At 38.7% G+C, this 288,358-nt stretch overlaps 1 protein-coding gene and 1 non-coding gene across 8 annotated transcripts; one reads left to right on the forward strand and one right to left on the reverse strand.

Annotated features, from left to right (window-relative positions):
* Window positions 1–29,555: 29,555 nt before the first annotated feature.
* NEK7 (NIMA related kinase 7) lies at window positions 29,556–179,450 on the reverse strand. Of its 7 annotated transcripts, none has more exons than XM_060126844.1 (11): window positions 179,171–179,450; window positions 125,401–125,485; window positions 107,159–107,299; window positions 96,995–97,057; window positions 95,114–95,224; window positions 76,861–76,969; window positions 75,884–75,991; window positions 62,240–62,334; window positions 58,020–58,175; window positions 32,405–32,537; window positions 29,556–30,232 (listed from the first exon to the last, which is right to left on the reverse strand). In XM_060126844.1, exons 2-10 carry the CDS (start codon window positions 125,455–125,457, stop codon window positions 32,427–32,429), a joined length of 951 nt encoding a protein of 316 aa, XP_059982827.1. In that variant the 5' UTR covers window positions 125,458–125,485; window positions 179,171–179,450; the 3' UTR covers window positions 29,556–30,232; window positions 32,405–32,426. The 7 variants fall into 7 exon arrangements, with proteins under 7 accessions (XP_059982827.1, XP_059982817.1, XP_059982807.1 ...); XM_060126834.1 differs by adding an exon at window positions 150,650–150,724 and having other exon boundaries at window positions 29,556–32,537; XM_060126824.1 differs by having other exon boundaries at window positions 29,556–32,537.
* A 55,132-nt stretch (window positions 179,451–234,582) lies between these two features.
* LOC132516502 (U6 spliceosomal RNA) lies at window positions 234,583–234,689 on the forward strand. The gene has a single exon (XR_009539336.1). It is a non-coding gene; the product is annotated as a U6 spliceosomal RNA (small nuclear RNA).
* The last annotated feature ends 53,669 nt before the right edge of the window (window positions 234,690–288,358 follow it).

Raw genomic sequence — 288,358 nt, forward strand, 5'->3', positions numbered from 1 at the left:
TCTGTTTCTTGGGACTTTGTAAATTACTGATTCAATTTCAGGAGTGGTAATTGGTCAGTTCATATATTCCAGTTCTTCCTGGTTCACTTCTGGGTGATGGTACCTCTGTGAAAATGTGTTCATTTGCTGTAGATTTTCCATTTTATTGGCAAATAGTTGCTCATTGTAGTCTCTTAGTGTTCTTTGTATATCTGTGATGTCAGTTGTAACTTTTTCATTTCTGCATTTATTGGTTTGGGCCCTCTCGCTTTTTCTCCTGATGAGTCTGGCTAAGGATTATGAATATTGTTTATCTTTTCAATGAACCAGGTTTTAGTTTCATTGATCTTTTCTTTGTTTGTTGTTTGTTTTTTAGGCTCTATTTCATACGTTTCTGCTCAGATCATTATGATTTCTTTCCTTCGACTAAGTTGGGGTTTTGTTTGTTCATTTATCTCTAGTTACGTTAGGTGTAAAGTTACGTCATTTATTGAAGCTCTTTCTTCTTGTTAGCTTGTATCACTAACAACTTCCCTCTTAGAACAGCTTTTGCTGCATCCCATAGGTTTTGGGTCATTGTGTTTTTGCTTTTATTTGTCTCTAGGTCTTTGTTTAATTGATTCACTTGATGTACAGTTCATTTACAATGTTTGGTTACTTTTGCTGTATAGAAAATTGATTGCTATACACCTCTCTATGTTTCTGTCTATGCATTCTTTCTCATTTTCTTGTCCAGTGTGGTTTATCACAGGATATTGAATACAGTTTCCTCTGGTATACACTAGGACTTTGTTCCTTTTCTAAACTAATTAATTAATTAATTTAAATTTTACACAATTTTATTTTATATTAGAATATCGTTGAGTAACAATGCTGTGTTAGTTGCAGGTGTGCAGCAAAGTGATTCAGTTATTCATTATAATATATAACTATTCATTTTCATATTAATTCCCATTTATGTTATTACAAAATATTGAGCAAAATCCCTGTACTATACAGTAGGTCCTTATTTGTTATCTCTTTGAATACGAGAGTGTGTACATGTAAATCCTAAACTCCCAATCTATCCCTTCCCCCCACCCCATTCCCTCTGATTACCATAAGTGTGTAATCTATGTCTGTGAGCCTGTTTCTCTTTTGTAAATAAGTTCATTTCAATCATTTCCTTTTAAATTCCGTATATAAGCAATATTGTATGATATTTTTACTTCACTTAGTAGGATAATCTCCAGGTCCATCCATCTTGCTGTAAATGGCATCATTTCATTATTTTTGTTGGCTGAGTAATATTCCATTGTATATATGTCCCACATCTCCTTCATCCACTGTTCTGTCAATGGACATTTTGGTTGCTTCTGTGTCTTGACTATTATAAAGTGTGCTGCAATGGATATTGGGAGGCATGTATCCTTTAGAACTATGTATTACTCTGAATATATGCCAAGGAGTGTGCTTGCTGCATCATATGGTAGCTCTATTTTTAGTTATTTAAGGAACCCCATACTGTTCTCTATAGTGTCTGTACCAATTTACTTTTCCTTCAAGAGTATAGGAGGGTTGCCTTTTCTCCATGTCCTTGTTCTTTCCCCATTCTATGTATAATAGTTTGCATCTGCTAAGCCCAAACTCAAAATCCATCTCTTCCATGCCTCCCCTCTCCCTGGCAACAACCATTCTGTTCTCTATGTCTGTGAGTCTGTTTCTTTTATGGAGATAAGTTCTTCTGTGTCAGATTTTTCATTCCACATATACGTGATAACATATGGTATTTCTCCTTCTCTTTGTGACTTGCTTCACTTAGTGTGATAATCTCTAGCTCCATTCATGTTGCGGCAAATGGCATTATTTCATCCTTTGTTATGGCTGAGTAGTATTCCATTGTATACATATACCACAAATGCTTTAGCCATTCATGTGTCAGTGAACATTTGCGTTGCTTCCATGTCTTGTCTATGGTTAATAGTGTTGCTGTGCACATAGGGATTCACGCACCTTCTTGAATTAGAAGGTTCTCTGGTTATATACCCAGGAGTTGGGTTGCTGGAGCATATGACAAGTCAATTTTTAGTGTTTTCAATAAGCTCCATAGTGTTTTCCAAAGCGGCTGCACCAATTTACATTCCTAGGCACAGTGTAGGAGGGTTCCCTTTTCTCCACACCCTCTCCAGCATTTGGTATGTATAGACATTTTAATGATGGCCATTCTGACCTTTCTGAGGTGGTGCCTCATTGTAGTTTTGATTTGCATTTCTTTAATAATTACTGATGTTGAGAATGTTTTCATGTGCCCGTTTGGCCATTTGTATGTTTTTCAGAAATGTCGTCGTAGTTCTCCTGCCCATTTTGTGATTGGGTCGCTTTGCTTTTTGGTTGTTCAGTTGTATGAGATGTTTGTATATTTTGGAAATTAAGGCCTTGTCAGTTGCCTCATTTGCAAATATTTTCTCCCAGTCTGTAGGTTGTCTTTCCTTTTCGTTTATGGTTTCCTTTGCTGTGCCAACACTTTTGAGTTTGATTAGGTCCTATTTGTTGATTTCTGTTTTTATTTCCATTACCCTAGGAGCCAAAACTAGAAAGATATTGCTGCAATTTGTGTCAAAGTGTGTTCTGTCTAGGTTTTCCTCTGGGAGTCTTGTAGTATCCAGTTCTCCAGTTAGCTTTTTAATTCATTTTGTGTTTATTTTGGGATAAGGTCTTAAGAATGTTCTACTTTCATTCTTTACATGTAGCTGTCCAGTTTACCAGCACCACTTATTGAATAGACGGTATTTTCTCCATCGTATATTCTTGCCTCCTTTGTCTTAAATTAATTGACCATAGCTGAATGGTTTATTTCTGTGCTTTTTTTCCTGTTCCATTTGTCTATATGTTGGTTTATTTTGCCAGTATTCCATACTGTTTTGATTACTGTACTCTGATAATATAGTCTGAAGACAGGGAGAATGATCCCTTCAGCTTCTTTCCTCTTTCCCAAGATTGTTTTTGTCACTCAGGGTCCTTTGTGTTTCCATACAAATTTAAATTTTTTGTGTTCTAGGTCTGTGAAAAATGCCCTTGGTCATCTGATAGGGATTACATTGGATCTGTAGATCATTCTGAACAGTGTGATAATTTTAAAAATATTGATTCTTCCCAGTCAAAAACAGGTCTTTCTTTCCATCAGTGTTTGTCGGCTTTAATTTCTTTCATCCATATCCTATAGTTTTTGGAGTAAGGTTCCTTACCCTCCTTAGGTGGGTTGAGTTCTAAACTATTTTCTTGTATTTGATGCAGTGATAAATGAGATTGTTTCCTGAGTTTCCCCTTCGGATCTATCAGTGACAGCGTATGGAAATGAAGCAGATTTCTCTGTAATAATTTTGTATCCTGCAACTTTACTGAATTCATTGATGAGTTTTAGCAGTTTTCTGTTTGCCTCTTTAGACTTTTCTATGTGTACTAGCATGTCATCTGCAAAACATGACAGTTTTACTTCTTCTTTTCCAAGTTGGATTCTTTTTTTCATTTTTCTCCTCTGTTGCTCTGGCTAGGACTTTGATACTTATGTTATATAAGAGTGGTGAGAATGGGCATGTTCATGATCTTGTTGTTCATTATCTTAGAGAAAATTCTTTCTGCTTTTCACTATCATGTATGATACTATTGCTGGGTTTGTCATATATGACCTTTATTACATTGAGGTATGTGTCTTCTTTGCTCACCGTCTACAGAGTTTTGTTTTGTTTTTTATCATAAATGGATGTTGAATTTTATCAAAAGCTTTCCCTCCCTCTCTAGAGAGGATCATATGTTCTTTATGTTCAATTGATGTATCACACTGATTGATTTGTGGATATTGAAAAATCCTTGCATCTCTGGGGTAAATCCCACTTGATCATGATGTGTAATCCTTTTAATGTATTGATGGATTCTGTTTGCTAATATTGTGTTCATGATTTTGGCGTTATGTTCATCTGTGATATGGGCCTGTAATTATCTTTCCTGTGTATGATATTTTTGTCTATGATTTTTTTTTAAACACGGAGATTGTGGCCTCATAGAATGAGTTCGGAAGTGCTCCTACCTCTGCAAATTTTGGGAAGATTTGCAGAAGGATGTGTGTTAACTCTTCTCCAAATGTATGGTAGAAATTCCCTGTGAAGCCATCTGGTCCTGGGTTTCTGGTTCTTGGGAATTTGTAAATTACTGATTCAAGTTCAGGAGTGGTAATTGGTCAGTTCATATATTCCAGTTCTTCCTGGTTCACTTCTGGGTGATGGTACCTCTGTGAAAATGTGTTCATTTGCTGTAGATTTTCCATTTTATTGGCAAATAGTTGCTCATTGTAGTCTCTTAGTGTTCTTTGTATATCTGTGATGTCAGTTGTAACTTTTTCATTTCTGCATTTATTGGTTTGGGCCCTCTCGCTTTTTCTCCTGATGAGTCTGGCTAAGGATTATGAATATTGTTTATCTTTTCAATGAACCAGGTTTTAGTTTCATTGATCTTTTCTTTGTTTGTTGTTTGTTTTTTAGGCTCTATTTCATACGTTTCTGCTCAGATCATTATGATTTCTTTCCTTCGACTAAGTTGGGGTTTTGTTTGTTCATTTATCTCTAGTTACGTTAGGTGTAAAGTTACGTCATTTATTGAAGCTCTTTCTTCTTGTTAGCTTGTATCACTAACAACTTCCCTCTTAGAACAGCTTTTGCTGCATCCCATAGGTTTTGGGTCATTGTGTTTTTGCTTTTATTTGTCTCTAGGTCTTTGTTTAATTGATTCACTTGATGTACAGTTCATTTACAATGTTTGGTTACTTTTGCTGTATAGAAAATTGATTGCTATACACCTCTCTATGTTTCTGTCTATGCATTCTTTCTCATTTTCTTGTCCAGTGTGGTTTATCACAGGATATTGAATACAGTTTCCTCTGGTATACACTAGGACTTTGTTCCTTTTCTAAACTAATTAATTAATTAATTTAAATTGTACACAATTTTATTTTATATTAGAATATCGTTGAGTAACAATGCTGTGTTAGTTGCAGGTGTGCAGCAAAGTGATTCAGTTATTCATTATAATATATAACTATTCATTTTCATATTAATTCCCATTTATGTTATTACAAAATATTGAGCAAAATCCCTGCACTATACAGTAGGTCCTTATTTGTTATCTCTTTGAATACGAGAGTGTGTACATGTAAATCCTAAACTCCCAATCTATCCCTTCCCCCCACCCCATTCCCTCTGATTACCATAAGTGTGTAATCTATGTCTGTGAGCCTGTTTCTCTTTTGTAAATAAGTTCATTTCAATCATTTCCTTTTAAATTCCGTATATAAGCAATATTGTATGATATTTTTACTTCACTTAGTAGGATAATCTCCAGGTCCATCCATCTTGCTGTAAATGGCATCATTTCATTATTTTTGTTGGCTGAGTAATATTCCATTGTATATATGTCCCACATCTCCTTCATCCACTGTTCTGTCAATGGACATTTTGGTTGCTTCTGTGTCTTGACTATTATAAAGTGTGCTGCAATGGATATTGGGAGGCATGTATCCTTTAGAACTATGTATTACTCTGAATATATGCCAAGGAGTGTGCTTGCTGCATCATATGGTAGCTCTATTTTTAGTTATTTAAGGAACCCCATACTGTTCTCTATAGTGTCTGTACCAATTTACTTTTCCTTCAAGAGTATAGGAGGGTTGCCTTTTCTCCATGTCCTTGTTCTTTCCCCATTCTATGTATAATAGTTTGCATCTGCTAAGCCCAAACTCAAAATCCATCTCTTCCATGCCTCCCCTCTCCCTGGCAACAACCATTCTGTTCTCTATGTCTGTGAGTCTGTTTCTTTTATGGAGATAAGTTCTTCTGTGTCAGATTTTTCATTCCACATATACGTGATAACATATGGTATTTCTCCTTCTCTTTGTGACTTGCTTCACTTAGTGTGATAATCTCTAGCTCCATTCATGTTGCGGCAAATGGCATTATTTCATCCTTTGTTATGGCTGAGTAGTATTCCATTGTATACATATACCACAAATGCTTTAGCCATTCATGTGTCAGTGAACATTTGGGTTGCTTCCATGTCTTGTCTATGGTTAATAGTGTTGCTGTGCACATAGGGATTCACGCACCTTCTTGAATTAGAAGGTTCTCTGGTTATATACCCAGGAGTTGGGTTGCTGGAGCATATGACAAGTCAATTTTTAGTGTTTTCAATAAGCTCCATAGTGTTTTCCAAAGCGGCTGCACCAATTTACATTCCTAGGCACAGTGTAGGAGGGTTCCCTTTTCTCCACACCCTCTCCAGCATTTGGTATGTATAGACATTTTAATGATGGCCATTCTGACCTTTCTGAGGTGGTGCCTCATTGTAGTTTTGATTTGCATTTCTTTAATAATTACTGATGTTGAGAATGTTTTCATGTGCCCGTTTGGCCATTTGTATGTTTTTCAGAAATGTCGTCGTAGTTCTCCTGCCCATTTTGTGATTGGGTCGCTTTGCTTTTTGGTTGTTCAGTTGTATGAGATGTTTGTATATTTTGGAAATTAAGGCCTTGTCAGTTGCCTCATTTGCAAATATTTTCTCCCAGTCTGTAGGTTGTCTTTCCTTTTCGTTTATGGTTTCCTTTGCTGTGCCAACACTTTTGAGTTTGATTAGGTCCTATTTGTTGATTTCTGTTTTTATTTCCATTACCCTAGGAGCCAAAACTAGAAAGATATTGCTGCAATTTGTGTCAAAGTGTGTTCTGTCTAGGTTTTCCTCTGGGAGTCTTGTAGTATCCAGTTCTCCAGTTAGCTTTTTAATTCATTTTGTGTTTATTTTGGGATAAGGTCTTAAGAATGTTCTACTTTCATTCTTTACATGTAGCTGTCCAGTTTACCAGCACCACTTATTGAATAGACGGTATTTTCTCCATCGTATATTCTTGCCTCCTTTGTCTTAAATTAATTGACCATAGCTGAATGGTTTATTTCTGTGCTTTTTTTCCTGTTCCATTTGTCTATATGTTGGTTTATTTTGCCAGTATTCCATACTGTTTTGCTTACTGTAGCCTGGTAATATACTCTGAAGACAGGGCGAGTGATCTCTTCACCTTCTTTCCTCTTTCCCAAGATTGTTTTGGTCACTCAGGGTCCTTTATGTTTCCATACAAATTAAATTTTTTGTGTTCTAGTTCTGCGAAAAATGCCCTTGGTCATTTGATAGGGATTTCATTGGATCTGTAGATCATTCTGAACAGTGTGATAATTTTAACAATATTGATTCTTCCCAATCAAGAACAGGTCTTTCTTTCCATCAGTGTTTGTCGGCTTTAATTGCTTTCATCAGTATCTTATAGTTTTTGGAGTAAGGTTCTTTTCCCTCCTTAGGTGGGTTGAGTTCTAAACTATTTTCTTCTATTTGATGCTATGGTAAATGGGATTGTTTCCTGAGTTTCCCCTTCGGATCTATCACTGACAGTGTATGGAAATGAAGCAGATTTCTCTGTAATAATTTTGTATCCTGCAACTTTACTGAATTCATTGATGAGTTTTAGCAGTTTTCTCTTTGCCTCTTTAGACTTTTCTATGTGTACTAGCATGTCATCTTCACAAAATGACAGGTTTACTTCTTCTTTTCCATGTTGGATTCTTTTTTTCATTTTTCTCCTCTGTTGCTCTGGCTAGGACTTTGATACTTATGTTATATAAAAGTGGTGAGAATGGGCATGTTCATGATCTTGTTGTTCATTATCTTAGAGAAATTTCTTTCAGCTTTTCACTATCAGGTATGATACTAGTGCTGGGTTTGTCATATATGACCTTTATTACATTGAGGTATGTTTCTTCTGTGCTCACCGTCTACAGAGTTTTGTTTTGTTTTTTATCATAAATGGATGTTGAATTTTATCAAAAGCTTTCCCTCCCTCTCTAGAGAGGATCATATGTTCTTTATGTTCAATTGATGTATCACACTGATTGATTTGTGGATATTGAAAAATCCTTGCATCTCTGGGGTAAATCCCACTTGATCATGATGTATAATCCTTTTAATGTATTGATGGATTCTGTTTGCTAATATTGTGTTCATGATTTTGGCGCTATGTTCATCTGTGATATGGGCCTGTAATTATCTTTCCTCTGTATGATATTTTTGTCTATGATTTTTTTTTATACACGGAGATTTTGGCCTCATAGAATGAGTTCAGAAGTGCTCCTACCTCTGCAAATTTTGGGAAGATTTGCAGAAGGATGTGTGTTAACTCTTCTCCAAATGTATGGTAGAAATTCCCTGTGAAGCCATCTGGTCTTGGGTTTCTGTTTCTTGGGAATTTGTAAATTACTGATTCAATTTCAGGAGTGGTAATTGGTCAGTTCATATATTCCAGTTCTTCCTGGTTCACTTCTGGGTGATGGTACCTCTGTGAAAATGTGTTCATTTGCTGTAGATTTTCCATTTTATTGGCAAATAGTTGCTCATTGTAGTCTCTTAGTGTTCTTTGTATATCTGTGATGTCAGTTGTAACTTTTTCATTTCTGCATTTATTGGTTTGGGCCCTCTCGCTTTTTCTCCTGATGAGTCTGGCTAAGGATTATGAATATTGTTTATCTTTTCAATGAACCAGGTTTTAGTTTCATTGATCTTTTCTTTGTTTGTTGTTTGTTTTTTAGGCTCTATTTCATACGTTTCTGCTCAGATCATTATGATTTCTTTCCTTCGACTAAGTTGGGGTTTTGTTTGTTCATTTATCTCTAGTTACGTTAGGTGTAAAGTTACGTCATTTATTGAAGCTCTTTCTTCTTGTTAGCTTGTATCACTAACAACTTCCCTCTTAGAACAGCTTTTGCTGCATCCCATAGGTTTTGGGTCATTGTGTTTTTGCTTTTATTTGTCTCTAGGTCTTTGTTTAATTGATTCACTTGATGTACAGTTCATTTACAATGTTTGGTTACTTTTGCTGTATAGAAAATTGATTGCTATACACCTCTCTATGTTTCTGTCTATGCATTCTTTCTCATTTTCTTGTCCAGTGTGGTTTATCACAGGATATTGAATACAGTTTCCTCTGGTATACACTAGGACTTTGTTCCTTTTCTAAACTAATTAATTAATTAATTTAAATTTTACACAATTTTATTTTATATTAGAATATCGTTGAGTAACAATGCTGTGTTAGTTGCAGGTGTGCAGCAAAGTGATTCAGTTATTCATTATAATATATAACTATTCATTTTCATATTAATTCCCATTTATGTTATTACAAAATATTGAGCAAAATCCCTGCACTATACAGTAGGTCCTTATTTGTTATCTCTTTGAATACGAGAGTGTGTACATGTAAATCCTAAACTCCCAATCTATCCCTTCCCCCCACCCCATTCCCTCTGATTACCATAAGTGTGTAATCTATGTCTGTGAGCCTGTTTCTCTTTTGTAAATAAGTTCATTTCAATCATTTCCTTTTAAATTCCGTATATAAGCAATATTGTATGATATTTTTACTTCACTTAGTAGGATAATCTCCAGGTCCATCCATCTTGCTGTAAATGGCATCATTTCACTATTTTTGTTGGCTGAGTAATATTCCATTGTATATATGTCCCACATCTCCTTCATCCACTGTTCTGTCAATGGACATTTTGGTTGCTTCTGTGTCTTGACTATTATAAAGTGTGCTGCAATGGATATTGGGAGGCATGTATCCTTTAGAACTATGTATTACTCTGAATATATGCCAAGGAGTGTGCTTGCTGCATCATATGGTAGCTCTATTTTTAGTTATTTAAGGAACCCCATACTGTTCTCTATAGTGTCTGTACCAATTTACTTTTCCTTCAAGAGTATAGGAGGGTTGCCTTTTCTCCATGTCCTTGTTCTTTCCCCATTCTATGTATAATAGTTTGCATCTGCTAAGCCCAAACTCAAAATCCATCTCTTCCATGCCTCCCCTCTCCCTGGCAACAACCATTCTGTTCTCTATGTCTGTGAGTCTGTTTCTTTTATGGAGATAAGTTCTTCTGTGTCAGATTTTTCATTCCACATATACGTGATAACATATGGTATTTCTCCTTCTCTTTGTGACTTGCTTCACTTAGTGTGATAATCTCTAGCTCCATTCATGTTGCGGCAAATGGCATTATTTCATCCTTTGTTATGGCTGAGTAGTATTCCATTGTATACATATACCACAAATGCTTTAGCCATTCATGTGTCAGTGAACATTTGCGTTGCTTCCATGTCTTGTCTATGGTTAATAGTGTTGCTGTGCACATAGGGATTCACGCACCTTCTTGAATTAGAAGGTTCTCTGGTTATATACCCAGGAGTTGGGTTGCTGGAGCATATGACAAGTCAATTTTTAGTGTTTTCAATAAGCTCCATAGTGTTTTCCAAAGCGGCTGCACCAATTTACATTCCTAGGCACAGTGTAGGAGGGTTCCCTTTTCTCCACACCCTCTCCAGCATTTGGTATGTATAGACATTTTAATGATGGCCATTCTGACCTTTCTGAGGTGGTGCCTCATTGTAGTTTTGATTTGCATTTCTTTAATAATTACTGATGTTGAGAATGTTTTCATGTGCCCGTTTGGCCATTTGTATGTTTTTCAGAAATGTCGTCGTAGTTCTCCTGCCCATTTTGTGATTGGGTCGCTTTGCTTTTTGGTTGTTCAGTTGTATGAGATGTTTGTATATTTTGGAAATTAAGGCCTTGTCAGTTGCCTCATTTGCAAATATTTTCTCCCAGTCTGTAGGTTGTCTTTCCTTTTCGTTTATGGTTTCCTTTGCTGTGCCAACACTTTTGAGTTTGATTAGGTCCTATTTGTTGATTTCTGTTTTTATTTCCATTACCCTAGGAGCCAAAACTAGAAAGATATTGCTGCAATTTGTGTCAAAGTGTGTTCTGTCTAGGTTTTCCTCTGGGAGTCTTGTAGTATCCAGTTCTCCAGTTAGCTTTTTAATTCATTTTGTGTTTATTTTGGGATAAGGTCTTAAGAATGTTCTACTTTCATTCTTTACATGTAGCTGTCCAGTTTACCAGCACCACTTATTGAATAGACGGTATTTTCTCCATCGTATATTCTTGCCTCCTTTGTCTTAAATTAATTGACCATAGCTGAATGGTTTATTTCTGTGCTTTTTTTCCTGTTCCATTTGTCTATATGTTGGTTTATTTTGCCAGTATTCCATACTGTTTTGCTTACTGTAGCCTGGTAATATACTCTGAAGACAGGGCGAGTGATCTCTTCACCTTCTTTCCTCTTTCCCAAGATTGTTTTGGTCACTCAGGGTCCTTTATGTTTCCATACAAATTAAATTTTTTGTGTTCTAGTTCTGCGAAAAATGCCCTTGGTCATTTGATAGGGATTTCATTGGATCTGTAGATCATTCTGAACAGTGTGATAATTTTAACAATATTGATTCTTCCCAATCAAGAACAGGTCTTTCTTTCCATCAGTGTTTGTCGGCTTTAATTGCTTTCATCAGTATCTTATAGTTTTTGGAGTAAGGTTCTTTTCCCTCCTTAGGTGGGTTGAGTTCTAAACTATTTTCTTCTATTTGATGCTATGGTAAATGGGATTGTTTCCTGAGTTTCCCCTTCGGATCTATCACTGACAGTGTATGGAAATGAAGCAGATTTCTCTGTAATAATTTTGTATCCTGCAACTTTACTGAATTCATTGATGAGTTTTAGCAGTTTTCTCTTTGCCTCTTTAGACTTTTCTATGTGTACTAGCATGTCATCTTCACAAAATGACAGGTTTACTTCTTCTTTTCCATGTTGGATTCTTTTTTTCATTTTTCTCCTCTGTTGCTCTGGCTAGGACTTTGATACTTATGTTATATAAAAGTGGTGAGAATGGGCATGTTCATGATCTTGTTGTTCATTATCTTAGAGAAATTTCTTTCAGCTTTTCACTATCAGGTATGATACTAGTGCTGGGTTTGTCATATATGACCTTTATTACATTGAGGTATGTTTCTTCTGTGCTCACCGTCTACAGAGTTTTGTTTTGTTTTTTATCATAAATGGATGTTGAATTTTATCAAAAGCTTTCCCTCCCTCTCTAGAGAGGATCATATGTTCTTTATGTTCAATTGATGTATCACACTGATTGATTTGTGGATATTGAAAAATCCTTGCATCTCTGGGGTAAATCCCACTTGATCATGATGTATAATCCTTTTAATGTATTGATGGATTCTGTTTGCTAATATTGTGTTCATGATTTTGGCGCTATGTTCATCTGTGATATGGGCCTGTAATTATCTTTCCTCTGTATGATATTTTTGTCTATGATTTTTTTTTATACACGGAGATTTTGGCCTCATAGAATGAGTTCAGAAGTGCTCCTACCTCTGCAAATTTTGGGAAGATTTGCAGAAGGATGTGTGTTAACTCTTCTCCAAATGTATGGTAGAAATTCCCTGTGAAGCCATCTGGTCTTGGGTTTCTGTTTCTTGGGAATTTGTAAATTACTGATTCAATTTCAGGAGTGGTAATTGGTCAGTTCATATATTCCAGTTCTTCCTGGTTCACTTCTGGGTGATGGTACCTCTGTGAAAATGTGTTCATTTGCTGTAGATTTTCCATTTTATTGGCAAATAGTTGCTCATTGTAGTCTCTTAGTGTTCTTTGTATATCTGTGATGTCAGTTGTAACTTTTTCATTTCTGCATTTATTGGTTTGGGCCCTCTCGCTTTTTCTCCTGATGAGTCTGGCTAAGGATTATGAATATTGTTTATCTTTTCAATGAACCAGGTTTTAGTTTCATTGATCTTTTCTTTGTTTGTTGTTTGTTTTTTAGGCTCTATTTCATACGTTTCTGCTCAGATCATTATGATTTCTTTCCTTCGACTAAGTTGGGGTTTTGTTTGTTCATTTATCTCTAGTTACGTTAGGTGTAAAGTTACGTCATTTATTGAAGCTCTTTCTTCTTGTTAGCTTGTATCACTAACAACTTCCCTCTTAGAACAGCTTTTGCTGCATCCCATAGGTTTTGGGTCATTGTGTTTTTGCTTTTATTTGTCTCTAGGTCTTTGTTTAATTGATTCACTTGATGTACAGTTCATTTACAATGTTTGGTTACTTTTGCTGTATAGAAAATTGATTGCTATACACCTCTCTATGTTTCTGTCTATGCATTCTTTCTCATTTTCTTGTCCAGTGTGGTTTATCACAGGATATTGAATACAGTTTCCTCTGGTATACACTAGGACTTTGTTCCTTTTCTAAACTAATTAATTAATTAATTTAAATTTTACACAATTTTATTTTATATTAGAATATCGTTGAGTAACAATGCTGTGTTAGTTGCAGGTGTGCAGCAAAGTGATTCAGTTATTCATTATAATATATAACTATTCATTTTCATATTAATTCCCATTTATGTTATTACAAAATATTGAGCAAAATCCCTGCACTATACAGTAGGTCCTTATTTGTTATCTCTTTGAATACGAGAGTGTGTACATGTAAATCCTAAACTCCCAATCTATCCCTTCCCCCCACCCCATTCCCTCTGATTACCATAAGTGTGTAATCTATGTCTGTGAGCCTGTTTCTCTTTTGTAAATAAGTTCATTTCAATCATTTCCTTTTAAATTCCGTATATAAGCAATATTGTATGATATTTTTACTTCACTTAGTAGGATAATCTCCAGGTCCATCCATCTTGCTGTAAATGGCATCATTTCACTATTTTTGTTGGCTGAGTAATATTCCATTGTATATATGTCCCACATCTCCTTCATCCACTGTTCTGTCAATGGACATTTTGGTTGCTTCTGTGTCTTGACTATTATAAAGTGTGCTGCAATGGATATTGGGAGGCATGTATCCTTTAGAACTATGTATTACTCTGAATATATGCCAAGGAGTGTGCTTGCTGCATCATATGGTAGCTCTATTTTTAGTTATTTAAGGAACCCCATACTGTTCTCTATAGTGTCTGTACCAATTTACTTTTCCTTCAAGAGTATAGGAGGGTTGCCTTTTCTCCATGTCCTTGTTCTTTCCCCATTCTATGTATAATAGTTTGCATCTGCTAAGCCCAAACTCAAAATCCATCTCTTCCATGCCTCCCCTCTCCCTGGCAACAACCATTCTGTTCTCTATGTCTGTGAGTCTGTTTCTTTTATGGAGATAAGTTCTTCTGTGTCAGATTTTTCATTCCACATATACGTGATAACATATGGTATTTCTCCTTCTCTTTGTGACTTGCTTCACTTAGTGTGATAATCTCTAGCTCCATTCATGTTGCGGCAAATGGCATTATTTCATCCTTTGTTATGGCTGAGTAGTATTCCATTGTATACATATACCACAAATGCTTTAGCCATTCATGTGTCAGTGAACATTTGCGTTGCTTCCATGTCTTGTCTATGGTTAATAGTGTTGCTGTGCACATAGGGATTCACGCACCTTCTTGAATTAGAAGGTTCTCTGGTTATATACCCAGGAGTTGGGTTGCTGGAGCATATGACAAGTCAATTTTTAGTGTTTTCAATAAGCTCCATAGTGTTTTCCAAAGCGGCTGCACCAATTTACATTCCTAGGCACAGTGTAGGAGGGTTCCCTTTTCTCCACACCCTCTCCAGCATTTGGTATGTATAGACATTTTAATGATGGCCATTCTGACCTTTCTGAGGTGGTGCCTCATTGTAGTTTTGATTTGCATTTCTTTAATAATTACTGATGTTGAGAATGTTTTCATGTGCCCGTTTGGCCATTTGTATGTTTTTCAGAAATGTCGTCGTAGTTCTCCTGCCCATTTTGTGATTGGGTCGCTTTGCTTTTTGGTTGTTCAGTTGTATGAGATGTTTGTATATTTTGGAAATTAAGGCCTTGTCAGTTGCCTCATTTGCAAATATTTTCTCCCAGTCTGTAGGTTGTCTTTCCTTTTCGTTTATGGTTTCCTTTGCTGTGCCAACACTTTTGAGTTTGATTAGGTCCTATTTGTTGATTTCTGTTTTTATTTCCATTACCCTAGGAGCCAAAACTAGAAAGATATTGCTGCAATTTGTGTCAAAGTGTGTTCTGTCTAGGTTTTCCTCTGGGAGTCTTGTAGTATCCAGTTCTCCAGTTAGCTTTTTAATTCATTTTGTGTTTATTTTGGGATAAGGTCTTAAGAATGTTCTACTTTCATTCTTTACATGTAGCTGTCCAGTTTACCAGCACCACTTATTGAATAGACGGTATTTTCTCCATCGTATATTCTTGCCTCCTTTGTCTTAAATTAATTGACCATAGCTGAATGGTTTATTTCTGTGCTTTTTTTCCTGTTCCATTTGTCTATATGTTGGTTTATTTTGCCAGTATTCCATACTGTTTTGCTTACTGTAGCCTGGTAATATACTCTGAAGACAGGGCGAGTGATCTCTTCACCTTCTTTCCTCTTTCCCAAGATTGTTTTGGTCACTCAGGGTCCTTTATGTTTCCATACAAATTAAATTTTTTGTGTTCTAGTTCTGCGAAAAATGCCCTTGGTCATTTGATAGGGATTTCATTGGATCTGTAGATCATTCTGAACAGTGTGATAATTTTAACAATATTGATTCTTCCCAATCAAGAACAGGTCTTTCTTTCCATCAGTGTTTGTCGGCTTTAATTGCTTTCATCAGTATCTTATAGTTTTTGGAGTAAGGTTCTTTTCCCTCCTTAGGTGGGTTGAGTTCTAAACTATTTTCTTCTATTTGATGCTATGGTAAATGGGATTGTTTCCTGAGTTTCCCCTTCGGATCTATCACTGACAGTGTATGGAAATGAAGCAGATTTCTCTGTAATAATTTTGTATCCTGCAACTTTACTGAATTCATTGATGAGTTTTAGCAGTTTTCTCTTTGCCTCTTTAGACTTTTCTATGTGTACTAGCATGTCATCTTCACAAAATGACAGGTTTACTTCTTCTTTTCCATGTTGGATTCTTTTTTTCATTTTTCTCCTCTGTTGCTCTGGCTAGGACTTTGATACTTATGTTATATAAAAGTGGTGAGAATGGGCATGTTCATGATCTTGTTGTTCATTATCTTAGAGAAATTTCTTTCAGCTTTTCACTATCAGGTATGATACTAGTGCTGGGTTTGTCATATATGACCTTTATTACATTGAGGTATGTTTCTTCTGTGCTCACCGTCTACAGAGTTTTGTTTTGTTTTTTATCATAAATGGATGTTGAATTTTATCAAAAGCTTTCCCTCCCTCTCTAGAGAGGATCATATGTTCTTTATGTTCAATTGATGTATCACACTGATTGATTTGTGGATATTGAAAAATCCTTGCATCTCTGGGGTAAATCCCACTTGATCATGATGTATAATCCTTTTAATGTATTGATGGATTCTGTTTGCTAATATTGTGTTCATGATTTTGGCGCTATGTTCATCTGTGATATGGGCCTGTAATTATCTTTCCTCTGTATGATATTTTTGTCTATGATTTTTTTTTATACACGGAGATTTTGGCCTCATAGAATGAGTTCAGAAGTGCTCCTACCTCTGCAAATTTTGGGAAGATTTGCAGAAGGATGTGTGTTAACTCTTCTCCAAATGTATGGTAGAAATTCCCTGTGAAGCCATCTGGTCTTGGGTTTCTGTTTCTTGGGAATTTGTAAATTACTGATTCAATTTCAGGAGTGGTAATTGGTCAGTTCATATATTCCAGTTCTTCCTGGTTCACTTCTGGGTGATGGTACCTCTGTGAAAATGTGTTCATTTGCTGTAGATTTTCCATTTTATTGGCAAATAGTTGCTCATTGTAGTCTCTTAGTGTTCTTTGTATATCTGTGATGTCAGTTGTAACTTTTTCATTTCTGCATTTATTGGTTTGGGCCCTCTCGCTTTTTCTCCTGATGAGTCTGGCTAAGGATTATGAATATTGTTTATCTTTTCAATGAACCAGGTTTTAGTTTCATTGATCTTTTCTTTGTTTGTTGTTTGTTTTTTAGGCTCTATTTCATACGTTTCTGCTCAGATCATTATGATTTCTTTCCTTCGACTAAGTTGGGGTTTTGTTTGTTCATTTATCTCTAGTTACGTTAGGTGTAAAGTTACGTCATTTATTGAAGCTCTTTCTTCTTGTTAGCTTGTATCACTAACAACTTCCCTCTTAGAACAGCTTTTGCTGCATCCCATAGGTTTTGGGTCATTGTGTTTTTGCTTTTATTTGTCTCTAGGTCTTTGTTTAATTGATTCACTTGATGTACAGTTCATTTACAATGTTTGGTTACTTTTGCTGTATAGAAAATTGATTGCTATACACCTCTCTATGTTTCTGTCTATGCATTCTTTCTCATTTTCTTGTCCAGTGTGGTTTATCACAGGATATTGAATACAGTTTCCTCTGGTATACACTAGGACTTTGTTCCTTTTCTAAACTAATTAATTAATTAATTTAAATTTTACACAATTTTATTTTATATTAGAATATCGTTGAGTAACAATGCTGTGTTAGTTGCAGGTGTGCAGCAAAGTGATTCAGTTATTCATTATAATATATAACTATTCATTTTCATATTAATTCCCATTTATGTTATTACAAAATATTGAGCAAAATCCCTGCACTATACAGTAGGTCCTTATTTGTTATCTCTTTGAATACGAGAGTGTGTACATGTAAATCCTAAACTCCCAATCTATCCCTTCCCCCCACCCCATTCCCTCTGATTACCATAAGTGTGTAATCTATGTCTGTGAGCCTGTTTCTCTTTTGTAAATAAGTTCATTTCAATCATTTCCTTTTAAATTCCGTATATAAGCAATATTGTATGATATTTTTACTTCACTTAGTAGGATAATCTCCAGGTCCATCCATCTTGCTGTAAATGGCATCATTTCACTATTTTTGTTGGCTGAGTAATATTCCATTGTATATATGTCCCACATCTCCTTCATCCACTGTTCTGTCAATGGACATTTTGGTTGCTTCTGTGTCTTGACTATTATAAAGTGTGCTGCAATGGATATTGGGAGGCATGTATCCTTTAGAACTATGTATTACTCTGAATATATGCCAAGGAGTGTGCTTGCTGCATCATATGGTAGCTCTATTTTTAGTTATTTAAGGAACCCCATACTGTTCTCTATAGTGTCTGTACCAATTTACTTTTCCTTCAAGAGTATAGGAGGGTTGCCTTTTCTCCATGTCCTTGTTCTTTCCCCATTCTATGTATAATAGTTTGCATCTGCTAAGCCCAAACTCAAAATCCATCTCTTCCATGCCTCCCCTCTCCCTGGCAACAACCATTCTGTTCTCTATGTCTGTGAGTCTGTTTCTTTTATGGAGATAAGTTCTTCTGTGTCAGATTTTTCATTCCACATATACGTGATAACATATGGTATTTCTCCTTCTCTTTGTGACTTGCTTCACTTAGTGTGATAATCTCTAGCTCCATTCATGTTGCGGCAAATGGCATTATTTCATCCTTTGTTATGGCTGAGTAGTATTCCATTGTATACATATACCACAAATGCTTTAGCCATTCATGTGTCAGTGAACATTTGGGTTGCTTCCATGTCTTGTCTATGGTTAATAGTGTTGCTGTGCACATAGGGATTCACGCACCTTCTTGAATTAGAAGGTTCTCTGGTTATATACCCAGGAGTTGGGTTGCTGGAGCATATGACAAGTCAATTTTTAGTGTTTTCAATAAGCTCCATAGTGTTTTCCAAAGCGGCTGCACCAATTTACATTCCTAGGCACAGTGTAGGAGGGTTCCCTTTTCTCCACACCCTCTCCAGCATTTGGTATGTATAGACATTTTAATGATGGCCATTCTGACCTTTCTGAGGTGGTGCCTCATTGTAGTTTTGATTTGCATTTCTTTAATAATTACTGATGTTGAGAATGTTTTCATGTGCCCGTTTGGCCATTTGTATGTTTTTCAGAAATGTCGTCGTAGTTCTCCTGCCCATTTTGTGATTGGGTCGCTTTGCTTTTTGGTTGTTCAGTTGTATGAGATGTTTGTATATTTTGGAAATTAAGGCCTTGTCAGTTGCCTCATTTGCAAATATTTTCTCCCAGTCTGTAGGTTGTCTTTCCTTTTCGTTTATGGTTTCCTTTGCTGTGCCAACACTTTTGAGTTTGATTAGGTCCTATTTGTTGATTTCTGTTTTTATTTCCATTACCCTAGGAGCCAAAACTAGAAAGATATTGCTGCAATTTGTGTCAAAGTGTGTTCTGTCTAGGTTTTCCTCTGGGAGTCTTGTAGTATCCAGTTCTCCAGTTAGCTTTTTAATTCATTTTGTGTTTATTTTGGGATAAGGTCTTAAGAATGTTCTACTTTCATTCTTTACATGTAGCTGTCCAGTTTACCAGCACCACTTATTGAATAGACGGTATTTTCTCCATCGTATATTCTTGCCTCCTTTGTCTTAAATTAATTGACCATAGCTGAATGGTTTATTTCTGTGCTTTTTTTCCTGTTCCATTTGTCTATATGTTGGTTTATTTTGCCAGTATTCCATACTGTTTTGCTTACTGTAGCCTGGTAATATACTCTGAAGACAGGGCGAGTGATCTCTTCACCTTCTTTCCTCTTTCCCAAGATTGTTTTGGTCACTCAGGGTCCTTTATGTTTCCATACAAATTAAATTTTTTGTGTTCTAGTTCTGCGAAAAATGCCCTTGGTCATTTGATAGGGATTTCATTGGATCTGTAGATCATTCTGAACAGTGTGATAATTTTAACAATATTGATTCTTCCCAATCAAGAACAGGTCTTTCTTTCCATCAGTGTTTGTCGGCTTTAATTGCTTTCATCAGTATCTTATAGTTTTTGGAGTAAGGTTCTTTTCCCTCCTTAGGTGGGTTGAGTTCTAAACTATTTTCTTCTATTTGATGCTATGGTAAATGGGATTGTTTCCTGAGTTTCCCCTTCGGATCTATCACTGACAGTGTATGGAAATGAAGCAGATTTCTCTGTAATAATTTTGTATCCTGCAACTTTACTGAATTCATTGATGAGTTTTAGCAGTTTTCTCTTTGCCTCTTTAGACTTTTCTATGTGTACTAGCATGTCATCTTCACAAAATGACAGGTTTACTTCTTCTTTTCCATGTTGGATTCTTTTTTTCATTTTTCTCCTCTGTTGCTCTGGCTAGGACTTTGATACTTATGTTATATAAAAGTGGTGAGAATGGGCATGTTCATGATCTTGTTGTTCATTATCTTAGAGAAATTTCTTTCAGCTTTTCACTATCAGGTATGATACTAGTGCTGGGTTTGTCATATATGACCTTTATTACATTGAGGTATGTTTCTTCTGTGCTCACCGTCTACAGAGTTTTGTTTTGTTTTTTATCATAAATGGATGTTGAATTTTATCAAAAGCTTTCCCTCCCTCTCTAGAGAGGATCATATGTTCTTTATGTTCAATTGATGTATCACACTGATTGATTTGTGGATATTGAAAAATCCTTGCATCTCTGGGGTAAATCCCACTTGATCATGATGTATAATCCTTTTAATGTATTGATGGATTCTGTTTGCTAATATTGTGTTCATGATTTTGGCGCTATGTTCATCTGTGATATGGGCCTGTAATTATCTTTCCTCTGTATGATATTTTTGTCTATGATTTTTTTTTATACACGGAGATTTTGGCCTCATAGAATGAGTTCAGAAGTGCTCCTACCTCTGCAAATTTTGGGAAGATTTGCAGAAGGATGTGTGTTAACTCTTCTCCAAATGTATGGTAGAAATTCCCTGTGAAGCCATCTGGTCTTGGGTTTCTGTTTCTTGGGAATTTGTAAATTACTGATTCAATTTCAGGAGTGGTAATTGGTCAGTTCATATATTCCAGTTCTTCCTGGTTCACTTCTGGGTGATGGTACCTCTGTGAAAATGTGTTCATTTGCTGTAGATTTTCCATTTTATTGGCAAATAGTTGCTCATTGTAGTCTCTTAGTGTTCTTTGTATATCTGTGATGTCAGTTGTAACTTTTTCATTTCTGCATTTATTGGTTTGGGCCCTCTCGCTTTTTCTCCTGATGAGTCTGGCTAAGGATTATGAATATTGTTTATCTTTTCAATGAACCAGGTTTTAGTTTCATTGATCTTTTCTTTGTTTGTTGTTTGTTTTTTAGGCTCTATTTCATACGTTTCTGCTCAGATCATTATGATTTCTTTCCTTCGACTAAGTTGGGGTTTTGTTTGTTCATTTTTCTCTAGTTACGTTAGGTGTAAAGTTACGTCATTTATTGAAGCTTTTTCTTCTTGTTAGCTTGTATCACTAACAACTTCCCTCTTAGAACAGCTTTTGCTGCATCCCATAGGTTTTGGGCCATTGTGTTTTTGCTTCTATTTGTCTCTAGGTCTTTGTTTAATTGATTTACTTGAAGTATAGTTGATTTACCATGTTTGGTTACTTTTGCTGTATAGAAAATTGATTGCTATACACCTATCTATCTTTCTGTCTATGCATTCTTTCTCGTTTTCTTTTCCATTATGGTTTGTCACAGGATATGGAATACAGTTCCCTGTGCTATACAGTAGGACCTTGTTCTTTATCCATTTTATGTATAATAGTTTGCATCTGCTAAACCCAAACTCCCAAGCCATCCCTCTGCTGCTCCCCTTCTCCCTTGGCAAACACTAGTCTCTTCTCTATGTTTGTGTGTCTGTTTCTGTTTCATAGAAGTTCATTTGCATCATATTTTACATTGCACATATAAGTGATATTATATGCTATTTTTTATTCTCCTTGTGATATAGGCCATTAATTTTCTATTTTGTGTGATTGTCTTTTTTTAAATTTTTGATTTATATTGGAGCATAGATGATTAACAATTTTGTGTTAGTTTCGGGTGTACAGCAAAGTGATTCAGTTATACATATACATGTGTCTATTCTGGTTCAAATTTTTTTCCCATTTAGGTTATTACAGAATATTGAGCAGAGTTCTCTGTGTTGTATGGTAGCTCCTTATTGGTTATCTATTTTAAATATAGTAGTGTGTACATGTCATTCCCAAACTCACTATCTATCCCTCCCCCTGACCCTTTCCCCCAGTAACCATAAGTTCATTCTCTAAGTCTGTGAGTCTGTTTCTGTTTAGTAAATAAGTTCATTTGTATCATTTTTTCTTAGATTTTGATTTAACTGATATCATATATTTGTCTTCCTCTGTCTGACATACTTCACTTATCTGACATACTTCACTTAGTATGACAATCTCTAAGTCCATCCATGATGATGCAAATGGCATTATTTCATTCTTTTTTATGGCTGAGTAATATTCCATAGTATATCTTTATCCATTCATCTGTTGATGGACATTTAGGTTGATTCCATGTCTTGGGTATTGTAAATAGTGTTGCTATGAACATTGGAGTGCATGTATCTTTTCGAATTAGAGTTTTGTTCGTATATGTGCCCAGGAGTGGGATGGCAGGATCATATGGTAGTTCTATTTTTAGTTTTTTAAGGAACCTCCACACTGTTCTCCATACTGGTTGTGTCAATTTACATTCCCACAAACAATGCAGGAGTGTTCCTTTTTCTCCACACCCTCCCCAGCATTTATTGTTTTTACATTTTTTGATGATGGCTATTGTGACTGGTGTGAGGTCATATTTCATTGGAGTTTTGATTTGCATTTCTCTAATAATTAGTGACATTGAGCATCTTTTCATGTACCTCTCAGGCATCTGTATGTTTTCTTTGGAGATATGTCTATTGAGGTCTTCTGACCATTGTTTGATTGGGTTGTTTGGTTTTTGGATATTGAGCTGCATGAGCTATTTGTAAATTTTGGAGACTAATCCCTTGTTGGTCACATCATTTGCAAATATTTTCTACCAATCTGTGCGTCATCTTTTCGTTTTGTTTATGGTTTCCTTTGCTGGGCAATAGCTTTGAGTTTAATTAGGTCCCATTTTTTTATTTTTGTTTTTACTTGCATCACTCTAGGAGTTGTCTTGGAAAAGATACTGCTGTGATTTATGTCAAAGTGTGTTTGCTGTGATTTACGTCAAAGTGTGTTCTGCCTATGTTTTCCTCTAAGAGTATTATAGTATCCTGTCTTACATTTAGTTCTTTAATCCATTTTTGAGTTTATTTTTGCATATTCTGTTAAAGAATGCTTAATTTCATTTTTTTATATGTAGCTGTCCAGTTTTCCCAGCACCATTTGTTGAACAGACTGTCTTTCCTCCACTGTATAGTCTTTCCATCTTTGTCATAGATTAATTGACCATGGATGATTACATTGATTTCTGGGATTTCTATCCTGTTCTATTTATCTATATTTCTGTTTTTGTGCCAGTATCATATTGTTTTGATGACTGTGCTGTGTAGTATAGTCTGAAGTCATGGAGACTGATTCCTCCAGCTCTGCTTTTCTTTCTCAAGATTGCTTTGACTATTTGTCTCTATACAAATTTTAAGATTATTTGTTCTAGTTCTGTGAAAAATGCCATTGGTAATTTCAAAGGGATTACATTGAATCTGAATTGCCTTGGGTGGTATAGTCATTTCAATAATATTGATTCTGCCAATCCAAGAATATTGTATATCTTTCGGTCTGTTTGTGTTGTCTTCGATCTCATTCACCAGCATCTTATACTTTTTGGAGTACGGGTGTTTTGTCTCCTTAGTAAGGTTTATTCCTAAGTATTATTTTCTTTTTGATGTGATGGTAAATGTGATTGTTTCTTTAATGTCTTTTTCTGATCTTTCATTGTTAGTGTATAGAAATGCAACAGATTTCTCTGTATTAATTTTGTATCCTGTAACTTTACCAAATTCATTGATGAGCTCTAGTAGTTTTCTGGTAGCATCTTTAGGACTTTCTATGTATAGTATCATGTCATCTGCAAACAGTGCCAACTTTACTTCTTTTCCAATTTGGATTCCTTTTATTCTCTGATTGTCGTATCTAGGACTTCCAAAACTATATTGAATAAAAGTGTTGAGAGTGGACAGCCTTGTCTTTTTCCTGAACCTAGAGGAAATGCTTTCAGCTTTTCACCATTGAGAATGATGTTAGCTGTAGGTTTGTCGTATATGGCCTTTATTAGGTTGAGAAATGTTCACTTTATGCCCATTTTCTGGAGAGTTTTTATCATGAATGGTGTTGAATTTTGTCAAAAGTTTTTTCTGCATGAATTGATCATATGGTTTTTATTCTTCAATTTGTTGATGTGGTGTATCATACTTATTGATTTGAGAATATTGAAAAGTCCTTACATCCCTGGGATACATCCCACTTGATCATGATGTATGATCTATTCTTGTCTGCTAATACTGTGTTGAGGATTTTGGTATCTATGCTCATGAGTGCTATGGGCCTGTAATTTTCTTTTTGTGTGTGCTATATTTGTCTGGCTTTTGGTATTGGGGTGATGATGGCCTCATAGAATGAGTTAGGAAGTGTTCCTTCCTCTGGAATATTTTGGAAGATTTGTAGAAGATTTGTAGAAGATTTGTTAACTCTTCTCTAAATGTTTGGAAGAAATTCCCTATGAAGCCATCCACTAGATTTTTGTTTGTTGGGACTTTTTAAATTACGGATTGAATTTCAGGAATGGTAATTGGTCAGTTCATATATTCCAGTTCTTCCTGCTTCAGTTTTGGGAGATTGTGCCTTTATAAAAATTTGTCTGTTTTCTCTAGGTTGTCCATTTTATTGGCAAATATTTGCTTTTAGTAATCTCTTAGGGTCCTTTGTATTTCTGTGATGTCAGTTGTAACTGTTTTTCATTTGGACATTTATTGATTTGGGCCCTCTCCTTTTTTTCCTGATGAGTCTGGCTAAGGATTCTGAATATTATTTATCTTTTCAAAGAACCCAGTTTTAGTTTCATTGATTTTTTTTGTTTTTGTTTGTTTATTTAGGCTCTATTTCATTTATTTCTGCTCGGATAGTTATGATTTCTTTCCTACTAAATTTGGGTTTTGTTTGTTAATTTTTCTCTAGTTAAGTTAGGTGTAAGGTTAGGTTATTTGAGATTTTCTTCTTCTTAGCTTGTATCACTAAAAACTCCCCTCTTAGAACAGCTTTTGCTGCGTCCCATAGGTTTTGGGTGGTTGAGATTTTGTTTTCATTTGTCTCAAGGGTTTTTTAAATAATTGATTTAATTGAAGTATAGTTGATTTACAATATTGTGTTACTTTTGCTGTACAGCAAAGTGATTCAGTTATACATTTATCATCTATCTATCTGTCATCTATCATGTATCTATTCATTCTTTTTCATTTTCTTTTCCATTATGGTTTATCACAGGATATTGAATAGAGTTCCCTGTGCTATACACTAGGACCTTGTTTTTTATCCATTCTATGTATAATAGTTTGCATCTGCTAATCCCAAACTCAACAAGTTTTCTTGTTTCTGGTGTCCACCCCTGGTGGGTGAGACTGTTCTAGAGCCTGGAGCCTACAGGCTGTTGGATGGGGCCAGATCTTGTTGCTCTTGGCTCAGGCAAAATGTCTGCCTCTCATAAGAGTTTCAAGTAGATGAATACTCCCTTATATGTCTACTACCAGCTTTTATGACCCCAGAGAGAGCCACAGCTGCTCCCCGCCTCCCTAGGAGACCCTCCAAGACCAGCAGGTATGTCTGGTACAGGCTCCTATGAAGTCACTGCTTTTGCCCTTGGTCCCAGTGTATGCGAGTTCTTGTGTGAGCCCTTTAAGAGTGCATCTCTCTTTCCCCTGCCTTGTGAGCTCCTGCGGGCATGCCCCACTGGCCTTCAAAGCCAGATGCTCTGAGGACTCCTCCTCCTGATGCCAGACCCCTAGGCTGTGGGGCTTAGAGCTCTCACTCCTGTGGGAGAACTTCTGCAATATAATTATTCTCCAGTTTGTGGTTGCCCTCCCCACCTCATGTTATGGAAGTTGATTGTATCTGACACAGTGCTCCTCTTGCTGTGTCATTGTGGTTCCTACTTTATGTCTTTGGTTATAGAATCTTTTTTGCTAGGTTCTAGTCTTTTTAATCGATGGTTGTTCAGCAGTTAGGTGTGATTTTGGTGTGCTTGTCCGAAGAGGTGAGCGTAAGGTCCTTCTACTCTGCCATTTACCCAGATTTGTTTAAATGATCACAATTCCCACTGCCAACAACAATCAAAAGAGTGCATTTTCTACATCTTCTCCAGCATCCGATGTCATCACTTTTCATGTGTACTAATTTCTTTTGCTATTGACTATTAATTGAATTTATTCTACTGTGAATTGTCTGTTATATCTTTTGGTCTTTTTTCTCCTATTTTCTTGCATTTTTACTTACCAATTTTACTAATCAATCTGAGGATATTTACCTATATGTGATTCCTAGTTTATCATTTGTATTTTGATTTTGTTTGTGGTATATGTTACCATATGATATCCATTGCCAATTATTTATGTGGTCAAAAATACAGCTATTATTTCTTTTTAGTTTCCTATCTAGATTACACAGGTCACCTACTCCCATGGTGTTATGCATTCTCCTAATTCATCTTTATTCCTTTCTTTCCCCCTTCCTTCCTTGTTTTAATTTAGATCATTAATTTATCTGGTATTTACTTTTCTGTATAGTGTGAGTTAGAAATCTGTTTGTTTTCATCTAGTGCCCTTAAGAAAACATACATTACCATACACATCATTCTCTCTCATATATTAAGGTCCCACAATACTTTATGATTGACCTTTATATTTCATTCCACCACTGTTCATCGATTCCTCTGCCAATACTATACTGCTTTAAGTAGCTTTATGGTAGGTTTTAATATGTAATAAGTTCAGTCTATTTTTATTTTTTAAAAAGTTTTAGGCTCTTTTTATATATTTATTTTTCCATATGAACTTTGACATCATTTTATCTGGTTGCAAGAAATTATGAGATTTGGATCAACAATGCATTACTAACAAACATTATATAGTACTTGATATTTAACTTTCGCATCCAAAACACGGCCTCTTTCTGTATTCGGGGTTTTCTTTGTGTTCTTAAACAAGATTTTATGATTTCTTTCATATAGGTCTTATACGTTTTTCAATTATTTCTAGTTACCTTATAATTCTTAGCTATCATAAACTCTTTTCCTGTTTATATTACCAAGTTCTTGTTGCAAATATAGGGAAAATATACACCTGCAAACTCACCATGCATCCCTCCACCCTGCCTCACCCCCCTCATCTTTCGCTTCTTGGACAGCCAAGCTTCTTCCCATCTGAAGCTTCCCAGGCATTCTTCCTCTGCCTTCCAGGATCTTCCCCTTGTCTGTTCTTGGACTGACTCCTTCTCATGCTTTAGGTCTGGACTTAAGTGTCACCTCCGCAGTGTCTCTTTTCCTCCATAGGAAATTTCCTCATCACAACTTGCATTTACATACTTTCATAGACGTACTTGGACTTGATTTTAAATCCATGGAAACAGAGACATTTGCTCAAGACTGTATTGTGGATCTGGTATATGGGGATGCCCAGTGAACACTGGTGGGGTTAGTGGATCAATTCTTTGATCTCGTTCTTTTTTATCACCTCTGCACTCCTGATCTAATATTTTCAGTTTCTTCACTTGCTACTTCTCTTAACCTCTTAACCATCATTTAATCTTTAAAATTGAGCTACTACTATGCCTGGTTACCATCTACTTCTTCTCCATATGCCACCTCTTTTCTGTTTTTACCCCCAACTTGTTTTCCACTCTTCTCCTACTGAATCGTCCACTTTGAACATCACCATGACTTCCGCATTAAGTCCAGGGTCCCAATCTTAATCCTTATTATCCTAATTTCTTTGTAACTTTTGGCAGCTGATAACTTCATGTTTTTCTTCTGGTTTACCTTCTGTTTTTGATTCTTTTACGTCCTTACTTGTCCTTCCTTCCCTGACTGCTGCCGTTTTTGCACAATCCCCTGGAGTACTCAGCTCCACTTCCGACACTGTAAGCACTATACTATTAATTCAAGAAGAATAAACTGTGTGACTACCACAAGGGGAGCACCGTGTTAAGCGTATAACACCACACTGAACAACACAGGAAGCATCTGTCCTCCTAGAGCTTAGGGTCTAGCAGATTACAAATTAACCGAGAGTCACACAAGTGATCATTTGGGTGCAGTGGGGTCAGCACCAAAGGAAAAGTATAGGATGAGTGGCTCCTGGAAAAGTTCATTTGATGTCAGCCATGGAAGAGTAGGAGGATTCTTGTGGCCAAAGGGGAAGAGCTATTTAAGCTGTACTAGCCCTAAGGTGAGAACTTGGGGCTCTTGGAAAATCAGTCCTGTGGGCCTAGAATGGAGAGAATTAGGCAAAAGTAGATGAAGACTGGGGTCAGAAAAGATGCATATGGTGTAACAACAGCTCCGTTTAGCAAGCACTCACTTGGTGCCAGGCATTGCACTTAGCCCTTTATAAAATGTATTGCAATTTAATTCTCTTGTAGTGTTTACGAATTTACATCGCTACTTGATACTTGAGAAAGTGAGGATTAGAGAAATAACGTATGAACAGGATTATGCTTCTGGGAGTGAAAAAAATTATTTTCTATGCATTGTAATATTCGCAATGAAAATAATTTACTCAAAACCCCTGGTTACAAATATTAACTTTCAGGTTCTCTTTTACTCTACTTTTCTCTCTTAAGGATTAAAATTAGAGACCCAAGTGAACAATGAAATGGGTGTGTAAGAAAACCAGAAAGAAACTCCCTCAGAGAAACCCCTCAATTAAAATAAACTTCACAAGCATCCCCATTATTTCTCTGAAAAACAATCTGAGGAGCCTGTTTTAATTCTTCATTAATTGCATCTGGAACCCACGTTATTAAAAATAGATAATGTAACAGCTCCACAGATATTTTCTGGTAAGGTTTTGTGGCAGCAATCTTTGTCAGTATGTCAACATTTTGATTTTAAAGTTCGTTAGTGCAGTAGTTTGGTGGTAAAGATAGCTGCACCAACTAATAATCCATGTAAACATAGATGCCTGGTACTGACTTTTCTAATTAACAAACATACTTTTGAAATAAAATTTCAAATAGTCCAACAGTATCTTGAACCTAAAATTTCCTATTACTTACAATCACACATGCACACACACAGTGAGGCTGCAGGTTCCTTACTGTCTGTCCTAGGTTATAAAATGAGCTATACTTCACCACAAGCTACTGGGAATGTGATCCTGATGTGTAAGGTATACCCCTCGCTCTACTACCAGCCTGGCAGATTTTACCCCATTAGGATCTTTCAGCCTCCAAGTCTCCAGGCATGGTAGCGATTGTCACTTCCTATGTGAAAAGAACATTCCAACTATCTGTAATATTATTAGGGGTATACTACAGTGATAGGAATAGAATCTGTTGCCTGAGTTTTAGACACCTTTTATAATTTTAAGAAACTTTTCTTACTCAAAGACACTAAATGATGTACCAAAGAGAGCAGGGACACGTGAAGATGTGCCTTCATTTAATGCATATTTAAAAGCCTACTGCTTAGGGTCTGTCAGCCCTCCACTATCACCACCCCCAACTGTTTTAATTCTCAGCCTTCTCCAAAATGATAGAGTTATGGAAATGAATAAGAATTGCTTCTGTAGATTAAGTGTTAAGTGAAATAAACAATGGTAGACTTTAGAGGAAAAAAATCATAGATACATAAAAATTTTTACTGTACTTAATTTTTAATTTATATTAGGATATTATACAATTTTCAAAGCTAACAACAGAGTCTTTTTAGTATGTGTATTGGTAGCATAACAAAATAAAAGTACTTCACAAAAGAAGTCCATATTACAGTACTATTGAAATAGGAGGCATATGATAATTATGCATTCGTGAGTTATAAACATAATACATTCATTTTAAAGAAAAAACATTTAATATGAATAACATTTTGGTTAAAATAAATATGCAAATGTTAACAGTAACACCTGAAGTGTATATTGATACAAGAATGGTGTTGTGTAATAGACACTATGTAGAATGGTAAGCGGTCATGAAGTGGCTGTCCTGTCTTACTAAATTCACAATCATTGCACATTGCTGAACGCTTTATTTATACAGGGATACGCTTCATCCACCATTCCTAAACCTCAGCACATGAAACAAAGTTACCCCATGTTGTGTCCTGGGGAACTGGTACCAAAGTCTAAAATAAGGGTTAGAATCAGATGTACCTTTCATTTTACTGTTCCTCATATCAACTCAAATGTTTTACTTAATCAATACAAAATTTACTTATAAACAGAAATACAAAGAGAACATTTTATAGGTGATTATAAAAATTAATCATCTTCATAATTCTTTGAAATGATCCCGTTCAAAATTAAAATTTGTTATGTGCAGTGGTTTCTGCAAGAAAAATATGAACACTTAGATAAGGATACAATGTCCAAAACAAGAAGTTTCCATATGTAGAAAACAATACTTCTCTGATCAATAAGTTCTTCCCAACTATTTCCTTCCAGCAGATAGATTCACTTACTTAAAAGTTTAAATCTCTGCTTAAAAGTCCTGTGAGGCGTTAAGCTGATGATTTTTAGATCCATGTATCTTTAAAGATTGCAAGAAAAGGAAGTGTATCTGTTCCAACTAGAGAACATTTCACCTCCATGAATCATATTACATTAAAATGAATATGACACTAACGGTCAATAGAAACAATTCCCTTCGTCACTCTGGAGAGGAGGGTGCGGGCGTCCAATGCGGTCAAAGTCACCAGAATCTGGGAGAAACAGCATGCCCGGCCCTCACATACAGAATGACCACCTCTCCTGTGTCTGTCCCGGGATAAAATAACCCTCCATTCAGAAATGATTAAGATACTGTAGCTGACTAAATTTAGAAAAAAAGTTTACACTTTTGCCCTTTGTACATTTTTAAAGTTTACAAATGACTTGGACGTAGTCAAATGATTGTAAGAAAAAATACTTCTGTGGAAAAAATAAAACTAGCAGTTACATGGGCTAAAGGTAGGTGTTCTCTGAGCATGAGGGTTTCCTGTTGGCAGGATTATTGTCCCAAGGTTACATGGTGGCATGGGCGTCCTTAGGCAGTGACTGCCACGCAGGCTTTTGGCTTCACAACTCTGGGAGGAGCTGGTCACCACTAACATGAAGGCATTCAGGGAAAACATCTCCATGACAGCATTTACTAAACTCTGCCCATTTCCTTAAACTAAACAAAGTGTTACCACCTCTGTTATCTTTATGCATGAATACTTTGCCTAAAAGCTTCTCAACAGAAACGTTTACTTATAAAAATTCTGTTTGTGGTAGTGGCCAGTTTTCATTTCTTTAAACATATTCTAAAGTTACAACCTTGTCAGATAAATTGAAACAGTATCAACATTCACAGCTACAGTACAATGCACATCCCTCTTCCTAACAAGACACGGCACCGTGCATACACAGTGGCCCAAATTTTCAAAATTGAAAAAAAAATGTTTTCAATCCAGGAAAAGTGTTGGTATATCAAATATTTATTTTAAGGTTATTATGTTGTCAGATAATCTGAAACATTAGTGGATAAAATGCATGTACAATATAAATAGGAAAGTAACTTGAATAAAAAAATTTCTGAAGGGGATCAATCAGAACTTCAATAAAATCTATGAATAAAAACATATGCTTACACTATAGTGTACAATCATGAGTAGAGCATTTAAATTTATAAAGAAATTGAAAATAGTACTGCAGGATTATTCGAAGAATATTTTTCAAATGTACAAAGAACAGTAAAAACACACAGAAAAGCCTTGGGCAATGTGCAACTTGGAAAATTACTACCACGCCAGCCAAACAAATCCTTAACCACTTTTTAAATGGATTCATTTATACCATTTTAATGCAAGGAGAATTTCAAAGATATTAAAATAAAACAAAATAAAGCAGAAAACTCTTCAGTGTCTGACTCACATTTTATCCCCAAATCTTTTCACATTTAATAGTTGCATTTTGAATGTATAAGCTATTTTAAATCTATAAGAGTTTTAAAGGCTTCTCAAATAGTTCATATGTCTACATTTATCTTTAAGAATCCTATTTGAAAGCTACAATGCTAAGAACTAAAACACATACTTCAAACTTTTAAAAATAAAATAAGCACAAAAGTTCACAATTGGGTTCATCTCAAATGTCCATAAATGACTGGAGAGCAGCACACAAGGCACATGTTCAGATACCTTCCTCAGGCTGCACGTCTGTCCCAATGGGGCCAAGCCGAGCCGCCAACATTTGGCACTGAGAGTCTATCTGAACATGACTTATCAGCACAAAACTCAAAATAATTCTAAAAATCTTTAGCCATTAAAAACCATCATGTTCCATTTGCTCTCCTAACACGCAATCTGATTATTCCAAAGTCACTGGGGTTTGCAAGAAGGTGACTTAAACTGGTACAAAATGAAGCTTAGATGAAAACTGGTTAAGGATTCAAAGCACACTAGCTCTGAAATATTAGTCTTAACACCCAAGAACAGGGAGGTATGATTTGCACAGAAATACTTGAACTTGGGTTGCTTACATCCTCCACGCCGTCCATGCGCTCAGCTGCTGGCCATGCAGGCATGCATCCTCTTGGCCACGTCGTACACATACGTGATGTCTGGTCGCTTTTCTGGGTCTGGGTTGATGCACATGTTCACCAACTGCCGCAGCTGCAAAGACAGAAAAGACAACCTGCTTCAGGAAACCATTCTGGTCGGACAGTAACAAGGAACACACTTTGAAAAGCTATAGACTTACAGGGTAAGTGTTCTGCTAAATGTTTATTTGGCTGGAAATATATGTGACCGCTGTCAATGACTTTACAATTAGTGGAAGGATCTAAGAAGCATATTCATTGGTGAGTGTTAATGTCAAGCATGGAGCATTCTCCATAATCAGAGGCTTTACAATGATCTTATGATCTTTCAAAGAAGTTTAATCAGAAGACAGAAGTCATGAAAGACAGTAAGTTTTAAACTCTAAGTCTCCAAATTAACTGAAGATCTCTACACATTTATTTGAGCTAAAGTTTACTACAATAGCCTTGATTTTGTAAGTTTAAATTTTAATAGCTTACTATATATCTAAATTTATACAAGGAAGTTAGGATAAATGGCTATCACATACATTTATCATAAACCAATTTATATATTTGCATATATATATAAAGTTTTTATTAGTTTTAAAGTAAAAGCACTCCTCCAAACTAAGAATAATAAAGGCAAACTAAGTAACAAATAGTATTCTAATTCTCAACTGTATGAAGTAGTATTTATATCCTCATTTTATAGATGAGAGGACTGAGGTTTACTTATTGGGTTGGCCAAAAGGTTCATTTGGTTTTTTGCGTAAGATGGCTCTAGTAGCACTTAGTTGTCTTTAACTTTATTCAAAACAATTTTGTTAGATTGTATGTGACACCTGTCATATTAGCGTGCATTTAAAAAAAGACTTATCAAAGTTGGTAAATTTTTGTGTAGCCATTTTAATATTGAAGATGGAAGGAAAAAAGCAGCATTTTCAGCATATTTGTGACTGACTGAACGTGTCAAAAGTGGTCTGCGAGGTCTGGTGCTGGAGATTTCTTGCTGGACGATGCTCCATGGTCGGGCAGGCCAGTTGAAGTTGATAGCAATCAAATCAAGACACTAATTGAGAACAATCAACGTTACACCATGAGGGAGGATAGCTGACATACTCAAAATATCCAAATCAAGCACTGAAAATCATTTGCACCAGCTTGGCTATGTGAATTGCTTTGATGTTTGGGTTCCACATAGGTTAAGTGAAAAAAACCTTCTTGACAGTATTTCCACATGCAATTCTCTACTTAAACGTAATGAAAACATACCATTTTTAAAACAAATTGTGACGGGCAATGAAAAGTGGATACTATACAACAATGTGGAATAGAAGAGATCATGGGGCAAGTGAAATGAAGCACCACCAACCACACCAGAGGCCAGTGTTTATCCAAAGAAGGTGATGTTGTGTATATGGTGGGATTGGAAGGGAGTCCTCTATTATGAGCTCCTTCTGGAAAACCAAATGATTAATTCCAACAAGTACTGCTTCCAGTTAGACCAGCTGAAAGCAGCACTCGACAGAAAGTGTCTGGAATTAGTCAAGAGAAAACACATAATCTTCCATCAGGATGACGCAAGACCGCATGTTTCTTTGATGACCAGGCGAAAACTGTTACAGCTTGGCTGGAAAGTTCTGATTCATCCACCATATTCACCAGACATTGCACCTTCGGATTTCCATTTATTTCTGTCTTTACAAAATTCTCTTAATGGAAAAAAATTTCAATTCCCCAGAAGACTGTAAAATGCACCTGGAACAGTTCTTTACTCAAAAAGATAAAAAGTTTTGGGAAGATGGAATTATGAAGTTGCCTGAAAAATGGCAGAAGGTAGTGGAACAAAAGGGTGAATACGTTGTTCAATAAAGTTGTTGGTGAAAATGAAAACTGTGTCTTTTATTTTTACTTAAAAACTGAAGGCACTTTTTGGAGAACCCAATACATCACAGAAAACACATTTTGACAAATTAAGAAAATATCCTTCCATCTGATCCTACAGCCAATGAGTGAAGGATATAGAATTATTCTTAATTCTATTGCCATAGTTTATGAAAACACGCGTCTTTGTAATCTGGTCTTTCCCAGATGACAAGCCAAATCAAGAGGAAGAACCAGATTCTTTAGTATTTAAGTATGTCTTTGAAATTATTCAGATATTCTGAACACTTGCATTAACTCTTTCTCGCCAGTATAACAGCACATAAATTATCAAATCACTGTAATTTCTTCACAGTCCTCAACGTCCACCACGAAGACTTTTTTTTCATCTGGAGGAAACAGAAGCTGGTGATAAAATCTGTGGGCTGAGTCTGTTAACAGTGCCACGAGGAAGTGAGAAAAGTCAGCTGGAAAGAAGGTGTGTGGAAGGAGGCCCCCAGGGGAGGGGAGAGGAGGGGAGGAGATGGACGGGGCTGTGGAAGCCGGGCTCGCTCAAGGCACCTGCAGCCCTGTGCCCTGAAGTAAGGCACTGTCTCCCAAGGTTTATTTCTTCATCTATTCAAAAAGGAGGCTGGAGTAGATAACCTATAAGGATTCTTCTAGCTCTAGCCCCTAGGTTGTATGACTCTACCAGAATGAAGTTTAATGATACGACTTCACATCTAGAAGTTCAACAACGCTGACAGTTAATGGTAGTCCCACTGAGAGGGTCTGAGGATTTCAATTTCTATTCTTTGCAGTGGTGCAGAGGATAGTATTCAACATTCTAAGGGGTATGGCCGTACACAAGGCATCTTACTATGGTGATCTAAGAGAGATTTAAATCAGAAAGAGGTTGGCATTTTACCCATTAAAATAAAAACAAATACACCCAGTTATACACAATATAGAAAACAGCAGGAAAACTATAACGATACTTATATTTAAAAAGACAATGTTTTCTAACACGTCACCTAATTGTCAGAAATTTTGTTTAGAGATGAAAATGATAAAAGAAGCAGAAAGGATACCTGTGGTACCAAAATTAATTCTATTTAACCAAGATACAAGCAGATGCAATAGCCATTTTTTGACTGAATGAAACTGCTGCACCCTTCAGGCTAGTCAAGAAACCTCACTTTTCCTGCACAGTAATTCAGAATAGGGTGAACTTTCCAACCTACTGTGGCAAATGCTTGGCCCTCACATGCTCCCGCCATGAGGACTGCAGCTGAAGGAGACAGGATCTCTGGCTCCCCGGGTGGAAGACGAGAGCCAGAAGTAATCGAAAGGGGAAGGCACCAAGAGTGAGGGAAATGGAGAGGTGGATGAGCATTGTAAGGACAGGCTTCACAGGGACACCAGGCGAAGCAGAAACCCCTCAGCAGATGGAGCCAGAACAACCCACCATGTGCTTTTTCCTCCCCATTCATGTGGCTCAATCTCCTTCAGATACGTGGTTTATTTTCTCATAAAGACTCTTCTGGGGGGTGGAGACGAGATGGCAGAGTAGAAGGATGTAAGCTCACCTCGTCTTATGAAAACACCAAAATCACAACTGCTGAACAACCATTGAGGATAAAATTCTGGAACCTACCAAAAAAGATATCCTACATCCAAACACAAGGAAGAAGCTACAAGGCAGAAGGAGGGGCGCAATCGCAATAAAATCAAATCCCATACCCGCTAGGTGGGCAGGACACAAACTGGAAATAATTATAACACAGAGGTTTTCCCAGAGGAGTGAAAGTTCTGAGCCCCACATCAGGCTCCCCAGCCTGGGTGTCTGGCAACGGGAGGAGGAACCCCCAGAGCATCTGGCTTTGAAGGCCAGCGGGGTTTGATTGCAGGAATTCCACAGGACTGGGGAAACAAACTCCACACTTGGAAGGCATACAGAAGGTCTCGTGAGCACCAGAACCCGGGGAAAAAGCAGTGACCTCATATGAATCTGGGCCAGACCCACCTGCTGGTATTGGAGGGTCTCCTGCGAAGGTGGGGGGTGGCTTTGGCTCACTGTGGGGTAAAAGACACTGACAGCGGCAGTTCTGCCAAGTACTCATTGGCATGAGCACTCCTGAAGGCCACCATTTTCTCACCAAGACCTGGCTCCACCCAATAGCCTATAGGCTCCAGTGCTGGGATGCTTCAGGTCAAACGACCAACAGGGAGGGACCACAGCGCCACCCATCAGCAGAAAAGTCTTCCGGAGGCCACAGCTGCCTGCTAAACACACCCCTTGACATGGTCCTGCCCACCAGAGGGTAAAGACCAGGCTCCACCCACCAGCAGGCAGGAACCAGTCTCTCCCACAGGAAGCCTGCACAATCCTCTTAGATAGCCTCATCCACTAGGGGGGCAGACGGCAGAAACAAGAAGAACTATAACCCTGTAGCCTGCAGAATGGAAACTGCAATCACAGAAAGTAAGACAAAATGAGAAGGCAGTAGACTATATCCCAGAAAAAGGAACAAGATAGAACCCTGGAAGACAAACTCAGTGGAGATAGGAAATCAACCCAAAAAAGAATTCAGAGCAATGAGAGTAAAGATGATCCGAGATCTTGGAAAAGAATGGAGGCACAGATTGAGAAGATACAAGATATGTTTAACAAAGACCTAGAAGAACTAAAGAAAAACAAACAGAGATGAACAATAACTGAAATGAAAAATATGCTAGAAGGAAACAACAGCAGAGTAACTGAGGGAGAAGAACAGATAAGTAACCTGGAAAACAGAATGGTGGAAATCACTGCTGCAGAACAGAATAAGGAGAAAAGAATGAAAAGAATTGAAGACACTCTAAGAGACCTCTGGGACAACATTAAATGCACCAACATTCGCATTATAGGGGTCTCAGAAGGAGAAGAGAGAGAGAGAAAGGACCTGAGAAAATATCTGAAGAGCTTCTAGCTGAAAACTTCCCTAACATGGTAAAGGAAACAGTCACCCAAGTCCAGGAAGTGCAGAGTCCCAGGCAGGATGAACCCAAGGAGGAACATGCCAGGACACCCAGTAATCAAATTGACAAAAATTAAAGACAAAGAAAAAAATATTAAAAGTAAGAAGGGAAAAGCAAAAAATAACATACAAGAGAACTCCCATAAGGTTATCAGCTGATTTTTCAACAGAAACTCTGCAGGCCAGAAGGGAGTGGCATGGTATATTTAAATTGATGAAAGGGAAGAACCTACAAAGAAGAATACTCTACTACCCAGCAAGGCTCTCATTCAGATTTGACAAAGAAGTCAAAAGCTTTTAGACAAGCAAAAGCTAAGAGAATCCAACATCACCAGATCAGCTTTGCAACAAATGCTAAAGGAACTTCTCTAGGCGGAAAAGAAAAGGTCACAACTAGAAACAAGAATATTATGAATGGAAAAGCTCACCAGTAAAGGCAAACATACAGTAAAGGTAGGAAATCATCCACACAGAAATATATCAAAACCAGCAATCATGAGGAGGTACACACGCAGGATACTGGAAATGCATTTGAAATTAAAAGACAAGCAACTTAAAATAATCTGTTTATATAAAGATTCCTATATCAAAACTTCATAGTAACCACAAAACAAAAATCTACAATAGATACACACACACAAAAACAAAAAGGAATCCAAACACAACACTAAAGTTACAAAAGAAGAGAACAAAAGAGGAAGGGAAGAAAAAAGACCTACAAAACCAAACCCAAAACAATTAACAAAATGGCAATAAGGACATACATGTCAATAATTACCCTGAACATAAACAGATTAAACACTCCAACCAAAAGACACAGACTGGCTGAATGGATACAAAAATAAGACCCATATATATGCTGTCTACAAGAGACCCACTTCAGACCTAGGGACACATACAGACTGAAAAGTGAGGGGATGGAGAAAGGTATTCTATGCAAATGGAAATCAAAAGAAAGCTGGAGTAGCAATACTCATATCAGACAAAACAAACTTTAAAATAAAGACTGTTACAAGAGAGAAAGAAGGACACTACATAGTGATCAGGGGATCAATCCAAGAAGAAGATAGAACAATTGTAGATATATATGCATCCAACATCGGAGCACCTCAATATATAAGGCAAATACTAACACCCATAAAAGGAGAAATAGACAGTAACACAATAATAGTGGGGGAATTTAATACTCCATCTTCATCAATGGACACATCTTCCAGACAGAAAATTAATAAGGAAACACAGGCCTTAAATGACACATTAGACCAGATGTAGTTAGTTACTTGATATTTATAGAGCATTCCATCCAAAAGCAGCAGAATACACATTCTTTTCAAGTGCGCATGGAACATTCTCCAGGATAGATCACACACTGGGCCACAAAATGAGCCTCAGTAAATTTAAGAAAACTGAAATCATATCACACATCTTTTCAGAACACAATGCTATGAGATTAGAACTCAAATACAAGAAAAAAACTGTAAAAAACATAAACACGTGGAGGCTAAACATTATGCTACTAAACAACCACTGAAGAAATCAAAGAGAAAATCCAAAAATATCTAGAGACAAATGAAAACGAAAGCATGACAAATGAAAATGAAAGCATAAGGTAAAAGCAGTTCTAAGAGGGAAGTTTATAGCAATACAAGCTTACCTCAGGAAACAAGAAAAATCTCAAATAAACCACCTAAACTTACACCTAAAGCAACTAGAGAAAGAACAAACAAGACCCAAAGTTAGTAGGACAGAAATCATAAAAATCAGAGCAGAAATAAATGAAATAGAAACAAAACAATAGCGAAGATCAATGAAACTAAAAAGCTGGTTCTTTGAAAAGATAAACAAAATTGATAAACCTTTAGCCAGATTCATCAAGAAAAAAAGGGAGAGGGCTCAAATCAATAAAATTAGAAATGAAAAGGAAGTTACAACAGACACCACAGAAATAAAAAGGACTCTAAGACAACTAAAAGCAACTTTATGCCAATAAAATGTACAACCTAGAAGAAATGGACAAATTCTTAGCAAGGAATAATCTCCCAAGACTGAACCAGGAAGAAATTGAAAATATAAACAGACCAATCACAAGTACTGAAATTGAAACTGTGATTTAAAAACTCCCAATAAGCAAAAGTCCAGGACCAGATGGCTTCACAACTGAACAACCGAATTCTATCTAACACTTAGAGAAGAGTTACTACCTATCCTTCTGACACTATTCAAAAAATCTGCAGAGGAAGAAATACTTCCGAACTCTATGAGGCCATCATCACCCTGATACCAAAGTCAGACAAAGATATCACACAATAAGAAAATTCCAGGCCAGTATCACTGATGACCACAGATGCAAAAATCCTCAACAAAATACTAGCAAACCAATTCCAACAATACATTAAAAGGATCATACACCATGATCAGTGGGGGTATCCCAGGGATGCAAGGAACTTTCAAGGTCTGCATATCAATCCATGTGAATCAATCCATGTGAATCCATGATCAACCAACTGAAGAAGGAAAACCATATGATCCTCTCAATAGAGGCAGGAAAAGCTTTTGGTAAAAATCAACATCCATTTATGATAAAAACTCTCCAGAAAATGGACATAAAGGGAACATACCTCAACATAATGAAGGTCGTATTTGGCAAAACCACAGCTAACATCATACTCAATGGAGAGAAACTGAGAGCATTTCCCCTAAGATCAGCAACAAGACAAGGATGTCCACTCTTGCTCACCTCTTTTATTTAACATAGTTTGGGAAGTCTTAACCACAGCAATCAGAGCAGAAAAAGAAATAAAAGGAATCCAAACTGGAAAAGAAGGGGTAAAACTGGCACTGTCTGCAGATGACATGATAGTCTACATAGAAAATCCTAAAGATGCTAACAGAAAACTACTAGAGCTCATCAATGAATTCAGCAAAGTGGCAGAATACAAAATTAATACACAGAAATCTCTTGCATTTCTATACACTAACAACAAAAGATCCAAAAAAGAAACCCAGGAAACAGTCCCATTTACCAGCACATCAAAAACAATAAAATACCTAGGAATAAACCTACCTAAGGAGGCAAAAGACCTGTACTCTGAAAACTATAAGATGCTGATGAAAGAAATAGAAGATGACACAAACAGATGGAAAGATATATCATGTTCTTGGACTGGAAGAATCAATATTGTGAAAATGACTATGCTACACAAGGTAATCTACAGATTCAATCCAATCCCTATCAAATTACCAATGGCATTTTTCACAGAACTAGAAAAAAATTTTTTAAATTTGTATGGAGACACAAAAGACTCCGAATAGCCAAAACAATCCTGAGAAAGAAAAAGGAGCTGGAGGAATCAGGCTCCCTGACTTCAGATTATACTACAAAGCTACAGTCATCAAAACAGTATGGTACTGGCACAAAAACAGAAATATAGATCAATGGAACAGGACAGAAAGTCAAGTCTCAAAGATAAACTCATGCACCTATGGTCACCTAATCTGTGACAAAGGAGGCAAGAATATACAATGGAGAAAAGATAGTCTCTTCAATAAGTGGTGCTGGGAAAACTGGACAGCTACGTGTAAAAGAATGAAATTAGAACATTGTCTAACGCCACATAGAAAAATACACTCAAAATGGATCAAAGACTTAAATGTAAAACGAGATACTATAAAACTCTTAGAGCATAACATAGAGCACTCTCTGACATAAATTGCTGCAATATCTTTTTTGATGCTTCTCCCAGAGTAATGGAAATAAAAACAAAAATAAACAAATGGGATCTAATTAAACTCAAAAGCTTTTGCACAGCAAAGGAAACCATAAACAAAACGAAAAAAAAAAAAACCCAGAATGGGAGAAAATATTTGCAAACAATGCGACTGACAAAGGATTAATCTCCAAAATTTACAAACAGCTCATGCAGCCCATTGTCAAAAGCAAAAAAACAAAAAGAACAACCCTATCAAAACATGGGCAGAAGATATCTCCAAAGAAGACACACAGATGGCCAAGAGGCACATGAAAGGATGCTCAACATCACTAACATTAGAGAAATGCAAATCAAATGAGATATCACTTCACACTAGTCAGAATGGTCATCATCAAAAATCCTATAAACAATAAATGCTGGAGAGGGTGTGGAGAGAAGGGAACCCTCCTACACTGTTTCTGGGAATATAAACTGGTGCAGCCACCATGGAGAACATTACGGAGGTTCTTTAAAAAACAAAAAATAGAGCTCCCATATGATCCAGAAATCCCACTCCTGGGCATATATCTGGAGAAAACCATAATTCAAAAAGATCCATGCACCCTAATGTTCACTGCAGCATTATTTGCAATAGCCAGGACGTGGAAGCAACCTAAATGTTCACTGACAGATCAATGGATAAAGAAGATGTGGTACATATATATACAATGTAATATTACTCACCCATAAAAAAAGAATGAAATGATACTATCTGCAGCAACATGGATGGACCTGGAAATTATCATACTAAGGGAAGTAAGTCAGAGAAAAGACAAATATCATATGATATTGCTTATACGCAGAATCTAAGAAAAAATGATACAAATGAACTTATTTACAAAACAGAAACAGATTCACAGACTTAGAAAACTTATGGTTACTGGGGGGAGTGGTGGGGGGAGGGATAAATTGGGAGTTTGGGATTGACATTAAAATGGATAACCAACAAGGACCTACTGTATAGCACAGGGAACTCTACTCAATATTCTGTGATACTGAGCGTGTGTCTCAAGACTATGAGACTCACGCTTCCTTGGCATCTGCACCTGAGCCACATCACCTGTTCTTTCAGCATCAGAAGAAGTGTTTTTTCTCTTCTCAATTCTGTCACTGGAATCTCTTCCAGAATCTGAACTTTGTACATCAGTAACTAGGACCCAGGTGGCTCTGAATATTTAATGAGTGAATGATGAGTCCGTTATTCTTCTAAATTGTCAGTCTCTCCTCATCTGCTGATTCCTTCACCATAGTATGTAAGTACAGTTAAGTCTGTCCACGGAACTCCTCCTAACTGCTGCTGCACCTCATTTATTTGCTCTAAAACTAAACTCAAGGGTGACTAGAATCTGCACTCACTACCTCGAGTTCCTGAGCCCATGCAGCCACCTTTTTGGGCCCTCACCCCCAGCGGCACCACATTGCCCCACCCTGGCCGAGGTGGGCGGCGTGTGCAGGCGCTACATCTAACGGCCCCCCCCGTGCCCTGGCCGCGAGTCCCTCCTCCCCTGGCTCCCTGACACCTTGCTGGTTCTCCTCCAGCTTCTCAGACTTTTCCTTCTCATTTTCTTTGTAGGTTTAAGGTTTGTCATCCTCTGACAATCCCTCCAGTGTTGGTGGGCCCCAAAGCGCTTTCCTTATCCCTTTTCCCTTCTCCCTCCGCCTTCGTATCCTGCGTCATCTTCTTCTGTGCTGCAGCCACCGCCACGTGCCGAGGGTCACCAGACCTCCTCAGGGGCCCCATCCATGCACCCGCCCCACCACTGCCCTCTGAACACATCTACCCACACGGACTTTAACACCTCACGTGAAACGTGTTCAGAACTGAGATCTTACTCTTTTTCTCCCCAGACCAGTTTTTCCTGTCTTGGGCAGTGCCTCCCATTTCTGAAGCCAGAATCTGAAATTTGTACAGACCCTCATCACACTTCTGCCCCCCTGCCCAACAATCACCAGCCAAGTCCTACTGGCCGAGAAGACGCACTGTTCCTGTCACAGTCTCCACCACTACAGTACTGGAACACTCCTCCAGCTGACAGCTTGCTTCCTTTTACCAGCTTGGCCTTCTGCTCTGGACCCCTCATGATGATGCCTGATACAGCTTCCCACACACACTGATCATCCAGTAACACTCAATGGTTTAATTTTAAATCATTACCACTAGAAAGTGATGTCATGTGGGTTAAGGTATATCTGAGTTCCAATCAAGAGAGACGAGTTACAGGGTTCTGACAGGGAACGGTGGTTACTGGGTGATAACAGGTGGTCCTCCAGAGTAGAGAAACTAACATCTCAGGTACTTTATTCAGGTACTCTGAGGCTGGTCTGACTTCCAACTGGTGAGCAGAGTGGTGAGATGCTTCAGCTTTGATCAAAAGTGTCAGCCTGACTTGCTGCTTGCTTTCCGTTAAGTAAATCAGCAGAATAGAACCTATCACTGCAGTTCCTTGTCAAGGAATACATAATGGTGTACTGAATATCCAAAGACTGGACTAGTCAAAAAATTTGAACTCAGAGAGTATTGAGACGTGTGCTACACAGCTCCTATCAAACCTGCTAAGAGGATGAAAACTTAGAGAAGACCTGGTAAGGAATATAATTCATCCTTATAACTTTGGATAATCTATGATGTACCCTTTAATCAAATTAGGCCACCAGAAGGCTGCACACTGGGAGCACACTGGTTCATCCTGCTGCTAAATCACCTTTCCCAAACCATGCTTTAATGCTTGCCTTTGGCTTTTACCAAAAATCACTTAGGCATTTATTGTATAATTGCTGTGTAAGACAATGCCAGTATATTACTCACAGACCCTTACAGGAGATATTCCTATCATAATTTAGTAGGAGAAAACTCTGTTTTCTCTGAAGAACAGGTACACTTCCTCCTTAAAATGAGAAACGATTTGCTTACTGTTTCCCGTGGAGCCATGACAGAAACACACAGATCTGCCTCAGCGGCTCTGTATAGGTATATTTACATGCCCCTTCTCTCCTTGGTCCTGAAGTGGACTTCTGTTCTATTTTAATAACCTGTAAGTCGTGTCTTTTATTGTAAGTTATCTCAAATCCTTTTAGAAAAATGGTGGACTGTAAACATGGGAGATTTATATAGGCCCGAATTCTTAATTTGATGGAGTTTTCTCTGATGTAACTATTGGTTGTTCTAAAGATACATTTAAATAGACATATTAAACTAGTGGGGGGAAATCAGTTGCAATAGTCTTTTGGCAAAGCAAGGGGAGAAAAGAATCACAACAAATAACTTACTGCTTTTTTTTTGGTATGCGGGCCTCTCACTGTTGTGGCCTCTCCCGTTGCGGAGCACAGGCTCTGGATGCGCAGGCTCAGCGGCCATGGCTCACGGGCCCAGCCGCTCCACGGTATGTGGGATCTTCCCGGACCGGGGCACGAACCCGTGTCCCCTGCATCGGCAGGCGGACTCTCAACCACTGCGCCACTAGGGAAGCCCAACTTACTACTTTTATATTACAAATGGCCATGGAACAAGTTTAGCTATTTAACAACTAAAAAGTTGGAGACTGTCTAGCAAAGGTAAGGGTTTTTTTCTCCTCCTCTAATTAATGACTGATCAACCCTATTACCATCTCTTATGTTGTTCCTGTATTCTAATGTGACTCCCTCCAAAGAAAACGTACTTGAATTTTCACAGAGAACAATTTTTTTATATCAGGTTATGAATTTACACAGTGACATGATGAATCATAAAAAAATGCCTCTAAGTTTTCTATCAGACAGTCAGACATTACATAATCAAAAAGAAAGAATTATCTTAGTGATCTCCCTCAGTATTAGTCTTACATTTAAAAAAAAAAGTTCCTGCAAACCTCTGGAAGAAACTACCTTAAAAATCCTGAACAACTATACAACACTTTGAGATGATTCTAAGTACTACATTATTAACTACGTTCAAGGAAGACATATGTTCATTTAATCACTTTAAGAATTTTATATATATTCCTGTATGTCGGGCTTTAATTTCTAATAATAATGTCAGGCAATCACTTGCTCAAAAAAATTCTGTGTTTAAATTGAGGGAATTAGCTTTCCATTTATTACTTTATAGAAATAACTCCAAAATCAGTAGATATTACATTAATAAAAATAAACAGGAGTAAATAAAAGAGACATTTCATGGTTTACGTTACCTCGAGAAAATTGTTTAGTTTGCATTACTTTACATGTGTTTGTAAAAACATGTACTTTGTTGTTGTTTTTAAATTGTTTTATAGGACAAGTTAAAAATAAAGGTCTTAATATGTAGGAGCCTTTACAAAAATCAGAGAAGAAATAACTGTGATTCAGACGTTTAAGGGACATTTAAAAAGCAACACAGGGCTTCCCTGGTGGTGCAGTGGTTAAGAATCAGGGTCGACCGGCACTCCCCAGCCGAGAGGCTTGTCTGCTCACCCGCCGGGGCGGGCAGGGCTGGGAGCTGAGGCTCCGGCTTCAGTCAGAGTGCCGGGAGAGGACTGGGGTTGGCGGCGTGAACACAGCCTGCAGGTTAACAGCTGATCTTTCAGCAGAAACTCTGCAAGCCAGAAGGGAGTGGCAGGACATATTGAAAGTGTTGAAGGAGAAAAACCTGCAACCAAGATTACTCTACCCAGCAAGGATCTCATTCAGATTTGATGGAGAAATTAAAACCTTTACAGACAAGCAAAAACTGAGAGAGTGCAGCACCACGAAACCAGCTCTACAACAACTGCTAAAGGAACTTCTCTAGGCAAGAAACAAAAAAGAAGGAAAAGACCTACAATAACGAACCCAAAACAATTGAGAAAATGGGAATGGGAACATACATATCGATAATTACCTTAAATGTAAAAGGACTAAATGCTCCCACCAAAAGACACAGATTGGCTGAATGGATACAAAAATAAGACGCATATATTTGCTGTCTACAAGAGACCCACTTCAGACTTAGAGACACATACAGACTGAAAGTAAGGGGATGGAAAAAGGTATTTCATGCAAATGGAAACCAAAAGAAAGCTGGAGTAGCAATTCTCATATCAGACAAAATAGACTTTAAAATAAAGACTGTTACAAGAGACAGAGAAGGACTCTACATAATGATCAAGGGATCGATCCAAGAAGAAGTTATAACAATTGTAAATATTTATGCACCCAACATAGGAGCACCTCAATACATAAGGCAAATACTAACAGCCATAAAAGGGGAAATCGACAGTAACACAGTCATAGTAGGGGACTTTAACACCCCACTTTCACCCATGGACAGATCATCCAAAATGAAAATAAATAAGGAAACACAAGCTTTAAATGATACATTAAACAAGATGGACTTAATTGATATTTGTAGGACACTCCATACAAAAACAACAGAATACACATTCTTCTCAAGTGCTCATGGAACATTCTCCAGGATAGATCATATCTTGGGTCACAAATCAAGCCTTGGTAAATTTAAGAAAATTGAAATTGTATCAAGTATCTTTTCTGACCACAACGCCATGAGACTAGATATCAATTACAGGAAAAGATCTGTAAAAAATACAAACACATGGAGGCTAAACAATACACTACTTAATAACGAAGTGATCACTGAAGAAATCAAAGAGGAAATCAAAAAATACCTAGAAACAACTGACAATGGAGACACGACGACTCAAAATCTATGGGATGCAGCAAAAGCAGTTCTAAGAGGGAAGTTTATAGCAATACAATCCTACCTTAAGAAACAGGAAACATCTCGAATAAACAACCTAACCTTGCACCTAAAGCAATTAGAGAAAGAAGAACAAAAAAACCCCAAAGTTAGCAGAAGGAAAGAAATCATAAAAATCAGATCAGAAATAAATGAAAAAGAAATGAAGGAAACGATAGCAAAGATCAATAAAACTAAAAGCTGGTTCTTTGAAAGGATAAACAAAATTGATAAACCATTAGCCAGACTCATCAAGAAAAGAAGGGAGAAGACTGAAATCACAGAATTAGAAATGAAAAAGGAGAAGTAACAACTGACACTGCAGAAATACAAAAGATCATGAGAGATTACTACAAGCAACTCTATGCCAATAAAATGGACAACCTGGAAGAAATGGACAAATTTTTAGAAAGGCACAACCTGCCAAGACTGAATCAGAAAGAAATAGAAAATATGAACAGACCAATCACAAGCACTGAAATTGAAACTATGATTAAAAATCTTCCAACAAGCAAAAGCCCAGGACCAGATGGCTTCACAGGCGAATTCTATCAAACATTTAGAGAAGAGCTATCACCTATCCTTCTCAAACTCTTCCAAAATATAGCAGAGGGAGGAACACTCCCCAACTCATTCTACGAGGCCACCATCACCCTGATACCAAAACCAGACAAGGATGTCACAAAGAAAGAAAACTACAGACCAATATCACTGATGAACATAGATGCAAAAATCCTCAACAAAATACTAGCAAACAGAATCCAACAGCACATTAAACGGATCATACACCATGATCAAGTGGGGTTTATTCCAGGAATGCAAGGATTCTTCAATATACGCAAATCAATCAACGTGATATACCATATTAACAAATTGAAGGAGAAAAACCATATGATCATCTCAATAGATGCAGAGAAAGCTTTTGACAAAATTCAACACCCATTTATGATAAAAACCCTGCAGAAAGTAGGCATAGAGGGAACTTTCCTCAACATAATAAAGGCCATATATGACAAACCCACAGCCAACATCGTCCTCAATGGTGAAAAACTGAAAGCATTTCCACTAAGATCAGGAAGAAGACAAGGTTGCCCACTCTCACCACTCTTATTCAACATAGTTTTGGAAGTTTTAGCCACAGCAATCAGAGAAGAAAAGGAAATAAAAGGAATCCAAATCGGAAAAGAAGAAGTAAAGCTGTCACTGTTTGCAGATGACATGATACTATACATAGAGAATCCTAAAGATGCTACCAGAAAACTACTAGAGCTAATCAATGAATTTGGTAAAGTAGCAGGATACAAAATTAATGCACAGAAATCTCTGGCATTCCTATACACTAAGGATGAAAAATCTGAAAGTGAAATCAAGAAAACACTCCCGTTTACCACTGCAACAAAAAGAATAAAATATCTAGGAATAAACCTACCTAAGGAGACAAAAGACCTGTATGCAGAAAATTATAAGACACTGATGAAAGAAATTAAAGACGATACAAATAGATGGAGAGATATACCATGTTCTTGGATTGGAAGAATCAACATTGTGAAAATGACTCTACTACCCAAAGCAATCTACAGATTCAATGCAATCCCTATCAAACTACCACTGGCATTTTTCACAGAACTAGAACAAAAAATTTCACAATTTGTATGGAAACACAAAAGACCCCGAATAGCCAAAGCAATCTTCAGAACAAAAAACGGAGCTGGAGGAATCAGGCTTCCTGACTTCAGACTATACTACAAAGCTACAGTAATCAAGACAGTATGGTACTGGCACAAAAACAGAAATATAGATCAATGGAACAGGATAGAAAGCCCAGAGATAAACCCACGCATATATGGTCACCTTATCTTTGATAAAGGAGGCAGGACTGTACAGTGGAGAAAGGACAGCCTCTTCAATCAGTGGTGCTGGGAAAACTGAACAGGTACATGTCAAAATATGAGATTAGATCACTCCCTAACACCATACACAAAAATAAGCTCAAAATGGATTAAAGACCTAAATGTAAGGCCAGAAACTATAAAACTCTTAGAGGAAAACATAGGCAGGACACTCTATGACATAAATCACAGCAAGGTCCTTTTTGACCCACCTCCTAGACAAATGGAAATAAAAACAAAAATAAACAAATGGGACCTAATGAAACTTAAAAGCTTTTGTGCAGCAAAGAAAAGCTTTTGTGCAGCAAAGGAAACCATAAACAAGACCAAAAGACAACCCTCAGAATGGGAGAAAATATTTGTAAATGAAGCAACTGACAAAGGATTAATCTCCAAAATTTATAAGCAGCTCATGCAGCTTAATAACAAAAAAACAACCCAATCCAAAAATGGGCAGAAGACCTAAATAGACATTTCTGCAAAGAAGATATACAGACTGCCAACAAACACATGAAAGAATGCTCAACATCATTAATCATTAGAGAAATGCAAATCAAAATGACAATGAGATATCATCTCACACCAGTCAGAATGGCCATCATCAAAAAATCTAGAAACAATAAATGCTGGAGAGGGTGCGGAGAAAAGGGAACCCTCTTACACTGTTGGTGGGAATGTAAATTGATACAGCCACTGTGGAGAACAGTATGGAGGTTCCTTAAAAAACTACAAATAGAACTACCATATGACCCAGCAATCCCACTACTGGGCATATACCCTGAGAAAACCATAATTCAAAAAGAGTCATGTACCAAAATGTTCATTGCCGCTCTATTTACAATAGCCCAGAGATGGAAACAACCTAAGTGTCCATCATCGGATGAATGGATAAAGAAGATGTGGCACATATATACAATGGAATATTACTCAGCCATAAAAAGAAATGAAATTGAGCTATTTGTAATGAGGTGGATAGACCTAGAGTCTGTCATACAGAGTGAAGTAAGTCAGAAAGAGAGAGACAAATACCGTATGCTAACACATATATATGGAATTTAAGAAAAAAAATGTCATGAAAACCTAGGGGTGAAACAGGAATAAAGACACAGACTTACTAGAGAATGGACTTGAGGCTATGGGGAGGGGGAAGGGTAAACGGTGACAAAGCGAGAGAGAGGCATGGACATATATACACTACCAAACGTAAGGTAGATAGCTAGTGGGAAGCAGCCGCATAGCACAGGGAGATCAGCTAGGTGCTTTGTGACCGCCTGGAGGGGTGGGATAGGGAGGGTGGGAGGGAGGGAGACGCCAGCAGGAAGAGATATGGGAACATATGTATATATATAACTGATTCATTTTGTTGTGAAGCTGAAACTAACATACCATTGTAAAGCAATTATACTCCAATAAAGATGTTAAAATGAAAAAAAAAAGTGTTTGAGATAACAATGTTAATTTTAACAAATAATGGCACAGTTATAGATTATTTTTAATATTATTAGATATCTCATTCTACATTTTAAAGTAAAACACTCTCATCTCACTCAGCATTGGATTACATAACTATAAGAACTAGAGAAATATTTGTGAAAACAGATATACTTCCAAACATTATTTGTGCCATATAATATAATGTCCCTCATTTAAATATTCTTGGGACAGTGTATTAGGAATAATCTTCTAGTACCAATTTAAATAACAATGGTTAACTTCCAGTAAGAACTCCAGGAAATTTATATAGTTGTATTAAAATTTGTGAAGGTAGCAACTATAAAATAGAACTATTTAGACTGGTCAAATGAATAAGAGGTTTTATAAACTATAGTTTAACTTCAAAATATGCAAAACTAATCTGTACCTGGCACTTTCATCTTTTTTTCTTATTTACATAAAGTAGCTCTTTTATGAGCTAAAACAAAGGTCATGTGTTTTGTTACTGACTCAACTTAAAAAACTTCTTTAAGCATATTCTGAATTTAAATATAAACAGAAGTTACCTGTAAGTATTAGGTTAAAAAGCCAGTTTTAATTTTTAAGGCTTCCACTTAGTACTTTGCTCTCCTTTCCTTAAGGGTAAACATTTGGGAAATGAAGCAATAAAATTACAACAAATCATAACATTTTTTGTTTAGCATGTCATGGATCGACACTTCTGATACCTTATTTGAAATACATGTAGCAGTTTTTACACATTCTAATATGTAAAAATCACTCCTACCCTTCTGCGAAAGTTCCTTATTTTTTCCCTTCAGTGTGGCGTGGCCCACAGGCTGCGGCCAGGCTAGGCAGAGGAGTGCTCTGAGGGAGCTGTGACCCTGCCTCTCTGCCCGGGACACAGTGCCCCAGGGAAGGGGCGCCCAGGTGACATGGTGGGTGAGGGTGGGGACAGAAAAGAGAGCACTGAGGAGCCCACGAGCCTGGGGTAGACCTGAGACTCTCCTTCCAAAGGCTGCTTCCTTTGCTCTTGCAGCACAAGCAGTGGATGTCGTGAGGCGTGCCCTGGAGTCTAGTATTTGCTCTGTTACTTCTGGGTCTCTGTCTGCTCATGTGTAAAATGGGAATAATGCTGCAGACCTTCCTTCTTTAACAAGAAACTTCTTATGTGGGTGAAAGAAAATGGTGATTTCAGAAGTTGAAAAAATTTAGGTATTCCAATTTTATTTAAAGCCATGCAAATATAGTTACTCTACAATAACCTATAAATATCTGAAATCAGTTTAGTTCAACTAAAAATTCATCATTATTATTTTGTTATTCATATATAATCAAGCATAGAAAGGATCAAGCTTTTTAATCTTTATATTTTAAATACTCTGGAAAAATCAATACTTACCTAGTCTCAAGAATAATGAAAATGCCATGATGAGGTATCACCTCATATGGCCTCATCAAAAAGTCCACAGATAACAAATGCTGGAGAGGGTTGGAGAAAAGGGAACCCCCCTACACTGTTGGTGGGAATGTACATTGGTGTAGCCACTATGGAAAACAGTATGGAGGTTCCTTAAAAAACCAAAAATAGAACTACCATATGATCCAGCAACCCACTACTGGGCATATATCCAGAAGAGGAGACAAAAAGTCTAATTCAAAAAGCTACATGCACCCCAAGGTTCAGAGCAGCACTATTTACAATAGCCAAGACATGGAAACAACCTAAGTGTCCACTGACAGATGAATGGATAAAGATGGAGTGGTACGCATATACAATGGAATATTACTCAGCCATGAAAAAGAATGAAATAATCCCATTCGCACTAACATGGATGGACCTGGAGATTATCATACTAAGTGAAGTCAGACAGAGAAAGACAAATATTATACAACACTTCTATGTGGAATCTAAAAAATAATACAAATGAATCTATATACAAAACAGAAACGGAATCACAGACAGAAAACAAACGTACGGTCACCAAAAGGGAGAGGAAGGAAGGGAAGGAGGGATAAACTAGGAGTTTGGGATGAACAGATACAAAGTATTATACATAAAATAGGTAAACAACAAGGACCCACTGTATAGCACAGGGAACTATATTCAATATCTTGTAATAACCTATAATGGAAAATAATGTGAAAAATATATATGTATATAACTGAATCACTTTGCTGTACACCTGAAACACAATGTTGTAAATCAACTACACTTCAATTTAAAAAAAAGAATAATGAAAATGATGCTGGAAATTCTTATGCATTTGAGTGAAGTGGTAGGGAAGACTTTGCTAGTGTGCACCACTGAACTATTCCTGGAAAAAACTCTCCCTCCTGCCTTCCATTTCTCTAACTTAAAAAAAATAAAGAAGGAGGAGGGGGAATTGTGGCATTGTCTAAGAAAGGAAGAAATCATAATGGAAGTAATAAAGTAAAAAAAAATTGTTATTTAATAACGTTAAAGAAAAAGATTATCATTTTGGAGGTGAATGTTTATGAGATTTCATCCATTCTCCATTAGTTCTTTGGATGTGACCTTTTAGGCTGATACTTTATAGGATAATTGCATATTCGAGAAGTAGTTCCATTAGCTGAGTTTTAATAGTAATTGATATTTTTCTATCTGTGGGCTGGAGGTATAAAGCCACAAAACACATAGAAATTTAATGTACAAGAGAGGCATTAAATAATGTGAAAACTGATTAATGGTTTAATAATTTTGATTCCAATATTATATTTTGGTTTCTTCACCTATAAAAGAAGTAGTAAGACCTACTAAATTATCAAGTTTTCAAAAATATAATTACCATGGACTTCCCTGGTGGCGCAGTGGTTGAGAGTCCGCCTGCCAATGCAGGGGACAGGTTCGTGCCCCGGTCCGGGAAGATCCCACATGCCACAGAGTGGCTTGGCCCGTGAGCCATGGCCGCTGAGCCTGCGTGTCCGGAGCCTGTGCTCCGCAACGGGAGAGGCCACAACAGTGAGAGGCCCGCATACGGCAAAAAAAAAAAAAAAAATATATATATATATATATATATATATACACCCATATATAAAATTACAAGGTAACCACAAGTACTGTGTCCTAAAATAGTCTGTCACTTATAATGAATTTAAAATTACTACTAAACAGATAAGCATTTGCCATAATAGGTCAGATTCACAAGCACTGCTATCATAACACTGTCCACTTTATTAAAAAGCTTTAACCATCTCACCAATGTCTTACAGGCACTTAAGTTTCTTTCTTACTTAAAGTATGGTTTTCAAATCTTCAATTTAATTTCTCCCTACTGTTTTCTCAGACTGAGAACACTCTTCTTCACTCTACTCATTTCCATTTTTCACTTTCATCTACAAACTCTTTACTCAACTTTTCAGAACTTCCTTCCAATCTGCTGAGGCAAAATTCTCTTCAGCCTTTCCTGTGTATTCTCTATTTATGCTAGGATTTTTTAATTAAAAAAAATTAAAGACACAAATCTATATTTCGCATTGTGTTAGTGCTCAGATTTTCAAATATCGGTTAAAAAGAAACTAACTCAGTAGAGAACCACACTTTACACTTTCTATATAAATGATTTTCAATAAACTATTCACTATTTTTAAAATTTAGATTCTCCTGAGATAAATTAGTGAACAATCGTGAAAATGCACAATTCTGATGATTACTCCAGTGTCTCCCAAAGAAATTAAATATAGAAACTGAAGGGAAAAAAATCTATTTGCCTTATTTCCTAGTAATGGACATTGGACATTGCAGATATGATGTTGCTTGCTTATCAGAATGAAAAAAATCATATAGCAGGTAACATCAATAAAAGGAAACATCATACCTCTGACCTGTCTTTTGAGTAATTTTCTTCCTCACTGCATAGAGAGTTCTGTAAGAACATTCATTCATTCAATTGACATTAACTGGTTCATTCATTCTTTTCATTTATTCCTGTAATCTCACTCTCTCATTCGCTCAATTGATTAATCAATCAATCACTGAACCTTTTTTAGTGTGCCAGGTCCTAGAGACACAAAGATAAAAAGCAGTTACAGGAGCCAGACAGTCTGGAGTGGGGAGCCACATGTGCAAAGAAGACGTGGTACACATACACAATGGAATACGACTCAGCCAGAACAAAGAAAGAAATTTTGCCATTTGCAACAAGATGGGTGGACTTGGAGGGTATTATGCTAAGTGAAGTAAGTCAGACAGAGAAAGACAAATACTGTACATCATAACTTATAGGTGGAATCTAAAAACGAAAACAAACGTGGCTATAACAAAAAAGAAACAAACTCACAGATACAGAGAACAAACGAGTGGTTACCAGTGGGGAAGGGGGAGGGACAAAAGGGGATTAAGAAGCACAAACTACTATGCATAAAATAAATAAGCTACAAGGATATATTGTACAGCACAGGGAATATAGCCAATATTTTATAATACTTATACATGGAGTATAACCTTTAAAAATTGTGGATCACTATGTTGTACACCTGAAACTTACATAATACTGTAAATCAACTCTACCTCAATGAAAAAAAACAATTATAATGCAGTGTGGCTGCCAAGGGAGGAGGGTTTGAGGGGTGGAGAAAGGGGAGCAGGATAATTTTATGCAGAAGATGACGGCCATGGTTTGTTCTAAAGACAATGAGTTTGCCTGATAAAGCACAGGGTAAGGAGCGCTTCAACACAAGGAAGCAGCACCCACAGAAAGAAGGAAATTCATGGGCCTTCTAGTACAACCTGCATGGGCAGAGTTCAGGAAAGAAGCGAGTACACTGTGATCAGAACGCCAGGAGAGCTCAGCCCAGACCAGACTACGAGGGGCCGTGGGAATTACAACTCCTTGGACTTAGTAAATGTTCAATAAATGTCTGCTTCACTGATGTTAATTTCTTAATCACCAACAATACCAAGTTTAATTAAAACTAAGAGGTATCTCAGGGAAAATATCTACCTTTTTTTTTTGACCCAATATTTTTATTGTTAAGTACAGTAATTCCCTATTGCTACATGAATGAGATCACTACTAGAAAAGGAAAGAATACTGAACACTAAAAGTCATAAGATACTTTAGTCAGCTACAAATATATATACGTTCCTAATATCATTCATGTGCAGCTGAGATAATTCAGTCTGGAATCCTAAACTGTACATAATAACAACAACTTAATTCAAAAGGAAATATCTGACATACAGCTTTATTCTTCCAAAGGATACTATTTCTCAGCTTTGGTTTTTAATGCTGAAGTGTATCTATGTCTTAGATTATAAGAAATTTAAAAATCCTAAGCTCTTAAACTCTGAGCTGTTCTAAATGGAATGACTGTATCTGGAAATAAACCTTGTAGAGCTCCTCAGGATTCTGATCAATTGAGGCTGGTTGGCAGGCATGCCTTTTATTCTCATGAAATGCTCCCTGTGTGTCCTCTTTGGGCAGGAGCCTTAAAAATTTAGCAGTAGCTAAATCAACTTGGTAAGCTTTCAAATAGATATTTGGTGGGAAATTAATTTGCTTAAAATGTTTAGTTTTCCAACAGATATAGAGTCTGTTAGCATTTGAGCTATAAAATTGACACCTAATGGATTGGTCTTTTAACTAAAAGTTCACTGTTGAAAAACTTTATACTTCACTTTTCATTGTTTCCTAAATTTTGCCCTACTAAAAAGCTACATGGCAATTTAGACTTTTAAAAGATCTGTAAAGCCTACTATATAAAGGAATATTAAGATACCGTTAAAGTATGGCAGCATGAAGTCTGTTCAGGTTTTTTGCTACCATAAATTCTGTATAATTATTTTCCAAACAAACTGAGTTCCTACTTAAGGAGAGAAAATATTTATTAAGCACATCTGCATTTCAAAGCTCTTATTCTGAGAACTTTTCTACATAACTGAACAGATTAAAGTAAGATCATTAGTCTGTATTTTTTGTATCTCATTTCTTCAGTAAGAATTAGTTTCCCTGTTTACCTACGCATTACAGCTTTCAGTTTTATCATCGTGCAACAGCAAATTTTGCCAATCGGAGAGACTGTACTATCTTTTTTGGAAAGTACATCATATAACATGTTTTGCTTTATATCTCTCTTCAAAACTGGTAACTATATAGAGTGAAGTAAAAAAGTGTAATCTGTTTTCCTTTCCCAACCATAAGACCTTCTTCTATCTGGGCCAGACTTTGATATTTGCCCCTTGGCTGAGAATCCGCAAATCCAACTTCACACTTAGCTGCAGTGAAGTAGCCCTGCAGGCAGGCCGACTTCAACGAACCACTAGTGGTATCATCATTAAAATCCTGCTGAAGGTCACCATGGCAACCGCCTGCTGAGGCTTCACTGCTGCACTCGGCATCTCCTAATCAGCTACCATGTGAAATGCAAATTCAGACAGTCTGAAAATTAGTCAAGAAGAATAGGGGATGAGGATGCAGATATGTGAAATATTCATGCGCTTCGTGGAAAAAAGAAGACAGCATGAATGACACAACAAAGGACGGCCCCTGACATTCTCGCTATCATTTTGCATGACTATTCACACCCTACTGTATTTCCAGGCCGGGAGTTCTGAAGTTGGCTTTGTGAAGTGCCGTATTTATATTCTATACCCAAAATAGTAATTAAAAATGGCTAACATAATAGCATTAACATCAAATAAAGGTAATACTTCTAAATTACCACCACTGCCTTGTAAGAGTTTGTTCTAATTACCTGAATACCAATGCTGTGAAACAAAAAAAACAAGCGCCATTGATTATCAATATCAAAACTATTAGAAAAAAAAAAGGTACTTTCAACATCCTAGGACCACAAATGCCTTACATATGGTAAAAATTCTTTAGAGATATTTATTATTCAAGTTACATGGACTCACTCTTCCTTATATAAAATTGGAACCGACTGCATTCATTTCACATAGAAAGAGTGCTAAGACCACCTAAAAGGTGAACATTATAATTGTTTCATATTTGTCCTTTGCCCCTTTCCATTTTCCTTGGGCAAAACATCTGCTGCTCATGAGCAGGTGAGATGTCCTAAAACAGTGGTTTCTCTGGGTGGGTCCCCACTGAGCTTTCCAAAAACAGTTATGTGAACACACTTAGTTAACCTGAGACACTGCTATTCTGCATATCTCCTCCTTAAATATAGATAAAATCATGATGCATTAGGCAAAAATGGGAGATGTTTTGTTCAATGAAAAACTGGATGTTGGGTGGAGCCCAAACAACTCATTTCAGTGGGCTCCCAAAGCAAGCAAGGATCCAGCTCAGATCTTAACAAGGTAAAGTCCTCTAAGATTTTCAATTCTACCCAATGTACTTTTTACCACATCTACAGTGATAAGCACAAACATTTCCTACAGGAATCTGACTGCAGCAGTGAGGTGGTGATGGGACAGATCTTGTAAAAGCAAAAGGAAGGAGGGTAAAGCTGAAAGAATAAGACTGAGAGGCATGCAGCTGAGAGATGTTTGCTTCCACTCTGGGAAAACATGGGCCGGAGGGAGGGAAGGAAGTGGTGCCAGAAGAGAAAGTTACAACTGTGTGCTGCTCTGAGACCATAGGCATGAGGAGGGACCCTGTTAAGAGGGGCCACTGGACATGCTGGTCGCCCAGAGCCTGGCTTCGGCATTAATTCTGCCCTCTGCCGTGTTTAGGAGGCTGCAGTCAGCCGCTGTTCCCATCCCACGTAGGAAGTGGCCGGTGTCACACCACGTGCTGTGCTGTGTTCCTTTCCACGTGATGAACTAACTGTGGTCACCTCTCTAACAGCCAAGCCTCCGAGAGAAGGAAAACGGAATGAAGGTGCTCTTTCTGCCACCTGTACTTGTCATTTGTATCAATGGATAAAAGAAGATTCTATAATAAAATGCAAACATCAGCAAAATGAACAACATGAACGCATGACTGAAAAATGACTTACCTCCTCTGAATAGTGATCTGAAGGAAGAGGTGGGTAGTCACACTGCTCTATCTTCTTACACAGCGAGTACAAGTTCATTTTGTCGCCATAGAAAGGACTCTGTAACGCAGCCATCTGTAAAATGCTCCCAATGAAACTGATATAGTTACATGGTAACTTTAAGGGAGATTTCATCAAGTATATTACACTGCGGGGGGTGGAGGGGTAATTACAAATACTTTAAATAAAGTTCTGTAGGCATTTTGTGTTTCGTGAATATCCTTTTCAGAGAATTACTGAGTAAGTCCTAAGAAGTCTTACTTCAATTTTTGGTTATTATTTTCAACATTTAAACTTCCCTAAAAGGGAGAAATGGTTAGCATATAATTATTTAAACATATACACACGCACACATACGCAGTATAAAACAGTATTAGAAGAATAAGAAAATAACTTAAGACTCTTTGTAAATACAATGCTATAGGAACGACTAGTATATCTCATGACTAGACAGACATCACTGGTATATATCAACCATGTAATGGTCACAATACAACAAAAATGAAACTGAAGTTAAAACTGAATTATAATCTAGCAATGCTCGGGGAACAGAACACATAGCATTTTATTTCACACGACAGTTTCTGTAGGAAAAGGTTATTTTGAGATAAAAAATGTCTTCTCGGTCTGAATGTTATAACTGATCCTCAACTAGTTCACAATGAATTAGAACTGCTTTTCTTTTTTGATGATGTCTCGAAAACACGAAATGTGCTCAAAAGCCCTAGGAGTCTAGCCACTACTTCAAGGCATCCAAATGAGATTTTTATGTAGGGAAAAAAAACGACTCTAAGAATGAATGCCTTTTAAAAAGACATTATTGAATTTAACTTTAAGACCAGGTTCTAACTTGACCTGATTTCAGGTGTGAGCAAGGACTGCGGTTAGCAGGGTTACAAACTAAAAATTCAATTGAAAATGTTCGCCTCCTGAATTTCTGAACTGCGGGCGCGAGACTACAACACGGAGTACGACGCTGCCCCCAAGTCAGTCACCCTTTTCTACATGTGCTAATAAGTTTGATTTTGGAAGGACAATGTGTACATTCCCCAGACAGGCCGGGCGTGCGTGCAACACGCTGGGCCGAGCAGTGCTCCTCGGTGGGGTGGGCGTCGGCGGGGACACATGAGCTGCGAATGGCTCTCATCTGTCTGGGCCGCTGCAGGCAGAGCTTAACTCCTTCCCGGCCTGGACCGCGGGGCTGGGGGGGAAGCAGAGCTCAGAGCCGCCCGGCAGCCCTTTCCTAGATCTCCTGCAAAACCGCCTTAGGAACAGGTGTTCCCCACGAAGAGAAGAAACCCCCAAACAAGGTGCATGTCCCTAAACATACAAATTTCCACTCCATTTGAGAGGAAATTTCTAGAAGAGGGGCTACAATAATAATAACATGTTTTGTTGAAATGCAAGGACACTTTATGATAAAACACAATCTTTAAAATGCCCCCCTTGAAAAATAGACTGTGTGTATAAACTACTGTCTCTCCGTGTTTGCAAAAACCCTAAGTAAACGTCCGTATATTCATTATCATGTGCCAGGAGTTCATTACAGTACTTTTGTCTCAATACTGCAGTGTTAAAAAAAAAAAAATCTGAATGTCCCCTAAGGAGTTAAACAGGAATAGTATATTTTCATGCATCTCCTGCTTTGACAGATGAAAAATGTCAACTGTCCTGTTTTTATTTTCAAGCTTTTGCACTATTCATCTGGTTCATTAGTGCATCTCGATGCTGCCCCTGACAGCTGCTCGCCCTCTCCTCCCAGCAGCTGAATTTTTCAGGCTAATTTGATCCTCCACACTGAGACGATCGCTAGAATGATTGACTTGCTCCCTGACCTCCAGGGTCCGACTTCCCTGATTAGTATTCTGGGGGTGTTGGAGGGACGAAAGCCCACTGTCTGTCTTTGGGGCTGGTGGCAGCTCTCTTTTTTTTTTGAACTGTAAGCCACCAACCTACAACCCTGGAAGGATGCAATTGCTGCACTGAACAATAAAGGAAATGTGTAAAACCTACTTTTCCATGTAAAGGTCCGTGTAGCAAAAGCACAGCATCTTGATTTTAATTAGTAAAGTCTACTTTGTTGCATATCAATTAAAACTGTACTGCTAGTTTTTTTTTTTTTTTGAGGTTTCAGGAATATCTGAAAGTCTAATTTTCTGAGTTTAAAATACGTTTTCAAAAAAGGCTTCCCACTCCTTCGTTGTGAATGGTAAATTCTTAGTGGGATACAATATAAAATATCGATATGACGCTATGGCCAATTTTTTAAAGCTAAACTACTGGGCATTTTTATTGACATTCTATTAATACAGAACCAGAAAGATATACAGCATCAAGGTAAATTAAATCCTTAGAAAAATTCTAGTTCTTCCCAATCACCTGCACAGAGCAACTGAGGAAATGTGCTGAGCTGAAAACTAATGTTACCATATTAAATACTGTAACTCAGAACCATCCACAACACATAACACACATGAATGGAGGAGTGTCCAAAGAAATAATTTTTATTTTGGTGTTCAAGTATACATAAAAATGGGACGCTGCCTCTCAAAGGCAAATCCAGAATGTGAAGAATTATTTCAGTTTTGACATGGGAGTCTGCTGGTCCTACAATAATTAGCAAACTTCCCAAAAAATGCTTATTACCTCAACTGAACTTTTTCTTTTTCATTGCTAAATTTAATTTCTTTAGTGGAAACCAATTTGCTGTTTACTTTTAGGTGTATAAAGGGAAAATGTTGCTTTGATAATATTATTAGACTACGGCCTGAAGGAATCTAAGGTCACCTAAACAGGTATAAAATATTTTAAAATGTACAAAGTGCCTTTTAAACTCTACAATAACTTAATATAATCAAATCAGTGCAACACTGTTCGAACCTATTAACATAATATAATATAGTAAGCATAAATCTCTTTTAATCTCATGTGAATACATACAAACATGTATTTTGTTCTATCACTAATTCATAACTGTTCTTAATAAAAATTATCCTAAGGATGTTCTTTAAGAACATTTTTAAAATCTCTTTCTTTTTAAGTGGTCATTAGTTTATTTAGTAGGAAGAACAAAATAAACAATCTCAGGTTCCTTAAATTAAGGAAATTTGAACCTGCAATCTGTAAAATAATAATTAAAGATTATGATACACATTTTAAAAAACCTTCTGCTGCTCTACTTCCAAGTAAAGGTGGAACAATTAAAATAGATGATCTCATCATATATTTCATTTAAGTCAGGAAGACAAGAGACATAAAATAAAGAGTAAGAAATACACTGGTTTCTACCTATCCAGTTCAGATTTCCTTTGTATACCTTAAAATATGAAAATGATTCAATGTATTATTTTCCTTCATTTTATTTTATTAAAAGAGTTACCGAGATGTAGGTTAAGTTTTAGTTAACAGCTTTGACTGAAAGCCTACATTCCTAGGAAAATTACCATTCAATTAAAGAAGTAAATTACAGAAGTCCCTAGCATGAGTGTTCTCTGATACCATTACTATATAACATGAATATAAAATGTGCTCATAGCATGCTTTCTTCTCTTCACTCAAACTGTCACACTGCAATACTTGCTAGAGGATCTATCTACATGATTCCATCTTCCTTTGATAAATTATCACCAGTAGAACAGGTGAGAGAGAGTATTTCACTGAGCTTTACCAATATAAACCGTTACTCACGGAAACTAAGTGATAACCTAGAAGAATTATCTGTCTACAAACTATCCTTAAAGCTGAATTAATCTACATAAAAGTGAAAAAAAATGTGACAAAGCTATTTACTATGCTTTCATATTTTACATCCATTCTATTATATCCATCCTGTTATGCATGGGCAACAGTTTTTTTTTTTTAATAGATCTTCAAATGTGTATTTTTATAAGTAAGATTATATAACAACATTATATTAACATAAAAAACATTTAAGAAATAAAACTCCCATCAAAAGGAAACAATTTAAAATTATATTAGAGGAAGTAAATGTGTAGAAATGTACAGTTACTAAATTTCATTATACGAACAGTTACTAAGTCAATGAATTAACTTCCTCATTATTAAAAAGCTAATTCTTAAACATCACCCAGAAAAAAATAACTATATACTATTAGGATAGGGGAAATATATTCCAGTAAGTAAAACCTCTTCAATATATGGAATTTATCGCCATTACCTACCTCATACAGTAGACAGCCAAGGGACCAGATGTCAGATTTGAAGTTGTACCCATTTTCATGTATTCTCTCTGGAGACATGTAATAAGGTGTACCCACTGCAGAAAGAAACCAAATAAAACAAGAGAAGGAAAAGAATGAAGATGCCGCTGTGCTAAGAAATTACACCCAAAATTCCAGATTTAAAATGTCATCAAAATAATTCATTAGGATCAGAAGATTGCGCTGGGAAATACTCAAAACTTTTAAACTTCCTCTTTCCTCCCTGATCCTTGAACAGCATGTTTACAACTATCCCACTTTAAAAAGGGTGTGGTGGGTTACACTTTATTTCCTTTTGATCAATTCAGGGAGAATCTAGGGAGCATAACTAAAGAAAAAGAAAGGAATTCTAACACGAAAATCTACTAAGTGACTCACATTGATTTCATTTCTTGATTTTTTTAAACATGGCTTGTATATCCCAAATAATTAAACATGATGATATAATAATTTTAAAATAAACAGCAATACATAACAACTGGGTAGAGTACGTATAAATAAATCATACTTATTAACTTTTACAGAAACATCCCTTAGAACATTGTTGTGACTCTTAAAATTACAAATGATATAATCATTAACCTTCAGTACCTTACTCCCACTTTAGAAAGAATAAAACAGACTTTTGTACATCAAAGGGTTATATACTAACGTATGTGAAAGGTCACTGACATCTCTGAAAAAATGTCCGAGACTATTGCTACTGAGAACTTTATAGAGACAAGATACTCTGGATAATTTGGGGGTTTGCTTGTTTCGATGTGTGAGTACATTTTTTGGTTTTTTATGACCATTTTAGAAAATGTGAACATAATATAAGGAATGCTAATATAATACATTTAATTTAAAATGTATTAAATATCTTAAAATAAGTAAGACATATACATTATATTTTGAAGGGTAAAAAACATTGAAGTGACTTTGGAAGTGAATATCTTAAGTCTCAAACTTAGACGACTATTATTTCACCATCTGCCTAAGGCTTTTTGCCAAATAGAAAATCAAAGTTTGAGAACAATATTTAGAAATTTTACTTGCTTGAGGCAACAGCTACCAAAACTATGCTGCTGCTCACAGAGAAAAGCACATTCCCTTCTTCTACTAATTTTTAAGTACTCCCTAGGAGTTAGTAAATCTAATGAGAGTGTAACTCAGAATGCTGAACAGCGGTGTTTCGTCAGAGGCAACAAGAAGAGGCACATTAACAGTCAAAGCATCATCCTCAAAGGCATCATCCTCTTCTTCCAAAAGAATGAAGTTATAACCTAACGGTTGTGTGGAAACTATGCTGGGCTAAAAGCTGAAAACATCATGAACCAGCTATTCACAAGAAATCCTATCTATACTGGAATCCATTTTTCCTAGTAATGGACGGTCCTAGTCAGAATGGATGAAAGGGAGGTACTTACAGAAGTGAAGAAGTGAAAAAAGGAGTATGCAAACAGGAGGATAAAAGAAATTTAAAGTATGAAGTATTCGGACATGATATTTGAGGCAAACTTTAAGAAAGAAATTATTTAATTGCAGCATTTCCTCTGAAGACAAACAAGTAAGTTTGCCAAATTCTCTCAGGGTGAGAAAAGCCAAGAAACTTTTAGAAATGGCTAGGTTTAAAGAATTTGCATTATTATTGAGTCAGATAAACACAAGCTCTGCAGCTTTGGGCGCTGTGGCCCCTTCCACTTGTAGTTTTCACAAGCGACACCAACTGTGGGCATACTGAACGCTCTCCATTCAAGGGGGGAGGGGTACAGCTGGAATAATAAATGGCTCTGTACAGGCTCCTGGACGTGAAGCCAGTGACTGGCAGTGAGGGATGTGCAGAGAGAGGCTTCACGGAATCCACAGGGGGCGACTGAAAACAGTGAGGCTTGAAGGTTCAGAGTTTACCAAAAGCAAAGGTAATTTTAACCAGTAGCTCTGGGAAACCTGCTGATACATTAGGGGTTTGATGTGAGTGTGAAAGATTGATGAGAGGGAAAAAGAAGAACAAATGCTTGCATTTTACAGAGATTAGCCCCAGCATCACACCTTAACTGCCACACAGACCCAACACACGGCCGGCCTGAGAGCCAAGGAGGCAGAGAAGCGGGATGATTAGGAATCCCACTAAACTAAACCTAAAACCTGAAAAACTGCAAGGTACAGAAGAGCCTCTTAGTGCGCTGCTGGAGGTCATTACCAACAGTTACACACAGAGTTAACGCTGCGGCTTTAAACCCAGATGAGGGTTCTCCTTCATATTACCAGCAACCAGCGTCTTTATACTAAATACGCATGTTTGGGTATTTCAATTATGTGTATCTTGCGTATATAATAAAATGGAAATCTGAGTATGCTACTCACCTCTCTGACCGACACATCATGTCCAAAAGCGTCATTAAGAAAGGAGAAAGTCTGCCTCCTGCACTATGATTACTGATGGGACAGACTCATCACTAAGCGCTGAGCCCGGGTGCGAGAGGCAGGTCTTGCCCCCCCCCCCCCCCCCCGCCCCACGCCTCCCCAACCTGCCCCCGCAGGGCGCCTCCTTCCTGGACGCCGACACTGAGCACAGGCTGGGCCCCTGCCCATCCTCGCCCGTCTCTACTGGGCACAGAGCCGCAAAGTTTAAGTGCCCAGGAAAATGCGAAATGCGTTTAAATGCAGTGAGACGTTCTCCACATTCCAAACTTAATGAATACATGATTATTTCCTAAAAACCTTTTTTTCTAAAATTCATGACAGCTGTGTGTATTAGTGCTGTTGCCTCAAGAATGTGGTGACTTCTTAACGACTGTACAAGACAAGGGGGCGGTGCAGAGTGACATGATTAGACACTAAAACGACCACGCAAAGTACTGTGCGTTGAGGAGCCTCAGACGGCAGGACGCATGATTCCACTAGTCTTTCCAGAATGCGTGGCTGGAGGTAAAACGGGAATATATTTCACTGCAGCAGTTACTTATGTCATTTTAACCTCCTGACAGGAGTAAAAGTGAGTAAGAAACGGATGATAACATTATAAAACACAGAAAGTCTGATACTAGAGGAAAATTGTTAACAACTGAAAATGCTATCTGACCCTTCTTTATAATAAGACAGTCATTCAAATATTTAAAAAAAATCCATTACGTTAATTGACTTATTCTAGCTATATGAGAAAAGTTTTACATGGGAAGTACTCTATTAACAATAAATACATCCTAAAATGTATCCTTAACAAAATGAAGACTGATTTTTGCAAGTTCTACAATATGTTTAAGAAAGCCAAAAACTTCTGTTAACATGCTATTATAGAATAAACTAATAACTTTCAATTCATCAGAGTAAGTTACATACAGAATTTTTTCAATAGTTTATAAACATTTAGCAATTTCTGCAAAGACTTGAACGAGAAAAAATAATAGAACCACTGAAGCATCTTTTTATGTGGTTAGATTTGGGCTACTATTTTTTTGTTTTGTTTTAAGTAAGGGAGGAAAGGAAAAATCAGTCAAAGGTCAGGAAATCTGTTTCACATGTTACCTTTGCCACCAACTAACTAGGACCACTTAACTTCTCTTTTTATTACTTTCCTCATCTGTAAGGTGCAGTGATGAAGAAGATGAGATCGTTTCTGAGATCCCTTTGCTCTCAAATTCTCCAGCACTCATAAAAACCCTGCAAACAGCCATACAGAAAGTGAAGTGGAAAAAAGTAATATATTCCTGTTTTAAACTATTACCTAGGACAGTTGACTGAAATGTTTTACGTCAGAGGGTAGAAACAAGCAAATTCAGTTTAGAAATGTTGCTTCTTTCTCTCAGAACAAACTGCAGAAAAGAAAGCTTTGAACATTCCTTGTTGGGAGAACTGAAAGGACACAATTCATCTTAAACCTCAATTTGATTTAAACACACACACACACACACACACACACACGAACACACACAACTTCAGGGAATAGGAATTAATTTTCGTTTTTTCCTTCACACTCTTAAGCCAGCCCAGAAATTATGTTGGCAGACTCCATGGAGGCCAAATTTACTTAATTGTAAGGAGTATTATCTGAGGTCAGTACAGAATGGCTGAGTGGTAGATCAATATTTCTTCTACAAAAGACATTTGTTAAATAAATTTTTCATCTTTCAAGTATAACTGATAACATTTAAAAACCCAGAAAATTTTCTAGTTACTGTTTCTCTGCTCCAGGCACTGTGTTAAATGGATCATATGTGTTACCTTGCTGAGCTTTTTAACACTGTTTATCAGGGCCCACACTGTTCTAGGTGCTGGGGAGACAGAAGTAAACAGGCTGAATCCTTGTCTTCATGGGGCTCACTGGCTAGTGAAATGGGGGCTATTATGAGGTAGTTTATGAATTATTTTATTTTATTTTTGGCCGCATTGGGTCTCCGTTGCTGTGCACGGGCTTTCTCTAGTTGCAGTGTGCGGGGGCTACTCTTCGCTGCGGTGCACGGGCTTCTCATTGCGGTGGCTTCTCTTGTTGCGGAGCACAGGCTCTAGGCACGCGGGCTTCGGTAGTTGTGGCACGAGGGCTCAGCAGTTGTGGCTCGTGGGCTCTAGAGTGCAGGCTTGGTAGTTGCGGCGCACGGGCTTAGCTGCTCCGCGGCATGTGGGATCTTCCCGGACCAGGGCTCGAACCCGTGTCCCCTGCATTGGCAGGTGTATTCTTAACCACTGCGCCATCAGAGGAGTCCCCAAGAGGTAGTTTAATGAGATGTTACTACTATTATTCTTGTTGTAGAGAGGACGCAAAAGGAAGTCAGGTCATTTGCCAAAGATCACGAAGCTAGTAAGGTGTGGATGTAGAATTCAAGCCAGGTCATTCTGTCCCTTGCATTTAAACAGTTATTTCATTAAAACTGACGACTGTGAAATAAGACTGGGAAAAAAAAGTCTGTATCTTTCCAAATTAAGCAGCAGAGAACTCTTCTACAAGTCTCAGCATGTACACACCAAAGGCCAGGAGTGAGGGTCAGGGTTCAGTGCTTCTCTGCAGCTACTCTGCTTCAAATAGATACTTTTTATGGTAGCTGAGAGGTTAAACATGCACAGTTTACAATTAGATAACAGCTTCTTCCCAGCCTGATTATTTAAGTCAAGAAAGGACTGCAAGTTAAAAATAAATCCGTGAAAGTAGTCTTTAATACTGACCAGGCATATGCTGCCTTTAAGCCTCCAAACCACGCTGAACTATGATGGGGTACACGCCAAGGAAAGACCCACAGAGAGGTGCCAGGGAAGGTGTGGGAAGGACAAGCACGTGACCACAGGTGGCACTTGGCACCAAAAATGAAACTGCTTTAAAGCCTGGTTCAAGAACACTAATTTTCCGAGTTGTAATCAGAGGATATATCACACTTGGAAACAGTGTGGGGAGCATGAATTGTACACTCAAGAGACCCCAGTGTGAAAATTCTGATGCTGGTGGAAGGACGGCCATGCGTTTACTCAGCTGGCAACATTACAAAATCAGAGAACCATTGTCTCATTTTGAAAGGGAAAGAGGAGTTCAAGCAACCCTGTAACGCAAACAACAACGACAACCACAACACAATTTCCCCCCAAGAGGTTTCAAGTATTTGTCCAGCACAAGGACCAGTATCAGAGCCCCCTAGCCAGCTCTTTGTAAAAATCTATTCCATCCTCAGGAGGTACAACAAGCATATATAATAACTAAATCACACACGTACATGCAAAAAGGAAACTATCTTTGCTCTTCCGGGAGACATTAAGAAAGCAAGTAAAATGCCATATTAGAACATGATTAAGCCGTTTTTTTTTTTTTTTCTCCTTTTCACTAGAGCAAGCCGTCAGACAGGAAACACTTCATTGTAAATAATAAATGCAACTTTGATGCAAGTAGATTTGCTTGAATAGCAGATAACTACCCTTAATTACTTACATATACCTTTGGAGTACATAATGTGGTTATATCTTATGGCAGTTTAATTTTTCTAATTAAGTTTTGTTAAAATTGCTTTCTATTTCTGTCCATGAGGAGGCAAGGCACTCAAAAGCAAGACTGGCACAAAGGAGAGACGACCCTTGAGGATTAAACAAGCTTTTGTAAATAATTAAAAAAGAAAAGAACTGTTAATAAACTAATAGTAATGATAGAAAAGGACTTGCCTGCAAAACTTACATGAATGCAAGTGTGGTATTTTCTCCCTTGAAAAGTAAACACATATCACTGATGAAAGTCTATAATTAAAAATGGGAAATTTTAACGTTAAGACATCTGTCTAAAAAAGAAAGTGCTTAATTTCAGTACTGTGAACTTCCATTAAAACCTCTGACTTTTAAACCACGTCACCTTACCGGGCTTTAGAGGAGGACACCAAAGACTCTCCAGCCGTCAGGCCGACTAATCCGGGGAGGCGGGCAGCACTTTGGCACCTGGTGTTACGCCGCGAACGTCACATCACACGGCAAAGGGAGCTGAAGCTAGGGAGACTACCCTGGCCTGTCCGTGACATTTGCAAGGGCAGGGGCAGGGGAGATTCCAAGTGTGAGAGGGTCTCCACCTGCCACTGCGGGACTTGAAGATGGAGGAAGGAGGAGAAGCCAATGAGGGCAGCTTCAGAAGGGGAGGCAGCCTCGGGAGGACACAGGAAGGAAAAAGGGGCCTGGGTCTGGCAACACCGAAGACCTGGATTCTGCCAACAACCCGGATAAGTCACCCCTCGAAGCTCCAGAAAAAAATGCCATTCTGCAGGCACCCTGATGTTAGCCGGGTGAGAGCCATGTTGGAATTCTGACCTACAGAACTGCAAAAATAATAAATCTGTTGGTTTAAGCCACTGCATTTGTGGGAATTTGTTAGGGCACCAATAGGAAAGAAACACAAATGCACTGACGATTCATTCACGCGTCACGTGGGCCAATTCCACGTGCCGAGCCAGCCACAGGCCAAGAACCCCACAGGAAATGCTCGTGGTCTAAAGCATCCTCGACCTCTACGAGTTCACTGGACAGTCTGGGGATGGGATGAGGTACATTCTTTGAGGGTATTTTTTTGGAGGGGGGGTAGAAGCCAATACATTTACCATAAGAAGAATAAAATAATAAAATGGTGATCTTTTATCATTTAAAAGAGCTCTGGTTGTTCACTAACTGATAAGGACCCTAAACCAGGTAATCACAACCACTTTAAAGATTTGAATTAGAGATGCAGAAGAGAAAGCAGTTCATGTGCTACATGGCACTCAGTCCACAGCTGGTGTTTGAAGCTGGGTGAGTAATAATTATTATTATAAATGTTTTAAATTGGCCAAAATAAGGTCCCTATCACAAGTACATCCAGGAGGGAAAACTACAGATTTATTGATCAAGAGAAAACTCACCAAGGACCAATACTCTAGCACACCTCATGAATCATTCTGGATTTAAAAATAATCTCTCTGCTCAGAATCTCCTAATTCAGAATGATGGACACTCCCTAAGGCTATCCATGGCTCCCTCTTCCGCACCCCCACCCCCACCCCGGGCACACAATCCCATCAAGAGAGCTAATTACCCTTCAGGTGCAATAGCCACAAGTATGTCACAAAAATAAACAAGGAGAGAAGGAGTGCAAACCACATAAACAAATGAATGAGGTATGTTTCCTTCATCTCATGGACAATGAAGGGGGACAGCGCTCACCTTCACTGTTTTCGGTTCTCCTCTTCCTGAACACCTGCGAGAATTATTCATCCGCTCCTTTAAGATGGATGCGGCCACGAGACTTGTTGTAGCCAATAAAATACGAATGGGAATTAACGTGTTACACTCAAGTAGAAAGACTTAACTAAGAGCCAGTAAGTGATTCTCCAGGATCTCTTCGTCTCATGAAGATCACACAAGGCTGAAGCCCCCTGAAATGCCAAGTGACCACCTGGAGGGAGGGTGGCCACCGGGACCCACACGGGGGCCCACAGCTGACTCCGGGTGACCAGAGAAATAATACGCTTCAGTGCTAAGCAACTAAATGCTGTTATTGTTTCTTCCTGTGGCATAATCTAACCTATACTTACTGATATATTTAGTTAAATCCATCCTTTGATGTGTAGCCTGTCTCTAATTCATTTGATCAGTATGCACTGAGCATCTACTATGTGCAATGCCCTCTCCTACACATCTGAGATGCATCAGAGAACCAAAAACATGAAGAACCCGGTCCTCATGAAGCTTCCACATGGCTGAGGCAGAAAGACAGAAAGCACTAAGCGTAATAAGTGAGTAACACAGCATATTCGAAGATACAAAGTCCTACAGGAAAAACAGAAAAATGAAAATAGGATAAAGGATCAGGAACCGTAGGGATGGTGTGTGTGGGGGTCAGGTTCAGTATTAAACACAGAGAGCTTGGTAATCCCCACCCTAGCCCCACACAACATGAAGGCACAGAGGAGAAAATGTGCTTTAAAAGTGCCTGCAAATAATAAACGCTGTGCGCGTATTCACTGCTACGTTTGCTGTTGATATTTAGTAGCCGTGGACGATTCCTCTGGGTCATTATCACAGGAAATTAGGGCAGTTTGATATGGTTTGACTAACAATCATGTATTTGGATTATTTTTAAATAATCCAAGGTGACATGAGAAAAATTACACCTTGACTGCCATGTTCCTACTTCACAGGTTTTGGTGAAGTTTTAGTTTTCAGTCTAGAAGAGCCGCTTCCTTAGAAATATCAGCCCCAGTTGCTGGTAGACAAAATGGTTGTAAGAAAGACTTCCGTCCCGTTTACTTCTGAGTCTTGGGCATGCAGAACAGTCAAGTGCAGGATGGGGGCAAATTGCACTTTCACCTGCAGGCCCCTCAGCTATGTGCACAGCGGGATAAGGTAACCCCGACGGAGGGAAGTAACAAGTCAGAAAACAGTGTCAGAGTGAGTCAGGGAAAACGCCACAAGGTCCGGATACAGCAAAAACATACAGTGCCGGGTGGGAGAGGGACCGCAGACTGGGGAAGCTCGCCTCACTGGTTTCCATGTGCAAAGCCCGTTCGCCTCCTATGCCTCAGTCTCCTGGGCTCTAGAAGGGGAACAGTTTGCATCCATGGCTCACGTCCTCCTGCGAGGACCTCAGGGAGCTGAACGGCTGCAAACTGTACAGAACAATCAGGCACATTACTCCCCACCTGCAGGAGCACAGGCAACTCTGTAAATGACTGCACTACGTCTGACCAACCGAACTGGCCAGAGAGCAGGACAGCAGAAGGTCTACAAGGAGAAGGCAGAAAAATGGGAATCTGTCTTTAAGTAAATGGAACAGCATGAAAGTACTGTAAACACAGACTAATGTTTTCCCAGTTGCAGGTTATCACCCATTAATGAGTTGGGAAATCAACTTTAGTTGATTTAGCACCTGTGTCTTTGAATGAATCAGTTCAGGTATTTCAACAGAATAAATAAATTTCACATGACTTCCCTCTCCTCTTCTCCCCACACCACTGTCATGTTAACATAAGCAACTTCACGTTCATACAGCAACTTGCAGTGTTCAGAAAACATGTTTGCGTTCATTTTATCATTAGGTTAGGGGTTGCTTGACATAGGATGGTTATTACCCACATTTCCATTTTTAGAAACCAGGAAACTGAACCTGCAAAAAGTGAATGAAGGGCTTGTTCAGGGTCCTACAGAAGAATGGGCAGGTAAATCCAGGTGTCCTCTGTTCTGTCTCACGTTCAGAACAAGGCAAGAGGAAAAGCACGGCGGATATCATGAGGTAGGTGGGTAGCCAAAGACGGGAGTGGGCCAGTGGACACCGACCTAGAGGACCCCAAACGCGAAGCCAAGGACTTCTCACGATATTCTTTAGGGCACAGGGAACAGTCAAATATTTGGAGGAAGTAACATGATCAGATAATGTCTTTGGGGAAGGAATATTACAAACAAGGGAGGATACTTTCCTAATCCAAACATGAAGTTGTTGTGGATTAAGGAGGACAGGACAGAAAGTGGAGAGACTGGGAGACACTGTGTGTGGTGGGAGCAGAAGAAAAACTAAAGGCCTCTGAGATTTTTTTTTTTTTCAATTTTGAAGAACTGAACATGGTCTGAACATCCAGCAACATCAGATTTAGTATCTGTAATTTTAACCCTGAATTTAAGGAATTATTATTATTCTATGTTGACATACTCCTTAATTAAAAAACTGGTTGTGAAAACTGACTGGAAACGTGGCCACCTACACAACTTCATTTCCTACAGAAAATGTGAGAGAACCAGAGATTTTATTGCATGTCGATATGTTACCATGTAATTAAATGATACAAATAAGAGATAGAGGGCTTCCCTGGTGGCGCAGTGGTTGAGAGTCCGCCTGCCGATGCAGGGGACACGGGTTCGTGCCCCGGTCTGGGAAGATCCCACATGCCGCGGAGCAGCTGGGCCCGTGAGCCATGGCCGCTGAGCCTGCGCGTTCGGAGCCTGTGCTCCGCAACGGGAGAGGCCACAACAGTGAGAGGCCTGCATACCGCAAAAAAAAAAAAAAAAAAAAAAAAAAAAAAAAAGAGATAGAAAATGAAGAGACAACTGAAAATTTCAAGGACTTGACAATCTCTTAAGGATTGTTAAATACAAAAAAATTTGGAAGCGTGTTCCTTACTAATGATTGAATAAAAATAAGTGAAAAATCTTTGATTTTTGAAAAAAATGTATTTTGAAATAAACAAAGTATAAATCTGTTACTACAACAAGATATTTCTAAAATCCTAGGTATTTTTGCCTTTTTGAATTAAATTCCTGAAAAAAATCTCCTTTACAAAATTAAACAAAATTTGGCATCAGAACAGACTTCATTCAAAGTAATCTTATTCGGATTTTCCTTTATGAACGATATACAGGTCTCATTCATTTGTAGTTTCACTAATATTTAAACCTGCACTGTGAATAAATAAATCATGCCCTACAGATTTAATCCTCAGCAACATCAGAAAAAAAAATCAACAACTGTAAAACATACAGTTTATCATATTTTCTGTGAGCAAAATAAATTTGTATAGGTGGCCACATTTTCAAGTACTTTTTGGAAAAATAAAAGCAATCTTTTATTTTTTATTATATTATAATTTATATATTATAAATTTCCAGTGTATAATACAGTGTTTCAATATTTTTACAGATTATACTCCATTTAAAGTTATTACAAAATAATGGCTAAATTTCCCTATGCTGCACTATATATCCTTATTGTTTATTTTGAAAGCAATCTTTTAAATTTGCTCTTAAAAATAAAAATATATGTCAGTAACACAGGAGGGCAATAATTCTTTAAAAGCAAAAATTAGGGTCAACTTGTCAACAAACATAAATCTATGTCACAATTTCTGTCCTTGTTATTTTATACATATTCTTTGTTAGCAAAGAGTTTTCCTGATCCTCCTACATAGGATTTTTATTGGGTCCAAATACCTTGGTAGGCTAGAGTTCAAACTTTAATTCTTGATGTTCAACGTACTTTGCTTAGTGAACTTCAGTTTCAAACCATCAAAATCTTTACTTCACAGAGAAGATAGGCAGGAATAAAGCATGTTTTCTTATTTTAAGAATATTTTTCTCCAAATAACACGGAAAACAAAAATACTTGTGAAACAAATTATTTTTCTATTGATTCATTCATCCAACAAACCAGTCTCATTGCTACTTCCTCACTGTCTGTACTTCAGGTGTATCTCAGAATGTTTTATAATTATGGGCATCCCCATTTATATGTGTGTGTCCATACACACACACACACACACACACACAAACTACATGACCCTAAGTGAATTGATTTAGATAAAAACTGACGTTAGAAATTCTTAATGAATTATTAAATCTATTAAATTTTTACCCTCTATATCATATAATAACACATCACCTAAATCTAAGACATGCATACACGTTTATAAACCCCACTGAGGACTTTTGTAAGAGGCAGTGACAGGCAAGCTGAAGAAGCCCATTTCCTAAACTGTTAAGATTTAGTTTTCACACAGTATGCTGGACCCTATACTTAGGTATACTTAGGGTCAGGCAACTACGGCATGCTCAGAGCGACAGCCTGCAAAGCAGCAATTACACAATACATATATGTGTGCAGGAGCATGGATACGTGCAGTTGTGCCTGTGTGCCTGTATGTGTGTGCATGTGTAACTGTAACCTAGCATTTCTAAGTAGATTAACAACAGAGTGCTGTTGGGATATTCCATTCAGATGAGTAACAGTGAACACGTTACCTTCCCTAACGATCAGTGGCACTGGCTTGGAACAATCTAAAGTTTTCTTCACGGAAATCCTCCACTATTTGCATTGTCAGAGTTGGAACTTCCAAATAAAACTTTATTAAAGTGCTCTGCAAATTTATGCATTTCTTATGGAACTTCATATCAAATTTTCCTATCCTGAAAAAATTGTAATGTTCTGCAAGAATAAATGTAAAGTGAAAGAGAAAACTAAAACATTGTTACTCGGCATCAGTTGAAATTTTATTTTCTTAAAGTACTGGACAAAACTGAAACTCTGTGTAAAGGGTAAAGTATTATCTTCCCACCACTTCTTAATCTAGGACCCAACATCTTGTCATTCAGCAAATACTGATCAGGTGCCTACTTATGTGCCACACACTATCCTATATACAGAAGAATTAAATGACAGGTTCAAGGCCACACAGGACCTTTATGTCAAAGCCATTTAAAAATGTCCAGTCAACTAATTCAGATGCTCGTTTCACAACATCATTATTTAGTGTAACTCACTTATTCCTCATCAAGCCATTTAAAATTGTTTTATTTCTCATTTAAAAACAATAATTTTATCCAAAAAATCAATTGTTTTCAATGATTTCATCTTTCACCAAAGATGGGGCATCATTAAATTAAAGCCAACTTATTTTTATCTTAATCCTTGTTTTATTTTGGTTGTTACCATTTTGACAAAGTCATATTACAAGGGGACAATATGATTTGAAGAGTCTCAGGAGAAGCTCTAACACTCCCTTTAAATTATTCAATTTAAAAATTATTTCTTCCTAGTAATTACTGTTTCTAAACTGGACAACCTTCTTTCCATTAATATAATGTTGTAATAGCTACATTCAGTTCTATTTTAGGTACAAAGGACACTCGTATATTATCAGCTCTAGAATGAATAAATTACAAGCATCTTCTACTTTGTAACTTAGGGGAATATCTTCCTCCTTAGCCACAGATCATCTCTAGGTCCCCCCTCTACAGTAATCACAACCATGTATGTTACTTTAATAAATAAACATTTACAAACAACTATAGTATTTTTAAATGGTCAGGTGAGGTCCTTTTTCAAGATATGGTTTATTCTTCATATTAATATTATTAACGTAAAAGAAAAGGAAGGATCCATGGCAATGGTTAAAACTAGATTTGTTCATTGGCATTTTCTTTTACTAAATGCCTGCCTGAGGGTCAAACTAACAGAAGTATCCAACTGTCACATGAATGGACACATTATACCTGACAGGTTTCAGCTCAGGACCTGATGATTTTTAAAATAGTTTTATTTAGACTATAAAAGCTAGCATGTAATCTGTACATCCCTTACATTTTTAACCATATGGGTGGGGTGGGGGAAGGGGGGTAGATAACCAAATGAAATTATACTGTGTCTCTTACCTAAAGAATGTGCAGCTGTGGTTTTGGAGCTAAAAAACCGACCAAGCCCAAGATCTCCAAGTTTGACGACCCCAGTGGCTGTAATGAACACATTAGCTGGTTTTATATCTGTGAATAAATGAAGGGATCAGGTGAAAGATGATGTCAGTTTAGGTATATTCAAGGGATTAAAAAACACTTCTCATTGTTGAATTTAAAATATATCTCAAAAATGAAAGTCAGTTTGAATTTTTAACCAATTATTTTGAGTAATTTTCATATAGCCTAATATTTCTGAGTCTCAGTCCCATGACAGACAGATAATCATCAATGCAGGATGATCACTATTCATTTTCATTTAAAATGTATTTTGTTTTCCATTTTCAAATAAACATCTGTGACATTCAAAACACAAAATAAATTTGTGCCCTTCTTATATCAATTTCAAATAGAATATCCCACTAAAGAGCAATTTATTGACATGTTTACACAAAATATAAAATCATAACTCTGACACAGGTAATTCTTTACTTAGATGACCTCAGAAATTTTAATTGCTTAAGTAAATTGTACTGAAATTGTTCAAACCCCCAAATCAAGGGATTAATGCCTTAGTGAGGTAACCTTCATACATTCCACCCAACCATTTGACTGATAACTATAAATATATTAACAGTGAATGCTGAACATTAAAAATCTAAATAGCTGTAATGTATAGTTCATTAAAAAAACAAAAAAAAACTCTTCCTTATGCATGTTCAACTGCTTTCCTGCATCTAATTTTTTTTCTTTTACCAATATAATCAGTAAAAAAAAAAAAAAAAAAAAAGTCAAACAGAAAAATAACTAATTCTTATTTAAAAAAAAAAAACCAAGTAGTCTTCACTTAAAGGCTTATCATTCTAGTAAAATCAAAACTTGGAAATAAATTACCTGGGAAAGCCTGATACTGTGCATCGTTGACACCAACACTAAAAGTTACTCATGACTGAACTCACCCCGGTGCATGACTCGTCGAGAATGCATGTGCTCCAGTGCACTGCACAGCTGCACGAAGTACTTCCAAACAGTCCTTTCAGGAATTAGCCTCTTTTGTTTCTTAAAATGCTGTTTAAAAAATTTTAAATAAGATTTTAAAAACAGAAATTATCTTCAGACTAGATTCTGACTTCAGTCAGAAAAACACCTACTTTTATCTACCTATTACCAGCTAAAAAACATGATTTTCCATAGTGAAAGGATACCAAGATTTTTACCGGACACAATGGCTTAAATGTCTCCCTTTTGTATCTAAGGTCAGCACAAGCCATATCATGCTACGTCTTTGTGGTGTCCATCTATTTCAAAAAATTAACATCCACATAAAGTAATTTCTTATCCTAAAAGGAGGATGTCGGATTTTATTTTAAGAATAGCCAGAATAAAAGAGTCTAGAGACATGGAGGTGATTATGTTCATTACAAGATAGTCCTTCTCTTGACAGAAGGTAGTGAAGTAGAATTCCTTTAAATATTGAACCATCCTTGGTGATTTGAAATATCACTTAATTTATTAAAACTTAAATAAATAAAAGGGATTTATGTGAAAAGTTTTCATGAATATTTCCAGTGCATACTCCAAGTCAAACTTGCACTTTGCTTTGAACGAATGAAACTAAATATGGGAGCAAAACATTACAGGAAGACCAGGGCAAAAAAAGCTGAGTGTAAATATGCTAGCTTGGAAGGAGTGGGCCATCACGCGTAAGAGGGCAATAACTAAATAACTGCAAAACCAAAGGTACATATTCATGCCCGTTTTTCTACATTACCTTTGCTAGAAGAATATACTAATAATATGCTGATTCAAGAACACAGTTCGTAGCTTCATAAGATTTATAAAGATTCTTTACATAAAAATTATTTTTCAAAAACAAAAGTGTAATTGGTTTTCTACTTAGCAAAATCTATAAATGACCAACATGAAGAAGTATTTCATTTAGACAAATTTTCAGACAATTTTAACTTTTTAAGATATACATTTATTAATAGACATCGACATTTAAATACGTGCTTTAATGCACTTTATCTGGTGACTTGACATTTTTGAAAGTTCAACTAATTTGATTTCTTTTGTTATTGAGTATGGAGAATGGTACTTCAGATGATTCCAAAATAATGAGCTGTGTCAGTTCCTACCCCTGTGACCAGTTGAGGGCAGGCTGAAAGGAAAAACAATACAGGGAAACAAATCTGCCTGTATCCCTACTTCATACTTAGCAAAGGATTATATTTACTGTCTCATATGCACTCAATACACCAAAGGATAAATCTTTAAGGAAAAGCGAATCACTTTAGGTTAATCTTTATTGGAACACATACTATAGGAATGAACTTATTAGCAATTTCAATAGCTATTACATCAGTACCAAAAGCAAATAACAATTAGATGACCAGGATATTAAAAAGCAAATCAGGGTTAATACTAAAATGGTGAAAACCTCCCATATCATGTTTCAACGTTAAGTCTTATTAATTGCAGACTGTGTCAGCATCGGTTTTCATTCTATGGGGGCAATGCTGCAAAATCAGTTCTATACACATAATATTCTTTCAGATTTGGAATGACTCCAAATAAAGCCAGTCTATGTGCTTTCCCTCACTCTGGATTAGCATATCAGAAGACTGTTTGATGTCAACAGGAAGATGGGGACCAGGTTTCTTTTCATTCAAAAATAAATATACCGTATCATGTAAGTATCAGACCATGAAAGAAGAATCTTATGCTTTAATACAGATTCTGAAACCACCGTAATTATAATTAACTTGACAATTTACCTTTAAAGTTCCATTATTAAAAAATAAGTCATATATAAAGGAAAGGGCAGAATGAAAAAATTGCCCTCAAAATGGAAGATGTAACCAGGCCAAGATAGTCTGACTATTTTCATGTTTTCATATTCTTGTTTAGGATCGTTTCTTTCAATAACAAATTAAAGGTGATAACAATAAACTGGCATCAATACAATGCTACCGAGATGGAATGACTTGGCCAAATGTAACTATCTAAATTCCTAACATGTTTCTGAAGAATAATTTTAGGAATTTGACTGGATCGTAAAATAAATCAAAAGCAGTTTCATTACGTCATTGGTTATCTCCCAATATTTTTTATGTGTCTGTTTAAACACATGCAGTTTTTCAACCATCCTTCAGTGTAGATTTTTTTTTTTTTTTTTTTTTTTTGAGGAAACCAATACTTATGATGAGAAAAGGCTGTCTGTTCTGATGGTGGCACTGTTGGCTATCTCTTAAAAAGAGGATGAACAGAAAAAAGGCAATACAAATTTGAATTCTTTTTACTACTGGTAAAATTTATATTAGCACTACAAAGGAGGAACTTACAAAATGCCAATGTATTAAAAAAAAGAACCACCTTTTCTTAACTTATTCTAATATATACATATCTTTTAAAAGTTAATTATCCAGTTAAATAGCATTACTGTTCAAAAATCCTATCTTTCTTTTGAAAAAAGACAGTCCCACATAAATATTCAGCTCTAGATTTGGAAAAAATCTAATACCAATACACAGAAATTAAAAATGTACATTTATTTGTCATGTGGTAAGTTTTTAATAAAGCAATAAATAATTTTTAAACGTTAGTAGTAATAAAGATTTCTGGATATTACAGGATACGTCATTTTTACTATATTTATGTTATAAAATAGAATTTTAACTTTTTATATCTGAAAATAAAATATCTAAAAAGTCATGAAAAGATAGAAATTAGCACTCAGGTATACCTAACCACTTGGACAGAATTATTATTTAGTCTTTTTTTCAAAGGTACGTTCATCTTTTTTCTATGCAAAGCTTCAAATATTGTTTACTTTAAAAGCATATTTTTCTATCTCTATCAACATCATTCAAATATACACCGAACATTATTCACATCAAAAGAAAAGATGCAACAAAAAAGGCAGCCAGGGTACATGTAAAATGCATATACAAACATCAGGTTATATTATATTCTCATTTATGTGTAAAAAGATTACCAGCATCTCACTTAGGTGAAATTCAGCATCCCTGGTAAAACATGTGCAATGTCACTGAATGATGTGTATTAATATAAAAGAGGCTAGCTGATGCAAGCTGCTTCCATTCAAAGATTTTTGGAAAATAGTCACATCTTTTTTTTAAATTGTCAAACATCCTCCTACAAATTAAATGCCCCAGACCAAATTACATAGTGGGCACTGCTTATCAAGTATCAGTTTTGGGGTCACTTGGTTCCTGAATCTAGACACCACTACTCCAAACAGCACATACATTTATTTCTAAGTTTTATAACTCTAGCATTCCTCCTCAGGAAATCTTGGGAAAAAAATTTAACAGTATTACCCAGCATAAACTCATCAACAGAGAAAGAACAGAAATTTATCTTGTTGGATCAAAAAAAAAAAGTTAATCTCTACAGTGTATCAAAATATTTAAGCCCGTAGTTTGGTATATTAATTTTTAACAAGAAAGTTTCAGACAAAACACCCAGAACCAGAGTGCCAGCTTCACAGGTGTGCGGCCCATACATTCACGCAGGGCCCTGCACTGAGTGTAATGCTCTGTTCTGCCACCTAGAAATTCCTAGTCATTTGTCAACAAGGGGACCCACGATTGTGTGCTGGTCCTGGGAACCATATACCAAGCATCCTTTGGAAACAACATACTGCTGTAGTTAAAAACAAAACCAAAAAAACAACAAATAACAATCCTGTCAGGCAAGTCATTCTTGAAGAAAATTAGGAGAAATGGTAATTAAATAACAAGAAATAATGAAGTTATATGAGAACTGGCATTGCAGGCATCAGCTGTTTTCCATCTCTTCCAAGTATCTCACAGGAGGAAGTAAGTAATTTATGTTCACTATGAGGAACTATTTCCTGCTTGGGGGTGTCATCAGATGTTTCATGTGCCACTCACAGAATCCATATGCGCCTTTAATAACAGACCTGATTCTTGACAGTAATGGCTGTGTGACCTTGAAGAAGCCGCTTAACCTTGCTGGGCCTCTGTGTCCTCACTATATTAAACAGAGCTTGGAGATGATCTGTGTGGCACCTGCTGCCTCTAAAGTGTCTCAGTTACAAATAAAACACAAATAATAAATGCCTGATTGGCACATTTCCACACTTAAAAATAACAAATTTTACTAGTATGTCCTGTCCTTTTAATCTCCAGCTGATAAAAACAAAGCAAAAATAACAATCCTAATACCTCTGAGATCCCCATAGGTCCAGTTAATGCTATAAATGGCCTTCACATGAGATAACAGGTCAAATTTTTGTAATTAGGTAATTATAAGGTAACTGACCTTGTAATTAGGTCAACCATTTACCAACAGAAGGGATGTTATGTTCCCAAACATTGCTCTAAGTATAATGCATTTTTATAAGATGATATTTTGCAGTGGTTATTTCAAAGAATCAAATGCACAGGGACTGGGTGATGGAAAAGACAGGATGCTTCTAAAAGTGTTATTGACAGTTCTAAGTGTGATTTTTATTATATGTCAATCTTTCTATGGAAATATTTTTATTCCAAAGGCATAAGAAGGTGTCAACAGACTAAACTGTACAAGTATTTGCTATACACCAATTTTGGGAATTATATAAATGCATAAAATAGTTATGTCTCAATTAGAATTTTGGTATGTGATACTAATTTGCAATGTGTGAATATTTTCACCCTTGGCACTCAGAATAAAATTTAGGTATCCTAAGTTGCTTAGAAGATGCAAGTAATATGGGCTTGGCAGTCAGGAGATCACTAAAAATACTTATCATCTGCATCTAATTTTATCCTCTTTGATAAAACATTTCTCATCCAAGCTCTACTTGTCTTTTTCCTTTCCTATAAATGTTAGAAAAGCTGCTAAGTGTACTCAGCTGTTTCTAATTATAATTTAATAGAACATCAATGTAATCCATTCATTCCCCAAAGTCAAAATCATATAGGTTAATAATGGAAGTGGAAAACATATTTTATCTTATGGTAGAAAATGTGAAACAGATAAGATATTTTTTCTGAGTAATTAAGCCTTGGGGGAAAAAAAAGACCTTATTTAGCAAACAAGAAAAATAAGCTCCTATAAAGTCACAATATTTTTCCCCCTGAAAAGTTGCCTTCTAAGTGTTCATACATCAGTGTCAAGGAAACTTAGGATATTTTAAAAAATCAATGAAAAAGATATGAATGCATCAGAATTACTACAAGGAATGATGCCTGCATTGCTGCCACGTTGATAATTCTTAAGAGAAGCTTCCATGTTCCTAAAATTCATGGGAAAATACTTGGAAATACTTAAGATGCTGTCTCTACTGCATTAGAGGACTAGAGACAGAGGTGGTGAGATGAAAAAGCAGGAAGTCCATCTTTAGGACGACATGGAAGGTCACAAGCAGAGAGGGCAACACTTGCCTCTGATGAATTCTTTCTAGTTATGTTAAACCAGACAATAGTAAGAGAGTTAGAAAGATATTTCAATATTCTTAATGGACAAGGAAGACAGCAAAACAATAATGAGACAATAAAAGTCTCTCAGTAGAAATTTGAACAAAGAAAAATGGGACAGAAGTCCATACCTCTTCTCTCTACTTAATTGTCTACAGCTACCAGCACTACTGCTCGTGGTGGTAAATGGTTTATAAAGGCAGCTTTCAATCAATATTACCTTCAAATAGAAGGAGCAAAAAGTTCCCTGAAAATTATCTTCTTATTTTTTCCTAAGTAAATATAGTTCAAAACTTACACACCACTTTTTCATTATGCTCACAGGACAACATAACGGCCATTATGGTACATAATTTTCAATTTATTAAAATCCCTAAGTTCAATACTACTTTATTACCAAACTTCTCAGGTATCAAAGAAAACCCAAGGGATACTTTATCAGTAACACTGCTTCTGTAAAAATAATGCTGTATAACACACCTACATATACATACCACACAGACATAAATCTACGTGGTTACACACACCCAGGTGTACATGCATGATGTAGGTAGGTAGGTACCTATGTATAGAATATTCAATTCTGTATAGTTTTTTCAGATAGCACCGCTAATCTGTAACCTTAAGACTTCTGAATAATTCTAAAGTCATGTATGAAATAAGATAGCAATCGTATACCACAGATTCAGCAGGAAACAGACTGCATTTGGAATCGCTGGCAATTCTCCCTGTGGTCTGGCTTGGGCTGCACACTTTATGCCAGATGCTGAAATGGACAGTGTCTGTATCCTCTAAACCATAAATCAGAGTCAGCAAAGATAGATGGTGCTGCTGGGGAGATTTTACTGCTTCAAGGATCCAAAGGTCAAGAGTGTAAAAGACATTTCTAAGTGATTTTATTTCCAGTACAGCCTCTAAATTTGGATAAGAACAGATAAGAATATGTCTGCAAATGCAAAAAAAAAACAACCACACCAAGAAGGCGAACAAGATTTACACGTTATAATATTTGAAGATAATAATTATCTCCAAAACACTTCATGTTTTAGCTAACTTATCAAAGTTTGTGGTAAGCAGAATTCTCAGACATACCTCACCCCTCAAAATCCTCAAGTCCTGGTGCACCATCCCCTCCCCTTGAGTGTGAGCTGGGTGGTGAATGTGATGAACTATCACCCCCATATTAGGTTATCTTATGTGACAGAAAGGATTCTGCAGACATAATTAAGGCTCTAAATCAGCTACTTTTGAGATAATCACCAGGATGATTATCCTGGGTGAACCTGACCTAATCGGGTAAACCCTTCAAAGAAGTCAGAGAGATTCAAAGCCAGAGAGACTCTCCTGCTGGCCTTAAGGGAGCAAACTGCCACAGCAGAGAGGGCCATGTGGCCTCGAAGACGGCTCCCAGTTGATAGCCAGGAAGAAAGCAGGGACTTCCATCATACAGCCGCAAGGAACTGAATTCTCCCAACCATCAGTGAACAAGGAAGAAAGCTCTAAACCTCAGATGAGATCACAGGCCCAGCTGGCACCTTGATTTCAGTTTCTAAGACCTTGAGCAAAGAACCCACAAGCCAGTATGTGAACTCACTGACCCCCACAAATTGTGAGATAATAAATTTGTGTTTCTTTAAGCTAAGTTTGTGATAATTAGCAATTAAAAACTAATACAAAGTGCATTTATAAACACAGTAAAAAAATCAGTATAAAAGATTAACATTATGTCTGTATAAAGGAAGAGTCTTAAAGCTCCTACAAAATTTAAAAGAAATACCACACAGGTGGTAACAATGTAGAAAATACACAGTTGACAATCCAAAAACACAGCCTATATCTAAATATATTACAAATAAGAAGAGGTAGCCTAACTCAGGAACAAGACACGGGAGCCACTCTTGCCACCCTTATTCAACACAGCCCTGAAAGAACCTGCCAGAGCAATCAGGCAAGAAAATAAGCAAGTCAAGGGCATTAGAACCGGGTAGGAAGAAGTAAAATTGTCTCTACTTGAAGATGACATGATTTTATAAGTAAAAAATCCTAAAGACTCCACCAAAAAACCATTAGTTCTAATCAACGAATTCAGTAAAGATAAAAATTTAACATATAAAAATCAGTAATGTTTCTATACAGTAATAGTGAATTATCTGAAAAAGAAATAAAGAAAACAATTCCATTTACAGTAGCATCAAAAACAATAAGATACTTAGGAATATCTTAACCAAGGAGGTGAACAATCTCAGAAAACTACAAGATATTGATGAAACAAATGGAAGAAGACACAAAAAAATGGAAAGAAATCCCATGTTCATGATCAGAAGAATTAATATTATTAAAATGTCAATCCTACCAAAAGCCATCTATAGATTCAATGCAATCCCTATTAAGATTCCAATGGCATTTTTCACAGCAGTAGACAATACAATTCTAAAATTTATGCGGAGCCACAAAAGACCCCAAACAGCCAGAGCAATCCTGAGAAAGAAGAAAAAAGCGGGAGGCATCACACTTCCTGATTTCAAACTATATTACAAAGTTACAGTAATCAAAACAGTATAGTACTGGCATAAAAACAGACACATAGATCGATGGAAAAGAATTGAGAGCTGAGAAATAAACCCAAGGATTTACAGTCAACTAATATTTGACAAGGGAGCCAAGAATACTCAATAGGGAGAAGACAGTCTCTTCAATACGTGGTACTGGGAAAATTGGACATCCACATATAAAAGAATAAAACTAGACCCTTATCTTTCACCACTCACAAAAATTAACTCGAAATGAATTAAAGACTTAAATGTGAGACCTGAAACCATGAAACTCCTAGAAGAAAACATAGGAAAAAGCTCCCTAACAATGATTTTTTGGATATGACACCTAGAACATAAGCAACAAAATGAAAAATAAGCAAGTATGATGACATCAAACTAAAGAGCTTCTGCACAGCAAAAGAAACAATCAAAAAGTGAAAAGGCAACCTACAGAATGGGAAAAAATATTTGCAAACGATATATCTGATGAGGGGCTAATATCCAAAATATATAAAGAACTCACACAACTCCATAGCAAAAAACCCCCCAAATAATCCAATTAACAAACAGGCAAAAGACCTGAGTAGACATTTTTCCAAAGAAGATATATGAATGGCCAACAGGTACATGAAAAGATGCTCAACATCATTATGGAAATGCAAATCAAAACCACAATAAGATACCACTTCATGCCTGTTAGAATGGCCATCAAAAAAAGACAAGAGACAACAAATACTGGCCAGGATGTGGAGAAAGGGGAACCCTTGTACACTGTTGATGGAATTGTAAACTGGTGTAGCTGCCATGGAGGAGCCTCAAAAAAGTAAAACTAAAAATAAAAAACTAAAAATAAAACCATGTGATCCAGCAATTCCACTTCTGGAAATATATCCAGAGGAAATGAAAACAAACTTGATATCTGCACCCCCATGTTTCTGCAGCATTATTTGCAGTAGCCAAGACATGGTAACAACCTAAGTGTGCATCAATCAGTACATGGATAAAGAAGTTGTGGTACATATACAATGGAGTATTATTCAGCCATAAAAAATGAGGATATCCTGCCATTTGCAAAAACATGGATGGACCTTGAGGGCATTGTGCTAAGTGAAAGATAAATACTGCATGATGTCGCTTACATATGGAATCTAAATAAAAAACACACAAACACACACACAGTCTCATAGAAAAAAGAGATCAGATTTGTGGTTGCCAGAAGTGCAGGGGAACTGGAGGAAGATGATCAAAAGGTACAAACTTCCAGCTATACGATAAGTAAGTACTAGTGATGCAATGTACAGCATGATGGCTACAGTCAACACTGCTGTCTGATATACAGGGAAGTTGTTAAGAGAATAAATCCTAAGTGTTCCCATCACAAGAATAAAACCATTTTTCCCCCTTTTTTTTGCATTTTCTTTTTATTGTACCTATACGAGCTAATGGATGCTAACTAAACTTACTGTGATATTCATTTCACAATATATTACATGTAAGTCAAACCATTATGCTGTACACCTTAAACTTATACAGTGATGTATCTCAATTATATCTCAATAAAACTGGAGGGGAAAAAAGAGATAGCCTTAACTAATTATTTGAAATTGTGCCAAACTCTTGGCACAAAACAGAGTTCAATTTAAATTATTTGTATTTCATATTTCACTAAAAAGAAATCTGTAAGAATAATATTTACTTCCTTCTTAGCCAGTGTGGTGTGGTATGACAATTTTTTGGCAGATAACAAACTTCTGAGTTTCCCTTCATGAGACTTTTTATGTTGGGTTATATCTTGTTTTACTGATATTTTAGTAAAGTACAGCTTTAAAAAACATAATGTTAAATATATGCACTTATATTTTCTTCTATCTGTCTCAAACTGACTTTCTAATAGGCAATTATATAGGAACTTATAAATAGTTCAAAAAATAAACTATATTTTGGCAAAATAGGCTATGAAAATTTTAAATATATTTTAGCAATATTTCTACTGACAAAGTGTAATAAACAAAGCTCTAGTTTACATATTTCCGAGATTAGTCTCTTATCTCCTCTATACTAAGTCTCCATCACCAAATATGTTTCTTAGCAACAGAAAAGTGACATAAATAGTATTAATAAGGCATACTACAAAATGGAACATGTATTGGGTCCAATTTAGGATACAATAAAGAAAATGTATAGCATATATATATCATCACAACTTGATAAACTATAATCCAACTGTTACTTTTTCTAAGAGTCTTTTCCTTTAAAATTCTGATTACTGATGATAAAGAAATATATGATGAAAAATTCTGGATTTCCTTTTATCTTAAAACTCATCTGGGAAGTATTTCATCTGACCACAGCCTCAGGTATTCCTCTGTCACTAATTAGAGAAATACTGAATATTTCCACTATAAATTGCTTAATTATATTTGTCAGCCTGCTCTAAACCAATTAATTATTTACTTGTAAAAATCTTTGATGCAGTGCTATCCAGAGGTTCATTTCTAGAATACAGACCAGGAGCTATATTTCCTCTTCTACCCCAATTAAGCTGAAGAGTTGAGACAGTGAAATATATTGTTGTGATGAACAATGATTTACAATATTACTCACCATAAAGAAATGAATCACGTTTTTTACAATTCAAGTATCTACTGCTGTCCTTTATAAAGCACTAAGTCACTGTCATGTTCCTTCATAAAGAAGTTCCTATGATTTTTTCCATAATGTGGTCTCTTTTATAAAGACTGGCTTATAACACAAATCAAAGTGGTTAGAAAGCAATTTTAGAATTTCTTAGGGCCAAAAAACCCCCTTCCTGTATCAGAACACTGTCTCCTCTCATGCCACATACCACTCGATATCTTAGCAACTCCTCGTGGGACCTGAGTATGAAACAGTAGGAAACATGTGCCTGTCATACCACCACCCATGTTTACTGATGGACCCCTGGAACAGAGGAGTGGAACAGAGGTGAGACAATCAACTGTTATACATACACTGTCCACACATTTATTGAGTTTCTACTATCAGCCAGGTACTCCCTGGAAAATGAAGGCAGGCTGATGGGCGAAGCAGACACAGTCCCTGTACTCAGCAGGGCTTTAGGTCAAATGGGAAATCCAGACATCAGGAAAATAATCCCACCAATAAATGCATGAATGTCTTACGAAGCACTGAGAGAAGAGTATGCCAGGAGTATTAAGAGCATAAAGCCATCTACAGGTCAAAGAAAACCATCCCTGAGAAAGTGATGTCTGAGCAGAGCCGAAGGACAGACAGACATAAGCCCAGCCAGCCTGGGGGGCACAGCACCTGGGGCAGCGGGAGCTGATGCTCGACTGCCCTGAAGAAGAACTGAGAGGCCGCTGCTGGGGCCTGGGAGGGGAGGCGGGGCAGATTCTACAGCAAGGGTTTGCTGAGCACCTACTGTGTGCAGGGCTCTGTCCTCAGCACGAGGGGTGCGTGAGGACACGACGCAGAGGAGGGTTCCTCTCTCCAAGAGTCTATGTTCTGGATCACACGTGGCTCTGTACGTCTCGTCAAACATCTTTATCTTTACCTCAATGGGAAACTAACTCTAGGAAGGTTTGAAAGCAGAGGTTTTTCTTTCTTTGTTTTTCTCTCCCTCCTCACTTCTCTTAAAGACTGATGGAGAAATAGAATAGATTTGAGGGGTGGATCCTGGATGCTGGGAGATTAGTTAAAAAGCTCTCATGTTCCAGGTGAGAGGTGACAGTCCTTCACTCAGCAGGGAGAGAAACGGAAACGGAGCTGGGTGGAGAAATCTGAGAGACACTGAGAAGGAAAGTAAACAGAACTCGGTGACAGACTGAGAAGGGGAGGTAAGAGAGAAAGAATGTCCGAGAAGACTGCTGGGGTCCAGCGTGCGCCCCGGACAGCCGGGGGCAGCCTCCATGAGGGAAACCACGGGTCCCCGTGTAGACGTGGGGAATCGCATGTTCTCAGGATTCAGACAGAGCTCCACGCTACAGACAAGAAACTGGATCAACACGAGCCTAGAGAGTAACTGATCCACTGGCACAAACAAGATCAACTGGGAAGGGAGGGAAAAGCAAAAAGCAAAAAAAAGCCAGGACTGAAACTTTTAAAACTCCGTCATTAAAGACTAGGAAGAAGAGAATGACTCAATCAAGAAGCATCAGAGTCTCCAGAGAGGCAGGAAGAAAACCAAGGCACTTTGGGACTCAACAAGCCATAGAGGGAGTCTTTTAAGGAGGGTAGGAAAAGCAGAGGCAAAGGCGGCTGAGGATCAAGCAGAACAAGAACCGGACCCGGCCACTGGATTGAATGACACGGGCCACTCGAGAGCCATGCCCTGTGGTGTGTTTGAAGCCAGGTCAGGAGTGAGTGTCTGACTGTGGAGACAAACAGAACTCGGGCAGTGGGAAGGGAAAGCCAGGCAGAGGCGGGGGTGGCAGGACTGAACTCAGCAGGGCCTCCCTTCATCATCTCGTTTAGAGCAGCAACACCCTCCTCTGAACCGGATTTCCTTTTTCTCCACTGTACTGACTGACGTCTGACATACTGCATTTCCACTCGCCTATCATTCTTTTTTTTTTTTTTTTTTTTTTTTTTTTTTGCGGTACGCGGGCCTCTCACTGTTGTGGCCTCTCACGTTGCGGAGCACAGGCTCCGGACGCGCAGGCTCAGCGGCCATGGCTCACGGGCCCAGCCACTCCGCGGCATGTGGGATCCTCCCGGACCGGGGCACGAACCCGTGTCCCCTGCATCGGCAGGCGGACTCTCAACCACTGCGCCACCAGGGAAGCCCTATCATTCTGTCTTGCCCACTAGACATACGGTTCTTGGATGAATCAATGAATGCATGAAGGCGGGACGTGTGTGAATGCACGTGTGTGCGTGTGAACGTGTTTAAGATAACAGTGACCTGAGCATGTTCAAGTGGCGTTAGAAGGACCCAGCAGATGCCTCCAGGATGGGGAGTAGATAACTAAGGTTTCTGAGAATCGGGGTAGAGAAAGAACAAAGAATCCAGGTGGCAACACACACAACCCCTTCTGTCCAACAAGGAATACGGAGACAGGAGAGAAGGAAGAGAGAAGAGTGAAGGGCCAGGCTGCTCCAGCAGGTTCGGCCACGGGAAGGTGATGGCATCCTGACTGATGACGTCCGTTCACAGGAGGAAGATGACGTCCCCTTCCTCCTGTGAAAGAGGAGGCAGGCTGCCATCTGTGAAGTGTGGTGAGAGGAGAGGGGAGAAGGGGTGACCGGAGTATTTAAACAGAATAAAGAACGTTCCAGTACCTATCGAGTAGATAGCACACATTCAGATAGGCACATGTAATTATAATACTTAAGTATGTGCACACATCTGTACATATGCCTACAAAAATAAAATACCTATATATTATTTAGCCCTCATAGTAAGACTATAAGGCAGGTATTATTAACCCAATTTCATACCTAAGGAAACTGCAGCTCGATCATTAAGATTAAGTCGTTAAATCAAGGCCATAGCATCACTGCTTAGAGTCCTCTATCACCCTCAGAAGCTCCCAGTCTGTCTAGATTTGGCTGTCTTGTTACAAACTACCATTCTAATCTATCCTACTCCTTTACAAAACTTATTACAACTCCAGTTACACAGTTTTCTATGAGTGTCAGTTAAATGCCTCTCTCCTAGACAAGTTCCAAGAAGCCATAAACCAGGCGTACAGCACACAATGTCCAGTAAATAAACAAATTAAAGAGTGTTATTTTCTTTAAGGCTACAAATTGGTATAACTATTTGAGAGAACAATTTGGCAGTATCTCTGATGCATATACCCTATTGGTCAGCAATATTATTTATAGAAATCTGTGTAACTGTCTATTAAGTACAGTGTGTATGGTACTGTTGTATTGAAATACACAAGGTTTTGTACTGGAGCTTTCTCTGTAAGAATTAAACGATGGAAACAGTCCAACTGTCTATAATAAAGCAATAATTAAATACACTGTGATGCGTCTGAGAAAGAATACATAATCAATCAGTATATATTTTTGTATGTGTGTGTATGTGTGTAAAGATACAAAATAAAGTTGGAAAGGTTTTATGCACGTAAAAGTCAGTGGTTTATCTGGGAGATGGAAATGCAGGGAGGAAAGTTAAGGCTTTCACCATTTGAGAAAAGTAATTAGAGATAATTTATATTTAAAAAAATAAGAAACACTACGCTTACTAAGTCAAATGGAGAGAAAAGCCACAACTATGTGTTCTATTGAAATGCATCAATCCATAATCAGAGTAATTCTGTTTGATGAAGGACCAGGAGAGATCTCACAGGTCAGATCCTCCCAAGTTATTAAATTATTCCCTCCCAGTACAATTAGGTATTTGGTCAGGTCTAAAATATCATACTGCAAAAGGCATACATGACTATAATCAGGATATGAAGACATTCTACTTATGTGAATCTGCTTAGTCAAAATTTCTATTCTGAACACTAGTCAAACTTTCTGTTATGGTCATTATGCTGAGATTACTGTAAGATCTACAGACTTGATAGTATTACTTTCAACCTTTAGAAGTGCAGCTCCAAGAGGATCTGGAAAACCAGACCCAAGAATGTCTTCTATCTTGACTAGGCAAACTGATGGTGGCTCTAACAAAGGACAGGATCATTAAAGGCTTACACAGTAAAGCCTACGGGTGAGGATGGAGGAATGATAGCACTAATCCTGTCAAGAAGAACCACTCCAGTATTCTACCAAAGTATACACTATGTTGCTCTAAAAGCTTATAACTTACTAGGAATCAGTTGATATATTTTATTTTTATAAAAAGTTCCCTAAATAGTCTTTTACGTGATAGATACTTTCAAATTTTAATCAGTAGCCCCTGACTAAGGGTATAGCTATCCATTCTATAATGGTAAGTTACTACTCGTTACCAGAGTTCTGTTCTTCTGAATCTATCTCACTAGATCCACAGGGTCAGCTGATTAAAAATTTCCTTGATAATGTCAAGTGATGGCAAGTCTGTTTGAATATGGAGCTGAGTTCACCACCACAATAAATATAAGATCACACTGACAAATTCTTCCTTCCTCACGGGCCGAAGAAATCTGAATCTGCTGAAGATGGAGATAACAGGGCTTCTGTAAGGCACTCTGGTTTTGAGTTAGGTTTCTCAAATGTGAAAGGATAGGCGTACTCTTCCAAGGTAAATGTCATAGGCCCAGGCATGCCTTGGCATTAGGCCAGGAACAGCAACCTTTATGTGTAAAGTAGGAGCAGCAAAGGAAGAAAACCAGATTGAACAAGAGCAAAAACTCTAAAAGGCAATCAAGCCCCTAAATCATCAAGCTCTCAATCTAGGGCAAGACTCTGTAACTGAAATTGTCTATTTCTTTCGTCTGCTTCAGCAGGCATTTGCCCAGTAGGGGTTTGCCCTCTTTCCTTTGCACTATAAGTAATTAAATAACTCTTGTACCTAAAGGTTCAAGCAAAGAATGTTATCTTAGTTGTCTCTCTTGTAAGGATTATTTACATGAGCTTTTATGAGTCTCATCTTGATAGACAGCTGTTTTGTAAGATTTTCCATTTGTGTTTTTGCATTTCTCTTTAAAATGAAGACTACATTTTTTTTTATTGTTAATTAATTTGCAGACACTGCAAATTAATTGGTGGTTAGCTATCTGTGGTAGCGGTGGGAAGTCCCTACAACAGCAAGTCAGGTAACTGATGGGGAGTGTGTCATCCTACCACAGGACTTTAAACAGAGTCAGCTTGATAGCATTCTGTGATAGCAGGAATGTTATCCTCCTTTTATGTAGCGTTTTTATAATTTAGAAAGCAATCTCAAAACTGTCTCTATCTTACAAATGAGGAAACTGACCCTAAGAGAAGTTAAGTAATGAGAGTTTAAGTGGCTGACACTGAACTCACACTGGAGAGCAGGGTTCTCAGCTACTGCTAGTAAACCCACAAACACCTTGACCAGAACATCTGCAAAGGGCTTGGAACGGAATGCAAATTGTGTATGCATCAGCATTTTCCGGGGGAGAAGGTCAAGAGTTTTCATCTGATTTTTCAAAGGAGTTTTGTGATACAAAAATTCTTAAGGGCCACTAAAGAAAAACACATGGGTTTTTACATCAGACAAACTAACTTCAAATACAGTTCTTCTATTTATTAGTAATGATACTTATCTTCTCTAAGTGTCAAAATTACCTCTAAGAATTCTTCTGACGAGGAAACAAGATAATGCATACAAAGCACCTAACCCTGTTTTTAAAAACCCCTTACAAGAACTCCATGTAGCAGAGATTACTGGTTGTGCTCAGGTATCTGTTAAGAGACTGAATATACAAATAGACAACGGCCAGACCACATACAAAAACAGAACTCTGAACCACAGTCCCCAGCAACCTGACCAGGAAACCAACCTTCCATCTTTAACAAGCAGCCCAGGAAGCCAGCCTGCTCCATCAGACTTGGAGGAGGTCAGACTGCTCTCTCTAGTGACAATCCGGTAAGCTGAACAGTAACTTCTGTAACAGCCCCAAATGGCCAGGACTTAGTAACTGACAGCTTCCCCAATTTTCATCCTTGCTTCCAACTTAGGACCAACCAGAGAAAGCCAAATACACAGCCTCGCCAGTCACCTAAGATGCCCGACTTGGAGTGAGCTCACCGACAGCTTCTGTGTGTCAGTGGCCTCCCATCAGGTCACACCCGAAGCCTCCTCTTTTATCCACTATAAAGAGTCCCTCCTCCTCTACCTGCCCGAGAATCTCTGCCAACACGCTGGTGACAGGACAGTGGTTGACTCCGTTGCTGGAACAGGCTCAGAATGAACAGCTCTCGCTTCTTCTCGTTTCGTTGGTCTTTGCTGATTTCCACACTGTTCAATTCAGCTTCCAGAGTAAGAGTGTAGCTCACACATGGACAGCCAAATGAAGACTACACATGCTAGCCTCCCCTGCATCTACACACATTCATGAGATGAAATTCTGGCCAATGGGATGAAACGGAAAGCAGTGTGTGGCAGCATCCAGTGATGTGCCTTAGATACAGCCAGCCAGTACCCCTCTCCCTTCATGCCTACGACTTGATCAGCTGTAAACAGGCTTGGTCTCTGAGAAGTTGAGATCAGAACTGCCGTATTAGCCCCAGAATTTTATGCAACAGAGAAATATACATGATAACACTAATAATACAGCAACAGCTTCCATTTACATAGCCTTCCTATACGTGGGACACTCTTCTAAGTTCTTAGTAAATATCAATTACTTAATCATTTAAAACGACCCTATGAAGTAGGTTCTATTATTATTTTGTTTTGGAAAAAATATGGCACAAAGTAGTTAAGTAAGTCCCTGGTGGTCCAGTGGTAAAGAATCTGCATTGCAGTGCAGGGGACATGGGTTTGATCTCTGGTCAGGGAACTAAGATCCCACATGTCACAGGGCAACTAAGCCCGCGTGCCACAACTACTGAGCTCACGTGCGTCAACTAGAGCCCGCATGCCGCAAACTATAGAGCCCATGCGCAGCCTGTGCGCCACAACTAGAGAGAGGAACCCTGCACTGCACAACTAGGGAGAAGCCCGCGCACCACAACGAAGAGCCCACGTGCCGAAATGAAAGATCCCGCATGCCACAACTAAGACCCAATGCAGCCAAAAAAATAAATTAAAAAAAAAAGAAGTTAAGTTAAGCCCAAGTATAAGCAGTTTTTAGCCTACTGTTATTTGGCAGTTTCTATAACTCGTAGCTGAACTTAAACCCAATTAATATGCCCTTAGAAAAGAAATAACTTTTAAGTGGTCAAATCAGGGTTTGATGTGCAACTTTGAATCTAAGGCCCACTTTCTTCTCTGAGCATCCCTCCCAGGAGCAGGGACAGCCCAGGTCAGGCTGCTGCTCTACAATTTCCCACTGGTCCCTCTGTTTGATGTCCAGAGGTGCAGGATTGAGGGTGCTCTGGCTGGAGAAATCAAGCTGCAAAACTATAACTTCAGCTTACAGAAGACGAGCCCTCGGTCTATTTCCAGGTTGGTCTCGGAGTGTTCACATATCCAGTGTGACTTCACCAGGTATCTAGCTTCATAAACATAATCATCACTACTGCCTACCACTTATTACAGGGCTACCGTATGTTAAGCACCACGTTGAGGTCTTTAAAGTAGCTAACATGCCTATATTTTTAACCTACAACTCAATTAGAAAAAATAAATCTTCAGTTTAAAAAAAAAAAACAAACCTTACCTTTATCATTCTGGATAGATCACCAGCATCTGCTAATTCCAAAACTATGTTTAGTTCATTATCTTCAATGAATGATGCATAATATTTAATTACATTAGGATGGTTGAGTTGCTGGGAAAAAGAAAAAAAACAGGCATCAAAAAGTTTTCTTACTGTAAATTCCCAAGAGTCACAGTTTCGTAACTTAAGAATAAAGTCAGTTACTGCATTTCATTTTTAAGTTACAGAAATCTTAACATGACTATATTTTTCCTTAATCTAGTGAATTTTGAAATAAGTATTATACTTATTGAAAGTAAAACTAGACATTTTTATTTTAATATTTTTATTAGAAATAATAGAGTAAATTATACACTTAAAATTTTTTAAAGTATTGCTATGATGACCAAATATATAAATACATGCATATAAACGAATGACTAAATTAAATCACCAATTGTTAAAAATTATATCCTTCAAAATGATAAATGTCATTTAAGGCCACTCAATGTTAAGTAAAGTATTCCTTTTCACTACTATTTTGAAGTTAAGGGTGATCCTAGTATAACTCCAGCCAGTGGTAAAAATCTGGCATCTACTATATTGTATCTAAATATCACTTTTACATCAAATAATATAAATATTCTGAACTTATCTACGGGGTTGATTATTAAATTACCTTAAAAATTTTTCACCTTGTAGAAATATATTCATAAGTCTATACACATTTACAGTCTTTTTGTACAATCTTTTCATTCAATCTTTAAGCAAGGTAACATAAGAAAAATCATTCCTCAAAGAAACTTATTCAAGAATGATCCCAAAGAGTATACACAGGATTTTCTTCTCTTCTTTCTATTTAAAGGTTTTCCTCCCACATTTTCTATGATGATATGTTATTTCTCTAACAAAGGTTTATTAAAGCAGTCACTTCATGTCCCAGGAAATAACAACAAATAGAACAGTGGAAAGCATGGTTCAATCTGATCTTACTCTTATCTTTTTGAATAGATCTGATTCACTTCAGGCACAAACAAAACTGGATGGCATAAAAATCATCCAACTTTTATCCAAAAGTTAAAAATATAACATAAACCACTGAATTCCTCAAAAGAAATCTCACTATAATAAATGCAGTGTGACGGTAACTGAAATGTCAGTCCTATTCTTTGAGTGGATAAGAAACCGAAAAGCTAATTCTGACATACTCCTTACACCACCCTTTCTACATCTGCAAAATGCATGGAAATATTATTTTTAAAACGTGAGCCATTTGGATCAGTCCACATTCTCAATATACCATACCCTGAGATAATGCTAATATGCATTTACATTACTTAACATTTAGAATATGTCTAACTGGGATCATCGAGAAAAAATTTCTTCAATGTTTTATGTCTATTTTATTTATCTTCTAGTTTGAAATGGGGGAAAAAAGCTAATCCTACCAGGGCTTCCCTGGTGGCGCAGTGGTTGAGAGTCCACCTGCCAATGCAGGGGACTCGGGTTCGTGCCCCTGTCCGGGAGGATCCCACATGCAGCGCAGCGGCTGGGCCCGTGAGCCATGGCCGCTGAGCCTGCGCGTCCGGAGCCTGCGCGTCCGGAGCCTGTGCTCCGCAACGGGAGAGGCCACAACAGTGAGAGGCCCGCGTACCGCGAGAAAAAAAAAAAAAAAAAAAAAAAAAACTAATCCTACCAAATGTTCCAATTATTGTACAGTAAATCCAAAAGGTAACTGGATTCTTCAATATATTGATTTCAAACTTATATGTTACTTGAAATCGGTGCAGCATAAGCTGTATCTCAAAAATCTTTTTGTTTTTAAGTGTGATATTTAACAAATCACTTTTATCAACCTACTCAGTTATGTTCAAAACAGTCAACAGTTCGTTTGTTATTTACCTTAAGGAGATCTATTTCTTTGATACAATCAGCACGTGCTTTGGCGTCCATTAAATCAAATATCTAAAAATAAAATCCGGAATTACTTAATAAAATAGTAATCTATGGTTCAAGTTACCATGTAAGTCCACTGTAATACTTTGCACATAATTACACACACACTAAAAAGTATTCTTTCCAAATAGCTTTTAGGAGCTGTGGAGATCTACAGGTATTTTATCCCATGTGACTAGAAGTTACATTTTCCCTCCAGAGGCAGTCAGTATTAAAAATGGGAAAAGAGAAGAGCTAGATATTTCAAGTCTTAAGTTCAAATCGAACAGCACGGAAGTTGTGAGATTGTGATATATTAATATAATAATAGTTATAATACTGAACAATATGTGCTAAATATACTGCATGAACCACCTCGTTTAATTCTCATTTAATCCGCACGAGGACAATAATATTAGTATTCCCACTTTACACATGAAGGAAAGTAGGTTTAGAAAGCTTAAGAAATTGACAGGAGTTCACATAGGTAATGAATGGAGCAGCCAGAATTCATTCTCCAAGTTATCCTACTATAACCCAAGCTCTGAACCATTAATCTATATGATCAAATCGGGTCTAAAAGGTCTAATGCATGCATTCTTGACAGGGCTGATACCCTTGTCAATTTTCCAAGGAGGTGAAAATTGGTTCTTCAGAGAGAGGGTGACAAAGTCTTACTCTCTTTAAGCACAGATATACATATGATACCTAAACAGACACACTGTATCTACGGAATTAAAATTTCATGGTGGGGGGCATAATTGGGAAAAAATGTCTAAAAAGGTGAGGGGCGAAAATAAAGAAAAGGTTGAGAAACGTTGATCTAATGTAAAAAACATAAAAATAAACAATACAATCAAAGGGCTCTTTAGTATGTCTCTGAAGACAAAGAAATCGCTCAATGTTCCAAGCATATGGAAAATTAACAATAAATAAATATCTTAATAAGTCAATACTCCAAGCATAAATGAGGATAACACGTTCATTTTCTTGCTTTTCCATGATTCACAAAACTGTGTTGAATGCCAACTTATCGTTATGTTTTATTATAGCTACAAATAAGGAAACCAGCCTGCAGTCCTCAGGAGGCACACTGTCAGGGGCAGACTGCAGCCCCGAGCACAGAACGTGACACTCAACCGGCAAGTGCTGCTGCACGAAGTGACATGAGTGCCTCGAGGGGCGGGCTGTGGCTGCCCGGGCTTCCGATGCTTGATTCATATATGCAGGGAAGTGCAATACACCTCAGAAAGATTTCTTACAGAAATAAGTAAAATGACAAGTTCATTACTTAAAGGAGTAAACTCTACATTTAGCAATTTCACGTAGGAAAGCCACTCATTACCCAAAATGCCAAAAGGTGCCAGAAAAATGATGTTGTCACTAAATAACAAATCAAACAAATATTAACGTAAACAGAAAATTTTGAACTTGATGTTAGTTACTGATATGAAACACACACGCGCGCGCGCGCGCGCACACACACACACACTACTTAGCTATGATGCCATTCTCGGGAACTACCACTCACAGGGGACTTGATACAACTTGAAGAAATGTGGGGAAGTACAAAATTTTGAATGTCTTAGACCTTGAAGGAATTCCTGAAAACTTTTTTTAAGGACACAGAGAAAGGATCATTCTGGTACTAGTGACTAAAATGAAAAAAAAAAAAAAAAATCACAAACTTGGAGACATGTATAAATCTAATCTCCCAGTAATCAATGTCTCTATGATGGAAAAGTATTAAAACACGAAAGACTGAGCGAGATGAGAATGTGTATGAGAGCTCTAGGAAACCCTAACTAGACACAAAATACAAAGACAGAACTGTGCCATGATGAAATCATGGATCTTTAATTCAACTTATAATTAAACTAATTCAGAATGAACAAAGTAACCTTAATCTTGAACTGAACTCTCAATACCAAGTCCCTTCTCAAACACTGAGGAATGAGGCGCTGCTGGCACATTTAAGGCAAAACTAAATTCTGAACCAAATACTTTTAATTGGAAATTCAGAAGTATCTTATCTTGCTTTTTCTCTTAGCCAGCATGTCAAGACAAAAACAGAAACTGAATCTTCAGATTAAACCATTCGCAGACATAGATTCAAAGCTGTCTGATTCCGTGAGCAAAAGGCAATACACATGAAAAAAAAATCTGGATTTTCATAAACTGTTTACAAGCTTGTCTTCAGAAGGTATCTTTCCAGCTCTACCAAAGTTTCTAAACTAATGTTTGGGTTTTTAAACTAATGTTTGATAAGAGCAAAGTTATTAGCAGTGTTTAAGCAAGTGATTGGCTGATACATTCTTGGTATTCTCTGAATCATTTAAAAAGTTCTCTTTTGTCACCTTTAAATTTTGCCAAAATTACTCACGACTAATGAAACTCAAAAGGTTAACACTAGGTATCTTTGGAGGGAAAAGGCTTTCAAGTGACTTAAACATTAAACACAAATGTCCTTAAAAGGGCATCTGTAAATCTGTTAGGAGAAAAAAACACTTAAAATATAGTGAAGGAAGTACTTCAAAAAATATACTGAGAGAGTTTGACAAACCTGTTACATCTTACTTTAAATAAATTTTACATAAACGGAAATCTCAACCAAACATCTGGGCCTCACCAGCTTCACAGAGCCTGAATAAATGAACTGAGCAGCTTGTCCCACATTGAGGCCTGTTTCCCATGTGCCCTCCGTCCTTCTTCTGATCTCACTCCTGGACTGTGCCTCTGTCTTTCCCGGTGTTCCTGCCCCTTGCAACCCGGATGCCACAGTGACTTCTGGTTCCCGCACTTGCTGAGTGGTAGGCACAGACTTTCTTATTTGAAGGATGGAAGATGGGTGAGGGAGTTAGAAAATCCATGGCAGAAGGGCTGAGTGGCCTCTCTAGATGTAAATTACAATCATCGAACAAGATAATCTCCGGATAATGAAAGTCTCTACCACCAGCCCTTCCCTGACTCAATACACAGGCCCCTAAGGGGTGGAGAGGGGGGCGGAAGTTAAGCCAGGTGAGTGCTTGAAGAGATCTGCACTGGAACCAGGAACCGTGCTCCTCTGACACCCAGGCCTGTAATCCAGCGGCCGTCAGCCTTCCTCTCTTCATGCACCAACGTGTCTGAACTTCAAGGCAAAAGACAGGACTCAAATTCTTCCTCGTGGATTCCTTAAGGCCCTGGCAAATGATGGCAAGGAACTAGATACCTGTGTGTGTCCTTAATTTTTCCATGATTATTTAAAAAAAAAAAAAAACCTTTGTTTCCAAGGGGGTGCCTTTTAACTCAACAGGCTAGTATATAGTGATCTAACTCCTAGGGCATCAATCAGTCCTGTTTGCTTAAAATTAAAAAGCTTCTAATATGTACCACGGGAAATTCATCCTTTGTTCAGACTTCCTGAGAGCCTGAAGCTCAGCAAAGCTTAGTCAGGGCTTCCGGAGGTTCAGAAGCCACCCTACAGGGGTCAGGGAGAAGGTGGTGCAGGAGAAGCAAACAATCCAAAATCATGACAGTGAGAAATATCCTGAAAGGAGTGGGAAGAAGAGATGCCACTGAAGGAAAGAAGAAAAGGGATATCCAGACAGACAGGAGAACCAAGCCAGTGTAGTGTGAAGAAGCTGTGGGTGTTGAAGCAACAGTTACTACGGAGACGTCAGTAAGAACGTCAAGTGATGACACTGCAGGAGAGGAGAGGTGGATGCGGGAGAAACGGGCAGCAGCTGAAAGAGTCTCGAGGAAGACAGAAGAGAAAGATCTTGTCCAGAGCGCAGGTAGGGAAGGGAAGATGGATTAGGATGGCTGTGCAATCGTGAAAGCACAGCAGATGGCAGAGGTCGTCACTGTCACACAGGAGATGCCCTTTTCCACTAAGCATGAAGGCATACGGGCCGTGGCTGAGGCTTCAGAGTAGGTGGTAGTTTTTAACTCCACCACTGACAACACTGTAATCGTATGTACCTGCTGGTTTGTGTTCTTCTCACTACCGTGGTTAAAATATATCCAAGTAGGGAGTACAAGAGAGTGCATTTCCAAAGAAAGGTAAGCAAAACTCCAAGAAATAACCTGAACCCTTCTGTGCTAGGGGGTGTGGAACAGTGGGTACATGTGAACAGGGAAATGAAGAAACACCCAGTGAAGAGAAACCCTGCCCGGGGGGTTAGCAAGACAGGAACAAGATGGGGGAGATTGTAAAGTGGAAACATCCGCATTGCTCAAATAGCTGACAAAGGTCCAAGAAACACACAAACAACTGAAATCAGACCTTAAATAAGAGGTCTAGAGAATATGGAATAGAGGGCCGTGGTCAGGATGAGGTCAAAGAACAAGCTTTGGTGGAAAGATAGAATGGGAGAGAAATGAGACGGGGAGATGAAGAGGGGATGTGGAGAGTTAAGACAGGACAAGCAGAGCGCAGGGTGGGCTGTGACAGTGCTGCGAGCAGACCGGGTGCCGGGGGTGGGCGTGCTGAGCAACCGTGATGCCTGGTCGTGACAGAGTCAGCATGGTGCCAGGGAAGGGACAGAGGAAAATGAGAGCAAGGGGCTGAAAACATATTTAAGAAAAAAAGAAAAAAAGAAAAAAAAAGGGGGGGGTTGTTGCAGACTGGCAGACAAGGGGCAAGATGGAACAAGTATTGAACTGGATGGGCTTCAAGGACAGAAGAGAATAACGATGGCTGGGCACACACTAAGGGGAAGAAACCCTAGTGAAGATGCCATCCCCGCATCCCAAGTCAAGGAAAGAGAAGCACCTTACACTGAGACGATGGGGAGGACGGAGGGGATGTCGAGGAGAGAGAAGATTCACACAAAGAACAATATTTACTCACCGGGTTTGGCCACTAGAAGAGTTTCTCATTTAAAAATTTTAAGATAAACTCACATAATCAAAACTTGCATTTATCTTAATGATGACCCTAAGGTACCATAAGATGCTAAAAGAAAAATTTGTGAAACATCAAAAAATGGACAAATAACTAAATTATTTCACTGATGTCCACTGTATCAGTTAAATATTTTAATGTTAGTAAACTATTTATGGTATATATCTTAATTCATTATAACCCCCAAATTTTGTTAACTAGAATGCCCCATTCTCTAAATATTCGATAAGGCTAAAAATTTACTACATTTTTATATGCCTCAAAATGCCTAAAATAAAATTGAAAGTACAAACGAATAAAATTAAGACGCTTTAATCTTTTAAGATGAAGTCTCTGCCTCCTTGACAAGTAAACTAGTACAGTATCAATTACTAAATTATTCTTCAATTTAAAAAATATATAATATATAAATTATTCTTACAAATGCTTCCTAATTTTCATTTGCTCAAGTATCTATTGCAAGTTTCAAAGAAGTCTATAGGGATTAAATAATGAAGTTGATAAAAGCTGCAGGATGAATTCCGTAATCACAGTGAACACTGAAAAAGAGACTGAATATATGGCTATAAAGTCTTACAAATATATTAAAATCAGTGTATGCATTACGGAAGAAGCTACTGCCCACTAATTTCTAATTGCATGCAAATCCTAATGTCTAATTACATGCAAACATGCAAAATCTTTAATCTAAAATTAACACATGTAAAAGAGCAAGTTATACTCATTAATATACTATAAAAACTGATTTTCTTGATGAATGCTTTAACATAATTATCAAATATAAGTAAATATAAGTAAAACAAATATCAAAGAATATTTGTCCTTTCAGAAAGTTTTTTTGAGATCACCCGGATCAAAAGGGTGAATCTGAACAAATACTGTATATTATCACTATTTATGTTTGTTTGTAAGTATACAAAAGTGCTTTATACAAAAGTGACTCTAATAAATGTCACTGACTGACAATGGATGTCCCACAGTAAAACAGTATTATTCAGCATACAACTTAAGAGTAAGAAAAGACAAATTAAGCATTAATGAACTAAGGATCAAACTACTTCACCTACGATTAAAAAGTCAGGGTAAAAAAGGTCAAAGAACTGAGACACAAAAAACCAAAATTCATGCTATAACATCACGTCTACCAATTCCAATTACACAGCTCTAATCAATGAACTAAGTATAATAAAACAGAGATTAAGTGGACCAGATCAAAACAATTCTTTGATAATCTTCCAACACAAAGAACTGTGGTTCTGAGACACAGCCCGACGCCTGTGAAGACTTTCCCAACCTCCCTCTCACCCTGGGCCCCTCAAGGCTGTGCCCACTGTGGCTCCTCCCTCACTATTTCAGACGTGTCTTGGCTGCACTTCCACTGGAATCCACGAGCCCCGTTATTCTGTTCATGCTGGCGTTCTCAAAGCCTTAAGAAGCTAACCACTGAACATCAGGTGATCACTAACATTGGAGAAGTGAACTGAACGAGCAACAGGAAGGGAAGCAGGGAGACAGGGAAGCAAAGCCAGTATGTGGAATTGCAAAAATGTTCCATCAGTTAAGAACCATCTTAATTTTGGCAAACAAATCATGACGGGATGTGGGCAAATTTTCTAGAAGGTTGGTTAATGCTGTCATACACTGCAGGCTCTCAACCTCTTTATGATTTCAAAGAAGGAACGTGCAATCAGTACACACTCTTTCCTTTCCACACACAGGTAACAGGCAAACATCCAGGAAAGTCACCAGGGCTTCCGGCAAGTTGGCCACAGAAAAGTGACACCTGACACAGGACAAAGTACAGAAGAGCCTGGAGAACTACGCTGAGGAACCTGCACTCTGCTTCTAAAGAGTCTCATCAAAGATTTGTGAGCAGAGAAATGAGTTATAAACGCAACATTTCAACACATGAACTCAACCAGGAAGGATTCTAGAAGAGCTGGAAACAGTGACATGGCCCTTTAGACGAGTAAAGTAGCCTTAAAATAACAAATTGCATGAGGATATCCAATGTTTGATTCCTTATGAATTTTTTAAAGAAGGGCTAGGATTCTTCAGGCAGGAAAAGAGTCTGGTCAACAATAGTTTAAAACATTTTCATACTAAGCTGCAGAGGTGGATTTTTAAAAAGGAAGAACCCTGGTCTTTATTGTTCAGCGCAAGTGTAATACATCACAAAAATCAATAACATGTCTGAAATGCAAATATATTTCTCCTCACAAAGGTTTAAGATACTGTTCCCTAATTACAGAAGCTAAGAATATCTTTACAGCAACAATTCTCTCTTGTATAAAGGAGTTACGTTTAAACTAGAATATGTCCCAATAGCAACCCTAAGAAGCACAGAAGAAGGCAAAGCCCAAAGGACAAACTTGAACTCGGCACAGCGGGAGGCAGCGGTCTGGGGTTTACCATAGTGTGAAGTGGGGGCAGCTGGAGGGGCATCTACCCTGCACTGACTGGAAACACGACCATGCACATCCACTCCTGTCCACTCAATTTTCCAGTCAAAGGAAAGAAGGATACAGGCAACCAGAAACGATGTAGACGGTATTACAAGAGGCCTGGAAGAGCTTTTGTTCTTTCTCCCTCCCTCCCTTTTCCCTTCTTTCTCCCCTTCTTTCTCAGTATTTCCAATGACAAGGTTCTGTGATTTAAAACGCAATCCTTAGAGACAGAACTGAGCGCTGTCTCTCTGTCCACACTCAGAGTCGGGGGTGGGGGGTAGGGGGGAGAGGGAAGCCAGGAAGGCCGCAGGGACTCCACCTAGATGGTCTCTCACTCCATCCATCCATCCATGCATCCGTCCACCCATTCATCCACCCACCCATCCTCCCACCCATCCAAGCATCCACCCACCCACGTACCCACCTACCCATCCATCCACCCACATATCCATCCATCCAGCCAGCCAGCCAGCCCCGCCTTGACACCTGGGGCAAATCAGCAGCTGTCTTCTCTCTAGTATGTTCTGTGTGTTCAGCTTGTACTTTTATCTTGAAAATAACCGATTTTGAAGATTATTACCCTCCTAGAGAATCCACAGCGAATCCTCACTTCCCTCCTACTCAAAGTCCTGTTCCTGGTTTCAGAGCTCTCCAGGATCTGGTCTCACCTCGACAGCCTGGCTTCCGTTCCAATCCCAGCCACGCCAACAGCTCATACTGACATTTCCTTTCTGCGAACTAGGGAAACCAGGAATCCACGCCGCAGGGTTTAACGTTTCATTGCTCTAGATAGACTCTTTTTCCCTTGGTGGGCAGGAATAAAATTGCTAGCTTCTTTTCCTCCCCGCCCCCCACAGTGCCCAGAGATACATATTAGAAATTCAATACATTTTAAAAATGCATCAGAGGGCTTCCCTGGTGGCGCAGTGGTTGAGAGTCCACCTGCCGATGCAGGGAACATGGGTTCGTGTCCCAGTCCGGGAAGATCCCACATACCGCGGAGTGGCTGGGCCCGTGAGCCATGGCCGCTGAGCCTGCGCGTCCGGAGCCTGTGCTCCGCAACGGGAGAGGCCACAGCGGTGAGAGGCCCGTGTACCGCAAAAAAAAAAAAAAAAAAAGGGATCAGAGTTGTTGTTAGGAAATAATCATTCCCAAAGTCATCTGTGTCATAAACACTAATCTCTGCATTGTATATTTTATGTTCTTACTGTAAATGGCAGATTACATGAGAGAAGACGGCTACCCTCACGTGCTGCTGGAGAGAAGGTCAACGGTGCAACCGCTGGAAGAACTCGGTATAAACTTGCAGCACTGACCGTGCGTGGCCCTGGGCTCATCACTTCCATCCTCAGGCACATGCAAAAGGGAGATTCTTGCATGTGTGCACCAGGAAACGTACACAGGAACATCACGGAAGTACTGTTTGTGGCAGCAAACAACTGTACACAACCAGTAGCACGTAACAAGAACTGGATAGTATACACACGTAGTATGTAATACTACACATACACACGCATATCTACATATTGAATACCAGATATATAAAGAATAAAGCATAGCCACACACACCAACATGTGACAACATTTACATAAGTTCAAAAATGCAAAAGCAAACAACAGATTTCTTCAGAAATGTATACAGATTTGGAGAAAAACTCTAAAGAAAAAGCAAAGGAACAATACACACAAATTCAGGACATGGTGACCTCTGAAGGAAGGGAGTGGCAGAAGTGTGTCAAAGGTGAGTGGTGGATATGACAGCATCTGTCCTATTCTTTATATCTAACATATATGCCCCATAAAATCTTTCATAAATATTTACTGTTTGCTTAAAAATATGAGTGAAAACTGTTCACCTCTGCAATAGCTGTTGCAAGTATACTGATCCCTTACAAAATTAAAATAATAATAATAAGAGGACACTGAGGTTTTGCAGGTCTCGACACAGAAAAGACACCAGGGCTGCAGAGTAAAATGGAAAGTCCACAGGCAGGTGTGAACAAGAATGCCCTTCCCTGAAAAAGGGAAGTAAAACGGTACAATGTCAAACACACTCTGGGGCAGAAAGGCAAGTGCTTTCGAGACCAGAGGCGAGTGGACCCATCAGGGCAGTGACCTGTCCTGGGCTCGGGCTGGGGCAGGGCCTAGCCAGGTGAGCTGGGGCAGGTCCATGGATCTGAGGAACCCAGACAGAGTCAGGACTGGAGAGCAGAGCTGATGCTAGAATGATACCAATACAACGTGTGGATTTTAGGTAAATGTCAATCCTCTAACTTTACCTATTTCATTTTTTTTTTATTCTCCAGTAAATAAAGTTCACTTCAGTTTTCTTTCATTTATTGCCAGTGTGGTTCTCTACATTAACGAAAACCTCCCCCTAACCTTGCCTGCCGTTTACTGACTTTATCAGGCTGTGCATTCTGTGAGCCTGGTTTCCTTCTGCAGTGCCTGCAGCTCAGGATACAACACGTAGCCACACGTCCAGTCAGGAGCCATGGTGACAACTCAAATCTGCCTCTTAAAACCTAGAGCTGTGAAAGCTTTTCTAAGATCATTCTAGTCATTACTGAATCTGGGTGAACAAAACCAGCTGAACTTTAAAAGTAGTATTAAAACTAAAAAATGATTTCCACCATGTATTGCACTTAATGCAAGTGTTCACAGTACAATTTTTATTCCTTCCCATCGTTCTCAACTTAAGACTGTCATGACCCAATCATTCAGGATGCACTTTTCTCTATTTATTCTTCACAGAGTATAACTTTACGTGGATTTATATAATTAAAGTCATCTTACCTGCACTTTTTTTAAAGCTACTGGTACTCCATCCAAGAGACAGGCTGCTCTATAAACTTCACTAAATTGCCCGCGACCAATTTTCTTTTCTATTCGAAAGTTGGCTAATGTATTATAGCCCATATCCGGTCGTAAGGCCTTCTGTAATTAAAAAAGTCAGAAAAGTTTTCAATCACACAATATACACACAATCATTGATTGTCTTCACATAAGTAGGTGATTTCTATGGTAAACCCGCAGACAGCCATTCACTCGACAAGTATTTATCGAACTATTCATATTATATAAAAATACACACATATACATATAAATTCACCTAGTCCAACCTGCCAAGTAATGTATGAAAATCTTCTAAACTTCCTGACAATCATTTAAGTTCTACCAAGAACAATTCCAGTGGCAGTGAGTTTACCACCTCATCATTAAGGTTTTTTTAAAAAGACGTAATATACCCTGAGAAAACCATAATTCAAAAAGAGTCATGTACCAAAATGTTCATTGCAGCTCTATTTACAATAGCCCGGAGATGGAAACAACCTAAGTGTCCATCATCGGATGAATGGATAAAGAAGATGTGGCACATATATATAATGGAATATTACTCAGCCATAAAAGAAACGAAATTGAGCTATTTCTAATGAGGTGGATAGACCTAGAGTCTGTCATACAGAGTGAAGTAAGTCAGAAAGAGAAAGACAAATACCGTATGCTAACACATATATATGGAATTTAAGGGAAAAAAATGTCATGAAGAACCTAGGGGTAAGACAGGAATAAAGACACAGACCTACTAGAGAATGGACTTGAGGATATGGGGAGGGGGAAGGGTAAGCTGTGACAAAGCGAGAGAGTGGCATGGACATATATTCACTACCAAACGTAAAACAGATAGCTAGTGGGAAGCAGCTGCATAGCACAGGGAGATCAGCTCGGTGCTTTGTGACCACCTAGAGGGGTGGGATAAGGAGGGTGGGAGGGAGGGAGATGCAAGAGGGAAGAGATATGGGAACATATGTATAACTGATTCACTTTGTTATAAAGCAGAAACTAACACACCATTGTAAAGCAATTATACTCCAATAAAGATGTAAAAATAAATTTTTTTTAAAAATGACGTAATTGTGTAAAAGCAGTTTTGGGTTCACAGCACTATTAAGAGGAAGGTGCAGAGGTCCCCCATGCGCCCCCTACTCCCACACATGCACTGCTTTCCCCGCTACCAACACCCCCCCAGAGTGGGACTTTCGTTACAACTGATGAACCTGCACTGACACATCATTATCACCCAAAGCCCGTGGTTTACGTTAGGGTTCACTCTGGGTGTCGTACATTCTATGGGTTTGGACAAATGTATAATAACATGTATCCATAATTACAGTATCATATAGTATACTTTCACTGCCCTAAAAAATCCTCTATACTCTGCCTATTCATCCCTCCCTCCCCACTAAACCCCAGCAGCCACTGACTTTTTACGGTACCCATCGTTTTGCTTTTACCAGAATGTCACATTGTTAGAACCATACAGTATTGTAGCCTTTCAGATTGGCCTCTGTCACTCAGTACATAATTACATTTTTAAACAATATTTTTTTGTTGTTTGTGGAAAATGTCATTTCTTTTTGAAACTAACACATTTTAGTACTTACTATGCATCGGGCACTGTACTAGCTGCTAGGGAAACAGAGATGCATCAGAAATGCTTCTGCTCTGAAAGAGCTTACACAGGTACAGGGAAGGGCTCTCAATGGTGCTGAGAAAGAATTACAGGTGCTGGGAGGCAGCACCCCAGCCGTCCCCATTTGGAGACAAATCCCAACTCCTTATACGTTTTATCCACTGTCCTAGTTCTTTCGTTCATTGTTTACAGACTCATTCATTCATTCAACTAGTCATAGGACAGATCTAGGATCCACTAGGATCCAACACTGTCTGCTGCTGAGGTTACCACACATGTCCAAGGAATACTGCCTTTTAAGCTCCTCATGACACTCATAATCTATCTGTAGCGATCTACCTATAAAAGTGTAACAATAGTTTAGCCATCATATGCCCTTTTATCTTCTCTCTTTTGGCTAAACACACACGAGCCTTTTCAAGATTCCTAGATTACTGGTAAGTACACGCTTCTTGGCCTTTTACCACTCTGCTCACATCCTTCTGGACCTGCTCTACTCTGAGCCGACTCAGAGTAAACATGACGTTCTTGTGGGGCCTGACTGGGCCCCCTCTAGTAAGACTGAACATTAAATACCTATTAATGCAACCAAAGGGCGCACTGGTTCCTAAACCCACTAAAGTAATTTGATCTCTGAGTCCCTCAAGCAAACCTTAGTCAAGGCTGATGACCCCATGACTTATGTAAAAGGCTATTTTGACACATGGGCATTACACTAACCCCTAATACATGTTACCTTGTTCATTTCACTACATGTCATGCTAGCAAAAACTCTAAAATTCTGCCAAAGTTTCACTGTCATTCAAATACAATGTTTCTCAAAAAGAGAAAAAAGGTAGCAATGATTTCTACTCTTGTGCATTGCTTTTCTTTCTTCGGAAAGTCCAAAATATTGTCAAGAAAAATACCACTCTTCCTTTAAGACATGCAAAATAATCAGAATACAAATTTCACAAATTCATTATATAAATATAAAACCATAAATAATTGTTAGAATAACAATAGTAACATTACTACAATAATAAAAGGTTCTGTTTTGGTACCTACAACTTAACACGTCCTATAAATTAGTACCTCATATGCCATCTAATTCAATTCTCATGACAATCCTGTAAGGTAGATGTTATCAAACCAAATCACTGTCTAGCTGATTCCCAATCCCCAATTCCTAAGTATAGGCTTTGCTATACTGCCAGGGTTACTAAACAAAGTCACCTACAATGTGACACAACATTATGGGACCCTACATGATGATCCACAGTATTTTCAAGTTCAATTTTCAATTTCAGGCCTTTTGATGAAAAAACAAAACTGGGACTAGAAACATGTATGTCAAAAATGAAAATAAAAACAAAATTATAAAATAAAGGGAGACAACCTGCCACTCTGTTCATATATAAGATTTCTTTTTGTGGTCACTGAGATGAATTTATAATTAAGTGTCACTGTGACACCTACTTAACAAAGGAAACTTACAAAGCCTCACTTCTCAGATATATTCAGTGGATATTAGCAACTTTTTTAGTTTCCTTAACTTTGTTTCATTTAAAGAGGAGAGACTTTTTAAATTGTCCAGGCTTTTCTAAAAAATCTTTTTTTTATTTTTTAATTTACACACTAGGATAGTCTGCAACATCTGAGAAATAGGTTTTCTTCCTCTCCCCAAAATGTACAGACCATTCCTTCTCCCGATGAAACCTGTCAATCTCAACAGTGAAATACAGCTTCATCATTAGGATTGGTATCACGCAATCCATATCCTTTAAACCTGACTGGGAATTCCATCTTCTGTCTGCACAATAACTGACAAATATTAGCGTGAACTGCTAAGGCAGTGTGACAACCGCATGCTGAGAGCAAAGTCTCACTAATGTGTTTTGGCATGCAGGTTTGTAATCACACATTTACATATGCAATGACCTACATTTGCATGTCAGATCACACACTGTCTCGGTTTATTAAGGCTGGGCACCTCCCTGTGCTTGGCGGCCAGAGCGGGCGAGAGAGGGCCAGAGGGCGGTGTTTTTTGGCAGTTGAGGGACGAACTGCCACCAAGGATTAGGTTGATATGGCCTGAGCATTAGACACTTCATTAGACGTAATCTGTTTAACAGTGGGCAGTGTATGTAAACTTCACAGCCCATTTGCGGCACCTCTTCCCCCCATGGCCTTTCTTCAAAGGGCAGTGTGGGTGAGTGACAGCTTGTCTCATCTGCTCCCATGTCCTGTCACCCAGTGTAGACGTGCAGAGCTGACATGAGAAGAAGCATAGCTGCACATCTCCGACTACCCCCCCGTGTCTGTGCCACGCTGCAATTTGTATAAAAATAAGCGTGTGTAGGATGAGGTCTCCTTTAAGAGATCGCCAGGCAGGTTATACATATACTTCGGTAATGACTCTCTGATACCGTATTCAGTGCCACAGTTCATTTTGATGAGTTATGCCCCATGTAAGCAGCGCTGTATGAGGTGCTTAAAATAAAAAAGATGATATCAAATCAGTGCCCACACAAGTAAAGAACTATTTTTAGGAAAGAGCTATATTCTCTTTTTTGGATGATGTCCAATTCCCCATATTCTTTAGCTTAGCATTTTAATTATAATGGGAATAAAATAACCCAGCAAAATAATGAGATTCAAATCAGTATAAAATATAAACCAAATAAAATCACTTCAGTTGCCTTTCCGTGCTCTCATTCTGGTGGATAAACTGGGTCTCAGTCTCTGCAGTCCCTTAATGACCAGGGTATCTGTCTGAGCTGCACAAAATGGCTTTTGGATTTGATGTGAGTCATTTCAAGGATTTTTAACTTTTATGAAAGTAAAAAGCTACTCTGCTTCTTCCGCAACACACTGACACCCACCTACGACAGGAGCTCTCTCAGTCACCTGGCCCCTGCCCTGGGCCTCCCCTCCAACCACACTGTTCGGCGCCAAATGCGCCTGCAGCTCCGGCCCCTCCGTGCAAGGCATCTGTGTGTCCCAGGCCCTCTGAGTGACTGCGCCCCTCGCACCTGGCCAGCCCAGCTCGTCCTGGGGGCTGACTTGCCAGCCCTTCTCAGGAATCGTCCTCAGCTCGCCAGGAGGCTTTGCTTGCTCCTGCCCCTGGGCCTGCACAGCAACCGACAGCAGTCAACTCTCCACACAGTGGTGCAAACTCAGGCACTGAGCTAGACCTCACTGGATTTTAATTATTTGTTTACACGTGTATATTTCTCCCTCCGAACACAGAGTTTCTCAAAGACAGAAACCAAGTTTTATCTTTGTGTCCAGATGCCATGAAGGCAGCTCAACATGAAACAGACAATAAATATTTACTAAGTAAGTGAATGTAGCTGAAAGAACTTAATGAATATAAAAGTTCTAAGTGCATCCCCATGACTGTAACCACGGAGAAGCTCCCAGCAGGTCTGAGGCAGAAGCTCCATGGGCAGTGGGGAAGCTCCAGACCTGCAAGTGGACGCTGTCTCTGCCAGCAACAGCTTCCCAACAGGTGAGACAGAGACTCCCCTTGCACCCGAAAGGGGACCTTAGTGCTAATTCACTGCCCTCTTAGGGCAGTACAGCAAGCCCTGAACACTGTGCTCTGAGGCCGGACCTGGGCCAGGCGGTACAGAAGAATCCACTGAGTTCCCATAAAGCCCCAGAGAAACGGCACAGGTTCTGGAGTCAGTCAGCAAGGCCTGGGCTCGAAACCCCAGTTCTAACGCCCAGTTCTAACGCCCAGTATCTTTCTCAGCTGGGCCAGCTACCCAAACCTTGTTTCCCACTTCTCTAGCATAGGGGTGAACCCCCACAAAGAACTGTGCGTGAGTGTCCCCGGGACAGAGCCAAGCTCACGCACTCCCTCACCATCATCTACGCCCCCTCCCCGAGGGGCGCCAGCGGTAGCAGCCTGCCACCGACCCTCTCTCCCCACAGGCTCTGGATTTGTACAGCCTCCTGCATGTCCTCGGGTTTTCAAGACTGAAATTCTTTAGTCTTGACCCTGATTTGCTTCTTTGGTCCTCTTCCTCTGGCCGAAACTGGAGTTTGTCTGTATCTACAGCTAGGCTTCCCATATGCCAGCCACATCCTTACTAGGGTCTCTGAGCACCGCCCAGCCTTGGGCTCTGCCTTCCAACCAGGACACCCCAGTTATCACACGGACTGTCTTCCTGATTCATGAATGAACACAGCCTGATCCCCTGGGTGTAAGGCTCCTTGGTGCCATACACTAGAGCTAACTAAAATTATTCTGCCCGAAGGCCTCCTAATTGTTTTGGGGGAGCATGCAATAAACAAAACCATGTGTGGCCGCAATTCAGCTATCGGGCTGGAACATGCTCACAGTAAAGTTTAAATTCACAGGCAAAGTGAAGATAATAACTGCTTGAAAGCCCATAAACCCTACAAGTGTGAAGCTGCAAGCTCTTCGTGACAAAAGGAACTGAGAAAGGGTGTGATTAACTCAGCACAGGGTAGCTTCTAAAATTACTAAATAAAGACTACATACATACCCCATACAAGAATTTTCAAACAGATTCATTTTTGGAATAAGTCTCAAAATATAACTAATTAACATGAATAACATAACTGTAAGCCTACATACATTGTTTTGATATTGTTTTATTGTTTATTGTTTTTATTGTTGTTATTTTATTTCTTAATTACTAACTATAAGACACCCACAACTCCTTAAATAAAGGACACAATTAAAACAGATGTTGGAAGCATTTGCATTACATTTTTGTGGTAAATTATGTTTAGTCTCTTGAGATATGTGAATCTCCAAGTTATACTATGAAAGAACCCTAAAATCTCAGAAACAAAATAAATACTCAAAATTACATATGACAACTAAAAAAAATCAAACTCTAGAGTGAAGGAAGCTTTTTATAACACCTTAAGTGTTCTGCATTCTCATTAATGAAATCTCTTGTTGATTTGAATGCACTTTAATTACATACCGCCAGATCTTGCTAACTAATTGGGATTAACTTCTACATGTCAGTCTGTTAACTGCTTCCTTCACATAAATACTTTTCATTTTAAAATAAAATTCCTTCTGCTGTGCCACAGGCTCATACTATCACAGGTGCAACCTCGTTAAACAATTAATAATTTCCCATGACTAAATTAATTTCTTTAATTTCCTTTAAATTTGAAGGCAGGAACATTTAATGAGCAGTAAGATAATTCAGGGTAACATGATGATGATAATTCTCTCTGGGGAAATTAGAAGAGTCACAGCATGGACTCAACAGACTCCCCAGAGAGAAAATTATGTCCTGATAATTCCTAGAGGTATTGTTATCAATGATCTAATATACAAGCCAGTATTAATTACAATATTTAACATCATTAATATGGTTTGCAATGTTACTGCAAATTCACCTCTTACTGGTGATCTTCATATTACCAATTATGTAATCTAATAAACTATATTTATATTAACATTATTAAATTTCTCAAAAATTTAAAAGTTACAAAACTTCAAAATGCCCTTCAATTTTATCTGGCAACAAAGCTCATGCTATGTATGATCTTTAAAGAGATATCACTCACCTCCAAACTACAAAAACTAGAACATCCTTTCGACAATATCTAACATAAAGCTGTTATACATTATTTTCTACAAACCTCACTAGAAATAAAAAAAAAACACATATTAAAAACAAAAACAAAACACCACATGTACCAGCAGAGTCTAATTAGTCATGCTTCTTCCCATGTGAAAAATGATCTCCCTAAAATTTCTTTAACTATTTCAAAAGTAACCTATTCCTGAAGACACTAAGTGTCTGAGATTTACATCAGTTGGAACAATATGCCATTAATCATTATAGCTGGCTTTTTATCAAACAAAGGAGAGAATTCACTATAGCATAAGAAAAATGAGTGATCAAATACCACCAATTATCTAGTTAAACATTTATAAGACCCCAGTGTTTGTATCATTTAATCATCATTAGTTACACTACCCAGCATAATCACTATATCCAAATTATGTAACCAGAAATACTGATGACCTTTCCCAGCATTTCATGAGTAGGATAATGATGAAGACACTCCCATCTGCCCCATGAGCACCACCAGCCATACCTGGTACAATTAAACATGGCAAGCAAAAGCCTTTCCCTGAGAGAAACAGAGACAGAGACAGACACAAATAGAGGGGAGAGGTTTTCTACAATGTATTCATTTATTCCACAGTTATTAACAGAGAAGGGAGATTAAACAAATACATAATCCAAAACAATAAAAAGACAATAAGCAAATACATAATAGTATCTAATATTTAAGCATATGCAGAGAAATAAAACAGAGTGATATAATGGAAAATGAGTGGATGGTTATTTTAGAGTGGGTAATTCTGGGATGACCTTGGTGAGAAGGTGACGTTTATGGTGAGATTAAAAGACCAGAAGAAAAAAAAAGGGCAGAAAGAAAACCTGGAGAAAATGTCTCGAGGAAAGAATGAACTGGGTGTGTTGAAGGAACACTGGCTGGAAGATGGAGAACAAGGGTGACGGGCTGAGGAACAAGGTTAGAGGTGAGCATGACAAAACCGCACGGCACTCTGACAGCACCAGTGAGGGACCTGGGTCTCCAGCAGGGAAGCACGGTACTGTGAGCTAACAACACACATTTTACAATGACAACTCACGACGCTGGTGGGGAAGGAATGGACAGGAGGATGAGCAAAGCAAGAGTGGAAGCAGGGGGACTGGACAGGAGGAAGTGGACCTGACCTGACTGTTGCGAGAAGACGCGAACAGCAGACGGAATCAGGATATGATCTTGAGGTGGAGTCAAAGGAGCTGCTGATGAATTGAGTATGAGGAGAGGGGGACAGAGAGAAATCAAGGATAAGTCATGGATCTGGGGCTTGAGCACCTCGATGGACAGTGATGCCACTGACTAGGATAAACAAGGCTAACGAAGCAACGGTGTGGGCAGAAGGCAGGTAATAACAATGTAATAAAGGATGTAAGATGATGCAGAACCAACCACTGGTGGAGAAACCTATGCTCCAAGAGTGTCACTGGCAGAACGTCGTCATCATCACCCTCACCCTCATCCCCGTCGTCTGGGTCCTATCTACGTGCCAAGCACAATCTTAGAAGCTCCATAGCTCATAGGAGGTAAAAACTATGATTCCTCTAATTTATTAATAAGAAAAGTGAAACATACAGATGTTCAATAACCTGTCCTCCATCACACAGCCAGAAAGTGGGGCATCCAAGAATTGACCCCAGGCAATCCGACTTCAGGGCTCAGGCCCTGAACCACCCCACAGAACAGCCAGCGCTTCTGATTGCTCCCAGCTCCCCTACGTGTTCCCCCCACATATAAATTCTGGTGTCCACAGGGCTCCATCCTCAGCCTTCTCTTCTCACTTTGCTCATCACTCTGGGCCACGGAACCCATTGCTCCCTCTCTCCCATGTGTTGGTTCTGGAAGTTAGTGCTGCCTGAAACTGAGCCCTGGTGCCCCCCTGGCGCTCTCCTGGACACCCTATCAGAACTCTCCTAGAAATCCCTCCCCCTCCATCCCCCTCTTCTCCTACGCTGAATGATACCCAGTCAAGGAAAAAAAATAAATTAAAGGAATGCATAATTAAATGTATTCTACATAAGTGTTCCTGGAAAAAGAAGTGCTTATCAAAATTTCTAAATCTGAGGAATATTTGTTTTATGAATATTTAGTGAGAAAGATGTATGAAACATAACCACAGCATATGAAAAAGTCATAATATTCACATAATAATAATATAAAGGGAGACAAAATATAAAGGTATGCTAAATGTAAAATGACACAACCGAAGTCTAACAAACATATTAGAATCTATACATTCAACGTTGCCCTTCAAACAAGCACCGTGAGAGGATATGGACTTGCTCCAGGAAGGCTTCCAATACTGAAAATATGTTTGAAATTCCTCCTTGGACTGTAATCAGTTTGTGAATCACATGAAAATTACTGGTCTCATTTAAGAAGATATCTCATTTTGATCGAAAGAAGAATACCAAGACTATTTTTTTCACCAAGTACATACTTGGCTCCAAAAGATTCCTGAATCTTCCAAATATTACGTTCACCCTCAAAAATGGAACAATTTTCATTACTGTATTTATTAAAACTATATTTCAGGCTCTGAATGCAATTCCAAATAGAACTGGGAAACTGTTTTGATTATGTCGACCTCATCTTTGCCCACATCAGACTATTCAAATAGAAATTTCCAAGAGAGCAGATAAGAGAATCCTTACCGCATTCCCATTCTTTTAAAACCCATCTAAATTTCTCAAGGCATTTCCTTTAAAATTTAAGGAACACTTACCCCTAAATATGTAAATACGAACAAGCAATCTAAATTCAAAACTCAACTAAGCTTTAAATATTTTGATATCGCTTCTCATTTGACAGATTTCTTATTATTCTATATTGCCACAGTCTTTTCCTAAAATAACTCTCAAGTAACTAAAATCTATACAACATAATTAGATTGATCAATATTTAGCTTTCACTTAGAGATTAATTCATTCATCCAGCAAGTATTTATTGAGTACCCATGACCTACTACTCATTGATATAAAGCACGATCTACAGAAGTGAACACTGCACTGCTGGTATAGCATATTCTGATTTGTTAGAAGCATACTAGTGTAAGAAACTACCCAGTAATCATTATTTTTCTGAGAATAATATTTTTGTTGTCTTCCAAATTACATGTTTCCTCTAGGATAACACTTTCCTTAGGGCCTCTACCATGTAGTTCATCCGCATTTATAAGGAGCCTTTATGCTATTAGGTTCCATTAGGGACTAAATCTCCTTGAACGGCTCCTGAGACCATTACCTCAGCATCTGAGATTTGGAGCCAAAAGAGAGCATGGTATAAGCAAGACACGACTGAATCTGTGTCCAAAATAGGGAAAGACACAAAATGCAGCTGGAGATGAAAAAGGCGACCAGATGATGCAAGACCCTCTACGACACACAAGGAAATGCAGAATCCACCCTAAAAGCCATAGAAACCAGCGCTTTTAGGAAGTGATACAATAAAAAGTACACTTTGGAAAGATGACTTTTGCTACAATGTAAAGAATGAACTAGAAATGGTAAAATGAGAGGTAAAGAGATCAGTTCAGAAGCTTCTGCGATAATCCAGGCAAAAGGTGGCAGTAATCTAAATAAACTACAGTAGTTACAGTCAGGATGTAGAGAATTAGCAGATTCAAGAGCTATTTAGGGAGTAAAATCAAGACAAGAGGAAAACTGCCTAATATAAAGTATGCGATTTGCTTGTTTGTAGTTTGGACGACTAGATGGACGGTGCTAATAGTCACAGGCAAAAGGACAGTCTTGGGCAGGAAATAATAAATTCCATCTTGAAGAGTAGGAGCTTGAGGTACCTATAAAAATATCAAGAGTCACGGTGATTGAGAAGATCAGACCGGCCAGGAAATGGATGGGGAGCTTTTTCTAGAAGCTCACTCTAAAGAGTGAGACAGACCCGGTGCCAATCCCAGCCCCGCCACTTACCAGCTACGTGACCAAGGGTGAGTTAGTTCATTGGTCTGAGCCTCGGTCTCTTCATTTGTGAAGTGTGACAGATAACGCCTCCTACAGCTTGCGTTAGGAATAAATGAAACACATTCACAATGCTTTGCACAGGGTGGGTGCACTGTAAGAACTCAATCAGAAGCAGGTACTGATAACAGCAGCAGGGCTACTGCCCTGGACAAAAGCCAGGAGCCAGGGGCCAAGTGTCCAAGTACTGCGAGGGGTCATGAAGAGGTCAGGAGACAACAGCGACAGGGAAGGTGAACGCCCTTTCTTAGGGTGGCAGAGCCTTGACGCAGCAGGTTTCAGCCCTCCCTACCCCAAGAACAAGGAGGAATCGTGGTCTGGAAGAGGCTCTGTGGACAGACAGGCTGCCAACCAACCCCCAATCCTCACAGCATGGGGTTATTAGAGAACCAGCAGCCTCCACTGAGAGGGTGACGGGAAACAGTGTCCTTGGGGGAAAGAGGTCTGTTCCAGCCAAACCAAGGAGGTGAAAAAAAGTCCATAAGAAATGGAGGATGTGTTTTTTAATAAATCATTTAATATACATTTACTTTTGTATATAGACTGTTACCCAAGAAAAACAAAAATGGTAAATTAAGAGTTCAGACATCTTAGGCCACACCTGACTTCTGACTTCCACAAAGATGTGGAAACCTGTCCTGGAGAAAATTTCTTTCTTTTTCTCTGAGCTCTTCTTCCCTGCTTCGGCGCAGGCTGGTCTCTCACACCTCGGTCTAACAAAGCGTTGCCAAGAATGGCTTCCTATAGTATTTTTGATGTAGGTACCAAGGCACAGGCCACTGCTTGAACTTGTGCCAGGAAGAGAAATTCCAAAGACATTTATGTATCTTAATATTCATTTAAAAGGTGGTGCTTGAAAAGATGGAGAATGGGTTGATCTGACACCCAGTTTGTCTTCAACAAGCATTTACTGAATGCCTGCTACGTGCCCTAGGTACCACTCTGGGGTCTCGGTATGAAGCCTATACTCTAGAGAAAGCGGACAGACAATGAAAAAGTGAAAAGGCAATCAATTCTACGCAGAAAAATATGGCAGCAAAGGCTTACTGGTGGGTGTGAAGGTTCAATTTTCATTAAATGATCAAAGAAGGTGATAGTTAAATATACCCTGGAAGATGATGAGTGAGTAAGCCTATGAGAAACTACTAGAAGGTTTTAAACAGACACAATTTGACTGAAATTTTGTATTTTACATTTAAAGTTTATATAATTTTGTATTGACAGCAGGCTGAAGGGAGGCAAGGATGGAGGCTGGGAAGCTACTGAAATAAGTTTTGTGAAAAAGTAAAATTACTTGGACCACAGTAGTAGCAGCAGAGGAGGCAAGAAGTATCCCAATTCTAACTGTGTGTTAAAGATGGAGCTGTGGGGTATGGGAACAGGTGAGACACAACACTAGAGAGCTGGAAGAAGCCAGGGACGTCTCCAGGAGCTTCAGCCTGGGCAAGGGAAGGATGGACCTGCCACCAACTGTGACAGAGAGGCCTGCAGACAGAAAGGTTGGGGGGGACCATTCAGAGTTCAGCTTCACATGTGCTCGCTTTGAGACATACAAATTTGAGGTCAAGCAGGCAACTGGATACATGAGTCTGGAATTCAGGACAGAGGTCCAGGTTGAGATATAAATGTGAGAGTCACCAGCATATGGATCATACTCAGAATCACGAAATTGGAAGAGATGTCCAAGCAGGGATATAGACAGAAAGAGGTCTCAAGCCTTGAAGCCCTCTATTGTTAAGAGGTCCAGGAGGTGAGGAGAAATCAGCAAAGGATGGACCAGTAAGACGAGAAAAACAAGGTTCTTGGAAGCTGAGCAATGAACAGGTTTCAAAGAAGAGAGTACCATCGACTACTGAATGCAGCTGATGAGCCGAGGAGGACGAGGCCTGAGAGCTGACCAGGGACGGAGCACCTGCGCATAGCTGGGACCTTGACAAGGCAGTCTAGCCGGGAGGGTGGGGAGAAGGCTTAACTGGAGCACATTTCAGAGAGCGAAGGGAGAAACGGGAGACAAACCTACAAATAAAGCTAAGAATTAGCAATAAAAGGCAGCAGAGAAATAGGTTAGTTAACAGCTGGAGAAAAGAAGGACTTTAAAAGCTGGTTTTTGGTTTGGACTTGTTTTGGTTTTGAGATAGGCTGTGACAGGGGACCCTCTACCTGAGTGCTTGCACTTGCACCTGGGCAACAGGATATAAAGAAACCATTACGGACTAAAAATAACTGCACGCATGTGCAGTCGGGCAGTTATGAACAATAAGGTACACACAGGCCCCAAACCAACGGCCCCTTCTGAGGTGCCGGGGCAAAAGCAGGGTCCTGCACGAGATCCCTGCACACAGCACCACCCAGAGGGCGAGCAGACCACCTGCACACAGCACCACCCAGAGGGCGAGCAGACCACCCAAGCCAGGCCTCCTGCCAGACCCACCCCGCCCTCAGCCCGTTTGATGAACCAGCTCAAGCCCCCTCGGGGAGCAAGCAAGGGCACCTACTGCTCGTTTCCACCCCCCAGCCCCACCCCGCTGCGGCACGAGTCTCAATAAAGCCTTGCCTGGATCTCTCATCTGGCCTCCTACCAATTTCTATTGATTAAAGAGTCCAAGGACCCGAGCAGGTCACGGTTTGTTGTTGAGACGGAGGAGAGAACCACGCGATGGTGTGCTAGTGAAGGGCCCGCAGAGAGGGGCCAATAGGAGCAGGGGGTGGGTGGGATCCAGTGGTCAGGGGCGTGCTGGCCTTGGGCACAGTGTGGCTGGTTCATCTGGTGACAGAAAAGGCCAGTCATGTGACTACATGTCTGGGAGAAGTCGGTGGAAGTTCTCTTCTGACTGTTACGGTGTTTTCAAGGGAAACAGGAAGCAAGGGCATCAGCTAAGTGTGAGGACGGGGGAGACAGTGCGGGGGGTTTGGGGAGAGCAGAGATACGAGACGTCGTGAACTGAAACCACGGCGCGAGCCTGCTTTCCTCAGAACAGCTGCTGTTCATTCTCCTGCACCTAAAGTCATTCACTGAAGGCAACTGTCAAAGGGAGAACACCACACCGAAATTTCTATAAACAATTCAAAGAACAGAAGCTGTACTCAATGCTACTTACAACAAACACCTTGGCAAGATCAATTTATCAAAAGAAGTAAACTACATGATGACCCTTATTTCATAAAGTGATTCTGTAAGATGAGCTAAAGACAAGGGAAGGTGATATAATCATCATGTCCAAAACTCATCCCACTCAACACAGTCCACTGGGGGCAACGTCGCTCTGGTCCACAAAGCGCCCAGATCACTACCCCAAACATGCTACAAGGTTAGCTTCATCTCATCCCTACACCTCGCTTCACAGGGATGCAAAAGCACAGGGGGACTGCAAATAATTTGGGCCACCAGGAAGCTTAAAGGAATGGTTGATCTACCTTACTGCTTGGGTTGGAAGACTCCCAGACAAGGTTCTCATACCTTCCAAGCAATAAAGACGAGGAACGTCTATTTTCCTACCTGTAGATCTGGGAAACTTTCCCTCTTTCACAGGTAGCCAAAGCGTTACACTAGATAACTTCAAATTTACAAATAATAATTATAACCTAAGTCCTGGTGATTATCATAATTAAAATTAATCCTCCCTTCTAATCACTCCCATAAATTCTTAAAATTGTGCTCTGATTATAATTGTTTTACATTTATCTTTATGATGAAAAGTGAATGTACCATAGTGCTCTTCACTCAATGATCAGAAATCAAAATACTCAAAAAATGTTAGTTGCAAACTTTCATTGTTTTTTTTATTATTTTTTTAATCTTTTTTTTTTTTTTGCGGTACGCGGGCCTCTCACTGTCGTGGCCTCTCCCGTTGCGGAGCACAGGCTCCGGACGCGCAGGCTCAGTGGCCATGGCTCACGGGCCCAGCCGCTCCGCGGCATGTGGGATCTTCCCGGACCGGGGCCCGAACCCGTGTCCCCTGCATCGGCAGGTGGACTCTCAACCACTGCACCACCAGGGAAGCCCCCATTGTTTAAAATTAGTCTCATACTAAAATAGTTTAGTATTTTCCTATTTCTCTGTCACCATCTTTTATATAGTCTGAATTTTCTTTTTTAAATTAAGCTAAATCCATTGTTCCACCAACAAGAGTCCAACAGCATACAAATCTAGTCAAAACATCCTTTCAGTACTTTCTGGCTTTAGTAGAGGAATCAAAGGAAAAAGGGAAGGAAAAGGAAGCTGATAGAAAAAACATTTCCCTAAGTTCAAGAGAATGACAATACACACAAAAAAATTAATAGAGATACATAAATCTCACATCCTGAAGCTTATAAAAAAGGAACCTCACACAGTACTAAAGAAAAAGGAGCTCTCACAGTAATATGTGAGACCACATATTACACATTACGGGGTTAGAGTATTCATCTCAGAACAAGAAAAAGAAAGATATGCCAAGAATATACATCACTTGTCATTATACAGGGGATTGGTATTTGACACTTAGAAAGCTGACTTCGTTTTCGGTTTATGTCCAGACACGTATTAGCATCACAAAAGTAGGAGTCACTCAGCTAACCATATGTTGCCATATCACCCCCGTTATTCAGGCCAATGGTGTGGAACAAAACAAAAGAAGGTTGTCAGCCCCTAGCAAAGCCTGTCCTTTGCCAGCCTTTAAAAATCATGCTACTGAGAGCAGTAACACTTTTCAAAGACTTAATAAGCAATAACGCCTGTAAACTCTTGTCAGGTAATCTCACACCATCAGTCTGGACGCAGAGACAGGAAAAACCCTCCCTCTTTCCCCCACCCCTGGGAGCAGCAGCAGGAGGCAGAGATGAAGGGAACTGTGTGAAAAGAGATGCAGAACCACAGACGTGGTTCTGAAATGTATGCTGCATGGTCCCAGGAAACCATGACTTTCCTGGCTGGTGAGTCAGTAGAAGGCAAAAATGAAAGTGCTCGTTTTTTTTTCCTTTGAAATTTAGGACTGTTCAAAACAGAATTTCAAAATCATGACATGAACTACCTAATTTTAGAAGTGCTTCTTTTACTGTCTTCACTAGAAACAATATAATACGGACCCACAGTATCTATGTATGTGTGTAAAACTAGCACTAAGATACGTCTGTATCTAATAGACAGAAACTGCTTACTATAATCTTGATAATTTATGACCATACACAAAATATAGATGGTAGATCTAAAAAATAAAAAACAGTCATCTTGAAATTAAAATATTGGCCTTACTCTAAGCTCTAAAGGGTCTCTTTTCTGAATACGGTACAGAGGATTCAGACAGGTGTAACAAAGAAAACAATGTAAAATTCAATTGGGTAAAGGGCTAATTTAAACATGTTCATTTGAAGGAGTCCCTGGTTGGTTTCAGTCACACATTCTTATTGAGACCCTGCTTCATGTGGGGAGCTGCATTATCACAGGGCATCCAAAGAAAGTAAGACACAGTATAAATCCTCAAGGAGAGTTTAACCCAACAGCAAAGATAAGGAAAATGCCTATGTAAAATGACACAAAGGCCTCAGAAATACCAGAAGAGACATACAAAGGATGCACCATCACGTTTCCAAGGAAAAAATATTACATTCACAAAATGAGAAAAAGCTTCATAGTGGAGATGGCATTTTAGATGGTCCTTAAAGGGTGGGCAGGATTTCAAAAACTGGAGAGGAATATGAGGGTACAAGATGAAAAAAGTCACAGAGGCAGAAAAGATAGTTTATTCTGTAGGCAGTATTTCCCTGCACTGTGCCTCACAGACATGGATTCTGAGAGAAGCCAATAAATGTGCTTAAACAAAAAGGATCCCGTGGTCAAATAAGTCTGGAAAACACTACACCCCAAAACCCCCTCCAGGAAGTTCACAGTGCACCCTAATAATACAGGGAAGGCTCTGAGGAAGTACTGTCATGAAGCAGCTGTGTAAATCCAAGTCTCCCAAACTTATCTGACTACAGAACTCATTTGAAATAACATCTATAACAGACCAATTACAAGTACTGAAATTGAATCTGTGATTTAAAAACTCCCAACAAACGAAGTCCAGGACCAGATGGCTTCACAGGTGAGTTCTACCAAATATTTAGAGATGAGTTAACACCTATCCTTCTGAAACTATTCCCAAAAAACTGCAGAGGAAGGAACACTCCCAAACTCATTCTATGAGGCCACCATCACTCTGATACCAACACCAGACAAAGATACCACGAAAGTACATCTACCAATTCTTCATTTCCAGAAATACGATCAAGCAAAACTTGGACAAGGCTAGCACAGTAAATTTGGGACACTGTAGAAGGTCTCCAACACCAAACTGAAAAAACACGGTATTTATTAATAACAACAACAGAAACGAACTGCTGCCTCTGTGCAGGGATGAATGTTATTTTAGACACGTCACCATGCATCGGGCTTTAGGGTAAGCATCCATAGAGAACACAGCATGCTAGGTAATTAACTTCTATAGTGTGTGGACATGTTTTGCTGAAACATTCCTTTAACTTCATTTCATGCTATAAAAAAACGAGCAACTACGTAACAGGGGAAACACACTGCTACTCAGAGAAAATAAGAAAAGTGACAGTAACAGAAGGCAGTTGTGGGCAATGCAGGACCAGCCAGAGCAGAGACAGGCACTAGACACACAGGCGCCGCCTTGCCTTTTCTCTTCCTCTCTGAGCCAAACATTAGCTTCCAAAGCCTGTAGGTCATTCAATTCAAGTTAAAAGCTAAAGCTGCCCCCCCTCTTTTTTCATATTTGTACATGAGAACTAAATATTCTAAAACAGTATTTTATAATAAAAACAATCCTGATTGAAGCTTGGAAATTCATACTAGCATTTTTGGCTACTTTATTTCCTAAAGGGACTGTACATGTACTACTTCCTTCCTCACTGCATGTACATCTATGTCTACACACACACACACACACACACACACACTCTCACACACACACACTCTTACAGCTGCATTTATGAGAACAAATTACCTGCGGTTGGAACTGAGGAACAGGTGGTCCTTGCATCCCTTGTGATTGCTCATCCATCGTCTGAAGCAACAGGAACTTCAGAACTCTGCAAAAAATGTAAAGTTGAAATTTAAATAATGCAATCATTACCAATACATACTTGAGATGAACCTAATGCTTCAAAAATGTCCATTAAGACACTCTATACTCTTATCTGCCATTCGCTAAATCCAAGCTCTGCTTAGCTAACACAAATATTCACTATCTCAGCTAATTCTTATCAAAAGTAGCATGTTATGCTTAGAAAATCCCGTTTTGTGAGATGAAATTCTCTCTTCTCCATTACATCTTATAGATCAAAGAGGCATCCCCTCTCCCTCCCTGACGTGAGAAGATAATAACCACAGTAAGCTTCCCAGAATTGTGGCTAACATTTTACATTCCTAAAATGCACTTCATCTTCATGTTCTAAAAATGTTAGCACTTTGGTTCTTCATGTCCAACTATAATGCTTACTGTGATTTTTAGGTTTAAACTTAAAAGGCCTGTCCTCATATGAGGGTGTTTACTCTTTTATACATTTTTTTTGTAATTACAAAACATCCACCCATTAATTCAGTAAACACAGGCTGAAGACCAAGCATACGCCAAGTCCTGCACAAGGCTCAAGAACTGAACTATAAACACAGCTGACACCCCTGTCCAGGAGCCACTTCTGCACTGATTCTACACAACACCAAGTATCTCTAGGTTCTTCATAAGTGTAATTTTATAACTAAAATCTTGTGGGTTAAAAAACTAGGGTCCATTTAAATAGGATCAACAGACAGAAATTAAAACACATTTTCACTTCATTATACCCTTTAAAAAGCAATAAAAATATTCTAGACATGGGTTATTTGTATTGCAAATATTTTTTACCATCTTATAGAAAACCTTCCCAATGGCATCTTTTAATTAACTTATGAACAGAAATTCATAAATTTAATATGTTCTAATTGATCGATCTTTTCCTTTATGGTTAATGCTTCTGTGTACAAAATGCTTAATAATTTAAGAATTATTTCCCTACTCTAAATTCTCATACATTATCTTTCAATGTAAGCTTTATTGCTTTGGCTTTCATATCTAAATTTGCAATTGATCTGGAATTAAAGTCTTGTACAATATATGGTGAAGTCAATATTTAGTTTGTTTTTCCATATGGCTATCCAACTGATTTCAAATCATATACTGCAAAGACTGTCCTTTACCCCACACCCCATTACAGTGCTACTATATCATTTTCATCATGTATCAAATGACTGCACACATATATATAATATAGCAGTGTATGGTGTAGGTTTATTATAAAGTCTTGTTACATGCTTAATCACATATATGATTTTAATATAAATTTTAGAACCAGCCTGTTTGTTTCTATTTAAAAAAAAAAAGTCTATTGAGATTTTGATTACAAGTACATGAACCCTATAGATCAATTTGGAGAAAACTGACATTTAATAATATTGGGCCTTCAGACCCATGAATACAGGATATCTCATTTATTTTAGGTTTAATTTCTTTCAGTAATGGTTTTCAGTTTCAATACTGGCCTTTCACATGTTTTTTCAGGTTATTTCCTAAGTATATTATATTTTTTGATACTATTGTTAATGGTAGGTGTTTTTTATTTCACTGTTCTGATAGCATACAGAACTACAACTGATTTCTGTATATTGACCTTTTATCTTGCAAACTTGTTAAACTCTCTTATTGGTTCAAGTAGATTTTTTTGTAGTTTCTTGCCTTATTGCAATGGCTAGAACCTCCAGTACAATGAATAGAAGCAGAGACATCATTTTCTTATTCCTATCTGAGGAGGAAAGCATTCAGCCATTTACCATTAAGTATAATGTAAGATGTACATTTTTCATAAATGCCCTTAATTTATCAGGTTGAGCTAGTGCCCTTCTATCCTTACTTTGCTGAAAGATTTTATAAAGAATAGATGTTAGATTTCTGTCAAATTCTTCCTCTGTGTCTGAGCTGATTATACATGTTTTAAATTGTTAAAATGTTGAATTTTGGTGGTTCATTTATTTTAAATTTTGAACATTCATTTTGGTGAACACTAAGCCAGTATTCATTTCTGGGATGGACCCCATTTAGTCATGATATATAATCCTACTTATGTATTTTTGGATTCAATTTTATATAGTGTTGGATTTGAGGAGTGAGGAGGGGGAAGGAGAAAGAGAATCCCAGTAACGAATTAGAATACATTTTAGTGTGAAATCTGAATCATTAAACAATCAACAGACAATGCTTTAAGGCTACACATTAAGGCAACATTGGTTATTTAAAATGTGTATAAGCAACAAGGACACTTTTGCAAAAGGCAGTATAAATTAAACAGTTTCTCCAGCTTAGGAAAAGAAAAGCTATTACAAACCAACTACCCATCCAAAATGGTATCTTACAACTTAACTGCTATTATTCTAGTGCAGGACAGATTATTGCTCAAAACTGCACATTTCAGAACACCAAGAAATTTTCATTTTTTTTGTTACATTTTAAGCAAGACAACATCTGAATAAAGACTTAAATTTAAAAAAAAAGAAATCTAAATCATTAAAATCAACATTTCACATCTAGTGTCCCACAGATAGTTTCCCAAGACACTTCATAAAAAAAAGGTTTCCTGGTCAAAGACCTCTGTGAAATACTACTCGCTATATGAACCTCTCTTAGAAAATCATAGTAAATATTAGCTAAATATTACTAAAGGACCCAAGCAGGCCTGCAGTTAAAAAAAACTTCATTTATATTTAACTTATTTAAGCACAAAATGCTTTCTTTGTGTAACATATTTTAATATCCCACAGCTTGACCAATCCTAAGAAGAGAAGACACTATGAGAAATGTTATGCTAGATTATAACAAAGTGGGTTTCATCACACCTCCTGATGTGTGACAATGTCTAAGCAAATAAAATTATGAAGAAAAGAAGCCAAAGTAAAACAACAACAAAAAAACACAAAAAAGAACATAAAAATCAAAGGAAACTTAGAAGTGATTTAATCTAACAATCTGCATAACAGGGAAATCACTTCTACAGTACCCCAGACAGAGGTCAAAGAGCCTCTGCTTAGAAATAAAACTCTGTATGAAATACTCATGTCGCACATAAGCTTAGTAATACAATGAATAACGCAACAAAATTTTCTTTGCATAATATCTAACGCGGTTCCATGTGTCACTGGATTCTTAATGCTTTTACAGAATAAGAATATATCAATGTTTGTATACTGATTTAATATCATCATATTTCCAAAGGCCAAATATATTTATGTATTATCTCTTTCCACTAATCTCCTCACAAATGAAATAAAAACACATTTAATGTATAAATATGTTAAACATGCATTCAGTCTTCTAGATTATAATTTCCATGATACAGGATCTGTGTCATCCACGGCTGTACCCCCAGTTCTTAGGTCAATGCTTGGCACAAAATGAGTGCTGAGCAAATATATATTTAATGAATGAATAAATGTATCTCTGTCATAAAAACATCAAATAATAATTGCTAGAGTTTAATAAGTCTAAAATCAATGGTGAGTAAAATTATGATCAAATTCAACAAATTTGTCAACCAATCTTCAATAAAAAAAGGCTGCCCAAAGAAGGTGCTGCCTGAATCGGGTTTTCAATAAGGAAGAGAAGTTCACAAGGTTTAGACGAGGCAATGAAGAGAGGAAACCTGGGAAAAGGAAAGGACACATCAAAATACCCAAAAGCAGAGCACAACATCTTATAAGTAAAATTAAAGTTGGCAGGTGGTGAGAGATAGCTGGGGGGAGTTAATATCAGAAGGTTAGGCTAACAACATAGACAGCTGTCCGCTCATGAGAAAGCTGTTATGATATTTACTTTATCCAGCTGGTATCAGAGAGCTAATGCTGGGTTTCAAGAAGCTAAGAGAGGGAAGTTCATTTTTTGAAATACAACCTTTCTTGCTCTGTGACAGAGTAGAGGGGCTCACAACCACAAGCAAGACCAGTCAAGAAGCTACTGCAGCAGTCCAGACAAGAGATGATAAGGGCCCTCACCAAGGTCTCTTACTTCACCTCAACCAGCTTTCAACACAACTATCTCACTTTCTGGAAACGTTCTGTGTCCCACATTCTCCTGGATTTTCTCCCACATTATAGCTACTTTTTCTAAGTTCCTTTTGCTATCCAACATTTATGTTGGAGTGCTCTATGACTTGAATCTTTATTTTTTTTAAAATCTACATTCTCTCAAGTCAACCCATCCAGTCCCATGACTTTGATTACTAACCATGTATGATTACTCTGAAATTTCTGTCTACTACACGCATCTGTTCTGAGCTCTGAGCCACAAACACCAATATCCAAATGACCACCTGATATCTTCACAATTCCTGAATAGAAGATTCCATCTCCCATTCTTCAAAAAAAAAAAAAAAGGCAAGCTTCTCTAATCTTCTTTATCTCTTTACATGTATCACCATCTACTCAGTAGGTCAAGCCCAAACTTCTTAAACTTTTGGGTCTCAGGACCTCTTTATCTGAGAACCCCAAAGACCTTTTGTTCATGTGGATCATGGCTATCAATATTTCCCACATTAGAAATTAAAACTAATTATACCCCAATAAAGATGTTAAAAAAATAAATAAATAAATCGCTCACTCTTAAAATGAGGAAAAAAAAAAATTAAAACTGAGAAATGTTTAAAATACATACTAATTCATTTACAAATAAAAACAATCACTACATGCTTATAAATAACATATTTTTATGAAAAATAGTTAACTTTTCAAAAATTAGAAGAGAAACATTGTTTTACATTTTGTAAATTTCTTTAATGTCTGTCTTCTACATTCAGTTTGTTGAGATATGTTGTTTTGGCTAAAGTATATTTTTAAAAATCTGGTCTTACACAGATGTATAGTTGGAAAATAGAGTGTTTTAATACCCACTGTGGATATCCCTGTGGATACTCTTTTTTTTCCCTATTCTTTATTTTTTTATTTATTTATTTTTTTACATCTTTACTGGAGTATAATTGCTTTACAATGGTGTGTTAGTTTCTGCTTTATAACAAAGTGAATCAGTTATACATATACATATGTTCCCATATGTCTTCCCTCTTACGTCTCCCTCCCTCCCACCCTCCCTATCCCACCCCTCCAGGCTGTCGCAAAGCACCGAGCTGATCTCCCTGTGCTATGCGGCTGCTTCCCACTAGCTATCTACCTTACTACGTTTGTTAGTGTGTATATGTCCATGACTCTCTCTCGCCCTGTCACAGCTCACCCTTCCCCCTCCCCATATCCTCAAGTCCATTCTCCAGTAGGTCTGCGTCTTTATTCCTGTCTTGGATACTCTTCTTTAGTACTAACACCAAACTTGACAAGTGGCAGATTCATAAAGGTTAACTGCAATGTGGACTGTCAAAACTTACCAATGAACTTTTGTACTCTGTAATGTGAAAATCCAATGGTCTCTCTTGGCCTCTAAATAGATCTTTTACTCATGCATGATTTTGTAACATCATGCACTGGTCATCTGGAAAATTTTAGTTCCCTTAGTTACTCAGATCCTCTATAAATGTTGACCATTTCATTATACAATATTCAAAAACACATTCATTAATATCACCACTAATCTCATCAGAAGTCTTTAAATACCAGGAAGATGCCAAGGACAGGGTGATGAATATAATTTTTCCAAAATTCCAACTTTCACTTTAAAAGTTGGAATTTTATCATTAGTAACAAACAACGTCACTTGATTTCCCTTAAATGACAGGCACTTAATTTTCAAGAAAATGTCTACAAAACACCTAGGTTTGAATGTCAGTTGCTGTTTCAAGAGAAAACGGTGTCCCATGAAAACAGTAGCTGTCAGGCTGCTCCTCCAACACCTGAAGAGAGGCTTTTCTCAAGACAACTTTGATTTGCTGCCATGGCGCTTAAAGTCTACTTCCCATTTCATTGCACATATTAAGGGACTTGTACTCAAAGGTTGAAATGTGATAAAAATAATACTCTTTAACTGCTTCATCAAGTACACTTTAAAATGAAACGCATACTTTTTAGTACTATTCCATATGGGTAGAGAAGACAGAGACTAGTAGTTTGGTATTGCCGCACTGATTCAAGCTAAGGCATCAGTGCTTTTACAAATAATGTCTTAATATTACAAAAATCATTTGCTCTTGCAGACCACATGAATGAACCTCAAGGACCCCACCCAACCCCCGACCCTCACCATCCCCAGAAGTCGAAAGACCACACTTTCAGAAGCTCTGGTCCAGTCAAAAACCTAGAATTCGTCTGTGATTCTTCCCTCCCCCTCACCTCCCTGCTCCCCATTCCAACACACCAGAAAGTGCCATTTGTTCTATTTCCAAAATAAATCTCAAATCTGTCCATGCTTCTCTACTGCCACTAATAGAACCCTATAAGGTGTCATTATATCTCCGCCAGAGATTACTCTCATAGCCTAGGAAGTGTTCTCTCTTCTTCCACCATTCTCTTCACAGTGGTATTTCCGATCTTACAGGAAAACCCGAATGAACTTTTTGGCCACCCCAATATTTTAAAAACACAAGTCACTTCATGACACTCCCATTACTCTTGGACTAAAATCCCAACTCCTTGCCAAATACAGGAGGGCCCTGTAAAGCATCTCTTGCCTCCCTCTCCCACATCAGGTCATCCTAGTCTCTTCCACTAATGACCTGCCATCAACATGAAAACCCCTCTGCTCTTGAAACCCTCTAAGTCTTTCCTGGCTTCAGGGCCTTTGTACGCTGTCCCTACCTTAACAATCCTCTCCAAAGTAGGACCCAGCCCTCCCTGTTTACCTTTCATATCATCACCCTTTCATTCCTATGGAGCAATTATAGCAATTTATAATTATCTTGTTCATTTTTAAACTTGTTTATTGTTTATCTCCTCTGGCTATAAGGCAGGTAACATAAAGGCAGGACCTTATCATTTTGTTCCCTGCTGTACTCCCCCAGCAAGAACCTGGCACATAACAGGCACCCAATAAACATCTGCTGAATGAATGGAAAATCAGGAACAGAGGACAGATTTTACAGTGGCTTATGTTTAGACGTGTAGGACTTCTGACTGATTAGAAAGTTAAAGACAACTCCAGAAGTCATCATTAGCTTGGAGGACACAGGGCACAGTAGTAGCACCATCCAAACTAGACTGATAGAGAAGAAACCAAAATAGGGTGGGTGTTAGGAAGAGCAGGGTACAGGATGAAAATGATACAGAAAAACCTAACTGTGAGTTATTAGGAGAAAGGCCATATATAAAAAGTTCATAACAGCCACATTTTGCCAAGTAGAATCTTTAGGAAAGGGGAATTCAATACACTGTCCTGTAATTCTCATATCGATTATTTTTATTAGCTAAAGCTCTTCAATGTGTTTGAAAACAGTTCTCTTTTTTAAAATGGACGTATAATTGACTTACAGTATTATATTAGTTTCGGGCATACAACACAGTAATTTGATATTTTTATAGAATATACTCCATGCAAAGTTATTATAAAATATTGACTACAGTGCCTCTGCTGTACATTGCATCCTTGTAACTTACTTATTTTTTACCTAGTAGTTGTTCCCTTTACCTATCTCCCCCTCTCCCACCCCTCTCCCCTCTGGTTAACTATTAGTTTGTTTTCTGTGTTTGTGAGTCTGTTTCTGCTTTGTTATATTGGTTCGTTTGTTTTCTTTTTTAGATTCCACATACAAGTGAAAACCCACAGTATTTGTCTTTCTCTGTCTACATGTTGTCTTTCTCTGTACATCCGTGTTGTTACAAATGGTAAAATTTCATTCTGTTTTTATGGCTCATTAATATTTTATTGTGTATATATGCCACACCTTCATTATCCATTCATTTGTTATGGAACCTTAGGTTGTTTCCATGTCTTCACTATTTTAAATAATGCTATGAACACTTGGGAACATACATCTTTTCAAATGAGTGTTTTCATTTCCTTTGGATAAATACCTAGCAGTTGAATTGCTGGATCATATGGTAGTTCTATTTTTAATTTTTTGAGGAAGCTCCATACTATTTTCCATAGTGGCTGCACCAATTTACATTCCCACCAGCAATGCACGAGAGTTCCCTTTACTCCACATCCTCTCCAACCTGTGTTATTTCTTGTCTTTTTGATGACACCTATTCTGACAGGTGTGAGGTGATATCTCATTGTGATTTTGATTGGCATTTCCCCAATAATTAATGATATTGAGTATCTTTTCATGTGCCTGTTGGCCATCTGTATGTCTTCTCTGTCTATTCAGTTCTCCTGCCCATTTTTTTAATTGGATTTTTTTTATATTGAGTTGTATGAGTTCTTTATATATTTTGGAGATTAACCTCTTACCAAACGTATCATTTGCATATATTTGCTTCCATTCAGTAGGCTGTCTTTTCATTTTGTTGATGATTTCCTTCTCCATGCAAAAGCTTTTAAATTTGATTAGGTTCCATTTATTTTAGCTTTTGTTTCCCTAGTCTAAGGAGACAGATCAAAAAATACACTGCCAAGACCAATGTCAAAGAATGCACTGCCTCTGCTTTCTTCTAAGAGTTTCATGTTTTCAGGCCTTACATTTAAGTTTTTAATCTATTTTGAGTTTATTTTTGTATATTGTGTGAGAAAATTTTCTAATGTCATTCATTTATATGTAGCTGTCCAGTTTTTGCAACACCACTTATTAAAGAGACTGTCTTTCCCCCATTGTGCATTCTTGTCTCCTTTGTCATAGACTAATTGACCATATGAGCATGGGTTTATTTCTGGGCTTTCTATTCTATTCCATTGATCTATGTGTGTGTTTCTGTGCCGGTTCCATACTGTTTTGATTTCTGTAGCTTTGTAGCACAGTCTGAAGTCAGAAAGCATGATACTTCCAGCTTTGTGTTTCTTTCTCAAGAATGCTTTGGCTATTTGGGGGTCTTCTGTGGTTCCACAGAAAATTTTTAAATTATTTGTTCTAGTTCTATGAAAAATGTCATGGGTATTTTATATAGGATTGAATTAAATCTGTAGATCACTTTGGGTAGTATGGACATTTTAACAATATTAATTCTTCCAATCCATGAATATGATGTATCTTCCCATTTATTTGTATCATCTTCAATTTCTTTTATCAATATCTTACAGTTTTTCAAGTACAGATCTTTCACCTGCTTAAATTTATTCCTAGGTATTTTATTCTTTTTGATGCAACTGTAAATGGGATTGTTTTCTTGATTTCTCTTTCTGATCTAAAGATAGTTTCATTATTAAGAGTACAGAAATGCAATAGACTTCTGTATATTAATCTTGTATCCTGCAACTTTACTAAATTCATTGATTAGTTCTAATAATTTTTTGGTAGAGACTTTAGGGTTTTCTATATATAGTATCATGTCATCTGCAAACAATGGCAGTATTACTTCTTTCCTTCCAATTTGGATGCTATTTCTTTGTCTTGTCTGATAGCAGTGGCTAGGATTTCCAAAATTATGTTAAATACAAATGGCAGGACTGGGCATTGTCTTGTCTTTGATCTTAGAGGAAAAGCTTTCAGCTTTTCACCACTGAGTATGAAGTTAGCTGTGGGTTTGTCATTATGGCCTTTATTATGTTGAGGTATGTTTCCTCTATACCAACTTTGTTGAAATTTTTTATCATGAATGGATATTTAAATACTCCAAATATTTTCATATATATCCACAATCTCAGTACACATTAAAGTAAAACAATTCTTGTGTGTAGTCACATATTTTGCAGAAAAGAAAACTACAAAATTAAGAATCTGAATTTCAGATATAAAAGCTAACTCAGTGACGAAGTACTTATTTATAAGCAATTGTGTCTGTCAGTGGACTAATTCATAATTCACATGACCCTGGTAAGAAAATTATTAAGTAAAATACAAAACACTATATATACTATAAACGATAATAACATAGCCCTCAGTGACAAGGTATTAGATAGCCATCTTAATTTGAACACTGAAACAGCATTTACAGCACCATTCCTTAAATGAAAACAATACCTTTCCTAGTTCCCATATTTTAATAAACTTATAAAATACAAAGCCCTGAGGTAGTTATAAGCAAATTAAATCATGCTAAATTTATACTTTTTTTCTGAATATTACTTGAATTGAATAACCTCAGTTAATATGTTCACCTTGGCCAAAATCTTCAACAAAATGAGCTTTATTCTGTGTCTACAGACATCCTCAATGAATTAATTATTTCTTACAGAAACTGCCTTAAAATCATACATTTCAAAACAGTAACCTGATTTTTTGGTCAATTATAAAGTACAGTACTAAACATATGACAGAATAATAAAGATGAGACTTAAATATGCATTGATATTTGTAAGAAAATCATTTTGTGCATTTTATTTGTGATCGTGATTTTGGTCAAAAAAGTTATAACTAGTCATTAAATAAAAAAATTTAATTATAGTCAATATTAAAGAATGCTTAGCTAAAGAAAAATATTTCCTTCATTCTGCAACAAAAATTACTTAACAATAAAGACTTAAAGGTCAGTCAATCTTGCAATCTTTCAATTAAACTTCTAACTTAAAGCTTAAAGTAAATGCAATTCAACTAACAATGGGTATGTATAGATTCTATTCATTAAAAATCTTTCTCTTTCTGTTTCCAAACATATATTTTGATAATTTCATCATTCTATCCAGTTTCTCAACAACCAGTTTTGACACAGTACTAAATCCTAAATATTGAACTATGTACATACCAATCTCAAGAGATTTCAGATAAACAATGATCAACTATATCGTTCCTTATCTAACACATACTTTTCTATATTATTAAAGACTCCGGAAGCTACTTCCTGCTACTCATTACAGAAATTTTTAAAAAATATTCTCAACAAAGGAACAAGTTAAAAATGGCAATCCAAGTATAAAATAATAAAATTATAGCACTGGAAAAGAAGCAGTAGAAGACCTAATTCTAGTTTAAATCTAGCGCTACAGTTTCATTCATAAAGCAGAATGTTCTGCCTTATTTTTGTTAATAGTTATAGGCACAAAGAAATGTACATTAGAAATAAATATAAAAAATGTTCAATATCACTGATAAAGAATACAAATTTAAGCAACAATGAAACAGTATACACCTGATAACCTTTCAAAATGACACATATTTAAAAATTATACATAATGCTTACATACGTGTAATAACCTTTCTAGAAAGCAATATGGCAATAAACATTAATAATCCTTCATACACTTTTACTCAAGACTCTCAATCCCACAACTCTATCCTAAAGAAATAAATCAGTGAGTGAATTTTGGATTATATACAAGAATGTTTATTAAAAAGCATTTATCATAAAGGAAAACTAGGAACAACATAATGGTCCAACAATATGAAAATGTCTAAATAAATTACAGTAAACATACAAACTAGAACCCTAGACTGACCAAATGTTTATTAAAAATTGTAATGATATTTAAAGATGTACCCAGTATAATGTGAAGTGAAAAAGCAAGATTTGGAGACAAATTTCCATGTTATATGTACTCAAAGTATACTGTTCTTATCAGTAACAAGTAGATAATTGTGTCGTGATTTGTTTAAGCTAACTATCTTGCCAAAATATCAGCCAAGTAAGGGTAGGAAATTATCTGTTTTATACATCACTGCATCCCCATGGTGGCTGGCACAGAGTTAAACATCTAGCAAATATATAGTCATCTATGATTCTAACATGATTTCATAATATTTTAAATCAAAAACAGGAAGTTGCCTAATAGAATAAAATTATTTTTAAGAAAAGCACATTTGTATACATGTACGAGTATTAAAAACAGTACAGGCAAACGTAGCTTCCATAATAGCAAAAGGATAATTCAGACCAACCCTCCCCTCCGAGGGCAGTTAGTTACACAAAAGAAATATTTTTCAATCTGCTTGAATGCATCACGGAGCTGTGGAAATAGGGAAGAATTAAAGGACCAGTGTCTGAGGGATGAAGGAAACCAAGGAGAAGTGGGTCTAATATCTGGGCATTTTTTGCACTGCCTGTGGAGGGGCAGTTATGATGCCGAGAGGCTGTACAGCACTTCCAGCCTCTTGGGACTAGAGAAAGTGTAGTCCACGTCTCAACAAGGGGCTGTGGCGAACAGCCCCACAATTTGGGTTGGGACCTTGAAAGCCTTAACCCTGGTAAACACACCTTCACAATACTAAATCATCTGAAATCCTGAAACTGGATTGAGGTCATCTCTGATAGCTAAAACCCCCAGGCACCTGGCAGAAACACATGAACATACACTCTGGAGAAAGAGAATATCTTAGGTTTCAAATTACTGCTACAAACAATTCTACACATATAATCTCCAATGCATAATAAAAAATAACTAGGCACTCTAGCAAATAAGACCACATGAACAAAAATCAGCAGAGAGAAAAGACAGAATGAAAATGCTCTCAGACAGAAGGTGGAAGATGCAGGAAGGAATCATAAATAAAGGCAATGGCAGACATTTAAGTAAGTATTATCGGCATGAACCAATAGATAAAAGTGATTGTAGAGTTAAAAATAAATCTAGAATTGAATACATGAAAACCAATATATAAAAGAAGGTTAAATGGAGATAAAGCATGTTAAGGTTCCTATTACAATGTCTGGAAAAAGGAAAGTACAAATTAGCCTTATCTTTATTCTTCTAGTCTACTTATCTTGTGCAAAATTTATTTTAGCACTTCTTTTTATTATGGTATAATTTATATACAGAAAACTTGCCATTTTCCTGTTCAATTTCCATACATTTTGACAAATTTAGTCTTGTAACTACCACCAGAATCAAAATTAGAACAGTTCCATCAGCCCATAATGGAAGTATCACTGCTTGTTTATCCACTCTCCAATTAACATACATTTGCATTGTTTTCCAGTTTGGGACAATTACCAATAAAGCCACTATAAGTATCTGCATACAGGTTCACATGTAAGTTTTCACTTCACGTGGGTAAATATCTAGGAATGGGATTGCTCAGGTAACGTTAGATTTTAATAAGGACGCTTGTAAAATAGAAGGTCTTTATTTGGTATGATAATAAGAAAACGAAAAGTACCTGAAATCATCCTGCTTCCCACACACCTCCTTGTGGTCTCAGTGAGGTTCTCCTTACTCATTCTTCTTTTGTTTACTCTAATAAAATCATCACAAAAGATGGTATCATGTTTGCCTTTTGTATTTGTATTTTTGTCAAGTCATCATGTGAGGAAGAAGGAAATAAGAGATAGAATTTCTAATAAAAATTATGGCACATTGAGAAATGTATTGAACCTTTTAATTTTGTGGAAATGTAGACATTACCGTCCCCTGACAATTCAATGACTTAGAACTGGTCTAAAATAAAATAAGTAATTGGATGCTGAGAGAACGTAAATGCTGTATTTTCATTGAACGATTAAACCCAGTATGAGGAGAGTTGTTTATGAATTCCTATTCCTATAAAATGCATATGGTTGTTGACTAGTCAATAGGAGTGGTGTACTGAAAAACGTAGAACACAGATAGGCAGAGAAATATTTAAACTGTTAAATATAAACTTTTTTGATATGGAATAATTTATGGTGAATTTTTTCAAGAGAGTGAAATGAAGAAAAGTTCACAGCATTTGGCAAACAACACTTTCTTTGAACTAAATCTTTTTAAAGCTGTTGTTACACTTCAGACATGTTCTCTGAAACATCTGAAAGAAGGGTTCTACATTACAAGGCAGATAAGCGTCTACTGAAAAATCACTTTAATGTTGTTCTATGTTAAAGCATCACTGAAAAGTAACAAAACAAAGGTTGAGATAATCAGGACTGATGGTTTTATTATGGTTCTTGCTGACACCTGCTGGTTCAATCTTATCTTCCTCCTTAATATATACATCCATGTATAAGATATAAGCATCTTAGATGCAAAAGCCTGTAGCACGTGAAACAGAATCCTTAGATTAATCAAGGGACCAACGACCCAAAAACTAAATAAGCACATGTCAGGAAATCACTTCCCATATCCACTGAGTTACTGAAATCAGTGTTGTGGCTTTACTATAACTCACTTCCCAATGAATTTAATTAATACAAATTGCCTGTGACCTAATATTTTGATTCTGCCTTATTATTTAATTCTGATACTAAAGTTACGTTTTTAACCTTCAACTGCAAAAGCCAGTAGGTCATGCTGTTAGAACTCAAAAATGCCAAAAAGTTGACGTCTTTAAAAGTATTATCTAGGATAAGTTTCGATTTGTTGTTAGCAAATTCAAAATTCTATTCTTGTAAATAAGATGATAATACATGTCACTTACTAAGTCCTCAAATTTTTACTCTCTTCCCTCCCTCCTTCTTTCCCCTAAACCCATTATAAAATATTATTTTAGAGGATTGTGATCAGAGCTACTACTACATTGCAACCTTTATTACCGATCACATCAGACATCATGCAAAAGACCTGAACGCATGAACAACTTTAGATGAAACAATTTCTTCAGGATTACAAATTAGTAATCGAATTGCAAGGAAAAAGATTTTAAAACATTGGATTTCATAATGCTAAAAATGCTTCATTCCGTAGTTGAATCACCCTCTGAATAAATATATCAAACCTGAAAGAATAAAGTTTCTTCTTCCTAGAAACTTCGGTGTTTCACATTCCTAACATTAAAAAAAAATTTTTTAATGTCTCTTAAGGAAAAGAAATGCTCCAGTGAGCCGTCTTTTTACTTATCTTTTTACTTGCTCTTACTCTTTCCCTAGTTCAGCAAACCTAGTAAGAAACAGGCTTCGCATACCACCATTCAGTAGGGGAAAGGATTAACTCAAATCCAAGACCAAGGATACACAGGAGGAAGTCAAAAAGTGTGCAATGTAGGCTGTGAGTAAATACATTTCCTTCATTTCTTAATTATGCATTAATATGTTTCTTCCACAGCAAATAGTTATTTAAACCAAAGTAAGAGGTATTTTCAAATACATCATTCTGAACAAAATTAATCGTGAGTGCAGCCCATGAATCAGTAGTTTGCGACCCTGGTTGGCTATCAGGTCACCTGTGGAGTTGTTCTTGTTGTTATTTAGCTGCTTGGGCTCCCCGCCCAGATTCCTGCCCCCTGATTCTGACTGAACAGGTCTGGAGTGGGACCGGCATCTCTCTATTAAAGAATAAATGCATACCATTTCTTCTAGGTTATCCATTTTATTGGCATATAGTTGCTGGGATATATCTGGAGAAAACCATAATTTGAAAAGACACATGCACCCCTATGTTCATAGCAGCACTATGTACAACAGCCAAGACACGGAAGCAACCTAAATGTCAGTCGACAGAGGAATAAATAAAGATGATGTGCTGTATACATACACATACACACACACACACACACACACACACACACACACACACAATGGAATATTACTCAGCCATAAAAAAAAGAACAAAATAACGCCATTTGCAGCAACATGCACCCCTATGTTCACAGCAGCACTATTTACAACAGCCAAGACACGGAAGCAACCTAAATGTCCATCGACAGAGGAATAAAGAAGATGTGGTGTATACATACACACACGCGCACACACACACACACACACACACACACAATGGAATATTACTCAGCCATAAAAAAGAACAAAATAACGCCATTTGCAGCAGCATGGATGGACCTAGAGATTGTCATACTGAGTGAAGTAAGACAGAGAAAGAGAAATATCATATGATATCCCTTATATGTGAAACCTAAAAACAGGGTACAAAAGAATAAATACATAAACAGGTACACATATGATGATGGTGCACAAGTCGGTTTGCAAACTACGCAGCATTAGAACTTAATAAGGAAGTGGGCCAGTCTATTTCCCGCTTCGCCCTTGTGTCCAGGAGCGTCACTGCGGCTGTGCTGACGAGCACTCTGGCCACCAAATCTGCCGCTGTGCTGGGCCCTCTAACAGCGCTGCTTCAGAGGCAGGCAGAGAAGACGAAAGCAGCTCACACTCAACATCTTTCTGAGTCTAAGCTGGACCCCAAAAGAAAGAAGCAGTGGGGTTTTTACTCCAGGACACTGACTGGTGACCTGGAAGAAGGAGGAGTGGGGGAGGGGCAGCCGCAGCAGGAGCTCGAGACTCTCTCTGATGGATTTCTGTTGTTAGCATGTTATTATTATATGTTATTTTTTTTAAAAAGGGAAATTAGAAGGAACACAAACATCTCTCAGCAACACAGAAGTCCCTTCTGAATATCTCCCCCCCTCCTGGTTTAAAACAGATTATCCATTAGTTTCAAATCCATATGTAATCTGACTTATTCCCTAAATTACCATGTTTGGAAGTTATTTCAGACAATATATATAAATGAAATATCTGAGTTTGTTTTTTTTATTTATTTATTTATTATTATTTATTTTTGGCTGCGTTGGGTCTTCGTTGCTGCACGCTGGCTTTCTCTAGTTGCGGCGACCAGAGGCTACTCTTCGTTGCGGGCTTCTCAGTGCGGTGGCTTCTCTTGTTCTGGCGCACGGGCTCTAGGCGTGCAGGCCTCAGCAGTTGTGGCTCACGGGCTCTAGAGCACAGGCTCAGTAGTTGTGGCTCTCGGGCTTAGCTGCTCCGCAGCATGTGGGATCCTCCTGGACCAGGGCTCGAACCCGTGTCTCCTGCATTGGCAGGCGGATTCCCAACTACTGCACCACCAGGGAAGCCCTCTGAGTTTGATTTTTAAAATAACAAATATATAGATCTAAGCTATTGAACTTGAAGAACCATCAAGCATCTTACTATCTTCCAGTTCAGACACATGCCAAGTAAGGTTTCAGCACAGCAACAAGTAAGTGTTAAGACATGCTCTCACCTTCAGAGCTCTCTATTGTATCATCAAGGTACAAACACCGCTACTTTCCTGAAAAGGATCTCTGAAAAGGAAAGGATCTATAAAAGAAAACAGGAAGGAAGAAAAGGAAGGAGGGAGGGAACCCAAAGGAAGCGCAGTGAGTCAACCTCGGGCACTGTCCAGGCTGCGGATGAAACGAACGCCACTTCTGCTGAGCTCTTGTCACCGGCAGCCCTGTTTTGGGCACGGGGGCAGTGTGTGTGTGTGTGTGGGGGGGGGGGGGCGTTGTCATTATTTCTGCCGCAGAACTGTCCTGATGAGGACGTGCTCTCAGAAGCGCAATGGTCCTCACTTCTCCCCCACGGTCTCCATTCACTGAACAGGGCTTTCAGCCTCCAAAGGCCGTTAAGAGTGGCCAAGTCAACACCGAATCATCCTTTCCTTTGGCAGAGATGGAAGGTCCCCACAGAGAGATATTCTTGCTCCCCCCAGAGAGGAAAGGAACTGAGTTCTGACGTGTGTGTAACACGCTGCTTCTCAAACTCTTCCAGGAGCCGGAGGAGGGGCCCAGCCCTGGGACCTGGGGGAACTGGCCTCAAGCCAGGTCAGGGAGAAACTCACCCCAAGTCAATTGCTTCTGTTAAAAGATAAGAAGTTTTTGTTCTCCTCTTCATTATACAAAACATTTTCCCCCAAAATAATCCACAAGTGTAACTGATGCTCCAGGAAGACGGTTTCAGGGACCAGGCTTGAGAGGCGCGGCCCTGGGCAAACGTGAACTGTAATCACCTGACGCTCCAGAGAGAGCTCGGGCGTTTCAACATCCATGCGGGTGTGAGGTGTCATCTATTTCAACCCCCTTCAATTTTACAAAATAATTACAATCACTGAGATTCTAAACAGACTTGGGAAATTAATGGTGGGGAGAGAAATGGTTATAAATGCCATGTAAGAATTCATGAAAACTTCATATTAAATACATTATTTTCTTCTAAAAGCATTTGTAATCCAAAGGCGTTGATTCTAGCTTAAAAACAGAAGTGGCAGGAAGACTGTTTCCCAACAAATTTTTTTTTCTATTCTTTTCCTTAATCCCCCTCCTCCCTGACACGAGAGTCACATTAGATAAGAGGGAGATCGCGTAGGCTGTGGCTCCCCTTGGGCCTCTGAGCCACCTCGACTCCCGGCGAGACTGTCCTGGTGACATGGCACCGGGACAGGGGAGGAGAGCGAGGGGGGCGCTCCGCCTGCCTGTGAGGCTGTGCACGCAGCGCTCCACAGGTGCGGGAGTCATCTGCTTCCAACCCAAAAATAAAACCTTCTCAAGCACTGAGTTTCCACGCTGGATTTCAGCACCTTTCCCCGTGGCTGGCAGGGGACGCCAAGTGACAAGGGTGCCCAGCCAGCCCTCCGTGTGAACAAAGGCTGGGCCACATTTGTTCATATTCCTGACAACGCCTACGACGGCACTAAAACTTGAACACGATGACTGACGCCTGCGAACACCCAGCCCCTAAGCCAGTGTAACAAATGTGGAGCTCCAGTGCTGCCGCGGCCACATCTGAGTTATTTCTGTTCTGGAAAGAGACGTGGCTAAAGCACCTCTGACTTTTTACGTTCAGCCAAAAAGAGTCAGCAGACTAGATGCCCTCAGAGGAACGATTGTAATCAAGTGTCCTCAGACGTGACATCTTAGCTCGGTGCTAAATCTAAACTACAGTGCTCTCTGTGACGGCCACACAGGTCATTAAAAGCCCTGCTGAACAAAAGGCTCCCCAATTCTGATGACTGAACCAGTCTGTGTCTCACCCAGTTTCAGTACCTGCTGCATTCTGAAACAAAGCTTAAACGTGACCTTCAAGTGTCACCTCGTTGTGGCCCCTGAGAGGGAAGGCGCACCTCCCAGACCTGCTGCTTCCTCAAGGTCTGCACGTCCCTGGGGCAGAAACCCCACCCACCTCTGTCACCTGCCTTCTCCCAGCAGATGATCAACAGGGTGAGGTTCCAGAGAGAGGAGAGACGGGAGCAGAAGCAATTCTAAAAATCAAGGAAGAACAGCAGGCAAGGAGAGAGAGAACAGCCTTTTTCTTAAGCGGTGGCCAATTTCTTAGCATATTAATGATGGATTCTATAAAAGGATTCGGTCACTGAAGTATGACAATCTAAAGCAGGGATCAGCCAACTCATTCAGCAAAGGGTCACAGAGCAAACATTTCCAGCTTCACAGGCCATACAGTGTCTGCTGCAGCCAGCCGACCCTAATGGCAGAGCCGCCGTGGAACACGTACAGAGGAGGGGAGCAGCTGTGCTCGCATATAACTTTATTCAGAACATGGGTCAGGGCCATATTTGGCCACAGGCCATAGTCTGCCCACCCTTGATGTGAAGCAGTGTTTGTCACATTTTGGCCCAGTGAAAATCTGGGACCCAGGAGATATTTCATTGGCCCTTTTTATGTGAAACCATCTCTGCTAAACTTGGAGCCTGCCATTCCCATTGAGTACTGCATGCACTACATACTCTGGGTTTATCAAGCGTATGAAATGAATCAATGAGATAAAATAGGATACAGGCCCATGAAATTTAAGCTAAAGTAAGACTGAACTATTTTGTGGCTATCCTAACGACACTAAATCAGATACACCCTATGGGGTTAATTCTGGGGGGACTCACTAATTTAATTTACACTTCTGTTGTTCCCTCCTCACCACAATGAATGCAAATACAACCCTCTCCCACTAAAAAGCCCACAAATTAATAAAATTATAAACAATAAAACATAGCCTGTGCATCACAGACCGCAAGAATCGCTATCAAAAATTCTATGGATCGCAACAACTCAACGTGAACAAGTACAAAATTGAGGGAAGGCAGCCAGTAAGTCTAGCATCACAAATAATCCAAAAAACCAAAGAGAAAGCAGTTGCTGACAGCTTACGAAGCCAAACAAGCGATTTTGGCAGAATCGAGGTGCTGGGGTGACAAAGCTGGAGTTCAGAGACTGCTATGGGGCAGAGGTCTAGGTGACCACCCGAGGCAGCAGTCAAGACCCGGGACAGACCAACCTCCACGGATCAAGGTGAAAGGTGACCGCCTTCCAGAAGAAAACCAAATCCTCTCTGGAGAAGGTGACACCATTCAGGGCCTCTATGATCTGCTGTGCAATAAAAATCACCAGGCTGGCCAAGAAACCAGACATACAACCTAAAAAAAAAGGGGGTGGGGAGTGGATAACAGAAACAGTCCCAAAAGTGAAACAGATTTCAGAATCATCAGAAAAAAACCTTAAAATAATGATTAATATGCTCTGTAAATTAGTTGAAAATACAGAGAATTTCACCAGAAAACTGATATCTATAAAAAGAAGCAATGCACTGCCCATGAAGTGATAAAAGTTCTAATTTAATGCTGACTCTAAGAGGTCAGAGATGCATTGAAATCTCCCTGGCATTCTTCAACAGAGCACTGAAAGAGTATAATTAGCAAGGTAATGGGGCAGGGGTGAAACAGCAACAACAACAATGGAATGATTGACAAAGCAGGCGAGAAAGAAGGCAAAAGAGCAACAAAGACCAGCTGGAAGAGTAGAAAATAAATAATAAAATGATAGGCTTAAATCCAAATATTTCAGTAATGGCATTTAAATGTAAATGAACGAACTATTAGCTCCAATTATAAGACAAAACTGATCAGACCAGACACTCACAAATTCTGAATTGTCTGTAAGATACGTCATATACAGTAGAACATAAAAAGATTTATTAGAAGAATGAAAAAGAAATACTACGTGACAATGGCCAAAAAGAAAGCTAGTGTAACTCTATTTAGATTAGACAAAGTAGCTTTTAAAGACAAAAAGCATTATTAAAAGGAGGAATATCTTATAAAAATGAAAGGTACAATTCAACAAGGCACAACAATCCTATATTTGAATAACATAGCCTGAATCTATTAAGCAAAAAATTGATAAAACTAGAAGGAAAAAAACCCCACACAATTCTACAATCAAGAGTTGGAGGTTTTAAAACACCTCTCTCAGCAGCAAACAGAACTAGCAGAGGAAAAAACAAAAAAGCAGTAGGTAAAGAAAAGAGTTAAACCACACAATTAACTAATTAATATCAGTGGTATGAAATGCGTGCACTGGAAAGAAGAGAGTCTAAAAGCCTCCAGGTCACCCTCCAGGTCAGGAGCTGGTCCCTCGAGCTGCAGGAGTGACGGCTGCTGAGGGCTCACACCTGAGCTCTCTCGAGGCAGCTGCCTCCACAGACGGTCATACAAAGGTCCAGACTCCTCCATCAACCTGGGACCATCCCGAAGGGCCAGTCCAGCCCTGGAACGTTCCCGTGGGATTGGCTGAAGCCTCTGCTGCAACCACACTGCAATTAAGTACCTCCACTGACCATCCTGCTTCCTCCCAGGTGTTGTTCCCAAAAGCATTATACAGAAAAAAAAAAAAAGGCCACGCATGCAGATCTCAGAGTCTGTTTTCTGAAGAATTTGGCCAATGGCAGTTGCCAGTAGAAGTGGTCCAGAAAGCAGTCTCAAAGATGGGATTCTGTACCTGGATCACAGGCGACAGGTGAAGCACAGACAGCCCCTCGCATGAGTAATAGTGCAATGGTTAAAACTTTCACTAGTCATGCAGTGGGACGCAATACCAGCTGAAGGAAATTTACTGGCAGGTGGAGTAATCCCACCTGATGAGAGGCTGATGGGAAGTAGTGACTTGCAAGAACTATGGAATCAGCTGTTGCTGGGGTCGTCAGCGAATGGTAGGGGATGAAAACTGAGAGTGATCTGAGGTCACATGAAAAGTTAAGGAGGCTCCTTTCATCGTCTGCAGTCAGCAGAAAGGGCCAAAGATTGGGCCCAAGACTAACTGTCGGGGTAGCAGATCATCAGTTCTGCTGAGACTGCTATTCCGAGGTCAGGATCCAGACTGGGAAGAAATGGGGCTCTGAGATGTGACATAGGGGCATTTGTGGAAATAAACATGTGGAAATATTTGTGGAATCTGCAAATATTAGTACATTACTGCAAATGTACGCACAACTATTCTTGGAAGTACAGAGGTTTTTAAACTAAATGGAAATAGGGATGGTGGTGGTATTGCTGTGCCAGGAAGGCTTCCCACTGACCTACAAGCATTTTGTCCTTCCCTCTTCCCACTCTTCTCTACTGACTATCTCTATCAATAAGCAAATACCGAAATGACTACTTCAGGTCCAGCTTCTCCTCTAAGCATCTCCACTGCAAGCTTGCTATACAAAAGTGAACTCAATGACTTCCCCACGAACTGATTCCAACTATTTTCACTTCAACCCTTAAACATTACCATCCACTTCGTCCCTACAGTGGAAACCATGGAGTAATCCTTCATTCAGCCCTGTCTGCCCCACATCCAATAAAATTCCAAGTCATACCAATAACTTAAAAAGAGCAGGAATAAGTGAAATAGAAAATAAAGACAGTAATACTCCACAAAACCAAAAGCTGGTTCTTAAAAAAAAAAATTAATAAAAATAGACAAACCTATGGCAAGATTGATCAAGAAAAAAGGAAAGTGAAAAGAAAGATAATAAAAATACAAGAATAACTACAAATCCAGAAGAATAAGAAGTGTCAGGGGGAAAGAATACAAAAATAATAATAATTTTTCTCAGTAAATCTAAAACCTTAGATGAAATGGACAAATTCCTGAAAAAATGTGTTGTGTATTTGTTATGTCTATGAAACTAATTCTGAATTATGAAAGAAAAAGGAGCCAAAAATAGCCAAGAAATTTTTGAGAAACACCACCAAGGCAAAGGGCTTTTCCCAAACAGAGATCAAGACTTACTGAAAGTGTAACTGAAGCAGGAAAAAACAAAGACCAGCAGAGCAGAACTACAGCCCAGAAACAGAACTACTCCCGTATGAAAACTTTATATGTGACGGAACAGGCACTACATGTGTACATACATAAGTAGGGGACCACCACCTTCCACTACACACAGTGGGCTAGAGATCTAAATGTGAAAAGTAAAACTTTTGAGGAAAATAGACAAGTATCTTCATGACATCAAAGTAGAAGGAAATATACTTCAGGATGAAAGATACAACTATGAAACACTGATAAGCTCAATGATGTTCGTTCATCAAGGGAGACAACTGAAAAAGTGCAGAAAATTCACAGACCAGGAAAAAAATATTCGTAATACATATAACCAACACAGACCTAATATCCAGGGTTTGTGAAGAGCTCAATAAACAAGACAATCCAATTTTTTTAATTGGCAAAGACATGAACAAGTAATTTTCTGAAGAGCATTTGAAAAAATATTCAATCTCAGCATTTTAAGATCAGAGATAGGCAAATTAAGCTAACAACAGGGTACTATTTCATACCCATCGGAGAGGCTAAAAACTTTAAATTCTGGCAAAATAAAACCAAGATATGGAGCAACTAGAACTCTCATATACTGTAGGTAGGAATATTTGGAGGACAATGTCCCTAGGACCCCCCCAATTCCCCTCCTACGTGCCCAAAAGACACACAAGAATGCTCAGGGCATGTTGGAAAGAGCATTTCACTTCTGCCAAAAGACCCCCTTCCCAGGGGAATAACAGCCTAGGACCCCCTCCATGTGCTAGTTTCCCAGTTTGAGGGTTCCTAATCCACTGAGTTAAAACAGAAGTGATCTCTGTTAAACTTGATCTCTGTTACAACTTGTTTTTAAACACGTTTTAAAAATATAAAAATGATAAATACTATATAAAATTTATGACTACCCCTTTACTGTTTAATAGAAAACACAGCAAAAACCTTTCACTGATTTAGAAAAGTCAATATTCTAACAAATCTCACTTGTTGGAAATAAAATAGTCATTCTCTTCTTGGGCCAATCTTCTAATAAATGGTGGAAATACAGAACAAAACAAAACATTTCTAGAAAAAAATACTAAATTTCTAAATGTATAATTGATAATTATTCATTTAGAAAAACCATATTTTAATTCTAGCATTCCATAAAATAGCAAACTCAATAAATATACATTTTGTTAAAGCTTAAGTCATTTAAAAAGCATTAAAGAAAAATAATGGTATAAAAACACCACCACTCTGACAGTTTGAGTTGGTTTGCCTGTCTTGGGAGAAAATACCAGAATACTCTGACTTAGGAAGATGGAGGTATGTTGAAACTTAGAGGAGTCTCAAGAGTCTGTCTATTGCAACTGACTGAGACATGACAGTATGCTCCCAGACGACAACCCTGAAACGGACCCAATTCCTAAGTTTCACAGTGGATTTGGACGTCAACTCTGACAGTACTGGGGGTGGGCGAGAGGGATCCCTGGCTATTTTTTATGCAGCTTCAGGAAAAGGAAACTTAAGGCTAAAGTAATATTTTCATCAAAACATTTTCCTCTGTCTCATCTGATTCAAGTACAGTACAAGCACTTCTGGAAATAGTATGACTAAGAGCATAGGAAAGAATTATCCGTGGTGTTTGGAATGGGTCACTTTATGTGTCAAGTTGACTGGGTCATGGGGTGCCCAGATATTTGGTTAAACATGATTTCTGAGCTTCTGTGAGAGTGTTTCCAGATGAAACAGGCATTGGAATCAGAGGACTGAGTTAAGCAGCCTGCCCTCCCCACATGGGGGAGCAGCATCCAATCCATCAAGGGCCTGAATGCCACAAAAAGGCGGAGCAAGGGGGAACTCTCTCTCTGGACGACTGCAGAGCTGGAATGTTGGTTTTCTCCTGCCCTTGGCCTGGGACTCACACCACTGGCACTCCTAGCCCTCAGGCCTTCGTAACTGCATTACAACTCACACCACCACTTCTCCTGGTTTTGGGGCCTTTGGACTTGGACTAGAACTACATCACCAGCTTTCCTGGGTCTCCAGCTTGCAGGTGGCAGATCTGGGGGCACCCCAGCCTCTGGAATCGCGTGAGCAGATTCCTTACCACAAATCTCTTTATACATGTGTATCTGATGTGTGTATGTATGTATACAGCTGGATACACGGCTAGTTGCACAGGTTAAGGTAACCACATATACAGAGAGGTGTGTGTGTGTGTGTGTGTGTGTGTGTGTGTGTGTGTGTGTGTTTGTATGTGTATCCTCTTGGTTCTGTTTCTCTGGAGAACCCTGTCTAATACAGTGTTGTATTCTTAAATTAACATATTAGTTTATACAGCAATACAAAACAAATAATTTAAGTAAACACAAAATAATGGTACTCTTCCCCTCTTTTTTTTTAATCAGTGAAACTGAAGTGAAGTTTAACTTTTAAATCAGTTAATATACAAATTCCTTATTCATTCTAACAACTTCTTAAAATCGACTAAATGCTGTTTAACCGAGTAGTTACCTTTTCGAATTTTTGAAAGTGTATCATCCTAGCTTAGAAGCTATTCTGAGCATAATACTAAGAAGAATGCAGCCCCTGAAGGAATGAATAAAATAATTTTAAGTTGTTGGTCCCAAAAGAATAAATATTTTGAAATATTCTGAAACAAAATCTGCCTTCATCTTAAAAGCCTTTAACATTAGTCTGAAAGTTTAAAGAGGTCTGTGAGTCATGAGATGTTTTCTCCCAGACTGAAATTCTATATAAAAATTGTTCCCTGGAAAGAATTTTCAACCAGAGGTTATAAAAACCAAAAGCAGTATTAACAATGCAAAGTGCAACCTAACATCCACCTGACAGCTATGACAGCCTACTCAGCAGCGTCCTACGACTGCTCACTCCACTCAGTTAGGAGGAATCCTTAGTCCTTTTAACTTGAAAGATGCAAGTATCTACTTCTCTCAATTGTGCTTTAAATATAACTAATCGAAGTATAAGATATTGGTTCATACAATCAGGGATTAATTATATCATAATTAACCAAAAAAAGCAAAATTTTCAAATGTCTATTTCAAATGACAGCCCTGGGTTCCGGAGCTACGAGCCGGAACGCAATGCAAGCACAGCAACCACCCAGGCCCCTCTCCTCCTCCCTGGGACCCGTGGGCAGAAGCACCAACGCGGCTATGCTGGCGCTCCCGCTGGTGTCTGTGCTCTCATGAACCGCTGGGCTCTAATCACGTCTCCCCATCCACTTTCAGCTCCCTCAGAGTCGGAGCAGGCCAAGCTTCTTGCTCGCTTTGTCGTTTATTCTAGTCTTAGCACCGACTCCTTTTGGGCCTGCATGACAGCCAGCAAATAACAATACTAGAAACAGGATAAAACAACAACCACCTGTTCTTCACACAGTATCTTGGCATTTCACACCTTTAAAGGAAACTGTAAAGGTAAGAGGGAGTTCAACAAATCAGAATATTAACTTCGATGGATTTAATGTTCTAGTTCACCAAACACACACCCAATATGCCTTGACATCTGAGTTCATTACTAAACAGAAAACTAAGAAGAAAGATAATATTTCAATAGCTATGGAAATAATTTCAAATACATCCTTTCACATATAAAAATAATTTCCATTAATCAGTTTACTGTTCTAAACATATTGACCATAAGTTTAAATAAAATGACCATTAGAAAGGTGATCCGGTGACATAAATCTTCTAGCTCGTTAAAGAATCGCAGCATAAATTCTCTCATAAGGTCATCTTCTAGGGCCAAGATTCTGCGTACATGTTTTAACAAAGAAAATGATTTATAGATTTTCATTTTCACGTTCAATATTTCAGTATGCACCCAACGGTATGGCCTCAGGAAATTGAAACAGAAATGACAAGTTATCTGGAAGACGACCAGCAACCAATCACCAATCAAACTGAACGAGTCCTTTCTTTTCACAAAACCCAGCTTTATATATTTATACATAATTTTTTATGCCAATATTGTTTCTATTGAAACATGTAACAAGACTACCTTTCTCCCCCCTCTGGACCCTTTCATCCCTCATCATTCCCTCACCAATTTGTAGTTAAACCTTAAGCATGTATCATATACAATGTGCAGAAAAACAACCATAATTCAGACTCCCTGAAGAAGATATCTGTTTCCTTAGCAAATTCCACAATTTACAGCTTTCTAAGGCTGGTTCCGTGGGTGACACTTCACAGTTACCACAAATGCACTGGTCTCAATTTTTAAGATTACAAGAAAAACCATACACATAAATTAACTTATACTTCAGTGTGTATTGCTCACACGTATGTTCTGTACTCAGTTCAACACTCTCATTGGTGTGAGAAAAATTCAGAATAATTGTTTTTAACGTTTAAATCAGTTTGGACATAATTAAGGAAAAGAACATTTTAAAAACAAAGAAAAAAATCTCTTTGAGATATGCTCCTGTTATATTTATACTATCAAACCTATTCCCACAACTCAGCAGCTATCAAAAGGTCACTACGCAAAGCAGTAAACAATAACAAAAATAGTTTCCAAATCCCTGAGACCCTAGAGCCACCTGTTCCAAGAAAGGAAACATGGAAATCAGACACAATGTTGAACTTTTGAGGAGAACCTGATCAGTAAGGCAAGGCACAGGCACATGTGCTACAAACCCAAGATTAGTTGTTAGGAAGACAATTTAGCCGTCAACTGAGCACAAGGGATGCATAGACAGCTGCGTAGTTAGGGTAGAAATAAAAAACAAGTGCAGCTGATTGGGAGGAAGGCCCTGGTCAATTTATTTTCAGGTTCGTTTAAATCCACAAGGCGAAGCAAGTCAGTATGATTATAAATCTAATCTAACATAATATGACTTTTTCAATTTTGGGCAGTCCACATATCACACCGACTTTTTCCTCTATTATTTTCAGATTGACTAGATGTGTTTCACCCAGTTCCGCTGACATAGATCCTCACTGACACTGATTAAGTATTTCTGGGTACCTTTATATCTCCGTCATCACCACATTAACACTGCTTATTAAGGGCCTATTATATGCAGGTGCTACACTAGGCACTGGGCGTATATCCTGCACAGAACGGACACGGACGCTGCCCTCAGGAAGCCTGCAATCTAGTTAGAAAGGGTCCCTGTGATGGCTAGTTTGACAGGTGAAAAAGGCAAGGTGATAAAGGAGCATATACCAGAGTTTGGGGGAAACGGGGGAGGGGGCTGTCAAGGAACTCTTCCCACTGAGGCCTCAAGGATAAGCGGGAGTTCATTTAATGAGGCGGTGAAAGAAGGGGAAGAAAGGGGACAGAGGAGGAATTCCAGGCAGTGCCCCTCCACATGGGAGGTGTTCTGTCTGGGTTCTGTCTGTCCCTCATACTCATTACATACAGAAAGGCTCCACTTCATGGATGGTCAGAGGTGCTTGCAACCTTCAATATGTCAAGACACCACATTTCTTACATTTCTACTGTTTTAATATCAGATCACATAATTCAAGAAATGAGATTCTTCCGCCTGCCAATGCAGGAGACACAGGTTCTAGCCCTGGGCTGGGAAGATCCCACATGCTGCGGAGCATCTAATCCCATGCGCCTCAACTACCGAGCCCGCATGCCTAGAGCCTGTGCTCTGCAACAAGAGAAGCTACCACAATGAGAAGCCCCTGCTCGCCACAACTAGAGAAAGCCCGCGCGGCAACGAAGACCCAATGCAGCCAAGATTAATTAATTAATTAATTTTTTTTAAAAAAAAAGGAATGAGATTCTTAGTTCTATAACTCAGAACAAGACTTTAATAGACCCATCAAGAAAGCTTTACCAAGGAACATTCTGAATTGGGAGAATTCATTTCCTCCCTCCCAGAGGAGTATGAAGTGAAAATTTTACGTCTTAAGTAGTTTCACAAAGCTGAACCATAGATAAAATGAGGCAATCACCAATAACACCTGTTTAAAACAAACTATCCGCCAGAAAACCTGGCTTATCTCAACTGATGGACACAGTTCCCATTCATGACAGAACTAAGTTAAAATACAGAATCACTAAGCAAAAAGCTTCTCTCTTCCTGCTAAGTAAAAGAAACGCCTCAGAGAGGAGAAGTGGGCACCCCCATTAACACACCCCGGTCTTCACAGGCGTGCTTGTTTGTATGTTGAAAATAGAACAGTGAAGACATTGTTTTTAATACGGATTTTCCCAGTACCTTTCAAAAGCGTATTGTCACTGGACTTTCCCCAAACCACCAGTAACGTTCTATTTTGGCTTAGAATATTTTGTCATTGTATTAGTGGAGATAAGGATAATCTTGTTATTACTGTTGACATCGTGTTCTGTGTGTATGTGTTCTAAAGTTGGTAAAACTGCTGTCGACACAAACCCAAATTTCACTTAAGAATCCTTAAGTCAACCATTAGTCACAAATCTTCTAAATTTTTGAATGATCTAGAAAAATAATGAAAGTTTTATGAATATATAAGCAGTTTGACTATTTAAAATTGAAATTATTATATATATGAATTTTTCAATAAAGCCATGTAAAAACTGTCTCTCAGTCAAATAGGCTGACGGGAAAAAAGTCAAGCCTATGAACTGAAGAAATGAAGTTCAGAACTCTACAGTGCTTATTCATCCACTCCTTCAAAGGGGGCACTTAAAGTCATAGATTATTATAAAGGACTCCAATGCCTAAGTAAGTGAAATACTATGCACATTTATTTATATTGTATTTACCATTCGTGAAAACTGCCCAGTGAATAAAGTCAAAACCTTGCTTTCTGTTAGAGCACCTCGTATATTGTGAGTAATCAATGAGTACTAAGCACCAGTAACACTGATACATTTCCTGAGAACTAAAATCTGGCATGTGCATATCTCATTATTAAATCACTTGAAAGTTATTGTTAATTAAGCATCAAACTGTTAAATGGTCCAGGTATCACTAATACACACAATGTCCAAGGAAGTCCAGAGGAGGTTCCTACACTCCCAGATTTCTGATGTCCTTTAGAAAAATATGAAACAGAGAAAAGGAAAATGTTTCTATTTATGTTCTCCTCACACGATTTTTGAACCACTCTAGGAGTGATTTTTGCTTACTGGAATCACACGCTATGTGTCCCCCAATGCTTAGAACACAATGGGCACAAAGCAGACATTCAAGTATTTGCCAAATGAATGAAAAAATAAAGCCTACCTAATCCTGCTTTGTTTTGGTGAACTTAAAAAGCAGTGGTTAAAACTGACTCTAAATGCTAATTTAGAGTAAAATAAGAAAAGCAGCAGGGATTTGTTCCATCGATTAACTACCACAAGTGTCTAGGACTACAAATGTGTATTTACCATAAGTCAGAAGCATTTCAGAGTATAATGTTGAGAAGGCCAGCTAGCATCATAATAATCAGTTGCATTCATCATCCTAGAATACCTTCACTATATCATCGTTCTGCTTAAAAATTTCTAATTGTTCTCCACCATTTTTAGAATAAAGTCCAAATTCCTTAGCCTGGAACTGCAGGCCCCTATTTATTCAACAGCAATGTACTGACTTCCTTCTCTGAAGCAGGCAGGTACTAAGGATAAAAAGATGAACAACAAAGGGAGCCTTCCATTGAAGAGCTCACATCCCAGTGAAGAGGCCTCAGAAGCAGCTGCCAGAGATGCAGCCGATGGAAAGTCAAGGGAAGGCTCAAGTTTCAGGCTACTCAACGCAGACTCGGAAGACTGGCTGGTTCTCAGACGAAGAGTTAGAGCTGGTTTTCCATTTTACAAATACCACTTTGGCAGCCATAGACAGAATGAATCAGAGCCTCATGTCGCACTCTTTTTGCCAAACTGGCCCATTTTTGACCTTTAGAAACCCTAATTTCGCCTACCGCAACAGCTTCCAGTCACAGCCCAGCACACACCCCTCTGCTTCCCTGGGGCCTCGGGGGAGTCCACCCAAACCCCAGGAGACCCCCGTCCATTGATGTCCCTGCAGTAGCCTGACACTACGGTGTGCTCTACAGGCACTAAGGGCCTTCCTCACATTGTCAATGACACCATCGGTCAGGGTTATAAAATCCTTGGTAACAAAGGCTGTAGCAGATTCCTCTGAATCTCCCATCATATCCAGCACAGTTCTTCTTCCACAATACGCCTTCACAAGGTACAGTGAATAACCACTGCTTATCAGCTGGATTCTATTTTATCAAAACAGTAAGTGTGTTTAAGTCCCTAAGTAGATAGCATGGAACAAGGAACAGTGGTTTTAAAAGTCACAGTTTCTCAAATTTAAAAACAGAAGTAGTATTTCCAAAAAATAACCCTAAAATCCCTGCATGTTTTTTTCATATTATTTAACTACTTGTAATACATACAGAAATCAAAACTGCAGGCGTGGCAGCAAGAATACCAACCAGAAAACCAAAGCATAATCCATGATCAGAATCTTAGGCTGTAATAAGAAAGCAGGCAAACACAAGTCCATCTCTCTCTCTTACACACACACACACACACACACACACACACACACACACACACACACACACTTATGCACAACTGTTGCCTCTCCAGGTCAAAGCCTAAGAGATTAAAACAAGCCTGTCCGCTTGGAAACAGAGGCCAAATAGACCTACTTATTATTTAATATTTAAACAAAAGAGAAAACTCAAGAATGGCAAAACCATTATTAATGTATGTCCAAGAACACCTTCCTAACTGAAAGTTGGCAATCAAATTATGCACATCTCTGTTATCTCCTGGGATTTACAGCTTTGCCATCAAACATGTCCATTACAGTCAACTACATAGAAGTTGACTAATCTGCTGTCCTGATACAGACTTCTCCCTGTTGCCCACCTTTTGATGATTTCACTCTTTACTTCCATCAAACAGAGGTAAACTTGAAGAACATCTACCTATATTTTGTTTAATATGTCAAAGATATATTAACATAAAACCCAGTGTCCTAACAAACGTAGTTATTTCATTAATTGTCAAAGTTTAATGAGGTCTTTACTTCAATTAAAGCGCTGTCCCTTTCACGTGTCATTTTTAAGAAACTGATTTGCTTTACAACATTTTGTTAAATGTTAACAAAATATATTTTAAGTACAACTTGTGGATTAGTCCACCATCTAGGTGAAATTTCTCAAATAATCATTTCTTCTGTTATAGCACTGAATGAAATGTAAGAGTCCTACAACCCTACAAGTTTAGAACTTCATTGTTTCTGTTTACTTCTTCAGTGATGTTATCAAGGAGATTCTCACGAACATAAATAATAACAGTGGAAGAAAAGCACTTGAATATGATACGCAGAATACAACTTAACCCACTTGCACCAAGCACGGTCTTTGTAATGTCTCACTTAACGCTCTCAGCCTCAGTTACCTAAAATATCAAATACAACTGGAGGACATGACTTCCAAAGTCCCTTCCAGTCTCAAACATCTTCTAATTTCCTCTGAAATAAATAAGTCACGTTGCATAAATTGGAGCAGTTCCCTCTGAGCCAGGGACCCTGGGCTGCTGCAGGTCAGTCCCCGCCCCCGAGAAGAGCCTCCCTAGGATGCCTGAGCCATTCCTAAGATCCCTTCATGAAAGTCTTCACGGAATAAAACACTACTGAGAAACAGTCAGTGGCCAATTAATCTGAAATCTAAAATACCAAGAAGCGAAAGTTTTTATTTGCTTAGAATGACATTTCAAGTACACAGCTGACCTCACAAAAAAAACTAAGTTAATGCTACTGGGTTTGTTACTGTTTCTGAATTATTTAAAGATGATGTGATGCTCTAAGATTCCAACTTATAATTATTTACCTCAAGGTACAAGGGAACTATCATGTGTTTAAAGTTAATGGGAAAAACCACATAAAATAGATGACATTCTCAGTTTCATAACTTATCCCCTTTTAACCTTTCCCATATAGATATTTCTCTTACATTTAAAAAAAACCAATCATTTTATGAATGCATATTAGAGCATCAGTTCATGAAGTACTTTATACAGTTTGTCCTATTATGAATCAACATTGAAAAATGTGTGAGCTATAAGGCCATTACTAATTCACACATTTGTAAATGACTATATGAATGTAATTTATTTAATAAGCCTGAGAATTTGTTGTTTCAAAGAAAAAATCGTATGTCCTCTTATAGAAAATACTCCCTGTGTCTTCTTACTGTGAATCTGTAAATCAATAAGCAAAAGGCACACACTATTGGACTATCTTCCTAAAAGATTATTATGATTATCAAATATTATTACAAAGTCATAATTATCAGCAAAAAAATGCTGTAGCCAAAGGGAGAAAATATGGTAACAACAAAAATTTTGAATTCTAGCCCTGACTCTGTCACTGTCCAGCAAATGCAAGCTTAGGAAATCCACTCAATGTCCTCCCTTTACCGTCTGTCCAGTGAAGAAAAGCCTGCCCATTCCTCAAGCAAACCGTTAAAAGGAAAAGAAAGCTCATGCAAACCTCTTCTGCCATATTTTCATCTAGCTATACAGTTAAAACAACAGACTTCAGGGTATACACTGAACAAATCACTTTAGAATAAGTAACAAAATGTTAGCAATGTAAATACTGATTCTAAATTATGACACAACTGTATTATTAATTTTCTCTCTGTAACAGAAAGGCTTTTAAATACTAGTTTTAACTGCATGCTTAATTTTCACCTGAAAATCCAAAAGAAAAAAGATCTTCATGTTTCCTTGTTGCCATGATTTTTAGGGTTTCCAAATTCTGTTTATATGTCCTCTTACAGCAAAATGAGTGTGAATATGCTTTACTGACATCTTACACTTACAGTTTTGTAATTTTTTGAAATTATTTATTTATCTTTGGCTGCCTTGCGTCTTCGTTGCTACACTCAGGCTTTCTCTAGTTGCAGTGCGTGGGCTTCTCGTTGCGGTGGCTTCTCCTGTTGCATAACACGGGCTCTAGGCGCACAGGCTTCAGTAGTTGTGGCACATGGGCTCAGTAGTTGTGGCTTGTGGGCTCTAGAGCGCAGGCTCAGTAGTTGTGGCTCACGGGCTTAGTTGCTCCACTGCATGCGGGATCTTCCCCAACCAGGGCTCGAACCCGTGTCGCCTGCACTGGCAGGTGGATTCTTAACCACTGTGTCACCGGGGAAGCCCTGTAATTTTTAAAAAGTTCCCACAGGCACCTTCTCAAGACATCACAGTGGAGTGAGGGGGGGAATAATTTCCAGGTTACAGGTAAGAAAACTCCAAAGAGGCAAGTTATATGACTTATCCAAGATCATACAAGGAGAAAATAATAGAATTCAGATTTCCTGACTCCTATAAATCAGTATTAAGTTCAGCCTATTGTGTGTCTCTTCACACACACTCACACACACACACACACACACACACACACACACACACACACACACACACACACACAGAGCCCTGAGTAACTGTGGCTTCTTCCTGGAAATCAAAAGACTGCAGAAATCTGCATACAAACAAAATTTTCTCAAGCTCTGTAAAGCCACAGTTCACAGCTAGGGTTTCATGGGCTGGAATGCAATCCTCAAGACCACAGAAAAACTGTGTTTAGCTCAAAACCCAACCACATCCTGGAAAGTTCTGAGCCGGCCTCGGGTCCCCAAATCCCTTGCTTTTCCTAAATGAGCACTTCTGCCATTATAGGAGTCTTCCTTACGCATCCTGCTTTACCAAGGATAATCCTTCTGGCCAGGATAATCCTTTTTAAAAACAGTATTTATAATACCCCTTTACTGTTCAAGAACCTTTATAAAATTCCCTGTCACTTAACTGTTAGACAAAATTTAAATTCACCTTAAGTATTCAAGGCTTGCTAGGCAAATGAATAAAGCAAACATAAAGAGGCCCATCCTGAAGAGTATCTATTTCCATTTTGAAAAATCATGTATTTCACACTTAAAAAATACTTGACATAAAGAAAAAGATCATTTTTTACTATAATCCATTTTGATCTAAAAACTACATAAGGATACACTTCCAAATAATGTTTTCATTAACAAATCGCAACAGAATGCATAAAACACAAGGTCCTATATTAGACTGGGTGACAAAAAAAATGTGAAAATTAATTATTATTTCCTTCTCTCAAAGAGCTTAAAATATAGCAGATAAGAATAAGGACGAACTATGAAATTGCAACAAATTATGATACTGACCATATTCCATATCAAACGATATTCCCAATTTTCTAAGTTTTTTTAATGTAAAAAAGGAAGGGTTAGGTATCAAATGATATCAAATGCTTTTCTGCTCTAGTAAGCTTATCATACAAGTTTTCTTACTGAACCAAACAAGGTAATGAATCATATAACTAGATCTTTTCTTTTCTATTAAACCACCTTTATATGCTCAGATAAACCCTCCTTGATTAATGAATGACTGACTCAACTGTTCCATTAGTCTTAATTTTATTACAGAATGTACACCAATATTCAGAAGTGTTTTCCAAACTCTGTTCTTTAAAACACCGGATTCCCCTCAGTTGTTATTGGTATTCCACAACCAAAACAGAGAGACAGAGAGAGATCCATCATCAAAGGTATCTGCAAAATACTGGGCTAAACAAATACTGGGCTAGACTTCTCGGGGACCCTAATATGCTAAAAAGTGCACTGTGACCCTCAAAAATGGTACCCTAGACAGATTTTTCCAAAACTGTCTAGCCACAAAATTCTTCCACAGAACTTCCATTAATCTCTTGGAGAACTCTGGTAATCTGTTAAACATAGCTTGGTTGATATTTTATCTAAATGTTTGGTCCAATTTTTGGTATTAAGAATATACTAACTCAAGAACATGAATCAGAAGATTCCCATTCATTTAATTTTATGAAGTGAAAATATAAAAACTGGGCTTAGAAGTCTGTTGTGAAGGCAGCTCATATAACTTCAATTCTTCATAGTTACTGGTCTGCTAATGATTACAGTGAGTCAATTTTTTTAAAACTGTCCTTTATTGTCTTCAGTGCTTTTCTTTTTTTCATTCAATTCTACTCTGGAATTCTTATTCTTAACCTTCTGTGTTTTCTGTTGTGTATTCCTTACAAATCTTGGCCTACCTTTTTATTTTTAACCTTTCTATGTTTCTTTGTTCTAAGTATCTTTTGAAAGCAGGACACAGTTGAGGATTATTTTTTAGGTTGAGTCCATCTTTTAAAACAGAAATTTAATACATTTAACACATTTAACACGTTAAACACATTTAATGTAAATTGTTTCACTGGTATTTGTCTTTTAGAGTCTTGTTTTTTGTTTCCTTCCTGTTTGGTTTGTTGTTTCATCTCTTGCCGTATGAACCATGTTTGCTTGCTTTAATCCTGTCCAGCTACTTAGAAAGCATATATCCCCTCCTATTTTAAATTCTACTAATGGTGACGTCCAAGTTTTTTTAAGTCCTCCATTAACCAGTTTTTGGCTGATCATCAAGGGAAAAGTAAAATCCATCTTACGATGCACAATCCGATCCAGGCTAGCCAAGGACTGATCATGCCGTTACTTTTCCCCTAATGCTCCATCTCCAGAGATTATACGTTTTATAGCCATAGCCTATCCAAGTTATCCCTGGCATTTTGTACTATTTCCAACCTTGAATAATACCTGTTTAGTCCTGCTTTTACATCTAATCTGCTCCAGTGCTCATTCCCAATGCTTTCGTACAAAGATGGCCCCTTCCCAAACTCTTAGTTTTGACTTTTCTCCTATAGTACATCTGTAAGTATTTTTTCTAAAGGTCACACATGCAACACATTTTCTCCACCCCTTGAAAATCTGAAACCGTCACTCCCTTTTAATCACACGTGAACAATAATTTGGCTGTGTATACACTGTTTTAGCCACAACACCATGCTTTGTTCTCTGCAGTAACTGGTCCGTTACTTCCAGTATTTTGTGATACTAAAGACAACACGTTAATCCCTTCCAATTTCTTGGATGAAGATCCAAGTTCCAGTGACTTACTTTTATCAATTATTGGTTAATGTATTTACTTCTACTTAATGTACTACCTGCTGGGAATAAATCAAGCTAGCAATCTGAATCACCACCATAAAGGGCGTGATTAGAAAATTATTTTATCTGCTTCTTTCCTTTCCACACAAAATACATCTTTTGCTCGATGATCAATGAGCAATTCTGCTTATTTGCTTGCTCAGGTTTCCTTTAACAGCAAGTCCCTTGATTATTTAAATCAATAATTATGCATTTTCATCTGGCACATAGCCTGCCTCTTACATATTGATGATTTATGAACCAATAGCTCCAGAATCTCATTTCCAACCCTACTGGCTGGATCTCTCTGCCTGATTAGCCAAACCAGGAACGTCTAAAATCTTGACCACTTCAAATCCATTCTACTCTGTATTCCCTCCTCAGTGAATGGCACTGCCACTCAGTCATATAGTTCCTAGGCCATCACAGACCCTTTGACTCCCTCACCTGCACGAGTCCCCAACTCCCATTAATTCTACCTTCCAAACCTCTCTCTGCTTCTCCCAGACTCTCATGATCCTTGCAGCTATTATAACCAATTAATTGTTCTTCCTGACTTTGGTAATGTAATTCCTACTCTCCACACCCACCATAATGATCAATCTCAAACGAAAACCTCCATATGTCACACTCCTGCCTAAAACCCTTTAAGGAATGAAACTTTTCTTAGCCTTGCTGGCTTGCATATAAATCCTATACTCTGGCCTTAATGAACCATTGACACTTCTTCCAAATGCCAGGCTCTTTCACGCCTGTGCGCCTCTGACACAGTGTGCCATCCTAGCTGAAACACCCTTCCCAGCTAGCCTGCCTGCCTGGCCAACCTTGCTTCATACTCAGGTGAACCTTTATAAAATACCCCTTTAAGTAATTTGTCCCAGGGCATTTTAGTGACTCCATTATCTGTGCATTTGAGGTCCAATACCTCACTAGGTCCAATAACAACACAAGCAATTACTATTTAAGGGCAGAATCTGTCTCTTCCTTTTTTTTTTTTTTTTTACCTCCAGTACATATGAAAGTCCAATAAACACTTGTTAAATAATCAAATTTAGAAAACAAGAATTTATAAAGAACACAGGTCTAACAATCAGGACCTAACTAGTTCAAATTCACATGAGCATCTACTGACACTTTTGAACGATCAAGGACAAGTTACTGCTCTGCTCTGAAGGAAAGCTCACGATGAGCACACAGCCTGCGGTGACACAGCAAGGCCCCAAATCCTTCTCCGAGTGGCAAATACAGGGAGTTTTCTCCCAGAAACAGTGCCTGGAAGAATGAAGTATTACTACTTCTCAAAAGGGTTAAAGTTCAATACAGATAAAAGATGGTATTATTTCTTCTGTTTATCGTTACAGAAGAATTTCCCTATGAGGATAAAAAAAACAAGTGATCCTTACTCACCCCTTTCAAAGAAATTTGTCCAAAAAAGCTTTTGACACTTTCCATTTGTTTTGGTTAACTGTGGGCACAGGATGCTGTTACAAACACAATAAATGTCCCTTATCATTCTGCCATGTCATTCAGTTACCCACACAGCAACAACGAAGGCCTGGCAAAAGCACGTGATCACTTGGCCAACCATTCAGCTGTTAACACCAGAAAAAAGCATGGTAGCCGAACTATAACCATCCACGGCAAAAGACTGACATACGTAAAGAGCTAAGATAAATAGCTTGGACCCATCTTCCAAATCTGATTATAAAAAGCATTCCTTGTACTAAATAATTCATAGTAGTGAATTCTATCATAACAAAGCTGATAAGACCCCATGGAATACAAGCCAGTACTTGGGAACACTTTAATGAGTATGAATTATGTATTGTAAGGTCATTTGTTTTAACAGCCTTTTGTCTGTAACAAGCACTCACTAACTGAAAAATCATCACTAAAACACACTTATTTAAATAAAGGAAAAATTTAATAGATTTTTCTGAATTAACACAGATTTTATATTTTATCCTTATTTAAAAAAAGCTTATAAACTGCTGTTTCTTCATTTGTTTAGCACTTGTGCTCTACCACAGTCACTGCTCTATATTCTGATTATTCCTGAACTTCCAAAACCCTCATTTCTTTCCAGGCTAGTTTACAGTAAACTATGAAGTGGTTTTAAAAGATGTCCTATCACTTCCGTCCTTTGACGCTCCTAAACCCCAGGCAAGGAAAGGAGCCCTACAGCCCGGTGGTAAAGGCAGGACTCCCTGCCAGGGAACTTCTCCACTGACCCACACCCAGGGCCCCACGACATTCTCACGACCTGAGTCAGTCATAACAACAGAGTCTATCTAAGGGACAATTAGGTTAGTAGGACACAATCAGTGTCTAGCAAAACAAACTGAATGTGTTACTCTACTTCTATGAAAACTCCTGCCTTGCCCCCTCCTGCCCACCCTCGCCCCTCAAAAACAGAAAGAAGAAGAAGAATTAGACCTCTTGGCTGCTTGACCTCCGTTTTACTGTGCACAGACTTCCAATGCAATGAAAATTAACAGAAAATTAAGAAAGAAGGGAGAAGAAGCAAGCAGGAAAAGCCACTGACTCATAGTCACACAAAACTGTCCTAGCTTTTAATAAAAAGATTTCTCAACAAACTTAAGTAAATCATGGCTATACTTTATGTTTTAAAATTTACCTTCTGAGGAACTAAATTCAATCGCTGTTACATTCTTCTTCATACCACAGAACCACACAAGTCTTTAAACGGATTCTGTGAAGCTGACCAAGGCGGCTGCGGGGCAGACTTTCTCAGCCAACACCGCCCATCATGTCACTGCTGCTGCACCGCCATGCAGTCCTCTCCTGCTCTTCTGAACACACACTACAAATCATGCCAAACTTTTACATTCACTAGAAACAAATGTACTTTCTCTGGCACACTCATCATGTGAAACTATGATTTTATGAAGATACTACCCAAAGAACAAGGATGACTGTTTTACATTAATAGTAGCAATAATAAACATGGTATGCTGAAGAAGCTACCTAGGACTGTACGTGAGACTTTAAACATAAAGGACTCATAGAAAAAAACCTGAAAATCTAATTAATAGTGATTACAGACTTACACTCAAAATGGAATTATATAATTGACACCTACTTCAGTTTTGTTTTCAGAAACCTTCTGACTCTGCAGAAGTCCATTCCTCTGACTAAAGAACTGATAAAATCTTAGAAAAATGGCAAACAGTAAGAGGCTTTAAAAGCACAGATTCATTAAGGATGGAAACAGCCTGATTCGGGTCTTCACAAGAAATACCTTACATGTCATACTTACAGCTGAAGTCAGGCAGCAACACAGAAGTTAACTTTTAATTTCTCCCAGGATTCACTGAGTATTTACTTACCTTTCAGTGAACCTGCCCTTTTACGTGAGGAAGGCTGGACAGGCCCTGACACACCTTCCCCAGGCATGCTCACCTGCTTCCACCTTCCACGCTGATGACCCCAGAGCTGCTCCCCAGCCGGACTGCTCTGCGGTGTTCAAGCCACATGCAACCACCAGCTACTTACTAGACAGGTCATGCGGGCCTCCCACAGGCATCCAAGATCCACGTGAGCGAGGCCTTCCCCACCCCCGCCCCACCAAGAAGCCATGTTTGTTCTTAACTTGGGTAGTTCTGGCGAATGCACATTGAATGAGAACGGAGGAAGCTGTTCTGTACTCTCGGCGTAAACAGCAGGGCTCTGAACTCTACACTGATCTGGTTAATATTTCTTCGCCTTTGCTCTTCAGCACTAGGCACTATGGTAACTTTATCTAAAACTGAGGCAAAACCTGTATTTCCTTGTATCTTAGAGTATTTCAACTTTCCCTTCCCAAGCCAAGTGGAGGGATCTGCGCCCTTCTGACAGTCACTGACTGGATGGTGCTCCGCGTGGGAGGCCATCTTGGCACTGCAGTGACAAGGGCAGACCAGAGGTAAGTGTATTTTGCACAGAGCTTTGAGAAGGCCTCCAAAACCATACGAGACAAGGTTTGCCCTCCTGACCCCCATGATCATACTCCTTCTGCTTATGAAGGAGGACAGAGACAGTCACAACTGCAAAAGAATTAGAAAACGTAACAGAGAGATGAATCAACTCTTCACGCTTAGTCAAAGACATCTAAACCCCTGCCTTCAATGAGGCAGCAAACACCAGGACACAAATAAAACATCCTAAGAATCTGCAAGAAAGTGAAGTCTCTCATGTCTTTATTTCATCCCATTTCAATAAACAGCCACAGCTACTCAAAGGTGGGGGACAGGGGTAGGGAGAAAAACGTGCTGGAACTGGAGATAAAGGACAATATCACCTACCCAGACACTCTGCCGTGACTGGGACCCATCCCAGATGCCCATCTGCTTGCTTTCTTATCTTCTCCAAAACTCATTCAGCCACTTTTTGACCACAGCTAACGTGTCTACCAGTGGCTGGGAATACAAAAAGCACTGAGGTAATTCCAACCCATCAGGTTATTCTTAGGGGAGACAAAGAAACAGACTTTACAATATCAGGAAACAAGTATTCCACCAGATGCCGTGGCAGGGACTGCCAGGACAAGAGCTGATGGGAAGGATGCCCAGGCAGCCTGGCAGCCAGGCCAGCCCTGCAGAGAAAACACCGAGGTGCATCTGAAGGAACTGTGCGAGCTGGCCGGGCAGAGGACGGGGACGTCCCGACTGACGCAGGGAGAGCGGGGCCACCACAAGCAGGGCAGGAAGACAGGCGCTAAGGACGCAGCAGAGCAAGCACCAACGCCCAAACCGCAGTTAGGAGACTAAGGGATTGGAAATTATTCAAGACAATAGTTGAAGGATTTTAAACAAGGTTAAAACCTACCTAGAAACAGGTAGAAGGTGTTGGGGGTGTTTCCTTAAAAACTGAATCAACGAGTAGATAGACAAACAAATAAATTTAACTTAATCCTAAATTTTAAAAGGGGGAAAAAGTTAGAGGACGCTAAAGGGGGAATCTATTTTTTAAAAAAAAGAAATAGCACTTCTTCTTGGTAATCTTACTTTTTCTTGGTAACTTTAAAGTATAGTATAGGATCACTTAAGTCTGGATTTTCAAATATAAACTAAATTTCTTCATACATCTCATAAACCAAACTCAACTTAATACATTTTTTTAACAAATATATCTGAGGTCCCCTTTATAATAACCTTGATTCTATTTTGATGCTAGTTCCTGACGTGCCATTAACTAAGAACCAAATAAAGAAGTATCAAAGCACTATAGCTTTTACCCCTATTAAAAACAAAACTTGAAACCATAAAGGTACAAGTAACTCTTTATAATCACATCACAGGAGAGGAAAGGGTCGATCTCCTGAGCACAGTGTTCAAGACCTTTGATAAGGTGGTACCTTCCCAGGTTAACTGCCTATGTGTCTCTTCATGAGTTCATGAATATACAATGTATTTCTGGTCCATCTGGCTTGGCCTTTAAATGTTTTTTAAAATAATTATTGACATTTTGATTGTTCTTTTAAACTTCTAGCAATTAAAAATATGAAAAGATACTAAATAAAACGTATCTGTTTTGAAGTGGAACAACTTTTTACTATGTCAGCATTTGATGAACACAAATCAAATGATAATTTTCTATCAATTCAAATTAGTAATTATTCCTAAGAAGGGAATAACTTAGTTCAACATTTTCTCCATGAGGGGATTATCAGAACATCATAATGGAATTCATTTGGCAAATATATACAGTAAGCACCCTCTATGGGCAGAGAGAGGTTCCTTTCCCTTTACAGAAAAGCCAAAGCACTTACCTTGAACTAGGAATGGGCTAGCCTCTAAGGAAGGGAAACAGAAGGATACTTGGTGAACACCTTAGTAATAAGTCAGGTTCAAATCAATGTCATCTGACTCCTGGTCCTGTTTCAATGTATGTCCTAATTAGAGGAGCTCAGTTCTTACTTTGTTCCTTGTTGCCCAAGCCTCTAATTTATACCTAATCACCCAACTGGTCTCTGTCCTGACCCCACACCCCTCTCCATCCCCACCAACTTCGTGTCTGGCATATACTCCTGTTTTTTCCCAGTCCTGGTTCCCATCTCACCCCACTCTGAGATCTTTCAAAAATTCAGAGTTCAGACACCAAGCCCAGGTGAGACCTTTACCCATTTCACTGAGTAAACCTCCCTCATACCACACCCTGTGGGCCCCTGTGTCTGCCATTCACCCTATACTTCCCTGAAATCAACTGCTCAACTGTCCTGGACGTTCTCTCACTACTCGTATCTACCCAGACCTTCTGCCCCATACAGGCTCTGGGATGCAGTCATCTGCCATTCCCTGAATGGCCAGTTCTGACAAGAATGGTCCCAGGCCCTGCAGGAAACACAAATATGTACAGGACATGATTCACACCTTCCAGAAGCACATATTCCAGGGAGGAAGCTAAGACAAGTACAACAACAGGGAGAGTCGATAAGCACTAAAGGCCTAAAGAAGCAGAAGGAAGATTTCTTTGTACTTTTTGTATAACATTTGAGCAGAGTCTTAAAGGATAAAGATGATTTTTAATCACTGAGATTGAACAGCTGAAGTATAAAAAAATGGAAATTAAAAGCAGCTAGAAAAAGATAAAGCAGAGGCCAGAAAGGGTACAAAATTTATCAAAAAATGGTAAGTTGTCAGATGGGACCAACATCTGGGGGAGAATAAAGAAGTGAATCTGGAAAAGCAGGTCAGGGTTGAGGCTGAAGACAGAGGTCCCGATACAGAGCTGTTAAAGACGGGTGAGCCAGGAGTGATCATACAGATAACACTGCTCACGCCTGTCTCCCATCTTCCACAATTAATCAAAACTGAGTTTTAAAAGCATAAAGATAGATCTTTGTTTAGATTATTTGTCTACTCACTGTGAGCTACTTACCAATACCCCCAAATTTCTTTCTTCAACCTGTGAATTGGTGGGGCCCAGTAGGAAAGTGGGGAGAACAATAAAGGAACAAATGCGAAAAGGAGGATCATAAAGGGAAGAGACACAGACTCACCCTTACAGCTGCCGCAGCTCTCCAGAGAGCCAACGGCCTGCCTCTCTGCTTGCAGGCAAGTATGCCTTCCAAATTCAGAGAAAGCTGGCCTTGATTTGAAACTAAGCTTAACATCAAATGCTGTGCAGCCAACTGGATCATCTTTCCAGGGGTCTCAAGATGCATACGCAAATACCCCACAAACTTCACAATGAAGAAAAATGGATGTTCATTTGGGTCTTACTCTGGAAACACTGCCATTCAGAGGCTGACAACCCATCTCGTGAACAAAAAAGGCCTAGGAACTGTAGCGTGCCCTGCAGGGACCACAGCCCGGGAGACAGGGTGCCCTGGCAACCGAGCACATCGTTGCAGCCCAGGCTCCTTTTTATTAACTGAACCATTAATCACACCCCGTGATCTCTCTCCTAAGCCAGACACTCAACTCTTAAACTGAGTTCTGTGGATATTAATTTAACTCACCCTAAGACCCTGTGCTTGGCCTCTGAAAATATACAAAAACGAACCTGGACTCAATCCAGGACTTCAAAACCTTCTTTGTCAAGCTGTCTCTTCTTACATTATTTATGATCTACATATGTATATGTGTATAAATATATATTTCTTTAAGGTGGGTGTAGAAATGGTGATAAACAAAAAGGGCCTGAATTTATTGATACACTCCAAATTAATTAAAGAAAAAGGTAAACAAAAAATCACTGATAGAAAGTAGTTTTAAAATGGCCACATAGGCTTGCTTAAGTAAAGAACATAACTTACATGTTAAGGCCTGTATCTGGGACAAGGAGGGCAGCTAGAAAGGACTCGAGAACCAGCTCCTTGTTATCGATGGAAAAAGGAACAGGTTAGTCATCACGCCGTCATCACGCTGTTCCCAAACACTTTCCAGCTCGGCCAGATAAGCAGGACAGGAGAGCCTGGCAAAGTCAAACCCAGGAGCAAGAGAGGGAACTGCAGGTAGAGCTCGGGCCTTGGGGCCTGGAGGCAAAATCTCTGCTGCCAGGCTAAGGGCTTTGCCCTTAAGCAAAATGCAAACCATCTCGAGGTAAGGGAAGTGGTAAGCCTTCACACCCAGCTGAGAAAAATACCCTAAAAATGCCAAAAATGGTGAGAACAGCACACAGCACAAGCAGTACACTCAAGAGGGACCGTTTGGTTGGGACAGAACTAAAATTAACACTTAGATGTACTATTTTCTCTCACTAGTTTGAAGTGGAATTTTCTATTATTACTCAATTCTTATTTACAGTTATATGTATTTATCTAATTTATTTTAATTGATTTATAACACTGATTTCAGTAATACCTGGCCACCAATTGAGCTGAGACATTGGCTACATATGCTAGAAGGGTCTGATTACTAAGTGTGAACTACTCCAAGGGCCACACAGCCTCAGTGAGAAATGATGGTAGCAGTAGGGATGGACTTCCATCATAAATAATTTTTTAAATGAAAAAATCTTTTTTAAAAAGGCCATGTGGCATTTCTTACTGTTGCCTGAGGAACACCTCCATTAAAATCACTTGCACTACATCAGAGAACAGTAGCTTTCCAATCTGTGTATAACAACCATCTGGGGTACTTGCTTTTAAACGCCAGTGCTTGTACTTATCAAATCAGTGTTTCTGACACAGGCATTGTGAGGACCATAGTTTGAGAAACACAGTAATAGGACAAATGCTTTGAAAATACAGCCTACCACGGTGATGGCAAGAAGGTCACTATGTATTCTTGAACAGCTATACAAGTTTTCTGAAAATTATTTTCAATGTACAGATAGATATAACTATTTCAAGGAATTATAAGACAAATCCTTTAGGATTGATTTGATTAACCTCTAATAACTGCTTTGTAAGATAGGATTTTCACTGAAACAGGGAACACATATAATAAACAAATGAGAACCAACTTAAGAGAAAGGCATGGCTACAGAGAAAAAGGAAACAGCCCATCATGATCTCTGAATCATGGCAAAAGAAGAAATTAAAGGGAGAAACTGGTCAGTGGGGTTAACAAACGTTTCAGTCATACATACTGTGCAAGAAGCAACAAGGACACGTAAGTTATTGTCAATACAGCAAAATGACAAACAAACAATGAAGCCTGGCCCTCATGAATCAAGGTATCTAATATAATGAAATGTGTTATTTATGAAATACTGACCAAATAACCCTGTGATCACCCAGGAGCTTTCTGGCCTTTACTATCTATCTACCATCTCTAACTAAGGACTGCTTCCTAGAACTGGCCTCCATAACAGGAATTTCTTCTTCTTTGATCCTATTTCATAGTAAGGATATAGCAACATACGCTAACGTTCCTCGTTCTAGAGGCAACAGAAATACTTCCCCACTACACAGCTGGGCTCTCGAATATTTGCTGACTTGAATCAAGGCCCTGATATGGGCAATCAGAGGTGCAATGTCACTCTATCCTCAAGTCTTTTTTTGAGCACGTACTGTGAATGCAACAAGACTGCTAATTCAAGCAAGTGAAAACAAAACACCATGCCTACTACCAAGAGCATGACAAAGGTAACACACAAGGCAATATGGACTATTAAGGAATCTAGTGGAATGTGGATTAGCAAATTCACATCCTTGAGTTTCAGTTTATTCTCACATTAAATGAAAAGGCCAGTTTAGACAATTTATAAGTTTCCTTCCAGTTCTGAAAGTATTTGATTTAGTGAATTATGGACTTAAGGTCTCCTAAGGGAAACTACAAAATAATGGTGAATGGAAAATTGATTTTGGAACAGCTCTTCTATGGTAGTATAAAATACAAACTGCAGATGACATATGTACAGGATAACCTGGGTACCTTTATCTCTCAGGTACAATCTCTGTACAACCTGAAAATATTCTGTTCAGAACAGAAAGACCAGAAATCTTAAAAATCTTTTGTGTGGTGAAGAATCTGGGAGGGGAAAAAAAAAGTACAGATTTTGCTTGTTAAATTTTAAGTGTAAGTGAATAGAAGTAAAGATGAGGTCATCAGGTGACCCTAATCCAGTAAGACTGGTGCGCTTTTAAGAGGAGGAGGAGGAGACACATGAGGAAGGCCACATGACACAGGCAGAGACTGGAGTGGCGCACCTATCAGCCAAGGAGCGTCCAGGACGGCCGCCAACACAGAGGCTGAGAGAAGGGCATGGGGCATGTTCTCCCAGGAGCCTGCACGGAGAGCACAGCCCTGTGGGCAATTTGATTTCTGACTTCTGACCTTCAGAACTGTGAGCGTAAACACCTGTTGTTTTAAGCCACCCAGTTTGTGGTAATTTGTTGGGGCAGCCCTGGGAAACTAAAACAGGAGGTGTTAAGTACCGAACCCAGAGCATCCATCACCTGGACCGCAGCAGTCAAGGGCCCCCAGAATAGCAGCGCCATCGTGAGCAGTGGCTGTGTAGTCCCAGGCTGGTGGCTTTCTGATCACGAAAGAGGCAGCAACTCCCTTGGTGGCCCAGTATTGGGAAACCTTGCTAGAAGCTCAGACTCCCTCCCAGCCACCAAATACTATTAAACATGGTGTAATAAATTCCTTCCTACTTAAAAGAGAGAGGGAGAGAGCGATGAGAATGATTAGAAGAGCAGTGGGAGAAGCACCTAATAAAATACAACTCTTCATCAACAGCTGATACTTTGAACACTCTAGGTCACAAAATGACAAAGTGAAGTTGAAAACAATATGCCATTCAACAACCGAAATATTTATCAAATGTAGAAACTTCATTAAAACTTTATTTTAGGTATATATTAAAATGTTAAAAAAATGCCATTTTTCACTGAATACCTCACCTGCTACTATGTTATTCTAAATGTGTCTAACTACCAAAGACTGTTAAACACACACACACACACACACACACACACACACACACACACAAAAGAAGTGAATTTGTAGGTTACCATAAAAAATTGAGAATAAACATCAATTTATTCCTATAAAATCAATCCATCAATAAACATTCTTCTTGTATAATGTCTTTCAATTTACCTGTACTTGTTAAATAACAAACCATGCTTAGAAGTAAACTATTTGAAATAAGAACAAGCTATTTGCCTGAAATAAATTACCTATTGTCCAGTTCTGGGTATCTTTATGACAGTATGCAAACATATCCCATTATTTTACTATAGGGTTCAACAGATATAAAAGGCAATGGAAGACTGGCAACTCCTTACATTTTAGAGGTATAACAATTTTTCATAAACATGTCTAACTGTTCCATTTTTCCAATCATAATATATAGAGGATATGTGGCTTTGCTATGGTTACGACCACAAAAAAATTAGAGTAATTTGCCAGTTAAGTAGCAGAATATGAGAAAAATATCTTAACAATAAAAAAAACAGAATTGGAAGCACACTAGAAAGAATATTTTAATTTTTTCCATTTTTGAATCAGTATTTAAGTATCTTTCTGCAACTCTCACTTTTTTTGTTGTCCAAACTATAACCCCCAAGGCTCTTGTGGCTTTTTCTACCTGAGGAACTAAGGATTACTGCCCTCTCCCCACAAAGTTTAGTAAAAACATTAACTCGTGCTGGGAACAATTGAATTATAAATATGGAAATCACAGGGCAAAAGGGAAGAATAATTAAGGCGGAGAAAGTAGAAATGGCAGCAGAGCTGGGTAGGAGCCTCTTCAGATAAAGCTGGGCAGCAGGGCCTGCGATCAGAAGAAACTGAGAAGACGTGTTTTTCCCACCACAAAACGTCCTAAGAATAGAGAAAGAGGTGAAATGAAACTAACACTCACTGAGCCTACTACCCTCCTTCTACAAAGATGTTGTCATTTACTCCTCAAAGCAATGTGACCTGAGCTGAGAAAACTACGGTCTGAACAAATCAAGTAACTCAAGCAAGGTCAGAGAGTAGGAGCGAAGCCTTGGCCTTAGTCTTTTTCACATCATGGTAAACACAGAAAATGATATTTGTGCAGCAAGGTCACACAAAGAGAAGAGGCTGGTAGCAGCTGCTGGCAACTAGCCGGGAAGCTCTGAAGCCCCAGGCCCCGCCCCGAGGGGTCAATATTTCGGCCCACCCAGAACCCACTCCTGGCTAGGACTGGGAAATCCTTCTGTGTAAGCTCAAAACTGTTGCCTTTTCCATTCCATTCAACCGCTTCTCAGCAGCTGCAACCAGGTCAGCCACAGCTAACTCTACTGAAAGCAAAGAGTCAGGTACCCCGCAAGTACTCCCAGGCCACAAACGCCCGTGACTATAGCCTCTCCTTACAAATGCAGGCCCTTTTTAGAACTTTTTTTTTTTTTTACTGGAAAAACAGTCTTTTATAAAAGACTTACCAATAAATAAATAAATAAAAAGCTTAATAAAATGATTAAATTAGAATGCCAAAAAAAAGAAAAAAAGGCTTAGTCAATTTTTCTAACAAGAAAAAAAAATCTGTGCACCCTCTTGCTCATGCCAGAAATTCTCTCTAACAGCAGAAAAAGCAGTCACTCCAGTCGACTTAGAACAAAAACTACTAGTTAAAGAAACACAGCAAAGCACATTCCTTCTAGGGCTGTCAGTCAATCAAGCAAAGAAATCTGACATCAGAGTCCATCTTGGCTTAGCAACAAGAAGGAAGCAGAGAGAGCGCAAATCCATTCAACATCACTGGATGGGTGTGGGATCCCCCCCTGCCCCGAGGCAAAGAATGACAGAAATCCCTGAACAGGTGAATAAATCTGAAAGAGGCTGATATATTTATGAGGGCTCTGAGACTAAACACAAAATTTGGCAATGAATAACTGGGCGTTATTCTGAGAGGACTGGGGAAGATCAAGAGAACGTCATAAGGGATCAAAGGACCAGAAAAGGCGAACACAGTGCTGTGGAAAATCCCTGTCAGCCCAAACATCCATCCTAGAATCAGGTTTAGACCCTTGGTCTTACCTTCTAGGGCAGAACTGGGCCTCCAGCCTGATTGTATAAACAAAGTTTTACTGGAACACAGCCACACCCACCTGTTCAGGTATGTCCACGGCTACAGTGGCAGTAGCTGTCACAGAGACCATACGGCTCACAAGGCCAGAAATATTTACTCTTTCATCCTTTAGAGACAAAGTCTGTGAACCCCTGTTCTCTACAAAAGCAACCTGGTATGAAAAAACTGCCTTTAATGACTTACACTGATTATCAACAGAAGACCAATGGCAAGATTTACAGAAAGGTCTATTTCCATTAAGTAACAGAAAACATACAAATTTCTAAAATTTGATAGACCAATTAAATAACTTCCATTCAGTTACACACTATTCCGATTAACACTTTGGATAGCTATTAGCAAACAGCTCATTGTATCGGCTCGTTATATACATAGTATGACAGCTGTTATTTTAACAAAAGTTAAAAAAAAGAAGTTATCCTGCTCAAAAAAATTAAGGAATGCTTCAAGACCATCTATCTGTCCTTCTCATTTCCACTGCTCACTAAAAACCATGAAATATATTCTCTAAGTGTTTTCCTTATTCTGTAAAGATATATAATACACAGGGATAATCAAACTATTAATCACCAAAAGAGGAATCAGCAGTTTAGAGGTTTTATAGCTCTAAGAATGAATGGTTCTACATTAGTTCTATGTATAAGTTCAAAATTTCTCAATTGCCGTTATATCCTGCAAATAAATATATTTGATTACAATTATATAAATTCCCTATAAAATTGAAGGGAGGAAGAAATGAATTGAAACATTCGAAAGTATGAAGAAATGCTTCTTAAAACATCTTGTTATATACATTTATAGAAATGCTGATAAAATAATTGCTGGTAAGGCAATTCAGAGCAAACATTAATCACACATGTCATTTCCAAAACACCCTTAGTATTATGCTAAGTTTGCTGCCATGTTTTATGAATGATGTACTAAAACACCTACCCACATAACTCTTGAGCAAATATTTGAAGGGACAAATACATTAATTTGAATGAAACCAGGAATGTGGACAGGGTATTGCTTTATGCAGCTGCCCTGCACATTTTTTAAACACCAAAGCCTGTTTTAAAAAAAAATCAAAACCTGAAAGGAATTTTGGGGACCTATTACCTAATTAAGCAACTTCTTTTCCAAAACTGCATTAAGTAATCGTTATTCTCTCCTCTCCAGATGCCCTGAACAGTGGCTACACTAGTAATACTGGAAAGATACATTTTAAAACATCAGACAGTTCCAATGAAAACAGTTTTTGGTTCTAGAAACACCATAAAATTCTCTAATGATTTCTCTGACTACATATTTAAGTTAAAAAAAAAAAAAAGAAATCTACATTTCAGTAAATGCACAAGAGTCGGGAAGAAAATACTTAAATGTTTGCAATAAACCAGAGCCTCACACTGCCAACTGCAACCACCAGAAAGATGAAGGGAGGGGAGTACGAGATCAGATACTCCTGCGCACAAACTATACCCGCGTTCTGGTCATGTGGAAACTACAAAACTGAGTTTTACTATTCGGGTAGGTTAACACCCGAGGCCTCAAACCTCCCCTCCCCACCAGTACGCGGCCATCATACCATACCAGGCGTGCTTTCCTCATTCTTGGAGTAAGTGCTGCTTTAGGGGCTGGAAAAGCGCTCTTGAAATTGTCCAGCCAGGACAATGTGTGAGTGGGAAAGGGCGTGGAGGGCGCTGCAGGTGTGACCCGAGTCAACGACCCCGAGCAGCACAGCAGTGCAAACTAGGACATGAGTCTGCACTCCAGGGACGGTCTTTACTTTTTTGGGTGAAAAAAAAAATTTTTTAACTGTGGAAAGAGTCCCAAGTAATTGTAAAAACGCTTAAGGACTGGGATTCTGACATTTCTTGGTTTTCATTTTCAGATAATTTCAAAGAACGAAGGGGGGCTCGTGAAAGAAACGCGTAAAATGAGGAGGGGGCTTGTGAGAGCCCCTCCTCCCCTCCATTAGTCACACCAACCGGTGGGTCCAAAGCGTGGCACCACGGGGTCCTAGGAACCTGCCGCTGCGCCCTCCTCATTTTACGCCTGTTTCTCTCACAACCTCCCCTTACACTGCCCGTTTACCCCACACGCCCCCCATCTCACAAGCCCCCTCCTCGTTTTACGTGTTTCTCTCACAAGCCCCCTCCTCGTTTTATGCGTTTCTCTCACAAGCCCCCCCTCCTCGTTTTGCGTGTTTACCTCACAACCTCTCCTTATCTTGCCCGTTTATCCCACACGCCGCCCCCCTCCCTTGAGCCCCCGGGGCCGGGGGAAGTGCCCGCCCTCCAGCGGGAGCAGCGCCGTCCTCACCGCGCATTGGCTGTGGAGGCCGTCAGTCTGAAGGGGGCGGGGCCTCCTGCTCGAGAGCCCAATCTCAGGACCGCGCGTCTTGCAAGGTCCCGGGCTGCCCCAGACCCCGGGAAAGCAACCAGCTTCCACTAGGGGTGCCTTAGCCTTTTAGTTTCGCCGCCCTCCTCTCGGCGTCCCCATAGTTTCTACCCCTTTGACGCCTCCGAGACGCAAAGTTTTTCAAAGCTCCAACATCTCTCCCCCACCCCAGCAAGCTCCCACCTAGTCCAGGGCCAAGCTGAGGATGCTGCGGTTTTAGGAGTGAAGCAACCTGTGGACTGGATCTCCTCGACGGTAGCGAGGGATCCCTTCGTCTGGAAATGAAGTTGCTTACGCTTTATGTTAACCGTTTTGGGGGCACTGGCCTTCATCAAGCGTTACAGCCAAGAATATTCGGCATCAATTCAGCAAGAGTTGCCACAAACCATTACAGAGTTAATTGTATCTCTTGTCTAACTATTCACCCTTTCAGTGTTTGTCTGATAGTCCCAAACGTACCATAAACTTTTTGAGTGAAAGTACTATGCCATTCTCCGACCACACCCGGAGCAGCTCAAGCTCCTAAACAGAACAGATGGGTCTCACACACACATTCTGTACTTTATTCTGTAATGCAACCTGGCGAGACACTCTGCTGTAGCCTGCTGGGAGTGTGCATACTCCTTGAAACTGCAAATTCCTTGGAGAAGGAATTAGAAACAGTGGTTCTAATTATAACGGGTACACAATGCTCTACAAACCATGGGCATCTGATCGTTTCAACTGCATCCTTAAGATCAGTAGCCTCAAAGGAGGGGAAAAATCATTCCACTTCTGCAATGTTTCTGACTTTCAATTCCATCACCAACAATGCTCAAGGTTGGAAACATATCTTACTGTAAAATAAGTATATTCTTAGTATCTATCCCTAACAAGACCTACAGCTGTGCAAGAACAAGATTCACCTGTTTGAAACATCATCTCCCAAGGCCTACAGTATATAGGAAAGAGGTAACAGGGATTCTTAAATTTCACTGTAGGATCCTTCCTCTAGGTTGTGTTCGATTCCTGACCCTGTCCTGGGGCAATGTGGTCTTACTTTTCTCCTTTCTTCTCTGCGCTCCCCTTCGCCTCTCTGGCTTGGGCCTCAGTGTTCAATATCTTTATTTCTTTTCCATTGCCACTATCACCACCAATGTTCGCTACTGCCTTGCAATCCCTCTCCCTGACGCTTCCTAGTCCTGACAGAGTCCCAGGAAAGCTCCTTCTCCAAAAGACCGGTCACCTCCCCGCACTTCTCAAGGCCGGTCTGCAAGGCTCCCACCACCCACCTCTCCTCAGAAGTTCGCTCTGCCCAGTCCGGCTGAGGCTGACGGCTGACAGCTGAACCCAACCAATCCACGTGGAATAAATAACCGCCGCCGCCAATGAGCGTGCGGCGGGAGGCGGAACTTCGCCAAGTTCCTCGGGTCCCCGAACCGAGACCTGTTGCGCCGCAGCCGTGGCCGCGGAGTTTCTTAGTTACGGCGGCGGCCTCGGACGCCCGAGCCGCACGGGGCACGAGGCTCTCGCCACCGCCCACGACCGGACCAAAGCCCCCGCCCGCTTGTCCGCGCGCCCCGCACAGCCTCCTCTCCCCCTGGCGGGGTCCCGAGGCCGCCACGCGAGAGCCGGACCTACCTCCCCTCCCGCCTGGCTCCCGCAGGCGGCCCCAGCCGGCGGGGCCCCGGCCCGCGTGCCAGAGACCCCGGTGGCGACTCACCAAGAAGCGGGGAGCTCTCCGTTCTCCGGCCGGCGAGGGACCCGGGGCGGGCGGGCGGCTCGGCCAGGCGGTGCCGCGCACAGGCCCGCTGGGCCAGGGGCTGTGGCTGCTAGGCCCGGAGCGCTGACCACCTCCCGCCGCGCCGCCCCCGCGGACGCTGCAGGCACGGAGACCCACCCTGTGCACGGCGAGGCGCGTCCGGAGCGCGAGCTTAGCGGTGGCCCATCCTCCCAAGACTCCCGCTCCTCCTCCAGCGGCCGCTGCTGTCAGGAGTGTAAACATCCCGGCATCCCCGAGGAGGGGGTGGAGCGGGCGTCGGCACCGCCCCCACGCCGAACCCCGCTCCCGAGCCCTGCTCTGGCCGCACGATGCATCCGCTGGCCTCCGCGGAGGGACCCCTCGACTTACGCGCTGGAGCCCGGACGGGTCTGGAGAAGCCGTCCTGTGGTCAGGCCGAACCCTATTCCCCTCTTTCCGCCAACTTCCCTCCAAGCCGGGGGTCGGCTGCTTTTTGAGAACTTTATGTTTAAGTGCCCTATTTGCAAGCGGTCAGCCGAATTGGTGACAACGCTTTCTTCTTCTGGATCATAGCGTTTTGATCCCATCGTCTTTTCCTAGGTGATGTAACTGCCTCTGCGCTTGAGAAACTTACATTAAAGTAAGAGACCCAGCTTAGAGGACAGTGGCTTTTAGGACATTCCTGAAAGAATGGAACTACCTGGTTTGGTCCCTAAGAGTCTTTGGGGGATGGAGGGACATTTGTTATATCCCAGAACCCTAATACATGGAACTGCAGAAGGAATGCTTTGAATTAAGCCGCTTCGCTACTTCAATAACCTGACACGCGTTACCGGAGGACACGGCTAGAAGGCAGTATAGAGTCAACCACACCTTGATTGTAATCTCAGCTCAGGGGTTATTAACTCTGAGTATTATGTTATTTCATCTCTCCCAAGTCTCAGTCTCTTTAAATGTAAAAGGAGAATAGTAATAATACCTGTCTCTAGAACTAGGCTAGAATTAAATCAGATACAGCAAAATGCTGAAGCATAAGAGCCTGGCATAGAAGTGCTCATTAAGCAGTTGCTATTACTCCTAGATCCGTTCACTAGTTTGGCTTCCCAACCAAAGGGATTCGAGCTAAAAATGAGTAGATTATAGCTCAAATGCTTAAAATGTTAAAGCCATGGAATTAAGATTTAGAAAGTTTACTTTTAGAACGAAAATAATTCAAAATCTCAATAGTAGATGTTGACTCCAGTGGTTAATAAAGTGTTAATAAACCTGCTAGACACTGTTCTAAGGAATAAAGATAAACCCTTACCAAGACACAAAGTCCCTGCTCTCATGGACCTTATATTGTAGAAAAGGTAATAATAATGTAATAAGCCAATAAATGCATACTATGTCAAACGGTGATTCATTAAAAAATAAAGCAGGGTATGAATGGAGAGCCATTGAAGGGTGACCAAATCGACTTGGGTTTGCAGAGAATAGCTCTGCTGTGGAGAACAGATTCCAGGGTAGAAACTAGTCAAACAGTTAAAAGACTAGTATAACAATCAGGTAAAAGATATTGATGACTTAAATTGTCGTGCTAACAGTGGAGGTGATAAGCATGGTCAGATCCCAGATATATTTCTGGGATATGTATATTTCCCAGATATATTAAGATACAGCCAACAAGATTTAACAATGAACTGAACTTGGGGTAGGAAAGTGGGCAAGAATGAAGCCAATGATTTGGCATTTGAACAAGGTTGCTCTGTCGAGTCCCACCAAATCAAAATCAGTCAAGTAAGGACAGTGTCACTTGAGTTATACACAGGCACACCCAGCAGGGAAAATAACCAGATATTCCCAGGATTAAGACATTTCACCCTGCTTAAGGTTTCTAAAAACTATCTTTTGTACCACCTTTTAGAAATGTACATAGGTCGATAGGTAGATAGATAATCAATAAAACACGCTTAATTAAATGAACTACACATTCGGATATGGACCAGACATTTCACTGGTATGAGGAAAACACATATCCCTCATGAACAGTGACTGATAGGGAAATGGATCAAAACAGAGCTCATGAAGCCCTAGAAGTATCCTATCATGGCTATATGATGCCCAGAGTGTTGAAAACATCCCTATGTGTCCTGTTTCTTCACCTTAAAAGACTACAAAGCTACAGCTAGATAGTGTACAGTGTTTCAGAAGTTGTGAAGACTCTCCAAATCCAATGCACTTTCTATCTATGACTTTTCATCACCTCTGTGCTGATAGGGGAGGTTGTCCCCTTGCCCTGGGCCCCTGGCCTAGAGCAAATGCTCATGGAAAAGCAGAGAGTTCTGGCCAAAGAGGCTCCTCTGGTCCCAGGGATCATTAGAGCAGAGTCCAGCTTTAACTGCTTTTCTATTCATCTCCCCACCAAGCTTGCTTCAAAAATGCTTGCCTGGCTCCCTGAAATGCACTAATTACAGTCCTTTATACGTGCTACTTAGTGTTTATACCTAATTACCATGCAATACTTACCATTAACTGTCAGATTAACTTCACCGTAAATGGTACTTGATTATGACACTTAAAACCTTTCATATATATGTGTTATTATATATGAAAGGTTTTAAGTGTCATAATCAAGTACCATTTACGGTGAAGTTAATGCTAACACATATATATGGAATTTAAGAAAAAAAATGTCATGAAGAACCTAGGGGTAAGACAGGAATAAAGACACAGACCTACTAGAGAATGGACTTGAGGATATGGGGAGGGGGAAGGGTAAGCTGTGACAAAGCGACAGAGAGGCATGGACATATATACACTACCAAACGTAAGGTAGATAGCTAGTGGGAAGCAGCCGCATAGCACAGGGAGATCAGCTCGGTGCTTTGTGACCACCTAGAGGGGTGGGATAGGGAGGGTGGGAGGGAGGGAGACGCAAGAGGGAAGAGATATGGGAACATATGTATAACCGATTCACTTTGTTAGAAAGCAGAAACTAACACACCATTGTGAAGCAATTATACTCCAATAAAGATGTAAAAAAAAAAAAAAACCCTTTCAGTTTACACCCTGTCTACATGTTTTGTTATTCATGTAGCTTTGCCGGCCCACACAATGAAAAATACAAAGTAGAGGTAGTACTGATTATCAAAACCATTTTTTATCTGTAGGTTAACCCAGACCTGATGTACCATAGCAATTCAGGGTCAATACAACTTCTCTGTAAGGAGAGAAGCTTGCTAAAAAAAATGTTTTCCTGATGAAGAATGATGAAGTCATATTAAAAATAATTCTCCTTTGAAAGAGATCCTAGCCAGTGGGATAGACCAGAAAGGTCTAGCCTTCTTGACTCATACACAGTGCTGGCAACAGGTGTACTTAAAAAGCAGCTAGTGATCCTGGCAGCCGCTGAACTTGGCAGCTGACCGGTGATGAGGCTTAGTCAAGCTGTTGAAATGTCTGGACTAACCTGGGCCAAGAGGAAGAGGTCAAAGTGCACACTGCAGACAACCCCAGGGAGATCACTTTCCTCGGGGCCTGGTTCTGGTCACTGTACAGTGGCAGAAAATAAATCTCTACCGTGCTGTAAAAACACTCACGAAAAATATTTGAAAGCTACTTTTTCACTTTCCTGGCCTCTTGCATGTGATTATTAATGGATCATGCAGATGAACTACCCTTTAAAGCAATAAAATCTGCCTTAATGTTATCCTGCCATCAAACACCTAGAATTCAAAATCACAGAAAGACAACTCTGCTATGTCCCATTTATCGAGTTCTGTACTTTGAGAAGACAGTTCATGGTTTATTTTAGCAGCATACTGACGGCAGCTTTTTCCCAGCTATTTTTGTAGTAGTTTTAAAACTGAGGAATCATTTCAACACTGTATATATATATGTGTGTGTGTGTGTGTGTGTGTGTGTGTACACACATATATGTTATATATATATATATTTAACATAGGGAAATGTAATATTTTATTTTATTTTTTAAAATATTTTTCTTTTATTTATTTATTTATTTTTGGCTGCGTTGGGTCTTCATTGCTGCCCGTGGGCTTTCTCTAGTTGCAGCGAGCGGGGGCTACTCTTCGTTGCAGTGCACGGGCTTCTCACCGCAGTGGCCTCTCCCGTTGCGGAGCACGGGCTCTAGGCACGCGGGCTTCAGTAGTTGTGGCTCACGGGCTTAGTTGCTCCACGGCATGTGGGATCTTCCCGGACCAGGGCTCGAACCCGTGTCCCCTGCATTGGCAGGCGGATTCTTAACCACTGCACCACCAGGGAAGTCCCTAATATTTTATATTGGTTGCAAAACAAGAAAGAAACAGCACAACTGGCCGTTTATGTTTATATCATGATTTCCTGTGGTCAACAGGATTCAACTGAATCTCTACTTTTTGACTCTTACTACAAAAGCCAGAGGACCAATAGGCAGTAGGCAAAGAGTCAAAGCAATGAAGGAAATATACTCAGGAATGATTTTCCTTTTCACACTGGTACATCCCATCCTTGATGTGGGACCAAACTGAGGCCATTTCCCAGGGTGCCCTTTCCTCCACCTTGGTGGCAATTTCTCTGATCTATGCTAACAGAAAGCCCGGTTAAAGATAAATCTAAAGAGTGCAGGTTTCTCTGGAAAATTTTGTATGCATGTGTCTACCCTGAAAGGGGGATGCTACAAATGCTCTGTGATTTCATAAAGTTGAATGGGAATATCTCAGAGTCCTGTCTAATTTCTGTCACCCTCTACCACTTCTGTGCTCTCACTTCTGCCTTGGGATGCACCAAATTCGTTCAGGTCTGAGCAGTTGAAACAGTTGTCTATTTCCTACGAAGGAAAGAAAATGGAAAATAATGTTTTTCTTCTTGATTTTAATATTTCACATAGATAAATTGAGAGGCTGCCCTTAGACTACAGATCCAAAAGGGCATCACTAACAAAGTCAATACAAGAAGTGAAAAGTTGCATCCAATGTTGTTTTCCTCTTTCTAATCCTCTTTGCTCACACTTGAGCCTTTATTGCTTAAAATATGCATCTCTTCGATCTTCTGTTTTCAGCTGTTCTACTTAAGGGTGGAAGTGCATTTAAAAATACCTCAGTAATGATTTCTTCAGCAGTTCAACTGCACAGTTAATGTTCAATCTATTTGGAAATACAGGATGTGAGTAAAGCCAGATTTGGAATCATGCCATGTCAAACTCGAAGATATACCGAAAGCAGGCTCTCACTGTCTTTATGACAATAAGCCTAGATAATCATAAACACCCTCAACACCCTCCATAATTCTGCCATTGAATTCACCATCAGGTAAAATTCAAATTATGGAGACACTTTATTTCTTCTTTTTTATAATTAATTTTTTTTTTTTGAATTAATGAATGCAGGCCATTTTTACTGGGACTGGTGGCAAAACATCCAAAGAGAAAACTGAAAGGGGAAGACAAACACATTTGCTCACAATTGAAGTTCACTTTCCAAAATTTTTAGCAACAAATAATAGAGCAACTCCAAAAAATGTGAACTGAGTTCAAAGCAGCTCCAGTAAGAATTGCAGCTTGCTGTCTGAGTGGGTCAGGTTCCTGGATGCCATCGCCCAGCCCTTTGGTACAACATGCTACGTAGCCCTGGCATCACAGATCTGCTTCTCGGCCCTTCCATTGACTCGTGGTTCACACCCAGAGCTCTCTTCGTATCTTTTCCCATTAGCTTTCAGAGGTTCTCATTATAGTAGGACTGTCTGCGTTCCCAGAAGCAGATGCACAGCCTAGCCGATCCCTGGATTGTAAAAAAGAACAATACTACAAAGGCAGACGACCCCAAATGAGGCTCTGCAGTCCTCATACCCAGCAGCAACCAAGAAAGGCGTGGTTCTTTGTCTGGAACAGATGCTAACCCCACACCCCCAAAAAACTGCTTGGTCCAAAAGATGGAGAAGATGAGCAACAGAGTGACGCTGAGGATGACAGCCAGCAGGTAGGCAAAGATCCGGAACTGCGGGTTGCGGAAACACCCCCTTAGAGAGTCGTGGTTGGAGTATAGTTGCTTTACAATGTTGTGTTAGTTTCTGCTGTACAGCAAAGTGAATCAGCTATATGTATACATATATCCCCTCTTTTTTGGATTTCCTTCCCATTTAGGTCATCACAGAGCATCGAGTAGAGTTCCCTGTGCTATACAGTAAGTTCTCATTAGTCATCTCTTTTATGCCTAGTAGTGTGTATATGTCAATCCCAATCTCCCAGTTCATCCCACCCTCCCTTCCCCCCTTGGTTACCATAAGTGTGATCTCTATGTCTGTGTCTCTATATCTGCTTTGCAAGTAAGTTCATCTGTATCATTTTTCTAGATTCCTCATATAAGCGATAGTATACGATATTTGTTTTTCTCTTTCTGACTTACTTCACTCTGTATTACAGTCTCTAGGTCCATCCACGTCTCTGCAAATGGCACAATTTCATTCAAGATGTGGTACATATATACAGACATCTTATTTCTTTAATCACTCTGTCATATCAGCTTTCCTATGGAAAAGTTAGCATTATGTAGAGTAAGAGGCGCCTGGGACAACACTTCCTAGAACAAAACAGTCATTTCCAAAGCTTGAAAATTGGGGGCAAAAATCAGAAATATGCTTAAAAACTTGGTGAACTTCTGATCCTTAAAATTCAGGACAAGAACCTTTAAATTCATAAACCATTCAAGTACTGGGTGAGGCAAACGAATATTTATCCATAGATTTATGGGATAATTCCTTCTTTGAAAGAGTAGAAGACAAACAGTAGACTGTCACCCATGGAAACCGCAAACAGTCCTAAATGGACAATTTTGTTACATTTGCCCATTAGTGTTATTTATTGCTGTATTACTAATAGGTTTATTTAATCTTCAGAACTTTTAAATTATTTATATAAATATCTACTTATTTTATATTATTATTATTTTTAAAATATAAATTACTTTTAAAGTTGCTCATATATATATATATATAAGTAACTTTTAAAAATTATTTAAGAATATATAAATATACACACACATAATGTATAGTTTGGGCAACCAAAGTATGCAACTTTAAAAATTCTGTTTTGTTTTTATTTGTCTTTTCCTTGCTCATATTGAAAGGTAAAGACAATCATTTTCTGAAGACAAGTAAATAATAAAAATATTACTTCTTCATTTTCTAAATTACATGAAATTAATACTTCCATCAGGCCTATATCTTGTAACTCCAATCTAAATAGTTAGGTATGTTTTACAGTTTTACAATAGGAAGTTTGTAGAACTGTCAGAATATAAACTAGAAATGATTGGAACAAAACATGAAAATTAGTCGTGTCATGTCAATGATTGGTTAGTTTTAATTTCCTATGTAAAATTTTTAATATACATTTCTGTAATTACTACATTACCAAGCCTTTATTCCTAATACCTAGCTAGTGAGTTTGTGGACAATTACACTATCTTGAAATCTAAATATGTAGAGAGATTATATTAAGTCAGAACAATCATATCATCTGAATCTTTGCTGCTGATTTTTTAGCCCCTGAAAGCTAGAATCTACTTTTATTACTTTCAGAATCTACTATTTTAATTCTTTTTATGGATACTCTATATATTTTCCTGTTTCATGATTCTTTAAATTTATGTGTGTACAAAACTATACAAAAATCAAAACCAATACCCTCCTCTGTTTCTTAACATATACTGAGATAAATCAGCTGCTGTGTTAGGAGATCTTCACACCTTTGATGGGGCAGCAGCTCATGGACCAGTTCTGGGACCAGTGCAGCTTTGGGATGGAACTTCATCTGTGTTTTGCCCCTGGGGTTCTACCTGGGATGCTGGAGTGTGACGTGAGGCAAAGAAAAGGTGGTGGGGCTGAGGTGGGGAACAGAGGTACCAACTGTAACAAAGCACACGGAGGTTTTCCAGGCATCACATCTCAGGGTAGCAAAAGGAGGATGACCCTCATGCACTAACAGGCTTGCTATTCTCCTTTACTAGTAAAGCAGAGTAATAACCTGCCTTAAAGTAAAACATGAGAAACTTACAAAAGATATGGCCTAAAATTAACTGCAAGAAAAGAGTCCGTAAACTTGGGACTTCCCTGGTGGTCCAGTGGCTAAGACTCCGCACTCACAATGCAGGAGGCCCGGCTTCAATCCCTGGTCAGGGAACTAGATCCCACATGCCGCAACTAAGACCCGGCACAGCCAAATAAATTTAAAAAAAAAAAAAAAAAAGAGTCTGTAAACTTGCAAAGTAGGCTCTCAAATATCCTTCTCTACTGAAATTAAAAAATGGAATTTAGCTCATCTTTCTGGCCTGTCCAAAAGCAGGAAGATGGGCTAGGTTCACATAAGCTTACCTGTTAGCATACTATATCACAGAAGCTCACACACAAGCCAATTAGCAATCCAGCTCCAGAAATACATGCAAGTAAGTCCAGCTTATCCTTCCTTCACTCTCATTGCCCTTGGTACAGAGTTTGGTCCTCCTTTATCATCACGGATTAACTATAAATTGTTAGTTTTATAGGTTTAAGATTATTCAGTGTTAGTGCATGTTACTGTGGTTTGTTTTTTTTTCAATCTAAATCTTGTAATTAATATGTAGGCTTGCATTCCTTTGGTTTCTAAATGGTTTCTGATCTTTGAAATCACTGTTAAAGTATACATGGTTTTGGAAATGAGTTACACTTTAAGCCTAGTTAATGAGCCCTTGTGGGGATGAGGAGACAGTCTGGAGGGAACCAAGGATAAGAAGCTCTGAGAGGGAATCCCATTGGCATAGGCAGTCCAGGAGTGCTTCTCTGAGGAGGTGACACAAAGTGAGATCCAGACAGAAAGGAGGCAATAAGCCTTAGCCCCTGCATGAAGGTCCAAAGGCAGCTATGTCTGGTTTTTCTTCCTTCCATGTGGGAAGAAAGGAATGCAGAAGCTCATGGGCCTGGGATTACAACTCAGTGGCTTCATTTTTATTAACTCATCAATATCAAATTACTATTGATGTAATAAATAAAGTTTCCATCCGTGAAAAGGAAAATTGGAAGTTTCCCACCAAGAAAGCCTCAGAATTATGCCCATTCTTGGGGAAGAGGATGTCATTTTCTTTTCTGCCCTTTTTCTTGCTTTCTTTCCTCTCTCCTTTCCTTATCCTCCCCTCCACAGTCTTCTTTCCTCCTTCCCTTCTTTCTTTCTTATTCCTTCCTTCTTTTCTTCCCTAGACATATTTACTGAGTATCTCCCATGAACTAAGACTCTTTTGGAATCTGCAAATACAGCATTTCACTGTTTCTAAGACACCTTTTTTCTGTTTTTAACATTTAACATCTGTGAAGTTGGAATGCTTCTCATATTCAGGGGTGTCTTAGAATCAATGAACTATGATACAAAGGTGCAGAACATTAAATCTCTGTTTTTAAAAAACACAAAATATTTTAATCAAAATCTAAGTATAAAATGAAAATTAAAAGTAAATTGTATACAAGGATTAGTGAAGAAAGTACCAAACCAAATCTTTCTACTTATTCCTTTGCAAGTTCTATTTAGAATTATTTACTTTACAACTCAGTGTTTGCTATTTTATTGTTTTAATTTTAGAAATCTGAAAATAGTGGAAAAATGATTTTGACTAGACCTCAAAAAGCATATTTGGTAATTGGTTGTTATGAATAAAGCATCTATCACCACCAAGTGGTTTTGTAGCTTAATTGCAGGAAGGAGTTAAAAAAAAATAACAACATACAGTTGCCAAGCAGATTCTTCTAGGTGATAGCAAATAGGGGTACTGAGACTCCACATTTCCAATAGAGGAACTGAGAAAGAATAATAAATGCCCAGAACAGGTGAGAATACCAAATACTTGTGACTCCAGCAAGTTCAATGAATGTAGTTATGTACAGGTCCCACATCCTAAGCTCTTACATGCATTGCTTCCCTGAAACTATTGAAAAAAGTATTGGAAAGTCAATACATAAGCGGTATTATTACAAAAATAACTGAGAACAGTCTTATTTTTAGGGAAATGATTGGTAACTTCAATAATCTGACTCTTGCTGATAACACTTTATTTGCTCAAACTGTGTTCGCCACAGTGAACTCATATGAGAATATTTAGGAATATTTTAAATATTCGAGGGAATCACAGCAACACTCAACATTTGTCAGACTTCTTATGAGCTACTAGCCTGAGGCAGTTCAGGCTAGTTCAGGCAGTTCAGGCTAATATGTTTGGATATTACATCGAGTTCCATTCCTTTTGATGACATCATATCTTTGTGAAGCTGAGTTTTGGGAGATTGCTGAGATTAAAAAATAAGTATCATGAAAATAATCAATGTGGAACCAAAAATGACATGGGGAGTGTTGTCCAATCTGCTTCTGAGGCTTAAGAAGCTGTGCATCTTATTAGTAATTGTGATTATTTAAGAATGAAATAAAAGTATTATTTGCTCTTTCAAATTATACATATAATTTTTTTCAAATGGCTACTAAGTTGTTAGGACATAAATACTAAATTGTTAAGATTTAATTACTTGGTGACCTGAATCGGCAGGTGGTGTTTGTTTGATTTTTGTTGGGTTTTGGGGTGTGGGGATTTGGTTTTTGGTTTTTTTTTTTGTTTGTTTGTCAAGGGGCTTGTGAAAAAAAACTGCTGATACACTTAAGGGCACCACCACGAACTGAGAAAGTTTGGAAATCTCTGTTTATGGCGTATCTATCTGATTGCAGCCTCAGAGCTGAGAATTAGTGCTGTTGACAATATGGATTTTAATATGCCTGAGTTTGCTTCATCTCCAGGTAAATTCATCTATTTATTCAGCCAATATTTATTGAAAATTCACTATAAAGTACAAAGTACTGTGAGGCATACACTGATGAATGATTCAAGACTTCCCTTCGGAGCATCCTTTATATCCTCTTACATAAATATACTTCCTACAAAATGAAATCTTCACTTATAAGGTCTTTCTTCTGTGCAACACATAAAAATGCCATATCCCTGAAGAAAGAATGAGATGAACTATTAATTCCACCATGTTACCATTTTCTACTTCCCCAAATGATGCAGATTTATCAATAATTCAAGGAAATGTTCTGAGTTGAATTGAAAGCTGTCTGAGCAACAGCTTCAGACAGTAGCAGGATGACTTTTGTGCTAAGGACTGGAAGGCAGACTCGCCCTTCACTAGCACGATCCCTGTCCTTCACCTTTAAGGGAGACCCCACCTGATGTGCTGGGAAAACAGGAAGAAGAATTTTAACTTCAGAAACAATTTTATCCCACAGGATAAACACTCTTGGTAAAGCTGTACTAGTTTATTTTTTCTTTTTCTTTTTTTAAACTGAAAAATGTGCTAGTATTTTAAACAGGGAGACTCCAAGGACCAGAGCAAAGTGATGAAAATTTAATACCAGAAAATTCTAAAGTGGTGATCTAAAGAATTATTATAAATTTCCTCTCATGCCTATGCCACCGCCAAGACATGCCAAGGGGGCACTGAAGCAATTCAGACCCTCAAATAGTTCAAAGTTCCTTGCTAGAAGTTCTGCATGATTCCCAAATTTATTATGATTTCTTTTAATGAAACAGATTTGGACTTAGAGAAAAATGCAGAAAAATGACAGTTCAAACATTCTTTCCTATTTTCTCCACTCTTCCATAACTAAGCTTTGAATTATTGAATTGTCAAGAAGATAACAAAAGGGGGAGAGAGGAAAAAGAAAGAGAAGGAGAAGGAAGGGGGAAGGAGGAAGAGGTGGTGGGGGAGAGGGAGAAGAAGAGGAGGGGCAAGAGGAAGAGGAATTTGTAAGTGTAGAGACAGGGCCTTTAAAGAGGAGATTAATTTGAAATAAGGCTGTGACAGAGAAAACAAACTTATGGTTACCAAAGGGGAAAGGGGTGATGGATGCTTTAGGAGTTTGGGATTACCATATACACACGACTATATATAAAATAGATAACCAACAAGGACCTACTGTACGGCATAGGGAACTCTGCTCAATATTTTGTGATAACCTATAAGGGAAAAGAATCTGAATATCTATCTATCTATCTATCTATCTATCTATCTATCTATCTATCTATCTATATATATATAACTGAATCACTTTGCTGTACACCTGAAACTAACACAACACTGTAAATCAACTCTACTTCAATTAAAGAAAAAAGGCTGTGACGGTGGGCTTTAATCCAATCTGACCTGTGTCCTTATAAAAAGAAGAAATGTGGACCCACAAAGGGAGACAACTGGGGGGGGCAGTGTACAGAGAGAAAAGGCCATGTGGAAGCCCGTCTGCAAGCCAAGGAGAGAGGCCTCCAAGGAAACCAACACTGCCACCCTGCCGACATCCTGATCTTGGACTTCCAGCCTCCAGAGCTCTGAGAAAATAAATTTTTGCTGTTTAATCCATCCAGTCTGTGATATTTTATTACGGCAGCCATAGCCAACTAATTTGGCATCTTAGAATGTAACAGGGGTATATTTGAAGTCTTACAATATTATTGAATCATTTTTCAGTCTGTTATAGAAGCCTTAAAAAAAATAGAGGAGATTCAGTTTTCCTTCTTAAGGAACCAAAATGAAGCATGGTTTTTTAAGAGTTATTATAAAAATTTTCAGTATCCTTCATTGACAAGAATGCTGAATAGAATTTTGGAAGAGAAATAATAATTATTCTGAGTTTGCTTTTGCTTTAAAACTCTATGAAAAAACTGTGGTATGTGATTTTTCTGAAATCATTTAATAAGTGTCGTGTTTTTTGAGATATGCCCAATTTACAGTGAAGGTTAGTCATTAAATTTGAGCTTAGCTGGCTTTTTACCTATGTCTAGTTAAATTTTATAGTAAGTCTGAAAGCTCTTTTCAATTTCATAGCTTTCTCTGGATTTATATTTGCACATGTCCTAGTTCGTATAAACCTGATCTGTTTGGGTGGTATTCTCCCATGAAATTGAGATACTCACAGAAAAAAAGCATTTTTAGAGCTCTTTGTCTGTGGAGTCCTTATACATATCTCAATAAAAAGAATTAAAATAGTAATGTTTGTATTTTGTAATCGACAAAAATATAAATGAAGTCCTTAAAAATGTCAAGGTCACATCAAGATATTATGAAGCATTAAGAGTTACACAGGAAGAAAATAAATGCTTTCTCATATCTCTAACCAAATATTTGGTTCTTAATGTGAGCTTAGTAAAGTCTTGAGTCAAATATTGCAATCCCCACAGATTTTATGTTAATATTTTTCTACTGAGAATTCACCAGAGACCACGATGCTTAGTAACAACTTTCTGTGTTCACGTAAATTCTATATTTGACAGGTGGCCTAAAACTTAGGCTGTCCCTCTAAATCATTCATCAGGAAGGACTGTAAACAAACAGGAAGAGTTAACTTGGTGAGGTTTTCCTTTTAATATCTTTGAGAATTACAGTATGTCCAAGAGTGCTAATACTAATTTTGCTCTTATTAAAATCAGCTCTGCTCTTTTTCTTTTTTAACTAAACTAGGTTTCTTTCTCCTAAACCTCTCTCTCAGCCCTTCCTCATCATGACAGCATGATCAGAAGTGGGAGAACTGATCACACATGCTCCCCTGAGGCAGGTGGTAACACAGCTCATTAATATGGCAAGTAGGACAGATTGGAGAGTGATGTGGCTTCCTCGTTCCCCAAGTGGGTCAGCTGATGCTCACTGTCTTCTCGGAGTGCCAGATGATAACCAGGTAAGAGAAATGCTTTGCAAAGTCATGAAAAGAGCAATTTGAAGCAATATCGTATACGGGGATGGCATTATCACACACTTCTTATCAAAATGGCACCCTACATAACAGATTAGAGCTAGGCTTGCCAATTTCAATGGAAACAACTGAGATTAACTGCTATTACTATTTAACGGATGAACTTGACGTCCAACAATTACATTTCTAGAATCATAAATTGAGTTTCAGATATGCACAGGGGTATATACCATCTTTGTAGCATAATTTTTAGATCCTGCCCTCCCATTTACAGACATGTCTTATAAGTTCCATGCATATTTGTGAGTTGCCAGGAAAGCAAAAACTGTTAGGATTTGATCAGTATGTCCTATTGCATAAAAATATCCAGAAATGCAATGCTTAGCCATTATTTTGCCTCATCATATTCAGCAGCATTATTCTACCTGTAATTTACAAAATTCTCTTTAGAGTAGCACATGTGCCATTACCTTTACTATTAAAAATTTGTGGGGCTTCCCTGGTGGCGCAGTGGTTGAGAGTCCACCTTCCGATGCAGGGGACACGGGTTCGTGCCCCGGTCCGGGAAGATCCCACATGCCACGGAGCGGCTGGGCCCGTGAGCCATGGCCACTGAGCCTGCGCGTCCGGAGCCTGTGCTCCGCAACGGGAGAGGCCACAACAGTGAGAGGCCCGCGTGCCGCAAAAAAAGAATTTGTAAGAGTCATGTGTCAATATTTCAAAGGCAAACCCCTCAGCTCATGAACCATCTATACCCATATTTGGCACTCACACCAGGCAAATCAAAGAGTAGGAATGCAAAATTAAGTGTAATGTTAAAATTTGACAGAGCTAAGAGAGGGGCACATGTATATTCATTCTTTGCTTGAAACTTGTCATCATAAAAATAAAAAATTTAGGAAGGTATTTTGACCAGAAGAATATTGAAGTTACTTCATTATTTTTATTAGTCATGATTTTTACTCCTGTTTTAGTCAGTTCTGGCTGCTCTAACAAATTACCACAGAAATTTATAAACCACAGAAATTTATTTCTCACACTTCTGGAGGCTGGAAGTCTGAGATCAGGGTGCCAGGGAGGTCAGGTTCTGGAGAGAGCCCTCTTCCAGGTGGCAGACAAACAACTTCATGTTGCATCCCCACATTGATTAGAAAGAGAGATTCTAGGTTCTCCATCCCCTTATAAGAGCACCAATCATCTCACAGCTCCTCCCCCAGGACCTCATCCAAATCTAATTACCTTCCAAAGACCCCACCTCTAAAGACCATCACATTGGGGATTAGGCTTCAACGTATGGGTGTTGGCGGGGACACAGACATTCAGCCCATATCAACTTCCCATTGTACATTCTATCTCCTACTCACAATGAACATATAATTCATTTTTCATTATGTATTTAAATTTTTTAACGCAGCATTACATTTTCAATTGATTATACCAAAAACATTAGTTTTTGTCAAAGTGTTGAATACACATACATGATTTTTTTAAAAAACAAAGAGTTCACGGGACTTCCCTGGCCGTCAGTGGCTAAGACTCCATGCTTCCACTGCAGGAGGCACGGGTTTGATCCCTGGTCAGGGAACTAAGATCCTGCATGCCGTGCGGCCAAAAAAAAAAAAAATCCAAGAGTTCAAAAAGGTTTAAAATAAAAAGCCACAGAGCTCTGCCCTACTTCTTTCTTCTCCCAGTACTGTCCTGCAGACACAACCACTTTTATATATTTCTACTTTTGCTCTTTTTGTAGTTACTGCCATAATTCTAAACAATATATGCTGATATTTCTTGACTGACCTGTTTTAGGGTCTATCTATCAGCTTTCTGCTCTGACAAACCAGAATTTAGATAAATTAATTCCACCAGCTCTTCCCTATGAAGTTTTATAGCAATTATTTATTCATCCATTTATTTATTTACTCAACAATGGCTTATTATTTTCCTATACCAGGGAGCTTTTTTAAGGGCCTGGATACACCAGCTAATAAAAGAGACAAAATAACTACCATTCTTGAGACAGAAAATAAACACCATAATTAAGTAAATTATACATAGTATGTTAGAAGGTGATCAGAGCTGTAGAAAAAAGGTAACTTGGTAAAACAGAAAGGGTGAGACTGGGAGGTCTAAGGGCAGGGTGGTCTTGAAGGTACGAGAGAGTTAACCATGCAGACACCTGGGGGAAGAGGGCTCAGGACCAAAGCTTTTCCCTCACGTTGGATGAAGGATGAGAGACCAGTGAGTGGGGTCAGAATAGAAGATGCGGTCACAGCTGGGTGGGGAGAACAGCAGATCCTGAAGGGCCTTAGACTTTTACAATGAGTCACCTTCGAAGTCTTTGCGCGGTTTTGAGCACAGACATAACAGGATTTTTCTTATATCTTGAAAGGAATTCTCTGGCTGCTAACTTTGAATATTCTGTAAAGGGACAAAGAATGAAGCAGGGAGACCAGCTGGGAAGCTATTTTAGTAATTTAGGGCAGAGACTGCGCTAGCTGGGATGAGGCTGTGTGCAGGAAAGGCATTAAGGAGTCATTTTCTGTACATATTTTGAAAGGAGAACCAACAGAATTTTCTGATGAATTGGATTCAGGTTGTAAGAACAAGAGACAAAAAAAGAATGCAATAATTTTAGTCTCTGTTTAAATTATTCTTATAACTTTAAATAATAGACTTTTACGTATTGTTTCATCTGTCCTCATCTCCGGCGAGTGTTAAAATATCATATTTGGGGAAAAACCAATGTTCTGATTCCTTCCCCTCTACTCTAAGAGCTAAACTCAGTCCCATTTCCCTTGTGTCTATGACAGAAGCACATGGCCTAGTTTCAGCCAATCAGATGCACCTGTTCATAGTCTCATTTACAGGTGAACAACATGAGGGAAAAGAAACAGGCTCTCCTGAGCCTCCAAGTGTGCAGTGCGTGGATGGCAGAGGGTGACCGCTGATGGCAATGGTAGTGCTTGTTTCCCAGAGTTGCGTGAGCAAGTTCCTGGCACTGTCGTGTCGTTGGTTGGGGAGCGGAGGCAGTGGGAGCACCAAGGCTTTTCTCATCAGACCAGCTCTGCAACATGCTTTTGGATATTACTTTTAAAAACAGCTCTGAGCCTGTTGTTGTTTTTTTATCAGCTTTCCCAAAACTAAACTCTTATTGTTAGCTTTCCAGTATGATTTTAGTGATCTCCTTTCTGCTTGGTAAAGTCAGAGTCACCTCGCATTGCTTGCATCTGACACCCTTGATGAATGCCAGCAACTAGAGATGTTATTTTTTCACTCCCCATTTTGTAAGATGAGGATAATTGTACCCATGTCCTTCCCATCAGCTGAACTCTCCACCTTCTACCTTCCCACTGCAGTCATCTAAACTTGAACTTGTAGAGAATCAAGTTGGCACTTTAACCATAGCTAAATCTTTTGTCTATAAGTTAATTCTAGAGGTTATGTCAAATGAAACTTAAACTTTATGGTTTAACCATGTAAATCTTGTTTATTTCAAATCCAATTAGTGTACCATAACTATCCTACGTACCTTTTTAATTTATCCTGGATTGTCTTGTTGCCTTTGTTTGCTTCTTATACTGTCAGCATTTATTTCCTTCTTCAGATCACCCAGTTTATTAAAGCTAGGAATATGATCAGATCCCTGGATGCTGTATTTTTTTCCTAGGAACTTCAAAAGTTCTCCATCCTCTGGTTCCAATCAGGATTAATTGTCACTTGAGCCTGCTGTGAAGCTGTTTTTCAGACTTCCCTTCATCACTTTCCTTTGCTATAGTCATTTATTCTTGCCTTCCCTGTCCTCTCCTCAACTTTTTAATTCCCTTATTTTTAGGAGTACATACTCAAATAATTCCCTAAGAAAGGCCGTGTGGGAGATAATTTTCTAAATTCTTACATGTCTGAAAAGATGTTTTTATTTTGCCCTTCCAACTGGTTGACTTTTTTTTCCTGGATACAGGAATATGGATTATAAATAATTTTTCTTTGAGATTTTGAAGGCATGATTCAATTACCTTTTTAACATCCATAGTCTGATGCCCTGTAATTCTCATTCTTTTGAGTGTGACTTTTTTCCCCTCTAACAATAATTCTATGACATATCCCATTTTACTGAAGGGCCAAAAAGAACTGCAGAAACTTAAGTTGAGAAAAGGAACTTCCTAAGATGGCACAAATAGAAAAGCCAGAGCCAGAATTCAAATCTGGGAAGGCTGACTCTCAAGCCTGCCTTCTTGTTTTTTTCTTTTTGAAGTATAGTTGATTTACAATGATTCAGGTGTACAGCAATGTGATTCAGTTATACATATACACTTCTATATTCTTTTTCAGTTTCTTTTCCATTCTAGGTTATTACAAGATATTGAATAGACTTCCCTGTGCTCTACAGTAGGTCCCTGATGTTTATCTATTTTATATAAAGTAGTGTGAATCTAAATAAACATATGGTTACCAAAGGGGAAAGGGGGGCAGGGATAAATTAGGAGCTTGGGATTAACAGAAGCCTGCGTTCTTAACCACCATGTAATGCTGCTTCTCATATGCCACACAGTCTAGAAGTTACTGTTGGTTCAAACCTGTGTGAGGACCTTGACAGGAGAGAGAGCACATCACGTTTTCAGGACTGCAACTCAGAGAGGTCCAGTATGGCTGAAGAGACGGGTCAGGGAACAGGGCACTGGCCGGAAGGTGGAGAGATTTAAAAGACATAGGAAGTGTTTTGAACTGCATCATGGGGCCGAGGAGAAGCCACTGAGAGGATTTAAGCTGGAAACTCACTCGTTATGATTGGCAAATAACAGTAATGACACCTTGTATCAAGATTATCCCTGACCTCTGTGCTGCCAGCTCCAGTGAGTACTTTTCTGTCCTCAGTTTACTTAACCTTTTAGCAGCACTTCCTCTTTCTCCAGCACTTTCAGTTCTGACCTCTGCAATACCTGACTCTCCTGGTTTTCTCCTGCCTCTGACTGTCCCTTCTTGGTCTCCTTCGCTGCCTCTTTCTTCACTCCTCAGTCGCTACGTGTAACAGTTCCTCAGACTCATTTCTGCAACCATTTCTCTAACTATATTCCCCATCTTCCATTTTTAGGGCTATAAATATGAGTCCCACATTTATCTGATTAGCCCAGACTCCTCCACTGTGCTCCAGCCTGATATGGACAAGTGCCTACTCGAATCTCTAGTTGAATGTGGTGGAGGCATGACACAATTAATATACCCCAAGTGAAATTTCAGACTGCTTCCTTAAGCGAATTCCTTTCCCCACCTCCCATAATTCTCAGTTACTCTCTTTCCCTTACCCCGCACATCCAAGCCTTCAGAAATTCTTGTCAATTAAACCTGCAAGATATTTCTAGAATTCGTCCACCTCTCGTCACTGCTTTTACCTCAGCCCCAACCTCCATCACGTCCCGTCTAGACCACAGCTAAAGCCCCCCTCACTAGTCTCTTGGATCCCACGAGTGCTCCCACAATCCATTTTTCCACACAGCAGCCAAAGCACCCCTTGAAAAGGGTGAGTGATGGTGTGTGACTTCCCCACCTCTGAATCTCTTCAACGGCTTCCCTTTTCCTTTGGAAGAAAATTCAAACCTTTCCCCATGGACCACCAGGCCCTTCGGATCACACGGAGAGCTAAATTCAGTATTTTTACAAGATGGCTTTGGCTAATTAGAGAAAAAAAAGATTGAAAGTGTCCAAGAGTGAGTACAGGGAAATCAATAAGGCAAGGTCTTGCAAAATTCCAGGCTACCTATGATGATGTCCCGACCAGAGAGCAAAAAGGGACAAAAAATGGATTTACTTTTAATGATATAAATATACCATTATGAAAAAACACCTACAATGAAAGGTTAAATAAAAGAAAAGAAAATTGTAGAACAATATATATGGGCTGATCCCACTGTGGTATTGAATTTGTGGTAATTGTGAGTCATCCAAGTGGATATCAAGTAGCCAGTTGATTATGTGGGTCTGAATATGTAGGTGATAATTATTTTTGAAACATAGGTATAAAATGGTAAATGAGGCCAGGAGGGTGGATATCACTGCTAAGGAAAAAAGAGATGCAGGATTAGGATAAGGCCAATGAAGTAAGCTAGAATTTTCGAGCAAGGTTTGTGTTTCTGATTCACTTCAATATTTTACACCTACAGGGACTACCCTAATCATTTTAATACTCGCCAGTTTGGAAGGAAAAAAATAAAAGGGTCATATTGTTTTAATTCATAGTTCTTTTATTATTATAAAATTATATGTATATTTTCCATCTTTATCAATAATTGATACACATTTTCACCATAAATCATTTGTTCTTGTCCTGATTTTTAAATTGTTAGATAATTGCTAGATAAATTGTTTCATGAGCAAAAAGTGAAATAGACGTGAGTGTGAGTACCCCCAGTGAAGATACATTCAATCTTAGAAAAATTAATATTTAGATTTTCTATTCTAAAAGTTAACACATTCCACTGACAAGATAAATGCTAAATGATGACTGGGATGAAGTGTAAAATTACACATTTGTAAAGGACAGGCCGACTCTCTCTGAAACTTCCCGACCATGTCTCTTAATTGAAAAATACAGCTGTGGGGGATTCCCTGGTGGTGCAGTGGTTGAGAATCTGCCTGCCAATGAAGGGGACACGGGTTCGAGCCCTGGGTTTGGAAGATCCCACATGCCGCGGAGCAACTAGGCCCGTGAGCCACAATTACTGAGCCTAAGCGTCTGGAGCCTGTGCTCTGCCACAAGAGAGGCCGCGATAGTGAGAGGCCCGCGTGCCGCGATGAAGAGGGGCCCCCGCTCGCCGCAACTAGAGAAAGCCCTCGCACAGAAACGAAGACCCAACACAACCAAAACTAAAATTAATTAATTAATTAATTAAAAAAAATACAGCTGTGCTGTTTTGAAATGAGGAAATTTGACTAAATAAATACACAATTGGAATCCTTGTAATGTCGAAAATCTGTGATCCACTCACAACGTAATGTGATCCCATCACCGCATACGACCATACACTCTATAATAAGGGAGGACTGGGGAACCTGTGTACATTCATCATATTTCAAAGGCATGCCTTGTACTGTATTTTGTTCTTTGTAGGCTAGGAATTGTTGTATTTGATACTGTGTGTAATGAAATATTTCATATTACATAACACATAAGAGTTACTTGAAAAATATTAAATAACTCTTCCTCAACATGTCCCATTTTGTAAACAAGGAGGAAAACTGAGAACTACAAGACTAAGACCTTTCACAGGGTCACAGGGTCCCTCAGATAACTGGACGGCGGTAGGTTGATAAAGATGACCACGTGTTCAATCTGAAGATAAGGAAGAAGTTTGGGGCAAAACATTGAGCCCAAAGTCACATTCTAAGAGTAGCTACACAGTCATGTAAAATCGTACAATAGTCATTTTTTTTCTTTTTTGTTTCCCCCCCGCTTTCAACCACAGGCAACCTTGGCCTCAAGGTAGCTTAAAGGTGAAAGCAAACAGAAATTCAATAGTCAGGTTTTCAATTTCAAAAGTAGATCTCTGAAGTCTGTGTCAGAAAACCCGGCAAAGCCAGATTTTTCCAGCTGAAAAGCAAGGTGAGTAAGCCATCAAGGGAGGCAGATCTTTATGAGGAAGTGATTGATCACCTCACAAAAATGTGGTCAGTTCAGAATTTGGGGCAGGAGCCTGGAGATAAAGGAAAAGGGGGACATGGGTTGGAGGTGAGGTCTCTGGGGATCAGGGATTCTGAAGCACCTTCCGCCCTGTGGTCAGAAATCCCGAAAGTGGTGTCATTAGAGACACTGGGCAGATTTTGTGTCCTGAGCACAGGCGTTTATTCCTACCAGAGCCTGGAGCTCTGGGAAGAGAGAATGTCAAAGTCCATGCGGACGTGGGACAGACCCAGGAAAGTGTGAACAGTGGTCTGGCAGGTCTGGCAGGAGAGAAGATGATGAGTGGCCACACACAGGACACCTCACACACATGCCACAAACAGCCCCACCTAAACTGCAGGAACTAGGGCTAAGAGGCCAATGAGGGGGAGACACCAGAATCTGGACAAGGAGGTAGGGTTGCCAGAAGAAATTACAGGACGTCCACTCAAATTTTAATTTCAGATGAACAACACATAATATTTTAGTATGTCTCATGCAATACTCAGACTAAAAAAGAAATTGTTCTTTATTTATTCGAAATTCAAAGTTAGCTGGGCATCCATATTTATATTTACTAAGTCTGCTAACTCTGGTGTAAAATTATTTGCCAGGCTGATATACTATTAGCACTCAAAGTTCAGGGAGACCTAAACATTGGTGGTTGAAAAAAATCACTATGTCTTTACTGGATTGGTCAGTGGTTCATGTTTTGAATTACAATTCCTGCTCACCAGTAAATTTATCATTTACCTTCTCTGTGTTTCCAAATATTTAAATTTTTGGAATTGTATTTTTCTGCCCCTAATGACAGGAAGAGTCCATGTTTCACAAAATGACAAGTGAGATTGAGGTGTAAGTTCATATTCACCATTAGGAAAAACAGAGAACTACCTAATTTCACTGGTTGACCTTTCTGAATTACAAAAACATAAAATCATCTTTAAAATATTTTATGAGACTTAGACTCCTAACCCAGCTAGTTACTAATTACCCAGAAAATACCTGACCTAGGAGGTCACTGTTATTATTGAAAGAGGCTTAAAATTCATAACAAAATTATGATATAATCCATGTTTTATGTGTAGAAATCTGAGACGTTGAATGGTCACTCGCCAGCAGATGCAGTTCCGCTTCGAGTTCTCGTCATTTTTATAGCGTAGTTTAAAGACGGCTAGAGAAACCAGTTGGAAAGCAAGGTTTCGTTCTCAACATTCCATTAGGTTTATAATATACAATAAACCTCGGGACTACCACTTTTCACTAGCCCTGCAAATTAGCCCGTCTACATCTAGGTTGGAAACCAAGCCAAAAATCGAGTGTGAAAAGAAACTGAAATGGTCTCTGTTTAATCTGTAATTTCTGCAATCCATACCACCTCTAGGACTAAAGAATGACAGGAGTTTTCATGCTGACCGGTTCAGTGCTTTGCACCACAAGGAATTTGACAGTCAGGAGTGAGCCCTGACCAACAACTCAGAAGCCATCATTCCTTGGGGGTGTGCCGGCATCCAAGCTTCTGGTATTTACAGCTCATCCTTTATTGAGTCTTTTGTATTTTGTACTCTCAGTGAAGGCGCGTGAAAATGTTGCATTCAGAGCTGCTTGGATACAGGGTCCAATTTATTATTTGAAGAGTTCACTTTATTCTTAAAACAATAATTACTTATGGAAACACTTAACTTTCTGTATTTTGATTCCACTCCACCATCCACTGTAAGACACTCTGGATTTTAAAACAGTTTTGGGGGACCAAACAAGAAAGCAGTATTCATTGTATATATAATATAATGTATATAATATATAATTAATAGCCAGTATTAAATATAGATATTAATTGTAAATTTATTTAAATTTCAGAAAACTAAATTTATTCATTCATTCGCCTGATATTTAGTGGGTTCCTACTTTTGCCAAGTACTATTTAAACAAGACAGGCTTATAGTCTAGTAAATAAAGAAGCTATGTCTTAGAATGGAAGAAATACAGTATCTTTAGTGGATTGTTTGGAATTAGTAACCTTAATTAATTAGGCCTTAGTAGAAAGGAAGATACTTGGGAAACATTAAAGGAATCTTGACCCCCAATGGCAAATAGGCAGACTTATTATCTGGTTGTGAAACATCTATCATTGGCATTGAATTTGAATATTACATATACTTTGAGCTGGTTAATAAGTGTGGCTACCTATCAGTCAACATATTCATCATTTTATCAAAATTTTTACATGCAGGTTTTTTGTTTATTTGTCACTCAAAGTAACTGACTCTTGTTTTCAGAAATCTAGACTGAGCCATCTGAGTATACTTTTGGATGGCAACTTTCCATTAGAAATTTCAGAGAGAATTGAAGATGACATATTAGTCCCTAGTTTAAAATTACTCAGTAACTTCATTGCTTTTCTTGGAATTTTCTCAGGTAGCTTCATATAGAAAGGGAAATACACAAAAACGGTTTGTGCGTTTTGAGTCAGTCCCTTAAATATTATCATCACCTCTTCTATTAACTTCCATTCGCTTGCCAGTTTCCTCATTTGAAAGGACTTTCAAGTTGCTGATTTTGTAAGAAATGAAGAATAGTCATTGCCAGTACTACCCTTTATTCTACATTTAGTATTTCTGATCACATCAGACATGTTTTCAGTATCTAGAGAGGATGCCTGCTCTCTACAGCTATCACGAGCCATTAACTTTAATTAAAATTTACAAGTCTAATGTTGTTACATCTGCTAAATGCATTAACTTCCATGTTAATTACCAAAATGTTAATGTTGCATTAAAATAATATTCCCTTTTGACAGTTCATCTATAGTTTAATTATTTATTTTGTTGGGGAATATGTTCTAAGAACTGAAAAGAGAGTAGACTAGGAAGTCAAATTAGAAAAATGATATACAGTAGCAAAACTTCTAAGAGAAGACCCTATGGTTCAGATGAAGATGGCTGAAGCATACTCCTATGCTTTACCCTGTATTTAAAGGAAATATGTCTTCTTGTCTTACATCTAAAATCTTTTTTAGAATAATGCTTTCCTGTTTTGCAGCTAGTTTATAGTGAAAGCACTAATATTCATGCCCAATCCCTCAACTCCCAAGAGTTTATAAGGCTACACATACCTTTATCCATATAAATCATTTAAAGAGAAAACTTCAGTTTTAACAAAAACAGCCTTCTGTGTTTTCTATCTAAATGTTTATCTTTTCTTTAAAACAGATTTATTTCAAGAAGCTATCCAAGTATACTTATGGACAAATAAAAAGAATGAAAGGAAATTCTCAAAGATCTACATGGATCATTGCAGTGAGCTGCTGAGTATGAATATTATTAAACATGTCACATTTCATTGAAAGGAGTTAGGCTATAATAATACTAATATTTAATAACAGCCTTTTCTTGTCATGGGTACACTTGTTGGATATATCCTTTAAATATGTAAGTCTATGTACATGAGTTAATTTTCAAATGGGATGCATCCTCTAAAACAGGAACATACTGGCGGTTGAACAAAATCTTAGTCTAGTTTATAGGTCACAGAGACCTTTCCTATGCTTTTCATCACTGTATCCCCAGTGGCTAGAACCGTGCCTAGTGTATTGTAGACCCTCAATAAATATTTGACAGTTGCTTGAAAGGCTCTTTAAATTTCTTTTTTTATTTTATGAAATACTATTGTATTTCACTTTTTTTCTTTGGAGCTTTTCTATGTGACTGTATAATTTGTTTAAGTAAATGTTTAAGTTTGTACGTCTCACTTTCTTTAGCCATTCCTCTGTTGATGGGCACTTGGGTTGCTTCCATATCTTGGCAATTGTAAATAATGCTGCCATGAACCCTGGGATGCATGTATCTTTGAAAAGTGTTTTTGTTTTCTCCAACATAAATACCCAAAAGTGGAATTGCTGGATCATACGGTAGTTCTATTTTTTTTCGGTAGTTCTATTTTTAATTTTTTGGAGGAAACTCCATATTTTCCATACTAGCTGCACCAATTTACATTCCCACCAATAGTGTACGAGGGTTCCCTTTTCTCTACATCCTCGCCAGCACTTGTTATTTGCTGTCTTTTTTGATGATAGCCATTCTGACAGGTGTGAAATGATAGCTCACTGTGCTTTCAATTGCATTATCCTGATGATTAGTGATGTTGAGCATTTTTTCATGTGTCTGCTGGATATCTGCATATCTTGAAAATATGTCTATTGAGATCCCCTGCCCATTTTTCAATCAGATTTTTTTTTTTTTCGGTACGCGGGCCTCTCACTGTTGTGGCCCCTCCCGCTGCGGAGCACAGGCTCCGGACGCGCAGGCTCAGTGGCCATGGCTCACAGGCCCAGCCGCTCCGTGGCATGTGGGATCTTCCCGGACCGGGGCACGAACCCACGTGCCGTAAATCGGCAGGCGGACTCCCAACCACTGCGCCACCAGGGAAACCCCAGATTGTTTTTTGATACTGAGTTGTGTGAGTTCTTTGTATATTTTCAATATTAACCCTTTATTGGATATATCATTTGCAAATGTCTTCTCTCATTCAGTAGGCAGATTTTTAGTTTTGTGGATGGTTTTCTTCTCTGTGCAAAACATTTTCAGTTTGAAGTAGTCTTGTTTGTTTATTTTTGCTTTTGTTTCCCTTGCCTGAGGAGAAAGATCCTGGACTTGGATGTATGTTTCCTTCACCCAGTTAGGGAAGTTTTTAGTTAAAAGCCCCCTACTTTTATTGTATTACTGTCAATTTCTCCCTTTATGTCTGTTAATATTTGCTTTGTGTATTTACGTGATCCTATGGTGGGTGCATATACATTAATAAATGTTACATCCCCTTGCTGGATTGATCCCTTTATCATTATGTAATACCCTTTTGTGTCTTTTGTTACAGTCTTTGTTTTAAAGTCTATTTTGTCTGATATAAGTATTTCAAACCCAGCTTTCTTCTCATTTCCTTTTCATGGAACATCTTTTTCCATCCTATCCCTTTCAGTCTGTGTCTTTAGATCTAAAATGAGCCTCTTGTAGGCAGATTATAGATGGCTCTTGTTTTTTATCCACTCAGGCACCCATTATCTTTTGATTAGAGCATTTAGTCCACTTACATTTAGTTATTTTTGATAGGTATACATTTATTGCCATTTTGTTGTTTTCTGGTTGTTTTTGTAGCTCTTCTCCATTCTTCTCTGTTCCCTTCTCTTGTTCCTTTCCCTTGTGATTTGACAACTTTAGTGTTATGTTTGCTTTCCTTTCTCTTTATTTTTTGTGTATCTTATAGGTTTTTGGTCTGTGGTTACTATGAGATTCATATATGACAAACCTCATATATATGTCTACTGTAAGTTGATGATTGCTAAAAGTTCAGGCACATTCTAAAAGCACTACATTTTTGTTCCCCCCTTTCACATTTTATGTTATTGAAATCATATTTTACATCTTTTTATTTTGTGTATTGCTTAACTAATTATTTCAGACATAGATGATTTTACTACTTTCATCTTTTAACCTTTATTCTAGCTTTATAGGTGATTCATCCACTGCCTTCACTACATTTTTGCCTTTACCAGTGAGATTTTTTTCTTTCATAATTTTCTTGTTTCTAGTTATGGTCTTTCCTTTTTCATTAAAAGAAGTCCCTTTAACATTTCTTATAAGGCCAATTTCACAGTGATGAGCTCCTTTTCATCAAGCTTTTCCTTGTCCGGGAAACCCTTTTTCTCTCTTTCAAATCTGAATGATAACCTTACCAGGTAGAATATCCTTGGTTGTAAGATTTTTTCCTTTCAGCATTTTGAAAATATCATGCCAGATCCTTCTGTCCTTTCTGTTAAAAAAATCAGTTGATAATCTTATGGGGGCTCCCTTGTATGTAACTTGTAGTTATTTTTCTCTTGCTGCTTTTAAGATTCTCTCTTTAACTTCTGACATTGTAATTATAACGTCTCTTGGTGTGGGTCCCTTTGAGTTCATCTTGTTTAGGACTCTGTGTGCTTCCTGGACACAGGTTTCAGGAAAACTGAAAACTTAAGAAAGTTTTCATCCATTATTTCTTCAAATAGGTTTCTCTATCTTTCTCTCTTTCTCTCTTTCTTCTACTTCTGGGACCCCTATAACATGAATGTAAGTATGCTTGATTTTGTCCCAGAGGGCCCTTAAACTATCCTCATTTTTATTTATTTATTTATTTATTTATTTTAACATCTTTATTGGAGTATAATTGCTTTACAATGGTGTGTTAGTTTCTGTTTTATAACAAAGTGAATCAGTTATACATATACATATGTTCCCATATCTCTTCCCTCTTGTGTCTCCCTCCCTCCCACCCTCCCTTTCCCACCCTTCTAGCTGGTCACAAAGCACCGAGCTGACCTCCCTGTGCTATGCGGCTGCTTCCCACTAGCTATCTATTTTACGTTTGGTAGTGTATATATGTCCATGCCACTCTCTTACTTCGTCCCAGCTTACCCTTCCCCCTCCCCGTGACCTCAAGTCCATTCTCTAGTAGGTTTGTGTCTTTATTCCTGTCTTGCCCCTAAGTTCTTCATGACCTCTTTTTTTTTTTTTTAGATTCCATATGTATGTGTTAGCATGTGGTATTTGTTTTTCTATCTCTGACTTACTTCACTCTCTATGACAGACTCTAGGTCCATCCACCTCACTACAAATAACTCAGCTTTGTTTCTTTTTATGGCTGAGAAATATTCCACAGTATATATGTGCCACATCTTCTTTATCCATTCATCTGTCGATGGACACTTAGGTTGCTTCCATGTCTTGGCTATTGTAAATAGAGCTGTGATGAACACTGTGGTACATGACTCTTTTTGAATTATGGTTTTCTCAGGGTATATGCCCAGTAGTGGGATTGCTGGGTCATATGGTAGTTCTATTTGTAGTTTTCTAAGGAACCTCCATACTGTTCTCCATAGTGACTGTATCAATTTACATTCCCACCAACAGTGCAAGAGGGTTCCCTTTTCTCCACACCCTCTCCAGCCTTTATTGTTTGTAGATTTTTTGATGATGGCCATTCTGACCGGTGTGAGATGATATCGCATTGTAGTTTTGATTTGCATTTCTCTAATGATTAATGATGTTGAGCATTCTTTCATGTGTTTGTTGGCAATCTGTATATCTTCTTTGGAGAAATGTCTGTTTAGGTCTTCTGCCCATTTTCGGATTGGGTTGCTTGTTTTTTTGATATTGAGCTGGATGAGCTGCTTGTAAATTTTGGAGATTAATCCTTTGTCAGTTGCTTCATTTACAAATATTTTCTCCCATTCTGAGGGGTTGTCTTTTCGTCTTGTTTATGGTTTGCTTTGCTGTGCAAAAGCTTTTAAGTTTCACTAGGTCCCATTTGTTTCTTTTTGTTTTTATTTCCATTTCCCTAGGAGGTGGATCAAAAAGGATCTTGGTGTCTGATTTTTAAATATTTTTTTCTTTCTGCTGTTCTGATTGGGTGATTTCCACTACCATGTCTTATAGATCACGGATCTGTTCTTCTACGTCCTCTAATCTGCTGTTGATTACCTCTAGTGTATTTTTCATTTTAGATATTGTATTCTTTAATTTTGATTTTTTAAAATATTATCTGTCTCTTTGTTGACGTTCTCACTGAGTACATCCATTCTTCTATCAAGAGCATCTTTATGACAATTACTTTGAACTCTTTCTGATAAGTTGCTTATCTCTGTTTCATTCAGTTCTCTTCCTGAGGTTTTACTTGTTCTTTCATTTGGAAGGTATTCCTTGGTCTCCACATTTTGCCTAATTTTCTGTGTTTGTTTCTATGTATTAGGTAGATAAACTGCATCTCCCAGTCTTGAAAGAGTGACTCATGTAGAAGGTGTCCTGTGGAGCCCAGTGTCACAATCCCTCCTGGGTCACCAGAGCCAGGTGCTCCAGGCGTGTCCCCTGTGTGGGCTGCATGCACCCTCCTGTTGGGGTTGGGCCATGATGTCTGTGGGCACATTGGTGGGGGGCAGGGGGGGCACTGGATCCTGGCCCAGCTAGCTGAGATGTCCAGCTGTGACTGTTATGGGCACAGTGATATGCATGGCTGGCCTCCGGCATGGCTGGCTGAGGCCCAGACACAACTGTTGAATGCTGGTGTGCGGGGCTGGCCCCCTGGAGTGGAAGCCACTTTGGAGGGGACCAGTGCTGGCCAAGGCCACCCACTGGGTGGGGCGGGACAAGAGCTGCTTTGGAGAGCCAGCCAGGGTGGGTGGGTCCTCACAGCAGTGTTAGGTTGACAAAGAGTGACAGATATAGCACCCACCCCACCCAACTGGCTGGGTGGAAGGAGAGTAAAAACACAAATGGTGCCCAATAGAGCGGCCATCCCCAGAGGAGGTTCCACTGTCTCCCTGCACCTCTAGCACATGCCCTAAAACTAGTCAGTGAACCTCCTTCTCCTACAATCCAGGTGCTTTTTGAGCTGCTGCCTCTGTACTGGGACTCAGAGCAAGTGAGTCTGAGCACAAGCCCTTCAAGAGCAGAGCCTTGGTTTCCCACAGCCCTCTGTCTCTCCCGGACATAAGCCCTGCTGATTTTCAAAGCCAAACGTTATGGGAGCTCCTCTTCCAGTGCAGACCTCCAGGCTGGGGAATCCGACGTGGGGCTCTGACCACTTGCTCCTCAGGTGACCCCTGCAGTTGTGACATCGCTCCTGCTGTGAGTTGCTGCACTGGGGTGGGTTCTGACCAGACTACATCTCTGCCTCTCCTACCCCTCTCAGTGTGACCTTTTCTTTGTGTCCTCAGCTGTAGACAGTCTGTTCTGGGAGGCTTCAGGTCCTTCTCAGAAATAGCTGTTCTACATACACTTGTGGTTTGGTGTGTCCATCAGAGGAGGGGAGCTCAGGGGCTTCTTACTCCACCATTTTTATCCAGAACCTCAGTCTTAAACTAGTTTTAAAAGTTGGGCTTCCCTGGTGGCGCAGTGGTTGAGAGTCTGCCTGCCGATGCAGGGGACACGGGTTCGTGTCCTGGTCCGGGAAGATCCCACATGCCACGGAGCGGCTGGGCCCGTGAGCCATGGCCGCTGAGCCTGCGCATCCGGAGCCTGTGCTTCGCAATGGGAGAGGCCACCACAGTGAGAGGCCCACGTACCGCAAGTAACAAGCACTCTAAATACCTAAAAGAATGCGGACCCCCAATTTTTCTTGAATTGCTGAGTAATGAACCCTTCATTCATGTAGTTTCTCTCTCTGACAAAACTTTTGTCGCCAGAAGTCTCAACGGGAATTACAGGGTTCTCTCCAGTTCTCCAAAACTTTAGTTCACTGTATCTGAGATGCATATAGCTGGGTTGTACCGCAGTTGTTGAAAAGACTAAAACTCTTGCCTTTACCTCTTTATGTTTATATATTTAGTTCATATAGCTACAGTTACATAGTTTATATAACTACAGTTATAGTTTAAAAAAATGTTTCACACACATTATCTCTAACTGTGTCAAATAGTGCTCCAAAAAGGATCTGAGCAATTTACTGAAAACATATGCCAAAATTAAAACGTCTGGACGAACGGTGAAAACAAGGGAATGGGTGGTTAAGGGCAAAGAGAAAAGAACACAACTAGATAAGCCGCAGGTCCTCCCTGAGCTGGAATTTGGCCCTAAGCTTCTGAGATGACAAAGCGAAATTTACCATGATCAATTATGTGGTTCTCAATGTCCAGAGGAGAAAACACATAGATTCTCCAGCGATAACAAAGCTGTTCCTAACCTCCAGGCTTTGCTTTAGAAGAAATAGGTGAGCGTAGCCGCTCTCATTGAACCAGGGCCCTTGGCAGTTCTCACTCTTGGCCACAGGACTCCTGGGGCACTGAGGGGGCAGTGGTGACATCTGCCAGTTAGGAGCTCGGACCCTGGGTCTGGTGAGCTCATCCACCACTGACGAGATTTGGCATCAGGCAAGCTTCTTGACCTCTCTCAGTGTTAGTTTTCACATTATAACATAAGAAGAGGCACACAACCTGTCTCTTCCTTGAAACAGTGCAGCACAGAGCCTGCCACATGGTAATACCCAATAAATTTCTGTCAAATATGTGAGTAAATGAAAGAAAAAGGACACAAATGAACTTATTTACAAAACAGAAAGAGACTCACAGATCTCGAAAATCAAACTTATGGATACCAGAGGGGAAATGTAGGGGGAAGTGATCAACTAGGAGACTAGGATTAACAGACACACACTACTGTATATAAAATAGATAAATAAGGACCTACTGCAGAGCACAGGGAACTCTACTCAATATTCTGTAATGACCTGTACGAAAAAGAATCTGAAAAAGAATGGATATATGTAGTATATATGTATAACTGAATCACTTTGCTGTACACCTGAAACGTAACACAACATTGCTGTACACCTGAAACTAACACAACATTGTAAACCAACTATACCCCAATAATTTTTTTTTAAATATAAAAGAGAACCAAAAAAAAAAAAAGGAAAGAAAGAAACATGAGTGCTAATGTAGATGTTTTAGTAGACTGGATGGCAAGCAGTTTTGTTTGTATTTGTCTGAGGGTTTCCATTTTGTGAAGTAGTAGTCACAGTTTTCTGCTGAAAAGAAGGGAGATTTTGAGGCAAGAGGCATGATATAGCCCACTAGAGGGGGAGAGACCATGCCGACCCCCAACACTTGGTGTTCAGGGCCCATTAGGGCAGGTGACCATGAACTCGTACTGTCCCAGGTCTTCCTGCTGTGCTCAGCGGCCAGGGGCCAAGCACGGGAGGGTGGATCAGGGCTGGGGCACTGCTGGATGGAAGCTCAGAATGCATACACAGGCAAGGGAATCCAAAATCTCTGGGCAAGAAAAAAATGAGGACTAAAATGAGCACTTACCTCATCACGTTGTGAGGGTCAAATGCATTAATACGATAAAGGACTTAGTGTCTGCCATATAGTAAATGCTCAGGAAACGTTTGCTATCATTATTATTAATAAAAATCTAAGCTAAAGAGAGAGGGAAGGGAGATCAGGAAACAGCACATAATGAGAAAAAAAGCTAAGGGAGAGGCCTCATTATATAAGGAGCAGTTGTAGTGGGAATGATTGAGAAATTTTTCTGGAAAGATAGGAGATTCTGGTTAAAGAATGTGATTTCTGAGTCACTAAATTAAACTGTGGGATAGTTTTGATGAGAACCAAGTTTAACACAGTGGATCTCAAAGTCACTTTGCCTAAGAATCACCTGGGAAGAGTGTTAAAGTGCAGATTTGCTGGACTTTTCCTCCAAAAATGTGATTCTGTAGAACTAGACAGTTGGCCTATTTCATCAAGCTTCCTAAACCATCCTGGTACAGCCAGTCCCTGGACCACACTTCGAGAAGTCTGGGCTAGACCACGACATGGAGCAGAAGAGAAGGTGGCTGGAAATGAGGAGACCAAGGACCGAAAAGCCTGGGTGTGGGATGACACATTCAGATGGTTGCTGACGTCACTCAGGATGGAGACCAGACAGGGTGGAGAAAAGGACGGTGAGCCAGAGGACAGAGTCATCACTGGATGGGGGAACGTACAGTGAGAGGTGAGGAACAAAACGCTCTTGGGGACGGAGAGGAGCTGGGTGAGGACAGGGGGATTAACCTGATGGCAAGAGTCTTATATGAGCAGGAGTGTTTCAAAAAGATGAGAAAGTCAGGGTCTGCTGTTAGCTTTCCAAAGCAAGTTAGTCACTAAGAGAACACGTAAGGGAATATTCCTAACATAAGAGAATGAAAGGCTTCCATTGAAGAAGGCTGCTGGGAAAGCCACGTACCAGGGGAGGAATTGGTTTTGATTAAAGAGTAGGATATAGGCTGTGAAGAAATTCAGGATGCGGGAGAGTCATTAAATCATGGAGAAAGTTCCAGAGGATACCATGAAAAGAGGTGGGGAGTGCAAACCTAGATTAGAGAACAGGAAGCACAGAGACTGGAAATCTGGAAGAAGGAAGTTGGCCAGAGGGGTTGACATTTGGGCAAACATAGAGGAAATAGCACATGAGGCACAGAGTAATATAATCCCAACAAACTCAAGGAAACAAGTGTCTTTCCTCCTGACTAAGTACCTTGGTGGCTGGGGGAGAGATTTTAAAAAGGAAAGATGGCCAACAGTATTTTAAACATTTTTTCTCAGATGTCTGTCTCACACATGATGTGTGAAGTTCCCAGATTTTCTCAGTTCATGGTGTCCTCAGTGACTCAGAATTTTTCATGGCAGTCTGAACACAAACAAAGTACTTAACAGTTCTGTTTATTAAGTAATCAGGTCCAAACCATTTACTAAGTAATTGTGTCCCAACAACTTAACAGCTGTTTGGAAAAACAATGCATGTAAATTGAAATAAAAAGTAATTTTTAGGGCTTCCCTGGTGGCACAGTGGTTGAGAGTCCGCCTGCCGATGAAGGGGACACGGGTTCGTGCCCCGGTCCGGGAAGATCCCACATGCCGCGGAGTGGCTGGGCCCGTGAGCCATGGCCGCTGAGCCTGCGCGTCTGGAGCCTGTGCTCCGCAACGGGAGAGGCCACAACAGTGAGGGGCCCGCGTACCGCAAAAAAAAAAAAAAAAAAAAAGTAATTTTTATATCATTCTTTAATAATAATTTACTGATGGGATGTGCATGTCTATTGGTCACAGAGAACATCTCAAATTTTATTAACTCTCAGGTTGGACACCACCACCCTCATTTCCTGTTCCACACTGATTTTCACATAGTACTTTTTTTTTTTTAATCAGAGAAAACACCCGAAACCAAACTTTGTGTACGTAAGACGTCGTCAAAAGAAAGGTAGCTCGATCCAGAAACTGGTAAAGACCTTAAGCTATGATACTGTGCAGGAGCTGATAGATGTCTCTGTGTTTGCCTTGACATTTTTAAATATCCCACTGTACCACTGTGAGTTTGATGTGATGTCCCAGGGTAACTTGGTGCACAGTTTGGGAACTACAGTTTTATGGTAAAGAATTGGAATTATTCATATTATGGGGAGTGATCCAGGGATTTAAAGGCGGTGAGTAATGTAGTCTTAGAAATATCAGTGTGGGAGGAGACTGGAGAAAAGCACGAATAGAGGAGACAAGTTCATAGGTGGCGGCGGCAGTGCAGGAAATGTACTAAAAGCTAAAGCAAAGCTGTGGCAGAGGCTGTGGAGGGGAGGACGGTGGTGGAGTGGAGAGAAAGAGCCACGGTGGCTTTGCAACTTGGCTTCTCCATCCTCTGACAGTCTGCCCGTCTAAAACTGTCATGGCCCCTCTCCTCGAACACGGGTTCTGTGGCTACTTGAACAATAGAATATGGTGGCAGTGCAGTGCCAATTTCTGCACGCGGGCCTTAAGATCCTGACGGCTTCTGTCCATGGGGTGCTTGTTCTCAGGACTCACTTCCTTTCTCGTGGGTGCTCATTCCTCCTACGATGAAGAAGCTAACGGGCAGGGGGGCCCACATGGAGAACGTGGCTCTCTGGCCCCAGGCCCAGCTGAGCTCAGCCACAGCCAACACCAACTTGTCAACCACCTGAGCGGTTGAGCCATCTTGAAGTCTACCCTCCGGCCCCTGGTCCAGCCACCCCAGCTGATGCTGCACAGGGCAGGTAATCTGGGCCCTCTGAGCCCTCACTTCTTTGCAGATTCATGAGCAAAAGAAATTCATGAGTGGCTTGTTTTAAGCCACTGGGTTATGGGGTGTCCTGTTACATATCAAGAGAAAACTGACATATAAGCTAATATTTATTTCAGATGTTTTATGAGCCCAATACTGTTTGAAGTGCTTCCCCCCCCTCCATGGTTAGATTTACTTTTCTTCTCTCTTCTTTTTTTTTTATTGGAGTATAGTTGCTTCACGCTGCTGTGTCAGTTTCTGCTGTACAGCAAAGTGAATCAGCCACATGTATACATATATTCCCTATTTTATGGATTTCCTTCCCATTTAGGTCACCACAGAGCACAGAGTAGAATTCCCTGTGCTGTACAGTAGATTCTCATAAGTTATCTATTTTATACATGGTATTGTATATATGTCAATCCCAATCTCCCAATTCATCCCACAAACCCCCTGCCCTGCCTTTCCCCCTTGGTATCCATACGTTTGTTCACTACATCTATGTCTCTATTTCTTCTTTGCAAATAAGATCATCTATACCATTTTTCTAGATTCCACATATATGCATTAATATGCGATATTTGTTTTTCTCTTTCTGACTTACATACGTCACTGTATAAGTCTCTAGGTCCACCCACGTCTCTGCAAATGGCACAATTTCATTCCTTTTTACAGCTGAGTAATATTCCATTGCATATATGTACCACATCTTCTTTATCCATTCCTCTGTTGATGGACATTTAGGTTGCTTCCATGACCTGGCTATTGTAAATAGTGCTGCAGTGAACATTGGGGTGCATGGATCTTTTTGAATTATGGCTTTCTCTGGGTATATGCTCAGGAATGGGATTGCTTATGTGAAGGTTTCACTTCATCTTCTTAACAAATATTATGGATACCTCTGTTTGATTTATGAGAAAACTGAAGCCTAGGACATTTTCCCAAGGTCATGCAACTAATTAGTGATGAATAGGAGACAGGAAGGCTGGAGGTGAGAAATCCAAAGACGGGGACTCCCTGGCAAGTGCAGGGTGTCCATGGTGTCGTTGCCTGATGTAATAAATATAAGAACACAGGAATGTGTAGGAAATATAGAAAAAGGGTAAAGCAGGTTTGGAAGGAAAATGGTATTTGTAGGTTTGGACATTTAGGTGAGGACGCCTAAGATCATTTGACTGTGTGAGTCTAGGATTCAAAGGAGAGCTCAGAGCAGGAGACAGAAACTTGCAAACTACTAAAAGATAAATGATCGTACAACCCTAACAGCTGATGAAATCACACAGGAAAAGAATGCAGATTTAGAGACTAAGAAGAGGATGACACTCTGATTGTGATAAGATTTATGATTTGAAGAAAGAAGGAGAAAAGAAAATGCAGAGAGGCAAGAGGAAAACAATAAAAAGTGGAGAAATTCAAGGGAGAAGATAGTTTCAACAAAAGGAGAGATTGGCCAATATTTTCAAGCTCTGCAGGAAGGACAAGTGAACAAATGCCTGGCAAAGAAGGGAACTTGGCGACGGAGCTTTGAGTGTCACGGCGGGGCTGGAAGATGGACCCCAGCGGATGAGAGATGAATGAGAAGGGAAAAATTGCAAACGGTGAGGAATGTCTTGTGAGACATTTCTTTGCTTGAAAAGGACGGAAAATAATACAACTGAAATGACTTATGTAAAAAGCTATCTATGGGCTCATGTAACTAAAACATCCAGGAATATTTCTGGCTTCAGCCACCGCTGGACTCAGCCACACTGGTGACGTCACCAGGATCCAGTTTCTCTCCATTTCCAGGCCCGTCTTCCATGTTTGCTCCCTTCTCAGCTGGCCTCTCCTTTTGTTGGCAGACAGCCTGTTGCAGCTCCAGGACTATCTGTTTCCAGGTTTCAAGCCCTTGGGGAAAAAATCTACTTTCTCAATAACTCAAACAAAATTCCTTGGGTCTAATTTATTCTAATTGGCCCAACTTGGGTCATGTGTCCATCTCTGAATCCATCAGTATTGCCTGTGAGATTGGTTAGATAAGGTTGAGATCACAAAGAGGCAGGAGGGCCTGGTTCCTCAGAGGGCAGTCAGGTACTAGTTACCCAAAGCAGCAAGAATGGATGCTAGCAGCAAAAACAAGTCAGTCAACACAGCAACTATGAACTGTCATCGTAGGAAGCTTGGCTGCAGAGGCAAGAAAAAAGAGAGCATGGAGGTTCCTCAGAAAACTAAAAATAGAATTACCATATGATCCAGCAATCCTACTCCTGGGCATATACCTGGACAAAACTATAATTCAAAAAGATACACACACCCCTATGTTCACAGCAGCACTATTCACAGTATCCAAGACATGGAAACAACCTAAATGTCCATTGACAGATGGATGAAGAAGATGCAGTACATATATACAATGGAATACTACTCAGCCATAAAAAAGAATGAAATAATGCCATTTGCAACAACATGGATGCAACTAGAGATTATCATACTAAGTGAAGTAAGTCAGAAAGAGAAAGACAAACACCATATGATACAACTTATATGTGGAATCTAAAATATGACACAAATGAACCCACCTACAAAACAGAAACAGAATCAGGGACACAGAGAACAGACTGGTGGTTGCCAAGGGGGAGGGGGTTGGGGGGAGGGATGGAGTGGGAACTTAGGATTAGCAGATGCAAACTATTACATATAGAATGGATAAATAACAAGGTCCTACTGCACAGCACAGAGAACTATACTCAATATCCTATGATAAACCATAATGGAACAGAACATATTAAAAAAGAATGCATACATATGTATAACTGAATCACTTTGCTGTACAGCAGAAATTAACACAACATTGTAAATCAACTATACTTCAGTTAAAATAATATTGATCAGGGCTTCCCTGGCAGCGCAGTGGTTAAGAGTCCATCTGCCGGGGCTTCCCTGGTGGCGCAGTGGTTGAGAGTCTGCCTGCCGATTCAGCGGACACGGGTTCGAGCCCTGGTCCGGGAAGATCCCACATGCCGCAGAGCAACTAAGCCCATGCACCACAACTACTGAGCCTGTGCTCTAGAGCCCACGGGCCACAACTACTGAGCCCGCGTGCCACAACTACTGAAGCCCGCGTGCCTAGAGCCTGTGCTCTGCAACAAGAGAAGCCACGGCAATGAGAAGCCCGTGCACCGCAACGAAGAGTAGCCGTCTCTAGCCACAACTAGAGAAAGCCTGCATGCAGCACCAAAGACCCAATGCAGCCAAAAATTAAAATAAACTAATTATATATGTATAACTGAACCACTTTGCTGTACAGCAGAAATTAACACAACACTGTAAATCAACTGTACTTCAGGTAAAAAAATATTGATTAAAAAAAAAGAGAGAGAGAGAACTGTAGTTAGAGTGGGGTCCAATGAGAGTTTTAGGAGGAAGAAAGAGCTGAAACAGAGAGGCTGACGATGTCAGGAGGGAAATGGATGAAATAAACCCCTGAGGAGCGAGGGAGTTGGCAGGATCAAGAGAACAGGTGGCAGGATTCGCTTTGAGCTATAGAAGGGATGCCTCTTCCCCTAAGACCAGACAGAGGGTGGGTACCGACATAAAGAGGTCTTTAGATGGAGGAGAAGCAAGTTTAGGAATTGATGCCTCCTGACTTCTGTCTTAGCTGTGATTTAGGAAGGAAGCATTTGTGCAGAGAATGAGAAGGAAGAGTTAGCGGGGGAGGAATGGGACAGTTTCTGTGGGACAACGGGAGAGTTTAGACATGCAGACAAGTTGCTGGATGACAGTATTACATTTTAAAACAACATCATCCCCAACTTAATTTTCTGTACTATTAGTGTCATCAGGAATATCAGTGAATAAAACAGAACATAAACATCAGCTCATAGAGTGGAAACTTGGGATAAAGTTATGCTAAAATGTGGAGATATTTTTATTCACTTACTGGCTAGCACAGGGATTATCATAGTGGGAAATCTTTGTTGGGAAAATTGATTACAAAATTCCCTTGGGATTCTGAGACCTCGAGTGTCCTCCATGTGGGTGGAGCTGATCTACTGAATACACGGACAGGAGCATTTCTTTGTTTCTTGAAGAGTGAGAAGAAAATGAGAAGGAAAAAAAAACCGCAAAGAAGACAGCAAACTAAGAAAAGACTGCATTCTTTTTTATGTGACCTTCAAACCTTTAGTGAAATTTCTAACCTTTTTAAATGATTGGTAAAAGCAGTTTTTGTTTTGTTTTCATGTATGTTCATGAAGGACTGTGTTTCCAAGCTGGGGTGATGTGAGCAGAATTGGGGCGGCTGTGAACGTGAAAGGAGGGATCCTGGAGATGCCCCGCTGGATCCCTGTGAGTGCCAGGAAGGCTCTGGAATTGCTTGGCCTGTTAAATTGAACTTCTCTCAGAGGGAATATTCACCAGTGAACATATGTATTTTTCTGGTCATCCTCTTACATTTATTTAAGTAATAGCAGAAAAGAGAAGTCATATGGGTAAAATAAAATGTAAACCAGATTTTATTTACCATGACACATAACCATTTAGTTCATAGAAACTATTATTGGGACTCGACTCTATTGGCAAAATGTCTCTATAACATCCAGCTCTGTGTTTTTTCATTCAAATCTCTGTGGCTTTTTCTTTCAGGGACTGGCTGCACACTATCCAACAAGAGAATATTGGCTGTAATCGTTGAACATCAGTCTACTACATCAGGCATTCCTTTCAGAGGTGCATTGCTTTGAGGTTATGTGCAACAAAATAGTAAATATATTGGTGTAAGATGGGGAGATTATGATGAGCATTCCATGAACAACTTTGTTCATTTGAGAAAAAAATAATGCTGTTTCACTGGTGCTACTTCCAGCTTTGGACTCTGGGAGGTCTAGGATATTACCATCCAAATTCACTAGTGTCATTTCGTCCTCCTAGTAACCTGAGAGGAGGCAGGGAAGGGTGTTGGTCTTATTCTTACACTTCCACAGATAGAATAAGGGTCCAGGACCAGGGTCATGTGTCCAGTCATTTAGAGCTTCTCAAGCCAGGTATTCTGCAAATAGAAGTGTGCCAAGAAATCTGGATCCCTGCAGCCTTCAGGCAACAGGAAATACTCACTACAACTCCACTCCCTATTACAGATGCACACACAGACACACACACACATGCACACAAGCAGGGAGCAGCTACTACTATGTACCAAAAATTACCATTTTTTACTGTGCTTTGGCAGGGAAATGTGATAGAGGGCATTAGAATCTGACTCTGAGCGTAGAACTGTTCACCCCACTGCCTCTTCAAGAAAACCATGGGATTCTTTTCCTATAAGTTCATTTCTTATGAAAGGAGTGAAGCTTTATCCACATGTGTTTTCTTCATTCAATGCCTTCAGTATTTATTTAGCTATTTAGCTGTACAATGTGCAAGCCACTTTTCTGGGCCAAGGTGATACTTCAAATCTCGATGGTGACAAACAATCAGCAGTCACTGGTGGGAAGATAACGGTGAATCTGTTTCCAAGTCCATTAGCATCTGTCGAGTCAAAGAAAGAGTCCCACTTATCATTCCTGACCTGACACCAAATCTTACAAATCACCTATGGCAGATGGTGGCTATAGACTGAATGTCTGTGTCCCCCCAAAAGTCATATGTTGAAAACTTAATGCCCAGTGTGATTTCAGTAATAAGGTTTTGGGGAGATAATGGTAGGGGATGGAGCCTTTGGGGGATAACTAGGTCATTAGGGCAGAGCCCTTATCAAAGAGGCCTGAGAAAGGTCCCTTGTCCCTTCCTCCATGTGAGGTTACAGCCCAAAGATGACCATCTAGGCAGTGGGCCTTCACCAGACACTGAATCTGCTAGCACCTTGATCTTGGACTTCTCAGCCTCCAGAACTGTGAGAAATACTTTCTGTTGATTATAAGCCACCCAGTCTGTGGGGTTTTTATTAGAGCAGCCTGAATTAGTGAACACAAATTCCTCCATTCCAGTATATCAGACCCTCACATGTGTCTTTGTCACTTCTCTTACGCAGAGGTGGTTTCTGTTTCTCTACCCCCTTGAATCCGGGCTCTATTTGTGACTTGCTAAGACCAATAGAAGGTGGCAGAAGTGATGCAGCCAGATTCCAGAGCCCAAATCTTCAAAGGCCTCATCATCTGTATCTCGAGCCTCTTGAAGTGCTCCCTTAGGCTACCGTGGCATAGAGAATTAATTCCAGGACAGGAAACTACTTGGAGGAAGGGGTCCAACGGTCCCAGCTGAGAACAGAAAATGGAAGGAGTAGCGTGAAAGATCCCAGGTGAAGCTAGCTAACGCATAGAATTGTGAGAAATTATTGTCACTGCTTTAAGTCACTGTCTTTGGGGGTGTTTGTTACGCAGCAGTAGGTAACTGAGAACTCAAGGGAGATGCCGGGGTATGTGTAGAGCTGCCAATCATTTTCTCAGTCAGATACTTGGAAGACATAAATAAGACAACGACATTTTTAGATTCTTTCTACGTTGCAATGGGGTCTTAGATTTACTGGTCTTTTCTGAAAGCCACTTTCGAATGTGCAATCAAATATTTTGCTTTTGGCAACAGTTCAATTATGCAATTTTTTTCCAAATGGGAAAAATGTAGATGACTTAGGATTGTGCTTTTTGGCAATGAAAAAGCTATTGGAAAAATGCACATAATTTCTGAAGACCCAAGGAATGAATTCATCCCACTACCTTTTCCGTTTTTATGTTACCTTTTCCCTTCTTCCAAGGGAAAGGGTGCAAATAACGATGGATTCATTTTCCTTTAGATAAATTTGAGCTCGTTTAAGAATCATTTTACTTCACGTCTTTAATGCAGAATAATATTTAAAGAATTTTCACGAATAGAATACAAGAAAGCACGCTTTTATGGAAATCTTTTTTCTAAGAGTATAGCTGAAGGCAACCTCACTCCTGGGCTTTGTTAAGTTACGTACATTTAATTGCCTGGAGCAGGTCTTCTAAAGTCAAGTTTACTAAAATATAGGCCTATGGGACCATATTTTTTGGAAACAAATTCTTTGCAAACATCTCATTTTATAATTTAATTGTATCCGGACTCTGCAGAATGTGAATATTTTAAGAATGAAACCACTGATCTGAAAATAAATTGATATCAAATATACAATTCCTGCAAGTTCCCCAAATTAAGGTAATTTTTTGCACATTTAAATGTTATGACCATTCCTAACTCCCCCCAACCCCTACCTCATGAGCCTTTTAGCTCTTAAAACTGTCTGGAAACCGAACCATACTTTAAATATTATTTTTATGGGAGAAAAATGAAAACACATTTCCCTTTTCTTTATGTGAGATGGGGCACCTTCGCATGACCCCTGCAGTTTGCCAGGGACCAGGAGTGGGCAGTTCAACTTCTGCGTGGTCCCCTACATACACGAAGTGACAACAGTCAGTCAACCTTACTTTCTAACCCCAGAACTCCTCTTCAAAATGATCAATACTCCTGCCCTGATGGCAACTCCAGCTTAACTTTGCTCTCGTCAACAGACTCTGCTGCTCTTTTTTTTTTACGTCCCACATGAGCTTAAGTAGCTGCATTTTAACTCTTTCAGGGCAAGCGCAGACCTGTTTCTCTCATCAAGAACAGGGTGGGAGCAGGGGCAGAGGGTACTTGTCAGAATAAATTACAATTTTTGGCAAAAGCATCCATGTCTCTTACCCACTTAGGAACTAGAATATTGCCTTGTAAAAGCAGTGCAGACTTCTGTTATGACTTAATTATGAGGCCAAAATAAGGACACCGTTTTATAGGCTCTTTTAAGGTATATACATAAGATTTCCATCTTGGAACATATCAAAAGAGATTACATTTTTCCTAGCTGCCCGTGGGCTTGTTCTGATGACACCAGCTCAGCAGATTGGCCCAGGACCCCAATCTCAAGGTCCCGGGGGGAAGTTACACTGCGCATTTTCTTTGCCTACTTTCTCCTCCCCGTCAGTGAAAGGGTCATACACCTCAAGCCCGAGGCAGGAAATCACAGTTCCCACTCTTACCACACAATTGCATCAGGGTCCCCAGAGAGGGGTAACGACGATTAATCCCTGATGCTGGAGGACATACAAGGCTGTCCAGCTATGAGAGACCCTTCTCGTACCCCATCCAAGTCATTCTCACGTGACTCACACGTAGGCTCTGTCTCACCTGGTCCCAGTGTCATCTGGAATTCCCGACCCCTACCCCAGCCTCTTACCCGAACTGTGCTGTATTGAGCTGGAAAACAGAGCAGATTGTATAATCATGAAGAAGGGACATTTGGGCAAGAACATGGGCTGGTTGACACATTTCTGTAGGTCAAGACTGAATTCTTCACTCCATTCTAGACCTCAGTGATTAATTTCTTTAGGATCAATAAACCACTGGGAGAACTGGCTCATGCCGTCAAACCTTAAGTGAGAGGGTTGTGAACCAGAAAACATATTTCGTATTTTAAAATAATAAACATTAGTTGGCATGCCCATAGGTGTTCAGTACATTTTTTCCCCTTAAAGATGTTCACTGAGGAGACAAAACACCTAAGTGGCTTTGTACGTATATGGGGTTCCTGGAGGAGGGTGTATCCATAGAATAAGCCTCTTTAAACCAATCAGCTGCTCCGTTTCTCAGGTCCTGCCACCAGGACGCATAATCAGTTCTGGCAACTTACTGCCCTGGATTTTATCTAAGCTGCCTTACCAATTTTAGGATCACACCAAGAATTAATCTATTGAATATGCTCTGAACAAGAGGATGTATAGTGATCTACTACAGTTGCCAATAACATTCTTTTTTCACTTACATTTGCACTGGATCTCAAGCTATTTGGATTTTGGAGGAAGGGGCAGGGTGAACTTAAAACTGAATCTAGACCTTCAGGTAAGAATTTTACATTTCATTTTATAATCAATCCTATTCTTTTATCAGAGTGCTGAGAAAATCTGTGAGGAGTATAGCAAACGGACAAAAACAAAATAAAATATATAACTATCATGTATTAATTACATGTTGCAGTCTAAAAATATGCTAAACAATTTATATGCATTGTTTATATACATTGCTTTACTTAATCCTTATAACAACCTGCAAAGTAGGTTTCATCAGTGTTATTTTACAGCCAAGGAAACCAAGGCTCAGTGACCTCAGTGTTTATCCAGGGCCAGTCCACTCAAAGCCATGAGGTGGTAGAAGAGGATTCAAGCCCACATCTTCCACCACACTGTACACTTTCAAGCTTCTGTGTTGCAAAATGACATCATTATTCTCTTTCTGTCCCTCTGAAGTTTGGTCTTGGAATCACCAAGGGCATGACTTCCCATATTGATATATCACGGTCTACACGCTGGAGTAGCACAGAGTCAAGTGGTTCTTGAATGCAGAGGGGACCATATGCCTGGTTTCCCAAGGCATTTCATCAAGGTCTTTGGTTAAATTAGTGTCTCTGTTGTACCAGCTGGGAAATAATGAGTGAGACATTGATAAGAAGCAGAAATAATATTTATGTAAACATTACTTTGTGCCAGGCACTGTGTACTTTTCTGGCATTATCTTTTATTCATTCCAAGTATCCTATCCAAGGAGGTTTACTATCCATTTTACAGATAAAAACTGGGGCTCAGAGAGGCACAGTCATTTGCCCAAGGTCACACAAAGGGGGAGCTGGTGTTAGGTAGATTGGTACCTATAGATGTGGTCTGGCCGACCGACAGTGTTCTTAAATCTTAGGTTCTACTTGGTGGACTTTTGAGTATCAATTTTCGTGACCTGGGCATGGAAAGGTCAACCTTCACAGGGCAGAGGAGACTTACTGTGACCCAGACTTACCAACAGACACAGTCATTTCAATAATAGCAACAAAGAAAAAAGAGTCGGCAATGTAGCTGCTTCACTAGGGGTTAAACACAAATAAGAGAGATGGGAGGATGTGCAGGATATATTAGTTTTCCATTGCTGCTCTAACAAATTCCTGCAAATTTGGTGGCTTGAAGCAATACAAATTTATCATCTTAAGTTCTGGAGGTCAAAAATCAGAAATGGGTCTCACTGAACCAAAACGAGATGTGTGTGTTTCTCCCAGAGGCTCCAGGGAAGAATCTGTTTCCTGTCTTCTTCCACATTTAGAGGTGGCTTTCATGCCCTGGCTCACGACCTCGGTCTTCCCTCTTCAAAGTCAGCAATGACCAGTCGAGTCTCTCACTCCACCTCAGTCTGACACTGATATTTCTGCTTCCTTCTTCCATGTTTCCGGACTCTTGTGTTTACATTGGGTTCATCTGGATAATCCAGGATAACCCCCCTATTTTAAGGTCAGCTGATCGGCAACATGGATTCCATCTGCAACCTTAGTTCCGCTTTGTTCTGTAACCTAACATATTCCTAGGTTCCAGGGATTAGGATCTTTGGGGCACCATTGTTCTGTCTACCACCCAGGCGCACCATAGCAACACATGGTCCAGGGGCAGGACACAAGGAGGTGTGGCATCGGGGAACTTTGTCAAGAGGCTGCAGGGCTTCAGGATCTACCGGAACTTTAGGGGCAGAGAATGTACAACTGACAAGCACAAAGCAGGGTGTCAGGTTTAGAGGCTTGCATCAGAGATAGGTGCTCGGCTTCCAAAATACTTGATCCCAGAATTAGAGCCATACCAACAGCAAGGTTGATGATTCTGAGCTGCCTCCATTTTCAGTGGGAAGGATGTAAATGTCTCCTGAAGATGTTTTGTCCCAGGGCCTGAAGTGAAACAGATCTCGCAAGTGCAGGTCAAGTAGCGAGCATTTTGTCTCCTCATTTGGGGACTGTCAACTCTGTAGTAGAGTCACAAATGACAGGTTGTAGAAGATTCCAGAGGCTGATGGGGGATGACTGGAGGGTAGGCACATTTCTAAATATATACACCGCTGGTGTCTACTTCCTTAATTTCCTCCAATGCCATTCAAATTACATCATGGGTTGTTTGTCAGCTAGCTTTTATTTTTTTAATTTTAATTGAAGTATAGTTGATTTACGATGTTTCAGGTGTACAGCAAAGTGATTCAGTTAAACATATATATGTCTGTGTGTATATATATATATATATATATATATGAAAATATTCCTTTTCAGATTCTTTTCCATTATAGGTTATTACAAGATATTGAATATAGTTCCTAGTAGTAGACAGTAGGTCCTTGTTGTTTACCTATTTTATATATAGTAATGCACACCTGTTAATCCCAAATCCCTAATTTATCCTCCCCTTTCCATTTTGATAACCATAAGTTTGTTTCCTATGTCTGTGAGTCTATTTTTGTTTTGTAAATAAGTTCATTTATACCATTTTTTTAGATGCCACATATAAGTGATATCATATGATACTTTGTCCACTCATTGGGGTCACTTAGTATGATAATCTTTAGGTCCATCCATGTTACTGTAAATGGCATTGTTTCATTCTTTTTTATGGCTGAGTAATATTCCATTGTGTGTGTGTGTGTGTGTGTGTGTGTGTATATATATATATATATATATTTATATACCACATCTTCTTTACCCATTCATCAGTCAATGGACATCTTTTTAAAGTTGTAATGGGCACCAAGGACTAAAAGGGAAGTGTGGCTCACTGAAACCAAACACCGAGGTGTATCCTAATGGAAGTGAACACCAAACCCTAGTGGAATGAATGATAATTGAGACCCGCGGGAGTGGACAGCTGTGGGATCTTCCGTGCTGTGTGAGTCACTTTCTCGGGCTCTGGGAATCCCAGTCTGATGGGGTGACTGGCTGACCAGAAAGCTCTATCAGAAGTCTCCAGAAAATCTCAGCCAGAGATGATGATGGCCCCAGAACATCCAAGGAGAGACAAAGTCAAAAGAGCTACAATCTAAAAACAATTCCATGGCTTTCCCATCTCTAATATCATCTCTATCTTTGTAAAGGAAGGACAAGGAGAGAAGAAGGAGCTGAGAGTTTGGTGAGAGAAGAGATGGGAAAAAGAGAAATCATAGGAATTCAGTTATTGGTGCATTATTCTCTTAAATTTAGTTTTACTCCTTTTGATATTTTACAAAGGGGGAAAAAAATCATACCAAAGACTGTCTACTTACATAATATATATAACTTTCTATACTCTATAGACCCATTGGTGATTTTCCAAACCATTCAATGGGACAGCTACTTTCAATGAATGCATACCCTCTATGGGCCTCCATTCTCATGTGACGATAACAGCAACACAAATAACAAATATTTGTGTGGTATTACATTTTACAGAGACCTATACCCTAAATTCTGTTCTAAAAATCTGTCTACCCTGAGCTAAAACCATAGTTTAATACATTAGTTTCTGACCTGGTGACCTCACAGAAGTCTTTTCCTTTTTCTCACATTTCCCAATCATAAAATGGGAAGAATTTTAACACAACACATTTACATATTTGAAGACTACCATAAAAATACCTTAGCGTGTTCTATTTGAGATTGCAGAGTAAAATACTAATATTGAATGTGAAGTGTTGTTTTGGACCTTCTTCAAGGTTTATTGTCTTTAATAATTGTATCTATAAAATTTTAGCTTTTTAAAAAAAAAACAATTAGTTAATGAAGCTTACATCACTAGAAGCTCGATTTTGCTTTAAACTATTGTCTGCCAAGTTAAGCATTTTACAAAAAAAAAAAAAAATTTTAGCTTTTTTTCTTTTTATACAAAATAAAAATAATTTCTCTTGCCTTAACGGGTACTTTGCAAACAGATTCTAACTGAAAACTGAAAGAATTATCATTGCTATTTTCCTTAGTGGATAGTACATGATCTTATCCTTCAGACTTCTAAAATCCAGTCTATTTGCATGCAGTAATAAAATTATGAACTATCTTACAGTAGTTTTCATTTCAATATGCTATACAATGCAGTGTACTAGAATCGGGGTGGCGCTGTACAACAGAGTGAAAAGAGACTTGATTTTGGAGACCAAACAGACATGGTTTGAGTTCTGTCTTTACTATTAGCAAGTTACTTTACCTCTCTGTGTTTTAATTTCTTTTTTTTAACATCTTTATTGGAGTATAATTGCTTTACAATGGTGTGTTAGTTTCTGCTTTATAACAAAGTGAATTAGCTATACATATACATATATCCCCATATCTCCTCCCTCTTGCATCTCCCTCCCTCCCACTCTCCCTATCCCACCCGTCTAGGTGGTCACAGAGCACCGAACTGACCTCCCTGTGCTATGCAGCTGCTTCCCACTAGCTATCTATTTTACATTTGGTAGTGTATATATGTCCATGCCACTCTCTCACTTTGTCCCAGCTTCCCCTTCCCCTTCCCCGTGTCCTCAAGTCCACTCCCTATGTCTGTGTCTTAATTCCTATCCTGCCCCTAGGTTCTTCATGACCTTTTTTTTTTTTTTTTGAGATTCCATATATATGTGTTAGCATATGGTACTTTCTTTACTCTTTCTGACTTACTTCACTCTGTATTACAGATTCTAGGTCCACCCACCCCACTACAAATAACTCAAGGTCGTTCCTTTGTATGGCTGAGTAATATTCCATTGTATATATACGCCACATCTTCTTTATCCACTCATCTGTCGATGTGTTTTAATTTCCGCATCAGTACAATAGATAAAATGATTCTGAACTCTAAGAATTTTTGTGAAACTTAAATAAGAAAATAATAAAAATTTTAAATGCCTGAAAAAACTTAGTCATTCTATAAATTGTTAGACCACTTCCTCTTACCCTCCCTTTAATTAGGCTTCACTGCTTGGGGTTGTCACAGGTGGGTGTGTTTCCAGAAAAATTTTACAGGAGAAAATGAAGCACAGTAATCAAAGTCTCCTGGATATTTCCATACACACATATGTCTACATATATGTGTACATTGTATGTATATGTACAAACATTCAGCAAAATGTCTGGAAGATACACATCAATTGATAACGGGGGTTATTCTGGAAAGGATTTGGGATTAGAACAGCAGTCAAGAAAGACTAGCTTTTTCAGAACTCTACTCAATACCTTGTAATAACCTATAATGGAAAAGAATCTGAAAAAGAATATATATATATATATATATGAATCACTTTGCTGTACACCTGAAACTAACACAACATTACAATATTGTATATCAACTCTATTTCAATAAAAATTTTTTTAAAAAGTATCTTAGAACCTCATGGCCAGAAACAGAGGCCACATTGTTTTAAAGAATCCTGCCTATTCCTGGTTTGAAACCCACTCAGAATGCCTGAGACCCTGGTTTTCAAATGTACCTCAGCAAGAACATATTTGTTCCTCTACGCCTTAGCCCCAGGCGAGGACTCTGATTGACAAGGAGAAACAGCATCTGATCAGGGGGTGCTCACTGATCGTTTCTTCAACGTCACTGCATCTGACTCAGTCTATCCAGGCTACTCCAGTGCTGGCCTCGTGAGAAACGGCAGAGCCAGGCTGGAACCCAGTAATATAACTCCATGCTCTGTGGTGCCTCTTCCATGATTGCATTTTTGTTAGAGGTTTTTATATTCACCCAGCATTTATGCCATTCTTTGGAAACCAAGGTTAGGCTTGCCTTCTCTCTTCTGAAAAATGTAATCCCATTTCTTTGTGTGTGCCGGAACCTTAGAGCACTTCGAAAGTCTCCATGGTGGGCTCTCATTATTTACAGAGTAATGGTACTTAGCAATAAATGACACACAGAGGGAATTCTCCATACGGTGGCCATATAAAACCCACACTGATGTGGCACAAGAATTAAAAAAAGCTCAAGGAGACAGCAAGGAAAGCAAGGTTGTATCTAGTTTTGCATCTGTTACTATCTCTCTGATTCTGGGCTGGTTATTTAACTTCTCTGGATCTGTTTTGTAATCTTTACATTGTTCAGGTGGTTATCAAAAAGATACGATTTACAGCTCACACGCCAATGCCATAGACTTCTGTTTGACAGGCAGCATTGCATCAAAATGCATCAGAAGCAAAAACTCTTTAACTATGGGAGAAATGGACAAAAACATAATTTTAATAGATAAAGCCACCCTTAATTGAGTGGGAGCTGCTCAACTGCAGGGGGGTGGTTGGCTTTAGATTTCTCCAAGGTTCCTCCCATCGGGGGAGCCGTCATCCTGGGGATGAGGTCAGCGTTTCTGTGTTTTCACATGACAATCCCAGCCACCTCTGCAAGTCCAGTGCCACAGAATGCACAAGGCAGAGCTTCCAGACTCCTTTTGGTTCAAGCACTACTTGTAGACAAAGCCATGCCCTCAGCTGCAGAATTTGGAACTTCAGACCATGTCATGGATTAGATCGCTGATGAGCAGAGCTCATGGCTTTGAAGCACTGAACACATTTTTTTTTTTATCTTTCCAGAGACGGTGTTTGTATGCTTGACTTAGCCGAAATGCATCACGGGTGTTTTCTTTATTATCTCTCTTTTAGTATCTAGTTCCTTGCCACTTTCAGTGTCCCGGACTGGCTTGTACTTCCTGGCATCCCTGAGCTTTAAGCCTAGGTTGAAAGTTAGAGCAAAAGTGAAACAGTTTGGAAATGTGGTATGACTGCTTTCGGCTGAAGTGTTAAAATTGCCAGTAAATCAGAAAACAAAGAGAAGACAGAGCATTTGCCCAAAGCAGAATTTCACCAGCATGAATAATTTTCAGGGCTTAGGAGGCTATTAAACCTTTTCTTTACACATATTTCTAAGCTCCGTTGAGATCGCTCCCTGAATTCCCAGATGTTTATAATATCTTGATGAGTCAAGCAATGTTCGGTTTCAGAGTCAAATTGTAAGTCCCCTCCAGCTCACATTTTTTTAAATTTTATTATCTTTACTAACAGGTCTGGCATGCAGCTTTGAGACCATAATGTGAAACTGGGTCAGACAGATGGCTGAACTAGTGGCTTATGACCTAAGTCTCAAAATGTGGGCATGTGCTAAATATAATTACCAAAAGAATACATTCACAATTTTTTATTTAAGTTTTTAGTTAAACAGTGATTGAGTCACCACTCTCCACCAGAGCCTCAAGTGGAAAAGTCTTAAACAGTCTCCACGTATATGCTGCTAGTTTAGTTTATAGTTTTCGTATCTTAAAATTTCTTATTTCATCTTTCATGGACTAGTGCCACTGTTCTTAAACTTCAGAATCCTAGGTACAAGCAGCAGGTGATGCATTCAGGATTACTTCAATGTGGTCAGGAAACTCAAGGGTTTTCTGTGGTTCTCATCCTCATCACCTCCTCTGAAGATGAAGAATCAGGACCAACTCCTCCCCACACCTACCCAAGGGTACAAAGAGACCCCAGCCCCCTTTGTAATCCAAGGGACCACTATTTGGATGGGTCCACCACATTTGAGAAAGAAAAGAGAGGATTGTCTCTCGCCTTGTGTAATCCTGAGTCATTTAGGTGGTTATCTTAGAAAAGATGCCAGATACTGTCTTACAACAAGAAAGGATACAGTGTAGAAAATAGAGACATTGTAGAGAGACATGATATCACTGGTTACATTGACAAGAGCTAGAATTAGTTGGTAATGTCATTTCCAAATGGTTATTTTCAGGGACCTTTTGTTTCTTGAAGTTTTGTAGGGACCATTGGAGCAGAAATTATACCTAGTACCCATTTGACTATTTTTTTTTAACTCTGTGCTTTTTTTTAAAGCCCTTTATGGAGCTTAAAAAAAGAAAGAAAGAAAGAAAGAAAGAATACAACAAAAAGCTGGCGGGTGGTCTTGAAATCACGGAATCATATCTTTATTTGAACTACGCTTAGATTTCTTGGCATGTTTAGGGCTGAACAGGTTGGAGAAATTCAGTACAAATAATCTGGGCTGGAAGAGGATGTGAACCTCAACCAAATGCTGGGAGGGACCTGAACATTTTTTTTTTCATCAGATCCTGAACCGATTTCAGCAGCCCTAGCTATACCTCTGAGGTTACACTTCCATGCTGTATAGAGAAAACATACCAGAATTTTCTAGTATAACTACAACCAAATCTGCAGTCTTCCACTGGTCCCTACCAAAGAGTTACAGCTAAACATTTCCTACTGTAAAGAGTCACTGTCAATTTTGTAGTCAGAAAACAGAGGAACATACAAAAACATCACAAGCCATTCCTTCCTTGTGCCTTATGATATAAACACAGGCCCCAGTAGTTTGTGTCCAAAATAATCAGGGCAGAAACAGTCAATGAGTCTGATTAGAATTGCTCAGCAGATTTAATACACACTTTATTCTACATGGGTCTCCATTTTATTTTCTTTCTTTTATTAATCTTTTAGATTAATTACTCAAGAAATTAAATTACTCAAGAAAATTCTTGAGTAATTTTTTTTCTGGAAGCAGAAAACAGGTCAGTTTAGGTAAGATTAATGCACATGTACTGAATTTCTATGGGGGAAAAACAGAAATTAGGACATGAATGAAAAGGAAGGCACACCCTTATCACTGCTGCATGCCAGGTTGATTTGACCCACTAGTAAACATGCTATTCAGTGTATCTATCGATGTAACAGAAAACAGCACAGCTACTTTTTACCTTAAACATTTTTAAGCGGAAAGACTACTAAAAGGTGGTAACCTGGGCTAACCCGACTGTCTTTATTTCTGCTCCCAATGCTAAGCTGCTGGGAGTTTTGGGTCCAGCCCCAGGACCCAGCTGATTTCGCTTCCATGATGGATAATCCTACTCAAGTGCACAGGACTCCTTGGCCAGCCCTCAGCTCATCTCCTGCGTAATTCACCAGGTCAACTCTTTCAAACTGTTTCCCTTGTTAAACCCACAAACTCACGCTTTCAAGATATTACTTTGTAAACTAACACATGGATAAAGAGATTAACTTCTCCCTTCCTAATATTCCCCTTTCCCTTTGGTTTTGGGAGATGAAATGTTCTTTCCAAGCCAAAGCTTCCACCTTTGCTTTTGTATCTTCTTTTTCAGATTCCACATATAAGTGATATCATATGATATTTGTCTTTCTCTGGCTGACTTACTTCACCCTGATACCTAAAGCAGACAAAGAATGCACACAAAAAAGATACTTATAGGCCAATATCACTGATGAACATATATGCAAAAATGCTCAACAAAATGCTAGCAAACCAAATCCAACAATATATTAAAAGGATCATACACTTCTGCTTTTAAACCAGTTTGGTAGAATCCCCATCAGGTCCTTGACTGGGCACTACTTACCTACAAAGTTATGTTCAGGTCCTAAATCTTACCTACAAATCTACTCACTTCTCTCTCATCTAAAGATATCCTCCATTCTCTTTAAACCACTGCAACCAGGAGTTTGTACCTGCCACCCACTAGGACTGACCCCTGACCTTGACAATGACAAACCCAAGTCGGTTCTCAGCCCCCATCACGCTTGCCCTGTCAGCAGCACTTCACACAATCACCCTTAGTCTGTTCAACCCAAGAGGCCAAATCCAATTAACCAATTGCCAAATCTCAACCTGTTGACTCTTCCAGAGCATTTGAAACCATTAACTAACCTGTCATTACTGAAACCACCCGCCTCCAGTTTTTCTTGATATTTAATTCTCTTGGTTTGTCTAATAATTCTCCAAATATTTCTTTTCAGTCCTCTCGGTGGAGTCCCCTTCCTCTATCCATCCCTGAAATGTAGACTTTCAATCAAATATACAAAAAACTATATGTAGAAAAAATAGCTTGAAGTGAGTCACTAAAACGTTTTCTCAGGTTAGTTAGAGAGTGAGTTATTTATTTCCATTTTACTACTGTATATGTTCTATTTTTCTCTAATTATCTTAACGAACTTTCATTTTATTTCCATCAAAATAATGCATACACATGCTTAAAAATTAAATGGCATAGAAATAGTTACAAGGAAAAACAATGCTTGTCTTCGATTCAACTACCACACACTGAATCCTGCTTTCCAGAAAACAACTTTTAATCATTGCTGTTATAAGACTTACATGCCTTTATGTCTTGAAACAATTATTCATAGGAATAGGATACAAGTCAGACTGCTTTAACACGGAACTCCAAAACACAGTGATATAAGGCACTGTTCTGGCCTCCCTGTGGAGGACATGGCCCTTTTCCACAAGCTTCATAGACATTCTGCCTCACCTGCACTCCAGCCTAGGGAAGGCAGGGAGAGAGAGGAGGGGCGGCCAGGCTCCTTCTATTTCAAGAAACTGACCTAAAGGTTGCACACTGCATTCCAGCATGGCTCCTTGTTGGCCATACCTAGCTTCAGGGAAAATGTAGTTGTTAGCTGGGTGCTCATGTACCCAGATTCATTTTTATTGTATAAAAGAAAGGGAGAATGAACATTAAAAGATCCACTAGAAGCCCCTGCCACACGTATGCAGCTCTTTCTGAACAATCAGCTTCAGATGTTACCTGTTGGCTTCCGCAATGTTGGATGAAGATCTAGTTCATCTATAACCCCTTCCCTTCTTCCTTCCCCTCCCTAATAGAGTTAGTTCACTAATATTGGTCTCTCTCTATGTTATCTTTATGCCCTCTTTGTAAAATGACCATGTTATCACCTGTATCCTTCCCTCCACTTCTCAATGTTGTAAACAAATCTCACTCTTATATCATCAAGGTTCATAACATTTACATTTTTTGATGTACCCACATAAAGTCTTTGGTGTTTGCCTCTGGGTTGCTTCTACAAGAGGAAGAAACAGTTAATAGCGGTGACAACATTTGATGGTGTAAACATTAATCACTTTTGCTAAGTAGTGCGCTTTAACTCCACTCTCGTCTCTAAGACACCAAGATCGTGAACACTCTCTAAAGAGGATCTTCCTAGAATCAAGTTCAAGTTGATTCTCCCTTCTAATGTCTTCACCATTTATTCAAACTCATGTCATAGTTTACTTTGCTCTATTTCTGAACTATGAATTTATTGCACAGTTTATCCTTCTGCTTCTGGTGGATTTTCTTTGTCATCTTTCCTCCATCCCTAATATCTTCAGCTTCCTACTCCTTCTATCAATTGCTTGAACCTCACTTCATTCATCTTCATTCATTCATCATCATGAGATGTACCCTAGCTCATTTGCTTCATATCCAGACTATGATTTTCTTTTTTCTTTTAAAAGATTTTTTTGATATGGACCATTTTTAAAATCTTTATTGATTTTCCTACAATATTGCTTCTGTTTTATGTTTTGGCTTTTTGGCCCCGAGGCATGTGGGATCTTAGCTTGCCGACCAGGGATCGAACCTGCACCCCCCTGCATTGGAAAGCGAAGTCTTAACCACTGGACCACCAGGGAAGTCCCTTGTCAGCACTTTTAAAAATCAGTTTTCCTTCTACTTCCTCTGATATCTACCATGCTTTCTTTTCACTGTATGTTTAAACCTTTTTTTCTTTTACTATAATTTTAATGAGGTTTCAACAGAGATAAAGTAGAGTGTGCTCGGTCTGGCGTTTTCTACTGGAAGTACACATTTCATGTTGAAAAATTTCAGCAGTTTGGTGCTCACTTTGGCAGCACACATGGTAAAATTGGAACGATACAGAGAAGGTTACCGTGGCCCCTGCACAAGGATGATGCGCAAATTCGTGAAGTGTTCCATATTTTTTGCACCCCAATGTTCATGGCAGCACTATTTACAATAGCCAAGACATGGAAGCAAGCTAAGTGTCCATCAACAGATGAATGGGTAAAGAAGATGTGGCGCATATATACAATGGAATATTACTCAGCCATAAAAAAGAATGAAATAATGCCATTTTCAGCAACATGGATGGACCTAGAGATTATCATACTTAGTGAAGTAAGTCAGAAAGAGAAAGACAAATATTATATGATATCACTTACACATGGAATCTAAAAAATAATACAAATGAATTTATTTACAAAACTAGAAACAGACTCACAGACAAGAAAGCAAACTTATGGTTACCAAAGGGGTAAGGCTGGGGGGAGGACAAATTAGGAGTATTGTATTAGCATATACACACGACTACATTTAAAATAGATAAACAATAGGCACCTACCATATAGCACAGGGAACTATATTCAATATCTTGTAATAACCTATAATGGAAAATAATCTGAAAAAATATATAAATACGTGTAATTGGATCACTTTCCTGTACACCTGAAACTAAAACAATATTGTAAATCAACTATATGTCAATAAAAAAAAATTTTTAAGAAAAAAATTTTAACAATTTGTACTCTTTAGAGGTTTCCCTGAGCCTTTTCTCCTCCATCTGCCTGCTCAGCCTGGCTCTTCACCATCACAATTGAGATTTCTTCAATTTCTCCATACATATGGTTCCTAAATTTCTGTATGTAGCCTGATTTAATACTTACCACACTCCTGTGCTATTAGTACTATTATTATCCCTACTTTATAAATGGGGAAGCTTAGGGACAGAGGAGTTAAATTACTCGCCCAATAACTCATAGCTAGGAAGCTACGGAGACAGAATTTAAACATGCTCTTAACCATCACTCTGTATGGCTTCATCCTTTCAACTCAAACAATCTAATTTCTATGGTCAGTAAAGGTGAATAATTCATCTTAAATACCTCAAATATAAAAATTAGTTAACATATCACCATCTCCTCTGATTATGCATTCTTCTAGGACTACCAGTAATTTTGATTTACTGACAACGTATGTTTTGTTTTTGTGACATTTAGCAGGAATATGCCATTAATCAGCCTTTTGTTTTTCCCAAATCTGAAAATGCATTCCAAAAGAGTTTCATAGAAACTCTTAATGACTGAAAATCATGGTTCTGCTACTATATAATGTTGAGAATAATAAATACTATACTTATGGGGATTAATTATTAAATCCAGCTAGGAATCACAGCCTTCCTAAGGCAAATAATTATAATGACACACAATAATGTTTAACATCTACGATGGGTACTGAAGTTGGGAGTGCGTTAATGCATGTCAAAACAGTAACAGAGATTCTATGCATCATAAGAAAATAATTCTGAGAATTTCTCTAAGAGAAGTAACTGTTGGTCAAACTAATGAGCATGAAATATTTACTACCAGAAATCTATGTATCCTTCCTGATCTATCTTTTAGGACCCTGCATAAAAAGTCTCTTCTAACCCTAAAATTTTATATTCCTATCCACCCATATGCTGGTGGGTATGGCCAGGTTGGGATGAGATAAAACAGTAAGACTGGCTTTGAGGTCAGACGATGTTGAGCTTAAATTCCGGTTCAAGGTTCAGCTACCTATGAGCTGTGTGATCTTGGGCCAGTTATTTCCTCTCTCTTAGTTTCCTTATTGACATAATGAGGGAAATACTACCTATTTTAGGTAGGCGATTAGGAAAAGCCTCACAGGAGGTGATATTTTTTGCAGAGTCCTGCATGACATAAAGGGTTGACATTTCTAAGAGGTACACAAAATCTCAAGCTCATAAAGGGAAAAAATATATATAATTTCTTTATACACTCTGGGTAACCATAATCTGTTTTGCAAGGAAAACAACAGACCTAGAGGTAGTTTCCATAACTAATAAAGAGCTCACACAAACCAGTAAGAAAGGGAGCAATCAAATACATTTAAAATGGGGTATAGAAAAGCAAGTTAGGAAAAAATACCTATGGTCAATGAGCAAAAGAAAAAAAAATGTCCAATTTCTCTCTTAAAATCAAATATTATCAATTAAAAATCTAGGAGATATGATTTTTCACATATCAGAAATTTTTTAAAATAACAAAAAACTGATGCTGCCCAGTTCTAGAGAAGATGTAAAGATCACTCTCATGCAGGTTGTTACAGTCTCATCAACGTTTAAAATGACATATTTTTTGACCCAGTAACCACACTTCTGGCAATTTGGCCTGTGGATTTACTTTCACAGCTTTCCAGCATGTACGAGGATATTTATTATAGAAATTATCTGTGATAGCAAAAAAAAAAAAAAAAAAGTAGCAACAATCAAAGCTTTATCAATAGAAATCTGACTAAGGTATAGTATATGCATATGATATAAGTCTACAAGAATTTTTTAAAAATAAGAGATATTTTTTAGATCATCTAAATAGCTAAAACAGGGACTCCCTTAAATCTATAATTAATTTAGGGGAATCTGACCCTTTTACAAAGCAGAATCTTTCTATTCAAAGCAGAGTTTTATTCTCTTTCACCTGAAATTTCTTTAATGTCTTTCAGAAAATTTCTTCTCTATGTCTTGTACATTTTTTAATCAAGTGTCTAATGGTTCAATCATTTTGTTAGCTATTGGGAATGAGATTTCTTCTTCCATTATAATTTCTCAATGATTTTTTCATGACTATAGCAGGGGTCAGCAAACAACCAACATGGGCCTAGTCTGGGCTGCTGCCTGTTTTTTAAATAAAGTTCCATTGGAACACAGCCATGCCTGTGTTTATTTTTTGTCTACAGCTGCTTTTGCCCTACAACAGCAGAGGTGTGTAGTTGCAATACAGACGGTATGACCACAAGCCTAAAATATTTACTAGCTAGGCTCTTTACAGAAAAACATTTGCCAACCCCTGACGTACAGGAAAGTTATTTGATTTTATATGTTAATTGATAAGCAACTTCCCTACTGAATTTTCTTAATGTTTTTAATGATTTTCACTTTTCTTGGGTTTTCTAGGTTAAAAAATCACATCATGTGCAAGGAATGATACTACTGCCTCTTCTTTCCTTTATTTAATGTTTTTATTCTTTCCCTGTTGTAACTGCTTTGGATTGACTTTCCAGAGAACTACCAAATAATTCTGGCGGTAGCAGGCATCCTGGCTTTAATAGCAATGGCTTCTAATGTTTCATTGAAAACTGTGACCCTGCATTTTAGCTTGAGATAGGTATTTTTATCACGGTGAGGAAATATCAAGCCATTCTTATTTTACTAGGGTTTTATACCAATCAGGCTTGACCATTTACCTTTATGAAAGAACCTTTCAATAGTTATGATCGTTTAGAAAAATCGTAAACCATTCCTATAGCGCATTAGCAAATGTCCTAATGTGGTCGCCCCCGACACCAGCTATCAGCTCCTTCAGGTCCAGCTGTAGACAGCGGCCTCCCCATAGCCACACCCTCCCCGGGGAATCCACAGATCTGCTGATTGAACAGGACAAGGCATCAGCTCCTTGAGATTTATGAAGCCTCTCTAATAAATACCTTATACCCCTAAACTCCCTCTCCGCATATGCCACCAGCGTCCCCAACCTGCCCATCTAGGGAGTTACTGAAGGGCTGAGTCTGAACTCCTTATCGTGCCCTACCTACATGCCACGTTACTTTGTCTCTGGATTCCTCTCTGCTTCCCTGAGCTCAGCCCACACGCTGGCTTCCTCCTCTCCCTGCGCCCCCATGTCATGTCCTGCAGGCTCCCCGGGCCTGAGGACCACGCCCTCGCGTTCCCCTCTGTCTGGACGGACTCACGCCCTCAGCTCGCTCAGGACCCTGCTCGGCGGCCTCCTCTTCATGCCTCTGGATGTCAAATGGTCCACGCTCACCCCTCCCACCTCATCCCAGCTCACCATTCTCACCCCCTTTACCCTGCTTACTTTCTTCAGAGCGGATCACAACCTGACATGCACATATCTGTTGATTTATTTATTGTGCCTCTCCCCAACTTTAATGGAAGCAGGCCTGTTCTATTTTACTCACTAAAACAGTCCCTGGGACAGAGTAGGTGCTCAATATACATCTGTTGAAGGCACAAGCAATTAACTAAAAATAAAATGATCTTACTCTACAGGCTCAATGAGATCTTAACACAAATTATTATAAAAATTGAATGTAAAAGAGTGTTGCAAACAATCCTATTTTGCCCTTGACATAGCGTATTCGTCTGGAAGTGTTTTCTTCATATATTTTACTGACTTCAATTTTCAGAGACCTAAAGTTTGGGGTTTAAATTTTTCCACTATCATCTTTTTTCTATAACTAATGAGGAGCCAGTAAACTCCAAAGCATTCAAATATGATTGTAAAGCTCAATAATAAAAAGAATCCCCTTGTCATATAGTTATATTTTTAAATTAATTTTAATTAAATAAGTAGTATATGATTACATTCTTTTGGGAAAAAAACTAAACATCAATGATAAGGCTAAGGTCTACTTTGACTTTTACCACCAAGATCAATCCCCTTCTCTCTCTCAAGAAATAAACATAATAGCAGTTTAGTACAGATTCATCCAGACCTTTTTCTATATACTACTTGTATATATAGTTAAGTGATATTTATGTGTATGGAAGTGTTCATTTCATAAGTGTATCAGCTCATTTAATCCTGATGGAAGTCATATCCACGAGGCATTATTTATTAAATAATAATGATATTTTATATCTCATAGGGTTATTTTGATGATTAAGAGTTCATGTGAGTGAGAACACTTAGCGGTGTGCTTCCTACAATGTAAGCACTTCTTAAGTGAGATGGACAAGTCTACATTACATATTCTCTAATATGCAGGCACTCATAATCACTGAGGTGCTAGGATCTGGGGAGACATCTAACACCTATATTCAATTCCTGAGATGAAAAGGGGTTTTTAAATATCCTAAGGAATTATCATATGTCACAGAAACTCATATACTTCCAGTAGTTCTACTATTAGTGGTTTATAGTTTTATTTAAAAATATAATCAACTTATCTCACTATAGTTAAAAATAGCTTTTTGGTTTCAATGCAAATGATCCTTATTAAATACAGTAAAACTGCTAAAATTTTATGAACAGAGACCTTCATTACAGTATTATTTACTGGAAATAACTAAATATCTAATAATAGGAATCTGTAGAATAAATTGTGATATATGCATTGATGAAATATCTTGTCACCATTACAATGACATTTACAAAGACTTTGAATGATAAGGGAAAAGGTTGAATAACTATGTAGTTTAAAAAACAACATATAATGATTTTGTACTTAAAAGAAGAGCAAGAAATGTGCTCCATTTGTAGACGGCAATGAGTATAGAAACCACAAGCCTTGTGCTCTGGGGAAAAGAAATGATCAGAATACAGAATTGTACATTCAGCATGATTTCAACTTTGTAAAAAATGTTATGGAATTAGAGCTAAAAAGAACTAACCCGACATGTCAACAGTGGTTATTACTCTGTGAAGAAAATTACAGATGATTTTAAATTTCTTTACCATGTATTTGTTCTGATAATCAAAAAAAAATACTCTTTTAAGATACTTCCATTAGTTTTCTAGAGATCCCTAATTCAACCATATACAATATAATTTGAATATTCTGAACTTTATACTAATGGAACTCATGGATTTAGGATGCTCAGCAAGGCAAATGCCAAGTTGTTAAATAAATTATCACTTGGGTAAGAGGTATAGAATTTGATATTTATAAACTGTACAATTGGAAGCATTTAATACACGCTATATACTTGAAATTATTTTTTAAGCCAGCCTCGTAACCAATTATGTTTCATGTTTATATTCTTCATTTTCTTAAATAAAAGTCTGCTGCTTTATTCCAAGTATCCTCTATAAATTAGTTGCACTGATAGATTGAAGAGAACTGAGAAGATAAAAAGGTTTGCCATTCACTAAGTTCTGAGCCTGGATCTCTCTTCTTTAAAGAAATATCATTAACCAGATGGAATTCTACCGCCTGGGTTGCTGCACCCTTTTGTGAGTTGGCTCCCCAGGGAATTAGTCCGCGAACGTTACCTGTGAGAGGCATTTCCCCTCCTAGCACCCCTTGGCCTTTTCCTTCCACAGAACGGTCAAGATATCCCTGCCCCACTTCTTCAGAAGTGCTTATGATTCAAGATGAGCAGGGAAATGTAATTAACAGAAAAAGATATAATAGAAAAAAGTGTATAAATATGCACACATGCAGACGGTGTATGGTCACCGAAAATTCCAGTGAGAAATCTTGGTGTTTATTAAATGTCCCTACCCTCTCAGAAGGCTCCCGTGAAAGGATGCAACTCCCCTTTGCTTGGTGCCCCCTGAAGTCTTGGCTTCACCTGATGCTTCTAGGCTGTCTCAGCATCTGTATCCCCTAAGGTTTATTCCCATCTACATAGAAAACACTTAGTTAAGAGCCACTGAAAGAAAAAGAAACTCTCTCCAACCCTCCTGTTGGGACTGCCAGTTTTGTCGATGCCTTTTCCTACATTATCACTTCTCTTATCTCCTGAGAACGTCCAGGAAAGAAAAAGATTCTGTCCTCTCAAAGTTGGGGCAAGTTTCAAAACCTGGCTAGGTCTCCCCCTAGTGACAAAGTCAATTCATTTCTTCTGAGAGACATTATATTTGTTTTCGGATTTAGTTATTTCATAAAATGCTGGAGGTAAATATTTTCCAGAATGGGAAACCTAGACCAAATTCTTTATAAAAATGCTATGGAATGCATATGGACACTATTAATGGGAATCCTGATAACACAGCAGGTTAATGTCACAATTTTAACATTGGGATATAAGTCATAACAAACTCCAAAAATATAACTCAAAGGAGCTCCGAATTACTGGAAGGTAGTTATGTGCATGAAGTCATAAATTCCATAATAGCAAAATTCTAAAATTAGTTCTCCCAACCCCATTGTTAGGTAGATAGTATTACCCATTATTTATTTATTTTACTATGCATCATTTATTAATGACAGTTAAAAAACCTGAGGCTCAAAGAGGTTGATGTGTTGAAGACAACAGAGCTAGGAAAAGATGAACCTGGGATTTGAATTTTGTCTGACTTCCCAGCCGTTGGGCTTCACGCTGCACTGTGTTAACCTAACATTCCACATCTCCTCCTAATACCTGGCCTCCCGTCGTACCTGTACTGGCTCCAGTATGGATGTTAGACCCAGATCTCATGCATTTTTCTGTTCTGATAACTCCTGATTTATCCTTTAAGCTCATATCTGTCTTTGTTTCTTGGAGCCCATGTTCCCTTAGCACTAAAGTTCTCATTTTCTAGAGCACCGCAGACTACCTAGTACTCCTGTCAGAATCTAATCAAGTTAAAAAGTGGTTGGACGTTGCCCGCCTCCAACCCCACCTCCTACACCCCTCACTTTAAGTTCCATACAGGGAAGGATCACGCACGGAATAGGAGATCACAGATGTCTGCTGAAGGAATGAATGAGTGAATGAGAGAATGAATAGCAAGCATCATTCAAACAAGCTAAGTTTCTAATGTCGATTTTTCTGTCACCTCTGTCTAGCCTAAAATTCTGACCCCCGTGTTTCTGATACTGATCTGATTACTCTGATCCTGATTTCTGACTACATCCTTGCTCTAGCCTTGGCACTTTGGGACCTGGGTTTTATCCTGAGTATCATATATGTCCCTCTTCCCTCTTATCTGTAAGACAAAACACTCTTTCCCAGATTATAGTCAGGGCCATGAATGGGGGGAAAAAAGGATTCGAGGGGCCCAAGTCTCTGGGGTTACTCCCTAGATACAACTTTCCCAAAGAAATGTAAGAAAATACATTTACTTTGTAACCTACCTCCTTTTGAGAAATCCATCTGTTCTACAAATGCAGAGAAATGCAGCTGGAGGGAGGACAGTTCACTTAAAATCTTTCAAGTGTGGCTCTTGTCACAGGTTAACATTTAGTGGGTTACTTGACCTTAGGGCAGATGAAATTTTCTACTAAGAAGTAATATGTGGACAGATCATCCAAAATGAAAATAAATAAGGAAACACAAGCTTTAAATGATACATTGAACAAGATGGACTTAATTGATATTTATAGGACATTCCAACCAAAAACAACAGAATACACATTCTTCTCAAGTGCTAATGGAATATTCTCCAGGATAGATCATATCTTGGGTCACAAATCAAGCCTTGGTAAATTTAAGAAAATTGAAATTGTATCAAGTATCTTTTCCGACCACCACGCTATGAGACTAGATATCAATTACAGGAAAAGATCTGTAAAAAATACAAACACATGGAGGCTAAACAATACACTACTTAATAACGATGTGATCACTGAAGAAATCAAAGAGGAAATCAAAAAATAACTAGAAACAAATGATAATGGAGACATGATGACCCAAAACCTATGGGATGCAGCAAAAGCAGTTCTAAGAGGGAAGTTTATAGCAATACAATCCTACCTTAAGAAACAGGAAACATCTTGAATAAACAACCCAACCTTTCACCCAAAGCAATTAGAGAAAGAAGAACAAAAAAACCCTCAAAGTTAGCAGAAGGAGAGAAATCATAAAAATCAGATCAGAAATAAATGAAAAGGAAATGAAGGAAACGATAGTAAAGATCAATAAAACTAAAAGCTGGTTCTTCGAGAAGATAAAAAAAATTGATAAACCATTAGCCAGACTCATCAAGAAAAAAAGGGAGAAGACTCAAATCAATAGAATTACAAATGAAAAAGGAGAAGTAACAACTGACACTGCAGAAATACAAAAGATCATGAGAGATTACTACAAGCAACTATATGCCAATAAAATGGACAACCTGGAAGAAATGGACAAATTCTTAGAAAGGCACAATCTGCCAAGACTGAATCAGGAAGAAATAGAAAATATGAACAGACCAAACACAAGCACTGAAATTGAAACTGTGATTTAAAATCTTCCAACAAACAAAAGGCCTGGACCAGATGGCTTCACAGGCGAATTCTATCAAACATTTAGAGAAGAGCTAACACCTATCCTTCTCAAACTCTTCCAAAATATAGCAGAGGGAGGAACACTCCCCAACTCATTCTACAAGGCCACTGTCACCCTGATACCAAAACCAGACAAAGATGTCACAAAGAAAGAAAACTACAGGCCAATATCACTGATGAACATAGATGCAAAAATCCTCAACAAAATACTAGCAAACAGAATCCAACAGCACATTAAAGGGATCATACACCATGATCAAGTGGGGTTTATTCCAGGAATGCAAGGATTCTTCAATATATGCAAATCAATCAATGTGAGAAACCATATTAACAAATTGAAGGAGAAAAACCATATGGTCATCTCAATAGATGCAGAGAAAGCTTTCGACAAAATTCAACACCCGTTTATGATAAAAACCCTGCAGAAAGTAGGCATAGAGAGAACTTTCCTCAACACAATAAAGGCCATATATGACAAACCCACAGCCAACATCATCCTCACTGGTGAAAAACTGAAAGCATTTCCACTAAGATCAGGAACAAGACAAGGTTGCCCACTCTCACCACTCTTATTCAGCATAGTTTTGGAAGTTTTAGCCACAGCAATCAGAGAAGAAAAGGAAATAAAAGGAATCCAAATTAGAAAAGAAGAAGTAAAGATGTCACTGTTTGCAGATGACATGGTAGTATACATAGAGAATCCTAAAGATGCTACCAGAAAACTACTAGAGCTAATCAATGAATTTGGTAAAGTAGCAGGATACAAAATTAATGCACAGAAATCTCTGGCATTCCTATACACTAATGATGGAAAATCTGAAAGTGAAATCAAGAAAACACTCCCATTTACCATTGCAACAAAAAGACTAATATATCTAGGAATAAACCTACCTAAGGAGACAAAAGACCTATATGCAAAAAATTATAAGACACTGATGAAAGAAATTAAAGATGATACAAATAGATGGAGAGATATACCATGTTCTTGGATTGGAAGAATCAACATTGTGAAAATGACTCTACTACTCAAAGCAATCTACAGATTCAATGCAATCCCTATCAAACTACCACTGGTATTTTACACAGAATTAGAACAAAAAATTTCACAATTTGTATGGAAACACAAAAGACCCCAAATAGCCAAAGCAATCTTGAGAACGAAAAACAGAGCTGGAGGAATCAGGCTCCCTGACTTCAGACTATACTACAAAGCTACAGTAATCAAGACAGTATGGTACTGGCACAAAAACAGAAATATAGATCAATGGAACAGGATAGAAAGCCCAGAGATAAACCCATGCACATATGGTCACCTTATCTTTGATAAAGGAGGCAGGAATGTACAGTGGAGAAAGGACAGCCTCTTCAATAAGTGGTGCTGGGAAAACTGGACAGGTACATGTCAAAATATGAGATTAGATCACTCCCTAACACCATACACAAAAATAAACTCAAAATGGATTAAAGACCTAAATGTAAGGCCAGAAACTATCAAACCCTTATAGGAAAACATAGGCAGAACACTCTATGACATAAATCACAGCAAGATCCTTTTTGACCCACCTCCTAGAGAAATGGAAATAAAAACAAAAATAAACAAATAGGACCTAATGAAACATCAAAACTTTTGCACAGCAAAGCAAACCATAAACAAGACGAAAAGACAACCCTCAGAATGGGAGAAAATATTTGCAAATGAAGCAACTGACAAAGGATTAATCTCCAAAATTTATAAGCAGTTCATGCAGCTCAATATCAAAAAAACAAACAACACAATCCAAAAATGGGCAGAAGACCTAAATAGATATTTCTCCAAAGATATACAGACTGCCAACAAACACATGAAAGAATGCTCAACATCATTAATCATTAGAGAAATGCAAATCAAAACTACAATGAGATATCATCTCACACCAGTCAGAATGGCCATCATCAAAAAATCTAGAAACAATAAATGCTGGAGAGGGTGCGGAGAAAAGGGAACACTCCTGTACTGCTGGTGGGAATGGGAATTGACAAAGCCACTATGGAGAAGAGTATGGAGGTTCCTTAGAAAACTACAAATAGAACTACCATATGACCCAACAATCCCACTACTGGGCATATAACCTGAGAAAACCATAATTCAAAAAGAGTCATGTACCAAAATGTTCATTGCAGCTCTATTTACAATAGCCGAGAGATGGGAACAACCTAAGTGTCCATCGACAGATGAATGGATAAAGAAGATGTGGCACATATATACAATGGAATATTACTCAGCCATAAAAAGAAACGAAATTGAGCTATTTGTAATGAGGTGGATAGACCTAGAGTCTGTCATACAGAGTGAAGTAAGTCAGAAAGAGAAAGACAAATACTGTATGCTAACACATATATATGGAATTTAAGAAAAAAAATGTCATGAAGAACCTAGGGGTAAGACAGGAATAAAGACACAGACCTACTAGAGAATGGACTTGAGGATATGGGGAGGGGGAAGGGTAAGCTGTGACAAAGCAACAGAGAGGCATGGACATATATACACTACCAAACGTAAGGTAGATAGCTAGTGGGAAGCAGCCGCATAGCACAGGGAGATCAGCTGGGTGCTTTGTGACCACCCGGAGGGGTAGGATAGGGAGGGTGGGAGGGAGGGAGTCGCAAGAGGGAAGAGATATGGGAACATATGTATATATATATATAACTGATTCACTTTGTTATAAAGCAGAAACTAACACACCATTGTAAAGCAATTATACTCCAATAAAAAAAAAAAAGAATATGCTACCCCTTTCTTTATTTGGAGAAAAAGGGCACAAGGTGAGTCCCATCCCTCCTCCAATTTTGTTATAAAACTATTTTATAAATATTTAAAAGCTATGGAAACACTAGCATTTATTAAACATAACACAGAATGGTTACTTTGGATTCTATTAGCACATGCATTATTTGAAAAGATTTCCTATATTTTCACCTGAAGGAAAATATCTTGCAAATCTATGTTTACCTTACACATTTTACTAACTACCTTGTAGCCATAGGCTGTGATTTGCAACAATCCTTAGAATATGCTGTTTTATTAGTTCAGTGACCCAGAAAGAGTATATATGTATAAAGCATATACATGAGAATATTTGTGATGGTGATTAATTATACTGCCTGGCATCTCAGAAGCATGTAAATGAAAAGCTGAATAACATATTCTATTATTAACACTTCTCTGTGAAATGAGGGGTGTGGAGAGCGTGGAACAATGGTGTGCGGAGAAGTTGGGTCAGACAAGTGATAAATCAGTTGTGGAGAAATAGGGAAGGAATTACCATAAGCATTAAGCTACCATTCTCACGCGATGAATGCAGAATAATAATACCATCTTTGTAAGTATAATGATGTTCCTTATAAATTATAGATCAATTCAGAAAAATAGCACTTTTATATTTTAAAATAAACGTAGACAGTATATCCACAACAATAATGGAAAGGTCCCGTAGTAAGCCTCAATGAAATCTTAAATCCCAAAATAGAGCTCTCTATTCATATTAATTCAAGGTAGGAATTATTCCTACCTTTTCCTTACAACAAAGAATCATTGTGTTCAATTTCCTTAACCTGCACATAATAATTCACTTGCTCCTTTATCTCTGAATGTCAGCTAGGAAGCACTGCCAATGACACTGTACAGAGAATAAAACAACCAGGACTTGGAGAAGCACCTTGGATTTCTTGGGTGGGAACGGAACAGGGAGGGTGATGCTTTTGCCTGTAGCCTTACTGTTTTCAGGTTTTTATCTCCCCTACTAGATTCTAACCTCCCTCAAAACTGGATCTTATTTGTATTTGTATTTCCTATAATGCTGCTCACGATATGTACATGGTAGACATTTGGTAATTAAATGACTGCTTTTAGGGGCAGCCTGTTCTGTGACACAGACAAAAGAGAGCTGGAAGAAGCAGATGGGAAAAAGGAAGATCCAGTCTCCTGGATGGATATCAGTAACACCTCTGTAGTTCTAAAAATATACAGATTCCTGGGCACAACACCAGACCTATTGACTCTACCTCTCTGGAGGAAGGTTTAGGAAGACCTAGCTTTAATGTGGATCCCAGGGGGTTTTGACTGCAGCTGAAAACGAGAGCCATTGTTCAGGTACTTAATCTCTCTTTTCCTAGCCTGGTGTGCTATACATTCATGCAGTAAATAGCACCTTCTTGCTGTATATTTCTCAAACTGTATACCTATCATTTATATGCATATTAATATATATACATATTGTTTTTACATTACCATCTCATTTGAACAATATCTACTGAACAAATTGTATTCAACAACCATGATTTTGACATTACATTCATAGGAAACTGACTTGGCAGCTCTCCTCATGGTGGGATTTTCCCTCCTAAGTAGGACCTTCGCCCAGCAGCGGTACCCTGATCTCACAAGAAGACGAGTGAACTATTCCCAATAGTCATGTGCAGAAGGGCCAGTGCTTGAACCTTGGACTCTAGGACACACCCAAGCAAAGAACAGACATTTCCTCTACTCTAAGCCACCTCTAATTTGTTCACAAATGGAAAAAAGGAAGGAAGGAGTTTCCCTTAAAACAGATTTTAAAAATTCAAACTTTTTCAGCTTAAAATGATTAAAGTAAAGCTTGTCAGCTTATGGACTTCGTGTTTCCAAAGCAGTACTGCACAGACACAACTTCCAGTGCTTAACACTGCCAAGAATTCTATCTTTCTTAGTCCTGCAAAATTGTGCCACAATGAAGATGTCAAATGTAGCTCACCTGTCATGAATGCTGGAAAAGCTCACGTGCTAACAGATTTGTTTTCTCCATGCGGTTGCGACAAGGCTGGTATGGTATGGTTGTTCAGGTTTTGCACTGCACAAGGGCACTTATCTAAGGGGATATTAGTTACATCATGGACTCTTTATTTCTATGATTACAGTTTTATTGACTCTAAGGATGGGCAGTTTCTATATTTATTGTGACAATTCTTTGGCAGACGGCAGTAAAGCATCTTGTTCCAACATGGTAAATGTATGTCATTTTACTTTGACTTACAAAACTGGAATTAACCATCGGAAACCTAGTTGATCTAACAACATCAAAATTACCTGTGCTTCTGAAAAAAGTGCAGCTTTTTTTTTTTTAGACTGATGTATTGCTTGGCAAATATCTCAATTTTTTAAAAAATCTCTTGCTGGAGTATGAGTACACTGGGTAAACTGATTTTTCAAATTGTAGTTTATGTCATCCATCTGTTTTTTACAATGTTAGAATAATATTTATGAGTTCTCAGTTTACATATCCATTTAAATTAGTCGTTATGCTCAAAATTATATAATAATAATAATCACAAATAATAACTCACAAAGTATTATTTGGACATAAGTTGGTCATTATTACATAATGATCTAATATTACAGCAGTTGTTATTTGTTATTAGAGAAAAGTCACCAATACAAAATTTAACTGCTGCTAGAATTTAACAGCTTATATATAATTATTTCAAAATATTACAAATTCTTAAATAAAATACTAATCATTACATTATTTTTCTCCAGATACCAGAAAAAGTATATTTTTTAATTTCTCAAGATCAGAACATGGAAAGCCCTTAGAGAAGTAAAATTCTGAAATATTTGGAATATTGAATATATATATGGCAAATCCATAATAAAAGGAAAAGTCTTCATAATTACTGCTTTGAACAAAATGTAGCATAGACACATGCTGTCTACAGAAAGCAGAAGATATGAATTTCACTTCTGCTTCCATGTCAACCAAAACCTATGATTTAAAAAACAAAACAAAACAAAAAATTTTTAAAGCAAAAAAAATTCTTAAATGAAATGTATTTTCTGCTAACCAGGTACAGGACATACAATTTGACTATTATGTAATACTAAAATTCTGTTGATAATTATCAACCTCAAGTAAGAAATTTAACATTTATAAAATAACACCACATTACAAGTAGGAAGTTTAGGAGAACCTATTACACACAAAAACCATCCAAGTGGTTACAAATAATCCTATCTCTTAGTTACTTTATTCTATCTCCAAAGACTCTGCATTACATTTATGTTAAAAAAAAAAAAAAACAACTCTGGGGCTTCCCTGGTGGCACAGTGGTTGAGAATCTGGCTGCTAATGCAGGGGACACAGGTTCGTGTCCTGGTCTGGGAGGATCCCACATGCTGCGGAGCAACTAGGCCTGTGAGCCACAACTACTGAGCCTGCATGTCTGGAGCCTGTGCTCTGCAACAAGAGAGGCCACAATAGTGAGAGGCCCGCGCACCGTGATGAAGAGTGGCCCCCGCTTGCCACAACTAGAGAGAGCCCTCACACAGAAACGAAGACCCAACACAGCAAAAACAAGTTAATTAATTAATAAACTCCTACCCCCAACATCTTCAAAAAAAAAAAAAACTCTTTGGGAATAAAAACAATACTAATTTGAAGAACAAGAATGGGCGCAGTGGTGGATAGCATTTATTACAGATTTTAGTAAACATGAATAAATGGAAATGCATGTCCATACCATTGCAAAGGATTCCAAACTGATGTCTGGTCTGAACAATATGTAATTAATCATGCTGCGTGTGGGCAATGAGGGAAACTGCACACTGTCAAGTGCACAATATACAGGATTCCATTTTTGGCAAGGCAATCATGGTGTTCAGAGACCACCCAGGAGACTTTATAAGCCTAATAATGAGAATGTTCCTCATTTGACGGAAACCATAGCAATGACTGATAATAATATTGTAGAATATTTACATAGAATACAAATATTAACATCAATAATATACCTCTTAGGGGATGGAATACAAAACCAAATGATTAAAATTATAGTAGATGCAATGATCATGATTATTTTGTTTGATCCAAAACAATGTTAATTATTTCTCAGTTACTACAGATCCAATCTTCATGTAAACCACATAGAATTTAATTGTTAGACCTTTGCAGATTTTCAAAATACAAATATTTAGTCCAGTAGACACATGGATCCAAAAGAGTTATATACATTTTAGTAGACTTTTTTTTTTTTTTTAAGTTTTGGCTGCACTGGGTCTTCGTTGCTATGCGTGGGCTTCTAGTTGTGGCGAGCAGGAGCTACTCTTCATTGCAGTGCACGGGCTTCTCACTGTGATGGCTTCTCTTGTTGCGGAGCATGGGCTCTAGGTGCGCAGGCTTCAGTAGTTGCAGCACGTGGGCTCAGCAGTTGCGGCATGCAGGCCCTAGAGCATGCGGGCTCAGTAGTTATGGCTCGTGCGCTCTAGAGCTCAGGCTCGGTAGTTGTGGCACACGAGCTTCGTTGCTCTGTGGCATGTGGGATCTTCCCGGACTAGGGATTGAACCAGTGTCCCCTGTATTGGCAGGAAGATTCTTTAACCACTGTACCACCAGGGAAGCCCCAGTAAACTATTTTTAAAAACTTCATCTAGATAAAACTATTTTGAAAAACCAAGCATAAATAATAGTGTCACAACTATGCATGGAAAACATAATGGATCATAAAAGAGGGTCTTCAAAAAAGAATATTTAGGCATTCTTAGTTACTTAAGAGTGTGCATTATGTAAGTCTGATAATGAAAAATTCAGGTAAGTTCTTTTTAGATACCACCATATTTTATATTATCCAAGAGCTAACAACTATTTTTCAGCTTCAGTGAAACACTAAAGTGTAAACACAAGTTGACATGTTTATTAACTATGCTACACAATAGTCAACTTGACACTATCATGCCACCAGAAACACAGCTGGAGGTAGGAGGCTCTACTCTTAGAAACCATGGGTGATATCAATGAAGGCATCTATTCTAGAGACAAGTCAGAGTTGCACTTACAAATATTTCCTTTGTAGAGTCACGTACCACAATGTTCATTGCAGCTCTATTTACAACAGCCAGGACATGGAAGCAACCTAAGTGTCCATCGACAGATGAATGGATAAAGAAGATGTGGCACATATATACAATGGAATGTTACTCAGCCATAAAAAGGAATGAAATTGGGTCATTTGTAGTGAGGTGAATGGACCTAGAGTCTGTCACACAGAGTGAAGTAAATCAGAAAGAGAAAGACAAATACCATATGCTAACACATATATATGGAATCTAAAAGAAAAAAAAAATGGTCCTGAAGGACCTAGAGGCAGGGCAGGATAACGACGCAGACACAGAGGATGGACTTGAGGACACGGGGAGGGGGAAGGGTAAACTGAGACGAAGTGAGAGAGTGGCATGGACATATATACACTACCAAACTAAGGTAGATAGCTAGTGGGAAGCAGCCGCATAGCACAGGGAGATCAGCTCGGTGCTTTGTGACCACCTAGAGGGGTGGGATAGGGAGGGTGGGTGGGAGACGCAAGAGGGAGGACATATGGGGATGTATGTATATGTATAGCTGATTCACTTTGTTGTAAAGCAGAAACTAACACACCATTGTAAAGCAATTATACTCCAATAAAGATGTTTAAAAAAAATTGCCTTTGTAAATTCATTGCTCAGAACGAATCAGGCATGATATTTGAAGTAAAATTAATGTTATGAGCAAAATTATGCAAGCATCAAATTCAACGTATATAATTGTCTTGAAAATATCAAAGGGATTAATACATTTTGGAAGAAAAATTAAACAATGATGTTTATAAAAAATTGCTGATGATAAACAAATTGCAGCCGCTTGACATTGATACCAACTTATCCAATGTGAATACTAGTGGAAAAGAGTAAAAAGATCAATTTCGGCTACAAACTCCCTGATCAAGTGGGTCTACATTTCCAAATTAAATCTCAAAATCAATGTATTTTTTCTATATTATATATAATAATATCACCATTAAAAAGAAAGATTTATCATACTGAAGAAAATCATGGCTTGAACTATTGCAACTATATAAACGTTTTCCCTTGAAATCAATTAATGGCCCAGTACAGACCTGACATTGAAAGAAGGACCTTAAATTGTTTTCTCACATCAGACACCGGTGGAGAATATCGTTTTTTAAGGTTAAAATATATTAAAAACTACTTAATGCCTACAACATCTCAAGAAAAAACAGATATTGGAGCAAATAAACAGCAAAAGAATTTTACTTCCAAAAGAACAAAATGTATAACTGTATTACATCTGTTCTAGTTCCTATTGCTAAGAAATGAATAATATATTAGCCATATAAAGCCTTTCTAAGAGAAAGGGTACTTTGTTCAAATCTATACAAAGGCACCTTAATAATTAGTGGCCACCCTGGAGTTAGGAAGATGGATGCACACAGGTCCAAGTTCACATTTTCTTTTTACATGATCCCCAAAGCAGGACAGTCCTCCACTGTACTTTAGCTAAAAAGACCTGAGCAGAGCTCTTGTTCCAACCTGGCTCACATGCCCTTTTCTGAACCAATGGTCAGTGAGAGGAGATATTTGCTTCCCCAGATCCAACTCACATGTCCAGTCTATGGCCAGGATTGGGAAGTAGGGGTCAAGTAAGACAGTGACAGCCCTACCCGAGCTACATGGAGTTAGGAGAGGGAGGAGATTCTCAAAACGAAGGCTGAAGGTGCTGACACCGAAAGGAAGAAGGAAAATCATTCAGCAGACTAAACCACAACCACTGCTATCCACCACCACTGCTTACCACTTTGTAATGGAAGTCTGGACTGAGAAATTGCTAACATAGGCTGAGAACAGCCAGCAGTGAACACTTTCTCAGCCCTTCTCCAGAGAAATGACCTATGTGTTGTAGATCAACATAAGACAGGAGTCAATGAAGAATGCAGAATGACATCATAAATACAGAAAAGTCTCCAAATTAACCTGGGAGAGGAACAATTTTCTTAACCATATCAGGTTAAGTGCTTTGCCTGATTCACATAAATAAAAAAGACTGAAAATTTACCCTAGAATCCCATTGTCTTCATTTCTGTATATTATTTGAAATTTGTGGCATAACATTGGAAATGTTTAGTGAACATTTTATCATTCATCCTATATGTGGTTTCAGTCATTCTTAATGAAAACTCTTTGTCATACTGATAAAGTCCTAGAAACTTTTTCACTTTTTAGGTAGATTCACATGAACTTGGCAGATTCTACCAGGAATTACATTTGGATTATGGTGCCAGAACAAGGTAATCAAGACCTTTAGCAACAGAACAGTTCCTAAATAATGTTCGTTCTTTTCTGGTTGTGCCATATTCCTCAGTGAGAACTAATGTGCAACATTCTGTTGCCGTTTTGTCCCTAGCTCATTAGAAGTTCTAGCCTTGAAAATATTCTTTTGAATCTAAATTTGCAATTGTGTGACAGGTTCAGCGATAGCGTAGGAAAAGAAAATGAACTCTGATTCAAATTTCCAGTCCCGGTTTTACCATTAACTTATGAAATCTCATGTATGTCACCACCTTCTCTATGCCTTTGGGTTTTGCCCAAATTTTAAAAAAGAATAATAGCATGATTTAGCAAATATTTATTAACTGCCCCGTATCAAATGTGCAACATACTAAATGCACTTTCTCTGCTAATAACTGGCGTTACAAGCTTGGGCAATTCTATTTCTTCTTTGGGTCTCAGTGGAACCACAAAATGTGGATTTTAAGTAGTCTCTAGAACTCTCTGATCATTACAAAGCATGGTAAAGTAGGGGTCAAAAGAAACAGAAAATGGATGTGAAAATTATTTGAAAAGCAGAAAATCTTTCATAACTCTTTTACAGTGATGATACAAGAGCACTGGAGAAACTTACATATACCATCATTTTTGGCTGTCAGTTTCTTTTAATAAGCATATCTTATCAAAAGCCCACTGACATTTAGACCTAGTAGGAACTATCCAGTTCGAAGTGGTGCAAAGACAGAGTTATTTATATTAGTCAGGCTAAAATTGGACATTTTAGATAATCAACATTAAATTGGGGATTGTACTCCCTTCCACCCTTCCCTTTCAAACTACAGTCCTCCCTCAGCATCTGCAGGGTATTGGTTCCACGAGCCCCCACAGACACCAAAGTTCACAGATGCTCAAGTCCCTTATGTGCAAAGCAGAAATAGAGTCACCGATGTAGAGAACAAACTTAAGATTACCAAGGGGGGAAGGGGGAGTGAAATGAATTGGGAGATTGGGAATGACATATATACACTACTGTGTATAAAATAGATAACTAATGAGAACCTACTGTATAGCACAGGGAACTCTACTCAATGCTCTGTGGTGACCTAAATGGGAAGGAAATCTAAAGAAGAGGGGATATAAGTATACATAGAACCGATTCACTTTGCTGTACAGCAGAAACTAACACAATATTGTAAAACAACTGTACTCCAATAAAAAATTAATAAAATTAAGTAAATAAAGTAAATAAATAATGAGGTATTTTATAAAATGGCTTAGAACAGTGAATACACTTGGCCCTCCATATCCGTGAGTTTCACATCCATGGATTCAACCAACCGCAGATTGAAATTTCAAAATCTCGGTTGGATGCAAAAGCTGCAGATATGGAGGTCTGACTCTCCTCAGTTACCATTATTAGCATGCAGTTGCCTGAGCTAGTAGGCCCTCCCATAAGGCTGTTCTCTCTTATCCCCATGAATCAATCTGAACTAATTCAAGCTAGTAGTTTATAATCAGGCCAATTTGTTTCTCTTTCAAGTTTAGAGGTTGGTTTGAAAACACTTAGAAAGAAAGAGGCAAGGTTACTGGCACTGAAAATAAGAAAACATAAACAGTTTTTACACTTGTATGCATCCTCAGAACTATAAAGGGAAATTATAATTCATGGAAAGCATCTTCCTTCTGACAGGTAATAATGATAGCTAATGAGACTGACATTTACACTGTTCAACAAAGAAGTATTTTTCTAAACATGATGTATAATTAACACAACTTGCACACAAATCACACACACAAAATCATCAAATTATCAAGACTTATGATGAACAATGTCCTCCAAAGGATTCTGTTCATCTCCCCTTGTGTCCTATGAGGAATTTAAAGGCTATTTTAACATGTCTTCTTCATTCTGCTAAGTAAAGATAAATCAGATCACATTGATGAAAACTATCAATTCTTTCATCCTGGAAGGAAGGAAAGACAGAAGGAAAAGGGAAGAAAGGAAGCAGGAAGGGAGGTAGAATAAAAAGAAAGGGTAACATGAGATTTTGAATAAAAACCGTTAAAAAATGTATGTTACATTCCATAGAGTATAAATAATGTCTCATTTATGCTTTGATCCTTTTTGGCTTTCTTTATATAAGTTGTATTTTTTGTCATTATGTGGTATTCCCGTTATTTCTAGTAACATTTATTTGTTTGTTTTTCAAATATCTTTGGATCCTTTTTATGTTAGCAGCAGAGAGAAATAATGCTAGAGTAATAATGGACTTTTATATATGGTGAAGGCTAAGGCTTTCGCAAGTCCATGTGGAATTATAAACGTCAAGTGTGACTGTACACGTAAATATGGTAAAACTGTTAAGTTTTTGTTTTGCTTTGAACTTTATTATTTTATAACTTTAGCAAAGCTTTTAGCAAAGACTTTAAAATGGACACTGATGCAGGGGAATAATAAGGCTGAGAAAATAAAAAGGAACCGTGATTTACATTGTTGAACGTGTTAGGGAAGGTTCTAGTCAAACCTGTGGTTGGGTTGGGTTCTGTATACTTTTTTATTCCCTCCTCACTAATTTCCCAGACTTCTCATACCAGGAGTCAGCTTTGCCATCAGCTTTGCCTTTCCTGCAGCTTATCAACCCCAAATCCGTCACAATCCTCCATCCTGACTCTCCTTTTCTAAGAACGCTACATTTTAATGAACATATTCAACATTTCAACTTAATGTACTCTTGTTAGAATACAGCCTGCTAAGAGGGGCTGTTTCTTTTTCGGAAATATTTCTTTAAGTCTTTCTTGGACCTCACCAGATTTTGAAACAAAATTATATTCTAAAAACTTCCCTGAAGTGTCATTTGTGTTCAGGAACCTGCACTCAGATCAAGTGTTTCGTCAGCTGATCCTCTACCAATCCCATCCAGCTCCAGATTTTGACTGGATCAATTCCAGCTACTCACATCAGGTTTTTTCACTGTTCCTCACATATGGGATTCTCATGCTCACCCTTGTGCCTGTGTAATTCCCCCATCCAGTCACCTCAATCTTTGTTCAACACATAATCAACCAAAATTTATATATAAATATATACACATGTATCTGCTGAAGTATAACTCTCAAGTTATAAGACATCTCCTTAATGAAGTCTCATGCCCTTAATCATCTAGTTCTTGTCATATCTGCTTTACCAGCTTGTAATGGCACTGGTTCATTTGATGTTTTATTCATAATTTGCTACTGTTAAAACATTTTAATGTGAATTGCAGCTATTTGGACCCTCACCTGAAAGCATTCAAAGTTTTTGAACTAAAGGGTAATATGACGGGAGCTGCATTTTCTCCTCTCATAGGATGGATAAGAATTGGGCTGCCGTGCCATTCCCCTGCTTAAAATCCTTTAGGGGTGTCCTATAGCTTTCAGTGAATGATGATCAGGCATCGATCTGCCTTTACAATCTTTTCTACTGGAAATTCCTGCTACCCTTCCCCTCTGCTCTATGGAAATATTTCTAAATCCATGAACTCATCAGGCCTCCAGGATAAAAGGTGGAGGAACAACAGAAAAGAAGGGAAACCCAGAGCAGGCAATTACCTTAGAAAAAGACAAAATGTTCTCTGTATAAGCCATATGCTCTGAAAGATGATAAATAACCTGAAATGAACCTGAAAGCCATTGGTAAGTCATTGATCTACTGAACAATAAAAAGGAGTTTGTGTGCATTTAGTAGTTTAACTTCCTAAGACGCTTGGGGTTAGATGATAAAAGCCTGAAGAAATGTCTAGCTAACAGAATTTACCATTTCATTTGGAAATGAGACCTGAAAGAAAAATTCCCACACGTATCAGCAACTACATGTTTGCAGCTTCTACTTAAGAGGGAATTTAAATTTTCACTGTACTACTACTCAACATATTCCTACATCAACTTTTAGAAGTTGGACACCCCAACTGGACACTGGAAAAAGACACCCCAAATGGCCAAAGGCCAAGAAACAGCTGGGAGAGATCCTGCTCAGCTTGCATCCACTCTGATCTTTTTTGAAGACAAATTTTTTCATGTTTCTCCTTTACAAAAAATACTTCCCGTTGTTCTTAGGATAGGACAAAATTTGTTATATGAATCCCAAAGCCCTATGTCATCTCGCCCTGAATTGTCCGATACAGTTGCTACTAACCCCATGTGATTATTATTTAAAAATAATTAAAATCAAATAAAATGTAAAATTCTGTGCTTCACTTGTATTAGCCACATTTTAAGTGATCTGTAGCTGGGAGCCTGGCAGTGTTCTGCTTCTCGATCTAGTCACATGGGTGTGTATTCACTTAGTAAAAATTCATGGAGCTGTACATTTATCTTTGTGCACTTTTATATTTGTATGCCCTACTCACATTATTATAAAAACTTAAAAATGCATTTGTTTCTTTATTTCATTTAAATGCTTGGCTTATAAACTAATGGTAAGGCTTTCCTTCTAGTTTAAGATGGTAGACTAAACACATGAGTTCACCTCTCCTTTTTAAGGATGTTCCATTGAAAGGACACAAAAGGTGTTTTTTAAGGAATAAACCATAGGAGGGCTGAAAAACTAGAAATAGGGCTAGCAATGGACAAGAAGATTTCAGATTGGTAGAGAAAACAAGTCAGGAAGAGTTTTATCCCCCAAACCAGAAGTAAGAATGGCCCTTTCCAAAGAGGTCCTTAAGAGCTGGTAGGTCAAAATCAGTGACCACAAAGAGTGGACCGTGGTGACAATTGAATAGATAATTGCTTTTGGCATAGTTGAATCATTTAGGCAACTTTCCCTCCCTTCCAGCCTCCTTCTATTCAAAGTTTATGAAGCAGAGTTTTTAAGTCCTCAAGGATAAAACTCAAACTTGTTTTTCTACCTGGGAGAAGATTCAATGTGTTGCTGAAGGCTATAAGAAAAGCAGAGAAGAGCCAAGGCCAAAACGAGCAAAGCCGAACTGTTACCAGTGTGGTGGTAATACTGGCCCATCGCATAGTCACTAAAGAAATTATAGGAAGAGAAGGCAGCTCCATCCAGTGGTGAAGCACACCAAAGCACTCCACCCCAGAGTAAAGCTCTCCTTGGTAAAGTAATGAGGAAGCTTCTAGCAGGCATGGAAAATTTATAGCATCTAGAACTAGCCCTCCCATTTACAAGGATGACATGTCAGGAAAACGTAACTACACAACGTCAGAAGAAATGCACACTAAATGCCTTCAATTTTTATTCAAAAATATGAACAAAAACAAGTCTTCCAGCTACCTAAGGGAAACTAATAGCACAGAAAGGGGAGAAAATGCCATCATAGAAAACAGAGATAATTTAAAGAAAAGAATAAATAAACTTTAAAATATACAAATGACAAGAATTTCTGTTGGGGAAAATAGATAGCCAGTGCTAATGAGGAGCTAAAATAACTAAGAATGAAACAAAACAACAACAACAAAAGAAATTAATTCAAAATTGGACTTGGAAGAAGAGAGAGGGAAATTTCCAAGAAATGAAAATGGGAACTAAAAAACAGAACAATAAATATAGTGCTGTGGATCTAGGGGGTTATTACATCAAGAAATAGATTTTCACAAATCACTTGGGTTCTAACATCCATGCAGGAATAGAAAAAATCTTTGATGCACAAAAGTGTAGTAATTGGAACTCAGTCACCTGTATAAAACCAGGATTTTCAGAAGGCTGTTTTCTCAGAAAAAGAGAGACCAGAAAAATATTGCTCAGTAGTATGTAACAAGGAAATTTATCTTTGTCCAAAGCTTAGGGTTAGGGGAAAAAATGTGTTATATGGGAATTTGGAGTCAGAATTTAATCTGTATGGTGAGAGACTCTCAATGCCAAAAAATAATAAAATCTGTCCCCAGTCTAATCCCACCTCGTCTGGGTGTCTGGCAGAAGAAAACCTAAAACTTTTCTGTATCACCCCTTCTACAAACAGGACCTAAGAACTGTCACAGGAAAACCAAAATCCACTGAAGATGAGCTCATAATCAAAAATTACAAAACATGCAAAAATGATTGAGCATGAGTAAGAGTCAGGAAATACAACAAACAAAAGGATTCACATCTCAAGAACTGAAGATAATACTCTTAAACAGATCAAAATAATTATTTTTAAAATAATGTAAATGACAAAAGGAGGCAGAAACTATGAGAAAGATATGACACTATAAAAGTGAATGATCAGGGCTTCCCTGGTGGCGCAGTGGTTGAGAGTCCGCCTGCCGATGCAGGGGACACGGGTTCGTGCCCCGGTCCGGGAAGATCCCACATGCCGCGGAGCAGCTGGGCCCGTGAGCCATGGCCGCTGAGCCTGCGCGTCCGGAGCCTGTGCTCCGCAACAGGAGAGGCCACAGCGGTGAGAGGCCCGCGTACCGCAAAAAAAAAAAAAAAAAAGAATGATCAGATTCTAAAATGAATCACATGTAACAGCTAGAAATGGAAAATATAGTCATTGAAACTTAAAACTAAATGGATGGATTAAAGATTAGATTTGGTACAGTTGAAGAGGTAATTAGTAAAAAGGAAGCTGGATCTGAGGAAAATACCCAAATATAGCACAGAGATACAAAAGATCAGAGGATAGTAAAGAGAGGTTATGAGGCAAGGAAGGTAAAATGTGAAGACCCAATACATATCTAAGAAGAATTTCAGGAGAATGCAAAAAAAATCTTTTTTTTATTTTAAAACAATTTTTTAAAAAAGGAGACGCAACATTCAAAGAGATCATGGTTGAGGATTTTTGAAAATTGATGAATATACAAATGCTAAAATCAGAACAAGTATTAAAGAAAAATTTAAAAAAGGAAACTCACAACTTGACTAACTGTACATAAACTGCAGGACATCAAAGCAAAGAAAATCTTGAAACCAACCAAGGACATAGGACAAATTACCTCTTAAATTAGATGGGCAACAAGGAGAGCTCCCCCAAACAGTGAACTGACATCTCCAAAGTGCTAAATTGTATTTCAAGAGAAAGAGCTGAATAGGCATTTTTAGGCCTTCAAAGACTGAACTTAGCAAAATATTCTCACTGAAAGAATTTGTAAACAACAGACTTTGAGAAGAAAGAAACTGGACTCAAAAGAAATGGGTATTTACAGAAGCAATAGGAAGCAAAGAAATTAATAAACATGTGGGCAATTTAAAAATAAAACATTGTAATTTATTTTGAAAGTATTACAATTATGCCTATTATTAAAGCACATTAAAGTCATCTATATCAGGTATCACAATAAATATAAATTAATTAAATACATCTGTGTGTGGGAAGGGTGTGACCCACAGAGATTAAAGGGCTTATAAACCATTTTAATAAAAGAAGGTGCTACAAAAAAAGCAATCAAAGAATAAGGAATAGACTTGGGAATCTAAGAATGGTGATTGTTGAAATAAAAATTCAATGAATAGTGTGAATAATAGAACAGACAACTCTCAGACCCAAGCTAGTAACTGAGAAATAAAATCAAGGAAACATCCCATAACATAGATTTATTTGTAGACCTGATATATGCCACAGAGTACATATTTGCTCCTACTATGCACCAGGCACTGTTTTAAGCACTTGAAATTACCAAACAATCTAATAAGATGTTATTAGTCCCATTTTACAGATGAGAAAACTGAAACACAGAACAGCAAAGTAATTTTCCAAAAGAGTGAAGGAAAATAATAAAGAAAATTTCAGAAACATAGAACATAGATCCCCAAATTCTAATATGTAGGAATAAGAGTTCCAGAAGCCAAAATTAGAGACAACAGAAGGTAGGACATGATTAAATAATAGATATTATCCTTTCTAACTCAAAAAACTTATCTGCATTAAAAAAATTGGTGTGTATTTTGATTAAAAGAGCCTATCACATATATTCACGGTAAATGGAGAAAATATCTATGCCAGTAAATGGTCTAAATTCTAATAACAAAGAGATAAATCAAGAAAGTTTCCAGAGTGGAAAATGTGGTATCTTACAAAGAAATGGATATCAGACGTCTCTTTAGCAGCAATGAGTGATAGAACAATATGAAATAATTTCCTCTCCCCATTCTGAGAGGACAGTATTAGAAACTATCAATTGTAAGAGAAGAAATAAAGAGAGAAAAATATAAAGATATTTTGGGATTGGCAAAGCAAACTAAAAGAAAATTACCTTTTATGCACCCATATAAAAAAGTGCACGAGTAGATACTACAGGAAAACATAAAAGAATACCCACTAAGGATGACTGAGATACCAGGAGAAATAATAGCAAGAAAAGCTGATAAAAATAAAGGATTCCTTTGGACTGTGAGATTGGGTTATCCACCTTAAATAGTAGAGGATTGGTAATATAAAATTGCATTCCCTTTCTTTATGTGTCCATTCACATCAGTTATTTCTCCAGTGTATAATATTTACATCATAATGTAAATGCACTTCAAATGATTTTAAGAATAAGCCTACAGAAAAAAAGCATAGAAGACACACAATACAGAATACCTATTATAAACTTTGTTAATGTAAAAATAATAACTACCAAAATAGAAGATGGGGGAGAGGAAAAGAACGTAGAGGTAAATACACTAATAAATATTGTCTGAGGTTCATGTACCAAGAAATATCAGTCTAAATTTCAGCTTAGTCAAGTGTAGTTTATGTTGAATCATAATTATAAAAAGACCTAAAAAGCAGAAAATTTTCAAAAAGAGTTACCTTTAGGAGTGGGGCTAAGGGTAGCTGTAGGAGAAGTGAGATTTTAGTTTTTCATTTTAGATCTTATGTTTAGAATTTTTTTAACCATTTGCCAGCAAAAACACCACAATGGCAACTACTGTGCTCTCTACTGAAAATCACTATTTTTTTTTTTTTTTTTACCTGTATGCGGGCCTCTAACTGCTGTGGCCTCTCCCGTTGCGGAGCACAGGCTCCGGATGCGCAGGCCTAGCGGCCATGGCTCACCGGCCCAGCCGCTCCGAGGCATGTGGGATCTTCCCGGACCGGGGCACGAACCCGTGTCCCCTGCATCGGCAGGCAGACTCTCAACCACTGCGCCACCAGGGAAGCCCAGTCAAATGTTTTAGTGCCTTGAAATACTCAAAAAATACCTCATTCTAAAGAATAACAGAATTTGTATTATTAGGGATGGATACATATATATCTATATACACGTTTGTATATATTATACATATATATTTCAGGAGAAGAAATACAAATAAATTACAGAATAAAATGAGCAGAGCTTTTAAATGTTTTACACTCTCCTGTAAAAAAAGTTTATGAGTGTAGTTGGAATTGAGTTCTATGCACAATCCTGCAAATCCCTGAGCACTTTTGAAATAGGGGGAGAAAAATAACATAAGCGTTAAAAGGTGTCACTAAGGCTAATGCAACATGAGTCTCAGCTCTGGGAGGGTTCACCTTGAGTTATTCTCGCTGAGCCAGTTAAGCACCTGCAGTGCAGGGACTGAGGGCAAAGGGCTCCCACAAGCCACCCCGAAGCCTCGAGACACGTCCCCTGCCACTCGTGGCCAGAGGAGGAAGATACGTGTGATTAGGGGAGGCAAAGAGGGGGCGAGTCTAACTGGGAAACTAAGAGCAGCTTCCACAGAAGTGCTAAAAATAATGCTTTTAGTGCTTAATTTACTTTTATTTTCAGAACATTTCCCTAGAGCTGCAAATTGTTCTCCTTTATTTGTAGTACAAAAGATTGAAAAAAGAAAAACCTATCTTTGTGGTGCTCTGAGTTTAATGGACCTCCCATTTTACCTTTTTACTCTATTTTATTTATATTAATTTTCTTTATATTAATTAAATTTCTTTATAATTTCTTATATATTTTCTTATATATATTATATATTTATATATTATTTATATAATTATATATATTATATATATTATATATTTTTTCTTATATAATTTCTTATACATTTCTTTATATTAATTAAAAATAATTAAAGAATAAAATCATAAATAGCAAGCTGGTTTCTGAAGGAAAAATATATATATATTGCCCTTAAAGTTTATTTCCACAAACTGCTTAAAATTCAAAACTAAAACTGTATTATATTATACCTTTCAGTGTAACCGGAGAGTGTGATTCATTTCAATGAAACAAACTAAACATTTAAATGATCCACTTACTCAAAAATCACTCGTTGTTCTTTTTTAAAAAAATCTTTAAAATTTTGATTTTATAATCACCTTGAACTTAACTCCTTTCTAAAAGTCTTGCATAGCCAACAAGCTAATGCAAGAAAATTCTGGTGGATGAGCAAGAGGAATCTTTCCTGCCAAAGCCTAGCGGAAGGCATAGTGGATCCAGTAAATGCCTCACTTACCAGACAAATGTTATTGGTCTTGCTTGATATTGTATTTCTTTTCTGTGACCTTTTTTTTTTCTTTTCAGAGCTTTAATATAAACTGAATTTTCCAGAAATGCTATTATTGTAATTATACTGAAGAAATATTGTATTATAGTCTTATTTTTAACTTTATAAAGATGTGATTTCCACTTTGGTAAATCATGCCATCAGTGGGTCCACCTGCTGTTTGTAGTAGACAAATTTGAACAGAACACAAGTTCATCAAGACACATCTGCTGCTGCTGCCCCATGTGTGGTGATTCTACACACAGGTGCCAAAATCGGGCTTCTTCCTATGTCTTCCACAGAAGTTTCAGTACTGCAGTGTAGCTGTGCCTGAGAATTTATATCACTAAATGCCAATTTGTTTATTATACGTTGTTTTCTTTAGATAGATATAGATATATACATTATTTTCTTATATATAGATATAAATATTTAGTAATTATGGGTACAGACAGGTTATGTTACCTATGACAGTGTTCATTACAAAAATATGTTAGGTCTTATAGAGTTAATTGAGTTTGAACATCACACAAGCACATATGTGAATTATATCCATTTAAAAATGTCAAAAAAATGTCAATAAGAAACATTTGAATTCATTACATTTCAGAGATTAGGTTATGGAGATATATATATATATATATATATATCCATATATATATATATATATATTCTTTATCCATTCATCTTTTGATGGACCCTTAGTTTGCTTCCATATCTTGGCTACTGTAAATAATGCTGCTGTGAACATTGTGGGTACATATATCATTTTTAATTCATGTTTTCATTTTCTTTGGGAAAATATCAAGAAATGGAATTGCTGGATCATATGATCATCCTATTTTTAGTTTTTTGAGGAATCTCCATACTTTTTTCCATAGTGGTTATTCCAACTTACAATCCCACCAACAGTGCATGAGGGTTCCATTTTCTCCACATCCTCACCAACACTTGTTTTTTCTTGTCTTCTTATAATAACCATTCTAACAAGTGTGAGGTGATGTCTCATTGTAGTTTTGATTTGCATTTTCCTGATGATTAGTGATGTTGAGCATCTTTTCATGTGCCTATTGGCCATCTGTATATCTTCTTTGGAAAAATGTCTATTCAGATCCTTTGCCCTTTTTTTACATTGAGTTGTATGAATTCTTTATGTATTTTGGATATCTGTGTGTCTTTATTTTTTATGCTACTACCATACTATTTTGATTACTGTAGCTGTGTAGTATAGTTTGAAATCAGGACATGTGATACTCCCTGCTTTTTTCTTTATTAAGTTTGCTTTGGCTTTCCAAGATCTTTTGCAGTTCCATATTATTTTAGGATTATTTGTTCTAGTTCTGTGAAAAATGCCATCAGTATTTTGATAGGGATCTGTGTGAGCTTTTTAATTAACTGCTTAGAGCACACTGAAGTCATAATGTGAGCACTTATTGAGCAAGACAGAGGTATAAACAGAAAAGATCCATGACCATAAATTGCACCCAAATCCTACTCAGCCATCTTGTAAACCAATATTGCTGATTATAAGAAAACCAGGTAGGAGGATACAAATGTCTCAGGGGAAACCATAATTATGAACAGAAAAGGAACTCAACTCCCAATCCTGCTATCTGTGAGTTTGCAGCATTGCTTCATTACAAAGAATAGCAACCAGTTTATGATAATTGGTACTATTTCCTAAATAATTTGTAATATTCTGTTCTATGCAATCCCCTTATGTTTTAATGGAAAAACACCACCATAATAATTATTATTTTATTAAAAATATTTACACATATCTATCTGCAACCTATACTCTTTGATCTCAGGAGAGAAAAAAATTGGCTTTTAAAATATTCATTGACTTTTGCTACATTTTGGCCCTTCAAAAATATTATTTTAATTCCCTCTGCTGATCCTGACATTCAGTGTGCACTTTCAATCAGAAGCACAAGACATCTAATTGGTAGATAATGTTTGATGAATTTAGCTGTCACACTGAGACACAGGCAAGCCTTAGAAGCATGTACTCTGTCTGTTCAAATATAGGTTTAACACTACAAATATAATTTTATATTTTTAATAAACAATTAGAAATTATATCTGGTTATAGTTTTAATGCAAATTTTCCTATATTGAAATCCTATTCTAGATCCTCTGAGAAGCAATATAAAGAGGAGACTGACAGTGCAAGAGTTTTATTAGGGAAAAAAGGAGGAGCTAAAAGAGCTGTCAGACAATGACACAAGTCTGACCCCAGAGGAGGAAGCAAAGGAGAGAAGGAGGGAAGGCTGAGTGGAAGGAATCATCCAGACGGCCATGCAGTCCAATCAAGGCTTGGCAAGAACGTTTGGAAGTCTCGAGCCAAAGCAGGCCATCGGGGGGCCCCATGTGTTCAGTAATAGGTCTGCCCTAACACCCCGGTCACATGCAGTCACTGGCTGGGGCAGTACAAACATGGGAGTGGGTTTCAGAGAATAGCCACTGGGGCTCTTGGTCAGTTATAATCCCCATAGCTGGAGGTCAGCAAGGCCCACTCTCATTGCTATCATGATTGTCTGCCACTGAACCTTTGGAAAACTATTTTTCCATAGTTTTGAGATACATGATTTTGACAAAACTGTCATTACATCAGCCTTTCAAAGTGACATATTTTTAAAATTTTTTATTTTATATTAGAGTATAGCTGATTAAACAATGTTGTGTTAGTTTGAGGTGTACAGCAGAGTGATTCAGGTATACATATACATGTATCTATTCTTTTCAAATTCTTTTCCCATTTAGGTCATTACAGAGTATTGAGCAGAGTTCCCTGTGCTATACAGTAGGTCTTTGCTGGTTATCTATTTTAAATATTGTGATGCCAGATTTTGTTAAATCTCACAAAGATTCTAACAGAAGCCATTGTTAATCCATGAGAGTTATATTGAATTAATTGTGATATCAGATACCACAATAACAACGTGTTTTACTTCAGATATTTTCATGGTGATTTAAATCAAGAAAACTGTCTCGATTTAAAACAAATGGTGGAGATATATAAATTTAAAGAATTATTGAATGTGGTTTTATAAAAGCAGATAAGAAAATAAATGATGCAATGGGATCAAACTTACATATTCTTTTCTTTAAAATCTATTATTTTACTCAGTTACCTTCACATTTCATTTGCTTTTCCAGAAAGCACATGAATCTTGTTATATCTAAAAGCATGATAAACATTCTCAAATGCCATAGAAATTTGTGACATCCCTAGAAAACATCTTAAGAGAAAAGAAGTAATAGTACTAAAACAACTCAACCACCTTCTTAATAATGGCTAATCTATTTTCATTTCTTCAAGTAGCTAGAGAATAATAAAAAGACTTTTTAGCAAAGGACTTTTTAGCAAGTCATCTGTATGTAACAGAAGAAAGCTTGCCATACTTTCCTGACACACTTAGTAATATACATCTACTGATTTATGTTCACCAGTCCTAACCATTACTGTCTGGGGTATTTTGCCTTCAAAAATGTCCTTGTATTTTTCAAAATTGTAAATGATAAGTGATTTGTTGTATTTTTTAAAAATATATTAACCCGGAATTAGTTTTTCTGAGTCTCTCCCATGTACAGATGTTGTTAAACTTTTGTTTGATTTTCTACTGTTAATCTGTCCCTTGTCAATTTAATTCTTAGACCAGCCAGAAGAACCTAGAAGGGTAGAGGGCAATTTCTTCCTACCCAACAGCTGGGATGAGAATGTTGTGCAACTTTACTGGCTGGACACTACTTTCCCCAAAGCTGTTGCAGTAAGAGAAGCTGGGCAAGTGACAGAAGCCAGCAGAAGGTGAGAATTCCTACCACATAAGTCAGTCTCCTGGATCTCTGCCTGCAGGGTGTGTTGGAAACAAGAGTGGGCCTTGGTGCTCTGGCCGGGTGTCAGGTCTGAGCCTCTGAGGTGGGAGAGCCGAGTCCAGGACATTGGACCACCAGAGACCTCCTGGCCCTATGTAATATCAATTGGCGAGAGCTCTCTCAGAGATCTCCATCTCAACGCTGAGACCCAGCTTCACTCAACGACCAGCAAGCTCCAATGCTGCATGCTCCATGCCAAACAACTAGCAAGACAGGAACACAACCCCACCCATTAGCAGAGAGGCTGCCTAAAATCATACTAAGTTCACAGACACCCCAAAACACACCAGCAGACGTGGCCCTGCCCACCAGAAAGATAATATCCAGTCTCACCCACCAGAACACAGGCGCTAGTCCCCTCCACCAGGAAGCCTATACAAGCCACTGAACCAACCTCACCCGCTGGGGGCAGACACCAAAAACAATGGGAACTATGAACATGCAGCCTGTGAAAAGGAGACCCCAAACACAATAAGTTAAACAAAATGAGAAGATAGAGAAATATGCAGCAGATGAAGGAGCAAGGTAAAAACCCACCAGACCAAAGAAATGAAGAGGAAATAGACAGTCTACCTGAAAAAGAATTCAGATTAATGACAGCAAAGATGATGCAAAAACTTGGAAATAGAATGGAGAAAACACAATTAACATTTAACAAGGACCTAGAAGAACTAAAGAGCAAACAAACAGTGATGAACAACACAATAAATGAAATTAAAAATTCTCTAGAAGAAATCAATAGCAGAATAACTGAGACAGAAGAACGGATAAGTGATGTGGAAGATAAAATAATGGAAATAAGTGATGCAGAGCAGAATAAAGAAAAAAGAATGAATGAGGACAGTCTCAGAGACCTCTGGGAAAACATTAAATGCACCAACATTTGAATTATATGTCTTCTGAGGGGTCTCAGAGAAGAGAAAAAGAAAGGGTGTGAGAAAATATTTGATGAGATTATAGTTGAAAACTTCCCTAATATGGGAAAGGAAATAGTTAATCAAGCCCAGGAAGCACACAGAGTCCCATACAGGATAAATCCAAGGAGAAACACATCAAGACACAAATTAATCAAAGTATCAAAAATACAAAGAAAAATTATTAAAAGCAGCAAGGGAAAAGCAACAAATAACATACAAGGGAATCCCCATAAGGTTAACAGCTGATCTTTCAGCAGAAACTCTGCGAGCCAGAGGGAGTAGAAGGACATATTTAAAGTGAGGAAACTGAACAACCTACAACCAAGATTAATCTGCCCAGCAAGGATCTCATTCAGATTTGACTGGAGAAATTAAAACCTTTACAGACAAGCAAAAGTTAAGAGAATTCAGCACCACCAAACCAGCTTTACAACAAATGCTAAAGGAACTTCTCTAGGCAGGAAACACAAGAGAAGGAAAAGACCTACAAAAGCAAACCCAAAACAATTAAGAAAATGGGAATAGGAACATAAATATCAATAATTATGTTTAATGTAAATGAACTGAATTCTCCAAGCAAAAGACACAGACTGGCTGAATGGATACAAAAATAAGACCTGTATATATGCTGTCTACAAAAGACGACACACACTTCAGACCTAGGGACACATACAGACTGAAAGTTAGGGAGTGGAATTCCTCACCTTCCATGCAAATGAAAATCAAAAGAAAGCTGGAGTAGCAATTCTCATATCAGACAAAATAGACTTTAAAATAAAGACTATTACAAGAGACAAAGAAGGATACTACATAATGATCAAGGGATCAATCCAAGAAGAAGATAGAACAATTGTAAATATTTAAGCACCCAACATAGGAGCACATCAATACATAAGGCAAATACTAACAGCCATAAAAGGGAAAATCAACAGTAACACAATAATAGTAGGGGACTTTAATACCCTACTTTCACCAATGGACAGATCACCCAAAATGAAAATAAATAAGGAAACACAAGCTTTAAATGACACATTAGACAAGATGGACTTAATTGATAATTATAAGACATTCCATCCAAAAGCAACAGAATACACTTTCTTCTCAAAGGCTCATGGAACCTTCTCCAGGATAGATCATATCTTGGGTTACAGATCAAGCTTTGGTAAATTTAAGAAAATTGAAATTGTATCAAGGATCTTTGCTGACCACAACACTATGAGACTAGATATCAACTACAGGAAAAAAACTGTTAAAAATACAAATACATGGAGGCTAAATCATATGCTACTAAATAACCAAGAGATCACTGAAGAAAGCAAAGAGGAAATCAAAAAACACCTAGAAACAAATGACAATAAAAACATGATGACCCAAAACCTATGGGATGCAGCAAAAGCAGTTCTAAAAGGGAAGTTTATAGCAATACAATCCTACCTCAAGAAACAAGAAAAACCTCAAATAAACAACCTAAACTTACACCTCAAGCAATTAGAGAAAGAAGAACAAAAAAATCCCAAAGTTAGCAGAAGGAAAGAAATCATAAAGATCAGATCAGAAATAAATGAAAAAGAAATAAAGGAAACAATAACGAAGATCAGTAAAACTAAAAGCTGGTTCTTTAAGAAGATAAACAAAATTGACAAACCATTAGCCAGACTCATCAAGAAAAAAAGGGAGAAGACTCAAATCAATAGAATTAGAAATGAAAAAGGAGAAGTAACAACTGACACTGAAGAAATACAAAGGATCATGACAGATTACTACAAGCAACTATATGCCAATAAAATGGACAACCTGGAAGAAATGGACAAATTCTTAGAATAGCACAACCTTCCAAGACTGAACCAGGAAGAAATAGAAAATATGAACAGAGCAATCACAAGCACTGAAATTGAACCTGTGATTAAAAATCTTCCAACAAACAAAAGCCCAGGACCAGATGGCTTCACAGGTGAATTCTATCAAACATTTAGAAAAGAGCTAACAGCTATCCTTCTCAAACTCTTCTAAAATATAGCAGAGGGAGGAACACTCCCAAACTCATTCTGCAAGGCCACCATCACCCTGATACCAAAACCAGACAAAGATATCACAAAGAAAGAAAAATACAGGCCAATATCACTATCACAATATGATGAACATAGATGCAAAAATCCTTAACAAAATACTAGCAAACAGAATCCAACAGCACGTTAAAAGGATATACACCATGATCAAATGGGGTTTATCCGAGGAATGCAATGATTCTACAATATACACAAATCAATTAATGTGATACACCATATTAACAAACTGAAGGAGAAAAACCATATGATAATCTCAATAGATGCAGAAAAAGCTTTTGACAAAATTCAACACCCATTTATGATAAAAAAAAAACCTCTCCAAAAAGTAGGCATAGAGGGAACCTACCTCAACATAATAAAGGTCATATATGACAAACCCACAGCCAAACCCACCGTTCTCAATGGTGATAAACTGAAACCATTTCCTCTAAGATCAGGAACAAGACAGGTTGCCCACTGTCACCACTATTATTCAGCATAGTTTTGGAAGTTTTAGCCATGGCATTCAGAGAAGAAAAAGAAATAAAAGGAGTCCAAAGTGGAAAAGAAGAAGTAAAACTGTCACTGTTTGCAGATGACATGGTATTGTACATAGAGAATCCTAAAGATGCTACCAGAAAACTACTAGAGCTAATCAATGAATTTGGTAAAGTATCAGAATAGAAAATTAATGCACAGAAATCTCTTGCATTCCTATACAACAACAGCAAAATTTCTGAAAGAGAAATTAAGGAAACACTCCCACTGCAACAAAAAGAATAAAATACCCAGGAATAAACCTACCTAAGGAGACAAAAGACCTGTATGCAGAAAACTATAAGACACTGATGAAAGAAATTAAAGACGATACAAACAGTTGGAGAGATATACCATGTTCTTGGATTGGAAGAATCAACATTGTGAAAATGACTATACTAACCAAAGCAATCTACAGATTCAATGCAATCTCTATCAAACTATCAATGGCATTTTTCACAGAACTAGAACCAAAAATTTCACAATTTGTATGGAACACAAAAGACCCCAAATAGCCAAAGCAATCTTGAGAAAGAAAAATGGAGCTGGAGGATTCAGGCTCCCTGACTTCAGATTATACTACAAAGCTACAGTAATCAAGACAGTATGGTACTGGCACAAAAACAGAAATATAGATAAATGGAACAGGATAGAAAGTCCAGAGATAAACCCATGCACATAAGGTCACCTTATCTTTGATTAAGGAGGCAAGAATATGCAATGGAGAAAAGAAAGCCCTTCAATGAGTGGTGCTGGGAAAACTGGACAGCTACATGTGAAAGAATGAAATTACAACACTCCCTAACAGCATACACAAAAATAAACTCAAAATGGATTAAACACCTAAATGTAAGGCCAGACACTATAAAACCCTTAGAAGAAAACATAGGCAGAACACTCTATGACATAGATCACAGCAAGATCCTTTTTGACCCACCTCCTAGAGAAATGGAAATAACAACAAAAATAAACACATGGGACCTAATGAAACTTCAAAGCTTTTGCACAGCAAAAGAAACCATAAACAAGACAAAAAGACAGCCCTCAGAATGGAAGAAAATATTTGCAAATGAAGCAACTGACAAAGGATTAATTTCCAAAATATACAAGCAGCTCATGAAGCTCAATATCGAAAAAACAAACAACCAAATCCAAAAATGGGCAGAAGACCTAAGTAGACATTTTTCCACAGAAGGTATACAGATTGGTGGGAATTTAAATTAGTACAGCTACTATAGAGAACAGTATGGAGGTTCCTTAAAAAACTAAAAATAAGGGCTTCCCTGGTGGCGCAGTGGTTGAGAGTCCACCTGCCGACGCAGGGGACAGGGGTTCGTGCCCTGGTCCAGGAGGATCCCACATGCCACGGGGCAGCTGGGCCCGTGAGCCATGGCTGCTGAGCCTGTGCGTCCGGAGCCTGTGCTCCGCAACAGGAGAGGCCACAACAGCGAGAGGACCACGTACCGAAAAAAAAAAAAAAAAGAAAAACTAAAAATAGAACTACCATATGACCCAGCAATCCCACTACTGGGCATATTCCCTGCGACAAGCATAATTTAAAGAGAGTCATGTACCAAAACGTTCATTGTAGCTCTATTTACAATAGCCAGGACATGGAAGCAAGTGTCCATCAAGAGATGAATGGATAAAGAAGGTGTGGCACATATATACAATGGAATATTACTCAGTCATAAAAAGAAATGAAATTGAGTTATTTGTCATGAGGTGGATGGACTTAGAGTCTGTCATACAGAATTAAGTAAGTCAGAAAGAGAAAAGGAAGTACCATATACTAACACATATATATGAAATCTAAAAAAAAAATGGTTCTGATGAACTTAGGGGCAGGACAGGAATAAAGACACAGATGTAGAGAATGGACTTGAGGACACAGGGAGGGGGAAGTGTAAGCTGGGACAAAGTGAGACAGTAGCATTTACATATACACTACCAAATGTAAAATAAATAGCTAGTGGGAAGCAGCCACATAGCACAGGGAGATCAGCTCGGTGCTTTGTGACCACCTAAAGGAGTGGAATAGGGATGGAGGGAGGGAGATGCAAGAGGGAGGGGATATGGGGATATATGTATACATAGAGCTGCTTCATTTTTTTATACAGCAGAAACAAACACGACATTGTAAAGCAATTATACTCCAATAAAGATGTTAAAAAGTTTTTTAATTAAAAATAAATAAAAATTGAAAAATAAAATTAACAACGAGGACCTACTGTGTAGAACAGGGAACTTATATTCAATATCTTGTAATAAACCATAATGGAAAAAATCTGTAAAAGAATATATACAAATGTATGTATAATGAATCACTTTGCTATACACCAGAAACTAACACAACATTGTAAATCAACTATATATCAATAAAATAATTTTTTTAATAAAAAAAATCTAGAAGTAGACCCACATATATAAGGACAACTGATTTTCAACAAAGAAGCAAAGAAAATTCAATGTGAAAATGACAGTCTTTTCAACAAATGATGCTGAAACAACTGGATATACACATGCAAAAAAAGAGAAACTTCAATCTATACCTGCACCTCATACAAAATTTAACTGAAATGGATCATATATCTAAATGTAACTCCTAAAACTACAATATTGTAGAAGATAATATAGGAGAAAACCTTTGTGACCTATGGTTCAGCAAATATTTCTTAAACTATGACAACAGAAGCACATTCCATGAAAGAAAAAAACTGATAAATTATACTTCATCAAAATTGAAACCTTTCACTGTTTTAAAGACAGTGTTAAGAGAATGAAAAGACAAGGCACAGTTTATGCAAAATATTTTCAAAATATTTATCTGATAAAGGACTTATACCCAGAATATATAAAAAGCCCTCAAAAGTTAATAGTAAGAAAGTAAACACCCCAATTTCAAAAGATGCAAAAGACTTGAACACACAGTTTACCAAAGAAGATACACTGATGGCAAATAAGCACATGAAAAGTTGCTCACCATCAACAGTTATTAGAGAAATTCAAATGCAAACCACAATGAAATACCATTACACACGACATCAGACTATTGAAAATTACAAAAACTGGTTACACCAAATGTTGACAATGTGGAGAACTGGAAATTCTGTAAACTGATAATGGGAATAGAAAATGATACAACCACTCTGGAAACCAGTTCGGCAGTTTCTTAGAAAAGTGAACATACATGGACCGTATGTATGATCCACCCATTCCACTCCTAGGTATTTACACAATAGAAATAAAAACAAATGTCCCAGCAAAGACTCACACATCAAAGTTCATAGTGAACTTTGTTATAGCCCCAAACTGGAAACAACGCAAATGTCAACAGATAATGCATAGACAAATTGCAGTGTACTCATCTAATCCATACTACTGAGGCAAAAAAATAAAAAAAGGAATGAACTAATGACACACTCAACGTGAAAGACACTCAAGATAATCGAATTGTACTGAGCAAAAGAAGCCAAACGCTGGGCCTTAAAAGTATATTTACTATATTATTTCATTTTTTTTTGAAGTACCAAATAATCTCTAGTGAAGAAAGTACATCAGTGGCTGCATGGGAACAGGTTAAGGAGGGAAAAGCAGTGGCAGGAGGGAGGGACTGTGGAGGAGCCTTTTGGGGACATTGGAATGTTATACTGACCGTGATGATGGTTCACAGATGTGCATCACAGATGTCCATCAATGGATGAATGGATAAAGATGTGGAATATGTATACAATGGAATATTATTCAGCCATGAGAAAGAAGGAAATCCTGTCATTTGCAACAACATGGATGGACCTTGAAGGCATGATGCTAAGTGAAATAAGTCAGAGAAGGACAATTACTGTGTGATATCACTTATGTGTAAAATCTAAAAGAAAAAAGACAAACTCATGGAAGCAGAGAGTACAAAAGTGGTTGCCAGGGGCCAGAAAGGCAGGGATGGGGGAGAATAGGGAGAGGTTGGTAAAAAGGGTATAAATTCTCAGCTATAAGATGAATAAGGTCTGAAGATCTGATGTAAAACATGGTGATCTGATGTTGTACATGGTGATGTAAAACACAGTGACACTGTATTATGTAACTGAAATTTACTAAGAGAATGTAAATGTTCACACACACAAAAAAAGGTAAACATGTGAGGTGAGCAGTGTGTTCATTAACTAGATGGTAGGAATCCTTTCACAGTGTACGTGTATATCAAATCACCACAATGTAGACTTTAAATATCTTATCATTTTATTGGTCAATTATACTGCAATAAAGCTGACCAAAAAAGGGGAGCTGGAAAATGGACTCCTCCTTTTATACTTTTATTTTTTTCTATTTTTAGCTACACCGCCAGGCGGATGCAGGATCTCCCCCACCCGGGGATCGAATCCTAGCCTCCTACAATGGAAGTGTATTGTCTTAACCATTGGACCGCCACGAATCCTCTTCTTGATGTGGGGAGAGGCCTGGATCTAAGGAGGAATAGAAAATTAGGGCCACTTTTTTAAAAATTTTTATTTTTGTCTGCATTGGGTCTTCGTTGCTGTGTGTGGGCTCTGTCTCGTTGTGGTGAGCGGGGGCTACTCTTTGCTGCGGTGCGCGGGCTTCTCACTGCAGCGGCTTCTCTTGTTGCAGAGCACGGGCTCTAGGCACGCGGACTTCAGTAGTTGTGGCATGTGGGCTCAGTACTCGTGGCTCGCGGGCTCTAGAGAGAATGCTCAGTAGTTGTAGGTCATGGGCTTAGTTGCTCCGCGGCATGTGGGATCTTCCCGGACCAGGGCTTGAACCTGTGTCCCCTGCACTGGCAGGCGGGTTCTTAACCACTGCACCACCGGTAAGTCCCTAGGGCCACTTTCTGCAATCAGTCTACTGCCTCCCTCTACAACTCCGATTTTACATCCTTCCACAGCACCACCTACAATCCATGAAGCCCACTCTTCCAATGTAACCTCTCCCACTCGTGTCCTTACTCCCCTCCATGGTCAATCATTAGCATCATTTCCTTGCATTCACCCTCAACTCTGTGCTATTCTCTTAAGGTATATGATGGGTTTGTCCAAATCACAGCTCTGGTTCTGTCCATCTTTCCATGGACCCCACACCTGTATCTTTGTTGCCGAAGGTAGTGGGAGACCAACCACAAAGGGACACTGACTTGTCTGACTTTAAATCAAGACCATGAACCTCATGGAGGTCCATATGCTGCTGGCATCATTCCCACATCCCTAGTGCATTCACTTTGATCTCCCAGATAATTATTTCATACCTTCTCTCTCCTCAAACCTCCAACACCGGCTCTCTATGCTCACTCTCAGCTGGTGACTTCCTATTTCAGAGAAACAACGGAAGCAGTGAGAAGAGAATTTCCATACCTCACCTGCCACCTACCAGCATCTCTGCTTCCTTGTACTATTGCCTGCCTAGAGCCATGCCATCCACTTCCACATTGGATTCCATTCCCTCTTTCTCCTCTCCTGAGTCATCTATTGGTCCTCCTATATTAGGTCATTCTTATCATCAATAAAGATTTTTAGAAAAAAAAACTTCAAAGAATCCCACTTCCCTCTCCAATGACCCCATTGTGTCTCCTCTCCTCTTTATAGCAATTTCTCAAAAGTTTTGTTGGGTCTCCCCATCTCTCCAATCCTGTCCTCTTCTTCTCTTTTATAATTGTTCCATCGTAATATCACCTCTAAGAAGCGTGTGGCACAGTCATCACTTTCCCCTTGAAAGCACCTGTTCACCTGTTGCCTGGAAACCACTTTTTCTTCCAATCGCATCAGGGGCTTCTCAGTCTCACTTGCTGGTTCCCCCTCAAGCTCTCAACCACGGGATGCCCCAGGGCTCAGTTTTTGCGTCACATTTCTTCACTCATCGACTTGGGAAACTCATCAGTTTCCTACTCTTTAACACCGTACACGTGCTGACAATTCCCAAATTCATATCTTTTTTTTTGCTTTGCCAGAAATATATTTTATCAGCATTTTAACCGGATTCAGCAGTTGCACTGTCTAGACAGTCTTGATTTTCCTTTGCACAATGACAAACACCTTTATTCAACTTTGGAGAAAACATGTGAGCATAAAGCATTCTATCACTGCACGAGCATCTCTCATGGGTGTTAATATCCTTGTCCAGTGATGTCGCAAAGACCATCTCTGCTACTTTATACACTTGAGATCAAAATTTTGTGGACTTAGTAACTGGGAGGCCTGAAGAAAGAGAATAGCTATGACCCCAAATTGATATCTTTAGCTTGCACTTCTCCCCTAGACTTCCTCTTAGAACTATAATAGGCCTTTCAAATGGAACTTGTCCGGAACCCAGCTCCTGGTCTTCTCCAATCCAGCTCTCCCCTCTCAGTTAATGGCAATTCCGACCTTGAAGTTTCTCAGGCCAAAAATTGATTAAAGTGATGCAGCCATAAGCCAGAGAAGGCCAGCACCACCTGAAGCTTGAAAAGGCAAGAAACAGATTCTTCCCTGGAGCGTCCGGAGGGAGCACAGCCCTGCCAATCCCTGGATTTCAGCCCATTGATACCGATTTCGGACATCAGGCCTCCAGAATGGTGAGAATACATGTCCATTGTTTTAGCCAACAAGTTTGTGGTTCTTTGTTATTGCAGCCACAGGAAACCAGTGGGCTCATCTCTAGACTTTTGCACTGGCTGTTTCCTCTGCCTATAATGTCCTTCCACTAAGTAACAGCTCTGCTAGTTCCCCTACCTCCTTTAAGTCTTCACTCAAATATAATCTCAGGGAGGCATTCCCTAACTACCCTATTTAAAATCCACATCGCATACTCAGACAGACAGACAGACAGACACACACACACACACACACACACACACACACACACACACACATTCTGGACTTGCCATCTCCCTGAACATTTTTCATATCATTATTTCTCTACATCCTATGTATTTAATTTTCTCCTGTCTCCCTGTACTAAAATGTCAGCTTTGGGAGACCAGGGATGTTTTTCTATTGCATTCTCTGCATATCACGAGCACATAGAACAGTGTCTGACATAGAGGAAGTGCTCAGTAAATATTTATTGAGTGAACTTGAGGAACTTGAATTATTCCACACCAACTGAGGAGAAAAACAGGTCCTCCGCAGTCATCATAACCGTGTTCTGACTCTGAAACCTCAGTCATCACTCGTTCTGATGACACACACAAATCTGGACTCACAGCTTGGTTTAAGACCCCATGAAGAAGCTCCGATAAAGACAGAAGACCTATGAAGCAAAGCAGAGCGGGCCAGTCCTGGGAGCGGCCCCTAAGTGGGTCATCCTGGACTTCTCTTTAGAGTTGCTGAATCACAACCTTCAGGGGGCAGTGCCAGGGAGTCAGCGTTTTCTAGGAGAGCCCTTACATAATGCTGATGATTAGGTAGATTTGGGTGCCACCTCAGTTTTTCTTGGCCCACATATTTTAAAACTTGCGGAAGAATGTTATTGTACTTTTTGTGATGAACTGCAAATGTTTTCAGCACAGCACATTATACATGGATCATTTTTCCGCCCCCTAAAACAACCACAGCTGTTGTTTGCCGCACGGCACGTGTCACTAGATATGATCAATGTTTGTGCCGGCAGACCTTATGCTAACCATCGAAATGTGTCACCATTCAACATCACCGAAGTGGGAGATTCCGCCTTCCTACACTGAAAACATCTCCAGTTTCCTCCTGAGCTTTCCCAAAAGCAATTACACTGATACATTACATTTAAGGAGAGTTCCACTTTCTTTGGTGGGGGAAGCTTGTTCTAAAAGTAGTTGAGTTTTGTGATTTACATTCATCATTTACATTCATCATTCTGCATAAACTAATTCTGACCCATGACCCTAAGTGTCAGCACCACTTTTTGCCTTCACTTCACCCTTCTTACCAATAGGGAGAGTTTAGGGTCTTCCTTCCATTTTCCAAGTCATCCTCTTAATGAAGAATGGATGAGGCAGATCCTGGGTCAGATGGAGGCATCTGGCTCCTGATGTGGGCAGGTGTATGCACCTGCCGTGGGACAGCTATGCATTCTCAGGTGCACAGTCTTAGCGCTGAGATACATACTCAAAAGTAGAGCTGCATCCTCTTTTGAAGTCAATACTTATTAAAAGGCTTAGTCACCAATAAACTGATACAAAATTAACCTACTTTTTTCTTCTTTGGCTTGGAAGATTTGGTCTGGGGAACAAAATAACTAATATTTACTGAGAGCTCACTATGTACCAAGTATAATGGCTAATGTTTTTTTTTTAATATTTATTTATTTTTGGCTGCGTCAGGTCTTCGCTGCAGCGGGTGGGCTCCAGAGCACACAGGCTCTCTAGTTGTGGCTTGTGTGCTCAGTAGTTGTGGCGAGTGGGCTTAGTTGCCCAACCAGGGATCAAACCCATGTCCCCTGCATTGGAAGGCAGATTCTTAACCACTGGACCACCGGGGAAGTCCCCTAATCTTTTAAATATATAATTTAATCCTATGTGATAGGTATTACTACTACTACTACTACTACTACTACTATTATTATTATCTCCATTTTCCTGTGGAAGAAACTATGGCAGAGACAGATTAAACCTCTTGCCTGAGCACTACCCATAAGTGACTGATCCAGATTCTGTTCCAGGCCTGTTGGACTCCAAGGCCGTCAATCACTTGGCTGAATTTCCTTGCTATGATGTCAATTCAATCAAGGACTTTGTAGGTTTCAAAATATTTCTCTTGAAGAGCTGTTGTCCTGAAAATTGAGAAGAAGACTGATTCTTCTGTATTCACCTTGAGTTGTACTTCAAGAGAAATGCCAAGTGTCTGGGAACACAGAGAGGAAAGGGGTGTTTCAAGGAAAAACAGACCACAGCTATAAAGAGTCAGATGGCCAACATCTCACCAGCCTGTGGTCGGGCTGCATGGGCTGTTGTGTGAATTACAGAGGTATGACACATTTTCTGCTCTGTTCTAATTTGTCTCAGTCTGCCTGCTTCCAGCTTTTTTGGCGACGCTTCCCACATTTGAACTAAAATGCCCTTTCACGATACAGTATACAGCTAAGACTTTCATGCAGACTTTCTGTTTCATGCAGACTTTCATGCAGACTTTCTGTTTTGTTTTCCACCTCACTTTGTTTATGTACTGCAGCATGCTGTTCTCATAATGGTTGATGGCTCTTTACATCATATTCTCTACCCGGTGCAAGGAATGCCACTTTGTAGAAACCCGCGCAGTGATACGGGGATTTATGATTTGAGTCTGGTTCTGCGGGATACCTACAGCTCACCTAGCTTGCCTCTTTGGGACCCTCTAAAGGCTCGAGGACCCTCTGTGAGGTTTCTGACCCATGTTGCCTCCTCTGCAGTGGCTTAGGTTCACACGCAGGACAGACTTCCTTTGGCAATTTAAGATTTCAAGGCAGATTTTAAAACCTTGATCACACTTTAAAAACAAATTATTACTCTTGTGTTAAATTCCTATTTAAGAAACAATTCACGTAGTCGTGTGGCATGAAACATAACTGCAATGACAAGAATGCTGCGTCACATAGTAAGACCACGTGATGTACTGAGCATATGGACCATAACGTGTAGCACATACAGCTGTGAGGCAACCCTACAGATGATCTACATCTTACAGATGTGGGAAGTGTAGCACAGAGAGGTAAACTGACTCAATCAGGGCCACGTAACTATGAGGAGGTATAGACAGCACTACGACTCAAGTCTGTCTTACTTGAAAACCATCATGTTTAACCACTATATTATGTAGACAACTAAAGAGATCAGTTTGGACTATGTTGGATCAGCAGTGGGTTAACTCTTTGGAAATCTGGATAAATGTAATAAGGGAAAACAGGAAGAAAAGTAATAAATAGCACATTCCTTCCTAGATGAATAAAAAAATAATATTGAAGGCAAAACACTGATAAACAGAAGACATGGGTTCTAATCCCAACACGACCATACAAAGCTTCTCCTGACATGAACTGGGAAAACTGCTTCAGTTCTGACAGACCTGGGTGATCAAATGAGCTTTGAGTCTCCTCCACACTTAAGATCATGACTAATCTTATAGCTACGGTGATAGTGTTCTGTTTACAAAGAAGGGACCCCAAATCCATTTTATGCAAACATTCAATTAGACACTTTTCAGATGACCTCCAGATCTCCCACTTCCTAAATATATTTATAACATCATTTCCATGTTTGTACTTCGGACTTTCTTCTGAACAGCACACTCTGAGTCACCATCACTGTTCCATATCAGGCTGGAAATTTTGTCTCATACACACTTTGCTCTCAGAGATAGTTTGCAACTTCCTTCCCCAAAGATTACTATATTTTCTCTCAAGAAAAGAAACTCTGAAGCAAAAAGAAATGGCATCTATGGTTTTGTCATCTCCCAGTATCTAAGCACCCCCTGCGCTTGAGCATCATTATTCACCAAACACCAGCCCCCAGTTAACCCGCTACTGGGTATTTAATGACCAGAGTGGTTTGGAAAGGTGGCCAGATGAGGGTATGACACAGGCTGTTCTCAGTCTAACCTTGCCATGGGATCCTAGAAGCCTCTTCAGGGACCTCCAAAATCAGCCTATTTCTTAATTGTTCTTCAGCAAAGATGTATAGAAGAGAGCTGGGGAAACAGCAGGGGAAAGGGATGGAAAAGCAAGCTGGATACTCATCTGGGAAACCAACAGAAAAGATCACGATTTCCTCACGCTGAGAGGAAGGCAAAATGTAAACTGTGGGGTGTCTAACTATTGAGGTATAGGGTTATAAAGGTAATGAAATCATTCTCTAAAGCAGCAGTCCCCAACCTTTTCGGCACCGGGGAACGGTTTCATGCAAGACAATTTTTCCACCACAGCGGTGGGAGGCAGGGGGGAAGGGGGGCGGGGATGGCTCAGGCGGTAATGCGAGCTATGGGGAGGGGCGGGTGAAGCCTAGCTCACTCGCCAGCCACTCATCTCCTGCTGCGCAGCCCAGTTCCCAACAGGTCCCCAGGGGTTGGGGACCCCTGCTCTTAAGATGATAGAAATTTTTAAGTAAAGTGAAATTACAGGCAGTTCTCACTTTCAAAGCTCTTCTAATATCTTAGCACCAAAAATAGAATGTGATTGTCCAAGTCATGTGGGGAAAAAGCCTATCTCAAATGTTTCAGGAGACTTTATTTTTAATGAAAAAAAAATGGTAATGAGAAAACTAAGTGAGTAAAATCAACTTACATGAAGATTTTTATTAAAAATAACAAATGACCCTAAATCTCTAAAGCCTAGGAAATCTTTCTAAAATCTAAAGGATGCTTCTTGAATGCTATATTCTTTATTTTTTTTTGGCTGCGTTGGGTCTTTGTTGTGGTGTGTGGGTTTCTCATTGTGGTGGCTTCTCTTGTTGACGAGCACAGGGTCTAAGCATGCAGGCTTCAGTAGCTGCAGCACGTGGGCTCAGTAGCTGTGGCGCATGGGCTTAGTTGCCTCGCAGTATGTGGGATCTTCCTGGACCAGGGATCGAACCTGTGTCCCCTGCACTGGCAGGTGGATTCTTAACCACTGTGCCACCAGGAAGTCCAAATGCCATATATATATATATATATATATATATATATATATATATATATATATATATTTTTTTTTTTTTTTTTTTTTTTTGCGGTACGCGGGCCTCTCACTGTTGTGGCCTCTCCCGTTGCGGAACACAGGCTCCAGACGCGCAGGCTCAGCTGCCATGTGGCTCACGGGCCCAGCCGCTCCACGGCATGTGGGATCTTCCCGGACCGGGGCACGAACCCGTGTGCCCTGCATAGGCAGGCTGATTCTCAACCACTGCGCCACTGGGGAAGCCCCGAAATGCTATATTCTTAATGAAGGTGTTCAACTTCACTTTACCCACTCATTTGTGGCTATTAAAAAAATTACATAAATAAGAACTTTATCTAGTAACTCATGATAATGTATTATTAAACAAAATCAATCTACAATATCTCCTTACATTAAACATAGATGCACCAGAAAATTCTATGGTAACTAGTGTATGGATGCATTTTTTTCTAGTTGGTTTTAACACAATGCTTGCAATTATTTATACAACAAAATAGACAACTGGCCCTTAGTCAAGAATTTAATTCCCTATTATAATAGGGAAAATTCAGGTCTGATTTCCATTACTTAGATTTAGATGCTAGTATCTAAAAGCGCAGTCCACTGTAACTCAAAAAAAAATGTTTCTCAATAATTCAAGATGCACATGTATCAACTTTTTAATGTTGGAAGCATTTTTAATGTGTGCATGAGTGCACAAAATACTGGACAAATATATTTCTATATAGCCATATATATGTGTAAATTATATATGTGTATATATATATATATATATACACATACATACATCAAGCTATTAAAGTATTACTTTTTTTAAGATAGTAGAATTATTCTTGGAAATTTATTTTCTTCTCTGTGCATTATGCTAACTTCCCAAAATGAATAAATATTACTTTTATAATAAGAAAAGGGCTATTTTTAAAACATTTTAAATTATGTTTCATTTCTCATCTCTAAGCTGTCTTGATATCTGTTACTTACATTAGATTTTACTTAAATAGCTGCGTAAATACTGGTGAAAGTGATTGACATCTGTGGTGAGAATATCTAAATATCAGACACAGTTAGTAAACAGAGAAAATGTACCTGACAATTCAAAACATGAAACAAAGCAAAGTGACAATTTGGGGATATCCAAAAACTGTTATAACTCTCTTGATAGGGAATTGCTGTTAATAGCTAGCCTAAGATATCTGTAAACAGTGAAGCTTTAAAAAAAAAAAAAAATGTCAAATAAATAAATAAATAAATGGCCAAAATGATACACGGACATTTTAAAACTATTTTTCCTATAAAAATAGGGCTTAGATGACTGTTAATGTCTTTTTCAACTCTAATATTCTGACTGTATACATTTACATTCAACTTCAGTTTCACAGGCTGAATATTTTTCTAAGAAAGCAAGTTCTGAAAATACACAATCAAATGCCATGAATTCATTTTTGGTATTTATATTTTAACCTGTGAAATAAATATGATTAGTGTTTTTCAGCATTTAAGAAGTAATACATCAGGTAAAGATTTTGTCAAAATGCACTGAAAAGCAAAATGAAGGTATCACATTCTATCACTTTACTTTTAAAAAATCATAATTTAAATAGTCCAGGAAACTAAACAAAATGACCCAAGGGATTCAGTGGCTTCCTATGAAGATTACTGTCCCTCAGCCTGAGATGACTAATGCTGAAGCTCAAGACAAAATAAAGAAAAATGACACATATATGAAACTGGAAGGATATAACAAGAGACACAAAATAAAATGCTACTTTACCTGACAGAAAATTAAAATGTAGTTTGTTCTTCAAGGGACTGTATAAGCTTCAAAATTAAATATAGTTATGCCATGTTTTATAAAAGCAATGTCCGTGGGAATATGTTACAAATTGAATTTGGGGAAACACTGTCATATTAAATGTACTATGACAATTGGCTATTTGAAGTTAAACTCGTCTTATTTTTCTAAAGAATCTCAATCTCTTTTAAATTACCAGTTTCCCAAGTGTTTTGTTTCATATAGTAGCATCCCATCATGAGGCATTATTGTAGACTTAAAGGCTCATATAAAGTCATGTAACGGTTGGGTCCTAATAGGTTATAAAGAAGCTGAGTGGTTTGGGATAGCTTTTTTCACTTTGGGATTTAGCTTTCTTAGAAGACTTCTGTGCTCTTCCAGAATATCCCCTTAGTTCTACATTATTAAAGAAACCCCTGTCCAGAACCAGTGTGTTGTTGAGCATTTTTACTGTCGAGTTTGAAACTAATTCTCAGCTCTATTATTTCCATGAAGGGGAAGAAGAAGAAGAAAAACAAGTGAATGGAGATGCTTACAATAAGCAGATTATCTTCTCCCCCATCTCCCAGTGAATGTTGTAATGAGGGATGCTTTTGCCTCACCACAAACACAAAAATGAAAGAACAGACGTTTGGACCTTTACTGTATGAAAGGGTCTGTGTGAAAAGAGATCCTGCCAACTCATCTCACTTCAAATGAAGGATTATTTCAGATAGCTCCATATATTACCTTTTCTAAAATGTTACAACTGTAAATATTTCCAAAGACACCTGTGCCTGGCACCATGTGGGACACAGTGCTTTAAACTTCCTAACATCCCCGTGGTCAGCCCTGAGGTGCGTTGATATTATTTCCCTTTGATGGAAAACTGAGGCTCTGCGTAATTAAGTCTGTGCTGCTACAAGGTGACTAAACTGGGTTTATCTGTCTCAAAAGTCATGCTGTTTCTTAAAATGTGGTCTTCAGACGCTCTGGATAAAAAGCTCCTGAATTTTCTTAAAAATGTAGAATGTGGATTCCCGCTCTCTGTCTCTTCCGCCCCTTGATCCCTTCCCACATATTCTTATATGATGGGTCTGGGTTGAGGCTCAGGAATCTTTTTTCATACGCTCCTGTCGACTGGAAAAAAGTGCACAATCTAAAAGTTGAGAATTATGTTTTATTTAGGGGACAACACTGAGGACGTAAGCCCAGGACACAGCATCTCAGATAGGGACTGCTATCTGAGGGACTGCTCCAAAGGGCTAAGGGAAGAGCTAGGATACATAGGAGGTTTTGCAACAAAGACCAGGTAGTTGAAACTTCAAAAGATTACTGTTAATTAAAGAAAACCAGACATCTCAAGTTAAGGAATTTAGCACTTTTCTATATATGGGAAGATACTAGCATCTGGGCTTATTGAAATCCTTCCTTTGATGTACACCTCAGCTGTCTGGGGCCAGTATCTTGTGTTTTCTCATCCTGAGTTTCCTCAGGGTGCACTGCTGGGGGGGTGATGGGGTGGGGTGGCTACAGTGGCTGATAGCTTGATGGAGGGCACCCCGTTTCCACTCTGAGTTCCCACAGGGCTCACCACAGGGGCGGCTGTAATGGGATGGCTTGATGGCTGCAAAATTTTTTGTTTATTGATACGGCAGGCAATATTTTTTTCATTGATACTCCATAAACGATCCTTCTGTACCTCAAGTTGGAGAGCTACAGCTTGACAACGAACTCTCTCCCTTGATCTCTTGCCTTGAGAAACAAATGTATTTTGATCTCTCCTCCTCTCTGGCATCTTCTCTCCATGACACTCATACCGGCTCATGGTCCTGTAACTCTCCCTTTGCCTTACAGGCAGTGCCGGTGGGAGCGTTCCTTTTTTGAGAAGATATGAACATTGCTCCAGAAAAAAAAGCTATGGCAGTTCATTGTCCTAGTGGACAGTACCACCCTAAAATAGGTGGCACTGACCCAGCGCCAAAAGCTCAACTATAAAAAAAATGAGAAAAAATGGAATTAATGCTTCCTAAGAATATTTCAAAGAAACTGCGTTTTAGTCTTCGTTTCCACTCCCATCGGCATCAAACCTCCCTGCTGTTGGCAGATTGCAGCGGAGCATGACTCATACAAAGGTGAGAATCTGTTCAGCTGCTCTGTTGATCTCAGAGGGGTGACTGGGCTTTTTTTTTTTTTTTTTTTTTTGCTTTTGTGCTCACCTCCTGGCTCTTGGTGGACTTAAAAGGCATTCATTTCGGAAGAAAAAGAGTTTTAAATGTTAAGTGCGTAGCATGATAATAGACACAGAGGCTTTGTCATGGGCGAGAGAGATAACAGATAGAAGTGCCAACAGCAGCAACAGAGAAACGTGAGCTGATAGTGTAGTAAATTGTAACCACGACACTGAGGAAGACACAGTAAGGAATATCTTGGAGGTAGGAAGGGGAGGCTGAGATTGGTGCAAATAGTAGGCTTCTGCCGGTGGAAAGAAGATAGCAGAGTGGTCCAAGCAGGGGAAAACCGGCAGAAGCAGAGGCGTGGGGTGGAAAGTGAGGTGTGTGGTGCAGAGAGAGGACAGTAAGGAAATGGACGTGGCTGCGAATAGTAATATTCAAGGTCAGATCCGTCAGCAGGCTTAGGGAAGCCTTCATCTAGATGGCGGTTCGGAGTAAGGCTCTTGACCTCTTAGTGTGGAAAAGCTACCTGTGAAGCCCTGGACATCTGGGGTCACAGTGGGAATCTATTCATGAAGTCATGGAAGAGGTGCCCCTCTCCTCCCAGGCATGCGTCCCGACAAATCCTAGGGGCTGGACGCGGGCGTGCAGATCCAGTTTTTGGTTAAGGCCTTGCAGTTGACCATGAATCATGATTGACTGGTTGGTGGTTCCCACTAAATGCTCACTCCTCCACAATGTCACAGAGCCTGTCCTGATCTCAATATGCTTGGCTTTCCTAGTACCCCTTAACTTCTGGCACTACAGAAATTTCTAGTGGAAGCCCTTTAGGCACCTTTTTTGTATATGCTTCATAAAATCTTAAAGGTCTTCTCTCTATAGTATAATCTGTATGATCTTCTTTGTATCTTAAGGACAACTAGATAGTTTTCTTTTCCCACAGGTGCTATCATTAACAAAGAATTTGGCCTGTACCTGTGATGAAATGAGGTCAATTTAGCTTTTTGAAACCTATTTCCAGCCTTCAGGGGAAAAAAAAAAATCCTATCCAGCTGGTAGCGTATGATGCCTTCAACAGAAATCCAACACCATTATTAGTCAATGGGCAGCTATACTGCTTAGCCGAAGGTGACCTGCTGTGAAGCTTTTATAATCAGATTCATCCAGAACCCATTTAAGTCAAGCCTGCATTGCCTGCCCCCAAACCACTCATTGTCTTTTTACAGAATTGGTGGATTCTCACCCCTCAATGGTCAGAAGACCTCAGCAGCACCTCACTCATT

The sequence above is a fragment of the Lagenorhynchus albirostris genome, chromosome 2 (assembly GCF_949774975.1).
Source record: "Lagenorhynchus albirostris chromosome 2, mLagAlb1.1, whole genome shotgun sequence".
Lineage (NCBI taxonomy): Eukaryota > Metazoa > Chordata > Mammalia > Artiodactyla > Delphinidae > Lagenorhynchus > Lagenorhynchus albirostris.

Excerpts from the sequence above, each read along its gene's own strand:
- NEK7 (XM_060126844.1), bottom strand. The coding sequence starts at position 125,457 with ATGGATGAGCAATCACAAGGGATGCAAGGACCACCTGTTCCTCAGTTC. Across the intron at positions 95,225-96,994 it reads AAGAAATAGATCTCCTTAAG|CAACTCAACCATCCTAATGT; the intron begins GTAAATAACAAA and ends TCTTTTTCCCAG. Across the intron at positions 76,970-95,113 it reads ATCTATCCAGAATGATAAAG|CATTTTAAGAAACAAAAGAG; the intron begins GTAAGGTTTGTT and ends TTTTTTAAACAG.